The 251,432-nt window shown below is 46.4% G+C and overlaps 3 protein-coding genes and 1 long non-coding RNA gene across 11 annotated transcripts in view; 2 read left to right on the forward strand and 2 right to left on the reverse strand.

Moving 5' to 3' along the window:
• The window catches only part of LOC139600891 (potassium-transporting ATPase alpha chain 2-like), a gene marked incomplete at its 5' end in the record, with an annotated part of 21,767 nt that extends 18,091 nt beyond the window's left edge, over nt 1–3,676 (reverse strand). Inside the window, 4 exons of the mRNA XM_071449465.1 lie at nt 58–171; nt 747–950; nt 2,148–2,207; nt 3,524–3,676. Of these exons, the coding sequence (XP_071305566.1) occupies nt 58–171; nt 747–950; nt 2,148–2,207; nt 3,524–3,676 (531 nt within the window). The remainder of the gene's footprint in view (nt 1–57; nt 172–746; nt 951–2,147; nt 2,208–3,523) is intronic.
• Nucleotides 3,677–8,136: 4,460 nt separating this feature from the next.
• Nucleotides 8,137–29,187, forward strand: LOC139600910 (uncharacterized). The gene is made up of 3 exons (XR_011682708.1): nt 8,137–9,142; nt 18,360–18,407; nt 28,922–29,187. It is a non-coding gene; the product is annotated as an uncharacterized lncRNA (long non-coding RNA).
• Nucleotides 29,188–34,655: 5,468 nt separating this feature from the next.
• Nucleotides 34,656–44,758, forward strand: SCN3B (sodium voltage-gated channel beta subunit 3). Its single transcript, XM_071449491.1, has 6 exons — nt 34,656–35,499; nt 36,894–37,057; nt 38,824–39,049; nt 40,762–40,900; nt 41,955–42,051; nt 42,476–44,758. The coding sequence occupies exons 1-5, from the start codon at nt 35,445–35,447 to the stop codon at nt 42,016–42,018; spliced, it is 648 nt and encodes a 215-aa protein (XP_071305592.1). The 5' UTR covers nt 34,656–35,444; the 3' UTR covers nt 42,019–42,051; nt 42,476–44,758.
• Nucleotide 44,759: 1 nt separating this feature from the next.
• Nucleotides 44,760–215,244, reverse strand: GRAMD1B (GRAM domain containing 1B). Of its 8 annotated transcripts, XM_071449480.1 has the most exons (23): nt 215,017–215,244; nt 170,088–170,910; nt 150,496–150,573; nt 90,629–90,839; nt 82,153–82,173; nt 80,778–80,801; nt 71,509–71,593; nt 69,926–70,029; nt 68,962–69,057; nt 68,538–68,618; nt 65,564–65,679; nt 63,715–63,871; nt 62,957–63,146; nt 61,806–61,949; nt 60,422–60,540; nt 59,355–59,497; nt 58,202–58,305; nt 57,060–57,263; nt 56,562–56,652; nt 53,899–53,910; nt 53,506–53,613; nt 52,641–52,758; nt 44,760–51,481 (listed from the first exon to the last, which is right to left on the reverse strand). In XM_071449480.1, the coding sequence occupies exons 2-23, from the start codon at nt 170,447–170,449 to the stop codon at nt 51,392–51,394; spliced, it is 2,658 nt and encodes an 885-aa protein (XP_071305581.1). In that variant the 5' UTR covers nt 170,450–170,910; nt 215,017–215,244; the 3' UTR covers nt 44,760–51,391. The 8 variants fall into 8 exon arrangements, with proteins under 8 accessions (XP_071305581.1, XP_071305590.1, XP_071305582.1 ...); XM_071449489.1 differs by lacking the exons at nt 150,496–150,573; nt 170,088–170,910; nt 215,017–215,244 and adding exons at nt 133,911–133,954; nt 135,207–135,297; XM_071449481.1 differs by lacking the exons at nt 53,899–53,910; nt 215,017–215,244 and having other exon boundaries at nt 170,088–171,051.
• Between the last annotated feature and the right edge of the window lie 36,188 nt (nt 215,245–251,432).

The following is a 251,432-nucleotide window of genomic DNA, read 5'->3' on the forward strand; positions in this document are numbered from 1 at the left end:
CCTCATGCATTATTGGGATGAATTCTGGTCTCAGTTGAAAGGGACTGTGGTTCTCACCTGTGGGATCATCTTGCTGAAGCTGGCCATGATGTTTGTGCTTTTGGCTTCTTGATAATAAGCAAAGATGCCAGTGAGGATGACAACCAGGGCCAGGACTACTCCGAGGTAGAGCTGATCAATAAAAGATATAATTTGGTTAATTTAAAACAAATTTTCATAATTCCTCTGTTAGAATGTATCCGTTCTGTGTTGCTTTAAAATGAGGTTTTGGCCAGGTTAAAAGACAAGTTAAGAAAAGAACGTTCAGGTGTTGGCTTGCAAATGATCAATTAAAGCTTTTTTGTGTGTTTTAATAATCTAAAATCCCTCTCTAAACTGACACAATAATGAACAAATTAGTGTAAAAAATAAATTAAAAAAAAAATAGAAGAGTATAACTCAAAGGGGAATTCATCAGAGACTCTTCAGTCTCTGGCTGCAGTCAGAGTCTAAAGTCTCCAGATATTTTTACTGCTCTCAGAATTCTCAAGAATTGTGATTATACCCAGTGGCTATCAAACCTTTGCCCAGGCACTCTTTCAGCGAGTGATGTGGTGGTGTTTGAGCTTTTATCAGACGTGTTTGGCAGCAGGAGAGTCTGGTGAGAACAAGAGGCCTCCTTGTAGTTACTGAGTAACTGTGGAGTATTTAAATCACGCCAAGCGTGGCGGGGCCGGCGCTGGCGGGGTGGGCGCTCATCCACTCACGTTGTCAAAGGCCGAATCCACCCCCTGAGCCAGCTGGATGCCAAAGGAGATCCAGGAGAAGCCAGCCCCGATCCACAGGAGGATGGAGAAGCCCCCGATCATCTGCTTGAGGAACTTCACGATTTCGGGGGTGGCTTTGGGAGGAGTGAGCGCGTTGGGGCCGTCCCGAGCCAGAATCTCTGCTGCTCTTGCACTTGAGAGACCCTGCAGAAGGAGGTGACATGTGAAACCTCAGTGAAACCACAAAGAGAGTTTTGCCCCAGCTCAGAACAAAATGCTCGTGCTGCTGTTTTACATGTTTACATGTTTTTCATGTTTACAATGAAATTACAGACAGATTTTTACCCCAGCTCAGAACAAAATGCCCGTGGTGCTTTTTTTGTTTTTTTCCACACATTCACAATAAAATCACCAACAGATTTTTACCCTACCTCAGAGCAAAATCCTCGTGCTGCTGGTTTTTTTCACACGATCACAATAAAATCACAGAGATTTTTAGCCCAGCTCAGAACAAAATGCCTGTGCTGCTGTCGCACATTTACAAGGAAATCACAATGAGATTTTTACCCCAGCTCAGAACAAAATGCCTGTGCTGCTGGTTTTTTCGCACGTTTACAAGGAAATCACAAAGAGATTTTTACCCCAGCTCAGAACAAAATGCCCATGCTGCTGTTTCTTTCAAGGTTGTTTGTGTCACAAACCAGCTGCAACTCTGATTTCCAAACCTCCTGATTTCAGAGTGGCTGCTATTAATTATCTGTTGTGGAGAAACAGCTATTTCTTATTTCTTCTGGAGCACTGAATTTGGGGCCACAACCATCAGGAGTTTCCAGTCTGTTGGTTTTCAATCCAATATGCCTGGACTAAGTGTTTGGAAAGCCAGGGGAAAACTGACATTCTTCTGCTCCTGCTTCTGCATTTCCACAAGGTGTTTGCAGCTCTGGAGGTTCTTGAAATTCTTGTCTGGGCTCTGGCCACGTTCAGTGCTTTGATATTCAAATGTCAGGTGTCAAAGGGACTCAGGTGTAGTTTCTCAAATTTAGATTTTCCTTCAAAATCAGCTCAAGCCATGCAGTCTTTGGCTATAAACTGCTACAGTGCAAAGTGAATTGTGGTGAAATCAAAAGATCAGATAACAGCTTTAGAAAAAATGAGGTGCTGGTGCAAACCCCTGAGGTCCCATTTTTGATTTCAAAGCAGTAGCTCAGCTTTGCTCAGCCTCGAGAGAAGCTCCACCTTAAACCCAGGGCAGTGCTCGTTGGCTTGATGGTTTAGGCTTTACTGGGAGCATCAGTGCAGGCACCCACACACATCTAATAATGAAATTCCTGCTCCTGGGAGCTCTGGGGAAGCCAGAGGAACCTGACTGGGGCAGTTCTTTAGGAAACCTTAGACACTTACTTTGTCAATGCTGGTACCATACTTCATCTCCAGCTCCGAGGTGCTGAGCCTGTGGTCATCCTGCATCCCAGGAGAGACAGAAAATGACAGTGAGCAGAGCATCAGACTGCTGGAATTTTTATTTCCAAACTACCTGGATCTGGGGACATGGATGAAGTATGACACCCCACTTCCATGAATTAGACAAATCTGCATATTGATAAGCAAAGTATCTTCCACTGGAAGATGAGAATTTTTCCCTTTTGATTTGCAGAGTGCTTTTGTAAATAGCTCCCTCCTCCAGCAAATCTGTCACAAGAACAGGGTGGTGTGTTCATGTTTCTGCTTCTTTTGGATAAATCATTTCAGTCTGCACGCTGCAGGGCTCAGAGCGTGTGTGACAGCAACCTCTGCCCTTGATTGCCAGGGTAGGGAATGTGAATTATCCTCCTCAGTCTGGTGGAAAGAGACAACAGGTTCTAAGCACGGGTAAAAAGGGTGTGGGAGAGGGAAATCTCAAAGCTCTTGTCCTTGGCCTGCAGTGACACCTCTGTGGTATCATTGGCCTAATTATATCTTGTGCTGAACTGGGATTTAGAAGCCAAGAATTTGAGAGATCTCCCAATTGTTTTCTCAGAGTGATTCATGGGTACTTGGGTGAGTCAATTCTCCTGTCTGTGCTTTGGTTTCTCTTTAGAAACACGGGAGTGGAGTTACAGCCCCGGTGGCAAAGACAACGCAGACAGAAATATTTACCTGCTGCTGGGCAGATCTTGGAAACCTGCTGGGTGAATGGGTGAGAGAATCATGGATTCAATATCTTATTTTGGTGTTCTTTGAGCTTTTAAATGCCATCCAGCCTGTAAATGGCCTCTCCTCTGAGCTGCTCTCACAGCAATCCCAAAAAGAGGTCAGCACAATTACCCTCATGTTCCAGATTGGGAAACTGGAATGTGTGGAGAGGAAGCAACATTTCCAAGAGCAGCCAGCAGGTCAGTGTAGAGCCAGGAGGAAAACACGGATTTCTGGAAGGCCAGAGCAGTTGGTTTGGGTGTGTTTAAAGCTGAGACATGCTCTCAGCTCTGCAATCTCTGGAGCACAATGCCGCGGTCCTGCCTCTCCTCTGCCTCCTGGCTGGCTGTGCAAGCTGTCAGGAAATACTGAAGGCAGTAATTCCATCTGGGGAATGGCTCCTTTTTGGGCAGACAATGTTCTGTACCATTGGTGGCTTAATTGCACCAGAATCATCCTCTCATTTTAGGTATTAATCTTGCACAGGGTTTGTCTGGCACACTCCAGGAGGGTGAGGAAGCAAATCCTTCCCTGTGCCAGGATTTTCAGTGCAGGACACTCCCTGGATTTCATGGAATGTGTAATGGAGGCTCAGCAACACTCACCAGGTCCAGTTCTTTCTTAAGCTCTTCTGCCTTCTTTTTCTTCTTGTTGCCTTTTTGGTCTTTGTGCTTCTCCTCCTCATCTTCGATCTCTGTTTTATGCAGATCTTTTGTCCCATAAATCTCAACGGAGTAAACATCAGACCTTTTCTGTAAAAGACCACAAAAAAGTCAAAATTTTGCAGATCTACTCTTTTAGGCAACTTACAAAATTCTACTGTCACTTTCTCCTGGCTGCTTAAGCTGTTTTTTCCTGTCTTATCCAGAGGTCCATCCAGTTTGTGTCACTGTGATTGTGATCAGGACTTTATCAGGTGCAAATTACAGGGATTGCTTTAGGAATGTACAACACTTCCTGCAGCTTATGATCTAAAACAGGTGTAGGAAAATACTGCTCAGTACCTCAGCAGTGAAAATTATTCATTTATTTGTGAGCTCCAAGAAGAGATCAGTGGAAAAGCAAAATATTCATGAAAAGAAAGGGGAGGGGAAAATTATCCATTGAGAGCTTGCTTGTTCCTGGAGCTTTTCAGATCCATAACTTCAAGATTCAAATTTTAATTACAATTAACACTTAGAAATACATATTTGCACTGAATCAAAGTGAGGAATGGAGGCAAACACCGGACAGAATGCCAAGGAGGAGCTGCTCTGTTTCTGCCCTCACAGAGCTCAGACCTGGCAGGGATTCAGCCAAAAATTCGCTTCTTTTTGGCAGTGGAATATTGGGCACAGGCAGCTGTTGACCCAGGGAGGCTGCTGCACCCCAGGAATGTTTTGCTTTCAGTGATAACTCGGGAGTTGTGCTGTTTCCAAACCCTGGGTTAACTCTGCAGTGTGCAGGGCAACTTCCCTCCCGTGCCACTGATTAATGATAACGTTCCAGCTCCCAAATTATCCTGGAAATGACCTGCCAGGCCTCGGGAGAGCCATTGCTGACCCCATTCCAGAGGTTTCCTTATGGATTAAACCCCGGAAGTTCAGGAGAGCCCCCTGGATGTTCCCTGGTGGGACAAAAGGGGCTCTGCCAGTGCTTGGCTTGCTGAGAGCTTTCACAGCAATGAAGGGAGAGCTCTCCAGAGCATAAAGAAAGCTCAAATAATGGAAACAGCAAGAAAAAAACAATAATAATTGGGGTGTCTTGTTATTTAATACTATTCTGGACTCATCACTGGCATCTTATCCTCAGCTGTCCTGTAACCAAAGGAGTGTTTAAATCTTGATGTTGTCTCTTGGTGAAGGGGAAAGCAAAGAGCTGCTGAGCACTTTGAGCACTTTAAAGACTGAAATATTATTCCTAAACACTTGGTTTTGCTTGGTGATGTACAACATCCCAGAGACAGGGCATGCCTGTTATAAGTTCTGACTCTTTTTCTGCCATGCTGAAGATTCACAATCTGTTTTATCTATTGGGATTTTTTCTTTTCACCTTCCTCCTCCTCCTCCTCCTCCTCTCTTTAACTCTCCAGCCCAAAAAAATCTGTTCAGCTTTTCAAATCCCTATGGAGCACAGAAACCAGGAAAGGCAACAGCTCTCTGCTGGGAAAACTTAGCAGGTGGAAGAGAAAAATAAAGAAAATTGGTGAAGTTAGTAAAATCTATTGCTCACTTGCAAGAATGACCTGTCTTAACCTTTAACCTTCAGAGTTTCATAAAATCTCAGATTTTTTGCTCAGCCCGTCCAAGAATTCTTCCCAAGAATGCAAACTGTTACTGTCTGGTATTAATTAAAATTTTCACTTAGCCTGCACTTAGTATAGATTATATAGTATATATAATATACTATATATATTATATATACTATTTTATAGTATAGATTCACAAAATAAACCTTAAGAAGAAGCAGAAAGGGGCAGTTCCTTGGGCACTGTACCCACCTTGACCATCTTGGTGAGTTTATTCCTTTCCTGGTGGAGGGAAGCAGCCAAGCCAAAGCCTCTGGATCAAAAGCCAAAAACCTTTGGATGAAAAGCCCAAGCCCAGCTGGGGTCTGTGGTGGCTCAGAGCAGTCCTGGAGTGCAGAAGCTCCCCGAGGTGGTGGGTCCCTCTCCCGTTGCAGCAGGTGTTAGCTGGAATGCTGCTCCCACCTCGGCATCCTTCGGGCAGGACCAGCTCCCTGTCCCAAGGCTGTGGAGAAAGAGCTCTGCTCGCTGCTGCTTTATAAATCAGCATCTTGGGCTGCCACTCCACCCCTCCCCTTCCAGGTCCAGCCCATCTTCTGTTTCACCTGGAGTAGGTGGAAAAATACCGCAGTAATGGGCATGTGGGTTTCAGGTCAGATAGGTTCTAATTATTCCTCTGTAGTGTTTGCTCACAAGTAGGGAACAGGTGTATTATTCATCTTGCTGGAAGCAAGGAGTTTCCTCCAGAGACTTTCCAGCTCCAGGCTCCCCTGGGGATCCTGGGCTGGAGGAGGGCTCTGCACATTCTGTCTCACCTGCACAGGTGATGTTCTCTTTGCCCGAGGCCCCTCCAAGTTGAATTCCTGCCTTATTTGCAGGGATTTAATGGAGTGGTGCCCTTTGAAGCTTCAGAGCTTGGACTTCACTCTGAATCCTTGCCTTGTATTTCATGTGTTTTCCACCTTCACGCTGAGCTGGGAGAAGTGAATGAACTTCCTGGTGCTTGGCCAGCAGGGCACTTACCTGAACACTTCTTGGTTTGTCTTGCACCAATTACCAGCTTCCAGATAGGAGTGATAATGACATTTGTGACACTTGTGGGACCTGGCTGGTCTCATCACTTGGGAGTGAAGCTGCTTCTTCACTTCTGAGGCTGAACTGATGAAAAGCTGAGTGGAACACGGGGAATGGTCATCTGTAGTTTAACATTATTTGGGGAAAACTTTGCTGTCATCCATCTAAATGTGCTGATCGACAGAATTTGGTTTTTAGTATTATAACCTTTACTCTTTGCTGCTATAGTCTTGAATTCTATGCAATCCATAACCTTTAAATCCATTGGAGATACCATGCGGTGCCACCAGAGAATTGAACATCTAAAAGTGCTGATCAACAGCATTTGGTCTCTAATATGATAACCTTTTATCTTTGCTGTTATAGTCTTGAATTCTATGTAATCCATAAACTTTAAATCCACTGGAGATACCGTGTGGTGCCACCAGAGGATGACTCAAGCTGTGGTCAGGCATATGACGTGTGGCTGGAGATAATCAATCACCTTTATCAAACCACAGACAGAAGCTGTTAGCGGAGGGGAAAGTCCACAGGACATCATCGATCACCTCAACAAAGCAGGAAAAATTTATATTCAGATCAAGTTCACAGGAACTGGAGTACCAGACTTCCTCAAGCTGCTCCCACTCCACAGTTTGTGTGTGTTGCTCTTTTTCCACGGCGTTCTTTGACCCTGGGACGTTGCGCAAGGTGCAGGAGTGGGTCTGGAAAGGTTTCGTGTTCAGTTTCTGCTCCTTGATGTACTCAGAGCTGGGTTTTGGCCTGGAATATCAACCTTTCCCTACCTCTGAGAGTGCTGGAGGTTTCCCAATGTGAAAAATGCATGTATTTTATGATTGGCTTTTCGCAAATATTCAAATGAATATTATATGTGTTGTGTTAGAAAGTGATGCTGTATTAATGCTCTTAAGTAGTGTGTTCAATATAGTTTTAGGTTATAAAAAATGTTAAAATAGAAACGATGCCATGTAGGATACTTTTTTTAAAGAAAGGACTCACAGCGAGATAGCAGCCACAGGACACTTGAATTTTTCAGAGAAAGAGAATTTATTGCTCCATATCAGGAGAAACGAACTTCTTCCCACCTCAATGGCTCTGTCAGGAATCAGAGGAAGAAGCTGACACTGCCCAGCCAGAATCCTGTGTTTGAATGGAATTTATGCATCGTGGATGAGATGTATGAATATGCAACAGGCTGCTGCTTTTAAGGGTTAATCCTCTGTTAACCTGGGTCCTTTTTCAGGCTCATGCTGCCCAGAAAAGATACCCAGACTGTCCATAACTCTTTGTCTTTATTGTCTCATATTGTCCTAATTCTGTTTTGTCCAAATTATTATTACTCTAATTGTATTACTATTTTTATAACCATTTTATTACTATTAAACTTTTAGAATTTTAAAAACAAGTGATTGGCGTTTTTCACAGCACTGTGAGCAAAGCAGGGGTGAGCTGGCTGTATGCAGGGAACCTGTGTTGTGTGATACCCAGCACTGAGATCCTCCCCTCTGTTCTGGGACACAGCCAGAGCAGGGTGATGGAGAGGAAATGTGAGAATATTTGACATCCAGCTGGACAGCTCAGCCTGGAGTTTGGGGGATTTGAGATGGGAAGTGGCCTTGGAGATGGGGAAATGCCTTCCAGGGATGTGCTCACACGCCATCAGGGCTGTGGGTAAAAGCAGTGGGCTGCAAACTGTGAAACCCAGCACATTTCACCCTTTTGCAGGTTTGAAGTGGGCACTGAGATCTCTAACCCAGTGCTGGATGGAGAACAGGGATGTGCATCCCACAATTCACAGATCCATGAAAGCAACCACCGTGTGCTTGTTAGCAATGGTTTGTGATTCAGGACGTTTATCTGGGTCATTTGGGCACTTTTTGCATTTGCCTTCTATAAACCGTGGTGGCTTCTGCCCGGGGAGGAACGTTAGAAATGCAAATGAAAGAAGTGTTTGGCAACAAAGCACCAGGTAACCCTGCTGCTCACGGGGTATCTGTCCTGACACATCTGCCTGCTGAGGGATGTGCTCTGAGGCCAAGGAGCTGAGCTGGGAAAGTCTCTGTGGGCCCTTCTGTGGCTCGGGATCGACAGAGGATTTGCTGCTGGCAAACCACCTGTGTGGAGCTGCCAAGTGCAAAGGGCAAATTTGAAGTTAAAATTCTGTGGCCAAAATTCCATTAAGTCTGTCAACTGAAGGGCTTTTGTTTTTTTGGCCAGTTACAAAGCAAGGATGAGGAGCACCGTAAAAAAGACAAATCTCTTGTTTTTCATGAGCCAACAGGAGGTGGTTGGACAGCTGGAAGCCTCCTTGTTAGCTGGGGTCACTTGTCATGACAGAATTTGTGTTTTGTCACTTGGTTGTGCTGAAAAGGCCCTGGGAACAGAGCCCAGATGTGAACCCAGGCTGAATTTCCAGGCAAGAGCTGCTCCAAAACCAAATCCTGCTCTGTACCCTGCAAGACGTGGCATGTCCTGAGAGGAACATACCTGAGGGCTGGGGTTGTCACGTGTGCTCCTGGTGTGTCACAACAGTCACAGATGAGGGGGGAGAATGAGTGAGCATTGTGCTGGTTCCTAAAGATCAGCCTAGAAAAATAATGTGGCCCTTCTGGGTTATTATGTCTCATGTTTATTCACTGGAATTAAAACTTATTTGGATCCTATGTGAAGAAAGATAGCCAGGAGAATGTTTGGATCTTATTTAGCACAGGGGGGCCACATTCCTTAACTCTTAGGGCCTGATCCCAGTGCTCAGATTGTCAAATTCTTTCAGGTTTCGAAGTAAAAGTGTGAATGTTTGCAAAGCATTTTGGGGGAAGGAGAATGCACTGCCTCTGCCTGATGAGGTTTGCTGTGTTCTTTACATGTCTTGGATGAAACAGGACAAGCATGAGCGGTGGAAGGACCTGAAGCCGCAGAAAGGGAGGTAAATCGATGCCAGATTTTGCTAAAGTTTGCTTAAATTTGCAAAAATTGTTTAAATTTTCTTTAATTTGCTTTTCTCCGGGGTGGAGCGCGCTGGCTGCACTTCCCGGACCGGCCGGGAGAGGGCGCACGGCTCTCTGCGCTCAGCGGTTCCTTCGCTAATTCCTGAAAAATTCCCCAAATTCCCCCAAAATGAGCCCGAATCTGCCTCGGTGTCCCGGCACATCCCTGTCACCTTTCCCGCAGTGCCATCCCAGCACGGCAGGGACGTGGAGCTGTGGCAGCGAGGCCAGAGGAGGCTCCAAGCCGATGAGAAATTGAGGATTATTCAGCTTTTTTCTGCAGAAGAGACACGGGGTGACCTCATTGTGACCTTCCTGTGCATGAAGTAAACCAGCGAGAGAATTCCTGCAATGGTCTGGGGTGACAGGACAATGGGGAGTGGCTTCAAACTGAAAGAGAGAAGGTTTAGATGGGATATTGGGAAGAAATTCTTCCCTGGGAGGGTGACACAGAGCAGCTGTGGCTGGCCCTGGATCCCTGGAAGTGTCCCAGGCCAGGCTGGATGGGTTTTGGAGCACCCTGGGAAGGTGTCCCTGCCATGGCAGGGGTGGCACTGGATGGGATTTAAGGTTCCTTCCAACCCAAACCACGCTGGGGTCCTGTGATTCTACAAAAAAAGGATTTGTTTGGTTTATTTGGGCTTTGTTTGTTTGTTTTCCCTCCCTCGAAGCCAAGGGTAAAACCGACCCTGAACTCTCCAGAGTCAGACAAGTGGAAGGGGCTGAGAATTTATTCTGGGTCCATCCACTACCCAGGAGAAGAGTTCTGCCCTTTCCCTGGGTTTCCCCTTCCCTCTAAGTACCAAGTGCTAAATCCTCCCCGTTTTTCTCCTTAATTTAACCCAAAGATGTTCAACCATAATTCAGATGCCACAAGTAATGAGCCAAGCACCTGTAAAAACCTCCCAGGAGCCAAATTAAGCCAAAGCTTAAGTGGTATTTGGACAGTGGTAATTTGGGTATTGGCTGTAAACCACTCCTTGTCTGAGCATTCACCTCCTGACAGGGGGAATTTTACACGGTGTTCATGGAAACCTGAATTTCTCTGCTTTTTTCCCCTCCTAATTTCTCCATTCTTGTTAACCAAAGATGAGTAGGAAACGCTGAGGAGCAAAGGCTTTCATTGCCAGCTTTCAGGCTGGCATTGTAAATGCTGAACTCTGCTCTAACCTCGTTACAAATGCCACCATGACTCGGTGTCCCTGCAGACCTGGCACAGCCACCTCAGCCTGAGGCCATTCCAGGGCAAGGTTTGGGTTTTCCAGAAGGATTTGAGTTTTGCCTCTCGAAGCTGAGCTGGGTTCTGAACACCACAAAGAGACGGCGCAGGTGGAATTCATCATTTCATCTCCATGTATTTCCACGTTGCCTTCATTTCTTCCCATCCCCCGGTGGATCCTGGGGACACTGACTCATCTTTCACCTTGTTTGCTGAGGGTTTTTGGGTTTCTACAGCAACATTCCCACTTTTTTGATGTTGAATGCTGCTCATTTTAAACATTTTCGTGTGGGCCATCAAAAAGTCGTGGCTGTCTTTAATTTATAGATCAGCGTGTACTGAGCTGGCTGCTGCCTGCCCAAAGAGAGGTCAAAAATCAGAATAGAGAGTTCAAAAATCAGAATTTGCACATTTCTTCTTACGGGGAATCTCACTGAGAATCAATTTTCTGTCGATGTTTTCTATTTGTGAGGAAGAAAAACAAATCACAAGCGAGTCACAGCATCCAGGACTATTTTACTCTTCTTAATATTTTATCTTCCTGCTTCCTCATGCTCCTAAATACCAACCATTACTGGATTCATACTGCTTTAAAAAACAGTAAAGAAAATTGATTTTCCTCCTTGTAACTTCCTGGAGCTGTCAGGAGCAGCCAGGACTGGAAATTGGTGCAAAATTACAGAACTTCTTTCCTTAAACACGGTGATACTCCAAACATTTCATGATTTTTAGGAATTTGTAGATTCCAGTTTTTCAAACAGCTGCTGCCTTGATGCTTTGGTCATTCTCAGGTTAAAAAAAAAAAATTGTATATATATATATATATTTATATATTTATATATTTATATTTATATTTATATTTATATTTATATTTATATTTATATTTATATTTATATTTATTTTTATATATATAAAAAATATATTATATATATATTTATATTTTTATATATGTATGTATATGTATATATATAAATGATATATAATATATTTTATAAAAATTTTTTTATATATTTTATATATAATATATTTTATATAAAATACATATAATATATAATATGTATACTGTAATATATATAGTATACAATGCATAATATAATATATAATATATAACATATAATATACAATATATAATATATAATATATAATATATAATATATAATATATAATATATAATATATAATATATAATATATGATGTATTATGTATTATATATAATATATAATATATAATGTATAGTATATAATATATTTTATATATAGTAGATTATAAATATTTAATATAATATGTTTAATAATATATAATGTATATAATTATATATCATGTATTAATAAATATTTAACTTTTTTTTTCCTTCTAAAATATTATCTGATGTGCAGGGTGAGGAACCCACTGTGGTTTGCAGTCAGAATCTGCTGCTCCAGAGCACACCCTGCCTCATTCCTGACAGGCATCACAGCCTGGAAATTGGCACAGCCAGGAATTTTTTGGGATGCAATCAGGAAAATGGGATGGTAAAAACAAGGATGTGAGCTTGGCCTCCCGTGCAGCTGAAGCTGGAACACAGGAAGACAAAATGGGGTTTTTTTCAGGGGTGTGTTGACCCCAAAGCACCTCTGCAAAGGCAGGGGAGGAAGTGGCCGGGCTCGTAAAAGCCCTGGTATGGGTGATGTGTCCTGAGCCGTGCCAGCACCACGGAGCCCTGGAATCCTGGGGTCAAAGGGACCTCAAAGCTCGTCCCATCCCCTCCCTGCCATGTGCAGGGACACCTCCCCTGCCCCAGGCTGCTCCCAGCCCCTGGTGCTCCCTGAAAACCACGGATGGTGGTCAGCCAATTGTCCATATCCAGACTCGGGAAGAGCCACATCCATCTTTCACCAAAAAAAATCACTTTGAGTGGGCAAGAATTGCTTCCTGATTTCATGTGGGACCAAACTGAGCATTGTTTGGCAAAGATTTGCTTTAAAATCTCAGTTCTGTAGCTTTTTTGGGGTGTTCTTATATGAAAGGCAAATCAGTGCAGCAATGTGACTGCACAAACAATTTCCAAAACCAACTGAACCAAACCAAGCATTATTTGGCAAAGATTTGCTATAAAATCTCAGATCTGTGGCTTTTTTGGGGTGTTTTTAGTATGGAAAACAGGCCAGTGCAGCAATGTGGCTGCACAATTTCCAAAAACAATTTAACCAAACCAAGCATTACTTGGCAAAGATTTGCATAGGAAATCTCAGTTCTGTGGCTTTTTTGAGGTGTTTTTGTATGAAAAGCAAATCAGTGCAGCAACATAACTGCACAAACAATTTCCAAAACAATTGAGCCAAACCAAGCAAAGATTTGCTCTAAAATCTCAGTTCTGTAGCTTTTGGGGGTGCTTTTGGGATGGAAAGCAGGTCAGTGCACCAATGCCACTGCACAAACAATTTCCAAAACCAGTTGAACCAAACCAAGCAAAGATTTGCTATAGAATCTCAGTTCTGTGGCTTTTTGTGGGATTTGCTATAGAATCTCAGTTTTGTGGCTTTTTGGGGGCGTTTTTGGGATGGAAAGCAGGTCAGTGCTCCAATGCCAGTGCACAAACAATTTCCAAAATCAGTTGAACCAAACCAAGCAAAGATTTGCTCTAAAATCTCAGTTCTGTAGCTTTTGTGGGTGTTTTTGGGATGGAAAGCAGGTCAGTGCACCAATGCCACTGCACAAACAATTTCCAAAACCAATTGAACCAAACCAAGCAAAGATTTGCTATAAAATCTCCATTTTTGGCTTTTTGTGGGTGTTTTTGGGATGGAAAGCAGGTCAGTGCACCAATGCCACTGCACAAACAGTTTCCAAAACCAATTGAAGCAAAACAAGCATTATCTGGCAAATATTTGCTCTAAAATCTCAGTTTTGTGGCTTTTTGTGGCTTTTTGGGGGTGTTTTTGGGATGGAAAGCAGGTCAGTGCTCCAATGCCAGTGCACAAACAATTTCCAAAACCAATTGAACCAAACCAAGCAAAGATTTGCTCTAAAATCTCAGTTCTGTGGCTTTTTGTGGGATTTGCTATAGAATCTCAGTTTTGTGGCTTTTTGTGGGCGTTTTGGGGATGGAAAGCAGGTCAGTGCACCAATGCCACTGCACAAACAATTTCCAAAACCAATTGAACCAAACCAAGCAAAGATTTGCTATAAAATCTCCATTTTTGGCTTTTTGTGGGTGTTTTTGGGATGGAAAGCAGGTCAGTGCTCCAATGCCAGTGCACAAACAATTGCCAGCTGCTGGAGCAGGACAAGCCTGGCAGGATCATTCCCTCTGGAAGGTGGCTGAGGTGCCACAGCCAGATGTTTACCAGCTGCGTGACCTGGAAAGGGATTAAACCTGACTCAGTTGGATGTGGGTCACCCCAGCCCCGTCCCCTTCCACGTCCTGTCGTGTCACCCTGCCACACTTGTCACTTTGTCAGGCCACAGGCGCCGGGGTTTCAGCTGGGAATGCCAAAATCCTGGCTCACAGCTTGCAACAGCAGCTGGCAGAGCCAGGCAGGGCTTTAGTCAGGGCTGCAGGGGCTGCCAGGCTGGCACAGCCCTGGCACTGCCAGGACGGCAGGAGGAAGCAAAGGGAAAATGCCAGGAGTTGAGCAGGAAGTGAGGCAGCTTGAGGAGTGAGTGGTTTCAAGCTGCTTTTGTGGGCTTGCATTCCCAGGAAGGTTGTGTGGATTCTGTGGAGCTGCTCCCAGAGCAGGGAGCATAGAAGGCATCTGTGGAGGCATTTCAAGAAAAGGCTGCTTCCCCCTTTTCTTTCCTATTTTTCTATTTTTCTATTTTTCTATTTTCTATTTTATATTTTATATTTGAAATAGAAAATAGAATTTTCTATTTTCTATTTTCTATTTTCTATTTTCTATTTTATATTTTATATTTTATATTTTATATTTATTTGATCTTTTGTGTTTATTTTATATTTTATATTATATATTTTATATTATATATTTTATATTATATATTTTATATTTCTATATTTATATTATATATTTTATGGGGTTTATTTTATTTTTATTTTATATTTTATGTTTATTTTATTTTTATATTATATATTTTCTCTATTTCTATTTTCTATTTTCTCTATTTTGATTTCCTATTTCCTATTTCCTATTTCCTATCTTCTCTATTTCTATTTTCTCTTTTCTTTCCTATTTTCTTATTTTTTTATTTTATTTTTCTCATTCCCATGCATTATCATCACAGTGGAATTCTGTTGGCTGCTTCCAAGGAAAGGAAGGAAAACATTCTCTCATACCTTCTGAGAAGGTATTTCAGACAATCTGCATTTTATTTTTCATTTGTATTTCCTCCTGAAATTCCACCCTCTAGAAATCCTATCCCCTAGAAATTCCATTGCCACTGCAATGGTCACGTTTGTGCTCTTGAGCAAAATTCAGAGAAGGCTCCCGGGGTCAGAGAAAATGGCCTTGATAGAGTTCAAGGTGTTGCACAACTGGGCTGTGGTGTGAGCCTGCAAGCAGCATTTTCTCTGTGGAACTGGAGGATCACATGGGCTTGTTGCACAGCCCAGTGTGAAATCCTGCCTGCACTTGCCCTTGGCCTGCTGCAGAAAATACTTGGGGTCAAGAAAAACTTGTTTCATGTTTGTCAGAGCCGTGGAGGGGCTGCCAGGGCGCCCAGAGGTGCCACTCTGGGGTGGGAGATCGGCAGCTAAAGCTGAAACGAGGATGTGGAGAAAGGGCTGCTGCCATGAGAGGCAGAAATTCACAGGGAAAATCCTCCTCTGCCTCTGGAAGGCCGAATATTTTCACCATGGAACAGAAAGAGCTGCTCTCAGGGCAGGCAGACAAATCCTGTCCTGAGGAGCAAATGCATAGGGATGAGCCCAGATGACACAATTTAAATATTGAAATGAGCTTTGGTTTGGTTTTTGTGTTGAGACGTGTCTGAGTCAGCCTCAGACAGGAGCAGGAGTGCTCCTTGGCCTTCCTGGGAACACATTTATCTGGGAATTACCTTGTGCTGGTCACACTGCTTTTCTGCAGGAATACTTGCAGTTAATGCTGCCTTTTACTGGAAGAGGATCTGGCAAATCCCATCAAGTTTTGCTCCAAGAGTCAAATATTTTGAGTTTATCTGGGGTGAGATGATTTGTGGAAGAGCTAAGGATGAATGAAAGGCTCCCTGTGTGTCACCAAATCCGAAGTTTTGTGATGAGTAAGTGACTCTGCAGGGAGCTGGGAGCCAAAATAGAATCCCAGGCTGGTTTGGGATGAAAGGGACCTTAAAAATAATCTCATCCCACCCCCTTCCTCTATCCCAGGCTGCTCCAGCCTGGCCTTGGACGCTTCCAGGGATGGGGCAGCCACACCAGCCTCACAGGGAGGAATTTCTCCTGAATATCCAATCTAAATCTGCTCTCTTTTGACAAGAGGGAAAACAAACAGAGTCCTTTTGGTGCTGGGGCTGACCTGAGTGGTTCCCAGTGTGCAGGAGGCTGCTCCTCCCCTGGGACAAACTGCTCCATGGCTTTGGAGGTGGAAGAGAGGAGTCAAAAGAGAACCAAATTACAGGAGATGCTCGGAGCTTAATAAGGCCAAGGACTGTGAGGTGCAAAAGATGTTTATGTTCTTGATATTTATTTATGGCATTGGAGGTGGAAGAGAGGAGTCAAAAGAGAACCAAACTGCAGGAGATGCTCGGAGCTTAATAAGGCCAAGGACTGTGAGGTGCAAAAGATGTTTATGTTCTTGATAACCCTGGGAAAATATGGAAAAAGCAGGGGGTAACTGAGTTATCCTGTCAAATGAGCTTTGTGTTTCCTTGCTGCTTGGCAGCCTGTCCTGCTGAGCTCCACACAGCATCTGGGTGCAACCTGGATGAATTTTGGGTGCCAGTTTTGGATGATTATTGCGAGGCTGTGCCTGCAGACCCTTCCCAGGCAGTGTGAGGGTGCTGGGGGTCACAGGGCAGGGATGGAGCTGCAGCCATGCAGGGGTTGATCAGTCACAGGGCAGGGATGGAGCTGCAGCTCTTTGGGGATCTGGAAGCAGCAGGGTCCCAGCAGCCATGCAGGGTTAATCAGTCACAGGGCAGGGATGGAGCTGCAGCTCTTTGGGGATCTGGGAGCAGCAGGGTCCCATGCAGGGGTTAATCAGCCATAGGGCAGGGATGGAGCTGCAGCCATGCAGGGGTTAATCAATCACAGGGCAGGGATGGAGCTGCAGCCGTGCCAGGGTTAATCAATCACAGGGCAGGGATGGAGCTGCAGCCATGCAGGGGTTGATCAGCCACAGGTCAGGGATGGAGCTGCAGCTCTTTGGGGGTCTGGGAGCAGCAGGGTCCCGTGCAGGGGTTAATCAGCCATAGGGCAGGGATGGAGCTGCAGCCATGCAGGGGTTGATCAATCACAGGGCAGGGATGGAGCTGCAGCTGCTCGGGGATCTGGGAGCAGCAGGGTCGCAGCAGCCGTGCAGGGGTTAATCAGCCCCGCTGCCTCCCGGCATGAATTGCTGTTTGCAGAGCACTCTGCAAACCTGAAAGCAGTGCTGAAATGCAGACGATGAACAGGCTGGCTCCCAGCCCGCCTCTGGAGCCTGCCCTCTCTGCTGATGAGGCAGGCAGGCATTTGGGGTGAGTGGGAAATGTGGGGTTGGATCAAAGGTGTGACAGCAGGGTCTGTGTGGACGGGCTCATCCCCTCAAAGGCAGCTGAGCTCCCAAAACTCCGAGGGGAGGAATGTGCAGCACTCTGGGATCCTGATTCACAGCGTGCCCTCAAAGCCATGGAAACAGTGGTTAATTCATGTGGGATCTTGTGCCATGAGGGTGGCAGCGTTGGAGTTCTCACCCTTGGTGCCACCATCCATTTAATCTGGGGACGTGCACAGCTCAGTCACTGACCCAGGGATTTATTGGATATGAACCATGAGCTTCTCAGCAACAATCTTCAGCTCCTTGGGATTGTTTGAAATTGCCCAGAGAGTGCAGTGGGATGACTAAAAAAGATCCAAAATGTGGATTATTATTATTGTTATTCCTCTCTCCTATGAAAACTGTAATCACAGAAAATTCAAATTTGCTTAATTCCTGTGAGCTCTTGTGCCATGAGGGTTGCAGTGTTTGAGTTTTCACCCTTGGTGCCAAATTCCATTTAATTTTGGGGACATGCACAGCTCAGTCACTGACACAGGGATTTACTGGACATGAACCATGCACTCCTCAGGAATAATAAACCCCATCCTTAGCTCCTTGGGATTGTTTGAAATTGCAGAACAGCACAGAGAGTGCAGTGGGATGACTAAAACATATCCAAAATTTGTATTATTATCATTATTCCTTTCTCCTATGAAAACTGTAATCACAGCAAATTAAAATACATGAGGTAGTGTTCTCCTCCTTGGATGGGAAGTCGGATACTTTGATATTTCATGTGCACAGAATAATACTTTCAATTTAGCTGTTGCAGAACCCTGAAAATTTACCCTGCTTGGCACTGGCTCACCAACATGTAGGAATTTAGGCTGCTGCATCATTTGGAAGCAGATTACTCTTTAACATAATGTATTTTAAGATTAATAATTTCAGAAGCTTCTGGGCGTCCATTCAAGAGAACAGCTCCTTGGAACAATGTCTGGTTTTGTTAGGTTACTGCACAAAATCAGAATTGCATTCAGATATTGCTGTCTCGCAGTATCACCCTGAAGGATTTTATTCAGCTACTGAAGTGATACCACAAAATGAGAATAATTTTACCACCATGTGAAACCAGCCAGCAGAAAGGAGGAACTATGTGCAATGCTAGCAGGAAACTAAGGCTGGAACATGGTGGTAGAAGAGTTTTGCAAAGTTCAGAAAAGGAAAATTGCATCACAAAGAAAATCAGGTTTAATAAATTACCAGTCCTGTGGGAATTGTCTTGTACTCTGCGAAGTAATTCTGGGTATTTCTTCTCATCAGGATGATGAATGGGCTGGTTCTGCCTAAGGGAGCGTGTTTAAGCACAAGGTAAGCACTAAAAATGAAAACTCTGTGTTTCTGCAGCTGCCCTGTGTGAAATTGGCTTCTCTGAGGAAGAAGCAGAAATTAGGGTGGTTCCAAGGGAAGCTGGGCCAGTGAAATAGAGCAGCTTCATTTTGTTCCATCAGAGAGAGAGATTATCCCTGGAGAGGTCCCTGCCTTATGCCAAACCATCTCAGCTACCTCAGGCACTTGATTGTGGGTTCCAATTAGGACCAGGAGCTCCCCAGCTCCCCAGAACCTGCCAGCAGCAGCCTCTGGGTCCACCCAAACCCCCCAGCCATGGAGAAGGAGCTGAACACCAGTTCCTGGACACCCTTTTTAATTTTTTTAATATTTTTTTATTTTCTATTTTTGATTGCTGAGTCCCTTTCCTGCAGCACCAGGCGGCCCTTGGAGGTCTGTCAGTCCAGGGCTCTGGATCAGCAGGTGATTTACACCTGCCTGCCTTCCTCTGGGAGTGACTCAGAGGCTGCAGAGTTTCAGTCCAGTTTCTATTTTAAGTTGCTACACCTGGCTGGCTCCTCCTGAGAGGGGCTGGATCTCGTAGCTGATATCACTGACATCTCCAAGGATAATCTGTGGCTGTCAGCAAGGTGAAAATCCCAGGCTTGGGCTGCAGCAAATGGAAAAAGGCTGAGCAGGGCCCAGTTCTGGGGGGTCAATGACTCCATTTCCACAATTCCCATCTTTTTTTGGGGTGTTCTCATGCTTCACTCCTGACTTAATTTCTCTTTTTCAATTTTAAAGAGTTAAAATTTTTCAATTTTCACTAGACTGCTAAGACTTTTAGCTGGAAGAGGAATCACATGCAGGTGCTGTGACCCTACAAATACTGCTGTGGGTTCAGAGACAAATTTGCAGCCACAGCAAGCCTGGATATGGATTTAATTTTGTGCATTTTCCCTGGGTTTTTGCTCTGGCAAAAGCCTGGCTGTGGCACTGGGTGTGCTGTGCAGGAGAGGGAGCTTTCACTTGTGGATGTCACATCCCTGGTTGTGATGGATTCCTTTGGTTTTGTGAGCGTGTGGGGTTTGTTGCATTACAGAGCTTGTTTGGGGAGATAATCCACTTATCAGACCAAGAACACCTTCTCTCCCTAGCAGACAACAAATTATTTCTTCCCTTTCTGGGGGAGATAAAAAGGGATATCCCAACCCAGGGGAACAGGGCCATGGCACGAGGCTGGCAGGGTCAGAAACAAAAGGAGAGGAAGAAAAAAAGAAAAACAATATTTGTTGAAGAATGGCTGCAAAATCTGAGCGATTTACTGCAGCAAGTCATTCATCAGGGGAATTTGGCCTTGCCTCACTCTAATCTAAATTGAATCTAATTTAGATTCCAAGCAAGGGATGGGAATCCTTTCCTGAACCAAAACAAGCCTTGCCACCTCCTACCTACTCATTACTCATTCCTTAATTTGTTTGGGTTTGTTATGTAGGACACTCAGGAAGAATAGCTTAAAGCTGTGAGTGCTGCCTGGATCTGCTGCTATAATCTCTGCTTTGCTGCACATGGGGTTGGTTTTTGGTGCAGTTTTGATGCAGGGTTGGTTCCATGCCTCTATTTGGGGCCCCCAGGAAGCGGGGTGTGAAAATCTTCCCCTTTTTTCCTGAGTGCTGAATTGCCTGGGAGAGAGCACTGCAGCCCGGGGCTCAAACAATTTCTGGTTTTTCCTTGAAATCCAGCTCTGCTCATGCAGAACCATCCAGCAGAGCCATCAGGCAGAGCCTTCCTGGAAGGAGGCACTGGAGGATGCTTCTCTCCACCTTTGGGGTGTCCTGCCTTCTGACCTACTTTCAGTTCTTGCTTTATAAGTCAATAAACACAAAACTTGGCCTCCCAGTCCGTGCCTGTCTGGGAATGGCCTCATCCCTTCCCCAGGGCCCGCCAGGGCTACCAGCGCCTGCACTGGAGCCCAGGGCAGTGAACAATCCTCATTCAGGACTCCCTTGCTGCTTAAAATGTGTGCCACAGCTTGTTCTGAGCCTGTTTTCTGGGGAAAGATGAAATTTGGGCTTTTTTGGGTCTTGATTCCAGCAGCTTCTGCAACCTGGAGCAGGTCAGGGCATGGCACAGACCACTCTGCTGCCTCCTCATTTTTGAATTCCATGCCTGATTCTTTGCTTCCCCATCTGAAAGATGAAATTTGGGCTTTTTTGGGTCTTGATTCCAGCAGCTTCTGCAACGTGGAGCAGGTCAGGGCATGGCACAGACCACGCTGCCGCCTCCTCGTTTTTGAATTCCATGCCTGATTCTTTGCTTCTCTGTGCCTTGCCTCCCTCCTTCCTGGAAATTCATCTCAGTCCTGAGGTGTTTGGCCCCCTGGGAATGCTCTGCTGCCTGCAGGGATCTCCTGTGGCCCTGTGGGGATGTGCTCCATGGTCTGGTCACTGTCCCACTGCCATAAATCCTGTCACACCCACAGGCATCATTCCCATTAGACTCATTTGTCTCCCGCTGACTCCGAGCAGAACCTTGGGCTGTGCAGGTTGTTAAACCCCAAGGATAAAGGTGTGGATTGCAAATTCAAGACTTGGGAAAAACCCTGCCTGCAAGCACTGAGGGAGGAATGGGAGTGGGAAAAATGAGCAGCTCAACAGGGGTGTGAGAGTGGCTTGGATTTGGGGGTATCTGGAGAATTTGCTGGAAGAAAAAGCAAATTATCAATTTCTCTGCAGAAACTGAGAGAAAATGTTGAACACCCCCACTGAAAATGTTGAACATCCCCCCATTTGCTGGGGAAAAAAAGCAAATTATCGATTTCCCTGCAGAAACTGAGGGGAAATGTTGAACATCCCCGCTGGAGCAGGATCTGTGTGTGCAGCCCTGGCTGGCAGCGGGGTTTGTGCCCTCTCTGCCCTGCTGCTCCTCTCTGTGCCCTCTTCCAGAGCCGTTTTCCAGCTGCCTCCTCACAAACAGCATTGCCAGCAGCTGGTGATGGGTGGGAATGCTGCTTCCTCCCCACTTCCTACAGCTCCCAAACCAGAACCTCCAGGCAAGGGCTGGGGAGCTCTGCTGGCCTTGCAGGAGGAAATTCCAGTGGAAGCCAAGGCTGGCCTGACCTCATTAGAGGCAGCCAAACACCTCCTGTCCCAGGAAGCTTTTCTTGTTGCCCAGGTGATGTTGGGGTCTGCTGTTCCAGCCTCCAGGCCCTTCTCCTGAGCTGGAATTCTGTCTTCTCCCACAGCCTGCTTTAATCACATCTCTCCCTCCTGTTTTTCCCTTCTGAAATTTCCTCCCAGCTCTTGGATGCAGTTTGGCACATCCAATCTGGTGGCACTGTCGTTTGGAGCTGAAAGGAATTTGCATTTTGGTGTTCAGGGAGATTTTTCAGGCGTGTAGAGCCACCCCATGAAATATGAGTTGGAGGAATTGAAACTGAATTATGCTTTTCAAATTCTTAATAATTACATCGAAGGGATCAGCATAAATTATTTTTTTTTAGAAGAAAGTGGTTTTTAATTAGCTCTAAAACAGCTGGAGATAAGGAATTGTGAGCTAGCAATGTTATTCTGCATTTCCATCTCAGTCTGAGATCTGCTGGGCCAGGCAGGGCTGGGGTTTGGGTTGGACCCTTCCAAGTTTTAATTTCTGGGACAGAGTTTCCATGGGATCAGGAAATGCTGCCACTGCCAGAGTGAGCAGAGCCCTTTGGTGGCAATGTCAATACTTGGAGCAAAACCAGGACAGGACAAGGAAGCAGCTCCTGAGGCAGCATTTTGGCTTTGAGACTAAAATAACTCACAGGAGGATCTATATTCTGCTGGAAATGCTCCTGACTGCAGCAGGTCTTCCTGAAAAACCTCAGCCTGTGCTTGGGATCATGCCATGGATTCCCAGATTTACTGAAAAACCTCAACCTGTGTTTGGGATCATGCCATGATTCCCAGATTTACTGAAAAACCTCAACCTGTGTTTGGGATCATGCCATGATTCCCAGATTTACTGAAAAACCTCATCCTGTCATTGGAATCATGCCATGGATTCCCAGATTTACTGAAAAACCTCAGCCTGTGTTTGGGATCATGCCATGGATTCCCAGATTTACTGGAAAACCTCATCCTGTCATTGGAATCATGCCATGGATTCCCAGATTTACTGAAAAACCTGAGCCTGTGTTTGGGATCATGCCATGGATTTCCAGATCTGGAAAACCTCATCTTGTGCTTGGGATCATGCCATGGATTTCCAGATCTGGAAAACCTCAGCCTGTGCTTGGGATCATGCCATGGATTCCCAGATTTACTGAAAAACCTCAGCCTTGTTTGGGATCATGCCATGATTCCCAGATTTACTGAAAAACCTCAGCCTATCATTGGAATCATGCCATGGATTCCCAGATCTCCCTGAGAATCCTCATCCTGTGCTCAGAGTCCTGCCATGGATTCCCAGATTTGGGGTCAGCCTTGCTCCATTCCCAGATTTGGGGTCAGCCTTGCTCCATCCCGTGCTGAGTCTCAGTCGTGGGAGGTCTTTCAAGCTGCCTGATGAGCTGGAAAACACTAAATTAGCAGGTCATGGAGCCAGCTTATAGAGAACTGTGGCTATTTGCATATTTAATAACTTGCACATCATGAAATGCAGTTGATTTGAAGACTCGAGAAGGAAAAATGTGTGGGAAGAGGGCAAAAAACACAACGAAACATGCTGCCAAAGGAAAGCTGATTTTAGTGCTGGCACCCAGTGGGTCAAAGACTTTCTGAAGTTAAAAACACAAAAGTTTTCAGTACTCTAAAGCACTGAAATGCTCCTTGCTCTGTGCTGGCTCCTGTCTGCCCCGGGAGGCTGTCACCAGGTGGGGAAGAGCCCATAAAGCTCTGCCTAGAAAGGGAAATGAGGTGAGGAGGTTTTGCTGAGCAAGAGGAACGAGAGAAGCAGAAAGCCTGACGTTGCTAAAGCAGCCCTGGCGTGCTCATGGGGCAGCAATGAAGGAATGGGGGTCACTGTGGGGGTGGAGGGCCATAAACTGGTCATTACAGCAGGAAACGGGAAGTGCAGGGCCCTCACCCCTGCGTTTAATGTGTGGCCTTGAGCAAATCACCTCACCCGGATTTACCCTTCCTGGGAGGGAGGGTTTGGCACTCTGTGGGTTCAGGAGATCAAGGATTTTATTGTTTATGGATGGATGTGCAGCCATCCAGAAGGAGGTGCAGCATTGACCCTCCTTGTCTGCATGGTCTTTACAGCTCAAATTCAATATTTATAGAGCCCAGAGTAGCTGGGAAAGGAAAATCATCCTTAATACTCTTAATACTTAATACTCCTTATTCCAGCTGAGGAGCTCTCTGGCATTTTAGAGGAAGCACATTCCTCTGTAAATTGAGATGAGCTTCCAGCTTTTCTGGAGGATGTGTGAAGTATTTATTGCTGCTGCCTCAGAAATGGCTCCATCCTTGTGCCTTCAGAGCGTGCACTAATGTGCTTTATTGCCTGAGCTCTCACAGAAACAGAAATATTTACTTGTGAGCTGTTGCCCTGAGGTGCTGGGAAAGGGTGGCGATGCCTGTGGTGCGGAAGAAAAAGGCTTTTTTTAGAACACCTCGTTTCTTGGAAAGTGATGTGTCCATTCCTTGTCTGATTTGCATCAGGACGGGAGGGAGGAGGAAGAGGAAGGGCTTTTGTCCAGGGGCAGGGAGGTGCCCTGTGTGGTGGAGCAGCTGGACGAGGCTCCATGCAGGGGATGAGAACCTGATCCTTGCCAGGCAAACAGAGCTCGCTCGGTGCAGCTGGCTGAGCACTCCTCTTTGGGCGCTCCTTATGGTTCATTGCTGGGCTCTTTTTGGAATGAAACTCCTGGCATAAAGCTGATGTGTTTTATAGAAAAAGGCTTTGGTGTATTTCATAGAAAAAGGGGTTTTGTTTCCTCTCCATTCCAAAGGCTTTGCTCAAACAGATTCATGACAAAAAGTGACAAAAAAATCCCCCCATGGTTTTCTCACCAGCCCTGAGGGTTCTGAGCTCTGCCTCCCTCAGCCTCCCTGTGCTGAAAAGCCTGACAACATAAAATATTATATTTTATGGGGTTTTCCAATGAAAACTGTTCTTCCAGACACCTTTGTAATGGAGGATTGTTTGCACAGAGTGAAGAAAGGTGAATTGGGTGCTGTGGAGGGGCTGTGAGCGTCCTGAGTGCAGGAATGGCCAGAATTCAGTAACTCCTCCCCTGCTGTGTGCAAGAGGTTTCACAGGGACTTCTGTGAGCCAGAGAGGAGTTTGATAAGAGGATCCATGTTTACCACTGAAAGAATTTCCTACCAAGGTCGTTGACACAGAAACCAAGAAAGAAAGAAGGAGAAATAAGGGAAACCTGCAACTCTCTATTCCACAAGCACTTTGTTTGTCTCATGACCAATGAATAAAGTGCAAACTGAAGAATTTTGTAAGAATGTATAAAAAGCATCCATGCTGTAATAAAAACAGGTTTGAAGCCTTCTGAAAATGGAGTGTAGCTTTGTGTTGTCCCCATCTCACCCGTGACACTGCTGGGCTGTGTGTGTAGTGCCATTGGAATGGGAATGGCTGTGCTTAGTGGGTCACACCAGTGATCTTTCACCTCCTTCTCGTGATCTTTCACCTCCTTCTCCTGGGTTTTTGTGGCCCAGGATGCTCCCAAGTCACCCACTGTGATGTAAAAGCTTTTATCAGCGTGAATAGATTTCATTGTGCTCTGACACCATCAGTGTGGCTCCCTACAGAAAGAAGGAAATAGGGAAATAATTTGAATAAAACAAATAAGGAAGAAAAAGAGATTAGCGCCCAAATGGTTTCCATTTTGATAATTCACAGAATCAAAGAATTGCTAGGTTGGAAGAGACCTTTAAGATTCAAATGGATGCATTAGGATAAAGAAAATAGGAAAGGAGCAGATAAAATTCCATTGTTCTCTCAGGACAGCAAAAACAAAACCCTTTTTCCCCCCATTAGTAGGAATTTTTGCTCATAATAAAATCCTTCTGAGAGCATGGTGCTGATATTCTGCATTTCTCTGTGTGTGAGGGTGATCAGGACTGACCCTCACAGCAGCACCAGAAGGAAACTCTGTTTTTCCAAAGTCCCACCCAAAAAGGCACTTTTGGTGCTGTTAATTTTGGGGCAGGGCAGGCAATCACAGCACCATGAGGGCCAGGAATGCTCCTGGATCCCTTCATTCATCCCCCACACATCGCTGGCAGTTGGCACCAATCTTTAGTCCTGGCCTAAAGAGCAGCTGGAGCTGCTGCCCTGGTTCCAGCTGCCCTTGAAGCAGCAGCCTCGGTTGTAAGAGCAGAAATGAGAGATGCAGGACTCCAGGTGGCTCTCCAAAATGCAGTTTATTGTATCCAAAATGCAGTTTATTCCATCCAAAATGCAGTTTATTGCATCCAAAATGCAGTTTATTCCATCCAAAATGCAGTTTATTGTATCCAAAATGCAGTTTATTCCATCCAAGAGGTTACAGCAGTCCAGGGCTGTGGGTGACAGAGCTGTGCCCACAGCTGTCAGCTCCAGCTGCAGGCAGGCCTGGAGCCCTTTGGTTTTGGTTATAATGCATTATAGACTTTTCTTTTGGTTACAGTGCATTATATCCTTTTCTTTTGGTTACAATGCATTATATACTTTTCTTTGCTGAGCATCTTAATACAGTAGCACAAATCTATACCTTAACTTTTACCTCTAGCCTATCATAACTGCTGTAATTCCCATATTCATGTTACTGCTCTCCAATCACTCAAAGCCAGTGCATTACAGTTTAAGCTAGAAGTTGTTTTTCAGTTTTCTTGCAGTGGAAAATTCTGAGACCTTTTTTCTATTTGCAGCTTTGCTGCCTTGTTTGCCTGTGCTCTCTTTGTGCTTGGTACAAACATCTTCTTGTTTGGGGTGGGGTTATCCTTTGCTCTAAGCCATACAAACCCCTTCTAACTCACACACCCTTTGCCTCCTTGGTTATCCAGTGAGACTGGCTCAGCAATTCTTTTCTTCTCTATCAAAACTTGCTTCCATCTCCATTCCTTCATCAGACTCCACATTCAAAAACCTTTCTGCCCAGCACACAGATCTGTGAGACTTTCCTGTCAAACTTCCATCCTTCCTGTCAAACTTCCATCCTTCCCAACGCTCGGCGACCTGCAGAGAATTCCCTGGCTCCTGTGAGCTGCCTCTGCTCTGGGGATGCTCTGCTGGGGGATTTGAGTTATTCCCGAGAAAACCGTTCCTGCAGGAGGCAGAGGAGGAGCCAGGAGCAAGGCAAGCACGTGGAGAGGGGCAGGGCTGGTATTGGATGCCAGGGTTCAGCTGGAGAGGAATTTCTGCATCCCTCCTGCTCTTATTGTGCCGTGGAAATGCAATCCTGGAGGTTGCTCAGAGATGATGATGATGATGGTGATGATGATGCATCACTCAAGTCCTTTATAGCCAGATGCTTTTAGGATGTGTCAGAGCAGCTCTGTCGCAGACATTTCTTGGCTTTGCTAAACCAAGAAGCTCAAACCTCTGGCCTGAAAGGGGAAAATTTGCATTTGCTCGCCACATATTAATTACTGCAGCTGATTAGGTGCCGTGTGACACTGTAATGTAGATTTGCACCCTCAATTTGGTTTTTTTTTTTAAATGATGTATTTCTGTAGCACTTCACAGTAGCTGGGGAAAAGGTGTGATGCAGACGCCTCAGAGTTTTCCTAGAGAAGTGATTTCCAGCTGAGGATCTCACTCACTAAATCCTGGGATTTAAAAAGCCTGCGGGGCGCATTTAGCCGGAGGTTTATGGAGTTTCAGTGTGTGCTGGGGACTCTCTGAGGTGAGCGATGAGCACGGGGCCCGCGGGAGGAGGCAGGGACAGCCCGGGCTGTGTCCGGCCCCGGGGGCACAGCGCTATCTGCCGGGAATGCGGGAGCGCTGCTCTCCAGCACCACGCACCGCCGGATTGGGTCATTTTCTGACCCCGACGTGGGGCATTGAAGGATTTTTAAATAAAAATTTAAAAATTTTTATTCCATTTTCAGTGTCATGAGAAGGGTGAGACAATACAGATGATGTATGATGGTCTCCAGAATCACACACTGCCAGATTAGGTAATTTTCTGACCCCGATGTGGGGCACTGAGAGATTTCAAAATAAAAATTTAAAATTTTTTATTCCATTTTCAGTGTCATGAGGAGGGTGAGGCAATACAGATGTTATAATTCACTCCATCACCATCAGAAATCAACTACTTTCTAATTATAACATACAATAATGTATGATGCTCTCCAGCATCACACACTGCCGGATTAGGTCCTTTTCTGACCCCAACATGGGGCATTGAGAGATTTTTAAATAAAGATTTAAAAATTTTTATTCCATTTTCCGTCTCACGAGAAGGGTGAGGCAATACAGATGTTATAATTCACTCCATCACAATCAGAAAGCAACTGTTTCCAATATTTCCAAACCAACTAATTATAATATACAATATTGTATTTTAATTACTCTGTAAGTGTTTCTCAGCCTATCAGCTTTTGCTACACTATTCTGTAAATGCCTTAAAGCCAATCTTCTAAAATTACCCCTCGTGGGACTTACTACAGTACATCTTTTATTCTACAGTATCTCTTCCATCCTATTCTATTCTATTCTATTCCATTCCCTTCTATTCCATTCCCTTCCATTCCATTCCATCCTATTCTATTCCATCCTATTCCATTCCATTCCCTTCCATTCCATTCTATTCCATTCTATTCTATTCTATTCTATTCTATTCTATTCTATTCTATTCCATTCTATTCCATCCTATTCCATTCTATTCCCTTCCATTCCATTCCCTTCTCTTCCATTCCCTTCTCTTCCATTCTATTCCATTCTATTTCTATTCCATCCTATTCTATTCCATTTCATTCCCTTCTCTTCCATTCCCTTCTCTTCCATTCTATTCCATTCTATTTCTATTCTATTCTATTCCATTCTATTCTATTCTATTCCATTCTATTCCATTCCATTCCATTCCATTCCATTCCATTCCATTCCCTTCCCTTCCATTCCCTTCCCTTCCATTCCATTCCCTTCCATTCCCTTCCCTTCCATTCCATTCCATTCCATTCCACTACAGTTCATCTTCTACATGGTTCTATTTCTCTAAAGCACCCAGTCTTATTTGCAAGGTCACCCTTGGAAACTTTTTTCTATCTCCATTTCCCTCTCACCAGCATTGTGGAAAGCACTAAAATAAACAAGCTGTGGCAGAACAGCCAGCCAAGGGGGAGGTGCCTGCTTAGACACCAAAGTGTCAGCAAGGAATCCCTTTTGGAAAATTGGTGTTTTGGGGAAAGAAAGTGAGATTTGACAGATTCAAAGCTCTGGGTAGCTTCGGCTGTTTTATACAGCAGCTTTGAGTATGACCAGGGAGATGTTCTTCACTGACAGAAAACAAAAGACCTTTCAATTCTGTTGTATTTAAGCTGAAAAACTGTTTCCTCCTTCCTCCTCCTCCTCCTTCCTCCTTCTCTTCTGTGGCGTCTAATTTATTACAAATATGTTTGCTATTTTAGGTGAAAGAGGCTGACAGTGGGCTACAAGGAGGACAAAGCTGGGAACCCCAGATGGAGGGTGCAAAACACAGCCAAAATCCCCAAAAGTTTCTGTTTCACAGTGGGGAACTTGATTGTGCAAAGCAATAATGGACATCAGACCAAAAATCTCCATTGCAAAGTCTCCTGGTCTTTTGAGGGATGTGAGGATGATTTATGTCCATGTTTAGACAGCTGGGAGCAGATTCAGCTTTATTTCCTTTATTCATGTTCAAGGAAAAGCAGCAGCCAAGGTAAGACAGCAACATTTGCTGAACAAGCTTTCCTCCACAAAAACACAATCCTCACCCAGAGCTGAAATAATTGATGCACTTGTGTGTTTTACAAGCAGTGAGAACCCCCAAATTAAATGAGCAGATGTCAATGAATATGTGTGGCAACCTGACACACTAATGGGTTCCATCCAGGGCTGAGGTGAGCGAGCTGAGGAGAGGCCTAAAAGCAAATCTGAAAGTGCCACCTCATTAGGCTGGGATGGCTGAAGCAGCACACAAAGGCTTCCCTCTGTGCCTCATTTTCTTGGCATCCACTCCCAGAAATCAATGCCCAAAAGCACCTGGAGCCACACCAGGGCTTAGAATTTCCAGGATGTATACAGTCACACCCCTCTAAATATAGCCTGGGTTAAAGGTCTTGGGGGGTTAAAAAAATAAATAAATTGTTGGTTGAATTTCTGCCCACAACGTGCCAGCAAGGTGCAGGAATGTGCTCTGTGCAGGAATGTGCTCTGAGCAGGAATGTGCTCTGTGCTCGTGCACACAGAGAGGGGAAATTTCAGCCTCCAGAGCGTGGCTGCTGCTCCAAGGAATCCCTGACCCTGCCAGGCCCCTGTGCATGCACAGCTCTGCCTGGGTGAGGCTGCTCCTCATCTCAGAGAGCATTTCCCTGGCTCTGGAATGCTCTGGGAATGCCCTGGGAATGCCCTGGGAATGCCCTGAGAATGCTCTGGAATGCCCTGGAATGCTCTGGAAATGCTCTGGGAATGCCCTGGGAATGCTCTGGGAATGCTGTGGAATGCCCTGGAATGCTCTGGAAATGCTCTGGGAATGCTCTGGGAATGCCCTGGGAATGCTCTGGGAATGCTGTGGAATGCCCTGGGAATGCTCTGGGAATGCTCTGGGAATGCCCTGGGAATGCTCTGGAATGCCCTGGAATGCCCTGGGAATGCTCTGGGAATGCCCTGGAATGCCCTGGAATGCCCTGAGAATGCTCTGGAATGCCCTGGAATGCTCTGGAAATGCTCTGGAATGCCCTGGAATGCCCTGGGAATGCTCTGGGAATGCCCTGGAATGCCCTGGGAATGCTCTGGGAATGCTCTGGGAATGCCCTGGGAATGCCCTGGAATGCCCTGGGAATGCTCTGGGAATGCCCTGGGAATGCCCTGGGAATGCTCTGGGAATGCTCTGGGAATGCCCTGGGAATGCTCTGGGAATGCCCTGGAATGCCCTGGGAATGCTCTGGGAATGCTCTGGGAATGCTCTGGGAATGCTCTCAGGCAGGGCAGGCTGCTGGCAGGGGCAGCCACTTCTGTCTCACAGAGCTCACTGAAATCCTGCCCCTCTGGCTCGCAGTCCTGATGGAAAAGCAGCCCCAGAGCCAAGGATAAATAGAGGAGGCTGAGGAGAGGAGGATGGCAAAGGAGCTGTGACTTGTAGGCCCTGGGGGGAAGCAGGGAGAGCAGGGAATCAAGGACAAGCTCGATCTGTGTCTCACAGAGTGAGGTCCTGCAGGGTGTGTGTGATAGAAATCACGGATTTGCTCAGGATGGAGCAGAGTTTTTGGGAATTGTGGGGGTATTCACACTCTGTTACACCCCATGGGGAGGTAGATTGGCAAAAAAAAACCCAAAAAACCAGTACAATGCTGCTTTTATTCCTGCCTCTGTCAAGGCTGGGATTGAAGTGCTGGAGATGGTGTTTCATGTCCAGACTCAGATGTTTATTATTTTTTATCTATATCACAGTCTTACAAGCCCTGATTTCTACAGCATTCTCCCAACAGGCTACAAAATGGCTCACGATCTTTCTCTACAAGGCCTTTTAAGGCCAAACGATCCAATTAAGAAATGGCACCTAAATTATTTTCCCTTTTAACCAAAAGCTCTCAGTATCCACGGTTCCAACAGTGCACACACAAATGCAGGTGTGATTTCTGTGTGGAGAGAGCAGGTTGGGCAGCAGAGGCACTCTGGACCTGCAAATAAAGGCATTAATGAGGATCTACCCCTGGAATATTGGCTGGGAAGGGGCTGGGTGCACCTGGAAACTGCAGATCAATCCTCAGCATCAGCTGGGAATGAAGGTGCTGAGGTGTGGGAAGAGCAAAGCTGGAGTTGCCTCCAGTTTAGAACATTCAGAGGATCCAGGTGCTGGCAGCTACATGGGGAGCTCATTTTAAACCTTGAGTGTGAAAAGAGAAAACTGAATGAGCCTTTCTAACCCCCCAGGCACCCTGTGGAAGCAACAGAGAGGGAGAGCAGCCCTCCCTTGCCTGGGATTGGTGCAGCACGGATGTTGGAGTGCGTGGGAAGGTGCCTCCATCCATTACATCCAACATCCCTAACTTGGCATTCATTATCCCGCAGGGCTCCTCTGCACAGCGCTGCTCCTCCCATCCTGCCTGCAGCAGGCTGAGGGGCACAAAGGGGCCGCTTTTTCCCCATTTTGAGCCCCGGGGGTGGCAGGGCTGGCTGTGGGAGCCTGCAGGGCTCCGGGAGCAGCTGCTGCCGTGCTGGCCCTGCCGTGTCCCCGGCAGCCAGGAGGGGCCGGGCAGATGCGCTGGGGATGGCAGAGGAGCCCAGACAGGCGGGGCTCCGTTCCCGGTGCCCTGTCCCAGCCTCAGGGACCGTGGCAGGGAGGGATTAGTGGGGGCAGGGTGCTGAAATTATTTTTATCTCCTCGTCTTGTTGTGCCTGTGCACAAGTGCCAGCCTTTTCAGCCTTTTTTTTTTCTCTTTTTTTTTTTCCTCCTGTGAAGCATTAACTGGGTGGGTTGCCATAGCAACCCCTGCACGATAAGTTGGGCTGCTTCTTGCAGAGATTTCTCCCTCAACGCTCAAGATTTCTCTCTCTCTGAGCGTTGCATCCCCTTCTCCACGTCCCCTGGGGTGGCACTGACCTCTGTGGTGCCCCAAAGGCCACCCCTGACCCCCACAGGGCTGGGGCAGGGCAGGAAGGAGCAGCTTGTGCATCATCCTGGCGTGGGATGGGGTTGGGAGGATCTCTGCTCTCCATCCCTCGTGCAGGGCTCAAAATTAAAACAGGCTTTGAGTGTGACATCCTGATTATTTACGAGTTTTCCTGAAGAGGGCAGGGAGGTGTTTGCTGCTTCTCCTAAGCAGGCACAGGGTGACGCTGGAGTGGTTCCCAGCTGAGCCCAGATTGTAGGAAGAGCGAAATGATCTTATCCTTTCATTCAGAGAGAACCCAGAGAGGTTTGCTCTGAAAACAAAAACCAGCACAGTTTGTGGCAGGTTAAGAATCTGGGTGGATTTATTGCAAATTACCTTGGATCTTGTCGGTGGTAGGCTCGAGGTGAAGAATAAACTTCTCCAGAGCTGGGGAAGAGGGTGTGACCTCCCTGCCATGTGACTCTTCATCTCAAAATCCACCCAAATCCGAGGCCAGTTTCACCAGAGGTTTTCTTCACCTCAGGGCCCCATTTCCCTTCTTGAAATAGCAGCTACAACGCTGGTCTGGAATGGAGTCATTGAGGTTGGTACGTGAGTGATTCTGAGGGAAAACTCATTACTTTTTCAGGATGTTTGTTTGCCAATATAATCTGAATTGTTTGGCAGGCAGGCTCTGGGGTTAGAGGAGAGAAGGTTTCTGCTTCTACCTGAGGAGCAGCAGGGGCTGGGGGTCAGTCAGTGACTCTGACTGAGTCAGTGTGCTCGAGCTGCTGCTTCCTCTTAATCCTCTTGGCCCCTGAGTCTCATCCCTGGCAGGATTGGCTGTAATAGATGTAATTACAGCGGCAGCAGCACAAACAGTGCAGCCCTGCTGATCCCTGCTCTGTGTTCTGCCAGGGCACCTGCCTGCCTGGGAATAGCTCTCATTTCCATGGAGCTTTGTGGAACAGGTGGCTGGCAGAGGACAGAGCCAGGGATGTTTTCCAGCAGCTCCTGGGGCTATAAAAAGCCCACCCCCAGCACTCATCTGCTGTGCATGGGATGGATTGTTCCAGAAGGGGTAGGAGCAAATCCTTGTGGCTTAACCTGCCCTTCCCTTTGTGCTGTTGTGATGATAGCAAGGGGAAATGGGACAAAAGAAACGGCTCAATGTCCTTCATGCAGCTCTGGGTATCATGTTTGCTCTTCTGTCTTCCCATGGAGGAAATCAGATTTTAAGGTTTCTCTATCCATGATGGATGACTTCTGAGGAGGGGATGGAACGCTGGCATCAGCACCCTGCAAGCTGTTGGTCTCCCTGGCCACACCTGGCTCCTGCAGGTACATTAAACAGGTTTGTTTTCTTCTGGTGGGCTGCTGGAAGAGTGCACAGGAGCCCAGAGAAGCCTGGAAGCAGAGGGGACAGTGAGAACAGCCTGACAGCCAGCGTGGGGCTTTGGCCAGTCCCTGCTGGGACACTTCAGGCTGCAAAGATTTGGGGAATGCCAGCCAGCTGTGAGCTGGAATAGGGCACAGCAACCTGTGCAGTCAGCAGAGCGAGGCAGAAGGAGGCAGCAGGAGGGTGTCCCTAGCTGGGAATTGCTCAGAGCAGCCGCTGGAGCCTGTGCAGGGTGACGTGCAGGCAGCTGCTGCGTGTGGCCGCTGGCAGATGATGAATGCAGCCTGCTGACACAAACACAATTAGGTGATGTCTAGGAAAAGCCTTGGCTTTGTTCTGTGCCTGCTTCACTCCAGCAGTGCCTGATCAGGGACCTGATCTCACGTGTGTGCCCCTGTGTCCACCCCTGGGGAGGGCACAGAGCTGTGGCAGTGGCACTGCCAGTGGGGTGTGCCCAGCTGAGAGCCCCAGGACAGCTGGAGCTGATTTTTTCTGCTGCCTGCAAACATCTCTGGGTGGCTCTGGCCACCTGCACGCTGAGTTTTGGCACTGCCAGTCACTCCTGTGTCATCCTCTGGTGAGGCTGCTCAGGTTTAACTCAGTAGATTGGGCTGTGTGTGGAGCTGCAGGTGCTTTAAAAGGAGCACATGTAACAAAAGCTTCATTTTCCCCTCTCTGTCCACTGTGACCTTCAAAGCTGGAGGAGCCCTCCAGGGCATGGTGGCCCCCGTCCAAGGAGAGAAAGCCCAGCCTGCTGCTGGCAATAAATTCCCTGGAATCAGGCAGGAACATGAGGCAAGAGGATTTCCCAGTATTTCCAACTGTGACCTTCAGAGCCGTGCAAATGTTAGTATTAAACTTATTAGCAGCAGAGGCCTTTCTATGACCCTGCAGGGATAACTCCCCCCATTTCCCCCCCTCTCCTTGGCTTTTTTTGGAGGCAGGACAGTGATGCTGATCTGTAGAGATGGGAAAAGGAGCGAGGGGTACAAATGAAAAGAAGGGAAATTCAGATTTTGGGAAGAAATGCTTTGCTGTGAGGGCGGTGACAAGGGCATCCAGGGAGGTCGTGGCTGCCCTGGACGTGCTCGAAGGTTGGATGTGGCTTGGTGGGAGTTGTCCCCACACATGGCAGGGGGTGGGACTGAGCTTTGAGCTCCATTCCAACGCCTTAACACTCCGTGCTTATGTGACACCCTCTGCGCGATGTCTCCGGCCGAGCTGGGCGCTGCCCGCGGGACCACCGGAGCCCGGGGCCGCTTGCGCTGAGCCGGGAGGGGCCGGGGGAGGCGGCCGCGCATGTGCCGGCCGTGCCCCCCGCCCGGGCTGCTCCAGCATCCTCGGCATCCTCCCAGGCATCCTCCCAGGCATCCTCCCTGCCGGCCGCTGCGCTCCGCAGCCCGCGCAACAAAAGCGCCGCGGCCGCGCCCCGCGGAGCCGCTCCCGGAGCGGGGCACCTGCTGCTGCTGCTAATGATGATGATGATGATGATGATGATGATGATGATGATGATGATGATGATCCAGCGCAGTTGATCCAGCGCTGCTATCTAACGGTGCTCCCGCTCCGCTCCGCCCGCGCCCTGCGCAGCGCCGGCCGCGCCCGCGGAGCCGCGGAGCTGTCCGGGCTCGGGCTCCGTGCAGGCTCCGGGCTCGGGCTCCGGGCTCGGGCTCCGTGCAGGCTCCGGGCTCGGGCTCAGTGCAGGCTCCGGGCTCGGGCTCCGGGCTCGGGCTCCGTGCAGGCTCCGGGCTCGGGCTCGGGCTCTGTCCGTGGTGCTGCCGCCCCCGCCACCGAGCGCAGCCCCCGGACCGCGCCCGCCCGGCCGCTCCCCGCCCGGCATCCTGTTGCGCCGGGAGAGCGGCGAGCGGGGAAAGAGCATCCGAGAGCATCCGAGAGCATCTGAGAGCATCTGAGAGCATCCGAGAGCATCCGAGAGGATCCTGCCGAGGAGCCTGAGCGCCGGCCCGGCTCCGAACAATGGCTGCGCTGCCGCGGCTGCTCTGCGCGGCCGCGCTCGCTCTGCTGCTCTGGGGTAGGTGCTGCCATTCCCTCTCCCACCCAGCGCCGCTGGAAAGAAGGGAGGATGCTCCCTTCGCCTCTGCCCTCCGAGTGGGGCTTTTGTTGTCGGGAGAAGGGAATTCCGCTCGTGCGGAGATGGTGTGGGTGTAAGGGAGTGAAAACACCTCCGTGCCGAGCACAAAGCATGTGCTGGTCCCTTGCTGTTTGCTGTTGGTCTGGGGTTTGCAGCGTAATTTGACATCGAGTTGCCTCGGGGAGGGAGTGCAGCCCATTAAGAGGTGCTTTAGTGCCGGTTTGCCGTGCAGTCTGTGTAAACTGGAGTTAATCAATCGATTGCAGCTGCAGTTTGATTCCTGCCACGAGAAGAGGTTGGGTGGTTTTGCCACATTCGATGTGCGTGTGCCTTCAGCCCTGTGTGTGGGTGCCTGTCTGTGTGTTCAGATCTCGTTTCTCAGAGTAAAGCAGGATCCAGGAGCTTTTCCTAATTTCTCCCTGGAAGCTGCTGCTGTCCGTGGAGCTGGTAGTACGGGAGAATTGGAACCAGGCTGCTTCCAGGAATAGTCCCGGGATAATGTTGCTTGGGAGAGTGGGTTAATGGTGCCTCAGAGGCTGGGGAGGAGGGAGCAGCCAGCAAAGTCAGCATCTGGGCTCTGGAGACAGCCTTGGACAGACAGAGCCCGGGATTGTTTAGCCCGGGGGACAAATGTCAGCAGGGATTTGGTCAGAGATGTGGTGCTGAAACGATCCCTTCCTGCTCCAGCGTGTGGCTTCACATGCAACCATTTCTGTGCTCTTTGCAAGAGCAGTATTCGAGAGTTGCCAGCCTTAGCACAGCTCTGATTGGAAGCGTTTTGAGCAGGAATGCCTGGGAAATCAATAACTCCTCCTGCTGCCAAATTCACTCCTGTCCAAGCCCCTTGGTTCCCACTAGTGCCCATGAACAGGAAGGGTGCTGGACCCTCCCAGTTTTGCTGAATTAAAGCATCCAGAGCTTCCAACTCAGCACAAAGAGTGAGCTGTTCCTCCACTCCGGAATTCTGGGCTTCCCCTCATCCCAGACTATAATTGCTGCTCTAACAGGGGCATGCCCAGCACACACGGGAGGCAATGAACAATACCTTTAAAGTGGCTTTAATTACCAGGGAAAGATGAAAGTTGTGGCAAAGCAGATGCTGGAGAGGTGAATCTGTGTGAAGTGATCACCCTCTGTTAATTATTATGAATTATTAATATCTCAGGAGAAGGAAGCTTGGTAAAATTTAACATTTGAGACTTAATCCGTTATCAGACAGTGCTAGTAATAAATCAAGCCATTTTCCATTAGGGACATTAATGCCAAGATGTGAATAACTGATGCTTCTCTAATTCTGTCTAAACACTTCTTTCTCTGCTGCTCCTCTCCCCCAGCTGGATTTTGTTCCTCAGTGTGTGTGGAAGTCCCATCTGAGACAGAGGCTGTCCAAGGGACCGACATGAAGCTGCTCTGCATCTCCTGCATGAAGAGGGAAGAGGTGACAGCCAGCACGGTGGTGGAATGGTTCTACAGGCCCAACGGGGGGAAGGATGAGCCTGTATGTGTCACTGAGACCTCAGTCCTTTCTTTCCTTGCTTATCCCATTTCCACACCTGGGCACAACACGAATTCCTGGCAGGAAAAGCTGCAATCAGTTGTTGAGGTCAAATATTTGGGTTGTAGATTAATCAATATCAATTTCCAGTCCCATTCCCTCAATACCTCAAGCCCAGTATTTGAGGATGTCAAATACGACTGACCCTTGGCACCCTTGTCTGAATCAGTTCTGAATGCCAAAGCTGTTCTTTTGGAGGTGAAATTAATAAAAATAAATCTGCAGGGCAGGATTTACTTATTTTTGCCTCAGAGAAAACAGTTGTATCCCAACTGTGGGAGGATCTCTGGGAGCTGCTTTGGATCCCTGTCAGAAAAGGTAAAATTGATTTTCAGAGTGAATCAAAATGGAAATTGGACAGATGAGGAGCAGCTGGAATTCAAGAGAGAATGGTGAAATGGAGAACTAGATAAAGGCTGAGTGCACATTTCTTTCTAGCTATTTTATCTGAGTCTGAAGCATTAAATCAGTGGCTGTGATTGAGCAGAGCCAGGCAGGATTACAAATATTTTACTGTCTGAGAACTGAAGGGACCAGGCTAAGGAATGAGATGGGAATTCACTCAAATTCCAGTGCCGTGGGGGATCCATTTGCCAGTGGCAACCCAAAGAACACCAGCCACAGGTCATGGTGGGACTGTGGTCAGCCAGAATGTCACACTGCCACATTTGTCCTGCAGCCCTTCCATCTCAGCTGAACACCCCAGGGCTTCCCAAGAAGAGCTGTTGGTCTTCACTGTGGATGTTCCGTGGTTCTTTCCTCAGGTGATCTGACATGCACTGACTGTCAGGCACATTGCTGGGCATGAAGAATCCCAGGGTTCTGTCCCATTGCTGATTTTTTTGTCCACGTGCATCTGTGTTTTGCTGTGCCTTCGTTTTTCTCCCTCTCTGGTGGAGACATTGGATTCCTGATCACTCATTTTCCTGTCTTTTGTAAAGTCACCTGATACTTTGAGGCAAAGGATGATGGAATATGAATAGCTGCTGTTACCAAGGGAGCTCAGCACATCCCTGAGTGTCACTGGAGGGGGATGCTGCCCCTGGCTCGTGGCATGGTGCTGTCCAAGGGAGAGATTACCCAGCACATGCCTTTATTTCATTACAGATCTATCTATATTTATATATATATATATTCCTCACAGATCTATCTATCTATATATTTTTTTTTCATCACAGATCTATTTATTTTTTTTTCTTCACAGATCTATTTATGTATATATATATATATTCCTCACAGATCTATATATCTCTTTATATTTATTCCCTCACATATATATATATATTTTCTTCACACATTTATATATCTCTTTATATTTATTCCCTCACAGAAATATCTATATTTATACATATATATTCCTCAAAAATCTATATATCTCTTTATATTTATTTCCTCACGGATCTATCTATACTTATACATATATATTTTTTCCTCATAGATCTATTTATCTTTATATTTATTTCCTCACAGATCAATCTATATTTATATATATATATATATTCCTCACAGATCTATCTATATTTATATATATTCCTCAAACATCTGTATATCCATTTATATTTATTTCCTCACAGATCTATCTATCTATATATATATATATATATTCCTCACAGATCTATATATCCATTTATTTCCTATTTCCTCATAGATCTATCTATATTTATATATATATATTCCTCACAGATCCCTTTATATTTATTCCCTCACAGATCTATGAGTACAGGAAAACAAACCACGAGTTCCCGAGCCGCTTCAGCGGGCGGATCCAGTGGAACGGGAGCAAAGACATGCAGGATGTGTCCATCACCGTGGTCAACGTGACCCTCAACGACTCGGGCGTCTACACCTGCAACATCACCCGCGAGTTCGAGTTCGAGATCCACCGGCCCCTCTTCCAGAGCTCCAGGGTGATCCACCTCACCGTGGTGGAGGAGGGTAGGAGGCTGTTTTGTGCTGTCCCTGGTCAGGGTGATCCATCTCACCATGATGGAGGAGGGCAGGAGGGTGTTTTGTGCTGTCCCTGGCCAGGGTGATCCACCTCAACACGGTGGAAGAGGGCAGGAAGGTGTTTTGTGCTCTCACTGGCCAGGATGATGCACCCCACCATGATGGAGGAGGGTAGGAGGGTGTTTTATGTTTTGTTCTGCCCCTGGCCAAGATGATCTATTGGAATAATTACCAATATTGTGGACAGGACATGTCTGAGCTTGTCTGGCCCTGCTGTTGAACCAAACAGCAGCACTGTGGTGTTTCACCCCACAGACACTTTTGGCTGCCTGGGTGTGTGGTGTTTCACCCCACAGACACTTTTGGGGTGTGTGGTGTTTCACCCCACAGACACCTTTGCCAGGCTGGGTGTGTGGTGTTTCACCCCACAGACACTTTTGGGCCGGCTGGGTGTGTGGTGTTTCACCCCACAGTCACTTTTGGCTGCCTGGGTGCTGCAGCTGGGCATGTGGGGACAAGTCCAGGCCTGCAGGAGCTCTGGTGGTGCTGGGATGGAGCTTCCCCCCATAACAGGGGCTGCTCCTCAGGTTTCCCTCTGTGGAGAAGCTTTAAGGCGATGGTGAAGGAAAGGAGTCGGTTCTGATGGAGGGTTTGGATCCAGAGCTTTATTCTGGCCCTCAGGCCTCTGGATCCAGCACCATCTCCAACAGAACTCCCTGAGCCCGTGGCTTCTGTTCCTGGCCAGGGTGATCCAGCTCACCATGGCTGAGGAGGGTAGGGGGGTATTTTGTGCTCTCACTGGCCAGGATGATCCACCTCGTTGTGTTGGAGGATGGTAGGAGGGTGTTTTGTGCTGTCACTGGCCGTGGGTGTTGTCACCATGGCGGGTAGAGTTTGTCACTGCGCCACAGGAGAGGGCTCTGAGTTTGGCATTGACAAACACACCTCAGGAGGAAAAACCTGTGGCTTGTTTGATGGCTGGAGGCTGTTTGTGGGCACAGGCTGGTTGTGTGTGAGCGTGGGAAGGCTCGCTGGGCCTGGCACAGCTGGGCAGGCTCCAGCAGAGGTTTCCAGCTCCTCCGGTGGCGGCTCTGGATGTTACAGCGCTGCCTTTCCCAGCGAGCCGCAGCGATTCCTTGCTGCCGCCCCCTCCCTCCTGGAACAACGGCTGGTTCTCCATTTTGACAGCAGTCTCCTGCTTCTCCTCCTTCCCTCTGTGGTGCTCCTGAGTCTTTCTGCTCCTCTGGGTGTTGCTGGGTTCAGTGCTGCAATCGCAGCGTGTTACGGACAGTACAGGGGATTCTGCTGCTCTCCTCAGAGAGGGCCAGGAGCTTTCAGCCCTTTTGTGTGCCCTTTCCCCTCCCTCTCCCCCGCCAGCACCTCAGTGTTTTGATCCTTTACAAATCACTGGCGGCACAACAGAGCTGAGTAACCCCAGCGAGTGGGACACGGGGAGGAAACAGAGCGTGAGGGTGAGATAGGTGAGCAATCCCTGAGGGTGTGGGGGTGGCACAGGCAGGGCTGTCCGTGTTGGATCCCTCTTGGATCCCTGCCTGTTGCAGGTCCCTCTCTTTTGCCCCCTCACAGCCTAAAGGCACCTGGAGATTCTGGCAAGGTGGGTGAGGAAGGATGACACAAGGGTGGGAAGTGTCCATGGAGCTGCATGGAAACAAGCAGGGGTTATTTCATTCTATTCACAGCTGGAGAAGACTTCACCTCTGTCATCTCAGAAATTATGATGTATATTCTGCTGGTGTTCCTCACGCTGTGGCTGCTGATTGAGATGATCTATTGCTACAGGAAGGTGTCCAAGGCAGAGGAGGCTGCCCAGGAAAACGCGTAAGTGTGGAACCCCTGGAGGTCAGATCTGTTCTACAAGAGCTCTTCACACGTCCCAGAGCTCTCAAATGTGCATAGACCCGTGCTAGTACAGGACAATCAGGTCTAAAATTGGTGATTTTTTCTTCCTGATGATTGAATAAATTGTGTAATACTAATTCCTTCTGCCTCACCTCCTCTGCTGTAAAACCCCAAGGAACTGGTTCTGTACCAGCAGGAACCTGGGCCTGTAGGGTGTCCACAATATGGGACAGACCCTGTGCAGTTTGCCAGAAATCCTCAATAAGGTCTCAGTATGACACGAAATGAACGACACTCCCACTCTGAGATGTCCAAGGCAAAAAAGGGGCTGGTTTATTTCCAGTATTTATAGAATTCCAAAAGTGACCATGGATTGGAGGATGAAATTGCCACCTCTCCAACCACACTGGTCAAACCAACAGTCCATCAATTCTCTCCTCCTCCAGAAAGGAATGCAAACCAATCATTATTTACATGAAAAGCGTGTGAGAAACTCCATTACAAAAATGTAAACATCAGAAGGCTTAGAAGAACTTTAGAAGAACAGGGCAACAAAGGTCGACAAAGTGAGTAGTGATTCAAACATGCTGGAAGACTGCAGGAAGATTGAACCCTGCTGTGGCTGACATGGGCTGGTTGGTGTTTGCTCTGTCCAAAGTCCTTGCAGTGTTTAGGAGCACCAACTCCGTGCCCCCTTGCACCACACACAGCAGGCAGGGAGTGAGCACTATTCCAGGTTTGGACCATGTGGAGATGCTCTCATGGAAGGTCTGGTTTCACCCTGGCCCATTCCCATCTTTCCACACACTTGGCTGGGATTGGAGCACTCTTTGTACAAAGGAAGGCTGGCTGTGTAGGATTTTGCAGCAGGGAAGATTCGGTGTTTGCCCCTGCCTGTGCCAAGGAGTTTCCCTCTGTGGGCATCTACAGGTGACGTTTGTTACCTCAGAGATGCTTCCAGGCATTCAGCAAAGGTGAGTTTACCCAAGCTGGGCTTTACACTGTGTGCTTTCCTCCTTCCCTCCAACTACAGGACAGACTACCTTGCAATTCCATCGGAAAACAAGGAGAACTGTGCTGTGCCTGTGGAGGAGTAGCAGAGGGGAGGCAGCGCAGTGAGCGGCACCAAGGTGGGTCATGGAGAACTGGTCACTCCTTGTGTCTGTCCACCCTCAGCTTCCTCGTGGTGGGGCTGGAGACTCCTGGAGCGTGGCTGTGCTCCCCTGGAGCTTCCCCAGCAACCTTAGAGGACACACAGGAGTCTTTAGGTGTGGGGTGTGCTTGTATTTATTGAAACCCCAAATCAACACAGGCCATGATGTATTTATGCCTCCTTTACCTATTGCTGTGGCGTGGGGAATCTTCACTTTCCCCTGCACAAAGGCAACTGTAAGGGCTCTATCTCCAAAGGAAACACGTTCTAGGAAGGAGTTTGTGTGCTACAGATTAAAATCTGGATCTTTTACCCTCCTGTTCACCTCTGGTCAGTTCCTGTGCTAACTCTGTTGCCATCCTCACCCCTGTGAGCTCCAAGAGGAATTGTCTCCCTTGCAGGGGCTCTGAAGATAGAAGGACCATGCCACACCAGCCAGCTTTGAGGGGAGCTCTGCGCCGTCAGGAGGAGCAGGGGGAAGTGTAAATTCTCTTCCATTTGCCCTGGACTCTGTACAGCCTTGACTTTGGTCCTGTGACCCACCTGAGCTGCCAGCCCAGTGCTGAAGGACTCCTCTGTGGAAGCATGCTGAGTAAAAGGGTGTGGGCAGCACGGCTCCTCCCCGACCTTCAGTTCCACCATCACCTCAATGGCTTTGTAAATGTCACCTGTCACTTCTTAGCTGCTCTCACCACCACCTTTATTTGCTAAATGTGCTACTTCTCCACTGCAGAGGTTAAGGGTATGTATGGCACGCTGCTCTGAGCTGCAGGAGTGTGAACAAGGATCTCTTAGGGGGTTATTCCACCACATACTGAGGCCCAAGCGGTTTTCTTGGTGTTAAAACAGGAGGAATTTAATTAATTAATGAAGTCACTCTGGATTTTAGGCCGTCCATGCACAAGCAGAGTAGGGTGAGGACTGTAATGCACTAAAATTGGAGATGTATAGTAAGAAGGAGAGGTCTCTGTCATGTTCACACTTTCTTCTGGAGGGAATTGAGAATACAGACCATGAAGTATTCCTGCTTTGGGAAGCAGGATGATGTAAGTATAAGAAACCCCTGTGTCCCTCTCATTTATCAAGGGTCAAATCCCTCATCCCCTTCCACCTGCCTGGCACAGCAGGTTTGCTCCTGGACACACAGTGGGAGGAGGAACCTGCAACAGCTGGCAAGGCAGCAGGACCAGGCAGGGCATCCACCTTTTCCTGGGAAACCCCAAAAAGGAAGGCAGCCTCATGCTGGTAGGCAGGAGAAATAAACAGGATGCAAAGCCCTCACAGCTTAGGAAAATGGTTGTAGTTTTATAACTGTGATGGTTCTCTGGTGCTGTAGCAGCACCATCTAGAGGGATAGACAGAAAACACCCACTTTTCCCAGTTAATCCTGATTCTCTCTTGAGGTAATTAATCACCAGTATAAGTAGTCTGGATTAATCCTAAATGATCTTCTTGTGCCCAGGAATCACCCTGGAAATTCCATCTTTCCTATGCAAACTTACCTTTTCTGAGGCTTAAGCAGAATAAAAATGTTTTCTGCCCTTCAATGCAGATCAGTTGAGCTCAACAGCTGGGATTGGAAGGGAGGAAAAGGCTGAACCATTGGCCAGGGTGGAATTGTGCTGTAAAAGCAGGTGGGGAAGGTTTGGGTTTGTTTCATGGCAGAGCTGTGACATCCCTGCTGCAGTGGAGCCTGTGCTGCCTTGCCAGAGCTGACAAATTCTGCTCCATTTGTAAAGTAGCTCCAAGTGCTCGTGACTCCAGGCATGCTCCCCACCCACGGGATCCCCTCTGCTTTGTTCTGCTGCTTTTGATGTGCTGGCTAAAAATCACAGAAATTACCCCGTTTGTAAGGCAGGCTCAGGCCAGATTTCCAACTGGCACTTGTTCAAAACCCTTTTTTTAGAGTGGGTGTCAACTTTAGTCAACTACTCCAGTGCAGTCTTGGTAGCAGGAATGCTCCCAAACCCAGAGCCAAGCCTGGCAAGGGGAGCACATTTTCCAGATCAAACACACTCACAGTCTGGGCACCAGTTCCCAAAATTCCGATATCCAAAAGGGATATCCAAAAGGGATATCCAAAAGGGATATCCAAAATAATATCCAAGAATATTCAGCTGGATGCCATCTTTTTCCCTATCCCAGTTTGCCTGGCAGAATCCTGAACTCAACAGAGGAGAGACTGGGTTGTAACTGGAGTTTCCAGCACTGCCCACAGCACTGAGCCCATTTTAGGTGAATTTTAGGACACAACTCCAGCTCTGCTCCTGAGTCCCTGTGAGCCACAGGCAACCCTCTGGTGTCATACTGTTAAATCAAAACAGGAGTGAACCCAAGAACTTCTTGAGAGCTACCTCAGGTGGTAAAGAAAGGCCATCCCCTTGTCCTGCACCTCCCTGGGTCCCACAGGCATCTTCTGGATGCTCTTTTTTGGACAAATCTTTCACTTTTCCAGTTCCTGCAGACAGAGGTGACCATTGCCATGTGGTGGTGTTCCAAGCAGGAAGAAACAGGGTGCAAAGTTCTGCTCAAGAATCTTGCAGGGAAAAAAAGAATAATAATTAAAAGATTGGTGATTCTTCAAGAACCTGGAAGAGATGGTCCTGACAAAGACTCTGTGTGTGTTCAGAATGAGAGAGAAGATTCTGGAACAGGCAGGACAATAAAAAGAACCAAGAGCCACACTGGTTGTTGGATAGATTTTTTAATTGATACCGTACTTCCATGGTACTAACTACTTACACAGAGTTTGGCTGCAGAGCCTGTACAATTCCTACATTCCAGCACGTTCCAGTATCGCTTTGAACCGTGGGTTGGTTTTGTTTTTGTTTCTTTTTATGGTTTTTTGTTTGTTTTTGTTTTTTTTTTTTTTTGCGCACAGCGCAAAGTTTCTGACAGTCGGGACAACTCCTAAAACAAACCCACAATCCTTCCCCCACCCACCCCAGAGTCACCTCAGCCATCAGCCCCCTGCTGCCCGGGCTCTGGAGGGGATTCCAGCAGGGAACAGGCGCCTGTGGTGGTTGTAGGAGCCGCTCCTGTGCCGTGCTGAGGAGAGCAGAGCCTCGTTCATCATCACCTTGTGCACAGGAACTGCAGGACCAGGGTGGGGAGAACAAAACCCACGTGGGGAGAACAAAACCCAGGTGGGGAGAACACGCCCCAGGGTTTTAGCAGCTTTCTCCAGCCCTGGAGCAGGTGGTGGGAGATGAAATCCCACTGGATTGGTGATGCCCCTGCGAGGTTGTGATGCTGCCACTGCTCTGCTGCTCTTCCCTCCCTCCACATCCAGCCCAGAGCCAGGTCGGTGCTTCCATCCCTGCTCTCCAAGGGCCATTTCCCAGGAGGTGGGAATGTGGAGATGGGGATGACGTGCACGGCCCAGGCTCCACCTCCCCGCTGGATGGAGCTGTATCAGCTGCTCTCCCAAATCCCAATTCCACTGGGCAGCTCCAGAACCCGAGCTGCACACTGGGGTTCATTCCCTACCTACTCTCAGGGTTTGGGGTCAGGGAAGGTGGCCTTGAACGTTAGCAATGGAATTGGCCTAAATGAGTGAGGTAACAGAAACGGCCAGAGGAGGAACCTCCCCGAGCCATGTGCAAATATAACTCCTTCAGCAGAAGGAAGTCCTTTTCCCTACTGAAAAAAAAAAAAATTAAAATAAAATAAAATAAAACACATTCACTTGAAGAGCATACAGACTGCAGGAGGGGAAGGCAGGCAGGGACAGCACCAGGTCAGAGCATCTATGACACAGGTAATGATTGTCCAGCAGCAGAGGTGGGAGGGGACAGGGAAAAGCCAAAGCAAGCACTGCAAAACGTGTGGGAGAGGAGGAGGGGGGCATGGCATGCCATGGATCCATGCTGAGGGAAGCCCATGCTGGCTGCCAAGATCAGGGAATGGCCTTGATCACAGTCACCCAAGACACGAGAGTGTTTGGCCAGAGTGCACATCTGGGAAAAGAGAGGTTTTATGGCACAGAGAGACTCGTGCTGGAGAGACTGCAAAGCACAGATATCACAGCGTGTCTGGTGGGGAACAGAGTGAAAATCAGCACGGGAGCCACCCTGGCACAGGTGCCCTGTGAGCCACAGAGATCAGAGCATGTCCAGTGAAGAACAGACTGAAAATCAGCACAGGAGCCACCCTGGCACAGGTGCCCTGTGAGCCACAGAGATCAGAGAGCACAGGAGCCACTCTGGCACAGGTGCCCTGTGAGCCACAGAGATCAGAGCATGTCTAGGGGGGAACAGAGTGAAAATCAGCACAGGAACCACCCTGGCACAGGTGCCCTGTGAGCCACAGAGCTCAGAGCATGTCTAGGGGGGAACAGAGTGAAAATCAGCACAGGAACCACCCTGGCACAGGTGTTCTGTGAGCTCAGAGAGCACAGGAACCACCCTGGCACAAGTGCTCTGTGAGCCACAGAGATCAGAGCATGTCCAGTGAAGAACAGACTGAAAATCAGCACAGGAACCACTCTGGAACAGGTGCTCTGTGAGCCACAGAGATCAGAGAGCACCCTGGCACAGGAGCCATCCTGGCACAGGTGTTCTGTGAGCCACTTCCCTCAGCAGCTTTGGTCCCAGAGGCTCTGTTCTGAGCTGTGCTTTAAGCAAGCTCCTGCCAGGTATTTTAATGGTGCTGAGGCTGAAAAGACAAATCCAGAGCCCGGGGGGCTGTGCCAGTGGCAGCCTGGCAGAGATCTGTGGGCAGAGCCCCTTGGAGCTGAGCAGGCAGTGCAGGAAGCACTCATCTGTCAAGAGCTGGGGGTGGCAGCAGCTGCCTGGGCACACAGGACAGAGCTGCCCCCCCAGCCAGGCACTGCTGCTTTGAACTGTGATTTTAAGACTGATTTTCTGTGTAATGTGGAACCAGACGGTTCCAGCTGTAAATCAGGAGTTTGTTTCTGTGCTCCTGGGGAGAACAGCTGCTGCAGCACACCAGAACAAATCCAAAAGGTCCCCAGTACCCTGATCCAAAGTGTCTCCAGCCACTCTTTGGAACAGAAATTTCTACCTTGTTGCATAAAGGTAAGAATAGAGTCTTATGTCACTACCAGGAGAGTGCTGAGGAGCCAAGGAGGCTGAAAAGTCTGTCCTTACCTACACCCAGGTGAGCTGCTGAAGCTGGCTGATAAGGACAAGGATTAGCATTCCAGGATTAGCATTCCTAGAGGGATCTCCCAACACATGCCCTGTTACCTCAGAGGCAGCTTTGTGCCTTCAGGGCTCCAAATCCACCAAAGCCTCGTGCTTTGAGACCTTTCCTCTCCCAGCCCAGGGTCACAGAGACATTTCCTGTGCCTCAGGTTTCTGGTTTAGAATTATCCCAGCAGGGGCAGGTGGCACCCAGCAGCCAGAGGTGTAAATGCAGCCTCTGTGCCACACAGGCAGCTCAGGGGACAGCAAAGCCATGTGCCTCTCCTGTCCTGTCCTCTCCTCTCCCAAAGGACTGCAGGGAGGCAGGAAGGGCTCAGACACAAGTCAGGATCAGGCAGTTTGAGTTCACAGCACAGTTTGGTGACTGAGGAGTGCGTGGAGTGCAGAGCACCCCAGAGCTCATTTTCCTGTTAACCCACAGCAACTCCTTCCCCTGCAAGTGCCTCCCTCCCTCTCATTTTCCCACATTTACTCTCTGGAGGGTGCAGGCCCAGCAGCGCCCCTGCCTTGGGCAGCTCCATCTGGAATCCCCTGGTTTTTGGTCCCTCAGAGGCTTCACAGGCAGAAACCTCTGGTATTCACTCTGGGAATGCCTGGTTTGCACAGCACTGATCCAGAACTCAAATCCACTCATCCCAGCTGCCAGAGCTCTAAGATAAGCTAGATAAGGTGAGTATTTATCAGGGGTGAGGTTGTGCCAAGGTTTGTGTCACAAACTGGTAGAGCAGAGCCTCCTGCTCCCCCTTCTCCCAACAGGAAGCATCTTCCTTGGCAGGAATTGGGCTACAAGCTGTTGGCATTGCCTGTGCATGCTTGGCTGGGGAAATGCCTTTTAAAAAACAAAAATAATTTAAAAATCGCTGTTTTGGTGGTTGTTCAGATCCTGCAAATCAAACCAAAAGCATCTTCCTTGGCAGGAATTGGGCTACAAGCTGTTGGCATTGCTTGTGCATGCTTGGCTGGGGAAATGCCTTTTAAAAAGTAAAAATAATAAATAAAAAGTCCTTGTTTTGGTGGTTGTTCAGATCCTGCAAATCAAACCAAAAGCATCTCCCTTGGCAGGAATTAGGCTACAAGCTGTTGGCATTGCTCGTGCATGCTTGGCTGGGGAAACGCCATTTAAAAAATAAAAATAATAAATAAAAAAATCCTTGTTTTGGTGGTTGTTCAGCTCCTGCAAATCAAACCCCAGCAGCTGTGCAGGTGGAAGGGTCAGGCTGGGAGGGGAAATGCACCTGGAAAGAATCCAGGGGGGTTCCTGATGAGTGAGCAAGGGGAGAAGCCAAACCCTGCTGCCAAACCCTGAGCCAGGCCTGGCTGTGAGTGCTGGGGAAACTGCACCCTCTGCAACATCACTCACTCCTAGAAAGTGCTGCTGATCCCTCCAGGAAATGCAATCCAAAACTGGCTCCAGCAGGAATGAACCTGGCAGCTGGGACTGCTCAGGGGCAGCTGATTCCTGTCCCAGCTCCCCAGAGGAAGTGAGAACACTCCAAGGTTTTCTTTAAACCCTCACCCTGAGTGCCCTAAAACCTTGCTTTTGCCCTTTTTATTACTACTGTGAGAGATGAAGAGGCAAAACAAGACTGTGAATCCCACCCAACTCTAAGGCTGCCAAGTGGGAAAAAGAAATAACTGGAAAAAACCAAAATCCCTAAAGCCTCAAAGAGAAACCTCCCTCGGTGTGAAGGACGGGTTCTGCTTGGTCCCCTTGGGCTCTCACTGAAGGATTTCACATTGCTGAGTGTCAGGATAGGTGTCAAACAATTTAAAAAAACCACTTTAATGTGCAGGTAGGAGAAATATCAGTGTGAGATTGCTACAGCTGCCTGGCCTGATTAACAGAGCTTTAAACAGTGATTTTAAATGGTGATTTTAAACAGTTGTGTCTCTGGGGCCCAGCCTGAGGGAACATCCTGAGCCTGCAGCTGAAATCTGCACAGGAGGAAGGATTTAGGGTGAGAAAAAGGGTTCCTTGCCTCCCTGACAGAGATAATGTGAGCAGCAAACACTGATCAGCAGCATTTATCTGTGTCCTTCTGATTTTTCTGCCTCCAGGTGGAGGAGACCCCACATTCCAGGTTCCCCTTGCACAGTGTGCTCTCTCCTGGATCCCAGGGATCTCTGTGTCTCCTGCTTGGAGCTTAAAATTAAATTCTACAAGAGGGAAATCCCAGCAGCAGGGGAATTCTGTGTGCTTGGTAATTGTGGGAGTGAGTAAGAGGGGGAAGGGGGACTCTGGGACAGTCTGGCAAGTCACAGTGGGGAAAATGAGCCCCAGAAATCCCTTCCCAGGCCCTAGCACCTCAATTTCATGGTACAGCAGCCATTTCAGCAGCCTCCCTGGAAAAAAAAAAAAAGCCAGGGAGCAGTACAGTAGTCAGCAGCATTAAATTAAATAAATAGTCATAAATAGCCATTTCTGTCTGGTTTTCCCCAGCTGGAGCTTGCTTTCACAGTCTGAAATGTCCTTTTGATAGCCTGGCTCCATCCATGCTCCTGCACATGGGGTCTGGTGTGGGGCATGGGGAGGAAGCAGCAGGTTACTCCTGCATCCATTGGAAAGGGGGAGCTTGGAGGGTTTTGCTCAGGCTGCACTGAGGATATTCTGTGCCACAGAACAGTGTGAGACCAATTATTCATCCTGGAGGAGCCAGGCCTGCACCATCTCCAAACTGGGCTGTGCAGCTGCCTCCCTCCTGCCTCTCAGAAGGTGGAAAAATCCCAGTGCTGGCCCAAGTGGGACCCACATTCCCTCATCCACCAGGCTGGGGAGAGGCCAAGGCCTTCATTAAACCCTTCAAGGAGCAGCCTCATCCTCACTCCAGCCCCAGAGGAGTTTGTGCATTGCACAGCACAGCCAAGCTGCCCCTCTTCCCCACCTGGCTGCTCATGGGGTCTGGAATGATCCCCAAGAGAACACAAAGTGCACACTGGCTGGTTCTGAGTGCAGCTCCAGCTCCTGGCTGCCCTCCAGGGCTGCTGTGTGTGCCTCACAGCCAGCTCTGTCCTGCCACCCTCTGATGGGCCCTTTTTCCTTTCCTCCCTCGGTCCCTGTGACCCTTCCTGACCTCTCCTGGGTTTTTGGAAGCCTTGCTGCTCCACAGATGCAGTCACATAAATATCCACAGTGATGGCTGTTGCTGCATAGATACAATTATATAAATTTATCCCAGGCAAGGAAAGGAAGCTGCTGTTTTTCCCCCCTTTTTTTTTCCCCCACAGATTTGACAAGACAAGGGCTGGGTGAACAAACAGGAGAGAGATTTGCTGAGCTGGGTAGTGGGAGTGCTCGCAAACCAATCCTAATTTTGGTTTTGTGTTTAAATCTGGGTGGTGATTCCAGCACCAATGCAGACCTGCAGCACAGGGGTGGCTCAGTGGCACAGGGAAAGCAGAGAACAGGTAAAGGGGACACTGTCACCCTGTCACACTCACCTGGCAGGCAGGCACTGCCCTCGCCCAGGGCAGCAGCAGCACAGGGTGGGCTGTGGAAGGGATTGCAGCTCTGTGCTCTGCTCCCTGAGCCAGCCTGGCTGCCCTGACAGCAAACTCCTGCTCCCAGGAGGAGCCTGCCAGGGGGATCTGCCCTCCACGGGGCCACAGCAGCTCCCCCTCCTCTCCAAAGCACTTCTGCAAGGGATTGGCAGCGACTGCCACCCCTGTGTGGCCGCAGGTGAGGGGGTGACAGTGTCCCCTTGGGAGACACCAGAGCAAAGCAGAGAGCTCCATGCACAGGGAGGGCATGGGGACGGGCAGGGGGGGCACTCAAACTGATGCTTCCCTTCGAGACAACAAAAACAGAACAGACAGACAGACAGACAGGAATATTACAGAGGAGCAGTGCACAGGCTCAGGGAGCAGAGCTGGGCACAGCCCTAAGCACACCCCAGTGCTGGGAGAGCACAGCCCTCCCACACATACACACCCCACACTCCCAGAGCCCCTCCAGTTCAGCCAGTGTTGGAGGTCACTCCTTCCCCTCTTTAGGCTTTTTTTTTCTTTTTTTTTTTCCATTTTTTTTTCTCTTAAAATCTGTATATAATATATATATTTATATCTGTATATATATATATATTTATATATATATTTATATATCCTATTTACACATATTGCACACCGTCCTCTGGCCTCCTGCATTCCTGCCTGTCAATGGAAACGTTTCCTTTTCTCCTCTGGATCTGACCCGAAGTCCCTGGACCCGATGCCATTCTGGAGATTTATTAGAGAATCCTTCATCTGCAAGACAAGAGATTTCTCCACTGTGGTGCTACCCTGGAGGAGACAACTTGGGGATTTCCTTTTTTTTCCTTTTTTTCCTAGTATTGATACCATAATTGTGATTTTGGGAGTGGGAGTCAGGCCCATTTAAACTCCCAAAGCAGAACTGAGGGGAGGAGAATCAGGGCTGGGGACTGGGAATGTGGGGCACCATTTTCCAGAAGGGGTGAGCAGATTTAACAGTTTAAGAATAAACTCCTGAGTGACCAACAGGACAGTGCTGAGGAGCCAAAGAGGCTGAAGCCTGTCCTTATCTACACCCAGGTGAGCTGCTGGAGCTGTCTGATAAGGACAAGGATTAGCATTCCCTAAGTTCTCTCTCCTTAGGGGAAAGCAGCTCACATTTAGGGACTTGTGAGGGAGCAGCTCTCATTTCTGGACTGTGTTTTCAGCAGCCCTGTGTGCTTTTTAGGAAGCCCACCCTGAAATTCCTGGATTTATGTGGAAGCAGCCTTAATTTCTAGGCTGTGTTTTCAGCAGCTCTCTGTGCTTTTTAGGGAGCACACCCTGAAATTCCTGGATTTATAACAAAGCTGCTCTCAGCAACCCTGTGTGCTTTTTAGGGAGCACACCCTGAAATTCCTGGATTTATGAGGAAGCAGCTCTCATTTCTGCCTTGTGCTCTCAGCAGCCCTGTGTGCTTTTTAGAGAGCACACCCCAAAATTCCCAGACTTATGAGGAAGCAGCTCTCATTTCTGTCCTGTGCTCTCAGCACCACTGTGTGTTTTTTAGGGAGCACACCCTGAAATTCCTGGACTCATGCTATGAGATTTTGTCCCCTTCCTCCCTGAAAGCTGCATGTAAATCCAGGGTTCAGCTCAAACCAGTGTGCTGTCCAAACTGGGATGACAGATTAGACACCAAATGTGTCCACATGAGGTTTTTGGCCCTGTAGGGTTCTCTCCCTGATGTGCATGGACCCCTCTGATGGGAGAGAGCAGCCCTGGCCCCCTGACAGCCCCTGTGGTAGCCACCAGCAGCAAGAGATGGGTCTAAAGGAGCTGGCACACCTGAGGGGCTGTGGTGGAAGCAGGAGATGCTGAAGGATGGGGAGCAGCCCTGGGAGGACACAGGGACAGCCTGGTCACAGCCCTGCCTGCAGCTGTGCAGTCTCACCTGGTCCAGGAGCATCACGGAGGATTTGATGATCTCGCGCCATTTCTGCAGCTCTGAGTCGTGGTACTTCTGCTGGGACTCCAGCAGCTGGGCCCACTCTGTCTGAGACTGGGGTAACCTGCCACAAAAACACGGGCAAGGCTCAAAATCACACTTTGTACAGAGATTTCTCTTTCACAGAATCACCAGGTTGGAAGAGACCTTCAAGATCATCGAGTCCAGCCCAGCCCCAACCCCTCAACTGAACCCTGGCACCCAGTGCCACATCCAGGCTTGTTTTAAACTTTTGATTTTATCTTTCTCTGGTGCTCTCGGTGATTTTTAGACTACTACAATAGTATGTGAGTACAGAACTTACATCCAGGGATGGTGACTCCACCACCTCCCTGGGCAGAACATTCCAGAACTTGTGACATCCTTTGTGACCCTAACTCTGCTTTTCAGCTGCGGGGGAAATGCACACCAGGGAAATGCACACAAAGGAATAGCACACACAAGGGAAATGCACACACAAGGGAAATGCACACACAAGGGAAATGCACACACAAGGGGAAATGCACACACAAGGGGAAATGCACACACAAGGGGAAATGCACACACAAGGGGAAATGCACACACAAGGGGAAATGCACACACAAGGGGAAATGCACACACAAGGGGAAATGCACACACAAGGGGAAATGCACACACAAGGGAAATGCACACACAAGGGAAATGCACACACAAGGGAAATGCACACACAAGGGAAATGCACACTTCAGCTTCACCTGTTTTGCACAAAAGTGACAGCCCAGAGCTCTGGTGTGACAGGGAAGCCTCTGGCACCCAGAAAACCCAAGGGGAGCCCCAGCAGGGGTGGCTGTACCTCTCCTGCAGCCTCAGGCCCTGCCACGCCGTCAGCGTCTGCGTGGTGTACTCCAACATCCAGAGCTTGTAGAACAGCATCATGTTGAGAATGACCAGCAGCACCAGACTGCAAAAAAAGCAAGAAAAAAGCCACTTCAGGAGCATCTCACAGCCCACTGCCTGCCAGGAGCAGCTGGGACAACACCCAGCCCTGCAGGAAGGTGTCTGAGCTCAGTCCATGCTGTGAGTGGGGATTTAATCTGAGTGAGCAGCCCAAACTTCACCTCGTGGAAGAAATGTGTGAGCCAGGAGGACAGACAAACAGAACAGGCTGGGTGAGTGGATGTGCTGAATGCAGAGAAAGGGAGGGAAATGGGAGAGTAAAGAGGTAAAAAAAAGAGAGAGACAGTACCTGAAACAGATCCTAATGGGAGCAGGGAAGAGAAAAGACGGAGCAGCTGCAGGTTAGAAACAGAGTGACACAAACTGGGCTGGGAGGGGGAGGCTCAGACAGTGCAGGGGGAAAGGAGCAGAGGGGAGAGAGGCAGGAAGGACAGACAGGGATCCGTGAGCCTGCACTGCTGGTGAAGTTCCCTCAGCACAGCTGAGCTCCTGGGGACAGCAGGTGGCTGTGCAGGCACTGACACTCACACAGTGCTCAAATCCAGCCCTCCCAGTGAGGCACTGACACACACACACACACACACACAGTGCTCAAATCCAGCCCTCCCAGTGAGGCACTGACACACACACACACACACACACAGTGCTCACATCCAGCCCTCCCAGTGAGGCACTGACACACACACACACACACACACACAGTGCTCACATCCAGCCCTCCCAGTGAGGCACTGACACACACACACACAGTGCTCACATCCAGCCTTCCCCCTTCCCAGAGCAGGCACTGACACACACACACAGGGCTCACATCCAGCCTTCCCAGAGCAGGCACTGACACACACACACACAGTGCTCACATTCTCCCTTCCCCATCCCCAGAGCAGGCACTGACACACACACACTTCTGCCAGGATTTTTCTCCTGAGAAGCTGAGAAGCCTTAGAGGAAAAGGAAAACAATGATTATCTGCTGCTGCTGCAGGTGCATCTTTGATTGGCCCATGTTGGTTGTTTCTAATTAATGGCCAATCACAGTCCGGCTGTCTCAGACTCTCTGAGAGTCACGAGCTTTTCTTATCATTCTTTTTCCTTTCTATTCCTTTCAAGCCTTCTGATGAAATCCTTTCTTCTATTCTTTTAGTATAGTTTTAATATATCATTTTCTTTTAATATCATATATATCATAAAATAATCAATCAGCCTTCTGAAACATGGAGTCAAGATTCTCATCTCTTCCCTCGTCCTGGGACCCCAGCAAACACGACCACAACACACAGTGCTCACATCCAACCTTCCCCATTGCCAGTGAGGCACTGACACGCACACACTGCTCACATCCTCCCTTCCCCATTGCCAGTGAGGCACTGACACACACACACTGTTCACATCCTCCCTTCCCCATTGCCACTGAGGCACTGACACACACACACTGCTCACATCCTCCCTTCCCCATTGCCACTGAGGCACTGACACACACACACTGTTCACATCCTCCCTTCCCCACTCCCACCCCAGCACTGGAACACTCCCCAGCCAGCCCTGCCCAGCTCCTCTCTCCCCCACCACTCAGGGGGGGCATTCCTGCTCCTGCCCAGGAAGAGATTCCCAAATGCCAGCCCAGTGCCTGGCTCTGAATAGTGCAGTTATTTTGCTGGAAGAATGGCCCACTATGACCAGTCCAGTCAGGAGGATGGCAACTGGCCAGAGGAATATTCTGGAAACACCACAGAGGGCTCTGTGAGCCAAGTGAAGCTGTCAGGAGCTTGGCACAAAGCTTGGGCACCTCTGTGCTATGTTCTCATCGTGGCAGCACCTTACACCACCTCATTTATCACTGCCTGGGTGCTGCTGCAATCCTCTGCTGTCTGTGCCCCCTCTGGGACCAGGGAACACAGAAAGGAGCTCAGCTTGAGCTGCAATTTCAGCCCTGAAATCCCAGCTTCTCCCCACCTCTCTGACAGCCAGGTGGAGCTTAAGGAAAAGCTGAGCCCAAGTCAGAAAAGCCTGGGTCACTGCTTTAGGCTGCTCTGCTCCACAGCAGCTGCCCAGTGAGCACTGCAGCACTAAATGAAGCCTGCTGTCAGTCCAAGGGCAGAGGAACAATAAAAACTGAGTTTAGGAATTAAACTGAGCCACAGGGACGTGAGGGGCCCATTCCCAGCTCACTTGGAGAGCACATCCCAGTCCAAGACCATCAATCCTGAAAGATGAGGTAGGAAAGACCCAAACCAAACAGATCCTGCTGCTGAGCTGATGAAATCACTCCAGCCCCTTGTGCTTCAGCTCTTTCTTTACTTATTGTGCAGAAATCATCTCTCAAGGGTCCAGCTGCTTTCTGGCTGAGCCTCTCATCAAAATCACTGCCCAGCACCAGACATGAAAATGTTTTGCCTGACCAGATGTGACAGAATCCTCACAGACACTGAGCCCTGCTGGGGTAGCCCAGTGAGTCCCAGAGAGCTCTGCACAGTCATTGTCCCTCACAGCAGCTGGTGTGTCAGCAATTAAATCACTTGTTTTAAATTACCCACAGACACAGAGGTTTTTATGTGACATTAAAGTCATCCTTGATGTAAAAATAAATTTAAAAAAAGTAAAAATAAATAAAATGTAAAAGATGTGGCAGTAAATAAGATGTAAAAATAAATAAATAATAAGATATAAAATAAGATGTAAAAATAATAATAATAAGATGCAAAAATAAATAAATAAAATGCTTATACTTGTTGGATTTCTTCTCTTGTAGGTATTGACTTCTCTCCTTGCACAGCTGCCTCTGTCCCAGACAGGTCCCAGACCTGCCTTCAGGACTCTCAGATCAGAGTTTGGCTAAAACAAGGGCAAATCCCAGGGGAAAGGAGAGAAGGGAGCACAGAACTCCAGGAGCACAGATAAACCAAAGGTGTTTAATGCTGGCTGGGAAGGAGAGCAGAAAAAAATCATCACTTACACAAAGCTGATGACAAGGAGCAGCTTGGAGACACTCTGCAGGTGGAAGCCACTGGGGCTCTCCTCAGGGATGTGCCGTGTTTGAGTGGAACCTGAGGAGATGGGGATGCATTTGGGATGGGAAACAGGGGAAGGAGCCCCCAATCCTCTACCCACCCACACAATCTCAATGGGGAAAGGAGCCCCCAGTCCTCTACCCACCCACAACCCCAACAGGGAAAGGAGCCCCCAATCCTCTACCCACCCACACAACCCCAACAGGGAAAGGAGCCCCCAATCCTCTACCCACCCACACAACCCCAACAGGGGAAAGGAGCCCCCAGTCCTCTACCCACCCACACAAGCCCAATGGGGAAAGGAGCCCCCAATCCTCTACCCACTCACAACCCCACCAGGGAAAGGAGCCCCCAATCCTCTACCCACCCACACAACCCCAACACTCCCCTCTGTGACCAAACCCCTGCCTGTCCCCATCCCCGCGGGCTGTGCAGCTGCTCACCTGCCACGTGCTTGATTCGATGGGCAACCTCCTCATCCGTGGGGGTGGTCACGGGGCTGAGCACCTCCTCCAGGTGGGGCACCCTCAGGTGGGCGTGGGCGCGTTTCCGCCGCCGCACCGTGGATTGCTTGCTCACCTTCTCTTTGGGGGATTGTCTGTGCACCTCAGCCAGGTACGTGCTCTCTGTTTTGGTCAGCTCGCTCTCTGCAGCACCAAGGGGAGCATTTGGGAGAGAGAGAAAGGTTTAACCCCTCTGCTGTGATGCTTTAGGATTTTAGATTTCTATTTTTCACATATTTGTAACCTTGCAGTTCTTTAGTGTGTCACTCCACACACAGTGGGAGCTGCTGCTTCCCCATTTGGGGCAGACACAACAATTCCTCTGCAGGCCTGGCAATCAAGGATACTTGATCTGTTTTGGTCAGCTCGCTCTCTGCAGCACCAAGGGGGAGCATTTGATAGAGAGAGAAAGGTTTAACCTCTCTGCTGTGATGCCTTACAATTTGAGCATTTATATTTTCCATCTATTGTAGCCCTGCAGTTCTTTAGTGTAGAACTCTGAACTCCACACACAGTGGGAGCTGCTGCTTCCCCATTTGGGGCAGACACAACAATTCCTCTCCAGGCCTGGCAATCAAGGACACCTCACTGCCTCAGGGCCCAGAGATGGGAACAAAAGGGAGTTGGGGGCAGCAAACTTGGGGTCAATGACTTCATCAGCTGCAGCTGGAATTGGCAGATTCACCCCCAAAATGCAAATGGACCAAACTTATCAAAGTGTGAAACCCATGACCCATTGTCCATTTTTGGGTGTAGCTCCTGGGGGTCTTTGTCTGCCCTAAATGTATCTGAAGGCCCTTCAATAAATAGATCTGCTTTTTATTTTCTTTTGCCTGGCCTCTGTTTTTAAGTAGGCATCAGCTGGCCCAAAGAAGCTGGCAGGGCCTAAGAGATTTGTGCTCCACATTCCTCTCACCTTTTACCAAAATTTGACCCCAAACTGCCTGACAGGGAGCAGGACTTGCTGCCCTGATTAATTGCAGCAGTTAATTTATTCCAGCTGTGGTAGCCCCTTTTGTAAACCACCCCAAGGCTGCCCACTCCCAGGGAAACACGAGTGTCCCTGTCAGTGCCACACTCACCCAAGTGACGGAAATAATCCTCCAGGCCGCTCCAGAAATTCTTCTCAATGAAGGATTTCACCAGCCCCCAAGGCTGCTTCCTGTAGCGTAATTCTGTGGAAACCCTGTGAGGAGGAACAGGTCACTCATTCCCCTGGTGCTGCTGCCTGGGGGTGATGCCAATTCACAATCTTTGCCAGTGTAAATAATAAATAATCATGTACTCTGTTATTTCTGGAATGCTCTCAGCCCTTCACGTTTCCAGAGGAGAAGCACTGCTGGAAAAATCCTTCCAAAGGCAGGAAGAGCCTCCCTGAAGAGCACTCCAGGGCCATTTGACAGACATTTGGATTATCATTACTGAAGTCACAGGAATAGAGCTTTGCCCAGCACCCAGTTCCTCTGTTTAGCCCCAGGAAGTTCATCCTGTGCTTATCACAGATCCTGTGCTTATCACAGATCCTGTGCTATCACAGTCTGCAGTGCTCTGCAAACCTCTGCATCCAAGAGAGAGGCAAGAAAAATCTGTAAATCCCCTCCCTTATGCAGCTGTGACTGCTCTGCATTGATGTCAACCCAGCAGGTGAAAATCCTGCCCCTGCTCTTGGTGACAGCCATGTCCCAGCAACAGGACAAGGAAGAGGTGACAGAATCCTCACAGGCTCTGAGCCCAGTGACTCCCAGAGAGCTCTGCACATTGTCCCACACAGCAGCTGCTGTGTCAGCAATTAAATCACTTGCTTTGAATTACCCACACACACAGTTTCTGTGTGTCATTAAAAATCTGTAAACTGCATTTTCCCTGATGTAAAAAATAAATAAATAAAACGCTTGTTGGGTTTCTTCTCTTGTAGGTATTGACTCCTCTCTTCTTGCACAGCTGCCTCTGTCCTGATTGTCACTGTCCCAGACAGGGCCCAGACCTGCCTTTAGGACTTCCAGGACTCCAAAGCCCATGTTTGGCTAAAACAAGGGTAAAACACAGGGGAAAGCAGAGAACTCCAGGGGCACAGATAAACCACAGGTGTTTAATGCTGACTGGGAAGGACAGCACTAAAAAATAATCATAAAAAAAAGAAATAAACAAAGAAATTACCCCCTCAACCCCTCCTAACACCCAAAACTCCCTCCCCAAGGGTGCTTTTTGCTCATCATTCACTCCCAGGGGAGGTACCTGAGTCGGCTCTTGTTTCTGGCAACACGAGTCAAGGTGTAGCGGTTGATGGTGTAGAAATAATCGTGGTAGGGGACATCGTGGGTGAGCACCTCTGCATCGATGACATAGCACTCACTCTCCTGGCTGGCCTTGTACATTGTCTGCAGGAAAAACAGCAGGGAATTTGCTGGGTCCCAGGACGAAGGAGGAACTGAGAACCTGACTCCGTGTTCTCAGAAGGCTAATTTATTATTTTATGATACTATATTATATTAGAGAATTATTTTAAGATACCATAATATATTAAAGATGGTTAATTTATTATTTTAAGATACTATATTATATTAAAGAAGGATAATTTATTATTTAAGATACTATATTATATCAAAGAATTATTTTAAGATACTATATTATATTAAAGAAGGCTAATTTGTTATTTCAAGATACTATATTAAAGAATTACTATATTATATTAAAGAAGGCTACTTTATTATTTTAAGATACTATATTATATTAGACAATTATTTTAAGATACCATAATATATTAAAGATGGCTAATTTATTATTTTAAGATACTATACTATATTAAAGAAGGCTAATTTGTTATTTCAAGATACTATATTAAAGAATTCCTATATTATATTAAAGAAGGCTAATTTATTATTTTAAGATACTGTATTATATTAAGATACTATATTATGTTAAAGCATTAAATATACTAAAACTATACCAAAGAATAGAGAAAGGATACATCAGAAGCTTAACAAAAACTCCTGACTGCTGCCAGAGTCCTGACACAGCTGGATTGTGATAGGCCATTAAGTGAAAATAATTCACATGAAACCAATCAAACAATGACCAGCTGGTAAACAATCTTCAGACCACATTCCAAAGCAGCAAAACACAGGAGAAGCAATCAGATAATTATTGTTTTCATTCATTGTTGGTTTTGATCATTGTTTTCATTCATTATTGTTTCTCTCTGAGGCCTCTCAGCTTCCCAGGAGAAGCAGTCCTGGGCAAGGGGATTTCTCCAGAAAATGTGACAGTGCCATGCAAGGTAACTCTGCCCCAGTGTCACTCACCTGAGTCTCGGTGACTGTGGCAGTTTTGGGGGCCAGAGGGTTGGTGAGGGTGATGGTGTACAGGATCACTCTGGTCTGATTGCCATTTTCCTCCTTCTTCCAGGGGTGAAAGATAATATCTGAGAGGACAAAACAACATTCCAGCCAAGTGATTGGGGAGGGATCTCAGGCCAGTCCCCTGGGGAAAGGCACAGCCATATAACCCAGCTGGGGATGGGATTTCCTTCCCCTTGGGGAGCCTGGCTGCTCTAGAGCTCAGCTGAGTGTGAAACCAAGGACTTCTGTGCTAAATGTGAGTGTTTTCCCCTCTTTCAAGTACAGGGAAAGGGAGAGAAGCTGGGGATTTATCTCCTTTAGCAAACCTACAGTTACAGGGAAAGGACTATGACATGCCAAGGGATTCTCCCTGCAGCTCTGTCCATGTCAGGTGTGGAGCTTCTCCCTCACACTGTTAAGCCTTGAACAGAAAATCAGGCCTTAGGTGATGATAAAAAATAAGAAAATCAGGTTTTTTTCCATAAAAAAAGCTGTTCCAGCTGTTAGAAAATGAAACCAGATGGGCACTCAGCTCCTGCCTGCTCTTGGTTACCACCAGCACGGGACAGCGTGGCCAATTGGACAAAATGTGCTCAGAATTTCACCTCAGCACACAAAATTGCAGCTCCAAGGCAGAGGTGATGATAAAAAATAAAAAAAGCTGTTTTTTCCATAAAAAAAGCTGTTCCAGCTGTTAGAAAATATAACCAGATAGGCACTCAGGTCCTGCCTGCTCTTGGTTACCACCAGCATGGGACAGCATGGCCAATTGGACAAAATCTGCTCAGAATGTCACTCCAAGCAGACAAAATTGTAATTCCAAAGCAGAGCCCTTCCCCTGCAGCCCCTTGGCAGGTCCAGCAGCAGCAGCAGCAGCAGCAGCTCACCAGTGTTTTGTGGAAGCAAACTCCAGAACTTGGTGAAAGTTGTAAAGCATTGGACACATGTGGAGATTCCTCTCCTTAAAAGACACGTGTGCCTCTGAGAACTCCAGATCCTTTGTTATCCCCCTCTCAAATACCAGGCATACAATTTCACAACAGGTTCATACATATTCATTTTACAAATTTCCCGTGACATTTGCCACAAATTCCTTTTTATCAGAAAGAATTCCTAGGTCAGGTTGACCCGCTCTCCTGGCAGTTTCTCTGTCTCTCTGTCTCCCCTCCCTTATCCCTGTCCTTTGGCTGAAGCAGTTTCTCTGAGCAAAGGCTTTTTTTTTGCAAGAACAGGCAGACTAAACAGCTGTGTTTTCATATGTAGACTTAACTCAAAGATATACATTTCACCTAAATCAAAATGAAATCAAAATGGATTTCTACTGGGGAAGATTTCCCCTCTGCCTCACCAGAGAAGCGGCGCTGCTCCATGAAGTCCCTCTGGAACTGGGAGTCAGTGAAGAGCAGGTCATAGAGCTTGTCCACGCTGAAGTTGAACACCTCATTCACGTACTGGCGGCCGTTCAGGTCCTCATAAAAGGCTTGGACCTCCCCTGTGGGCAAAGAGAGCCTCAAGGTGCAGCCATGACCCTCCAGGGTGATGGAAATTGTGCTGCCCCAGCGCCAGGAGCTCAATATTGCAGAAGGAACCTAAAGGAGGGACCTCAACTGCTGCCTCAGGTTTTGGATTTTCTGTTTTTCACATTCTGTGCTGCTTTAGTGTGTGGGTCTGGGTTCACATCAGGGGATGCTGAGCTCTGGGCACAGAGCAGGGACACAAAACAATTCCTGCTCCAGCTGGGCACCAAGGACAAATGATCCAAATCTCAGCCCAAGAGCACAAACACCGTGGGCTGGAGAGAGAAAAACAAGGATGGGACTGCAGGGGCTAAAGCTGGAATGGGACAATGAACTGCAAGATGCAAATGGAGCAGAACTGATCCAAGGGAGAGACCTCGGGAGCGCTCGGGCATTTTGGGACCATTTGGGTTCATCTTGGGTTCATTTTGGGACCATTTTGGTTCATCTTGGGTTCATTTTGGGACCATTTTGGGTTCATCTTGGGTTCATTTTGGGACCATTTTGGGTTTGTTTTGGGACCATTTTGGTTCATCTTGGGTTCATTTTGTGACCATTTTGGTTCATCTTGGGTGCAGCCCTGGTTGGGCTCTTGTGCTGCCCAAGGGGCATCCATGGAGGCCTTTTAATAAATCCCTGCTTTATTCTTTAGCTCTGTCCAGCCTCTGCTCTAGGCCAACCTGCACAAGGCAACACAACCCTTTTCCTGCACTGATCCCAGGGCAAGCAGTTTGGACATCAGAAGGGATAATTAATTACACAGCTTATTTTTGGGACATCCTAAAATTGTTTTGGCTCATCCTGACATTTTTAGGCACATCCTACAATGTAAACACATTCACTTTCTGCAGCCCACAATGGGAATTCTTTGCATCTTCAGGGTCCAGGAAAGGATTTCAGTAGCAGTCACCACTGCATTCCCTCACAGGAGGGATGGGATAAGGCTGGAAGGAGCCCTGGTGGAGTGGCCTTTCCCCTTTACCTTCATCGTGGGTGTCTGAGGAGTCACTGAGCTCTGTGGGAATGTCCTCGTTGTCATTGAAGTCCAGGGAGGGGGAGTTCACAGGGCCAATGATGTCAATCTTCTCTCCCATGATGTTGGCAATGCCAAGGTCCTTCTCCACAGGACTCTCTGCCACTGCCTCCTCCTCTTCTGGGAGCACTCCATCAAACTGCAGCAAGGACAGGGCACAACAAGGGCAAGATCAGCGCCTAGAAATGGGCTTTAGTTCAAAAAACCTCACATCTGTGAGCCAATATCTGGATATTTGGCCTTGACGTATCTGGAAATTAAATAGACAGGAGGACAATTGCTATACAGTGTTTGTAAAACCTCCTCTCAAAAAGTCAGTGTTCAAGCTTTGAACACCACCAGGATTTTTGTTCAGACAAGAACAATATTGTCCAACACTGGTTTTGCTCCTGAACAATCTAAAAGAACCTAAAAGAGGTAATATCTAAACAAGGTCTGCTCTGCCATAATTCCAACACTGTTTGCCAGGGAATAACGGAAGGCAGGGAAGAAATTACAATCCTTTTATGTCCAAAACTTTTCATCCAGAAGTATAGAAAGGAAAATGCTCTTGCTGCTGAGATTCCCAGTGCCAAAATCACCGACCAAGGACTGAACTCAGCAGCAGTGGAAGAAGAGCTGGAGGATGAACAAACCTCATATGACCCACAGGGTGCTGAATTTCAGGGAAAACAAATTCCTGCTGCCAGGGGAAGGGGAAAACTCACTGAGGCTGGGGCTTCACTGCTGCCTGTGGAGGTCAGGGTGCTGGCAGTGACAGATTTCTTTGGCAGCTGAGGGCTGGCTTCTGGCTTGGCCTCCATGCTGCTCTTGGAGGAGCTGTCGTTGACTTCATTCTCCTCCACGGGGATTTCTTCGCAGTAGCTGGGACGCCACAGAGAACACAGGTTTTTATGGTTACCCCTCTCACAACAGCTACAGCTGCACACACAGAGCAAGTGAGAATGTTTCTATGAAGTCTCCAGGCTGTCCAGGAGCAGGAATGGCTCAGTGCAGGGGAGAGCAAGCCCCAGTTTTTTCAGGTGTTTATACAGGGATTGACAAGCATCAGCATTTTCTGGCCATGCAACACTGCCTGGCCTCGTGACCAGGGTGCTTTGGCATTTCTAGAATTGCTCAGCTGGCTCAGCAGGCATTGAGCTCCCTCCCAGTGGTGCCCTAAGTTTTAGCTTTTCTGTTTTTCAGATTCTGTGCTGCTTTAGTGGGTGGGTCTGAGTTGATATTAGGGGATGGTGAGCTCTGTGCACAGAGCAGGGAGACAAAACAATTACAATTCCTTCTCTAGGAATTGAGAAGGAATTGTTGACAATTGACCAATTGTCCTTGGGGAGTCAAGGACCAAGAACCATCAATAGAAGTTACAGGCCCAAGAACATAAACAACATGGACTGAAGAGAGAAAAACAGAAGGAGGGGACTTGACAACCTAAAGCTGGAATTGGACAATTAACTCCAAAATGCAAATGAAGCAGAACTTATAAAAGTGAGTGACCCTGTGAGTGGTCATGCATTTTGGGACCATTTTGGTTCATCTTGGGTTCATTTTGGGACCATTTTGGGTCCATCTTGGGTTCATTTTGAGACCATTTTGGGTTCATCTTGGGTTCATTTTGGGACCATTTTGGTTCATCTTGGGTTCATTTTGGGACCATTTTGGGTCCGTCATGGGTTCATTTTGAGACCATTTTGGTTCATCTTGGGTGCATTTTGGGACCATTTTGGGTCCATCATGGGTTCATTTTGAGACCATTTTGGTTCATCTTGGGTGCATTTTGGGACCATTTTGGTTCATCTTGGGTTCATTTTGGGACCATTTTGGGTTCATTTTGGGACCATTTTGGTTCATCTTGGGTTCATTTTGTGACCATTTTGGTTCATCTTGGGTTCATTTTGAGACCATTTTGGGTTCATCTTGTGACCATTTTGGTTCATCTTGGGTTCATTTTGGGACCATTTTGGTTCATGTTGGTGCAGCCCTGGCTGGGCCCTTGTGCTGCCCAAGGTGCATCCATTGAGGAGATCCTTTTAAGAAATCCCTGCTTTATTCTATAACTCCATTCTAGGCCAGCCTTCAGAAGGCATCACCAGCTTCCACGAGGAACCCTCCACCTCCAGCTTTTTCGGCATCACACATTCCAGAGCCGCAGCTTGGCCAGCTCCCAGGTGTGCCAGGACCGGCAGCATTTGGGGCATGCAGCACCTGTGCCAGCTCCCAGGTGTGCCAGGACTGGCAGCATTTGGGGCATGCAGCACCTGTGCCAGCTCCCAGGTGTGCCAGGACAGGCAGCATTTGGGACATGCAGCACCTGTGCCAGCTCCCAGGTGTGCCAGGACCGGCAGCATTTGGAGCATGCAGCACCTGTGCCAGCTCCCAGGTGTGCCAGGACCGGCAGCATTTGGAGCATGCAGCACCTGTGCCAGCTCCCAGGTGTGCCAGGACTGGCAGCATTTGGGGCATGCAGCACCTGTGCCAGGTCCCAGGTGTGCCAGGACAGGCAGCATTTGGGGCATGCAGCACCCCCTGCTCCCCCAGGAGAGCCCAGCCCTGCCCTCTCACCCCATGGTGTTGAAGTCATCGTCAGGAGGCACGTAGTCTTCGTCGTCGCTGGTCAGCCCCAGCTCGTTGCCGTAGCACTGGTGGACAAAGTGCCAGAGCTCCTTGGGGCACAGGGGCTGCAACAGGGGCACAGAGCGTCACCAACGGGCGGCCAAGAATGGCCAAGCACACTGAAAATATGGGGAATTGTCACTGGCAGGAGGATATTCCTTCCCTGAAAGGAGTGAGGGATTCTGGTCCTTGAGGTGAGAGCCCTTCTGTGGGCTCAGCTCTGTGAAATTCCATTTGATGGAGTTTCTTGTTATTTAATTTTTTATTACTTAATTTTTATATATACTTACATATTCATATGCAGAGTTGTTATATTTATATTTATAACTGCATTTTATCTATATTTATATTTTATTGCTATTATTATATATATTATATGTATAATAATAGCAATAATCTATTATAATTTTTTAAATCTAAAAATAGATGAATATGTAAAATATAAATATAATAACAATGCTATTTATATATTTATGGATATATACTTTTCATATATTATAGTAGTTATTTAAAATGTTATTAGTTGTTTATATTTAAATGTTACTTTTAAAATAATGTATTCTTAATATATGTTTATATATATATGTCAATATATATATTTATATATATTTATATATATATAATATAATATATATTTTTTTATATATAAATATATGTTTATATATTATATAAATATATGTTTATATATTATATAAATATATAATATATAAATATATGTTATATGTTATATAAATATATGTAATTATGATTTTGTTATAAATATAATATCCCATAATAAATATTGTAAATTATACAGTTATAGATAATGTTATATACAATTTTACATAGTATATGTAATGTACAAAATATATGTAGAATATATTTTATATAACTATATATAATATATAATCTTATATATATATATATCTCTTAATAATAAATATGTAATTATATATATGTATGTCTGTGTAATATATATCTAATATATGCAATATTCAATGTTTGATTATATTATTATTAAAATATGGATGAGATTTCCCACTAACAGGGCTGGAATGTCCTAAAGGAAGCTCTGAACCTGCATTTCCCTCCACAAATTTTTTCCCACCTCTTCTGCTGTGCCTCCATTCAATGGCTGCTGCTCCATCAAACCCCAAGACCTTATGAGGTTTGTTTTGTTTTTTCTCCCCCCTTCAACTTTTTGTTAAATTAAAGCTGCCTGAAAAAATCCCAGCTGCAGGGAAAATTATCTAAAACAATCTAGAAAAAAAAAAAATTAAAAATTCAAATCATCTAAAGCAATGAAGAAAAACATTTCCTGCTGCAGTTTGGAATCACAGGGAGTTTGTGTCACCAGACACCCCTGTGAAAAGTTAAAAAAAAAAAAGTAAAAAAGAGAAAATGAATTATCCTGACCACGGAAAAAAGCCCAGATTTTAGGGATGCAGGTCAGTGATCACCACATGACTGTGACATGAGGCTCTGAAAAATGGGGCTTGTGATTGAAACTTGTGATTTAAAGATGTGGTACAGGGATGAAAGGGGATTTTCACCCCTCAGAAACTTATGACCAACCACAAAGATTTCTTGGTAGTGAGGGGAAACAAACCCAGTGAACTTTTTCTGAGTTGCTGGCTTGGATTTTTCCCCATAGTAACTGCATGGGATAAGGAGGAATTTTTTAATCTAGCTCCTCACAGCAGCAACCAAAAGCATGGGGGGGAACAAAGCCTCTGATGAGGAACTTCCATCCAGAGAAATGCTCCTCCTCCTTCCCACACACATTAACTCACACCCATGTCTTGTCAGGAAAACTGCACTCAGCTTTTTCTCCCCTTTTCCTGCCAGCCACAGATCCCACACTGGGAAAAAAAAGAGCTCTGGAAGTGCTTCCTGTGTTTATCAGCCCCTTTTGCCTTGACCTCGAGACCAAGGACACCGAATTTCATTTGGAGCTCCAAAAAAGCTGCTCACAGGCAAGGTGATCCTTGCTGCTCCTAAATTCTACTCCAGTTTTTGGGACAGGGTATTCCTGGTGCCTCATTGCTCCAGCAGGGCCTGAATTCCAGCCAGGACACCCCAAAGTGCTGTGGAACAGATTCTCAAATAAAATCCAGGATTTACAGGGTCTCTGGCACAGCAGGAACAGATTTAGTTTAAAATCCAACCAAGAAAACAGGTGGTTTATCCTAGAAAACGGGTGATTCATCCCAGAAAACAGGTGGTTTATCCCAAAAAATGGGTGATTAATCCCAGAAAACAGGTGATTTATCCCAAAAACCAGGTGGTTTATCCCAAAAAATGGATAATTACCCCCAGAAAACAGGTGATTTATCCCAGAAAACAGGTGATTTTTCCCAGAAAATGGGTAATTAACACCAGAAAACAGGTGATTAAACCCCAGAAAATGGGGGATTAACCCAATAAAATAGGTGATTTGTCCCAGAAAACAGGTGGTTTACCCCAGAAAATAGGTGATTAACCTCAGAAAACAGGTGATTTTTCCCAGAAAATGGGTAATTAACACCAGAAAACCAGGTGGTTTATCCCAGAAAATGGGTAATTAACACCAGAAAACAGGCGATTTCCCCCAGAAAACGGGTAATTAACACCAGAAAACAAGTGATTTCCCCAGAAAATGGGTGATTAACCCAATAAAATAGGTGATTTATCCCAGAAAACAAGTGATTTCCCCAGAAAATGGATGATTTACCCCAGGAAAAAAAAATTCCCTGCAAAAAGAGGGACTTGCCTCTGCAGTCATGAGCCTGCTCTGCCTTAACATTTGTGTTTAATGTCCCTAATGCCCAAACCCACTTTTGTTTGCTGTCCCTTGTGCCCAAGCACTGGTGTTTGCTGTCCCTGGGTGTTTTTTTCAGCCAGAAGCGAGGCTCCTGCCCACATCCATCCCTCCCTTCCATCCCTCCCTTCCATCCCTGTGTACCTTGTCAAGCAGGGCGTTCTGCCAGAGTCTGAACATCATCATGTACGTCCTGTCCCGAGCCCCAAAGGAGGTAAAAAAGTGCTGGATGGGGAGAGAGGGAGAGAAAAATCAGCTCAAAAAAAGCCAAAAAAAAGGGAGAAGAGCACAACAAAGCTGTTTGGGGTCGCTTTCCAGCTGGAGTGAGCCATCCATGGAACATGGAGGGAAGCTCATGGAGAGGCTCTCAGCAGGGAATGAGCACTGGAACAGCTCTGTTGGAAATGTGCTGCTGTAAAACCTGGGTCTTTCACCTGGCCCCACACCTGAGCTCCAGCTCAGCACAATCCCTGCTCCCAACCCTCCTCCCAGGGTGGAAAAACCCCCCTCACACACGCTTTAAGTGCCCTGCCAGACACAGAGGTGGCCTTATCCATGTGGGATTTACCTTTTCAGTGTCAGTGCAAACTTGGATGGCATTGGGAATGAGCCGGGCTGTCTTCTCCTTGGTCATGGAGCAGATGTCCTTCAAGCGAACTGTCAGCTGCAGCAGGCAGGGAGAAACACCAGGAAAGGGAGGAAACCGTGAGAAAAGAGGCAGGAAAGCCCTTTCAAGGCCAGTGTGGGCACAGCCCCTGGGTTAACAGCAGTGGGAGAGCCTCACCAGGGAGGGAACAACACCAGGAAAGGGGGAAATTCAAGAGAAAGGAAGAAGAAAAACCTCACCAGTGTCTCCCAGGCAGGGAAAAACACCAGGAAGGGAGAAATTATTGAGAAAGGCAGCAGAAAAGCCCTTCCAAAGTCAATCTGAGCACAGCCCAGGGTTGCAGCAGTGGGACAATCTCACCAGTGTCTCCCAGGCAAGGAAGAACACCAGGAAAGGGAGAAATTCATGAGAAAGGCAGCAGAGGAACCCTTCCAAAGCCAATCTAAATACAGACCCAGGGTTGGCAGCAGTGGAAGAGCCTCACCAGGCAGGGAACAACACCAGGAAAGGGAAAAATTGATGAGCAAGGCAGCAGAAGAGCCTCACCAGTGTCTCCCAGGCAAGGAAGAACACCAGGAAAGGGAGAAAATCATGACAAAAGCAGAAGAAAAGCCCTTCCAAAGCCAATGTGAGCACAGCCCCGGGGTTGGCAGCAGTGGGAGAGCCTCACCAGGGAGGGAAAACCACCAGGAAAGGGAGAAGTTGATGACAAAGGCAGCAGAAGAGCCCTTCCAAAGCCAATGTGAGCACAGCCCTGGGTTGGGAGCACTGGGAGAGCCTCACCAATGTCTCCCAGGCAGGGAAGAGCACCAGAAAAGGGGGAATTGATGACAAAGGCAGCAGAAGAGCCTCACCAGTGTCTCCCAGGCAGGGAAGAGCACCAGAAAAGGGGGAATTGATGACAAAGGCAGCAGAAGAGCCTCACCAGTGTCTCCCAGCGGAAGATGTTGCTGTAGAAGCAGATCCAGTTCTCGGAGAGGTAGAGGCGGCCCTGCAGGAGAATGTCCCTCTGGAGAGCACATGAGTAATCTGGGGGAGGACAGACAGGAGCAGAACACCACAAAATGCCACTGATACCTTAAGATTTCTGCCTTTGTGTTTTTCAAATCCTGAGCTGCATCAGTGCATGACTCTAAACTCCATATAAACTCCTGAACTCTTCACGTTTTTAGTCAGCAAAGTAATTCCTCTGGGCATGAAACTCAAGGAGACCTGACAGCCTCAGGCCCCAAAAACTGTAAACAAGAGAGAACTGGGGAGGGGAGAAAACTGGGGTAACTTCATTACTTGAAGCTGTAATTGGACAATTAACCCCTGATATGCAAATAGACCAAACTTATAATTGTGTGAGAAACTCATGATCATTTTGGGGGTAGCCCCTTGGGGAGGCCTTGACTGCCCTCAATGTACCTGAGGGCCCTTCATTAAATATATCTACTTCATGGATATATTTAATATGTTTATGGATATAAACATGTATTAATAAATAGAAATAGAAATGTTATATATATAAACATGGATATATATATATATATTTATATATACATATATAAATATATATATATGTGTGTATATATATATATATGTGTATATATAATATAAAATATATATCCATGTTTTTATATATAACATTCATGTTTATGTATGATATATAAATATATATATGTATATATATATAATATAAAATATATATCCATTTTTATAGATAACATTCATGTTTATGTATGATATATAAATAAATATTTTATATTTATTTATTTATTTATTTATTTATTTAAACCATATAGACATGGATATATTTATATTATATGTATATAAACATGGATATATTTAATCTATTTATCATATGCTTTAAACCTTGTCTGGCCTCTGTTTCTAGGCAAGCCCATAAAAAAAGGCATCAGGAGAGCCCAAAGGTGAGGATGAGCAGCAGCATCAAGAGCAGCCACTGAGCCCAGCAAGGCAAAGGCAGGAGCTGAGCCCCAGCTGCTGCCTGTCCCCTGGGCTGGCTCCTCCAAGGACCTGTCACAGGCAATCCCTGTCCCTAATGATGATCCTGCCTTATCAGCTGCTCACTCTGCAGCAGCCCAGGTGTTATTTCCAGATTTCCCCTGTCTCTTCCTTTCTGCCTCCCTGGTGTCATTGTGAGTTTTCCCCCAGTTTCAGCGGGTGGGGCACAGGAGGGGATCACCAGCTCTGTAAGGCACAGGAGCAGCTGCATCTCAGCAGCTGTGAGGTGAGGTCTGGAAGGGCAGTGGTGTGTGAGCAGGGACGTTGGTGTCAGGAAAATTCACCCACAAACACCAGGGGTTGATGTCCAAAAAGGAGACAGAGCAGTCCTGGAACTTCATTCCAATCAAGGCAGAAGCCATGGGGCATCCCCTGGGGTCTCTGCAATTTTTGGAGCACGCAGCCTCCTTTTTATCCCAATTTATGTGTTAGTGGATGCATTTAAGGATGAAAACCTGGCTGGATTTGTGCTGCCCTCCTCCCCAGAGCTGTCCTTACCCACGATGAGGCGCTCGGTGTCCGGGAGCTGCTTGAAGAGTTTCCTGAAATCCTCATTGCGCTGCTTGTACGTGGGGCTCAGCACCTGCAGGGGACAAGGGGCTGTGAGGACAGGGGCAGCTGGGGACAACAGGGACACCTCAGGGGCAGCAGGAGAAGGGGGGCAGAGGCACTGAGGAGCTCCCATCACAGCCCAGAGATGGGAGGGTTTGGGCTTTACTATGCAGGGAGGGAGAGGAAGAGGAGAACGTGGCTTGGGAGAGCAATCCAGGCTGGGAAGGAAAAAATCCTGGAAAGGCTGCAGAATTCCCTGTGCCTGCAGAGGAGTTCCCTGTGCCTGCAGAGGAGTTCCCTGTGCCTGCAGAATTCCCTGTGTGCCTGCAGAATTCCCTGTGCCTGCAGAATTCCTTGTGCCTGCAGAATTCTCTGTGTGCCTGCAGAATTCTCTGTGCCTGCAGAATTCTCTGTGTGCCTGCAGAATTCTCTCTCTGTGCCTGCAGAATTCCCTGTGTGCCTGCAGAATTCTCTGTGTGCCTGAAGAATTCCCTGTGTGCCTGCAGAATTCTCTGTGTGCCTGCAGAATTCTCTGTGTGCCTGCAGAATTCCCTGTGTGCCTGCAGAATTCTCTGTGTGCCTGCAGAATTCTCTGTGTGCCTGAAGAATTCCCTGTGTGCCTGCAGAATTCCCTGTGTGCCTGCAGAATTCTCTGTGTGCCTGCAGAATTCTCTCTGTGCCTGCAGAATTCCTTGTGCCTGCAGAATTCTCTGTGTGCCTGCAGAATTCTCTGTGTGCCTGCAGAATTCTCTGTGTGCCTGCAGAATTCCCTGTGTGCCTGCAGAATTCTCTGTCCCTCCATGCTGCCCAAGGTGGGAGTTGTGCTCTATGCTTGCAGCACTGACCTGCCAATAGCCAGCAGTGGGGCAGCTACCCCAGGAAAATGGGGGATTCAGCACAAGAAAATGGGAGACTTTCCACCAAAAATGGGGAATTCAGCACAGAAAACAGGTGATTTGCCCCCTAAAATGGGGGTAAATTGATGCCAGAAACGGGGGATTCACCCCATAAAATGGGGGATTAAGCCCAGAAAATGGAGGATTTACTCCAGAAAATAGGGGATTCAGCACAGAAAATATATTTATCCCAGGAAACAGGTGATTCACCCCAGAAAATGGTGGATTTAGCACCAAAAACAGGGATTCAGTACAGAAAATAGGTGATTTACCCTAGAAAACAGGTTATTCACCCCAGAAAATGGGGGATTGAGCCCAGAAAATGGAGGATTTACTCCAGAAAATAGGGGATTCAGCACAGAAAATATATTTAACCCAGGAAATAGGTGATTCACGCCAGAAAACAGGGGATCCAGCAGAGAAAATGGGGAATTGAACCTAGAAAATGGGAGAGTTACCCCAGGAAATGGGGGATTCACCACAGAAAACAGGATTCAGCACAGAAAATAGATTTACCTCAGAAAATGGCTGATTTAGCACAGAAAAGGGGGGATTTACCCCAGAAAAGGGGTGATTCAACCCAGAAAATGGGGGATTCACCCTAAAACATGAGGGTTTGCCCCAGAAAATTATTATTTTATTAGGGTTATTAGCCCTGCCAGAGGAGCTTGAGCAGGCCCTGTCGCTGAGAGCTCAGGACTCCCCATGCCCACCCTCTCCCCACCAAACTGGGACAGTGGGAACACCTCACTCCAAAAGGGCTCTCCCCAGTGTCCCAGGGACTGAACCCTGTCCTGCCCTCGTTTTGTGTCCTGGCCCCAGGGAGCAGGGGCTGGAGGGACACCAGGGGTTTGTGGTGTGGCACCCACGCCTCCTCACCCTGTGCCAGCTGCTCCCCACAGCCACAACCCCTTCAGATCCCCATCTCCAGAGCATCTGCAGTGTTCCTCCTCACACAGGTGCAGAGAAGGAGCCACCTGGGGTACAACAATTTTCCTCTTTATCCAACAAGCCAGAGGCATGATGAGCAAGGCAGCAGAAGAGCCTCATGAGGGGGATTCACCCTAAAAAATGAGGGCAAACCCTCATTTTTTAGGGTGAATCCCCCATGATCTCCTAGGGCAGAAATGTGGGAGTGTTCCAGCAAAGGCCCCAAAATTCTGCGATCAGAGAAGGCATTTTCTGCTTAAGAATGGTGGTGGAGCCACAGGGGTGGGAGGAACACAGAGTTTATTTAGAATCAGCCTCACAGCTCTGCCAAAAGCTATCAGATCACAGCAGATTTGATGCTGGCTGTCAAATCACAGACAACCCCTCGCCCACAAAAGCGCTCCCTGCTCCTCACAGCAGCCCAGAGCTACAAACAGAACATTCCAACAGGAGCAGAGGGCCCAGAGGAAGGGATCTCACTGTGAGCAAAACCTGCCAACCAGCTGATGACAGAAACATCAATTGTACTTACCAAACTCCCAGCCTGAACATCTGGAAAAGGTCTTGGTCTGAGATGGGCTCCAGCAAGAGCCCAAGGCCAAGATTTCCAGGAACAAGCAGAGAGGATGGGGATGGAGTGGGGAAAAGGGACTGTAATCCCTGCAGGGCTCAGCAGGAGCTCCAACCTGTCCTAGCAGAGGCTCTGCCAGGGCACAGCCAGCTCAGTTTAGACACTCACAGCTGGGATTCCATCAGCTCCAGGGCTGGCATCTCCTCCAGAGAAGTCCCCAGGTCCCTCCGGGTCCCACCAGGGCAGCTCTTGGTCCAGGAAAAGATCCCAGAGGGAGCCACACTCCAGCAGGGAATCCATCTCCTTCCCTCAGCCCTGCTCAGCTCCCCAGCTGCACTGCAACTCTGCTCTTCCTGCTCCCTCTGCTCCTTGTTTATGTCCAAAGCCCAGAGGTGCAGCCTGGCAGGAGTCCAGGTGGGTTTAGGTGCCTTTCCCTGCTCTCCTGCCCACATCCAAAGCTCAGAGGTGCAGCCTGAGGAGTCCAGGTGGGTTTAGGTGCCTTCCCCTGTTTTCCTGCCCACATCCAGCTCATCCAAAGCCCAGAAGTGCAGCCTGAGGAGTCCAGGTGGGTTTAGGTGCCTTTCCCTGTTTTCTTGCTCACATCCAGCTCATCCAAAGCCCAGAGGTGCAGCCTGGCAGGAGTTCAGGTGGGTTTAGGTGCCTTCCCCTGCTCTCCTGCCCACATCCAAAGCTCAGAGGTGCAGCCTGAGGAGTCCAGGTGGGTTTAGGTGCCTTCCCCTGCTCTCCTGCCCACATCCAGCTCGTCCCAGGCGGCCCCCGAGGATCCCAGCGAGGATTTCCCCTCCAGAGCACTTTTCCCAAGGAGGCTCATGGGGGTGATTGCGCTGCTGGGCCCCCTCTGTGCCCTCCTGCTGCAGCCTCACCGCGGGCACCCCCTGCAGGAGCCCTGGCAGGTGTGAGCAGGGCAGCAAAGCCCCCAAATGTCCAGGAGTGCCGGACCCGGCCCCACAGAGCCCCGGCCCCGCTGCGACTCACGCGGCTCCAACAGCTCCAGCTCAGCTTTCCCCTCACTGGCCGCAGAAAAAGCAGCAATTCTGCCTCCTCAGCGCCTCAGGCTCTGCTCTCAAAGGCAGCCTCAGTCTCTGTGCTTCTCATGGAAGGGGCGGGCAGGGAAGATCCCAAAATGCCTCCCCATGGCTGCAGTGGCTGGAGCTGGGAACGCTGGCGGCCAATGCCCGGCAGTAACCCGGCCCTGCCTCCCAGCAGATGTTTCCTGTCATGGAAAGCTGCTGGACAGAGTGTGCTGGAGCCTGAGGGGAGCCTGGGACGTGGGCTCCTGTCCCAGTCCCTGCACATGGGCCCCTGTCCCTCTCCCTGCAACCCTCAGGGCTGACCGGGCCCTCCCAAACACAGGTGGGGCTCCTGTGATCTGCCCACACTGGCTGGGACAGCAAATACTGCTGATAGGCTCATCTTTAGAAAAAGAAATAAACTCTGTATTCCTGAAAAAGACAATTGGCTGGGAAGGGGTTTGGAACACAAACCCTGTGAGGAACCCCTGAGGGAGCTGGGGGTGCTCAGCCTGGAGAAAAGGAGGCTCAGAAAAGGAGACTCAGGAGACTCAGCCAGGCTGAGCCTGCAGACACCCCTGGGTGATGGGGGCTGTTCACAGGGCTGAGATGGATGGATGGGGGGCACCTGAGCTGCTCTGCACGTGTGAGGAGCAAAATTTGTGTTTCCTGGGCCCCACTGAGCTCAGTGGGAATAGACTGGGCACTGGAGAGGGCACACCCTGAGTGCTGTGCCCAGCTCTGGGCCCTCAGCTTGGGAAGGACCTTGGGACACTGAGCACATCCAGAGGGGACAGCGAGGCTGGAGAGGGGCTGGGAACACAAACCCTGAGAGGAACCCCTGAGGGAGCTGGGGGTGCTCAGCCTGCAGAAAAGGAGACTCAGGGGTGCCCCCATCACTGCACAGCTCCTGAAAGGTGCCTGTGCTCAGCTGGCCCTGGGCTCTGTCTCCAGGAACTGACACAACCAGAGCACACAGCCTCGAGCTGCACCAAGGGAAATACAGGCTGGATAGCAGGAAGAAGATTTTTCCAGCAAGGGTGATAAAGTTCTGGAATGTTCTGCCCAGGGAGGCGGTGGAGTCCCCATCCCTGGGTGTGTTTAACAAAGCCTGGATGTGGCACTGGGTGCCAGGGTTGAGTTGAGCTGTTGGGGCTTTGATGATCTTGAAGGTCCCTTCCAACCCTGTGATTCTGTGTCTGTTCACTGCTCAGGTCAGTTGAAGGAAGAAGAAAAACATTCAGGCGTGTGATGGATAAAAATAAAGGATGTGGCTGGGAGGAACCGGCCATGGGAGGCCCACGGAGGCAGAATCTGAGGGGCTGCACCACTCCTGAGCCCACTCTCCTCCCCAGAAAATGGGACTTTCTAGGATTCATTCATTAGAATTCAGTCAGGTCACCTTGGAAACGAAGGGCTGAGTGAAATCCCTGCAGGTGCAGGAGATGCCCTGGGGTGCTGGCTCTCCCTGTGCCCCCTGCCCTGGCTCCCAGCCTCTCCCTGCTCAGGTGCTGGCAGTGCCCAGGTGAATGCCCACAGCACCAGATCTGCTCAGCTGTGGGCAAACACTGAAATAAACCCCTGAAATAAAACCTGAAATAAACCCCTCATTCTTCCAGAACTGGGCACGCAGATCCCAAAAAGCACCAAGCAGCCAACCCAGCCCCTGCTCCAGGCCAGGGGGGGAAGCTTGCTCACTGACGAGCTGTGTCTGCTCAGCTGCACCCCAAAATCACTGGGGCACAGAGGTGTCTCCATCCAGCACTGTAGCAGTGCACCCATCTGCACCCCAAGATGAGTGAATTATAATAAAAAACAACAAAAAAAACCCCAAAAACCCAAAAAAAAACCAAAAAAAAACCCCCCAAAAAAACCATTCTGTAGGCCGTGAATGACAAAGAATTGGCATTACAGCCACCTGCACTGCTTTACTGAGTTTCCCTTGGCTGGAAACTCCAAATGGGATTGAATTAAAAAAAAAACAACCACCCCCAGCCCCCTGCCTGTGCAGAGATGGTGCCAGCAGCAATGGGAAGAGCTGACCTGGAGCTGGAGGCAGCAAACATTAACTGCACTGCAAACACAGAGATGGGACAGGATGGCACTGCCCAGGTGAGGGAACAGCTCCCTGGGGAAATGGGGACACAAGGGTCACTCCCTGTGGTGGCATCTCCCTGCGGTGACATCTCCTCATGTCACACAAACAAATCCTCCATGGGAAACTCCCAGCAAACACTGCTGGGGAAAGGGACAGGGGCAGAGAACACAAAACCTGAGGAATGTTGAGTCTTGGGCAGGACAGAAATCAGGGAGCAGAGAATGGCACAAGGAGCAGAAAACAGGGAGCAGAGGTGGCACAGGGCACAGAAAATGGAGCAGGGGTGGCACAAGGTACAGAAAATAGGTAGAGAGGTGGCACAAGGAACAGAAAACAGGGAGTGAGATGGCACAAGGTACAGAGGAGAGGGAGAGAGATGGCACAAGGTACAGAGGAGAGGGGGAAGGAAAAGCTCACCCAATTTTCATGACTGATGGACTTGTGTGGTTTAATGGCATTGCTTCTGGAAAACTGCTGGAATAACCAGAACACTCTCTGGGAGAGTTTAGACCCCACTGACAGCAGGGCTGGTGTGAAAAACCAGCAAAGAAAGTGGCCCCCAGTCCAACAGCATCTCCTCTGAACCCATTCTGGTTGCTCAGATTTTCCATCTTTTTCTCCTTTTAAAAGTGAATGAAAACCAGAGGAAGATGCTTCAAAGTAATCACTGGGACCTGGGCTGGAAAATGGATCTGAGTTCATCATCACAGGAGCTTGCACTGAAAGTTTACTGCCAATTTAGTGCCTCTACAACCCAGCAACTGGTAATCCACACACTGAAAGTCATGGAAAACCTGACAGAATGAAAAGCACCTGAAAGGCAGGGAGTTAACATTGGTCCAGAAATAATCAGATGAAATGGTCACTGGGAGTTAACCATTAAGAAATGGTTACTGGGAGTTAACCATTAAGAAATGGTCACTGGGAGTTCAAAGATGATTGTGCTGATTTACAGAGAAAAGGGCTCTTCAACACCCTGCTCCCACATCAGGCCTGGATTTCTGCATTAAACTCCATTCCCGTGATTGCTGCTGCTGAGGGAGGCTCACCTGCCACCCCTGGGAAGGTTTTCCTGATGTTCTCACAAAGGTGAGGCAGAATTCCCCTTTGCCTTTATAAGAAATGTTTTACTCTTTCCAACAGCCGAGTTTCCCCTCCACTGTGGCACCCACGAGGTCTCCAAGAGCAGACAGAGCCCTCTGAGCCCAGCCAGGGCTGATTCCTTATCACTCTTGTGATGTCTGGGTATCCTCCAGAAGCTCAAGAGCTGCTCAGAGTTCCCCCAAAGGCCCTTCAGAGCCTCACAATCCAGGACAGATCCTCCCAGCTCCTCCTGCACAGGCTTTCCCTGCATTCCCCCACAGGAAAACTCTGCCCTCTCCCTTCACCTGCCTCCCCAGGGGCATTTTGGGGTTGTTTTGGAGACTCTGAGCTCCTGCCAGGCTGAGGCTGCCCTGTGTGCACAAATCTGAGCTGCAGGAGCAGGGCTCCTCTCCCACTCCCTGCAATCCTCAGCGCAGACTTTGCTCTCCCAAACTCAGGTGGGAAGGGCTGGGCTCTCTTCATCTGCCCACGCTGGCTGGGACAGCAAATATTCCTGATATTCTGATATTTAGGAACAGCTAAAAGGAAGAAGAAAAATACTCAGGCAATCCTCAGGGCAGACTTTGCTGTCCCAAACACAGGTGGGAAAGTGTGGGCTCTGTTCACCTGTGGGCTCTATTCAGTGTGGGCTCTATTCAGTGTGGGCTCTCTTCATCTGCCCACACTGGCTGGGACAGCAAATATTCCTGATATTCTGATATTTAGGAACAGCTAAAAGAGACAATTGGTGCCTTTTAACCGCTCAGTTAAAGGAAGAAGAAAAACACTCAGGCATGTGAGAGATAAAAATAAAGGAATTCAGAGCAAGGCAGACCTTGGGATGTAAATGCCAAAGTGAAAACCTCATGGGTTTAAATCTCACTTCTTCCCTGCTGTCAGCTGAGTTTTCTATAACTTTTCAAGTTCATCTTATTCATTCTCTTTTCCAGAGCATCCTCTGGATTCTCCTGATGCCTGGTGCTGAATTTAGGAAGCAAACCTTGCTGTGGAGCAGCAGAAATGCTGCAGGATATTGAGACACAAACCCTAATTCAGGAACAGGGAGTGGAAGGGTTCACAGCCCACGTGAGGCAGAATGAGGCAGGAAAACCATGGCAGATCTGCCAGGCTCAGAGACACAGAAATGGGGCCCTTTGCCCAAAACTCAGAGAAAATGAGGAGAGGACAGAGATTTTATCCCTGGCAGCAAAACATCTCCAGTTTGTGTCTCATTTTAATGGCATCTGCTGGTGACAAGGGGCTTCTCCCAGGTGTGGAGTTACTGACACCCCCCCAGACAGAGCAGCTCCTCCCTGGTGTCCTCAGGGAAGAGAAACACAAATTCCACCTCTCAGAGCCCCTCAGGGCTACAGGGTAAGGCACATCTCTGCTTCAGCAAACAAAACTACAAAGGAAAATTAGCTTTAAGGCCCGAGGTCTGTTTTTATGAATTATTTTAAAAATAATAAATGAATTAACAATAATTCACCATGCAGACACACAACCCAAAGCAGACACTACAATGGTTAAAACCACAAGGAACCAACAGGTTTTTTCCCCCCTCTAACCACCACAGTATTTCCAAACCAAAGTCTCCACGTACACAATTACTCACTAAAGGCATGAGACAAACTTCAGGGACTTTTCCTTTCCCCTGACCTTCTCTGCTCTTCCACCACGAGGACAAGAACACAAAGCAAACCCCACAATTCTGAGTGCATTTATTCCCAAACTGGGCTTCTCTTCTCACTCTCACAGAGCACCTGCACCAGTTTGGATCTGTCCTCTGCAAAGCCAAGCAGAGAAAGCAGAACCAGAGAGAGGGGCAGCTCTGCCAGACCAGCCCATGAGCTCATTTCACCCCTTTCCTCCCACTTCTCCATGGGGCAGGGATGGAAATCCCAAAAAAGCACTGCTGGGATCCACAGAACACACAAGGCAGGAGAAGTTGGTGGCATTTAAGGAAAAAAAAAAAAAAAAAACAAAAATAAAAAATAGAAAAAAAGGAATCCAGGAGAGGGGAAAGGGAGGGTTCCAACTGGCAAGGAGGAATGCAGTGTTCCAGAGACAAAAAGACCAGTTAAAAGCAGCAAAAAAATGAAGAAAATTGGTGATGTCCTGCAGATCTTTAAGGCCCATGTGCTCTTCTGGGGATTATTTTTTGGGTTGGGTTTGCACAGTGCCTGGCACACAGAGCAGTGTGGAGGGGTTTGTGTAAAATGAGAGTGGGGGAAAGTGGGCAAAGGAAATGTGAGGTTCCATAAGAGGGAGATTGCACTGGTTCATTTCTAGAGCTGCCCTCAGCAGGGAGAGGAATGGAGGAACCAGAATGGTCCAAATGGCAGAAAAATCCTGCCTGGAAGGATTCCCTTACCAAAGAAGGGAAACTCTATCAAGGAGATGCACTAGCAAATTTTTAATGGAAATGACACTGCCAAGTAGGACTGACTGACTTCCTGCAGCCTGTGCCTCATCCATATTTTCACACTGCTGCTTTTATCTGGCCAGAATGTCTCTGCTAACTAGAAAATGGGTTTGTTTTGTTTACAAAGGAAAATAATGGGGTGGGGTGGGGAAAACCACAAAAAAATGCAGCCAGTGCTTACTCTCCGGATGTACTGTCTCTCATGCTGAAAATATATGGAGGAAAAACAAGAGAACAGAAAGATAAGATAGAGAGGACATGAAAACACAAGAGACCCACAGAAGCAGAGCACAGCAAAGCATCATGCAGCAGGGAATGGAGCTCAGCAGCTACAGGCAGAAGCAGTAAGAGCCAAAGTCACCTCTAGGCTGGTGACAGAGCCAGGGTTGGCAGCAGCCAGCTCAGACTGAGGCATCTGCTCACAGTCCTTATCTGCCACTTCTCCACCAGCTTGGCCCACCTTGCTTTGTATTTTATTCTTAAAATAAAATCTTATTCTTTCATTCGCTGCCTCAGTCCCTCTCTGCCTCTGGGGTCTCTTCCTGTGATGCTGTTCACACCCAGCAGGATCCCAACTCTGCCTCTCCACCTCACTGTTTCAGCCCAAATGCCACATTCTGCTGGCCCCCATCCTGCTGTGCAAGGCTGCAGGAGGGCAGGAATTGTGGCTGACCACGGGTGGCTGCTGCATTTGCCTATGGCTACTTCAGAGGCTGGGGGCCCCACCGTGCAAAGGTGACACCGACTTTGAGCCCAGAGCAGGGCCCCTCGTGCTGGCAGAAGGAAAAAACACCAAGGCAGAAGCAAAGGGTGGTTGGTGTTTCTTTGGGATTGGTAGAAAATAAATCCTCTGTGGCCCCCAGGCCACCCTGAGAGATGCACAGGGTTTGCAGGGTGGCAGCTTGTGGGGGTGTTCACAGGGGTCTGAGGATGAGGGAAGAGACGAGGATCTGACTCCATGTTTCAGAAGGCTTGATTTATTATTTTATGATATATATTCTATTAAAACTATACTAAAAGAAGAAAGGATTTCATCAGAAGGCTGGCTAAGAATAGAAAAAGAGGAATGATAACAAAACTTGTGGCTCAGACTCTCTGTCCGAGCCAGCTGGGCTGTGATTGGCCATTAATTAGAAACATCCACATGAGCCCAATCCCAGATGCACCTGTTGCATTCCACAGCAGCAGATAACCATTGGTTACATTTTGTTCCTGAGGCCTCTCAGCTTCTCAGGAGAAAAAAACCCTGAGGAAAATATTTTTCATAAAATGTGTCTGTGACAGCAGCTCTGTTTGTCACCACACACCCCACGCTGGGACAGCAGAGGGGCAGGATGTGGGGAGCATCACCAGAGTGGCCAAAAGGACAAAGCTTCTGCTCTCTGTCTCTGGCATCCCTTCCCTGAGGATGCCAGCCCTCCTTTGCCAGTGCTGAGCCATTTCCAGCTCCTCCTTCTGGAAATGGTTGGGGTGCCCCAGTGCCACTGCAAAGCCCCTTTGCACCTTCCCCCCTCCCACCCAGAGCACCCAGGGACAAGAGAAACGGGAGTACTTACATTATACCAACTCTGGCTTTTCTGTAAGGACAAAATAAAAGAGAAGCATTAGTTAGCACAGAGATCTTAGGATCAAAAAGAAAGAGGGACAGAGAAAGCAGGTCCAGTCTGGTTTGGATCATTAGTGAAGTGAAAGTGGGATTAAACAGAAGATTTCAATGGGTTTCACAGTGTGGTGTGACACAGTTATCCCCAGGTACAGGAGCAAGGGACAAGTCCAGCAGCAGGAGTCTGGAACAGGAAACAGTTCAGGCCAAGGTGTGCATGTCCACATGCACACACACACAGACATGCTGCCACCTTGTCTGCAACCAGCAGGGCCAGCCAGCAACGGAGGAGCTCATCATCATCATCATCATCATCATCATCATCATTATCATCATCATCATCATCATCATCATCATCATCATCATCACCATTATCATCATCACAGCATCATCACATCATCATTATCATCAGCACATCATCAGCATCATCAGCACATCATCAGCACCACATCATTATCACCACCATCATCATCATCATCACTGCCAGCCACCTCTTCAGGGCCTTCATTCTTCCACTGGCCGGGTGGTAAAACTCACACTGAGCCCTCCAAGCACTGCTAAGGGCAGGGACACACCTTTGCCCACAAAAGGCAAATGTTCCAAGGGTATTTTGAATTTTAAAAGGGAGACACACACACACACACAGAGCCAGGAAAAGTGCTGTACAAAACCGCTAGAGAAGCTGGGCAAGGAAAAAAAAAAAGCTGGGATTTTTTTTTTTTTTCAGCATTTCAGCGCACAGTGTTTTGCATCATCTGCACATGTGATTTTTTTTCCCCCCATCCTTATCATGGCATTTCAGATGGTTGGAGAGGACAGGCCACACGTCACACTGGAGCACACAAAAGAGCTGGCTCAGCTTGGAAAGCCACACTTGGCAATTTTCAGCTGGAGATGAGATTTATCTGCACAGGGAGAGGAAGGAATGAGCTTCCCACCGCAGCCAGGCTGGCTTTCCAAGGGCAGGACACCAAGCTCCTTCAGGACACAGGAATCACAGGAATCCCCCTTTTCTGGGGGCATTTCCCTCGTGCCAGTGAAGCCTGGGGGCACCAGAGCCTTCCCCATGAGGGTGGGCATCTCCAGCTGTGCTGTCCCCTCTCCCACACCCTTCAGTGGGTAACACACAAGGACAGAAGCAATATTTCACTGCCTTCCCTCCTCTGAAGCCATCTTGCTGCTGACCTTGGAGAATTTTCCAGGCTTTGCAGGCAGTTTGCAATAGGAAGGGAAACATTCTGTGCTGTGCCTGGCCACAGAGGCTGCAGGAACCTCCCTGGGAATTAATTCCCTGGAACATTCACAGGGACACAGGCACTGCCTGCCCACCAAGGACACACAGGGAAGGAGGAAAGCGTTGATGAGGGCAGAGTGGAACAGATTTCTGTGAAGGGACAGGAGCAGCTCTGTTCCCATCCTGGACCTTCCTGCTCCCTGTGTGCCACTCCAGCCACAAAACCTCACTGGATCCCAATTCTGAAGGATCCATGAAAAGCCCCACAGTAACACAGCACACAGGCTAAAATACAAAATTCTGACATTAAAAAGAGGAACGCTCCCTTTTCCCCAAAAATCCTGGGGAAAGGAGATGAGCTGAGGGACTGAACACAGAGCATGGCTCACATCCCATTCCAAGCAGAGGAATTTCCTCCTGCTTCCCACTCTTCTCCATACTTGGCCATACCTGATCCATTCATAAAGGACTGGGTTGAAGTCATCCCTCTCTGCAAGTAGGACGTGGAAAAAGAGCCTTATGCAACCCAGTCTAGACTAAAAAAAGCAGCAGGGTAATTAATCTGAGCCATGCACACAGCACCTTGTCCTCAGGAGCACAGGCCCTGAGATGGAGTTGATTTTCCTGCAGATTTGTTTTGCCATCTGTCTGCCTTAACGAGCAAAAGGCGTAACAGAGAAATTCCTGGGGAAAAAAAACCCTCATAATCAAACTATAATTGGCACACACACAGCAGAGGCACTGCTGTCACTCTGCCTGCTAAATCAGGGTGCCCATGCTGTGGTGTCAGCACAGCCCAACAGGATTTCAGTCCTCTCTGCTGCGTTCATTGCAGGAACTAATTTATTTTTTTTTTTCCCTTCCTCAAATTTGAGTTTCCCTGAATCAAGGGTCCTCTATAAAGGAGCTCTGCAGGTTCTTCTTTAAGCTCTTCCACACAAAAAAAAATTATATTGAGATCCATAATTATGGATTATGGATGATTGTTATACTGATGCTGATTATACTGATGCTCCATTATACTGATGTCCATAATTTTACCAACATCCTTAATTACACCAACACTCAAACCTCAGCTTTTGCCTCCACCAAGTCCAACAGACTTGTCCAAAATCCAAACAACCTCAGCCCTTAATCCTCTCTTCTAATTTATCTTTTTTTTTTTTTAAACTCTCTGAGAGGGAGATGCAAACTGTGAAAATCAACAGACAGTAAAATGGAGAGGGGAAGGAAAAAAAGAAAGAAAAAGGAAAAACATATTCTTACTTTGAGCAGGTTAAGTCTGTCATACTGGAAAAAGAAACCATAAGCATTAGAACTGAAAAGAGAAAATAAATAAGTAACAGAAGGAGGAGGTTGCACACAGTGAGGGAGAAGATGGGACAGGTTTGCAGAGATGATGCTACAGGAGCACAGAGCAGAGCTCGTGGTTACAAGGGGGCTGTAACCAGGAAGAGCTTGGGAGGAATGTGAAAAATGGAATATTTTCCCTAAGCCTTTAATTGTTGCCTCTAAAAAGTCACGATTCAGTGACCTGACACCTGCATGCAGTGCTGGGGAAGGTTACAGCTCTGCAGGGCACACACCCACCCTCAGCTGATAGCCCCAAACAGAGCTTCTGCCTCTCAGCACCACCGGCACTCCAGTGGGGCACTCCAGGGCTTAAAATCTCCTGCAGAGCACTGCCTCTGACAATCCCAGTGCTTAAAAACTCCTCTGACAATCCCAGTGCTTAAAATCTCCTGCAGAGCACTGCCTCTGACAATCCCAGTGCTTAAAAACTCCTCTGACAATCCCAGTGCTTAAAATCTCCTGCAGAGCACTGCCTCTGACAATCCCAGTGCTTAAAAACTCCTCTGACAATCCCAGTGCTTAAAATCTCCTGCAGAGCACTGCCTCTGACAATCCCAGTGCTTAAAAATTCCTGCTGGAGCACTGCCTCTGGCAATCCCAGTGCTTAAAACCTCCTCTGACAATCCCAGTGCTTAAAATCTCCTGCAGAGCACTGCCTCTGACAATCCCTGTGCTTAAAAATTCCTGCAGAGCACTGCCTCTGACAATCCCAGTGCTTAAAACCTCCTCTGACAATCCCTGTGCTTAAAAACTCCTCTGACAATCCCAGTGCTTAAAAACTCCTGCTGGAGCACTGCCTCTGCCAATTCCAGTGTTTAAAACTGGTGAAGAACTGCAGTGCTTAAAAACCCCTGGTGGAGCACTGCCTCTGCCAATTCCAGTGCTTAGAACTCCTCGTGGAGCACTCCAGTGTTTAAAACTCTTGGTGGAGCACTCCCTCTACCAGTTCCAGTGCTCAGAAACTCCTGGCAGAGCACTCCCTGTGACAATTCCAGTGTTTAAAACTCCTGGTGGAGCACTCCCTGTGACAATTCCAGTGTTTAAAACTCCTGATGGAGCACTCCAGTCTTTAAAAGCCCTGCTGGAGCACTCCCTCTGCCGGTTCCAGTGTTTAAAACTCCTGCTGGAGCACTCCCTGTGACAATTCCAGTGTTGAGAACTCCTGCTGGAGCACCTCCTCTGCCAATTCCAGTGCTCAAAACTCCTGGTGGAGCATTTCCTGTGACAATTCCAGTGTTTAAAACTCCTGGTAGAGCACTCCCTGTGACAATTGCAGTGCTCAAAAACTCCTGGTGGAGCACTGCCTATGACACTTCCAGCGTTTAAAACCCCTGAAGAAGCATCTCCTCTGACTATTCCAGTGCTTAAATCTCCTGCTGGAGCACTCCCTGCGACAATTCCAGTGCTCAAAACTCCTGGAAGAGCATTCCCTGTGACAATTCCAGTGTTTAAATCTCCTGCTGGAGCACTCCCTGTGACAATTCCAGTGTTTATAACTCCCTGTGACAATTCCAGAGCTCAAAACCCCTGCTGGAGCACTCCCTGTGACAATTCCAGTGTTTATAACTCCCTGTGACAATTCCAGTGTTTATAACTCCCTGTGACAATTCCAGTGCTCAAAACCCCTGCTGGAGCACTCCCTGTGACAATTCCAGTGTTTATAACTCCCTGTGACAATTCCAGTGCTCAAATCTCCTCCTGGAGCCCTCCCTGTGACAATTCCAGTGTTTATAACTCCCTGTGACAATTCCAGTGCTCAAATCTCCTGCTGGAGCACTCCCTCTGACGGCAGCGCTGCAGCACGACAGAACAGCACAGACAAAAGAGGGCAGGGAGCTCAAGCAGCAATTGTACCAGCACAGCAGCAAACTCATGGGCTCAAGCTGCTCCACCTCACTGGGCAGCAAGGTTGGGAAAGCAAACCATTCTTCCTGCAGGAGATGGGTGGGGAGAGGAGAAGAGGCTGAGAAAGGAGAGTTCAGGATCTTTGCCCTCCAGGTTTTTTTGTTCCTAACCTCTCCCTGTGTGAGCAGACAACAGAATTGTCTGGGTTAAAGAAAAGACCCATAAAGCAGGGGTTTAATGCCTGAACATTCCTCATTTGTGCCAGAGGAAGCACAGAACAGAGCTCCAGGCTGCACACTGGATGATGCTCGTGGTTCCAACTCAGAATATTCTGTGTGAGCAGGGCAGGAGGCTCTGGTGGGCTGCTGGCGGTCCTGCCTGGGATCCCCTTCCCCTCTGAGCTCATCTGGCCTCCACATCTCCCCAGTTTCCCCAGCTGCCTCACACTGCTTGGGCTTTTCCCTCTCAGAGAGGCAGGGGCTGGCTGCAGGCACCTCCCAGAAGCACTGCACACACGTTTTATAATCATCCCTCTGTTCCAGGCTTCTTCCCCACCACCCCCTGCCCTCAAACTCTCTGCCCCTGCAGCTCAGCACAGCCTGTCCTGCCCACACTCACCAGCAACCCTGCCAGGACTCTGCTGCTCCACACCTTTCACAGCTCACCTTGAGTCCCACAGTGCTCCCCTGCAGCTATCCCAGCCACAGACACCGAGCACAAAACAACCTGTCTAAAATAAAACACACCAAGGAGCTCCCAGCAGACACCAGCAAATCATGCAAGGTCAGGCTGGTGACAAGGACCATGACCAAGGGGTGACAGTGAGCCAGCACTGCTCTCTGAGAACTTGCCTAGAAGGAAACCTGAGGCATCCACTGGGAAAAGGCCAAGACAAGGACTCTGTGGATTTTGTGAAGCCATCCAAGCCATTTTGCTGCCATAAAGTGGAAATGCCAACAGCCTGGCACTTTCTCCAACAACACCCCACCTGTGTTTCTGATTTTTCCACTCTTCTGAGGGCAGCACAGAGGTGTGAGATCAAATCCCAAATGATCTTGTCTCCAATTCAAGCACCCACAGAGGGGATCTTCCACTTCTCACCTCTCAGAGCGAGCCCATGAATTCTCACAATTCATTTGGGACAGGTCTGCTCTACCAGGTTCAAGCTGGGTTCACTTGAAATCACTGATCTTTAATATTTACATCACACAGCAGAGCTTGCAAGGGCAGTAAGCTGAGATCACTGGCCACAAAAATGCAATTTATCATGAAAAGCAGGGAAGAAGTCATGGAGAACAACTCTTGTTTCTGAAACCATGGGGGAAGAAGGAAAGAGAAGGGATCGTGGCTCTGTTCAACTCCAGAGGATTTCTCCCTGGCAAAGACAGCAGCTCACTTCAAGGGAGAGGGGAAAGCAGAACTGAAAGGCTGAAATGGTTTGGGAGCAGCTGCAGGGGCTGATGCCCAGGCCAGTTCTCAGTCTGTGTGAGCAAACACAGAGATGCCAGTGATGCCAGTGAACCCAGCTTCCAGCTACAGGCACGGGGCTGAGCTTGGCTGGCATTCTCCCAGCCACAGCAGGAGAATGCCTGACTGGGGTCAGCACTCAGCACCACAGGGAGGGTTCCTGAGTGATGAGACAGCTCCACAGTGGGGGACAGGAGAGAAAAAAGAAGGCTTACTTTGGAGAGGCGCTTGTGTGACTTAATCGGAGAGAAAGCATGCAGGAATGAAAAGAGAGAAATTAGGGGAAGAAGAAAAAATTACCTTGCAGATCAAGAGAAGGAAAACCCACACACCCAACAGAGAGCACTGTACCCCCTCTTGCTCGTGGAAAGCACCAGGAATTAAAGCTCAGCTTTAGCAGTCACTGCGTTGGTAAAATTCTCACTCCCATGATTTTAATTTTGAGGGCCAGGGTGACACAACTCCTCTCTGTGGTTCCCTGTCACTTTGGTTTTTTAAGATTTTCTAAGCTTTTTGATGTTGACATTCTTGTAGTGAACTTTCTCACACACTTTCTGTAAATAACTCATTGTTTTGCATTCTTTTATAGAAGAAGAGAAAGTTGATGGGCTGTTGGTTTGTCCAGTGTCATTGGAGAGGTGGCACTGTCACCCTCCAATCCACTGTCACTCTTAGACAACTGTAAATGTTAGAGTTAGGAAATAAACTTATTTTTTCCTTCACCTTGAAAACAGCGGTGTGCACTTGTGGTTTTTCGTGTCCTACAGCAACAGTTCCCCTTCCCAAGGAGCCCCTTTCCCTGAGATCACCCCCAGTGTGGCTCTGAGCTCAGCCTGCCCTGCATCCTCCCACCCATGGCTTCCTTTGGGAACACAGCGCTGGCAACCCCGTGCTGAGGGTGTCACCAGCACTGGGCCGGGGTTTGTAGGTCACTGTGTGCACAGGAAGCCAGGCTGACCTCAAGGGCAACCTCAGAACGCCAATGATTCAGCTTGAAAACCCTTTTCCCCCCTCTTTTGAACTCACAGACTGCCCCCAGAGTGGTGAGAGATCAGAATGTGGGCCACTGAGTCCTGGTCCCTCTGCTGAGTGGCCACGAAGGGGAGGGGATGAGGATTTCTTGTCTGTGACACAGCCCAGCAATAAATCAGGCAAAGACCTAACAATTCATTTTGTACAAGCCATCAGAGCTCTGCCTGGGAAATTATTCAGGCTGAAACATCTCCCTTCAAAAATCTGGGCAAACACAGGTGCTCCTGACAGCTGACACATCACTGATCTCGGGGTTATAATCAAAGCTTTATTTGGCACCCCAGGCTCTTGTGTGTGTTTTACCAGGTCCCACTCCTCACAAAAAAACCCTAGAGCCAAACCTGAAATCCTTTACCCCTGCACAGCAAAGACAAGGCTGTTTCTAATCTTGTCCAAAGACACAAAACCTTCCTGGGGAAAATATCAGCGACCCTGGGCAAGCCAGCCATAACACTGCAGCCAAGGGAGGAATGGGCAGGGGGTGGGAAAAGTGATTCTGTGCAGTTTGAACTGATCTCAGAGGGCTTGGACAGGACTGGGGGAATGCACAGGCCCTTCACAGGGGAAACCTTATCAATTTCGTGATCCAGGTGATAAAAAGCAACTGCAACAGCTGAGTTACAAGGTGTGCTGAAAACCCCTGGTGGAGGAGGTTTCCCACAGAGCCTCCCAAGGAACAAGACCTCGAGAGAAAGGACCTAGAGAGAAAGGACCTAGAGAGAAAGGACCTAGAGAAAGGACCTTTCCTCAAGACAAAGGACCTAGAGAAAGGACCTAGAGAAAGGACCTAGAGGAAACAGGACCTAGAGGAAACAGGACCTAGAGGAAACAGGACCTAGAGGAAACAGGACCTAGAGAAAGGACCTTTCCTCAAGAAAAAGGACCTAGAGAAAGGACCTTTCCTTGAGAGAAAGGACCTAGAGGAAACAGAACCTAGAGAGAGGACCTAGAGGAAACAGGACCTAGAGAAAGGACCTAGAGGAAACAGGACCTAGAGAGAGGACCTAGAGGAAACAGGACCTAGAGAAAGGACCTAGAGGAAACAGGACCTAGAGAAAGGACCCTTCCTCAAGAAAAAGGACCTAGAGAAAACAGGACCCCAAGAGAAAGGACCTAGAGAAAGGACCTAGAGAAAACAGGACCTAGAGAAAGGACCTTTCCTCAAGAAAAAGGACCTAGAGAAAGGACCTTTCCTTGAGAGAAAGGACCTAGAGAAAGGACCTAGAGAAAGGACCTAGAGAAAACAGGACCTAGAGGAAACAGGACCTAGAGAAAGGACCTTTCCTCAAGAAAAAGGACCTAGAGAAAACAGGACTCAGAGAAAGCTGTAGCCTCAGAGCTGTGCTGAGCCTGACCCAGGTGAAGGACTCTGAGTTAGGAGAACCTCCAGAAACCCCACGTGGGAAGAGGGAAGGAACCAGCCAGAGAAGAAGGCGGCGGCAGAGGACAAAGGCAGCGTGGCACAGCCCGACACCCGCGGCCCCGCGCTCAGCCTCACCTTGGAGTTCTTGGCCCCGCTGCGGCCTGACTGGGAGGAGCAGCTCCTCTGGACGCCCTGCTCCGGCGTGGACGGCGACTTGTCCGAGGAGTGGTCGGAGCCCTTCTCCACCATGGCGTCCCCCTGGGCGTCCTGCGGCGTGGGCGAGCGCGAGCGTTTGCGCAGGATCGGGGAGCAGGCGGGCGTGCTGCGGTTGGAGTTACTGGCGGTACTGTGGGGCACAGGGAGGGCACAGGGCAGGGTTAGAGCATCTCCGAGCTGACACAGCCCGAGCTGGGCGGCAGCCACAGCACAGAGCTGCTTCCTGAGCAGTCTGAGAGCAGCACACCCCATGCCCCCCATGGGTTCAGGCACTTCTCCTCTAGCAGAGGAACTGCTGGCAGTGCCTTTCTCCAGCCACCCTCCCAGCCCTCAGACCACAGGGCAGTGCCCACCAGCAGGAACTCGCTGGCTCCTGGAGTTTCAAATGGTCTGAGCTCAGCAAAGTCAAGTGTGCACTGAGGAATGAGAGAGGTGTCAGCGTGTGCTCAATACAGCCTCGCTCTGCCCCTCCTTTGTTAGTGCAGCTCTTCTCAACAGGATGCACGAAAATGGGGTCACACCTTTCACAAAACACCCCATCAAAGAGCATCAGAAAGCCCTGGGCTCTGTGATGACATTCAATGCAGCATTTCCTGTACAGAGCCATCCTTTCCCACACCAGTTAGAGCTGGGCATGAAAACGGTTTGCTGTGACCCAAAAGCCTTTGTGATTAAAAAAAAAATTAAAAATTAAGTTCCTTTTTCACAATGGGAAAAGCAAGGCTTTTCAGAGTTTTACAGAAATTATGAGGGGAATGGAACTTCTCGTTCTTTTTCCTCAGCAAATGCCCCAGTACATAGATCAGCAAGCCAGTAATGCACAAACTAACACAGAACAGGAAAACTCAGATTTCCTCACTGCTCCTTCTCTTTTGATGCCTCTCCTTCCTGCCAGACTCTTCAAAATCCCACACACTACCCCCATTTTTCCCTCCATCACTCATTTCCTTCAGGAGTCAAATCTATTTCTGACCAGCCCAGACATCCTCGAGGCTTTCCCAGCTGTGCTGCCCCAGTCAGCAGGTCACAGAGGAGCCTGGTGCAAGGACTGGACCTGTGCTAACTTCTTCAGGAGCCTGTTTTCCCATGAGCAACACCAAACATCTGACAGCACAGGCAGCAGGGAAAGGATGGAGGAATTACAGCTGCAAGGGACTGAATTAAAGAAGTTGTTACAGTCAGACTCTTAAGGGCTATGATTAAAGCCAAATTGCACACAGCAATCACAATAACGCACAGCAATGTACTCCAAAAGGATCATTTCCTCCCTGAAAACCTAGAGGAGCTGAACACATGCCTGAGGTTTCATTAATTCCCAGATAAAAACCGTATCCATCTCTCCTTACCTCTGAAGATGCCAAAACCATTTTACAAGCATTAGTCAGATATGAGCAGCCAGTGTAACGCACTCCCCAGGTTTGGCTTGGCTTGGTTTTGGATGAACTGGTCTTGTAAATTCTCCTTTATTTGCTCACTGCTTGTGTCAATGCACAAGTGATGAAATTTTCCCCGAGCAGCCTGCAGGAAGCACACAGCCAAGCTGCTTATGCAAACAGGGCCAGAATCAGATTTCCTAGGAGCTGGCACGGGGCAGGAACAGCAGCGTGGAGCTTCCCAGGAGCCCCTGAGAAGATGTTTTCACCCCTTCAAAGTGTGGGATTTCATTTCAGGCTTGAAATGAAAATGGGTGTGCAAAATGTTCTGCAGGCAGGAAGGTGGATTTAAGTTAAACTCTGCTCTGTTACCTATTTCTAGTCAGTAGAATGAGAAATATAGAGCAATAAAAACCTGTTCAAATATCAGCCAAACCCCAAGGCAGCTCCAGCGCAGAGCAATCCCCCTTGGCTTGGGGCTCTTCACGAGGAGCAATGGAACATCCCCAAGGGAAATATTGTCACATCTTCTTGTCCTGTGCCCTCCCTTTCCCTGGACAAGGCACAGGAATATTGAATGCTACACCAGTACAGCAACAACTGTAGCAATATTCAAGATTTAATCCCCCAAATAATAACTGAAGCAAAAGATAAAAAATGATCTGAACCATTCTCCCAGCAGCTCTGCCTGCCACAGATCAGGTACAACATGAAGTAAAATTATCAGGGATTTCTTAGTTTATTGAAGTATTAAAAAGCATCAGGTTCCTTCACAGACTTTCAGTTGATCTAGTCAAAATGGGTGTTTCACCTGGCCTGTGCTCCTGTTAAACTCAATTTTAGCAGCCCAGCAGAGCTAGATTGGTGACTCCAAGTTCATCAGCAGTGATCCCAGAGATGGAATTGGTTCTGAACTGATGGAATTGGTTCTGAACTGCCATTTTTACAGACTGCAGAAAAAGCAGACTTCCAGTTAAAACCTCTGAATTCTGAGGCTGTGTTGGTCCTGCTCGTTATTGAGGCAACAGTGGTTGTGTGAGAGGTCCCCAAAAACACAAGGCAGGAATTTGAAGCCACTGTCCCTGACCAGCACATTGCTGGCTAAACCTGGGTGAACACATGGACTAATTGTTCCTCTACAGCTCTACAAAAGCTGAGTTTACCACACACAACCCCTGTCTCACTTTCACTTCGTGCGAGTTCAGTTTCACTTTGAGCTTGAGTTTAGAGCAGCTCTGTAAAGACCAAAAAAAGCCAAACTCAGCCCAGCCTCTGTTTGCTTTCAGTTTGCACTTGGGAGATTTTGCTGCTGCTCAATGAAAGCTCAGAATGAGCAGCTCAAACCCAGGGTGCAGCTGCCACAGCGCACAGGTGAAACTCAGGATGAAAAATGCTGGAAAGTTTGGTGCTATTTTAGTCTTTTTAAGGTCTTACAGAGCTCCTCAAGGTGGGTTTTTAGTCACAGCCCAGCACTGCAGCTGCACAGGAGCAGCACCAGCTCAGATGTTTTAGATCATTCAGATGCATTCAGATCATTGCTCAGAGCTGGCAATTTTATTTTTGCCCAGCTCACACACTGCCATAGCCACAATTTTTGGTGCCGGCTCTGCCAAGCACAACCTTGGGCAGATTTCGTCTTCCAATCTCATTTTTTAGTTGAAAAAAATTAAAACCATCCCCAAATATCGTGTTAGGTGTGTGTGTGGATTCTCACCTCTGCAGAAATAGGGGGGCAAAAAATAACACCAAGGGCTCCTTCTTTGGCTCTCCCTGCAGTCAGTGGCACAAATACCAAACCCAGGAGGGCTGAATTCCCCTCCTATTTTCTGATAACTGGGAAAACCTGAATATTTCTCACATTAAAGACTCGTTTCAAGCTTGTATTTAGTTTGAAAAATTAAATCCATTCACATCTCTCATGTTAGGGGCATGTGGATTCTCACCTCTGCAGAAATAGGCGGGGAAAAACAACATGAAGGGCTCCTTCTTTGGCTTTCCCTGCACAAATATCAAACCCAGAAGGGCTGAATTTCCTGATAATTCAGGATATTCTGATAAAAAGCTGACTATTTCTCACATGGGGGACTGCACAGACAGAGGAAATGAGGAGCCTGCTGGCCGATGCCAGCGAGGATGGGCACGGAGAGCACAGGGCTGCCCCTGCCCCGAGCCCCTCAGGGCTCTCCCTGCTCCTGCTCCTTCCCTGGAGCTTGAATCCAGCCCAAGCCCGGCCATGACGAACGCTTTCTGCAGTTGCCATGGCGACCGAGGCCTGCAATTGAACCAGGAATCCACGCCTGAAATGCCAAAACGGCCCTGACCCACTTTGAAATAAAAATAATTGTAATAAATAACGCTTTAGAGACCTAATTGCCCAGAGTGCATTCAGGGCCTCACGTCCCCCTGCAGAGTAGCCTTCAGTGGGTGAGACAGATTAAGTGAGGGACAGAACACAAACAAGCCCACCTAAGCAGCAGCCCCTTTGCTCTGAGGTGAAAACCTCTGCACACAGCATTTGAAAGCACAGAAGGCTGGGTTTGTCTCCTTGCTTTATGTCCTTGCTGTCCCCTAAAGCAAAAACCCCATCAAAATACCATCAGCAAGCGTGGTAGACTCTGCTCAGATGTGGAGGAAAAGCATCAATATCTGCAGCAATGTCGGAAAGAATCTGCAGCCCGCCAGTATCTTGGAGCTGGAGAGCAGAAATTGTAGTGATAGGACAAGGAATAACAGATTCAGACTGAAAGAGGGGAAATTTAGGTGGGATAAATGGAAGAAATTGTTCCCTGTGAGGGTGCAGAGGCCCTGGCAGAGGTGCCCAGAGAGGCTGGGGCTGTTCCATCCCTGGAATGCCAAGGCTGGGTTTGTCTCCTTGCTTTATGTCCTTGCTGTCCCTAGAGCAAAAACCTCATCAAAATACCATCAGCAAGCATGGGGTGGATGGGAAGAGGCCAAACTGCTCAGATGTGGAGGAAAAGCATCAATATCTGCAGCAGTGTAGGAAAGAATCTGCAGCCCACCAGTATCTTGGAGCTGGAGAGGGGTTTTTAGCAGAAATCGTAGTGATAGGACAAGGAGTAATAGATTCAGACTGAAAGAGGGGAAATTTAGGTTGGATAAATGGAAAAAATTGTTCCCTGTGAGGGTGAAGAGGCCCTGGCAGAGGTGCCCAGAGAAGCTGGGGCTGCTCCATCCCTGGAATTCCAAGGATGGGGCTTGGAACAGCCTGGGATAGTGGAAGGTGTCCCTGCCCATGGGACAGATGATGTTTAAGGGCCTTTCCAACCCAAACCATTCTGGGATTCTACAAGCTTTCCTTCAGCTGATGAAAAAGAACATTTGGCAATGCACGGAGCAGCCCCTGAGACACCACAGAAAGGCCAAATTTCTCCTCCAACAGAATATTCCCTGTAAGGGTCTGAACCAGGGGATGAACAGAACTTCACCAAGCTGTCACTTTGGGAAAGGCATTCCACAAGTTAAGCCTAGTGTTCTTAAAACCACAAAGGAACTCTTTATAATGTTTTCATGGAGAACTCCATGAGAAACCTGCCTTTGCTGCAGTCTGGTAAATGAATTCTGCATGAATGACACCCAAGCATCCTGGAGTGACACCAAAGCTCTGAAATCACAGCCATCCCTGGGACTGCCAGAAGCAATTCCTTCCCAAATGTGCCCCCAGAGCCAGCAGCCATCTCCACAGGGCATTGTCACAGCACCTGTGACACTGCTCAACACAGCAAATCCCTTTGGCTCTGCCCCTTGCAGGATGTGAGTTAGAATTCAGCCACAAGTAGGAAAAGGACCAAGGAATTTTGCAACTGGAGCAGCTCAGCTGAACAAGCAGCAGCCTCAGGTACCCAGCTGTGGCCACCAGCAGCTTCTCAGGGGCAGAAAAACACCACCCACACCATTCCCTGCAGGGCATTTCTCAACCCCTTGGATTCCCTCAAGCAAGTCCTGATCTGGAAAGCTTAAAGGCCTCCAAGTCTTTCCTCAGCTCTCAAAAGAATTTGCTTTCCAAGAGTCATCCTGCAATTACTCACTCCTCCCTGCAGCACCGGCCTGGTAATGAGCTCTCCCAGGCCCAGAATTGGGGTTTGTGCTGCAATTTGAGCTGAGCTCTGGAAGTGCTGAGCAATACGTCCCCAGCCCAGCAGAAATGCACAGATTGAAGCACATAATGAACTCTCTCTGTCTGAAATCCATGGGCTGTGCAAAGCCAAGCCTGTGCCTACACTTCCCTGAGGAGATCCTGGAGGGCGGCACAGAACTGTGCTGGTAGTCTGGAAAAGAGCAGAAAGGTCAAGAAGGCACCTTAGGCCTGGCTGTGGCACTGAAAAGAGTTAATTCTCCTCAGAAGCAGCTATTAGGGGGGTTAATTAGACGCCTACAAAGATACTTTTCTGCCATCCAGTCTGACATCAGTGGAAAACGAGGAGATTCAGCAGCTCATTATGCAGTCTCCCAAACAGCAAGCAGATGGTAACAACTTTTGATCACCAACCTACACTCCCTTCAAATTGATAATCCAAGAATGAAAACCTGCACAGATCCTGGAGCAATTCCCTGGGCCCGCCATTGCTCTACAAGCAATAACAAAATGTTATATTTCTATTACATCTCCCAGCAAGAGAGACAAAAGAGAAAGCAATAAGTCAAAAAAGCAATGACACCTGCAGGGCTGTGCAGAAACCAAGGAGTGTTTCATGACAAGTGCTTTGAAAAGAATATAAAAATAGTCTGCCTTCTGCATGTTTTTTTAGCAGGAAAGTCCAGCTTTGTTTAAGATTTATTCTGTCTATTTTGCCATTTCACAGAATGCTGTCCTCCCGTGACATCCAATCACATGTTTACATATTCATGAAATAAAATTAATGCAATTATTATGCCTCAGAGGATTAGCAAATCACTGCAAGCATTAGGAAGGAATTTGCCTTCTGCCCAGAGCCAGCAGTGTGAGGATGGGCAGATGCATTATTAACCATGGCATTGTCCCTGTGGATCACCCGATCCTGGTTACCACTGGAGACAGACAGACCCATGGACAAACGGCCTCATCTCTCACAGAAACCACCCCTCAGCCAGCTTGGAAGAAACCTCTCCCTTCCTGCTTGGGGTGGCTGCAAAAATCCCGAGGAGAAGTTGGAAAATGTTTCTGAAATGCAACAAGAGAGATCTGCATAATAAATCCAATAACGCACCAGTCACAGCTTGGAAAGGGTCATTAACGGGCAGGGTTATAAATCACACCCTAAACCCTCCCTCAGTCACAAATTATTGTAATTCCACTTGCTCCAAAGGAAGGCAAGCCACATAAAACAAAGCATGATGGATAACACAAAGAAATCTGGGAGGCAGTGAAGGGGAAACAGCACAAAGTAAGAATTTCACATCCCTCTGAAGGTGACAGACACAGCCCCAGCACTGTCACCTGCAGGTCACCCACTCACTTCCCAGGGAGGAACAGATCCAGGCTTTGTTTTCCTCCCCTCCCCACCACAAAGTCAGCAGCTCCTGTAATTAACAGCAAGAACTGCAATGTCTGAGGCTTCCATCAACATCTCCAAGGCTGGAACTTGGGACAGAACAGAGCTCCCAAGCCTTGTCTAAGAAATAAACAAAACAACAACAGACCCTGTTCAACCATCTTTGATGTGAGGGAAGTTTTGAAAACCTGACAGCTCAAAGGATAAAAATAAAAATTAAAACAAATCCAAGCTGGTTATTTTAATCCTTGTCGTTTCCAAGCTAACATCAGAATCTTTCAGTGCTTTGGGGATGCAATGCTGCTGTCATCTGCGTTTTATTCCAAGGGAGAGTGAGATAAAGCAACAGAGCTGGTGCTGAACACCCAGGCCCACTTTGGGGTGGGGATGTAGGTGTGATACAACTCCCAGATTCCCTCCAAAGAGCTCAGGCACCTTTTCCCCTGCTGTAACTCCAGCAAGGCTTCCTGGGCTTTATCCCCAGCCCAGCACTGTCCCCCTGAGCACACCCCAGCCTCGTCCAGGCTCACAGGCCCGGTGGGAGTGAGCCTGAGGAAGGCTCCAGGAAGGCTGGAGCAGCCCGCAGGCAGCGGGGGCGGGCAGGGACATTGTGCAGCAGGAGCAGCAGACAAAGCTGCAGCTCCGCATCGTCCCACTCACTCCCACAGCTCGTCAGCACAGCCCTCACAAGTTAATGGGAGATGCTGTGATCTTCAAAGCCGGGATCAAAGCCGTTTCCCTTTGTTCAGCCCTTGATGTTTCCTCCCGTTACCTTTCTGAAAATAACAAAACAACAACTTCTGATTGATCCCCCCTGTGCATTATTCCCCCTGCTCTGCTCCGGCCCTGCAGCAGCCCCGAGGCACAACCAGAGAGGGCCAGAGCCCCCCAGTGCAAGAGCCACAAAGTGCCCTTTGTCCTGAGAACCCGGCTCAACCTTGTCCCCTCCCTTTAACAGATTCTCTCCTGCTTCATCCAGGTGTTTATTATATTTATGTTTATTATATTTATTATTATATATGTTTATTTATAGCTGGGGGCTCCATCCAGCTCTTTATCACATGGGGGTTCCATGCAGCTCCTTATCACATGGGGGTTTCACCCACCTCTTAATCAGATGGGTGATTTCACCCAGAGAAGGGGTTTTCACCCAGCTCTTTATTAGATGGGGGTTCCATCCACCTGTTTATCACATGGGGGTTTCATCCACCTGTTTATCACATGGGGGTTTCACCCAGCTCTTTATCACATGGGGGCTTCTCCAAGAGAAAGTTGGGGGTTCTGAGTTATTGCACTGCTGTAAAGGTAAATACAACCCGAAGATTTGAAGTTTCCATCCTACTGAGTCAAAATCACAAGCTGCATCCTAAATCTACCAGCCTCTCCTGCAGATGCATGTGATTTAATGGAGCAAGGGAACAGGAATAGATTCTCTTTTCTGAAGCAGCATTTCCATGATGCACAGGACAATGCCAGCCACCAGCAGTCTAAGAAAAAGCTATTTTTTAGGGCTTTCAGCAGATTCTCCCTTTCTATGAACACACACAGTGCAATGAATCCTCACTTCCTACTGTTCTCCCTTGCCAAAAAAAATATTAAAAAAGCAAAAAGCCACCTGAAGGGACTCTGGAGCAGAGCCTGAAAAAGCGGCACAAACCAAATCCTGCCTCTCCCCATCAGTGCAAACACACAAACACCGGGAGAGGAAGGCAGAGCGGAACCACGAGCCCTTGCAGAGGCAGGAGAGCACATGGGCAAACAAATCCAACCATATTCCTGCAGCGGCTCCGTGACGCATCCAACCCCGACCCCCTCCTGCCTCCCTCTTTCCCCGGACCCAGATGTTACGGCAGGAATAAGTGTCCCTATGGGAATGGGGGATGGGGGACACAGCAGGGCGTGAAGGGGAAATGAGGAGGGGTGAGGGGAATGAAAGCTGGGGGAAAAAAAAAAAAAAAAAAAAGAAGAAAGAAAAAAAAACCGAACCCAAACAATCAGATTTGCCCATTGTTCGGAACAATCGAAAAGGCTGTTTTAGCAATTCCGCCCTGCAGGAGAGGCAGGGCACGTGCGTGGGGGGGGAAGAGAACAAGGAGAGGGAGAAAAAAATAAAATAAAATGAAAATTAAGAAGGGATCAGCCCGCGGAAAGGAAGAGAAACGAAGCATCTCTGCACCATGATGTCACGCCGCCTGCTCTCCCGTCCCCCGAACGCAGAGGAGCAGCAGCAGCAGCAGCAGCAACCAACATGGACTCCAGCTTTAATCTGCCCGGAGAGCGCCTGTGTGCGATGGAGGAGCCGCCAGAGCCGAGCCCTGCGTGTGACACACGTGTGACAGCGACAGCACTGACCTGGCAGCCATTGGGGAGCGTGGAGCGGCTCAGCAGCAGCGGCAGCGGCAGCAGCTAGGCGGAATTCAGTGGGGATCGCCCGGCATTCATGGGGCTCATTCATTCATTCATGCACTGTGCGGCCGGCCGGGAGGGTACTCACCTCCTGCAGCATGGCACGGCCCCTGCCGGGGCTCTCAGGGCCACCGCGGCGCTGCCCCGGCCCCGGCCGTGCCCATGCCCGTCCCCCCGCTGGTGCTGCCCGGTGCGGCCGCACACGCTCCGCGCACACGCCTGCGCAGCGCTTTACATAATGCGCCCACCCCTGCCCGCCCCGCTCGCATCGCCCCGGCAAAGAGACCCCCCAAAGGCTGGGAAAAAGGGCTGGAAAAAACGCTACGAGTTACAAATCCGACAGGTTGGAAACGTTATGTTTGTCCTCCTCGTTTTACATAATGCGCCCACCCCTGCCCGCCCCGATCGCATCGCCCCGGCAAAGAGACCCCCAAAGGCTGGGAAAAAGGGATGGAAAAAACGCTACGAGTTACAAATCCGACAGGTTGGAAACGTTGTGTTTGTCCTCCTCGTTTTACGGAATGTGCCCGCCCCGCTCGCATCTCCCCCGCCAAAGAGACCCCCAAAGGCTTTAAAAAGGCTGGAACAAACGCTACGAGTCCGACAGGTTGGAAATGTTGTGTCTGTCCTCGTTTTACAGAATGCGCACACCCTGCTCGCGTCTCCCCCGGCAAAGAGACCCCCAAAGGCTTTACAAGGGCTTGGACAAACGCTATGAGTTACAAATCCGACAGGTTGGGAATGTGTTTGTCCTCCTCGTCTTACCATAGTGTGCCCACCTCTGCCCGCCCAGCTCGCATCACCCCGGCAGAGACCCCCAAACCCTTTTTGAGGATTTAAACACTGCGAGTTAAAAATCTGACAGGTTGGAAACCGGTCCTGTGTTTGTCCTCCTCGTTTCACATAATGAGCCCACCCCTGCCCGGCCCGATCGCAAAGAGACCCCCAAAGGCTGGAAAAAGGCTGGAAAAAACGCTACGAGTTACAAATCCGACAGGTTGGAAACGTTGTGTTTGTCCTCCCTGCTTTACATAATGTGCACACCCCAGTCGCGTCTCCCCCGCCAAAGAGACCCCCAAACCCTTTTCAAGGATTTAAATGCTATGAGTTAAAAATCCGACAGGTTGGAAATGTTGTGTATCCTCCTCGTTTTACATAGTGCGCCCACCCCAGCCCGCCCCGCTCGCAACACCCCGGCAAAGAGACCCCCAAACACTACTATGAGTTAAAATCCCACAGGCTGGAAATGTTGTGTTTGTCCTCTTCGTTTTACAGAATGCGCCCACCCCTGCCTGCCCCGCTCGCATCGCCCCAGCAGAGACCCCCAAAGGCTTTAAAAAGGCTGGAAAAACGCTACGAGCTAAAGATCCGGCAGGTTGGAAACCTGTCTGGTGTTTATCCTCCCCGCTTTCCAGAATGTGCCCCGCCAAAGAGACCCCCAAATGCTTTTAGAGGGTTTAAACATTAGGAGTTAAAGATCCAACAGGTTGGAAACGTTGTGTTTGTCCTCCTCGTTTTACAGAATGGGTCCACCCCTGCCTGCCCCCCTTGCATCACCCCTTCAAAGAGACCCCCCAAAGGCTTTACAAGGGCTTGAACAAACTCTATGAGTTAAAGATCCGACAGGTTGAAATGTTGTGTTTGTCCTCCTCGTTTTACAGAATGTGCCTGCCCTGCTCGCATCACCCCCTCCAAAGAGATCCCCAAAAGCTTTTCAAGGATTTAAACAAGGAATTAAAGATCCGACAGGTTGGAAACGTTGTGTTTGTCCTCCCCTTTTTACATAATGTGCCCACCCCGTTTACCTCTCCCCCGCCAAAGAGACAAAGAGACCCCCAAAGGCTTTACAAGGGCTTGAACAAACACTACAAGTTAAAAATCCGACAGGTTGGAAACGTTGTGTTTGTCCTCCCCGCTTTACATAATGTGCTCACCCCACTCACATCACCCCTCCAAAGAGACTCCCAAAAGCTTTCCAAGGATTTAAACACTAGGAGTTAAAAATCCGACAGGTTGGAAACGTTGTGTTTGTCCTCCCTGCCCCGCTCGCATCTCCCTGGCAAAGAGACCCCTCCAAAGGCTTTTCGGGGATTTAAACAACACTACAATTAAAATCCAACAGGTTGGAAATGTGTTTGTCCTCCCCACCTCCCTCCCTGCCTGCCCTGCTGGCAGCTCCCCCGAGGAACCCCAAAAAAAACCGACCCTAAACGCTTGCCAAGGACACCAACAAAACGCCAGGAGTTAAAATCTGACAGGTTGGAAACATTGTGGTTTGTGGTTTGTGTTTTGTCCTCCCTGCCGCACACGCGCTGCTGGGAGAAAGTTTCAAAGCCTGTGAGCAAGAACAGGCAGGAAAATTAAACCCTAATTAAGCAGCCACGTGGATTATCTGAGCTGAATTAAACAACGCTCATTCAGAGTTAAGGTGACCTCAACTCAATTTAGCCGGCTCCGTCTAGGAAGCTAATTTGGTTTCTTTTTTTTTGTTTTGTTTCTTTTGCAGCGCTTATCCATGTGTAAACAGGCCTGGGATTTTTAAAGCAACATAATCCAGCAAAGTTTACAGCTTTTTCAGCATTAGGACACTGTATCCCTCCAAACCTGCTTGGGGACATCTTTATTACAAAATATGGAGATGGACTTCAGTCCCTCTCAATACAATAATAAGGGACAATAAGTCCCTCTTAGTACAATAAAAATTAAGATGAAGGATTATGAGAGCAAAGCAATCACCCAGCTTGCATTTGCCTCCCAGGCCTTGTGTGTGCAAGGAAATAGAGTAGAACTGAGCTGGAGCTGCACTGACACCCCTGATTGGAGCACAAGTGTCCTCGTGTGGAATTACACTGAATTATTGGCCTTGGGGTGCTGTGAATGACCCTCACTGACAGCACAAGGAGCTGTTCCTTGGATGCTGTAAATACTGATCACTCTGCCCTTTGCTGCTCTTGTTGTATTTTGCTCCTTCCACACCCAGGGCTGAGCATTTTCTCTTCTCCTGACAGTCAGTCCCAGCTTTGGGTGCTGATCCCCAGAAGGGCATCTCCCCAAAAGGCTGATTATCCATCATTCCACTGTAAAGAACACCCGTGGGAGCAGGAGGTGCTCCAGCAGGCTCAGATCAGTGCCATTCAAAGGCTGCTCAGGATTTTAAACTGAAAGCAGCACCACCATCCACGCCTCTGTCTGGATATCACAACACTGCCAGCACCTTCATATTCCTCAGAGATTACACCTAGGTGCACAAGAATCCACTGTTCCAATAACTTTGTGGCATCCATCAGCCTGAGGTCAGTTTTGTTGTTCCAAATGCTTCCCAAAGTTTGCCAGCTGGAGAATTAGTAATTTACTTCAAGGAAATGACGTTTTAAATTGAAATTTTCCCATGGATGGTGACTCCCACTGAAACACCACGTGTAGGATTGTAACCAGGGTCAGGGATGGATAATCTGGATAAACCCAGAGAAAAGCAACCAGCACTAAAGGCACTGAATCCTTCCAGCACAGCCTGGAGGCCAAGGAATGGCAAAATTTAAATGCTCACCTGGAATCCAGGTTTGATCCCACTGGGTATCAGCTGGAAATGCTGAAAATTGGAGCTGGATGAATCCTGACCAGACAAGAGAAACCTATTTTGGGAAGCAAACAAAACTAACCACTGTAACTAATTCAAGGCTCAATTACCCATCTGTGGCAAGCATTATTATGCAAGGGTTTGTGCTCTCCCAAACACTGTTCTGTACCTCCAACCAGAATCAATTCAAGCCTCACACTTTGCATTCAACAGCACTTGGAATGAGATATCTGAATGGTCCCATTTTGTTTTACAGCCTATGGATCTTTCAGCGTTTTTTTTCTTTTCCAGAAAGTGAGAAAATAGTTAAAACCACAATTCTTAGCCTCCACAAATGTTGATACATTTAGTCTGGATGAATTTTAAGGTTTGAACAGATGCTATTTTTCAATAGCCACATGAGTTACACCGACCCAAATGCCGTGATAAATTCAATATAATGGCTGCTTCGGATCTGGAACACACAAAGGCTCAAAGCAGGTCATGGAGTGGCAGGACAGACATGAGGTGAAGCCTAACCCACCCTTCAGACTGTCGGGAGAGAAATGAATCAAACAAAAGTCCTCCTTCCAAAAGCACTGTAAGAGAAGTGGTAAAAATGCAAGATTTACTTAGAGAAAAGCTTCCTAGGCTTATCTGGCATGGTGTGCAAGGGGCAAAGTTATGGGGAATTTGGAAAACCACCCAGCACCTCAAAAGCTTTACAAACTCGGTCACATCTGCAAAGTTTCACCCCAAACTCTTGGAAGGACAAAGAGTTTTTACATTTCTGCAGCACCATCCCTGGCCCTGAAGACAGCTCATTTTCATGGTGATAAAAGTTGGATGAAACTGCACTGAGAGAGGATCTTTAGGAGCCTTTAAAGAAGCTTTTCTGGACATAAAATTGCAAATTCCTGTCTTGTTCAAGAGCTGCAAGAATGCATTTTATGCCAGCTGGGCTCGCTTGCACGAGCCTGCTGTTCAAGACTCAGGACAAGGACTTCACTTCATGTGTGAAGGACAATGTGAGCATCTGCCTGCTGAGCATGACATGGTCACAGCCCTGAGCTTCCTCAAAGGCTCCTAAAGAGCCTCTCTCAGTGCAGTTTCATCCAACTTTTATCACCATGAAAATGAGCTGTCTTCAGGGCCAGGGATGGTGCTGCAGAAATGTAAAAGCTCTTTGTCCTTCCAAGAGTTTGGGGTGAAACTTTGCAGATGTGACTGAGTTTGTAAAGCTTTTGAGGTGCTGTGTGGTTTTCCAAATTCCCCATAACTCTGCCCCTTGCACCCCACAGCTCTACCAAGCACCAGAGCCACGTCTGGGCATCCCTCCCTCCAATTTCCTGGGCCAGGCTCTTCAGTGGCCAGGCAGGCAGAGCCTTCTCCTTGCCCAAACTGCCCCTGCAGAGCCTGCAGGGTTGTGGTGCTACTGTAACACAAGCACTCTCATGCATTTTGCATCTCCCAGCCCCGAGGAAACGAGGCACTGGCTGGGTAATTAAAGCCCAGGGCTGGTGACAGATCCACAGCAGGGCCTGGCTGTCCAGACCTGCAGAGCATCAGGTGGGGCTGGGATCAGCTCTCCAGAGCAATCCTACCCTCCCTGTAAGGCACACCAGCAGGGAAACACAAAAAGAGCCCTTTAAAATCTGTCTGCAGAACGTCAGGCAACAATGAGCACCTGGGTGGGTAAACACATTTCCCCCCCCCCGTAATTCTTTGCCCACCTTTAATCTGATCTGGTTTGAAAACTTAAAGCCACTGGGAGAGCTCTTCCCCAACAGCTCTGCTCGGCAGCTGAGTGCAGAACAGAACCAGCAGGACACACTTGTGTTTTATTTCCAGCCTTGCCTTTGAAAAAGACACGACAGAAATGTCAAGAAACATTGAAGGAAAACATGTCCTGAGGGAAAACCGAGTGCAACAACCTGGAGATGTGCAAGCAGGATTAGCACTGCTGGGAAACTGGGTGGTAATTAGCATTTTGCACATGTTTGATTTGCTGGTTTGCTATTGTCCCTCTTCAGGAATGAAGGGGAGGACTCCTGACTGCACAGCTTGGGACAGGGAGATTCCCTGGCTGGGGATTGCTCCTGTTTGACAACTCCTGCCCAGCCCACGGGTGCTGCTCCTCAAACCACACAGGATTCCCAGCCTGTGACCGTGTTCACAGGGGTCTGAGGATGAGGGAAGAGACGAGGATCTGACTCCATGGTTCAGAAGGCTGATTTATTATTTTATGATATATATTAGATTAAAACTATACTAAAAGAATAGAAGAAAGGATTTCATCAGAAGGCTGGCTAAGAATAGAAAAAGAAAGAATGATAACAAAGGCTTGGGGCTCGGACAGAGAGTCCGAGCCAGCTGGGCTGTGATTGGCCATTAATCAGAAACAACCACATGAGCCCAATCCCAGATGCACCTGTTGCATTCCACAGCAGCAGATAACCATTGGTTACATTTTGTTCCTGAGGCCTCTCAGCTTCTCAGGAGGAAAAATCCTAAAGAAGGGATTTTTCATAAAATGTGTCTGTGACACCACCCTGCCAAGCAACAAGAAGCACTCTCCCTTTCTCCTTGTGGAAAATGGGCTCCTAGACAGGTGCCAGACCAAGCAAAACTCTTTCTGAGCTGGCAGTGGCATTTTCACAGAGTCCATGGATTCCTAGAGCAGTGGGGGCCGGAGGAGGCAGGGAATCATGTGCTCACAGGCATGGGGAGGAAGAGGGGGAGGAGGAGAACAAGGGGAGAGAGAGAACAAAGTGTCAACATCTTAACTGGGACACACAAAGAGCCAGTTCTTGGTAAGAACTTAATCCAGGATTAACAAGAGGTCAGCTACCTCTGCAAGGAGACTGCACTAAGAGGAGCTAATTAGCTCTCCTTAATTGCACAAAAGGAACCACACAGAATTAAAGACATTCACCAGCAGCAGGTCCCACCTCAGCCAGGACACACAGCCCTGCCTGCTGTCCCCAGCACCAGGCTCAGACAAGCAGCACAATCAGCACCTGGGGAGCCAGGGGCAGGAGAGGTGCAGGCATGGATGGGAGGGAAAAGGCTGTGGGGAGGTTCAGCACCACCAAGGGCTGGAGTGAGAGCTGGAGCCTGCACCAGCCAGGACAAGCATTTGTAGCATGGCCAGAGTCTGTCTGGGCAGGTTCCTCACCAGCCAGGTGGGACGGTGCTCACAGGGGTCTGAGGATGAGGGAAGGGACGAGGATCTGACTCCATGGTTCAGAAGGCTGATTTATTATTTTATGATATATATTATATTAAAACTATACTAAAAGAATAGAAGAAAGGATTTCCTCAGAAGGCTGGCTAGAAATAGAAAAAAGAATGATAACAAAGGCTTGGGGCTCGGACAGAGAGTCCGAGCCAGCTGGGCTGTGATTGGCCATTAATTAGAAACATCCACATGAGCCCAATCCCAGATGCAGCTGTTGCATTCCACAGCAGCAGATAACCATTGTTTACATTTTGTTCCTGAGGCCTCTCAGCTTCTCAGGAGAAAAAATCTTAAGGATTTTTCATAAAATGTGTCTGTGACAGCCAAGGGCTGCCCCAAATCCCTGAGGAATCACAGCTATGAGCTCACAGTGATGCCCAGGAGGGTGCTCAATGCAGGTCTGGCCTTCTTTAAATCCGTGTGATCTCTGAAAATGAGGAGGAAGAGGAGCACAAGGCAAATCAGTTTTTCCCTGCTGGTTGATCCCAAGAGAATCCCATCCCAGCCTGGAGAGGCACTGCAGGACAGACGTGAGGAGAAATGGAGAGCACAGAGCACCAGGGACAGGCAGCAGATCCCACCTGGAAGCTGCCAGTTCGGAATGATGCAGTGGGAAAGGCTGGCTGAGCTTCTCACCCCCAAATCCCCTCTCTGGGGTTTCTACCCATGCACCACTCACACACCTGAAGCTCCTCTGCTTGGCACTAAACCATCTGTTGTTTCCTGGGGAGCCATTGCACGTTCTGTCCTCCTGCATCTTTTAGCCCAGCAGCCCTTGCTCTGCTCTGACAGATCATGGACCCAGCAGTGCGCTGGAAAATGAAGATTACCAGGCACATCAATAACCCAGCAGATGTCTCTGAGATGGAGCACTAATGAAAGGAACTCCTGCATTTATTTGGGTTACAGCAGCGTGCTGAGGGCTGGGGAGATCAGGCAGACAGGGCCTGAGTGCACCTCAGCAGGAGCAGCTCCCCTTTGCAGGGAGGATGAAGGGAAAAGCAAAACAGCTTTTGAGAGAAGCCTGCCCTACACACAAGGAAAAATAACAGAAACAGGAGCTCAGCCTAACTACAGGTCCCTGTGAAATCATCACAGTAGTGCCTCTGTTATTAATCTTCTTTTCTTCCCTCAGGACAGAGTTAAATGTTTTGCCACTGGACTTCCAGTGTCCCCACTGCTCCCACCGACTTCCTTAACTTCTCTTGGCCCTTTCTTACAGATTCCTGGAATCTGCTGGGCTCACCCCAAAACTGACCAAAAACCCTCACAGAGCTGCTCAGTGCAGCCCCTGCCCCCATGACCACAGATAAAACAAGGTGGAGAATAAGGCTGCCCTAAACTCAAGGAAAAAGGCCAGAAACAGGAGCTCAGCCTAATTACAGATCCCTGTGAAATCATCACAGTACTGCCTCCATTATTTATCCTTCTTTTGTTTCATTAGTAAAGAGTTACATGTTTTGCCACTGGACTTCCAGTGTCACTGCAGGGGCAGCCAGGAGGGACCAGCAGCACCAAAATTTCACTCAAACCCAACACAAATGAGTTCTTGGGATGCCACTGGGAATATTCTCCACCTTAAGTTCTTCCCCAGCTTTTCTCCCACATCCCTTCCCCCCAGACTGACATTCCCCCATCAGCTGCATTTCCATCCCAGCATCTCCATCCTAGCCCCGCATCCTTTTCCCTTTCCTGAGGAGCTCCCTGACCCCCCCAGCACACACACACACACAAAGGAAGGATTCCCCACCTGCCTGGGAGGTGAAAAATGAAAATCATCACAGTGCTGCCTCCATTATTTATCCTCCTTTTCTTCCCTCAGCACAGAGTCAAATCTTTTGCCACTGTACTCCCAAGTGTCACTGCAGGGGCGGCCAGAAGGGACCAGGAGCACCAAAATTTCACCCCAAACCCAACACAAACAAACGAGTTCTTGGGATGCCACTGGGAATCTGAGACAGCCACCCCCTCTCTGCTCCCAGGAACTGAGCAGCCGTGCTGCTCCCGTGCAGGCCCAGCACAAAGAGAGTTCCCTGACATCTGGCTAAAGCTTCAATAGCTGCCATTGGGGAGAGCAGAATGAGCATCCACAGAGCTGTGCCAGGGGCTGGCCTGCAGCAGCCTCCTGGTACAGACAGGCCCCATCCAGCACCCAGCACCCCTCTGCTCCCTCTTCCCTGCTGGGCTGAGCTGCAGGAGCTCACAGCTCGTTCATAAAGAGAAGGGAAATTGTCCTAATTGTCCTAAAATGGTCCATGGGCCAATCTCTTTCTCCAGCACCGGCTGGTGCAGTGGGTGCTTCTGCATTGTGTTGTTCTGTTATGGATATTCCAGCTTCTCCATTCCTCCCAGCTGTTCCAGTCTGGTTATCCAAAGAGATCCCAGCCTCCTGCAGCCTCCTACACAGCACTGCCCCAGTCTCTGCCTTCAGACCTGCCCTGTGCCAGCTCTGATTTCCAACCCCAGCCCAACTGGATTCACCCCTGCTCCCACCGACTTCCTTAATTTCTCTTGGCCCTTTCTTCCAGATTCCTGGAATCTGCTGGGCTCACCCCAAAACTGACCAAAAACCCTCACAGAGCTGCTCAGTGCAGCCCCTGCCCACATGAATAAACAAGGTGGAGAATAAGGCTGCCCTAAACACAAGGAAAAGGCCAGAAATAGGAGCTCAGCCTAATTACAGATCCCTGTGAAATCATCACAGTACTGCCTCCATTATTTATCCTCCTTTTCTTCCCTCAGCACAGAGTCAACTGTTTTGCCACTGTACTCCCAGTGTCACTGCAGGGGCAGCCAGGAGGGACCAGCAGCACCAAAATTTCACCTCAAACCCAACACAAACAAACGAGTTCTTGGGATGCCAGTGGGAATATTCTTCACCTTCCCCAGCTTTTCCCCCCACATCCCTTCCCCCCAGACTGACATTCCCCCATCAGCCACATCTCCATCCCAGCTGCATCTCCATCCCAACCCCACATCCTTTTCCTGAGGAGCTGCCTGACCCCCAGCACACACACACACACACACACAAACACAGGGAGGATTCCCCGCCCGCCTGGGAGGTGAGAAACGAGGATTCAAGGGTTCCAGGGGCACCTGTCAGCGCATGGCCCTTCCCGGGAGGTTCCTCCCCGCTGCCCTGCGACCCCGCCGGGGGGAACCGCACGGAGCCGCCCGGGACCCTCGCTGCTGCTGCCGCTCCGAGGCATCTCAGGGCCGCCCAAGGAGTGGACAAAAAGATTCCCCGCTCTGATAAGGGCTCGGCATGGCTGGAACAAAGCCGCCTTTGCAATGCGCTGCCCGGCTCTGGCATCCCAGCCGGCTGCGGAGAAAAGCTCCCGCTGTGCCTTTAAGGATGTCCCACATCACCCGCTTAACCCTGGCTGCTCCTCGCTGCCCTCGCCGAGGAGAAATTGCAGATTTTTGCTCCTCTCCTGCCCTTACCCATCGGTTCTGCCGCCCTGGTACCGCAGCCCTGGCACCCCGAGTGGAGCTGCATGAAAAATCCCAGCCCTGGCACCCCGAACAGAGCTTTATTAAATGCTCTATAATATATAGAGAGATTTAATATAGATATATATTATATATATATAGGTAGATTAATATATATATTAAATATTAAATATATTGATATTTTAATATATTAATATATATTTAATCTATTAAATATATAATTTAATATTATATATTAGATATATAAAATATTCTATATTCTATATTTTATATTATATATTATATTTAACTATACATTATATATAATTTAATTATATATATTAAATATATATAATTTAATTATATATATAAGATTATATATATATAAATTATAAATATAAATTATAAATATAAATTATAAATATAAATTATATATATATATATATATATATATATATATATATATATGATTATATATAATATTAAATATATAACGCTGTGCAAACCACCAGGGAGCACTTCTGTGACGACAAAGGAGCAGAGCAGTCAGCTGGACATAAACGTCCCAATTACCTCGAAATTCCACTTCCCCACTCCCACAAAGCTCTGGCTTTTCACCCTGAGGGGCTGCACACCCTCCCGAAGCTCATCAGGCAACACAAAGAATCGATTTCCCTGCTAGAACAGCAGGCAGCAACAGGAAATATTTGGAATAAATAGAAATATTTGCCTCCAACACTCGGGCATTTCCAAATACAAGCTCTGGGAAAGGCCATCTTCTGCACGGAGGTTCTACAATGCAGAAGGTAACAATGTGACTCATCTTGGAAGTGTGTATAAACACACTTAAAAAACCTGTCTGGGGAAAAATAAACAGAGGCTGTGTCTGATTCCCGTCTGGGAAAAGCAGGAACGCAGCCCTGCTGCTGTCCTTGGCTTTGTACCTACTCCAGGCAGGTGCAACAGAGGAAACAAAACCACAGCCAGCAATTTAAAGAATTTAAAAAGCAAGGAAGCAGCACAGATGGACAGGGGAAGAGCAGAAAGCAAATGAAAAATGTTCCTGCAACGTGATGGAGGAGCAGGGAGGACTGGGAGCTGATCAATCAGCCCTCGTGGAATGATGAAATATTTGGTCTGCATGATCAGTTAATCCCAAGCAGGAACACGTTTAGAAGGGTGGCAAAGAACCAGAGAGATTTTCTTACAGCGCAACGAGTTCAAAGGAAAGCAACAAAAACATCCCGGCACTCATGAGGCTCGTTGTGAAAACAAACTCGGAGGGTAAACAAAGTGGAGTGGTCAATAAATATTTGAAGAATGTAAATATTGAAGAGAAAGAGAAGCTGTATTAAAAGGTTTGGGGTTGTTTTTTTTGAACAATGAGCAACGGGCTGATATGAAATTGTGGGAAAGAAACAAGGCTGAAGTCAAATCCTCACAGCCAGGAGCAGGAGAGAAGTGGAACAAACTCCTTCTCTTGTCACATTCATAAACAGCAAAAGGTAACTGTTAATAAATACAAAACAGGCCCACAGAAACACAGAATATCCTGGAGCTGGAAGGAACCCACAAGGATTATTGAAGTCCAGCTCCTGGCCCTGCACAGGACGCCCCATTGGCAGGAGCACGGATCAATGCCTCAGTTATATCACGCTTCTTTCACTCTCTAGCTCTGCTTTCCATTATTTCCATTTCTTTAAAGAGGCAGCAGCCCAGTTTGCAGCAATGCAGGATTCTAAAGGTTTGCAATGATTGCAAACCTCATTGATTGCAAACCTGTAATTGCAAAATCAGGGCTGGTTGAGCGTTACAGTTTCAAGGATTGTTTTGTCTTGCCCCAAAACTTCCAAGACACACTAAAACATCCTTGGGATTTGGAGTTCCATGTGGGAAACCTTGAAAAGTGAAATCCAAATCATCCTGAATTCCTAATCTGGGCTGTGATCCTTGAAAGAACAGATTTCCTCAGGACAACTGTGATATCTCCAAATAGAAGCAATGCACAGGTTGGTTTGGGACAATGATAAGGATTCAGGTTGGTTTGGGAAAATTACAAGGATTCAGGTTGTTTTGGGACAATGACAAGGATTCAGGTTGTGGCTCTGGGCAAGTCCCCTGTGAGAGGTGCAGGGGACAGGGATGGATGTTTGCATTCCTCATCCTGCCCTTACTTCAGCAGAGTTTGCTCTCTTTAGAGAATTGTTTAAGCTATATTAATTTTTTGCTCTCCTAAGCCAAGCTTTCAGTAGGGAATTAATACACAGCTATTAATAAACAATTCAAAGGAAAAACACCTTTCATCTCTGTGTGCCTCATCTGCAAACCAGGACTAATTCCACTTCCTTTCTTCTACCCTTTGTCCATCTGGATTGTTTAGGATGGAATCTCTTCCTCCAAACTGGAGGTGGGGCGTGAAAATCTCCCAGCACAGCAAATCTCTGTTTTCAAGAGCCTCTTTTGCTGTAAAACAACACAATTTTAGAAACAGTTCTATTTCCCAGACCAGTTGTGCTATCAGCTGCCTTTAAAACAGAAAAGAATCCACGGGGAACTTGTTCTTCCTGCTGGAAAAATAATGCAGCAGGTATTTGAAGCAATGCTGCAGCTTTAGTGCCCTGGAGCAGGCACTGAATATTGCTCAGTTCTGTGAGCCCTGGCCTCCAGACACATCCTTCTTTCATGGCCTACAGCTAAGCTTGGCTTTGCCTCCCAAACCTCATTCCCAAAATGTGCACCAGGTTGTGCATCACATTTCTCTGCCAGCTGACAGCTCTGAACAAAAACCCAGTTCCAGCTCTGAGGGCTGCACAGCCTCACAAGCAAAGGGCACTCCTTCCACATCCCCACAGCTGCTTTATTTCTGGTGCTGTGGGGTCAGAAATACACCAAAATTACAGCTCTGCCTCCCTCTGCAACTCCTCTGGCTCCATGCAAACCCTTAACTCACAGCACCTGGTGTGTGCTGACTGCAGCAGGGCTGAGACCTTGCCAGTGATCCCTGCAGTGCCCAGGCCTGGCCACCTCCTTCCATCCTTCCAACACAGCCTGATTTGCTCAGCATCTCAGCAAGGGGATGACTCTAATTAGAGGGAGCTGTTCTTGAACCACACAAGTTGTGTGTTCCCCCTCCAGCTAATTTTTCTAATTTTATGTGCATAGCTGGACATTTCTTCTGTTACCAAATCGTTGCTGCTCCTCAAAATACACCTAATTTTCCCCCAAAGTCCTTTTCATTCCACTCATTTTCTCCTTCATTTTTCTCCTTCCAATTGCAAGGCCTGAAATTAACTGTGGTCCAAAACCACATTCTGCCAAACCTGGTATTCTGAGTGGTTTGAAAATTATTCAAAATATATATCCCAAATATAGGAATCTCCAAAAAAAAAAAAAATCCCCAAAATCCTCTTTCTCTGCTCTTCTGCCACATGCATGGAGTGGCTGTGACATTGTCAAAGGAGAGTGGCAGCATTTTGCATCTTTTTTTAGTAGGGAAAAAAGCAGAAGCATCTGCCCTCAGATCACTTGGCTGTGACCACAGAGATCATTCTGTCCTGGAAAAATGGTTACAGGGGAATAAACCGCTGGAAAATGTAAAATATAATCAACAGCACAGGCCTAAATCTGGCCAAAAGGAAAACTTTAGGAAAGGAGAAGCTCAGAGAACATTCCAGCATCTTGTGTTCAGCACGTGGCTCTGTGCAGCATTTTGGGTTTGGTGTCTCCATTTCCTGAGCTTGGATATTCCATCCTTGGATATATTATTGCAACTTCTACAGTTTATTTCAAACAGGCTCAAAATCCTGAAATTAGTAGTTAATTATTATTACAGTCGTAATAAGCATCAAATAAAATAATAATAATGGCATTAAGATGCACTTTCTAACCAGGGCCTGAACTCAGAGGAGTTCTGGGGAAGGTTCAAGCAAAAACACAGCAGCTGCTCAACCAACCAAAGTTTAAACTGTTTAAAATAGAGAGAAATCTGGAATTTCAGCTGGAAAAAGCAGAAGAGGCCTTGACCAGGATGCAGTAATTCTGTCAGGAAGCACCACAAGGGTTTTGATGGGAATTTCTGCCTCTTCCAGGCCCTGCCCCTGCCCACTTGCTGAGCAGAAATGCAGCAGAAATTCCAGCAATGCGAGAGCTTCTCATCAGTCCAACACAACTATCAACACACACGGGGTGAATCAGGCACTTAAAAACGTGGGACACTGCCCAGCAGCTCCTTCCAGCACTTGGCCCTGGAAAATCTCTGCTCCAGGCACAGGGAGAAGGAGAGGGAGACTGATTTCTGCCCAACAGCTCCTTCCCAACATGTGGGAATGAAAATCTCTGCTCCAGGCAAAGGGAGAAGGAAGAGGACACTGATTTCTGTCCAACATCTTCTTCCAGCACTTGTCCCTTGAAAATCTCAGCTTAGGCAAAGGGAAAAGGAAGAGGAGATGGATTTTTGTCCAACAGCTCCTTCCAGCACTTGTCCCATGAAAATCTCTGCTCCAGGAAGGGGAAGAAGGAAGGAGAGACTGATTTCTGCCCAACATCTTCTTCCCAAAATGTGGGAATGAAAATCTCTGCTCAGGCAAAGGGAAAAGGAAGGGGAGATTGATTTCTGTCCAACAGCTCCTTCCAGCACTTGTCCCATGAAAATCTCTGCTCCAGGAAGGGGGAGAAGGAAGGAGAGACTGATTTCTGTCCTACAGCTCCTTCCAGCACTTGTCCCTTGAAAATCTCTGCTCAGGCAAAGGGAGAAGGAAAGGGAGACTGACTTCTGTCCAACATCTTCTTCCCAAAACATGGAAATGAAAATCTCTGCTCCAAGCACAGGGAAAAGGAAGGGGAGACTGATTTTAGTCCAACAGCTCCTTCCAGAATTTATCCCATTAAAATCTCTGCTCCAGGAAGGGGAAGAAGGAAAGGGAGACTGATTTCTGCCCTACAGCTCCTTCCAGAACTTATTCCATTAAAACCTCTCCTCCAGGAAGGGGGAGAAGGAAAGGGAGACTGATTTCTGTCCAACAGCTCCTTCCCAACATGTGGGAATGAAAATCTCTGCTCCAAGAACAGAGGAGAAGGAAGAGGAGACTGATTTCTGTCCAACAGCTCCTTCCAGCTCTTATCCCTTGAAAATCTCTGCTCAGGCAAAGGGAGAGGGAAGAGGAGACTGATTTCTGTCCAACAGCTCCTTCCAGAAGTTATCCCTTGAAAATCTCTGTTCTAGGCACAGGGAGAAGGAAGGAGAGACTGGTTTGCCTCATTTTGCAGGCAGGGAAAGTGGGGCAGAGGCACCATGAGGATGAAAATGGTCAATGACAGATCCAGGCACAAACAGAGCCTCTTGTGACCCCCAGCCCCCACAGGCAGCCCCTTCCTTCCCTTCAGAAGGGACTGAGCTCTCAAACAGCACCCAGCAGCCTCAGCTCCATGCTTTATCTCTTCCTGACTGAATTTTCCACATTTTCAGGCTTTTTAGTGAGGAAAAGAACCCCTGGAACAGCCCCGCTGGTGCCTCACTTGCCTCAGCTGCAGGCCCTGAGTGAGCAAAGGCTGCAGGATTGCAGAGCCACTCCAGTCTGCCCTTCACTTGACATTTCTGAGGACTGGAGACAGAGAGCAAGGTGATCCTGCCATCTGATAAGAGGGGGAAGGCAATTTCCCAGCAAAACAAACGACTGGGATTCAATTAGCCAAAATAATCTGCAGCCCAAGGAGAGATCTGGGGGAGAGATTCTGGGTGCTGCAGCAAACTCTGCAAAGTGCAGCTGCTTCTTCATGGCCTCAGTGACAGAACTGCTCTGTCTGGCTGCCCTCAGAGAGGTCTCAGTCTGCACATACATATTAGAGGACAAAATTACAGAGGTTTATCTAAATTTAAATCAAAACCTGATGCCAAGAGCCAACCACATAAGAAACAAAAATATTAAAGGGATGCTTTTGCCAGTGTATCATCACACAGCAAACCCAGTCAGGGTTTGAAGATCAGGGGTTTGAAAATGCCTTAGTTTTATTTCAAATGGTTTTCTTCCACTGTAATTTCAGACTTTTGCTAAAATAAAAGTTGTGCTTCACAGCCTGTTGCCAGTGCAGGTATTAATCCAGTGTGGCACTGAGCAGCCAGGACAGAAACTGCTGCTGGGCTGATCCTGCTTCTACTTCTGCCCCTCTTGGTGCCCAAGCACAGCCTGGCCAAGGGAATTGTGTGCAAAGCTTTTCCATGGCTTTAGTGCACTCACATTAGGCTCCTCAGTGCTTCCCACCATGGAAAAGAGCAGAAAAAATAACACCAAGGCCTGAGAAATGAGCACAAAAGCTGCTAATTACCCCTCAGTGTGCCACAGAACCATCTAGAGAATAAACCTGCCAAGGCTGCTCCAAGCTGTCCTTCCTGACACCTGGCCCGGCATCTTCTTGCTGGAAAAGGATAAAAACCTTAATTTATGGCCAGCCAGAAGGTTCAGGGTGTGTGGCCAGGTCAGAATGTTCTGGATGCAGGGGAAGATGAGCGACCTGTTAATGAGGTTTGCTCTTCCTGCCGCAGCCAACGGGAACATCCTGATTCCTCAGATCCATTTGCAGAATTCATAAGGAGCTAAGGCCTCTCCTTTCCCCAGAAAACCATATTTATATGTATGTGGGTCAGCTCTGGTGGTTTTTAGCTGAGAATTATCAGCACCTATTTCTTCCCCCTGAATAAAAGGCACAAAGGGTGATGAAGGAGCGGGAGAATCAATGAAGACAGGAAAGAATGAAAATGCAACATTTGGACCTGTAATGTGAAGGTCAAACAGCACAATGGGCACAGCAGCACGATTATGTAACTTTCACAGAACTATTTTGTGAAGCTTCTCCAGAAATTGAGGAAGAATTGATTTGGAAATCCAATTTCATTTGGGATCATTTGCAGCGCCACGGGACGAAGTTCATTGCACGCAGCAGTTCTTTAAGGCTCTGCGGCTTCAGCACCAAATTGGAAGTGATTTAAGCAGCTTCATCATTTCCTGGCTAATCAAGGAGCCACGAATCCCAAACACCCACGTTTGTCACCCCTGCGTGTCACAGCGAAGCGAGGACAGAGCCTCCCCTCCCGGTAATTCCCATCTCAAAGGAGCGGCGAGGCCGGGGAGCGGAGCAGGGTGGGACGGGCTCAGGAACCCCTCCCGCCCCTTTTGCCCACCCTGGGACTGGGATTCCCAGATCTGCGGGGCTGGGAAGGGCAGGGGCAGCCAGGTGGAGGCACCAAGGGGCTCCTGCAGCCGCAGCCTCCAGAAGGCAGAACTGAAACTGCCTCGAGTCAATCTTCACTGCTCCCTGACATCAAACGACGCTAATTTTAGCTCTGCTGTTCTCTAACCCTACCTAGTTCCCATCCCACCCCCACGACTACATAATAGATCCTTCCCTCAGATAAGCAGGGTGTTGGAACATTGAGAGTTTTGTTGGTTTTTTTTTTTTTTTTCCCTCACCCACAGGCACTAGCAGAAAAATGAATTACAGATTTATTTTTAGTGGAGCCTTTGGCCCTTCTTTTCTCTGTAGGTTCCAGATTGCAGGTTCTGCAGCTCAGAACTATTCCAAGCAACACAGCAGCACAAGCAATGCAGAAGGAACCACAAAAGAAGGAAAATCAGACGAGCAGAGTTTTACTCAGTATCCCATTTATGGGACATCAATTCAGCTACCAGCTTGTTTTTGTCCCTGCAACGCTCTTCTGGCATTAGATTTCCATTTTTCATCAAAGATCTAAATTAGTTTCCATCTCTGCTGGATCATGAACTCCCCAAAACTCCTAAGAAGGAAGAGCAGGGCGAGCAGCAGAGCCTGAGATGGAAGGGGAGGGAAAGGCTGCTGTGGTTTTTTGGCTTTCTGAGATTTAAAGCTCCAGGCCTGGCTGATTACAGTCCCTGAGGAGCTGTGAGATAACAGTGATGTCAGCCTGGAGGCAAAAGCTCTCTCACAGTACCAGGTCACAACATCAAGACGGGAACAGCATTAAAACACAAAAATGACCAATTAAACCACGACAGCAGACTGTGATGAGGCAAATTGCTGCTGTCATCTGTCCTGCCAGCATCCTCAGGGGCTGCAGCATCACTGCTGCCACCAGCACACTGTGACAGCACAGCGGGTCCTTGCACGGTGCCACTGCCACTCCGTGATGTCACCCAGCCCCCCTGGCTGTCCCCAGCTGTGCTGCAGAGCCCCAGGGCCACCAGGTGGGGATGAGATCATTTTGGGCAGGGTGAGGTGGCTGCTGCAGGAAATGCAGGGTGTGCTGAGAGAGCAGCAGTGCAGGAAATGCAGGGTGTGCTGAGAGGGAGCAGCAGTGCAGGAAATGCAGGGTGTGCTGAGAGGGAGCAGCAGTGCAGGAAATGCAGGGTGTGCTGAGAGGGAGCAGCAGTGCAGGAAATGCAGGGTGTGCTGAGAGGGAGCAGCAGTGCAGGAAATGCAGGGTGTGCTGAGAGGGAGCAGCAGTGCAGGAAATGCAGGGTGTGCTGAGAGGGAGCAGCAGTGCAGGAAATGCAGGGTGTGCTGAGAGGGAGCAGCAGTGCAGGAAATGCAGGGTGTGCTGAGAGGGAGCAGCAGTGCAGGAAATGCAGGGCATGCAGAGAGGGAGCAGCAGTGCAGGAAATGCAGGGCATGGTGTGAGGATTGAGGGGCAGCAGTGCAGGAAATGCAGGGCATGCAGAGAGGGAGCAGCAGTGCAGGAAATGCAGGGCATGGTGTGAGGATTGAGGGGCAGCAGTGCAGGAAATGCAGGGCATGCAGAGAGGGAGCAGCAGTGCAGGAAATGCAGGGCATGGTGTGAGGATTGAGGGGCAGCAGTGCAGGAAATGCAGGGCATGCAGAGAGGGAGCAGCACGGGCACAGCCAGGGGATGCAGCGGGGCCTTGGCACTGCAGAGCTGCTCCAGCCCAGGCTCCCAGCAGCTCCAGCGCATGCTTTGCTCTCCTGCCACTCCACTGAGCCATTATGCAACTCCAGCACAGCCCCAGAGGTCCCCTGGTGTCCCACCCAGTGGGATCTGGTGTGATCCCACAGCACAGGATGGACGTGGGGCCTGAACTCTGGGAAAGGCAGGTGCTGCTCCCAAGGGTCAGGGCAGGCTGTGCTGCCGGCAGCTTTCTGTCCCTCCCTGGTACAGACAGACAGACAGACAGACAGACATCATGTGTCTCTCTGAGCATGGCTCTGGGAGGAAATGTGGGTTAACCCCAGCAGTGCTGCTCCTGCACCAAGCACCAGAGGATTTGTTTGCAGCCCATGCACTGGATCATTTTCCTTTATAGAAATCCCAACCCTATAAGCTCATTTTGTATCAAGGCTGTCCAGCCCTCATTAAACACCCCAAGCAGGTTCAGGGAGCCCTGCATTCATTCTGTGCTCCTCCAAACACACAGATTTGGGCAAAGCAGGGCCTGAAATAACATCCCTAACTCACCCCCCTGTGCTGGATATTGCAGCACAACCAAATAAACAAAATATCCCGGGGGGAACAGAGCGACAGCTGCAGAGATCCAGAATGCTGTATAATTAAATAAGGGAAGCAATCAGAATATTTAATTTTGGGACTGGATGATGAGGATGCAGGGCTTGGCTCGCACCTGTCAGGTGACTCCAGGAGAGCTGGGGGGAGCTGCTCGGGATCTTTATGGAGAACAAAGGGGCCCAGGAGTGCCGGGAGCCCGAGGAAGGGAGAGGGAAGAGCGTCACCTACTGCAGCCCGGCCAGCACTTCCCCCTGTAAGCTGCTTGTGTCCCCAGGAGGGCTCCGGAGCCTCCGCTCGGCCCCAGCCCGCACGGGCACCAGGGATGCTCCAGCCGGAGCTCCAGGAGCGCCGGGATGAGCTGGGACGAACTGGGACGAACTGGGAGCGTCACAGCGCTGTCCCTGCCGGTTTGTGGGGATGCAGCGGGGCCATGGCACTGCAGAGCCGCTCCATCCCAGCGTTCCCAGCAGCTCCAGCACATGCTTTGCTCTCCTGCCACTCCACCGAGCTATTATGCAACTCCTCAGCCCAAATGCACAGCACAGAAGGCAGCGGATCACTGCGAGAGAGGGACTTTTTTTTATAAAAAAAAAAAAACATGTAATATTATCAAATGCTAATATCTGTATCATTTGTACAGCCTGTGTGACACACAGCCATGTACACACAGGGAAAATTCAAAGGCTCTCAGTGTAATTAAATAAAAGACAGAATTAGAGAAATTAGAAAAAGAGATGACCTATTGAGTCATCCCTGGCTCGGCTCTGTCCCCTGGGGCCCAGTACAAGATGCTTCCTAGTGCTATACTGTGGTGCTTTTATTTTTTACACAGAAAAAAACCAAAAAGAGATAAAATTAAAATAGCAACAATAAGTAAAATAACATGCAAAATAACTTTGCTGTTTTCTCACACTTTACAGGCGAGGATCTCAAAGCACCACATTCATCCTGATGCAAACTAGAACACTTGAGAAGGAGGCTGTTATTTCTATGATTGCTTCCTTTTTCATTGCAGAAAAAAAAAAAAGGATTAAGGAAAAGAAACAGGCCTTCCCATTGCCGTTGTCATCCAATTCAAACCAAATTACGAAGTCACATTCCTCTGTTAACCGTGGAACTGTTCCCATCTGATAAAGTTCTGGTTAAATCAATTTCATCATCATAATTCAAAGCCTATTTATTCCAACTAAGTGGTTTTGACATATTGGAAATTCAAAATAGTTTTGATATACTCAGGATTCTACATAAGCCTTTGGTGGTCAGGTTTATATTATATTTTATATAGAGATATATAATTGTATCCTCTATTACATACATATATATATATATATGTATGTATATATGTAATAGAGGATACAATTATATTATATATATATAATTGTGTATATATATATATACAATTTTATATATATATGTAGGTAAATATATATATAATTGTGTATATATATACAATTATATATATATAATTGTATATATATACACAATTATATATTTATATATATATTTATCTACCCCTGAAAAATACAACTTGACCAACGAAATATCTCTGTGGGAATATTTCAGACACACACACACACAGAGCTTTGTCAATTGCCTTTCACCCACACAATGTTTTCTTTCACTGCCCACTTAGCCAAACCTGGCGAGTTTCTCCCCAAAACACCCAGGAATGATGAAAGAATTATGGAGCCCTGGGGTACCTTGCTGGCAGCTCCGGGCTCCCTGGAACTCTGCTATCGATGTCCTTACAGCACCACGCCAGCGAGGAGCATCCCCAAAATCCGCTGCTCAGAGGACAAGCCGAGCAGGAGCCATTCCACGCACGCAGCATCCAAACCACTTATTTATCCCCCCACCTTTCTCCGGCAGGATGTGCCCGCGGTTATTTTCCTGTGTGAGCCGGGTGAGGCGGCTCGGGGAGCGGAGCAGGGCTGGGGGATGCGGCCGGAGCGCTCCGGGCATCGCAGCGGCTGCGGAGCCGCCGGACAGCAGCGGCCCAGCGCCGCATCCATCACCGGGGCCTCTCCCGTGCCTCCCTCCCCGCAGCCAGATCCCTCCGGCATTGCCGCAGCGGAACTTGGCGGATCCCATCCCTTTTTCCCCCATTTCGAGCAGAGAAGGGGGGAAAAGGGATCATCCTCCCCCCAGCCCTTCTCCGCACCGCGCGCTTACCAGGCGAGCTTGAACCCTTTCATTAGTACAGCCACGATAATCCGCTGCCCGTGTCCTTGTCTGCCCACTGACAGCTCCAGAGGTGCCAGCACATATTGGAGCAGCCCCGGGCGGCGAGCGTCCCGCGGGGAGCGCCGAGCCCCATGCGCCGAGCCGGGGCACGGCCGCCCCCCGCGCCCCCGGAGCCGCGGCGAGGCGCGCAGGGCTCCCCGCAGCAGCAGCGACGGCAGCAGCGCCGGGGGCTGGGGCTGAGCCGCCCCGCTCGCTGCCGCTGCTGCTGCTGCTGCTGCTGCTGAGCATGTGCAGCAGCCGCGGGACCGCAGCGTGCCATGGCACCCGCGGCACGGCCCGGCCCCCGGAGCCGGCACACGGCCCGCAGCCCCGCCCGGCCGCGGGGGTCCGCTGGTGACAGCCCCCGGGCACGGCAGGGACAGCGAGGGTCCGCTGGTGACAGCCCCCGGGCACGGCAGGGACAGCGAGGGTCCATGGTGATAGACCTGGGCATGGCAGGGACAGCGAGGGTCCGCTGGTGATAGACCTGGGCATGGCAGGGACAGCGAGGGTCCATGGTGATAAACCCGGGCACGGCAGGGACAGCGAGGGTCCATGGTGATAAACCCGGGCACGGCAGGGACAGCGAGGGTCCCTGGTGACAGCCCCCGGGCACGGCAGGGACAGTGAGGGTCCATGGTGATAGACCTGGGCATGGCAGGGACAGTGAGGGTCCCTGGTGACAGCCCCCGGGCAATGCAGGGACAGCGCCTGGATTTGGACAGCCTCGCACGCTTGCAGGGATGGGGCACCTGCAGCTTCTCTGTTCCGGGGTCTCACGCCCCTCACAGTAAAGAATATTTCCTATTATCCACTCTAACCCCCCTACTCTGTGTCATTGAAGCCACCCCCCCTGCCCCAGCACTCCATGCCCCTCTCAGTAATAAATATTTCTGATTATCCAATCTAACCCTACTCTCTGTCAGCATGAGGCCATCCCCCTTCCACTCCATGCCCCTCACAGTAAATATTCCCTGTCTAACCCTCCTCTCTGTCACTGTGAAGCCACCCCCCCTGCACTCCATGCCCCTCACAGTAAAGAATATTTCTGATTATCCAATCTAACCCTCCTCTCCACCAGTGTGAAACCATTGCCCCTTGCCCTGTCATTCCATGCCCCTCACAGTAAATATTTCCTAACATCTAAACTTCCTCTCTGTCAGCATGAAGCCACCCCCCCTGCACTCCATGCCCCTCACAGTAAAGAATATTTCTGATTATCCAATCTAACCCTTCTCTCCGTCAGTGTGAAGCCATCCCATGCCCCTCACAGTAAAGAATATTTCTGATTATCCAATCTAACCCTTCTCTCTGTCAGTGTGAAGCCATCCCATGCCCCTCACAGTAAATATTTCCAAATATCTCCCCCTCCTCTCTGTCACTCTGAAGCCATCCCCCTGCCCCGTCACTCCATGCTCTCACGAAGCCCCTCTCCATCTCCCCTCAGCCCTGGCCATGCTTCCCCATTTGTGAAATCAGTTCCTGGGGCCAGCAAGCCCAGAAGGGGGTTTTGAAGGCCCCTCACACACGTGGGTTCTGCTCCCTTGGCCTTTTTCTGCAGCAAGAGCTTGATTTGCTTTTCCCTTCCAGCACAGGGGAGCTGCAGGAAGAGCCCCAGGGCTCTCCTCCCTCTCCCAGTGCTGCAATATTTGGTTGCTGATGCTTGGGGGGGATTTGCCAAAGCACCATTCCGGTTCCTGGCTATCCCAGAGCAGGGGTGAGCGATTGCTCGGGCCAAAAAAGAGAAATCCATCCCTGCTGGGACATGCAACCTGAATTTCAACTTGCACCCATTCCTCCTTGTCCTATCACCACAGCTCCTGACAAAGGTCCCCTCTGCAGCTTCCTGAAGGGAACAGAGTCAGACCCCCCTAGGATCACCTGGGGGCTGTGGAAACGAGTGGGAAACTGAATTTCATCATGGAAAACTGAATTTCCTAGCAGAAAACCAAAATTCCTAATGGAGAACTGAATTTCCTAATGGAAAACTGAATTTCCAAATGGAAAACTGAATTCCCTAGCAGAAAACCTAATGGTGAACTGAATTTCCTAATGGAAAACTGAATTTCCTAGCAGAAAACCAAAATTCCTAATGGAGAACTGAATTTCCAAATGGAAAACTGAATTCCCTAATGGAAAACTGAATTTCCAAATGGAAAACTGAATTTCTTAATGGAGGACTGAATTCCCTAATGGAAAACTGAATTTCCTAATAGAAAACCAAAATTCCTAATAGAAAACCAAAATTCCTTATGGAAAACCAAAATTCCTAATGGAGAACTGGATTTCCTAATGGAAAACTGAATTCCCTAATGGAAAACTGAATTTTCTAATAGAAAACCAAAATTCCTAATAGAAAACCAAAATTCCTAATGGAGAACTGGATTTCCTAATGGAAAACTGAATTTCCTAACGGAAAACAAAAATTCCTAATGGAAAACTGAACTTCTTAATGGAAAAGTAGATTTCATAATGGAAGACTGAATTTCTTAATGGAAGACTGAATTTCCTAATGCAAATCCAAACTTCCTAATGGAAAACTGAGTTTCCTAATGGAAACTTAAATTTCCTAATGGAAAACCAAAATTCCCAAAGGAAAACCCAATTTTCCTTCTAGAAAACCGAATTTCCTAATGGAAGACTGGATTTCCTGATGGAAAACTGAATCTCCTAAAGGAAAACCAGATTTCCCAAAGGAAAACTGTATTTCCCAAAGGAAAACGAGATTTCCTAATGGAAAATGAAACTTCTTAATGGAAAACTGAATTTCCTAAAGGAAAACTGTATTTCCTAATGGAAAACGGAATTTCCTCATGGAAAACGAAACTTCCTAATGGAAAACGAAACTTCTTAATGGAAAACTGAATTTCCTAAAGGAAAACCGGATTTCCTAAAGGAAAACCGAATTTCCTAATGGAAAACGAGATTTCCTAATGGAAAACGAAACTTCTTAATGGAAAACTGAATTTCCTAATGGAAAACGAAACTTCTTAATGGAAAACGAAACTTCCTAATGGAAAACTGAATTTCCTAATGGAAAACTGAATTTCCTAATGGAAAATGGAACTTCCTAATGGAAAACTGAATTTCCTAATGGAAAACTGAATTTCCTAATGGAAAACTGAATTTCCTAAAGGAAAACTGAATTTCCTGATGGAAAACTGAAAGGAAAACTGAATTTCCTGATGGAAAACTGAATTTCCTAAAGGAAAACTGAATTTCCTGATGGAAAACCAAGGCCTCTGGTGAGGCAGGGCCCAAGTGGCTGCTGTGGAGCTGAGCCAGGGGATTGCACCCGGCAGCTCTGGCACAGCAGAGCCGCTGCTGCAGCCTCTCCTATATCACGACAGAGCCCCTGCACCCACACCCACAGGGCAGGGCCTGAAGGGAAAAGTGCCAAATGTTGCATTCCCACCCACGTTTCCTGCAATGCACGTTGATTTTCCCGGGAATTCTGGTTTATCTCGTGGGATCCCAGCACGCTGCACGCAGCAGGAGGTGGGGAGCGGGGCAGGGTATCTCAAATAATTTATAATTTCATTATTTATCCGTAAAGTTCTTCAAAAAGTGAAGCCTGGGATGGACACCCACGCTTTCATTATTCCATGCAGCTCTGAAGGGGTTTGGGCCTGGGATAGGAACGGTCTGGATTGTAAATCCTGCAGGAATTTAGGGGTGGCAGAGGAAGGAGAACAGGCAGCTGTGTGTGAATAAAGATTCTGCTCTCTTGAAGGGCTTTAAATGGTATTTTGTCTATTTTTTTTTTTTGCACCCACACCCCCATCCCCGTGGCTGCAGATAATGATGAGTGGACTGATATGAAAACTTTGATGTGTGAAATCACCACCCTTGCTGTGTTCTCTGCTCAGGGGGCGCTTGGGGCAGTTCCAGAGCTCTGCCCCGGTTTGCAAATCTTTCTTTTGACATTTTCTGAGGGAGTTCTGGGATTCTGGTGCCCACATCCCCTTTGCAAAGTGACCAATGTGGTTCTTTGCTCTCCTACTGTGCCTGATAACCACAAAGAGATTTTTGTTTTTTTCCTGGTTCTCCCAAACCCTGAAGAGATGAAGAGCAGCAAAGCTCCAGTTCTGAATTCAGCAGAAAACCACTTTTTGAGGGCTTGGATCATTCCAGGGTGGCTGAAATGAAACAGCATCTTGGGCTGAAGTTTGAGAAATTGGGGGAGTAACCCTGAAATGGGGAGAGCCCCAGGGCAGGCGGGGACATCCCAAATCCCTGCTTTGGGAATTTGCTCCAACAACAACTTTGCAATGCATTTTTTTTGCTTATTTTTAGACAAAAAAGCCCTCATTTAACCATAAAGTCAGGCACGGGCCTTTCCCCGTGACAAACAGCATGGGAAAAACACCTTCAAACCTCACCCTGCATAATCCCAGACTCAGCCTGAATAATCCCAGACCCTTCTTAGGTCCCACCTGGGCCAGGCTTTGGGCTGGGCTTTTCTCCAGGAGCAGCTCTGCAGCTGGGGCCTGCAGGTTGGCAAGGAGGGAGGCAGATCACAAATGCTGTAAAATGGGTCAGGAGACCTGCAAGCTTGGCAAATCTAGGACAGCCTAATGCTGCAGAGTCACATGTTTGGAAATCAAAGCTCAGGCAAGAAAGGTATTAAGAGATAAGCAGTCATGCACTTTTCCTTTTTTTTTTTAAATTTTCTTTTCTTTTTTTTTTTAAATCCAAATAATGCGAGGGGTGGGGGAATGATCAAAGGAAGGAGATGGCTGGGAAGGTGTTTGTTTAAAATCCTCCCAGCAGGAGCCTTGGAGGGACAGTGGATCAGGTATTCCCAACCCCAATCCCAGGTTCTGCCTGATCCATCTGTGCCAGAATGAACAAACCCTTCACTTTCCCCCTAATCCTCTGCATTTCACTATTCCAGTGAGGGGAAAAAGGAAAAAAAAAAAGGTATTAAAATTGAAATAAGGCAAGCCAAAAGCAGCTGTAGGTATCAGGAGGGAGGGGCTGTGCACAGCCACCTCCTCAGAGCTAAGAATACCCATCAGTCACAGGCAAGATGAATTCCAGATTAATTATCTACCTACTCCAGCCCACTAAAGGGGAAAATGGAAAAAAAATACCTGTCAAAGCTGTGGCTGGAGGGTTCAAAGCCATTTCTAGCCCCTGTTTGGGAAAGGGAAGCTCAATAAATCCCTGATTCTCACCTCTACAAATCCCTGATTCTCACTGCTCTGTGCAACTGCAGGTTGTAATTCTGAAAATGATTGTGAAAAGCATCATTGGTATATTGTCCTCATCTGTGTAAATGTCAATTGAAGTGGCAAATATCTTTCATGATCCTGTTTTGCATTTAAAAGAGCTTTCTCAAGGCATTGGTATTTGGGTAAAAATTCTTTTTCCATAGGAAAAATTAAAAATAGGCATAAAAAAGGGTAAACACTGGGTTTCCTTAGAGTTTGTTTTGATGTTTTGTGAAAATAAACATAATAGCTGGGCTGAAGAGCAGCTCTGAAGGATGTGCAGGTGCCCTCTCAGAGCCAGAAACACAAATTTTCACCATTTTCACCCTTCCTACAGGATCTTAGACCAAAGGTTCATTTTCCCCTCCAGCCATAAAGGCTGCAAATCCAATGATTTTATCAGAATGCCATTTGGATTATTGAGGGTGGGAATCTCTTTTTTTTTTTTTTTAATTAGATGCATCATTTGCTCAGCACAAATAAATAATAATAACACAAGTTCATGTGGTTGTGTTGTCCTGCCTCACCCCTGTCCTTTCTCCCAGGAAAAAAATTCTCACAAACTTCAAAAAGAATTCAGATAATTTGGACCCTGGCCTGGTGCCAGTAACATTTTGAGTATTCCTGGTCCAGATGAAGAATTCCATTAACAAAACCTCCCCTGGGGCTCCTGGCTGCTTCCAGCCCCAGTCAGGAGGAGGAAGTCAAGCAGCAGCAGAACACACACACAAACACTAAAAACAGCAACAAAGCCAAAACCAGGCAGAACTTTCTCAAAACTGAAGGGAAAATTGGGAGATCAGGGGCAGAAGAAAAAATAAAAAGAGGGTTGGATAAACAGACAGGATGTTTTCCTGAGCTGTGAGCACAAACTATCGTGGATTTTAAAAGTTAGGTCACAAGGAATACACAAAACCAGAGTTATTTGGTTTTTTTCCTGGCCTCCTACTTGGATGAAAGCAACATTGATGGTGCTGTCAGGATAAACCAGGGCTGGACGTGGCCTCTGCAGAGGCAGGGACAGCTGCACCAAGGGACAGGCAGGCAGAAAAAAAAGGCAAAAAAAGGCAAAAAAAAGGGCAATTTTTGCACAGGATATTGCCACGGCCCCAGGCAGGGCCTGGGGGGAAGCTGGAAGCACAGGGGCAACCACAGAAAGTAAAAGTTGAATATTTAGCACTGTTTCATTCACACACAGCTGGTTTGTCCTTCTCCCCTCACAGAGACTTCTCTGAGCAGCCCCAGCCAAGGGCTGCCTGCTGAAAGCCAAGGAAATCAGCTCTAAAAACCTCTGAGATGCTGCAAAAAGGAAATCAGCTCTAAAATCCTGAGATGCTGCAAAAAGGAAATCAGCTCTAAAAACCTCTGAGATGCTGCAAAAAGGAAATCAGCTCTAAAAACCTAAAAACCTCTGAGATGCTGCAAAAAGGAAATCAGCTCTAAAAACCTCTGAGATGCTGCAAAAAGGAAATCAGCTCTAAAAACCTCTGAGATGCTGCAAAAAGGAAATTAGCCCTAAAAACCTGAGATGCTGCAAAAAGGAAATCAGCTCTAAAAACCTCTGAGATGCTGCAAAAAGGAAATCAGCTCTAAAATCCTCTGAGATGCTGCAAAAAGGAAATCAGCTCTAAAATGCTCTGAGATGCTGCAAAAAGGAAATCAGCTCTAAAAACCTGAGATGCTGCATAAAGGAAATCAGCTCTAAAATCCTCTGAGATGCTGCAAAAAGGAAATCAGCTCTAAAAACCTCTGAGATGCTGCAAAAAGGAAATCAGCTCTAAAATCCTCTGAGATGCTGCAAAAAGGAAATCAGCTCTAAAATGCTCTGAGATGCTGCAAAAGGGAAATCAGCTCTAAAAACCTGAGATGCTGCAAAAAGGAAATCAGCTCTAAAATCCTCTGAGATGCTGCAAAAAGGAAATCAGCTCTAAAAACCTGAGATGCTGCAAAAAGGAAATCAGCTCTAAAATGCTCTGAGATGCTGCAAAAAGGAAATCAGCTCTAAAAACCTCTGACTGAGATGCTGCAAAAAGAAAATCAGCTCTAAAAACCTGAGATGCTGCAAAAAGGAAATCAGCCCTAAAAACTTCTGAGATGCTGCAAAAAGGAAGTCAGCTCTAAAAACTTCTGAGATGCTGCAAAAAGGAAATCAGCTCTAAAATCCTCTGAGATGCTGCAAAAAGGAAATCAGCTCTAAAAACCTAAAACCCTCTCAGATGCTGCAAAAAGGAAATCAGCCCTAAAATCCTCTGACTGAGATGCTGCAAAAAGGAAATCAGCTCTAAAATCCTCTGAGATGCTGCAAAAAGGAAATCAGCTCTAAAAACCTCTGAGATGCTGCAAAAAGGAAATCAGCTCTAAAAACTTCTGAGATGCTGCAAAAAGGAAATCAGCTCTAAAAAGTTCTGAGATGCTGCAAAAAGGAAATCAGCTCTAAAATGCTCTGAGATGCTGCAAAAAGGAAATCAGCTCTAAAAACCTCTGAGATGCTGCAAAAAGGAAATCAGCTCTAAAAACCTAAAACCCTCTCAGATGCTGCAAAAAGGAAATCAGCTCTAAAATCCTCTGACTGAGATGCTGCAAAAAGGAAATCAGCCCTAAAATCCTCAGAGATGCTACAAAAAGGAAATCAGCTCTAAAATCCTTTGAGATGCTGCAAAAAGGAAATCAGCTCTAAAATCCTCTGAGATGCTGCAAAAAGGAAATCAGCTCTAAAATCCTCAGAGATGCTGCAAAAAGGCACCTTGGCTGCCTTCCCTCAGCACCCCCTTGCAGCTCAGGACAGGACACGTTTCCCCCAGGATGGAGCAAGCAAATCAGCTGAAATATCTCCACAACATCCTAAAATCCAGAGGATTTCTCTGTGTGTTTGCAGGGCAGAGAAGCAGAACCTTGCAGTGCCAGGGGTGAAATTTTCCAATCTCCATTTCACCTGGGAAGCGACCCCTGCTTGCCCAACAAGCTCCACATTCACCTGATTTTTTTTTTTCTCCCCCTTATCCAAGAGTTTAATTTGCTTTTCCTTGGCACTCAGCAAGGAGCAAGCAAATCAGCTGGAATATCTCTCACAACTCCCTAAAATCCAGAGGATTTCTGTGTCTGTGTAGGGCAGAGAAGCAGAACCTTGCAGTGCCAGGGGTGAAAGGAGCTCACTGATTTTCCAATCTCCATTTCACCTGGGCAGTGACCCCTGCTTGCTCGACAAGCTCCACATTCACCTGATTTTTTTTTTTTCTCCCCCTTCTCCAAGAGTTTAATTTGCTTTTCCCAGGCACTCAGCAAGGAGCAGGGATGGAGCAATGCAGGGGTTTCACTTTTGGCAGGCCAAGCACAGCTGGAGGTGACACAGCCCCGTGTCCCTGTCCCACAGCCGCTCTCCGAGCCCACCAACAGCTCCAAAAAGCCCCAAAATGAGGATGAATAATGGATAAAAATTGAATTTCTCCTTTTTTTTTTTTTTTTTTTTTTGGTGGGAACATACCATTCTCTGGCATGGCAGGAAATGCCAGTGCTTGAGCCAGCCTGTGTGGTATTTCCTTCCTGCCCCAGGATGAAGGAGGAATTGAGAATCTCAACTTTGTGTTCTTAGAAGGGTAATTATTATATTATATTATATTATATTATATTATATTATATTATATTATATTATATTATATTATATTATATCATATCATATCATATTACACTATATTATAGTAATGCTACACTAAAACTATACTAAAGAATAGAGAAAGGATACAGACAGAAAGTTACAAAGAATGATAATGGAAACTCCTGACTCCTTCCAGAGACCCAACACAGCCTGGCTGTGATTGGTCATTAAATCAAAACAATTCACATGAAACCAATCAAACAATCACCTGTTGGATAAACAATCTCTAAACCACATTCTAAAACAACAAAACATGGGAGAAGCCAATCAGATAATTCTTGTTTTCATTTTTCTCTGAGGCTTCTCAGCTTCCCAGGAGAAAAAATCCTGGGCAAAGGGATTTTATCAGAAAATGTGACAGTGACAAGGCTGGAGGGTGCCTCAGCAGAAAAGGAAGGACACAATGGAGAGGTGGGTGACACAACGGAAGGGTGACACAATGGAAGGGTGACACAGGGGAGAAGTGGGTGACACCAGTGGAAGGGTGACACCAATGGAAGGGTGACACCAATGGAAGGGTGACACAGGGGAGAGGTGGGTGACACAGTGGAAGGGTGGGTGACACCAATGGAAGGGTGACACCATGGAGAGGTGGGTGACACCAATGGAAGGGTGACACCAATGGAAGGGTGACACAGTGGGGAGGTGGGTGACACCAATGGAAGGGTGACACCAGTGGAAGGGTGACACCAATGGAGAGGTGGGTGACACCATGGAGAGGTGGGTGACACCAATGGAAAGGTGACACCAATGGAAGGGTGACACAGTGGAAGGGTGACACAGTGGAAGGGTGACACAATGGAGAGGTGGGTGACACCATGGAGAGGTGGGTGACACCAATGGAAAGGTGACACCAATGGAAGGGTGACACAGTGGAAGGGTGACACAGTGGAAGGGTGACACAATGGAGAGGTGGGTGACACCATGGAGAGGTGACAGCAATGGAAGGGTGACACAGTGGAGAGGTGGGTGACACCAATGGAAGGGTGACACAGTGGAGAGGTGGGTGACACCAATGGAAAGGTGACACCAATGGAAGGGTGACACAATGGAAGGGTGGGTGACACCAATGGAAGGGTGACACCAATGGAAGGGTGACACAGTGGAAGGGTGACACAGGGGACAGCAGCTGTGACAGGACATCCCAGCCCATGGGAGGAAACGAATCTCTTCAACCTCCTCAGGAATTCCTCCAGACTGAGCTCAGCAGAAATTGAGCAAGATTAACGACAACCCTTCAGTGCTCCAAACTCCTCACAGGGGTAACTGGCTCAAAGTCAGCAAAGGAAACAGAATTTGGGGGTTTTAAATAAAGAATTGGGGGCTAAATATCAGCACTCGCCAAGGTTAAGTTCAAATAAACCTGTGCAAATTCCAGGAATGTCCACATAACTAATTCCCAGTTGTATCTATTTTAGAAGGTTCAAACTCAACTCAGTTTTCCATTTCTCCAAAAAGATAGATTTTTTTTTTCCCAGTACATTCACCTAAGATGGTGCTGCAGGTGACATTTCCCTTTAATTAAAACCAAAACCTACAAAAAACAGGTACAGAGAAAAACAATTTCCAAGTGATTCTGTTGTTCCTGTCGTGGCAAACGTCTGTTTGTCAAGCCAGAGATAAAACTGAGTTCCCCAAAACGCCACCACAGCTCTAACTGAAATGCCACAGACCCTTCAGCACCCTCAATGATATTTTTTTCCAAGCCCTCCAGCTTGAAGAGGGTTTGCAGCAGTTGAGGTTTCAGCAAATATGAGAATGAGGACGAGTTCACCTTTATAAAGCAACATTTATCCAGAAGCACATCATACAATTTATTGAGAAACACTTAAAAAAAAAAAAAAATCAAAAGCTGCATCAAGGAGCGACCCAGTCCTGGGGCAGAACCTTCCCCAGCACCATCCAGGCTTCAGGGAAGGGGAATTGAAAAGGATGGAGAGTTACAGCTGGAATAAACGTGACAGGGAAAGCCCAGCTTGGATTCCACGAGCCCTGCAATGTGAGGGGTTTAACCCCTGAGATCAGTGAGGGGTTTAACCAGGGAATTCCACACCCAGGAGGGAGCTTCTCCCCGGAATACAGCCATGCTGCAGGATCCAGAGCAGCCTCAAAAGCAGATTTTTAACTACTAATGCCCTTCCCCACTCCCTGCAAGCCATGGCTCCCTCCAGCCACGCTGAACTTCATCCCTTGGTCAGATAAAGCCTCAAACACGTTCAGCAGACACATCCCCTGCACTTTAACCCTAAGGAGGGTCCTTCTGGTGCCCAGGAGAACCAACCTTGGCTCTAAAGGCACCCAGTGGTGCCAGCCTGGTGCTCCCCAGGCCCCCCAGCCCTTCCCACCTCTCAAACCCCTCTGGATCCACTCCCAGATTGCCACCCCACGCTGAATTTCACCCTTTGTCAGATAAAGCCTCAAACACGTTCTGCAGACACATTCCCTGCACTTTAACCCTGCTCTGATCCCCAGGAGGGTCCTTCTGGTGCCCAGGAGAACAAACCTTGGCTCTAAAGGCAGCCAGTGGTGCCAGCCTGGTGCTCCCAGCCATTCCCACCTCTCAAGCCCATCTGGATCCACCCAGTTCCACTCCCAGACTGCCAGCCCACAGGAAAGCAGAACCCACAGCCCTGCGAAAGGCACAGGCAACAGAGAAGCCTCACAGAAAAGGGTGGATGCATCCATAAGCTCGAGTTACTTTCTCGCTTTTGACACTCCCCCGACATCCTTTCCAAAAAAAAAAATTAAAAAAAAATTCAAGAGGCTGCCAGAAGGAATTTCTCCTCACACAACCGTCCCTGGGAGTGGAAAGCTGCCCCTAAAGCACCATCTAGTGTCACTCCCTCATCCAGCAGCATCCCTGCTCCCACCTCAGATGCCACGGAGGGACCGCAAGTCCCCAAATCCCCTCCCTCCCACCCCGACCTCTGCCTCCAGCACCAGCCCTGCAGCATTTCCTCCAACCTCGCGACTGTAAGGGCTCAAACCCCATTCCAGAGTGATTCCCTGGCTGTCCCAGCAGCAGGGAGGGTGGGCAGGGGGCAGGAGGGAGGTGGAGAGACAGAGTAAGAAGGTGCCAAGCGAAACCACTTACGCACAGTGAGGCCGGCAGCATTTCCATCCTACCTTTGCTGTCGCCATATCAGACGTCTCCATGCTTTCTGCTTGGCCTAGCAGTGAACAAGAGCATCAGGGGAGAAGGGAGGGAGGGAGGGGAGAGAAAGGGAAAGTCAAAAGAGGATGAAGAATAACAGGCAAACAACCTGGCAGGAGGATGAGAACAATGGAAGTCGCTTAGGGGTCAGTGCCAGGATTCTGCCCCCCCAGAGAAGGGCAGGAGAAGCATCTCAAGGGGATGGCCCCAGGTTAGGAACTTGTTTGGAGCCTGGCACAAGACCTGAGTCACTGCCATGCCCTCAACTCCTTCCCCCTGCCACCACCCGAGTGTCCAGCAGGAGGGACAGAGAGGACCCCGCTCCTCCTCCTGCTGCTCCCAGCTTCCCTTCCAGGCTGAGCTCCTGCAGGGAGCTGGGGAAAACCCAACTTCTGGTGAGCAGGGAACAACCCAGGCTGCAGGGAGCTGGGGAAGAACCCAGCCTGCAGGGAGCTGAGGAATAACCCAGCTCCCAGTGAGCAGGGAACAACCCAGATCCCAGTGAGAAAAGGAATAACCCAGCCTGTAATGAACAGGGAACAACCCAGCCTGCAGTGTGCAGGGGAAGAACCCAGCCTGCAGGGAGCTGAGGAATAACCCAGCTCCCAGTGAGCAACCCAGCCTGCAGAGAGAAGGGAGCAACCCAGCTTCCAGTGAGAAAGGGAATAACCCAACCTGTAGTGAACAGGGAACAACCCAGCCTGCACTGAGCAGGGGAACAACCCAGCCTGCAGGGAACTGAGGAAGAATGCAGCTTCCAGTGAGAAAGGGGACAAACCAGCCTGCACTGAGCAGGGAACAACCCAGCCTGCAGGGAGAAGGGAATAACCCAGCTTCCAGTGAGCTGGAGCCCAGCCTGCAGTGAGCCAGGGGAACAACCCAGCTTCCAGTGAGCAGGGGAAGAACCCAGCTTCTATCCAGCTGGGGAAGAACCCAGCCTGCAGTGAGGCAGGGGAACAGCCCAGCCTGCAGCCAGCTGCTCATCCTCCCTCTCTGCAAGAAGGGAGAGCCACCCACCCCACCCCAGCCACCCCGAGTGGGCATTCCCGGAGTCAGGAGGGCAGGAAGGAAAGCAGGTGGGTTCTGGGCAGTGCACAGGGGCAGGGGGAGCGCTCAGACACGAGGGGGTGGATGTGGGGAGGGAAGAGAAGAGTGAGGGGGGGCAGGCAGGCAGGTGAAGCAGCGATGGTGCAGAGCAGCCGTACCAGAGAGCGCGCAGTGCAGAAGGCGGGGTGCGGGCTGCTCAGTGCACCCCTGAGCACACTCACCTCACACAACCCTCTCACACCACTGGGCCTGACCTAGTAACCCTTTGGTGCACGCTGGGCTCGGGCTGGAGGCACCAAAGCCCCAGGAAAGGTGCGCTGGGTGCCAGCCTCGGGAGGCATCCGTAGCTGCGTGTGCCTGCCCCGATTGGCGGAGCGCGGTGACTTCACGCCACCCCATCCATCCCCCGGCTTCTCCCTGCCGGTCCCTCCCGGCCTACTTTGCTCCAGGAAATCAGCCTGGAGCCTGTGAGGCAGCCCAACAGCTCCCCAGAGCAGGGCAGCGGGCAGGCAGAGCAGAGGGAGGCAGGGAAACACTGCAGAGCTCAGACAAATCAAAGCCTCTGAGAGCATCACTGCCTCAAAGTGCTGCCTCAAAGTGCTTATTCATCCCGCGGCGCTCAGGCACGCAGCAGGAGCACGCAGGGACCCACAAACGGATTTATGGCAGGGTTTGGACACACTGAGGGGTTTGAACGCACCAAAGAGCAGCTCAGCCTCTGCAAAAGCAGCACCGAGCACTGCGGCTGCCCTGGGCACTGCCACACTCTGTCACTCCCCAGGGAGCAGACCCACGGGGTTTGGTATATTCAATATTTAACTACAGCCCTGGCAGACCCACGGGGTTTGGTATATTCAATATTCAACCTACAGCCCTGGCAGACCCATGGGGTTTGGTATATTCAATATTTAACCCATAGCCCTGGCAGACCCACGGGGGTTTAATATATTCAATATTCAACCCACAGCCCTGGCAGACCCACGGGGGTTTGGTATATTCAATATTTAACCCACAGCCCTGGCAGACCCATGGGGGTTTAGTATCTTCTATATTTCACAGCTCTGACAGACCCAGAAAGGTTTAGTATATTCAGTATTTTACAGTCATGGCAGACCCACGGGGCTTTGGTATATTCAATATTTAACCCACAGCCCTGGCAGACCCACGGGGAGTTTGTATATTCAGTATTTTACAGCTGTGGCAGATCCATGGGGGGTTGGTATATTCAATATTTGACAGCCCTGGCAGATCCGTGGGGGTTTAGTATCTTCTATATTTCACAGCCCTGACAGACCCAGAAAGGTTTAGTATATTCAATATTTTACAGCCATGGCAGACCCACAAGGGTTTATTATATTCAGCATTTTACAGCCATGGCAGACCCATGGGGATTTGGTATATTCAATATTTTACAGCCATAGTAGACTGAGGGGGATTTGGCATATTCAATATTTAACTCACAGCCATGGCAGATCCATGGGGATTTGGTATATTCAATATTTCACAGCCCTGGCAGACTCACAAGGGCTTGGTATACTCAATATCTGACAGCCCTGGTAGTCCCACGGGGGTTTAGTATATTCAATATTTCACAGCCCTGGCAGACTCACAAGGATTTATTATATTCAATATTTCACAGCCCTGGTAGACCCATGGGGTTTGGTATATTCAATATCTGACAGCCCTGGTAGACCCATGGGGGTTTAATATATTCAATATTTCACAGCCTTGGCAGACTCACAAGGGCTTGGTATATTCAATATTTAACTTACAACCCTGGCAGACCCACAAGGGTTTGTTATATTCAGTATTTGACAGCCCTGGCAGACCCACAGGGGTTTGTTATATTCAATATTTGACAGCCCTGCCATCAGCCTGTGCTGGAGGACAATGGCACGGGGGTGAATTTCTCCTTTTCTCAGGCTGGGGACAGGCAGGAGCCCTCAGCACCAAGGCAGCCCTAGGAAGGGCCATCAGCACAGAGAGGGCTCCTGCCCTGGCACACAGAAATGTGGATTTTGCCCTGTGTTTGTGCTGCCGTGCGTTCATGCATGCTTGCACAAACCCACGCTGGCACACTGCTCCTTTGTGCTCAGAATACACAAATGCTGTGGGAGAGAGGAGGTTTGGAGGGAATACTGGGAAGGAATCCATCTCTGGCAGTGCCCAAGGCTGGGCTGGGCAGAGCTTGGAGCAGCCTGGGATGGTGGAAGGCGTCCCTGCCGTGGGACTGGGTGGGTGTAAGGTCCCTTCATCCCAAACCATTCCATGGTTCCATGCAGCACAGCCTTGTCAGGGACACAGAGCCCCTGTTCCGAACGCTCATTTCAACCTCCTGAGGAATCCAGGGCAGACACAGAAATGCACAGACAGCAAATCCACACCCTCTGCTCCCCAGTCCCTCTTTCATGAAGCCACACATGTCCCTTCATGACATTTCTACTTCTGTGATTTTCTCCAAGTTCACAACAGCGTGGGAAGGGGGGGTGAGAAAAGCACAACAGCTTCATGGAGGCCTTTCAGCAAATCCTGAGCTACAGAGCCATAATTCTGCAGTTCAGAAAAAGCTGAATTTCCACGTTTCAGCCTCTCTGCAGCAGAGGCTTCCTGTGGCTGCAGCAGCTCCTGAACTTAAAAGCAAACAGGAAACATCTCCTGAGGAAGTGCAGCCTTAGGAAGGGAACAGCCCACTGTGAAATGCCTGAGCTCCGGGGAGGAATTCCAGCCTCTATAAATATCCACAGCCACGGTCCTGCTAGCCCGGGCTTCCAGCTCCTAATTGCCTCCGAAAGGATTCCTCAGCAATTAGAGAACGCTGCTTTTTGTCAGCATTACCCTTGCAACAGCCCCAGCTCACAGCCAGCAGGGCATCCTCTGTGCGGCTCCACGTTCCCCAGAGCAGCCTCACCTCCCAAAGGCTCCCAGGGAATAAAAAATTCCCTTTTTCTATTGATAGAATAAGAGCCTCACCTCTCAAAGACTCCCAGGGAATAAAAAAATTCCCTTTTCCAAGTGCCCAGCAGTGCAAACAAAGGGCTGAGCAGGCTCAGACAGATGAAAGGTGCAGGCAGAGAATTCAATGTGCTGCCTGTGAGGCACCACTTCAGCCACACTGTGATTCTCCCATATGGCACAAAAAAAAAAAAAAAAAAAAAAAAAAGAGAAAAGGCTGCAGGAGTTAAGGAAGCACCAAAAAAACCCTGTTTGGGTCTGTGAAAAGCATGCAACACAAAACCTGTTAGCGACAGAACCAGCGGGAGGGGAAATTAGAAACAAATCAGGAAATGTTACGGGGAGAGAGGAAGGGCTGCTGGAGAGAATGTCAGAATGCGAGGAGCAGAGAGTTGAACTGGTATATGCACCTCGGTTACAGGTGTACAGATCCCCAGGACAATGTGGCAGGTGGGCACAGTGCCGAGTCCTCCCCGAGGGCAGCAGCAGCAGCAGCAGCAGCAGCGGCGATGTGCAGCGCTGCAGATGCCATCACAGCATCGGCCAGCCAGGGCACACCTCCATCTCCCTGGGAAAAAAAACCCTGCAGGGACTCCCTCTGTGCTGCAGCAGCTGGGAAGTCACATGAGGCTTCATTTCCAGCAGGAAAAAAAATAAAAAATAAAAATGCATGTCTCTGCCTGCAGGCATGATGGGAGCTGTAGTTCCGTGGCCAGGGCAGAGAGCGCCCGAGAGCCATTTCTGAGCCTGTGCCCTGGAGCTGGGGCCCGGGAGGGACAGAAAGGTGGAACAGCAGCACAGCACCTTCTTGGTGATGCCTGCCTGGAATATAACTACCCTCTTCTGATTCCTGCTTGCAATATTCCTACCTGGAAAATTCCTACCCTCTTCTGATTCCTGCTTGGAATATTCCTACCCTCTTCTGATTCCTGCTTGCAATATTCCTACCTTTTTCTGATTTCTACTTGCAGTATTCCTACTTTTTTCTGATTCCTGCTTGGAATATTCCTACCTTCTTCTGATTCCCACCTTCTTCTGATTCCTACCTTTTCCTGATTCCTGCTTGGAATATTCCCACCTTTTTCTGATTCCTGCTTGGAATATTCCTACCCTCTTCTGATTCCTACTTGGAATATTCCTACCCTTTTCTGATTCCTACTTGCAGTATTCCTACCTTTTTCTGATTCCTACCTGGAATATTCCTACTTTTTTCTGATTCCTGCTTGGAATATTCCTACCTTTTTCTGATTCCTACCTGGAATATTCCTATCTTTTCCTGATTCCTACTTGGAATATTCCTACCTGGAATATTCCTACCTTTTTCTGATTCCTACTTGCAGTATTCCTACCTTTTTCTGATTCCTGCTTGGAATATTCCTACTTTTTCCTGATTCCTGCTTGGAATATTCCTACCTTTTTCTGATTCCCACCTTTTTCTGATTCCTGCTTGGAATCAGAGAGTGGAGAAAAACAGCCCTCCATCAAAAGGAGAAAAATAATTCCCCAGAGAGACTTGGGAATAGGAAGAATATTTGTGTTGGGAGAATGAGGGGCAGCACCCACCAGGAAGGCAGAGAGGCTGCCATGATTCAGGTTGTAACTGCTGCTTTCTTGAGCAATATTAGAAGTTTAAAATCCTGCTTTCACGCTGTGCTTTGGCTCTTTGCCTCCCCTCATTGTCCTGCCTGTTTGAACTCAACCTTCCTTTTGCCTGAGGTGGTGCAAGAACCTCTCCCAGGCCGGGAAAGGCTCAGTCACTCTGCAAATCAGAGAACTGTGACTCATGGCACACCTGAGAGAGAAATCCCCCTTCTCCTTTACTGGGCAATTCAAAGCAAAGCCATTTCCTAATTTTTGCCTTCACGGCCAAGAACGTGCAGCCACTGTGAGCAGGCAGCAAGAGGTCACTGCCTTGGGCAGAAATCTTGGTTGGTTTTGATCTTAGAGACAAGGAAATCCTGAATTATCTCAGGGCCTGAAACAATTCCCATCACACCACAGCCCAGCACCTGAACAGGGGAAGATTTCCACTCAGCATCACGCTGAACATGCAGACTCCCCAAACCAGAGTGCTTTAAAATGCCTAAATAAAGCCCTCAGACCTGCTGGAAGCCAAGCCTTTCCAGTCCATGAAGCTGAACCTTTATATGCAGGGCAACAGCCTGGAGTCCCTGGGCTGGCCCTGCCTGAGGCATCACCCATGGGGACACTGGAGGAACCAAACCTTCTGTTCCCATCTGGATCTGGGGGTAGCTCGTGCAGTATCCTATAAAAAAATAACCTCCAGTTTCAGATAAACTGGTCATGAACCACACTATGATATTTTTTTTGGCTTTAGGAATAAAAGCCCTTAGAGGGATGACTGCAGAGGGGGAGAAAGATCCCGAATCGTTCATTTCTGAAACCTGAGACAGAAGAAAGCAGCTAAAGAACACAACTGAGGCTGCAGAGAGGATTTCAGAGCATCACTGAGAGCCCCCCCAGCCCCTCCAGGGGCTCTCCCAGGCTCAGTGGCAGCAACAACAGGGCAGAACAAAGGCTGGCAACAGGAACAGAGGGTGCCCCTAACCCACAGAGCCACCCTCCCTGGGGAGCCCAGCATCAATCCTGGCTCCTCAGGGCACGGATGGGTGGCAGGTGCTGCACAAAGCCTGAACGCACATAAAGAAGCCTAAGCCTGGAGCAAAGAGTAAAGAAATCATGAACTCTTACAGAGCTGGAAGCTTTGCCAGACCCCCAAACAGGCCCATATTCCCATGGGAACGGCACTGAAACAGCAGGAAGGGGTTGAGCAGAGGCAGCAGCCAAAGGTTTGGGGCAGGGCTCATGGAGGGAAAGGAAAGCAGGGAGAGCTTCAGGAGAAGGATTCGGTTAAAGCTGGAGCAGAAGAGGGGAAAAAGCAGAGGGGCTGAAGGCATCCCAGTGCCTGACCTTGCTCCACACACCAAGAGCACAACAAACACTCTGCACAGGCCAGGGGGAGCGGAGGGGGAGGCAAAGAAGCAGAAGAAGAAAGGCAGAGGTCAGCGAGCACTCACACGGTTACAGTCATCGGCAGGAAGGGGGGATCTGTCCCAGGCCAGTCCCAGCAGCCTGAGGGAGCCTCCCTGCAGCAGCAGGGGAGGAAAACACCACTGGAGCCAAAGAGGATAAAATCCCAGCTGGGTTACACACGCACAGTGGGGCAGGGGGAAAAGCAGCACAGGGCCGTGACCTCGGAGTCCAGCGTGGAAGGATGCAGGGCAGGCAGGGCACAGCCCTGGCGAGGCTCTGGGGGTGCTGTGGGCACTGCAGCCTGGCCCAGAGGAAGCAGCAGTGACGAGGCTGATGAGAGGGCAGAGCTGAGCAGGGAGCTGCTGGAGCTGCTCTGCTCTCAGGTTTCTCCCATCACAGGCAATTCCATTTTAAAGGAGCAGCTGCCTTGGAGACCTTGGCCAGATGCGGTGCTGCTGTGGGGCAGGATGCAGAAAGCTGAGAGAATTCATTCTCTACTGAAACAAAGAGAGTTTGATGGTCATTCCAGAAACCATTACCTTCTCAAGGGCAGAACTGACCCAGCAGGCTGCCCACTACCACTCTCCCAGCTTTCCCCAAATCTCCTGTAACAGGGAAGAAAACACCTGAAAAAGGTGTGAAAAGTGTGCATGTTCAGCTCAGAAGGAAGCCAAGGGATGCCTTGCAGAGGTAAAATCTGTGAAGGGATGTTTCAAGCCCCTCTGGAATGGTTGGTACCTCTCCTTTTTGACTATGACTATCCTTTTTGATTGCTGACTATGAAATGTGAAGATGCACTCCTTTCCTTGTGCCAGTGCAGTGCTGCTGTGGGGTAAGATGCAGGAAGCTGAGGGAATGAATTCTCTGTTCATTTGAGAGTTTGATGATAATGGTTACTGGAATTAAATTCTCAAGGGCAGAATTCACCTGCCCACTACCACTATCCCAGATTTTCCCCAAATCTCCTGAAATGGCAGCAAACACCTGGTGAAGAGTGTGGATGTTCAGCTCAGGAGGAAGCCAGGGGATGCCTTATAGAGATAAAATCCATAAAAGGATGTTCCACACTCCTCTGGAATGGTTGGTACCTCTCCTTTTGGCTGCTGACTATGAAATGTGAAGATGCACTCATGTCCCAAGGTAACTACTGCAAATCTTTTCATATTCCAAAGATTTCCAGCACTGAAAGCACAGAACAGGCCATGATGAGGGGTGTGTGTGTGCTGGCTGCAAAGCCAGGAGAGAGCTGCTTTGTTCAGCAGGAGGACCCTTCACCAAACCAGTGCAAAAAACACCTCAAATTCCCAGCTCAGACCAGCGGAATTTTTCTATCCCTACAGAGAATGAAGAAGAAACGCCCTGCAGTGAGCAGCTGCATTCAGAAAGAGCTGATGGCTGTGAGATCCAAAGGGCTCTGTGAGGACAGCAGCATTGCAGCTGAAAGGAGCAATTCCCAGTGATCCTGTGAGGACAGCAGCATTGCAGCTGCAGGGAGCAATTCCCAGTGATCCTGTGAGTTACAGCAGCATTCCAGCTGAAGGGAGCAATTCCCTCTGATCCTGTGAGTTACAGCAGCATTCCAGCTGAAGGGAGCAATTCCCTCTGATCCTGTGAGTTACAGCAGCATTCCAGCTGCAGGGAGCAATTCCCAGTGATCCTGTGAGTTACAGCAGCATTCCAGCTGCAGGGAGCAATTCCCAGTGATCCTGTGAGTTACAGCAGCATCCCAGCTGAAGGGAGCAATTCCCAGTGATCCTGTGAGTTACAGCAGCATTCCAGCTGAAGGGAGCAATTCCCAGTGATCCTGTGAGTTACAGCAGCATTCCAGCTGAAGGGAGCAATTCCCAGTGATCCTGTGAGGACAGCAGCATTCCAGCTGCAGGGAGCAATTCCCAGCTCCCTTCCCAGCACTCACACCCTGCCCCAGCCCCAGGGAAACTGAGGCAGCCCCTCTGTGCCTCAGGAGCAGTTTCTCCTCCAGCTGCCAAGGCAGAAGGATCAGCATCCCCTGTGCCTCAGACCAGCCAAAATCCAGTTTATAGTGGGCCCAGATTGTCCAAAAATTCAAGAGGGAGAACAAAAGGAAATATGTTATAAAAAACAAACCTTTTCCTGCCCTCCAGTCCTGCCCTCCAATTTGTTGGCTCCACAAGTGGGTTTGTCTCCCTTATCCCTACATTATTTCTCCTCCCCTGTGCATTTATCCTTTCCCTGCCCACTGCACATCAAAGGAGTCACTACAAATTCAGAGTTTTTCCCCCATCTCATCCCCAAGATTAAGAGAAGCTTGAAATCTCTGAGATTTTATTAAAAACAGAAGCAGATTAAAGCTGTAGCAATCCAAGGGGCTCCTACCTTGACACACCCTTTCCACCCCACTGCTTTGAGCTAAAAATCTCTGTAAAAAGGGAAAAGATGACACTTCCACCTCAGAGACAGCAGCAGCTCCATCTGCTAACTCAACTCTTGATCACAAGAAGGGACACTCTGGGGTCCAGCTGGGATGTCTGACACCACATTTTAGAGTTTTCTTAAGTGGATACACATTTTAACCTCCCAGGAAGTTCTCTGAAATGGGAAATCCCCATTGTAAACTGGATTTTGGCTGCAAAGAAGCTAAGGGATGTGTTATCTGATGTGCATTCTCACATGTGATTTGTCCTCTCTGTTGGTTAGACGCACAGATGGAGTTCTCTGTTTGTGTAAGATCACTTTTCACTTCCCCTTAAGCAGCACTCCAGGTCCCAGAACATCCCCTAGGAAATTCTACACCCAAATAATACTAAACTAAATATTTCTGGCACAACAGCAAACCGGATTTGCAATGATTCACGAGAAAAAAACGTTAAAAAAAAAAAAAAAATAAAAAGGGTTCCTGGAGAGCTGCACCCCATGCCAGCCCATTTTAACCGAACACCACCTCTGTGGCACTGCAGCCACCCCACACAGGCTGGAAACAAGGGACAAATTCCCTTTTTCTGTGCAGCAGGAGCACCAGGAACACTCATGGCATGAGTCACATTTTATCCTGATGCCAGCCCAGCTGAAAGGAAGGTGGGTTTGTGTGACAGGCACACAAAGAGGGGTTGCCCACACTCTGCCTTCTCTCAGGGAACTCTGCGCTCGTTTCCAGCCTCCATTCATTGTTATCATCACTAGCACAGCCAAAATTCCCAGATCCTTGGGGTTTGGGCGCATGCAGTAAGATTGAGAGGACAGTTCTAAGCCCCTAAAGACATCCCACAGAGGGATTTTATCCTGGATTTTATCCTGGATTTTATCCAGCTTAACAAGGCATCCCTGTGAGACGAGGTGGGCAGCCCTGACCTCAACTTACAGCCAGATCTGCAATGCAAACCCCTCCCTGCAGGCTGTGCTGAGAGCAAAGCCTGGGCACACCTGGAGATCAGGGAGCACAGGGAAACGCCTCTGGGTCACTCACGGCCCCTCCTGGCTGCATCTTTGCAGGAAAAGGGGCTCAGAATGCTCTGCCAAAGGGAGAAATAATCAAAATAATCAAGCCCTAAGAACATCAAAAATATGGAATTTGTCCATTTTCAAACTCTGACCTCCTTTCTGCTCTCCCCACAACTTCCTGGGAAAATTCAAGCAGCCAACAGAATTTCTTCAACTTGTCTCTGTGGCAGACTTTCCCTTAATTCCCTTGAAAGCTGTCTGGTGAATTTTGATCCATCATTTGAGACATCTTTATGAGATTGCTCAGAGCAGCAGCGAGCCCTGCAGAAATAGGAGCTGCACAGATTAAGGAACTAAAATGAGATGCAGGATATATCAGAGACAGAGATCTTAAAGCTAACTGTGCTTCCCCATTTCCTCCTTTAGATATGACCTCTGTGTAAATCATTTGGATTTACAGCAGTGGAAATGTAAATAATTTTGATTTATTTGGTTTTTTTTGTGTAAATAGTTTTTTTATTAGCTCTTGTAAACTGCCACTTCTGTCTCCTCCATTTCCAGCCTTGCTCTCCATGCTCTCCTCTCTTCAGCAGTTTGTCTCCTCCTTAGGCTAAGGACTAATTTTCCCTCTGGTTCAGTAGGTTAATTTTTAATTAAAACACACTTTGCATCCTTAAACCTGATGGGTGCCTCGGACAAAGAACAAGTCCTTGGATCAAGCAGAGACAGGCTCATGAATTTGGGGTTAATTTGGTGGAAAACCAAAGTAATTCATGCATAACTTTGTCTCCTTTCAGTGATTCTGGGGTCTCTTATGTGCACACATCTCACCCAAATCTGTGGCTCAATCCCAGCCTTACCCACCCCTGGAATTATTTTAATTCAAGCACAATTATTCGGACCCTCTGCCTGAATTTGAACTTTTTTTTTTGAGAAGTTGTGTTTCAGCATCTGAGCAACTCAGACTTAATTCCCCACCTCTGCTTTCCTGGGGGGTGAAAGAGGAATTCTCCTCTTTTATTTCATAAATAGCGATAAATAATTTTCATAAATACTGACACAAGTGACTCACCCAGGCAATCAGCAAAGAACTGAGCTCTAAATTCACCCCAAACCTCTTTCCAGTGCATCCCACTAAATTCCTCCACCTAAAAACACCCATAAAGGACATTATTACCCCAATAAAGGACATTATTACCCCAAAATGAAGGACATTATTACCCCAAAATGAAGGACATTATTACCCCAAAATAGAGGACATTATTGCCCTAAAATAAAGGACATTATTGCCCCAAAATAAAGGACATTATTGCCCCAAAATAAAGGACATTATTGCCCCAAAATGAAGGACATTATTGCCCCAAAATAAAGGACATTATTACCCCAAAATAAAGGACATTATCACCCCAATAAAGGACATTATCACCCCAAAATGAAGGACATTATTACCCCAAAATAAAGGACATTATCACCCCAATAAAGGACATTATCACCCCAAAATGAAGGACATTATTACCCTAAAATGAAGGACATTATTACCCCAAAATGAAGGACATTATCACCCCAAAATGAAGGACATTATTACCCCAAAATAAAGGACATTATCACCCCAAAATGAAGAGTGGCTCCCTCTCTTCATTTTGGGATTATAAAGAAGGAGGCAGAGACAGAACTCATGTGGATTTGCAGAGGGAGAGTTTTTTCCTCAGGGAGGACACGCAGGGGTGGCACACCTGCCTGGCGGCCGTGCCACAGGACGCTGTGCCAGCACAGGGCGTGTGGACCATGGCAGCGCCTCCCAGCCCTCCAGGCAGCAGCAGCAGCAGCACCCACAGCTCAGAGCGAGGGTGGCAGAGAGCCCCAGGTGCATCAGAGCAGGGCAGGATGCTCAGAGTTCTCCCCAAACCTCCAGGAGCTGCCCTGGGAACCCCCGGCTGAGAAGGGAGCTGCACCTCGGGTGTGTGAGCCTTTGGTGGAGATCCTGCCTGGGAGGGTTCCAGCCATGCTCAGCTGCGTGTCCTTCCTTTCTGCACCTCACAGTCAGCTCAGCAGCTCTCTGCCTTGGCCTGGGGCAGCTCCTCTCAGCGCTTTCCCAGCTGTCCTGAGGCGGGTGCAGCTCGTTCCCTGCACGGAGCATCCCGGGCTCCTCCTGCTCCTGCTCTCCTCGGGATGCCAGGGCAGAGTGCCAAGGCAAGGGCACCCTGCAGGGCACAGCACCCAGCTCCCTGCCCTCCTCGGGATGCCAGGGCAGAGTGCCAAGGCAAGGGGCACCCTGCAGGGCACAGCACCCGGCTCCCTGCCCTCCTTTCTGCTCACATCCTCCAGCTCTGAGCGTGTGGGAACCCAGCACATCCCTCAGGCTGTCCTGAGCAGCCCAGACCCTGCCAGGGGGCTCAGAGACCCTGGCACAGAGCCCAGAGCACCTTGTGGGTCTGATTATGACCCATGGAGCAAATCACCAACCTTGGATGAAGATCATTGAGCCATGACAGTTCAGGTAGAAAAATAGTGAAGTTATCACAGGGTGGAAAAGGAGATTTTGGGGTTTTTAGAATGGGGGTTCAGAAGGCAAGATGGAGGGATCTGAGCATGTCCAGCTGTCACAGACATCTTTTATGAAAAATCCTTTCCTTAGGATTTTTCCTCCTGAGAAGCTGAGAGGCCTCAGGAACAAAATGCAAACAATGGTTATCTGCTGCTGTGGAATGCAACAGGTGCATCTGGGATTGGGCTCATGAGGTTGTTTCTGATTAATGGCCAATCACAGCCCAGCTGGCTCAGACTCTGTCCAACACACAAACCTTTGTTATCATTCTTTCTTTCTCTATTCTTAGCCAGCCTTCTGATGAAATCCTTTCTTCTATTCTTTTAGTATAGTTTTAATATAATACATATCATAAAATAATAAATCAGCCTTCTGAAACATGGAGTCAGATCCTCATCTCTTCCCTCACCCTCAGACCCCTGTGAGCACGGTCACGTCCAGCTTTTCTCCTGCCTCTCCTTGGCCTTCATCTCCTGCTGTGCTGGTGGCACTTTGGGATTGGTTTAGAGTAGAAGCTCAGTGTCTAACACAGGTGATGGGTATTGGGAAGTTATTGTAAAGATTGTACAGGCAGTTTTTAGTATAAACACATAACACCACCCTGGGGGCAGGCAGAGTGCCTGGAACTGTCCTGCTGGATGGACCTGGGCAGGACAGGAGAAAGAATTTTATAGATAAGGAACAATGAACAACCTTGAGACAGAGAAATGAAGAGCCCTGACTCCTTCTTCAAGCACCAGGCTGGGAAAAGAGAATTTCTAACCTTTCTCAGGGTCACTCTGACAAGCTAAAGATCCCAACATCTGGGTGGCTGTGGGGTTTTTAGGGGGTTTTTTAAGCACTGGTGTGCAGATAAGTGACCAGAACTGCCTTGCAGTTCTCCAAAACTTTGAAGCTCAGAGCTTCAAATCTGTGCTTGGAGGACTCTTTGTTACTGGTCAAAAAACAAAACATCACCCAAAAGCAGCAAAAATAAATCCTCTTAATTCAATTTCTGGGGGATCCAAAGGATTCAAATGCCTCAGCAACAACCTTCATCTGTGTTATTTATTAGAGCAGACAGCAAGCTCTCAAAGTCTCTGTCAGCTTTCACACAAATTCCTGTCCAGTTTACATCCAAAGGTGTGTTTGAGTTTGAAACTTCACTTTGGTGAGGTTTCATGAGCACAAACCACCAATATCCAAAGGAATACTGAACTGTCCTGCTGGAATGGACCTCAGCAGGGCAGGAGAAAGAATTTTACAGATGAGAGACAATAAACAACCTTGAGACCGAGAACTGAAGAGCTCTGACTCCTTGCAGTGCTAGGCTGGGAAAAGAGAATTTCTAACCTCTCTTGGAGTCACTCTAACCAGCTGAAGATCCCAACACCTGGCTGGCTGTGGGGTTTTTAGGGGTTTTTTTAAGTGCTGGTGTGCAATAGTCAATGGAGAAGTGACCAGAACTGCCTTGGTGTTCTTCAAAACACAAGCCCAGCGCTTCAGATCTGTGCTTGGAGGACTCTTTGTTTCTGGTCAAAAAACAAAATATCACCCAAAAGCAGCAAAAATAAATCCTCCTCATTCAGTTTCTGGGGGATCTAAAGGATTAAAATGCCTCAGCAACAACCTTCATCTGTGTTATTTATTAGAGCAGACAGCAAGCTCTCAAAGGCTTTGTCAGCCTTCTCATTAATTCCTGTCCATCTTACGTCCAAAGGTATTCTTGAGTTACTTTTTGGTGAAGTTTCATGAGCACAAACCACCAACATCCAAAGGAAGACTGTACCAGTGCAGGCTGAGGGAATTACATCAGCAAATGAGACAAAAAAACAGTAGAAAAGGTAATTTACTGTCCCTCACATGGATAATTTTAGGATCCATGCAAATAGAAGTTAATTGTAATTAAATTTAGGTTGCTGGTCCTAAATATAAGAGGTCAGCAGCCTCAGCATTGCTCTGGCTTTGCATAAATAGTTTTGAAATCAGCCCCTTCCAGTCAGGAAAATCCTGTTATCACCAACCTAAATGCTCCCTTTAAAATCCACCTGGAGCAGGCAGCAATTCCAAATGATTCCCTGCTGCCAAACCCAGAATTGGATCAACAAATCCTCCCCCTGTTTCACCTGTGGAATTCCAGCTGAAATGGAATTTCAGCCGCCCTCAGACCCCCTGCTTTGCTGTCCCACTCCATTTCCTGGCTGCAGGCAGTCACCTGTCAGTCAATTAGCGATGTTTTGTTAATTAGTCCGGGCTCCACAGCCATGGGGAGATGGATAATTGGAGGAGAAGGTTGAGCTACAACTCCCAAGCGCTGATTCTGAGCCAAAACCCCTCGTGGGATGTGCAATTTTAATATGGGATATTAATTGGCTCCTTAGGGCCAAGTGAGTCAATTCCTGCTGTTTCAGGGGCTGGATGCATTTTCCCACTTTCAAGCTGATGGAAAATGCAGCTTTTTAAACATTTCTAAAACCACCAAAAATCACATTTCTTCTTAGATAACTCTGAGAAGTGCAAGGAAAAATAAATCAGGGATAACTCAGGGCTCACAGCTTGTACCCAGCATAAGAAAACTCAGCAGATTCAGGCTCAAAACTTGACCTGGAGGATGCAGCAAAACTCCTCATCATGTGGCTCTGAGCACAGCAACACCCATAAATCATGCACCCAAATAAACACCAAAAATCAGCTTTCAACAGCTTTTGTGCCAGCGCTGCAATTTGAAACTGCCATTAATCAACCCAAATTCAAGTTTCTCCCAGAGCTCCACTGCAGTTCTCACCCAGGTGCTGCACACGAGTTAACCCAGCTTAAATCTGGAGTTCAGGATTGCCAGAATACATCAGAGGTGAACAAAACAGCCAAGCTCAGAGGTGTCTTTGAGGACAGGATCCACCCAGGAAACTCCATTTGTGGGTTTTTAGGGATCAGAGGTGCTGATTGCCAGCACACAGCATGTCTGATGAGGCTGCTGCAGCAGCTGGAATTTGGGGAAAAAGCCCCCAAAAGAAAATTCTGGCTATTTCAGGGGCTGGATGCATTGTGCCGTGTTAAAAGTGATGAAAAAATCAGCTTTTTAGACAGAAATTCTGGCTGGATTCATTGCCCCACGTTCAAGGTGGTGAAAAATCAGCTTTTTAGACAGAAATTCTGTCTGGATTCATTGCCCCATGTTCAAAGTGATGAAAAATCAGCTTTTTAGACAGAAATTCTGGCTGGACGCATTGCCCCACGTTCAAAGTGATGAAAAATCAGCTTTTTAGACAGAAATTCTGGGTGGATTCATTGCCCCACGTTCAAGGTGGTGAAAAATCAGCTTTTTAGACAGAAATTCTGGGTGGATTCATTGCCCCACGCTCAAAGTGATGAAAAATCAGCTTTTTAGACAGAAATTCTGGCTGGATTCATTGCCCCACGTTCAAGGTGGTGAAAAATCAGCTTTTTAGACAGAAATTCTGTCTGGATTCATTGCCCCACGTTCAAAGTGATGAAAAATGCACCTGTTTAGACATTGATAGACCAATTTAAAGCCCGTTTTTCGTTAACCAGCTGTGAGAAGGACAAGGAGGTGAGAGCAGCTCGGCAGGTGAGGGTTCAGGGTGCCCCTGGCACAGACTCACCTGTCCTCGGGCACGGAGGGGCTCAGGAACCGCGCGGAGTCATCGTCGTGGCTGCTCTGCTGGCTGCTCTGCTGGCTGCTGCAACACACAACACGCTCAGTCAGCGCTGGGCACCCCCTGGGCACAGCCAGCGTCCATCCCAGGGCCCCACAGAACAGATCGGGGAGCCCTGGGACACTCAGTTTGAATCCAGATGGAGGAAAACACAGAGCTGGGCAACCTCCTCTAAAACACTCAGTTTAAATACAGATTGAGGAAAACACAGATAGAGCTGGGTAACCTCGTGTAAAACACTCAGTTTAAATCCAGATGGAGGAAAACACAGATAGAGCTGGGTAACCTCGTGTAAAACACTCAGTTTAAATTCAGATTGAGGAAAACACAGATAGAACTGGGTAACCTCGTGTAAAACACTCAATTTGAATCCAGATTGAGGAGAACACAGATAGAACTGGGTAACCTCATGTAAAACACTCAGTTTGAATCCAGATTGAGGAAAACACAGACAGAGCTGGGTAACCTCATGTAAAACACTCAGTTTGAATCCAGATTGAGGAAAACACAGACAGAGCTGGGTAACCTCATGTAAAACACTCAGTTTGAATCCAGATTGAGGAAAACACAGATAGAACTGGGTAACCTCGTGTAAAGCACTCAGTTTAAATACAAATTGAGGAAACAGATCTGTCTGACCTCCTTTGGAACACTCAGTTTAAATCCAGATTGAGGAAAACACAGATAGAACTGGGTAACCTCGTGTAAAACACTCAGTTTGAATCCAGATCATAGAAAACACAGATAGAGCTGGGTAACCTCCTCTAAAACACTCAGTTTAAATCCAGATCATAGAAAACAGATCTGTCTGACCTCCTTTGGAACACTCAGTTTAAATCCAGATTGAGAAAAACACAGATAGAGCTGGGTAACCTCGTGTAAAACACTCAGTTTGAATCCAGATTGAGGAAAACACTGAGTGTTTTAGAGGATGTTTAGACAGAGCTGGGTAACCTCCTCTAAAACGCTCAGTTTAAATCCAGATCATAGAAAACAGATTTGTCTGACCTCCTCTGGGACAGTCAGTTTAAATCCAGATTGAGGAAAACACAGATAGAGCTGGGTAACCTCTTCTAAAAGACTCAGTTTAAATTCAGATTGCGGAAAACAGATCTGTCTGACCTCCTTTGGAACACTCAGTTTAAATCCAGATTACAGAAAACACAGATAGAACTGGGTAGCCTCTTCTAAAAGACTCAGTTTAAATACAAATTGAGGAAACAGATCTGTCTGACCTCCTTTGGAACACTCAGCTTCAATCCAGATCTCAAAAAGCAGCTTTGGGAGCTCTGGGACACTCAGTTTAAATCCAGATTGAGGAAAACACAGATAGAGCTGGGTAACCTCCTCTAAAACACTCAATTTAAATACAAATTGAGGAAACAGATCTGTCTGACCTCCTTTGGAGCACTCAGCTTCAATCCAGATCACAGAAAACATCTTTGTGACCTCTGGAACACTCAGCTGTAAATCCAGATCTCAAAAAAACAGCTTTGGGATCTTTGGAACACTCAGCTTAAATCCAGATCACAGGAAAACAGATCTGCCTGACCTCCTTTGGAACATTTAGTTTAAATCCAGATTGAGGAAAACACAGACAGAGCTGGGTAACCTCCTCTAAAACACTCAGTTTAAATCCAGATTGAGGAAAACAGATCTGTCTGACCTCCTTTGGAACACCCAGTTTAAATCCAGATTACAGAAAACACAGATAGAGCTGGGTAGCCTCTTCTAAAACACTCAGCTCAAATCCAGATTACAGAAAACACAGATAGAGCTGGGTAACCTCTTCTAAAAGACTCAGTTTCAATCCAGATTGAGGAAAACATCTTTTGACTGAAACAAAACATCTTTGTGACCTCTGGAGCACTCAGTTTAAATCTAGGTCAAGGAAAACACACATAGAGCTGAGTAACCTCCTCTGGAACACTCATTTTAAAGCCAGATTAAAACAGTTTAAAACAGCTTTGGGACCTCTGGAACACAGCTTAAATCCAGATCATAGAAAACAGATCTGCCTGTCCTCCTCTGGAACACTCAATTCCAAATCCAGAGTGAGGAAAACACAGAGCAGGGGAACCTTCTCTGGAACACTCAGCTGTAAATCCAGATTACAGAAAACACAGATAGAGCTGGGTAACCTCCTCTAAAACATTCAGCCTAAATCCAGATTGAGGCAAACAGATCTGTCTGACCTCCTCTGGAACACTCAGCCTAAATTCAGATTGAGGAAATCATCTTTGTGACCTCTGGAACACTCAGCTGTAAATCCAGATTATAACAAACATCTTTATTGCCTCTGGAACACTCAACTGTAAATCCAGATTATAACAAACATCTTTATTGCCTCTGGAACACTCAGCTGTAAATCCAGAACCCAGAAAACATCTGGGACCAGAAACATGTGACCTCTGGAACAGTCAATTTTAAATCCAGATCAAGGAAAACACAAACAGAGCTGGGAAACTCCTCTGGAACACCCAACTGTAAACCCAGACTACAGAAAACATCTTTGTGACCTCTGGAACACTCAGTTTAAATCCAGATTGAGGAAAGCAGATCTTTGTGACCTCTACACTCAATTTTAAACCCAGGTTGAGGAAAACACAAGCAGAGCTGGGTAACCTCCTCTAAAACACTCAGTTTAAATCCTGGTGGAGGAGAACAGATCTGTCTGACCTCCTCTGGGACACTCAGCTGTAAACTCAGAGGGAGGAAAACATCTCTGTGACCTCTGGAACACTCAGCTGCAAACCCAGATCACAGAAAACATCTTTGTGACCTCTGGAACACTGAGCTGTAAATTCAGATCCCAGAAAACATCTTTGTAAACCCTGGAACACTAAATTTTAAATCCACATCAAGGAAAACACAAACAGAGCTGGGTAACTCCTCTGGAACACTCAGCTGTAAATCCAGATTACAGAAAACATCTTTGTGACCTCTGGAACACTCAGCTGCAAACCCAGATCCCAGAAAACATCTTTATAACCTCTGGAACACTCAATTTTAAATCCACATAAAGAAAAGACAGACAGAGCTGGGTAACTCCTCTGGAACACTCAGCTGTAAATCCAGATTACAGAAAACATCTTTATAACCTCTGGAACACTCAACTGTAAATTCAGATCCCAGAAAACATCTTTGTGACCTCTGGAACACTCAATTTTAAATCCAGATCAAGGAAAACACAAACAGAGCTGGGTGACTCCTCTGGAACACTCAACTGTAAACCCAGATCACAGAAAACATTTTTGTGACCTCTGGAACACTCAATTTTAAATCCACATAAAGAAAAGACAGAGCTGGGTAACTCCTCTGGAACACTCAACTGTAAACCCAGATTACAGAAAACATCTTTATAACCTCTGGAACACTCAACTGTAAATTCAGATCCCAGTAAACATCTTTGTGACCTCTGGAACACTCAGTTTAAATCCAGATGGAGGAAAACAGATTTTTGTGACCTGTGGAACGCTCAGCTGTAAACCCAGATCCCAAAAACCACAAGGCTCATGCTCCACGTTTGGGGTTGAAAGGAGGAACCAACAGGAGGCCTTGAGTTTAAATCTGATCCACAACCAGCACGAGGGTTTGGAGTCTCCATCTCACCGTGTGACACTTTCCTGAGAGCTTCCTGAAACACAAAAATGACCTTGCACACCACCTGGCCAGCGTTTCCTACAGCCAAACTTCCCAACATCAAGCTGCTGGCTGCTCATACCTCCCCACTGCCAGGCAGGAATAGAAAAGATCAGTAAAAAACCCCAACTTTTGGCGTGGCCAGGCTGGATTTCGGGGCAGACTTGCAAGCTGAGCCCACAAGATGTCACTGTCCCCCCTGGAACGGGGTTTGGTGGGCGATAATTGAATTTCCTGCACATTTATGCTGTGGAGCTCTCCTGTGGCAGCCGGAGGGGCTGCTCAGGTTCCTGCAGCTGATTCTGCTCCAATCTGGGCCAGATTCCACAGCAAAGCAGCGGCACAAACTCATCTGGAAACTCAGGCCGGGGTCAGTTTCTCCCTTGGCAGGACATTAAACAGAAATGTTCAACCCAGCGAATTTAATTGTGCATCACTGCTGGCAGTCACAGCCCTGCTGCACATCACAGAACGTAAATATGGGATAAAACAAACCTCCAGCAAATGGCATCTTGTCATTCTAAAGAGCAATTTCTATGCAGGAACATCTGTTTTGGGGGGAAACAGTGCCAAAACTGCAAATGGCATATTTCCATGAGGTGTAATTATTAAACTTGATAATTGATGAATTAAATTTGTAAATTAAATTGACAAATTAAATTATATTGATAATTTAAACAAACAGCATATTTCCATGAAGTGTAATTATTAAACTTGATAATTGATGAATTAAATGTATAAATTAAATTGACAAATTAAATTATATTTATAATTTAAACAAATAGCATATTTCCATGAGGTGTAATCATTAAACTTGATAATTGATGAATTAAATTTGTAAATTAAATTGACAAATTAAATTATATTGATAATTTAAAGAAATAGCATATTTCCATTAAGTGTAATCATTAAACTTGATAATTGATGAATTAAATTTATAAATTAAATTGATACATTAAATTGACAAATTAAATTATATTGATAATTTAAACAAACAGCATATTTCCATGAAGTGTAATTATTAAACTTGATAATTGATGAATTAAATTTGTAAATTAAATTGACAAATTAAATTATATTGATAATTTAAACAAACAGCATATTTCCATGAGGTGTAATCATTAAACCTGATGATTGATGAATTAAATGTATAAATTAAATTGACAAATTAAATTATATTGATAATTTAAACAAACAGCACATTTCCATGAAGTGTAATCATTAAACTTGATAATTGATAAATTAAATTGATACATTAAATTGATACATTAAATTATATTGATAATTCAAATAAATAGCATATTTCCATAAAGTATAATAATTACACTTGATAATTGATGAACTAAATTTATAAATTAAATTGATACATTATTGGTATATATTGGTATATATATATATATACCAATATATATATATTGGTAATTTAAACAAATTATCACACACATTTCCATAAAGTTAATAATTAAACTTGATAATTGATAAATCAAATTGATAAATCGATACATTTAATTATATTGATAATTTAAACAAACAAAGGGATGGGGTTTTCTCTTCTCCCTTCTGTTTTTGCCAAAGAACTTGCAGTTTCTTTAAGGAATAAAAAGCCAATTAATCTAAATTTCATTCAATATTTTCCCCAGCCACCTTAACTTTGACCAGCTGCTTCTCTGGGGCTGTCGAGGGCTCCATCCTATAGAAAATGACTTTTTTGAGACCACAGCACCCGGCTTGGGGACACATCTGGGGACATCACCTGGCCCTGTGCACTCTGTGCCTCCCCAGAGCATGGGGCAGAGCATTGCTACAGCCACGGGAGAGGGGAGCAGGATGGAGCTTCCAGAAAAGTGAAATTAGTTATAAAATAGTTATAAATAGTTATAAAATAGTTATAAATAGTTATAGTTATAAAAATAGTTATAGTTATAAAAATAGTTATAAAAATCCTTGGAAAACCAATAGAGAAATCAGCCCGTGAGGCTGGGCTTAGGAAAGCACAAAACCCCTGCAAGAAAGGAAGGAGAATTCTGTGAATCAGCAGCTGGGTAAGAACAACACATTCCTAAGAGCAAATCAAGCTTTTCCTTGCACTTCTGAGCTGTAAATCAATAGCTGGGTAAGAGCAATGCCTTCCTAGATGAAAATAAATTTGTTTTTTTGCATTCCTGAGCTTCATTGTGGAGAGCAGAGAGGGAACCACATTCACCTTCCTCTGCCTGAGGAATTCCCCTTTTTGATCAGAGGAAGCATTGCAGGGATTGTTTCTCTAATTTCTCCTTTCTGCATAGGAAACCCTCCCAGCAAAATTCCTCATTTCAGTTCAGATGGAGCCAAACTCACCCAGGGAGAGCTCCCAGACTGTCCCAGGCCAGCAGTGCTGGGAGCAGCAAATAAAGCAAATAAAGCAAATAAAGCTTTTTCTTGCATTTCCGAGCTGTAAATCAACAGCTGGGTAAGAGCAATGCATTCCTAAAAGAAAATAATTTTTTTTTTTTTTTTTTGCATTTCTGAGCTTCATTGTGGCCCAGTGGGCTGGGGAAGAGCAGAGAGGGAACCACATTCACCTTCCTCTGTCAAAGAATTCCCTTTGTTGGTCAGAGCAAGCACTGCAGGGTTTATTTCTATTTTTTTTTAAATTTCTCCTTTCTGCATAGAAAACCCTCCCAGCAAAATTCCTCATTTCAGTTCAGATGGAGCCAAACTCACCCAGGGAGAGCTCCCAGACTGTCCCAGGCCAGCAGTGCTGGGAGCAGCAAATAAAGCACATAAAGCAAATAAAGCTTTTCCTTGCATTTCTGAGCTGTAAATCAACAGCAGCTGGGTAAGAGCAATGCATTCCTAAAAGAAAATAATTTTTTTTTTTTGCATTTCTGAGCTTCATTGTGGCCCGGTGGGCTGGGGAAGAGCAGAGAGGGGGAACCACATTCACCTTCCTCTGTCAAAGAATTCCCTTTGTTGGTCAGAGGAAGCATTGCAGGGATTATTTCTCTAATTTCTCCTTTCTGCATAGGAAACCCTCCCAGCAAAATTCCTCATTTCGGTTCAGATGGAGCCAAACTCACCCAGGGAGAGCTCCCAGACTGTCCCAGGCCAGCAGCACGTGCAAACTCCCTTTGGGACAGCCCAACTGAACCTTAGACCTCTCTTCCTCCTCATCCACCCCATAAAGTTCACATTCCGAAGGAAGGTTTAAAATTTAACAGAAGCCGGGTATTGCAGCTCATTGAAATTCAACACCTCAGCTGCAGATTCTGGGAGCAATTAAAAACTCACAGGGGAAAAAAAAAAAAAAAAAAAAAAAAAAAAATCACTTTTTACCCACCCGTCCCTTCAGCGTGAGCTGCGCTTTGCAGAAAGCTCTGGGAGCTTTTCACACAACGTGAAATTATTTCAACCTTCTGGTTATTAGGCAGCGAGGCTGTTAAATTCGCTAAAATGCTTCAGAGCCTGTTGTTTTGTGATGTTTTTCAGTCCATTTGAGGATAACCTGCTATTAAGTGTTCCTTTGGAACTGTGTAATGACAACTTAAAATATGGGATAATGACAGGAGAAGAGAAAGAGAGGTGGGATTTGTTCTGAGGAATAACAAGGAAAGGAATATTCAGACAGAATTTTGTGTCCACAGGGGAAGTCAAAAAGCTGCATAAAACTGTCAGGAAATCAGCAAAACTGACTCTGTCATTCCTAAGCTCAGCAGTGATAAACTTGGACTTGGAAAAGGTTTAAACTTGGATTTGGAAAAAGGTTTAAACTTGGATTTGGAAAAAGGTTTAAACTTGGACTTGGAAAAGGTTTAAACTTGGACTTGGAAAAGGTTTAAACCTGGATTTGGAAAAGGTTTAAACTTGGATTTGGAAAAGGTTTAAACTTGGATTTGGAAAAGGTTTAAACTTGGACTTGGAAAAGGTTTAAACCTGGATTTGGAAAAGGTTTAAACTTGGATTTGGAAAAGGTTTAAATCTTCATTCCTAAGCTTAGCAGCGATAAACTTGAATTTGGAAAAGGGGCACAAGCCCAGGGTGCCCCTTTTGTTCCTGTAATTTCTAAGACAATAAAAATATTTTCAGCTTTGTGCCCTGTGGTTTTTCCTTAATTCTCATGCAAACTCATTCATTATTAGTTTAGAAAATGAAGAAAAATCCTCAACACAGATTAACCAGGCCTTGTAACAGTTAAATCTTTGAAAATGCTGCTTCCAGCACTCCTCCACCAAGCAATTTACCCAGGCAACCCAAGTACAAAAAGTCCATTTTTCTACTGACTAAACCCAGGTGTTCTGATCCCACACGCTTTGTTTGAAGCAAATTTGAATTTGCTGCTGTTGCCTTAAATATTTCAATATTTCTCTTGCACTTGGGAAGTTCTGCGCTATAAACTAGATTTTGTACTATTAATATTCACTTTAAAAGGCAGAAAAACCTCATTTGATTCTGAGATTTCAGTCTCTGAAGGATGAGGCAGAGCCAGGATCTCTGATTTTATGCATGAACAGCCCTTTCAGGGCTCAGCAGAAGATATTTATCACCATTTCACAAAGTTCAGGCACTCAGGTCGATGTTTGCTCACCAAGAACCTTCTGGAACGAACTCCTGTGCCCTCCAGGTGTGGGTGAGAAACGCACTGTGCTTTTCTGCCTCCAGGGGTTTTTGGCAGAACTGTAATCCAAGGGATTTTATTTTATTTTTTTTTTTTTTCCACAGTGAAGGATGAGTGGGATAAGGGAAGAAATAGGACAGAAAGAGCTCAGTGCTGGAAAATGGGATCAGGGAAAGAGTTGGGAGCATTATCCAAAAAACAAAAAATCCCAGCTATGAGTGAGGATTCCAGGTCTGAACCCAGACGAATATTTTATATTCACTTCGTTTAATTAACCCATTTATTTGTAAGGCTTTGGGTATTCAGTAGATAAAAGGACTCTGTAATCACCTGTAAATTGAGGTGTGTATTGGGAGCTATCCCACAATAAACACACACTTTGTAACTTTAAACTTTTAGGTAGAGAGTTTTTGGATATCGGTACTAGATCAATATCAATATCGGGAATGGGATGTACCAAAGTTATGAACGTGTATTTGCATTTTGGTTATTCTATACTTGTACAGATAAAAGGACTCTGTAATCACCTGTAAATTGTGCTGTGTATTTGGGAGCTATCCCACAATAAACACAGACTTTGTAACTCCAAAATGTTAAAGAGTTTTTGGATATCAGTACTAGATCAATATCCATATTGGGAATGGGATGTACCAAAGTCATGAATATGTATTTTGAGTATTCAATATCTGCATAGATAAAAGGGCTCTGTGATCACCTGTAAATTGTGCTGTGTATTTGGGAGCTATCCCACAATAAACAAACACTTTGTAACTTTAAATTGTCAGAGTTTTTGGATATCAGTATTAGATCAATATCAATATTGGGAATGGGATGTACCAAAGTTATGAACATGTATTTGCATTTTGGGTATTCAATACCTGTATAGATAAAAGGACTCTGTGATCACCTGTAAATTGTGCTGTGTATTGGGAGCTATCCCACAGTAAACACACACTTTGTAACTTTAAACTATCAGAGTTTTTGGATATTGGCACTAGATCAATATCAATATTGGGAATGGGATGTACCCAAGTCATGAACACGCATTTGTATTTTGGGTATTCAATACTTGTATAGATAAAAGGGCTCTGTGATCACCTGTAAATTGTGCTGTGTATTGGGAGCTATTCCACAATAAACAAACACTTTGTAACTTTAAACTGTCAGAGAGTTTTTGAATATCAGTGCTAGATCAATATCCCTATTGGGAATGGGATGTACCAAAGTTATGAACACACATTTGTATTTTGGGTACTCAATACCTGTACAGATAACAGGGCTCTGCAATCCCCTGTAAATTGCAGTGTGTATTTGGGAGCTATCCCACAGTAAACCTTCACTTTCTAACTCTAAACTCAGAGAGTTTTTGTCCCTCACAGTTGGATATCAGTACTATCAAGATCCATATTTCGAATAAATCACTTGCAAAGGGTTAAAAGGGGCAGCGTGGCCGAGTCCTCTCCTCTCACCTCATTCATTTCACAAAGGGAAACATCAGCACCACCCTCCCAGACGAGCCCTTTCACCAACATCTCATTTACACACCCACAGCAGAATATTCTGATGCTGGAAACAGAACCCCTGGAAAGCCACGGAGATCAGGAAAATGGGAATTAATTGTTAAATTCCCTCGGCAGGCACAGGCAGGACGCGATCTCAGACGGCCCGATGGCAAATATTTGCTGACCAGATAAGATCAACAGCGTTTCAGTCCCGGGCTGTTTGTAAATCAGTCGTGTTTAATACTCTCGGGTGACTGGTCGCCCTAAAGCACACAAATACTGGAAGGCAAATATTTTAAAAGAAAACCACAAAGTGCTGCATATAAAGGCAGCGAGGTTCAGCCAAAAAAAAAAAAAAGAAAAAAAAAAAAAGAAAAAAAAACCACAAAAAAAACTCCAAAAAACCCCCCAAAAATTAAAATAAAATAATAAAACAGGGCACTTGGCACAGACTACCAGAAACAAATGGCAAAAAATCTGCAGTCCCAACAAAGAGCACATCAGCATCCTCAGGAGACAGGCAGGCAACAGATGAGGAAGAAGAAAAAAAAGAAAATCACTTTTTTGGGAGCACTTTAGGCCTCATTTGAACCTGCAGGTTCAAAAAGGAAAAAGTTCCATTAATGCTGAGTTTTTACCAAGCCATCATTCGTGTGTTTTCAAATTTTGGATTAGAAGAGACACCACATAGATATTCCTAAAGAGCCACATAAATATTCCATAGATATCCCTGGATCATTTTTCCATAATGGAAGAGGATCTAAAACCTTCATCTTGCAGTTTTTTTGTTTTTTTTACTTTTCACCATCAGCAGATTCTTACAGAAAAAAAAAAAAAATTCTCATCACTCAGGATTTTTCCTCTAGAAAATACCACAGTATTGTCCACAAGTGTTGAAGTCAGAAAAAGGGGGAATGACCATTAAAATGAATGGAATGACCAAAAAAAAAACCAAAACAACAAAACAAAAAAAATCACTTTTTTTTGGAACACTTTAGGCCTCAATTGAATCTGCAGGTTCAAAAAGGAAAAAGTTACATTAATGTTGAGTTTTTACCAAGCCATCATTCGTGTGTTTTCAAATTTTGGATTAGAAGAGACACCACATAGATATTCCTAAAGAACCACATAAATATTGCATAGATATCCCTGGATCATTTTTCCATAATGGAAGAGGATCTAAAACCTTCATCTTGCAGTTTTTTTTGTTTTTGTTTTTTTTTTTTTTTACTTTTCACCATCAGCAGATTCTTACAGAAAAAAAAAAATAAAATTCACATCACTCAGGATTTTTCCTCTAGAAAATACCACAATATTTTCCACACATGTTGAAGCCAGAAAAAGGGGGAATGACCATTAAAATGAATGGAATGACCAAAAAAAACCCAAAACAACAAAACAAAAAAATCACTTTTTTTTGGGAATACTTTAGGCCTCAATTGAATCTGCAGGTTCAAAAAGGAAAAAGTTACATTAATGCTGAGCTGTTGCCAAGCCATCATTTGTGTGTTTTGAAATTTCAGATATGGTAGAGGATCTGTAACCTGAATCTTGCAGTTTTTTTACTTTTCACCATCAGCAGATTCTTACAGAAAAAAAAAATAAATTCACATCACTCAGGATTTTTCCTCTAGAAAATACCACAATATTTTCCACACATGTTGAAGCCAGAAAAAGGGGGAATGACCATTAAAATGAATGGAATGACCAAAAAGTAAAAAATAAAAAAATCACACCCCTCAGGTTTGTGCTCATGGCTTTTCCAAAGCCACCAAAAGCAGGGAAGAGCAGCTGATTCCCCCAGAGACCATAAGACACTTGTCTTCCCAAAATCCTCAATCAACCAGCTCCAGCTCCAAGCAAAAATGGGGGGAAAAAATGCATTTTCCTCTTCCATGCTGAAATCCCAGCGCAGCCATCAGTTCTGCGCACAAATGAGATTTTTACAGGAATTTCAGCAGAAACGAGCCCAGAGCTCGCCCACTTCCCAATTCTCGCTGTGCAGCTCAGAGAGGAGCAGCCCCACTTCCTCCCCTCTCAGGCACAGCTGGAAAGTGGAAGTTCAGCAAAAACCGAGAAGTGCAAAATTTGGAGCTGCTCATTCTGCAGCTTCTGGGAACAAAATGACCAAAACCGCCCCAGGGCTGCCCAGGGCTCCCCAGCCCAGCTCCCTCCTCCATGGTATTCCCAAAGATCACTTTTCCATAATTGAAGAGGATCTATAACCCTTAATCTTGCATTTTTTGGTTGTTTTTTTTTTTTTTTTACTATTCCCCATCAACAGTTTCTTAGGGGAAAAAAAAAAAAAAACCAAACCACACCACTCAGGTTTTTATCTCTAGAAAATACCACAATGTTTTTCACACACACCGAAGTCAGGAAAAGGGGAATGACCATTAATTTATTCCCAGAAATGCTCAGAGTGAATTTTAATTTAATTAAGGAAGGGCTACTTAAAGGCTCCTTTACCTTCATAAGGCAATTCAAAATATCTGAGCCACTAATTTGTAAATAATTTCAGCCCAAGTTCCAACAAATGAAATCACTGTTAACTAATTGATAGCACTAGATCGGATCAGGATAAAGTTTTTTTAAGGAAAAAAAAGGAGATTTTTTACCTCAGAACGTGAAGGGAAGCATCCTCAGAGCCCAGTGCTGAGCAGTGCTGGAGCCTCCCCTCATTTGTTCCATGCTTTGAGATAAGTTATCAGGATTTCATCTAAAAAACCTCCACATTTGCATAGTTGGCAGCTCAAGAAACCTCCGGCTCCTCAGCACAGACACTTTTCTGAGCTGGGATGGAATTCTTCTCACAATACACTTCATTTTTAATGGGTTTTAGGACTCAGACAAGTCTTTCCTTTTGGATGAACCCACGGTGAGTGTCAGAGTTTCCAGCAGAAACCCAGCCTGAGGAAATTCACCTACACAAGCGTCAAGAGCTGCTGCACAAGCTGCTCCCACAAATTCCACGAGCTCTGCATCTTCTGCAGCACCAACATTTCATCCCTAACCTGCCCTGCTCTTAGGCCAAAGGGAGAGCTGTCCTTAAACTGGAGCCTGAATGATCTACCCAGCAATTCTTGCCCCAAAAATCACGTGCAGGTCCTGAAGTTACAAGCAAGGCTGGCTTGGAGAGGTAAATAATAAATTCAAGCTGATCAACGGCCTTGTGGCCACATCAATAATGCATGCAGGCTGCATGCACAGCAAAATGCCACCAGATGGCAGAGAGAAACATCAGCATGTCTTAATAAAAAATAAATTTTAAAAAACCTGTGTACCTGTGTGCAGAGTTCATGGTTTATAAAGGTAAATAACTTCATTACCTGGCCGGGAAACGATGGCTGAGGGGTAGAGGAGGAGCTGTCTGCATCCCTCATTAAAAAAACATCTTATTTATCATTTGTAAGGCAGCCTTGAGGTTTGGGCCATCGTTCTTTGAGCAAGGACACGTTGCAGGGACAGTCCTGAGCCCAGGAATTGCCCTCCTGCTCCCTCACCCTGAGCACAGAGGGGCAGGAAAGGCTCTGCCAGCCCTCCCTGGGCTCTCATGGAAGGAGAAGAACATTCTCCCTCCTGCTCTGGCAGCTTTTGGAGACCCAGCAGGTAAATTAAGCTAAATTAATTACCCAGGATGCTAAAAACCAGCACGTGGGAGTTTCTGGGTGGGAAAAGCAGACCTGGAGTGTCACTGACATATTTCCTGAAAAATCCCTTCGCCAGGATGTTTCTCCTGAGAAGCTTCAGAAAAGAAATGTAAGCAATAATTACCTGATTGCTTGGAATGTGCTTTGGAGTTGCTCACCAACAGGTGCATCTTTGACTGGTTCCATGTGAATTGTTTTTAATTAATGACCAACCCCAGTCCAGCTGTGTCAGACTCTGGTCAGTCGGGAGATTTTATTATCATTCTTTGCTATTGGGATGTCTCCTTTCTCTTTCTTTAGTAAAACAAAGCTCACAATTAATTACCCAGGCTGTTAAAAACTAAGCAGCACATGGGAGTTTCTGGGTGGGAAAAGCAGCCCTGGAGTGTCACTGTCATATTTTCTGAAAAATCCTTTTGCCATGATTTTTCTCCTGAAAAGCCTCAGAGAAGAAATGTAAGCAATAATAACCTGATTGCTTGGAATGTGCTTTGGAGTTGCTCACCAACAGGTGCATCTTTGACTGGTTCCATGTGAATTGTTTTTAATTAATGACCAATCACTGTCCAGCCGTGTCAGACTCAGGTCAATCACGAGATTTTATTATCATTCTTTGCTATTGGGATGTCTCTTTTCTCTTTCTTTAGTAGAACAAAGCTCACAGTTACCCAGGCTGTTAAAAACTAACCAGCACATGTCTCCTTTCTCTTTCTTTATTAAAACAAAGCTCACAGTTACCCAGGCTGTTAAAAACTAACCAGCGCGTGGGAGTTTCCGGGTGAGAAAAGCAGACCTGGAGAGCTGCAAGGGTTTGTTTATTCACTGTATGCTAATGGGCACAGAGCATTTACTTTATAATAGCATTTACTTTATAACAGAGCAAGGAGCAGCTCAGCTGCAGCACAGCCTGCTCCCTGCCAGCTGCCAGATTTCCTGGGAAAACCCTGCCACCAGCCAGGCATTATCCCCACGGGGTGGGGACAAAAGTTGCCAGGCTCCAAAAATGAAATTCCAGCAGCGCTGAATTTGCTGGGTCCCCAGGATGAAGGAGGAAATGAGTGAATCTGACTCCATGTTCTTAGAAGGCTATATTACATTATATTACATTATATTACATTATATTACATTATATTACATTATATTGTATTATATTATATTATATTATATGTTACTTTACATTATATTATATTATATATTCTATTATATTGTATTACATTATATTATGTTATATTATGCTGTATTATGCTGTATCATGCTATATTGTATTATATTATGCTATACTGTATTGTATTATATTGTATTATATTATATGATGCTATATTATACGATGCTGTATATGTTATGTTATATGTCATGTTATGTTATATGTTATGTTATGTTTGTTATGTTATGTTGAAAGGATACAGACAGAAGGCTTAACAAGAATGATAATAAAAACTTGTGACTGCTTCCAAAGCCCTGACACAGCCTGGCTGTGATTGGTCATTAAGTCAAAACAATTCACATGAAACCAATCAAACAAGCAGCCGTTGGACGAACAATCTCCAAACACATCCCAAAGCAGCCAAACACAGGAGAAGCAAGCAGATAATTATTGTTTTCCTTTTTCTCTGAGGCTTCCCAGCTTCCCAGCAAAGGGATTTTTCAGGAAATCTGACGGTGACACTGCAGCTCGATGGCAACTCAGCCAGAGGAATGGAGTGTTTGGATCAAACTGTGTTTATTTCTGTTTGTTTCTCCAGTGGGGGTCACAGCCTGCCGGCTGCTGCCTTCACCAGGTGAAATTTGGGGATTTGCTCACCCCATGGGTGCCTGCACTCCCAGCACAGGCTGGTGGCACACGCTGGGGACACCGGGCAGGCCAAGCACTGTCACTGAGCAGCAGGTGAATGATGAAATACAAGCTCGGGGAGTGATCTGCTGCACAAAACCCCTCAGCTGCTGCAGTAGGACATGAAATAAAACGATGCAGACACCGGAACTCTAAGGTAAGGAGAAGGGGCAGTTTATTTTTTGCCTCTAATATTTATAGACTTCCCAAAGTGACAGTGGATTGGAGGATTAAAATGCTACTTCTCCAATGACACTGCACAAACTAACAGTCTATTAATATTTTCTTCTTCCAGTAAAGAGTGTAAAACAATAATTATTTACATAAAAGTGTGTGAGAAACTTCCTTACAAGACTGTAAACACCAGAAGGCTTGGAAGAACTTAGAAGAACAGGGTGACACCCAGCACAGCTGTCCCTGCTGCCCTCAAGCATCACACAGCACAGAGGTGACACTGGGAGCATCTGTCACCAACAGCAGTGGCACAGCAGAGGACAGAGCAGGTGCTCTGTCTGACCCTGCTAAAGCAGCAAACAGGCAGTTTCTGGTTTATAGCAAAACAGCTTCTTGCCCTGAAAAAGTTACATTTCACTGGGGGCACAGCAAGGTTTGCCCCAGGTCTGTCAAATGAACGCCACAAACCCCTCAGGGTTTATCGCCCTCTCCGTGGCCAGCTCCTCACAGGTTCTGCTTGTGAAGAAAAATGGGTATTTTATGATTGGCTTTTTGCAAATATTCGAATGAATATTATATGTGTTGTGTTAGAAAGTTATGCTGCATTAAGTTTCTTAACTAGTGTGTTAAATATAGTTTAGGTTATAGCATAATGTTAAAATAGAAACTGTGCTATGTAAGAGTTTTTAAAAGAGAGGAATGAGGTACTTGCACTGAGATAGCAGCCACAGGAGCTAAATCTTTCAGAGAAAGAAAATTTATTGCTCCCTTATCAGAAGAAAATAACTTCTTCCCACCTCTCTCAGCCCTGAAGACACCTTCAGGACTCAGAGGAAGCAGCTGACACTGCCCAGCCAGAATCCTGTGTTTGAATGGAATTTCTGCATCATGGATGAGGTGTGTGAATATGCAACAGGCTGCTGCTTTTAAGGGTTAATCCTCTGTTAACGTGGGTCCTTTTTCGAGCTTATGGTGCCCAGAAAAGGTACCCAGACTGTCCATAACTCTTTGTTTTTGTTGTCTCGTATTGTCCTAAATCCTAATTGCCCAAATTTTTTATTACTATCTTTATAACCATTTTATTACTATCAAACTTTAGAAATTCTAAAAACAAGCGATTGGAATTTTCCCCATGCTCCTGTGGGCTGTTTGCTGTGCTCTGGTGGGAGAGCCCAGGGCTGATCCCAGCTCTCTGCCAGCCCAAGGCTCAGCACTGTGACCAAACCGGGCTTTTCCCCCTGGGCTAGAGAGGGAAAATTCCATTTGCAAACCCCCTGTTTGCCACGGCAGAAAGGGGCAGATCTGGAGCCTGCTGCAGGTGAAGAAAGGAGGTGCCAGGCTGGTTTTGTCGTGCTAATGCCACCTAAGCCATCCCCCACTCCACCTTCCTTCCAGTCACTGCTTGGGAAACATCACCAAAAACCCCTTGGGGATGAATAAGCAGGAAATTGTCAGCATGGAAACATTTGTAAACGACAAATGTACGAGGAAACTTGGCTCTTTCTTCCACCTTCACACCAAAATAAACACCTCTTGGCCTGCCTGAAACTCGTTCACCATGAAAAAATTCAGATTAAGTTCTTCAGCTGAAGGATTGGCTCCTTCATCCTCTGAACCTGTGACCACAACTTCAATATTCTGACACTTCAGCATGTGCCTCATGCATTGTCTTTCCCATTTTGTGTGCTGTGCCTGAATCCCTACCTGCACCACCACTGCTGTGTGGAAATCAGAAGTATTTCCTAAATCAGAAGTATTTCCTAAATCAGAAGTATTTCCTAAGTCAGAAGTATTTCCTAAATCAGAAGTATTTCCTAAATCAGAAGTATTTCCTAAGTCAGAAGTATTTCCTAAATCAGAAGTATTTCCTAAGTCAGAAGTATTTTCTAAATCAGAAATATTTCCTAAACCAAGAGATGTTTTTCAATGTTAACTTTCTGAGAAGGATTATCAGATCCTCAATGGCACGCATTCATTGCTGAAAGTTCTTTAAAAATTAATAAGCTGACAGACTGACCTTGCTAAAGGGACCTGATGAAAGAAAAAATTATCAGATAATCGGAGTGGATATTCAAAGCTCTGCCCTGTAAACACTCAAGCACCACAGCAGGCAGTGAGTCAGTGTGGTTTGGTGGGTGCAGAAATGGTTTCTCTTTTTCTGGAAGTGCAGCACATCCTTGAAACACAACCTCACAGATCAGCTGCACAGGAGCTGCAAACAGTGGAAGAAAACTTGGCCCGCACTAAGCCAGATTTGTAAACTTATATCAGTTTCTTGGAGAAATCTTTATAGTGTCTTGTGGATTTGGGGCCTTCAGGAAAGGCAGATTGTTAAAGGAGGAGTTAATTCCACTGCATGTAGTTAAAAGAAAAGTTAATTCCAGTGCAATTAGATTGTTAAAGAAGAGTTAATTCACTGTATGTAGATTGTTAAAGGAAGAGTTAATTCACTGCATGTAGATTGTTAAAGAAGAGTTAATTCACTGCATGTAGATTGTTAAAGAAGAGTAAATTCCAGTGCATGTAGATTGTTAAAGAAGAGTGAATTCCAGTGCATGTAGATTGTAAAGGAAGAGTTAATTCACTGCATGTAGATTGTTAAAGAAGAGTAAATTTCAGTGCATGTAGATTGGTAAAGAAGAGTTAATTCCAGTGCATGTAGATTGTAAAGGAAGAGTTAATTCACTGCATGTAGATTGTTAAAGAAGAGTAAATTTCAGTGCATGTAGATTGTTAAAGAAGAGTTAATTCACTGCATGTAGATTGTTAAAGAAGAGTTAATTCACTGCATGTAGATTGTTAAAGAAGAGTTAATTCCCCTGCATGTGGGGTGCCCTGCAGAGGGTTACATAAGGTGCAGCTTTATCTCCTGTGGCCACACAATTACAATGCCTGGGCATTCATTCCCTGTGCTGACAGGCTCCTGGAGGCCCTTGGGAATGATTTGTGCCCTTTCCAGCCAAAGGACCGGGTGACTTTCAGGTCTGGAAAGCTGCCAAGGGCTGAGCCCAGCCACCTTGACACACAGACCCACTGGGCTGCTTGGTGTCCCCTCCTTGTCCCCTCTTTGTCCTGTGAGCTAAGGATCTCAAGGGAAGTCTCAGTGGTGGGAAGGAGCATCACCCAAAAACACTGGCAGGGTTTGGCAGCGTCACTCCCACACCTGTGAAAATCAGAAATATTTCCTAAACCAAGAGATGGTTTTCAATGTGAACTTGCTGAGAGGGATTATCAACTCCTCAATGGTGCACATTCATTGATGAAAGTCCTTTAAAAATTAATAAACTACACCAGAGAGGTCACTCCTCTCTCTCAGGTCTCCTCAGGACACCTCAGTGAGGTTAAATCTTCTCACCCACTGGCTCTGTGTCCACAGAGCCTTGCCCTGCCATTCCCAAACAGCTCCCGGGCCTTTTCCTCTTTTCCTCCCACACCTGTGAAAATCAGAAATATTTCCTAAACCAAGAGATGGTTTTCAATGTGACCTTGCTGAGAGGGATTATCAACTCCTCAATAGCGCACATTCATTGATGAAAGTCCTTTAAAAATTAATAAACTACAGCAGAGAGGTCACTCTTCTCTCTCAGGTCTCCTTAGGACCTGAGGTTAAATCTTCTCACCCACTGGCTCAGTGTCACCTGGAGGACCACGAGCAAGGACAGAGCCTGGCCCTGCCATTCCCAAACAGCTCCCGGGCCTGTTCCTCTTTTCCTCCCACACCTGTGAAAATCAGAAAACCAAGAGATGGTTTTCAATGTTAACTTGCTGAGAGGGCTTATCAGCTCCTCAATGGCGTGCATCCATTGATGAAAGTCCTTTAAAAATTAATAAACTACAGCAGAGAGGTCAGTGCTCTCTCTCAGGTCTCCTCAGGACACCTCAGTGAGGTTGAATCTTCTCACCCACTGGCTCAGTGTCACCTGGAGGACCACGAGCAAGGACAGAGCCTGGCCCTGCCATTCCCAAACAGCTCCCAGGCCTGTTCCTCTGGCACCAGCACATCCAACCACCACCATTCCACACTCCCGCCAACAGGCGAGGACACAATCCGGGAAGAGCCACCTCCAGGGCAACAACAGACCCTTCCAGGCTATTTTGGGCAGCATCACCTCGGGATGAGGGAGGGGAGCGGGCAGAGGACCTACCTGCTCTCACTGCACTCCTTCTTCTCTCGGACGCGCAGCCACTTCCGAAGGAGGAAGCGCTTGCGGCGCGGGGAGGCACTGGGAGTGGAGCAGTTGGACCAGGGGGTGTCCTCGTCACTGGACGGGGTGATCTCAATGGAGGGGAGCTGCAGGTATTCCTTGCTGGAGGAAGGAGACTCCTGGTACCTGCCGGCCTCCAGGCTCTGCTCCTGCACGTTCTTCATCCTCCTCATCTTGAAGCGCTTCCTGCGCAGGGTCGGGGTGGACGAGCTGGACCAGGCGCAGCCGCCCTCCAGCACCTGCTGCTCGGGGACCCGCAGCGCCGGGAGCTGCAGCGTTTCTGTCATGTTGGCAGCTGGCATCAGACGCCCTTTCCTCCTTCTGCTCCCACCCCCAGGCACTCGGAGCTCTGATCTCGGCGTAAACCACGCCACAAAGCCACAACTCGCCTTCCTCCTCCTCCTCCTCCTGCTGCTGCTGCTGCCCTCCCTCTCAAGCAGGAAACCTCATGTTCTTCACGTGCTCTCAGGGAGCACCCAGCGCGCTGGGAGGGGATGGCCGGCACACACACATGTCACAAGTTTCGAGTTTCTTTTCTCCTTCTCCGCTCTACAAAAAGTCCCTCCCTTCCCCTGCCCGCTCTCTCTCCAAGCAGGTCCAGCCCTGCCCCAGGGGCTTGGCCGGGGTTCAGGGCCCTCCCCAGCGCCCCTTTGCCTTCTGCTGGCTCAGGGGAAGGAAAAAATCTCCCGGGGCTGCTCGGGGGAAACTCGGCTGCGGTTTCTTCTCGAGAGACGAGGCAAGCATGGAGAGGAGCGGCGTGGAGCTGTGGGGAGGGCAGAGAGAGAAACAGAGGGAGGGGAGGAACAAGGCTCGATAAAAATCCGGAAAAAAAAAAAAGAGCAGCAGGAGCAGCTTGTGCTGTTTGTGTAGCGGGTGAGACACACACGGGCAGCTGTCGCAGAGTGGAACCGCGCTCCTAATCCCGACACGCAGGGTTTGTGTTACCGAGGGCGCTGCTGCCACGGATCCGCCGGGGAGAAGGGAGGAGGAGAGGGAAGAGCCTCCCGGAGGAGCCAGCGGGGCTGGGCTGGCCCTTTTGTCCCTTTTTGTCCCTTTTTGTCCCCCCTTCCTGCTCAGGGAGCCCTCCCCGAGAGGGGGGCAGCCAGCGAGCTTGGACCTTCAGCCTTCTTTCACAATAATTTCTATTTTTTTTTCTTTTTTTTCCCCTTTTTTTGTTTGTTTCGGTTTTTTTTTTTTTATTTTGGGGTTTTGTTGGGGTTTTTTTTGTTTGTTTTTTGTTGGTTTTGGTTTTTGTTTTTTTTTTTTGTTTTGGTTTTTTTTTGTTTTTTGTTTTTTTTTGTTTGTGTTTTTGGTTTTTTTGGGGGGTTTGTTTTTTGTTTTTGGTTTGGATTCTTCTTTTTGAGTTTGTTTGTTTGGGGTTTTGATTTTTTTTTGTTTGTTTGTTCGGGTTTTTGATTATTTTTTTAATTATTATTTTTTTTGTCCCCGTTGACTGCTCGCAGAGAAGCCGAAGGAGGAGGGGGATTGAGGAACAGCCAAAAAAGCAGCAGCAGCACAGCACAGCAGCAGCAGCAGGTGGCAGCAGCACTGGTCGAGCTTTTAGCTCAGTTTCCCACGAGTGAAAACTGATTTAAAAGAGTTCTCTGGGGTGATGCTGCTTCCAAAATGCCCGTGGGGGATGCGGGGGGCGAGGTGCGGGACAGCGCACGAGGAGAGCCACGCGTGCAGGACAAAGGCGCTGCAGGGGGAATTCTCGGCATCCACGGCCCAAGGGAGCTGCAGGCAGGGTCAGACACGGCTCCCAAAATCCCGGTGACGAAATCAAATCAGGAAAAATGTTGTGACAGTGATTCTCCATCAGTATCCTCTGAATTTCGCTGATTGATCATGCGTGAGGCCTTGTTCTCACGTTGGAAAAAATAAGATATAAAATTAAGTCCTCTAAGGCAGTGACTAAAACTCAGCCGCGTGAATTTCAAGCGTGTTCTCTCTCTCTCAAAAAAAAAAAAATAATCAACACAAAAACATCTCTAAATCAACCTGACACAGCTTCAGTTTTCATTGTTCAACAGCCAGAACCTTTAAAAATATTAGCTTCAGGTTAGAAAATATTTGTCAACCCAAATCAAAATAGTTATTCTTGCACGGACTGCCTCGGTTTTGTTTGAAAATAAACTTCAGAGGAACTCTGAACATCAGAAACTGCCATCTAGGACAGAGCCAATGTGTCAGGAAAGGAAAATCTATAGCAGCAGGAACAAGGGGAAGGAAACATTTCAATCAAATGGCAGAGCAGTTTAAGTGCTCAAGTGCTATATTTAAATTCTGCACTGTCCTTTCTGCTCCGCTCATTCTGTAAGGTAATAGCTTGACAGCTCTTCAGATGGATTTCTGGAGAATCTGTCACCTTGGTATCCATGCACCAGGTGCACACACACAAACAGAATGCCTTCCACAAGCACCCACTCAAAAAGGGAAACTCGGATAAATGTGGTTTCTTGTTTGCCTTTTAAGTCCAAGAAACAGAAATCTGCAGTTCAGACAGAATGCCAGTATTACAAATATTGCCATTTTGTCTGAATGGACAGCTGTGCATCTTCTCTGATCCCTTTTCCCCCATATCTTGCCTTGATTTCTACCACACACAGTCTGAAGCATTCCTGGCCACCTCATAATGCCAAAAATTGCATTTCACCTCTGGCAACCAACCCCCCTCAGCATCACTGCCGAATTTTGACCAGGATAATCTGAACCTTCTCAGAGCCCCCTCCCTGCTCTGGGGGAGGGCAGGAAGAGCCCTCTGGGGGCTGTCATGAAGGTTTGTCCTGTGCATTAATGAGTTTGATCTCCCCATCAGCTGCACAAGAGCCTCCTTTAATCGCAGCAAGGAGAACAAACGAGGGTTAAAGCTCGAGCTCTGATGCTTCGGCACAGTGGCACTGCAAACCCTCAGAATGCCCCCAGCAATTGTCTAATTAATCCACAAGAGACTCATCCACGTGGCTCTGGCCCAGAGCAGCTTTGGCAATCACGTTGTTCCCCAAGGAAAAGCTGGTGCTGTCACCAGGCTGATTTTTCACCCCGTTCCCCGCCGAACTCCAGCTCGCTTGGAGAAAATTCCTTTCCCCACCTCCTTTGCACATTAAATAATCCTGTACCCTGGGAGTTCTTCTCCCCAGCACTGCCCCTTTAACTCCAAGCACCTCAGGGATTAATGCCCAGCCCTTATTTGCATTACTGGCACATTTTTATCCCGGAGGGGATGCGGGGCACCTGCCTGATCCCATGGGAAAAGAGAGAAGCTGTGCCACGGAGCCAGCTCCAACACCTGACCCAGAGTCAGAGATTCCAGCCTATTTCTGTCCCAGCACCCTCTCCCAAGCCTCACTCAGTGACTATTCCTGCAGTTTAATGATCCAGCTGGTGATGGGTTTATTCCAGAAGTAATGGAACATTTGGAATGAATGCTTGTCGATGCTCCAGGTTGATCAACAGATATTTCTCCTCCTCAGATATTCTGGGTGCTCCAGGGCCCTCAGAAAAGGGCTTGCAAATGAAGCAATTAGGAAAGAAAAGTCCTATAAAAATGTTAAAATCCCTTCCCTGAAGGAAGGAGATGAGCCCAGATTCTTTGCAGACCTTTCCATAAGGGCTTTCCCATGGGTTCAAGGGACGGCAGAATGGGAGATGAATACAGAGGAGGAGCTGGCACTGAGAGTACACGGTAAAAAACCAATTTTATTAATTGAAAGCAGCTCTTTTCAAGCACAGGAAATACATTACAGCCTCTCCAGAAGCTGAACTGAGTCACTCAGCCCACATCTGGCTGCAGAGGCTCTGCCAGGCCAGGCAGGGAGAGCGGAGCACTCCCGGCCTGGGAAGAACTCAAGCAGAATTCCCATTTTTCCCACAGTTCAACATCATTTTCGAATTATTTCCCTCCCTGTCACACAGCTGAGAGTGGCAGGTTCTGCATGAGGAACCTGCAGCTCAGGCATGACCCTGCTCAGTCAAAATTCTGATTTTCCAAAGTTCAGAAACATGGAGGGAGTTTTTTTGTTTGTTGGTTTGTTGGGTTTGGTCATTTATTTGGGCTTTGTTGTTTGTTGGTTTGGTTTTTTTGGGGGTTTTTCTTCTGGTTTCTGTTTGTTGGTTTAGGTTTTTGTGGGGTTTTTCTGGTTTTTTGTTTCTTTGTCTGGGTTTTTTTAGTTTTTGTTTGTTTGTTTGGGTTTTTGGTGGTGGTGGTGGTTGGGGGATGTTTTTTGTGAAAATTCCAATTGTGTGATTTTTCAATGAAAACCTGAGACATTTACCCACATTTACTTTCACATTCAAACCTCCTTCTGCAAGAACACGTGCTATATCTGGAGCTGGATCTCAGACAGCGACTTCAGCTCCATCTTGCTCTTTGCACATTAAATTAGATGAGTTCTGTTGCCATTTGAGGACCTATTCGCGTGGAATAAATTCTGATTTCAGCGCCCTGCAGCTCTGGTGCCTCCCCTGGCAGCAGCTGCTGTCCCCTGAGCAGGCACAGCCCTTTGCTTTGGGCCGGGTGACACCTGATCCCTGCACTGTTCCCAGGCAGGAAATACCAAAAACCGTCCGGGGCAAGGAGAGGTTCACACATTTCTCTTCCCCATTCCTCCATTCCAACTGAGGCTCGTTCTTGCCTCGTTTTTTTCCCTCCTCGGTGCAATATGTCAATTAAAACTCCAGTCAGTGGGAAAATCAGCTTTTGGATAAATTGTATGAATCCTTTCTGGTCTAGAACTTGAATTTATCTGGGTTTTGCCTCTGAATTAAAAGCAGGTGTGCACATTCTTGTAGTTCCAGTGCCCACAGGTGCCAAGTGTATCATAGGAGGGCACCCATCCCAAAAAAATTGGGAGCAGCAACTCTCAGCTCCTGCTGGGATCACAGCCTTGCCATCCCAAACCTTGTGGGTAACAGTTTGTGTCCAATCTCTGCTCTGAGAGCCACATCTTGAGGAATATTTATTCCACCACAGATTGGTCCCTGCCCATTTTAACAATACTTGAAAAGATGGAAAAAAGGCCTTTCTCAGGGGTTAATTTATCGAGATATTCTGTACTTATAAGGCATTAATTAGAGATTAATATCTCTTAGTGCCTTCCCCTTCAGAAGAAGCAATTCCCATGCCAGCCACAGCCACCAAAGACTCCCAGCCATGAATTGCTGCTAACAGGGCACCACCTCCAGCAGGTATTCAGCTCTGCCCTCACGCACAGCAGCAGCCCCCAGATGCTTCAGACACCCCCCAGAACTCCAGGAGCTGTCAGATGTGATTCCAGCAGCTCAGCACACGCAGCATTTCCCCAGCATTAGGGCAGAACTTTCACAATTCATTTCTCCAGGCGCTGTTCTCTCTCCGAATTCAAGGGGACAGTGGAGCCAAAGATAGCGAACAATCCAAATTAAATCAATGTCGTGGCTTGGCAGTGATGATCCATCAGCAGAAGCAGCAGGGCACAGGTTTCAGAACCTGTCTGGCAGTCTGAGGTCTCTTTGTGTTTTAGGAGTGAGGGGAATGATTTGGCACTGCCTGTTCACTCTGATCAAGGGATTCTGCTGCAGCATCAGCAAGGGAAGCTCATTCCTCCTCCTAAATCTAATGAGGGGATCAGGGATTAATTAAACTCAGTGCACCACAGGTTTAATTAAACTCAGTCCATCACAGGACAGGGGGTGATCCATCAGAGTGAATTTCCATTGGAGCCTGGGATTTGGTCTGTGTGAAGGAATTCCATGGAATTGAATTGCATGATGATCACAGCACACCATTGGGCACAGAAGGACAAGCCTGGGAGTGCCAAAGGGCTCTGAACATTGAATTTCCCCTCTGCAGGTGAAATCCCTGCTCCTCCAGCCCAGCCCAGCCCAGGCAGGAGCAGCCAGCTCGGGGTGTTTGCTTCCATTCAGCACCTGGACCAAACAAACACTTCCCAAATGAAAGAAGAAGGAAGGTTTTGTTACAGAACACTCTCAGGACAGGGATTGAGGCTCTCCCAAGATCAGTCATTTCTCATTCAGTGGAGATTCAGGGAATTATTTGTACAAAGAGCAGCCAGCCTGGAAAGGCTCGCCCTGATCAGCGCAGCTGAGAGTGGAATTTCAATCCCTGCATCCCTAAACGGGAGTGATGTGGGTCTGCTCCCCACCCCAGCCCTTGTTCCAGCTCTGAACAAACCCCACCAGGTGCTGCAGCACTGCTGGATTGTCCCTTTGGGATGGCCTGGCTCCAGTTCACACCCTTCTCTGGCCAGGGCTGGGACTTGTTCCTGGCTGTGCCTGCCCTGCTGCTGCCCTGGCTGGTCCAGGAAATGCAGATCCAGGAAACCCCAGATCCAGGAAACCCAGATCCAGGAAATGGAGATACTGGAAACCCCAGATCCAGGAAATTCAGATCCTGGAAACCTCAGATCCAGGAAATTCAGATCCTGGAAATGCAGATCCAGGAAATGCAGATCCTGGAAACCCCAGATCCAGGAAATGCAGATCCAGGAAATGCAGATCCAGGAAATTCAGATCCAAGAAATGGAGATCCAGGAAATGCAGATCCAGGAAACCCAGATCCAGGAAATTCAGATCCAGGAAATTCAGATCTAGGAAATGGAGATCTTGGAAACCCCAGATCCAGGAAATGCAGATCCAGGAAATTCAGATCTAGGAAATGCAGATCCAGAAAACCCAGATCCAGGAAATGCAGATCCTGGAAATTCAGATCCAGGAAATGCAGATCCAGAAAACCCAGATCCAGGAAATGCAGATCCTGGAAATTCAGATCCAGGAAATGCAGATCCTGGAAACCCCAGATCCAGGAAATTCAGGTCCAGGAAACCCAGGGCTCTACAGCTGAGCTGAAGAGAATAAATCACTGTTCCCTCTGGGTCATGATTTTCTACCCACAGCATGGTTGGAAGTGGAGTGTTCTGGAGTATTTCTGCTTTCTGTCTGATGTTTAAGACAAAAACAATCCTGAAATGAGTGGCATCATCTTCCTTAGTGGAATTTCAAGGGCAGAACACATCTTTGTTCAAAAATTTCTCTTGATCTTTGTCCTGCAGAAATACCAGGGAAGGGAATGTCTGCCAGGGAAAGATTTCAGTTTCATCCTGCATGAGGCCAAATGGAAAAATCAAAACGATCTCTGAACTCCTCAGACAGAGAGACAGAAAAGGTTCTTTGATGGGTAAACTCACTTTATACTAAATATATCTGAATTTATAAATACAATAAATACAATTCCTGTCCATCACCTCAACTGCAGCAAAGCCTATCCCTGCCTGAGGACAACTGGCAGTGCTCGTCTCCATCTCCCAAGATCCATTTGCAAAAATACTTTGTGGACAACTGAAAACCCCTCTCCTCCAGCTGCTTGTGCCATTCACACCCCTAATCCTGCACTTGTGGAGTGGAATGAACCCACCCAAGGGCAGGGGCCACCTCCAGCAGCCACTCAGGGCTCACATCTCACAGAACACAGACAGGTCTCTCTCTCAGTGGGTATGGCATGCCCCCAAAACGTGTTTGATGCATGAATATGAAAATATGAAATATGAAAAAATGTGAAATTATGAAAATGTGGAAAATATGAAAATATGAAAAATATAAAAATATGAAAAATATGAAAATACAAAAATATAAAAATATGACTATATGAGTATACGAAATTATGAAATTACAAAAATTGTAAAAATATGAGAATATTTTTATATTTGATTTATAAATATATAAATATATAAATATATTTATATTTTTATATTTATATGAAATCATGAAAATATGGAAAATGAAATATGAAATTACAAAATTGTGACCTTATGAAATTATGAAATTGTGAATATACGAAATTATGAGATTACTAAAATTGTGAAATTATGATAATATGAAATTATGAAAATATGGAAAATGAAATATGAAATTACGAAATTGTGACCTTATGAAATTATGAATATATGAATATACGAAATTATGAAAGTATGAAATATGGAAAAATGAAAAAATGAAGTATGATGAGAAAACTCATCCCCATGGTTCTGGTTTGTCTAAAAATAGATATATTTTTATAACCTTGTATGTTATAAAACATATAGAAGTCTATGTAAAGCATTCTCTCACGTGCAGCATCTATTTAGAGATAATAAATAATAATCCCCAGCCAGACTGAGGTTGCCCTAAATGAGTGTGGAAAAGCTCTGTCACAAAGTAAACCCCACGTTTATTGTGCGCAGTCAGAATTTACTGAACTGAATTCCTGGGGCAGGAATTTTAACCCGAGTGTGCAGCTGCAGGTGTGAAACACCAGATAAACACAGCGAATATTCTGAATATCCTAAAAACAATCACAGCTATTGCCCACACAATCCCCTCCCTCCTGGCTGCATTTTCCCAGCCGAGATTTTCCTTTGTTTTCCTCTGCCAAGGGTGCCCGGGGTGGGTTCCCCTGCTGGCACAGGGGATATAAATTGTAAATAATCTCAATAAACGCTCACAGCTTCAGTGCCAGAGCCTCTCTGACCCAGATCCCAGCAGCTGCTGAGGATGGTGTTTGATAGAATGGAATAGCTTGGAGCTCTCAGGTTGTGTCACCAGAAATCTGCTTTTTTTTTTTTTTTTCCCCCTAAAAATGATCATTTTTATGTGGGGAAAACAAGGTCAGACTGTGCAGGGAATCTCGATCGAGGCCGGAGTCAAGAGCTCTGGGGAGCTCACACTGAAGTGCCCATGAGGACTCCATCCCAAATATCCCCAGAGCTACAAACTCCACTCGTAACCATCACCTAAAAGAGTTTTCGTTTCCCCTTTTCTCCCCTTTCAACACACAAGTAGCAACAGAAACCAACAGGTGATGCTTCTCCAGCTGTCTGGGGTTTTAAACCGTTGCAATTCCTATTTTTATACCCCAAGATTTGTGCCCAGAAATGCTGTTTTGTTTGATTAGCACCAGAGGTTTTACCTGTCAGGGAACACCACACATCACCTGCCCTGCCCTGTAAATAACCTCAGCAAATCAGGTTTGTAACCGGTGCAGTTTCTGAGGAGAACTACCCCAAAATATCTTTATTTTTCCTTAAAGCCAGGCAGATGAGGCATGGTTATACTCTTGCTGAGAGCCTGGATATCAGAGTTCCTGCATTCTACTCCTTTGTCCTTCAGAGAAAGCCATTTCACACTTTATCTCAATTTCCTTCCAGATAACGTTGAGATTAAGCACTGCCTGATGTACTGGAACTGTGCAAGTTTAATTTAAGAAAGAGCATAAAGCACAGGGTGATCTCAGAGTCTCTCAGAATGTTCAGTGCAGGAGATTCCCAGAGTTTGGGAGCTGAACATTCCATGTCCTGTCACCAACTTCAGAGCAAAACCAGCATCCATTTCAAGGTGGAAAACAGAAAAATAAAGAATTCCTTATTGCTGCTCCTTCCTGGTCCGAGCTCAGGCAGACTCTGGGCTCCAGCTGCTTGTGAGCCAGAAAATCTCTTTTGCTGGAAATGAATAATTCATGTGTCTGACAATCTCCCTGCCCTTTTTTTTCTTTCTTTATTAAATTTGGGTGGGGGGTGCCACCGGTGTTTGCTGAGCTTTAATTCTCAGAATTCTGCAATTCTGTCGTACACACGATGGCAATTTCTCTCCTGCCCTGTCTGAGCCATAACTCAATTTGCAGACAACAGGAAAATATTCTGAAGCTCAACATCAATCTGGGTACTTCAATATTGCACCTCTGCTGCTTTTGTCTCTGGTTTTTGGTTTGTTTTTTTTTTTTTTTTTATTTATAGCTCCTACCAAATTTCATGGCACTGCTGTGGGTTTGCTGTGATTTCCAGGCACGGGAAAGTTCCCAAAAAGACACAAATGTTCCCAAAAGACACAAATTTCTGCTCAAATTCCATCTTAAACCAAGGGCCATGACAAATGCAAGGTGGTGCAATTTTATGTGACACTGTGTGGAGAGAAGAAAAGCTGATAATCCAAATTAGCCACATCTGAACTCGTCTTATTTAAGAGTTTATTGTGTTGGGGGTTTTTATTTTTTTAACTTCTATAGAAATAGAATTTATATTTATTTATATTTTTATTTATATAGAATTTATTTATATAGAATTTTATATAGAATTTTATAGAATTTTTATATATTTTATATAGAATTTTGATATATAGAATATATAGAATTTTATATAGAATTTTTTTATATTTTTATATTTTCAACTAATAATTTTTATATTATTTATATTTTTATATTATTTTTTATATGTTTTATAATTATTTATATTATTATATTTTTATTTTATAATTATATTTTTATATTTTTATATTTTTATATTATATTATATTATATATAAATAATTATATTTTTATTTTATATTATTTTTTTATTTTATAATTATTTTTATATTTTTTATAATTATTTATATTATTATATTTTATATTTCAACTAATAATTCACAAGCAGAAGATAATCCCAGGCTCAAATTCCAGCCCCAGCCAGGAGAGGTGTGGGAGAAAAAGCCAATTCCAAACGCTGCCACTCCACTTGGAACAGAATTGGAAGGCAGGCAGGGATGAAATCTTTGAAGCACAAATTCAGGGTTGTTTTTTTTGGAGTTCTGACTCCAAGTTAGGAAATTATTCAGCCCAGCCTGAGGATCTGAGTCAATAACCTGTGCAGGGCTGAACGCTGAGCTCCTTGCAGGATCTTTTCATTAGTTATAAATATATCTGCCATTCACTTTTTGCCTTGGTGCTCTTCCACTTCTTCCCAGCCAGCCACTGTGAGATCTGAGCAAACAATGACATTTACAGGATTATTTTCTAAAAAAATCACCTTCCTCTGCCTCTCGTGGCTTCGCCTCGGGCGAAGCTGCACAATGACACCTTGGCAAGGTTGTAATAAAAAAGCAGAAATGAAACAGAAAGAAAAGCCCCATAAGTGGAAGCTCAGTGAAGCATCAGATAAATGTCTTTTTTTTTTTTTTTTACACACTGGAATCTGGCAATTACCTGGCACATCAGTGTGAATAACATCCAGTAATTAAATCTGAGGCACAGAGCTGATCTAAGCGCCTGATTTGGGTCTAAAATAAGCGAAGGGATTTATAATTAGGCATGGTTACAGTGCTGCTGAGAGCAGGGTGACTTCCAACTGCTGCAAGGTAAAACTTTTGTCTTTAAATATTAATGTGTGTACCAGGAAAGCAGCAGATCTGTTCACTCTGGGGGAATCTGTTGATTTTCTTCCTCTTCCACTTCCAAGAGAATAATCCAAAATCTCATCCCTAAGAGCTTGGCCCTGTTGCATCTTTGATCTCCACAAAAAGATGTGAAATTGTCTCTGCAATCACCTCTGGGTGTGTTTAGGAGTTATCCCTGGGTTTAACCCTGCTGAGAACCTGAAACCCATACAAAGAATTACTGCCAGAATCCAGGCAGAGTCTGCAGATGGTAAAATTAAGCTTCCCCCTCCAGCACAGCACAGCTAATTAATAATTCATTAAATGGTAAAAGTCATTAATAATTTCACCGGTTTTTACCTAAACTGGGGCATGGAGAGGAAAGATTTGTGTGTGTGTTCACAGACTTGGTTCCTGCACAGTCATAGCTCAAATAGTCCTTGAATTTTAAATTTTCACCAAATTTCAGTGAAATTTCCACCTCCACGCCAAGTCTGTGGGATTGTCCTGGTGTTAGGACAGAACTCCCTGAATTTTACAGAACTTTCTCCAAATTTCAGTGAAATTTCCATTTCTACGCCAAGTCTGTGGGATTGTCCTGGTGTTAGGACAGAACTCCCTGAATTTTACAGAACTTTCTCCAAATTTCAGTGAAATTTCCACTTCCACACCAAGTTTTTGGGATTTTCCTGGTGTTAGGACAGAACTCCCTGAATTTTACAGAACTTTCACCAAATTTCAGTGAAATTTCCACCTCCACACCAAGTTTTTGGGATTGTCCTGGTGTTAGGACAGAACTCCCTGAATTTTACAGAACTTTCACCAAATTTCAGTGAAATTTCCACTTCCACACCAAGTTTTTGGGATTTCGGTGAAATTTCCACCTCCACACCAAGTCTGTGGGATTTTCCTGGTGTTAGGACAGAACTTTATCCTAGTTGGAACCAAACCAGGGATCAAACTAATTGCTAATTGCTCTTACAAGGTCCTTGTGCTCAGGGCAGTTGTTATAAGATTTTTTTTGTTATAAGATTTTTCCAAGCTCAGGAATGGGCAGATAAATTGAATATACAGAGAGCTGCATGCCCAAAACATGAAAATGCATCCCCAGGCAGCTCAGATCCCAACCATCTGCCCATTCATCCCAAATTGGGATGGGGTATTTATTGCAGGGATTGGATATTTATTGTAGGAATTGGGTATTTATTGCAGGGATTGGGTATTTATTGGAGGAATTGGATATTTATTGTGGATACTGGATATTTATTGTAGGAATTGGGTATTTATTGCAGGACTTGGATATTTATTGCAGGATTTCGATATTTATTGCAAGAACTGGGTATTTATTGCAGGGATTGGGTATTTATTGTAGATATTGGGTATTTATTGTGGGGATTGGATATTTATTGTGGATACTGGATATTTATTGTAGGGATTGGATATTTATTGTAGATATTGGATATTTATTGTAGGGATTGGATATTTATTCAGGGATTGGGTATTTATTGGAGGAATTGGGTATTTATTGTAGGGATTGGATATTTATTGTAGATCCTGGATATTTATTCAGGGATTGGGTATTTATTGGAGGAATTGGGTATTTATTGCAGGGATTGGGTATTTATTGGAGGAATTGGATATTTATTGTGGATATTGGATATTTATTGTAGGGATTGGGTATTTATTGCAGGGATTGGATATTTATTGCAAGAATTGGGTATTTATTGCAAGAATTGGGTATTTATTGTAGGAATTGGATATTTATTGTAGATATTAGATATTTATTGTAGGGATTGGGTATTTATTGCAGGGATTGGGTATTTATTAGAGGGATTGGATATTTATTGCAGGGATTGGGTATTTATTGCAGGGATTTGATATTTATTGTAGATATTGGATATTTGTTGTAGGGATTGGATATTTATTGTAGATATTGGATATTTATTGTAGATATTGGATATTTTTTTGCAGGGATTGGGTATTTATTGCAGGGATTGGATATTTATTACAGGATTGGGTATTTATTGCAGGAATGGGGTATTTATTAGAGGGATTGGGTATTTACTGCAGGGATTGGGTATTTATTGCAGGGATATTTATTGTAGGGCAGCCTGGCAGGAACACAATTTCTCAGCAGGTGCTTCCACAAATCATTTTCCCTAATGAAGCTACACCAAAAAATCAAGCCCAGAAGAATAGAAAACAATGAGTTACTTGTCTCAAAGGACCTTTTTTTTAAAAAAAAAAGATAACAAAACACTCTTAAATAAGGGCATCAGCAGAGGGGGGAAGCAAATGGAGAGGTGAGATTGGAGCACAGCCCTGCAGTGTTCCCCCTGAATGTGCACAAAGTGCCTGGGAGGGGCACAGCTTGGATATCTCAAATTCAGGTTTTATTTCAGCTGGGCACAGCTTGGATATCTCAAATTCAGGTTTTATTTCAGTGGGCCCAGTTTGGATATCTCAAATTCAGGTTTGTTTTTCAGGGGGACACCATTTGGATATCTCAAATCCAGGTTTTCTTTTAGGTGGGCACAGCTTGGATATCTCAAATTCAGGTTTTCTTTTAGGTGGGCACAGCTTGGATATCTCAAATTCAGGTTTTATTTCAGGTGGGCACAGCTTGGATATCTCAAATTCAGGTTTTCTTTCAGGCGGGCACAGCTTGGATATCTCAAATTCAGGTTTTATTTCAGATGGGCACAGCTTGGATATCTCAAATTCAGGTTTTCTTTTAGGTGGGCACAGTTTGGATATCTCAAATTCAGGTTTGTTTTTCAGGGGGGCACCATTTGGATATCTCAAATCCAGGTTTTCTTTTAGGTGGGCACAGCTTGGATATCTCAAATTCAGGTTTTATTTCAGGTGGGCACAGCTTGGATATCTCAAATTCAGGTTTTATTTCAGATGGGCACAGTTTGGATGTCTCAAATTCAGGTTTTATTTCAGGTGACACCTGCTCGTAGGGGCCAATAAGAACCCCCTACAGTGCAGGGTTTATGCACAGCTCTGTCTCTGAGACGCAAAAGCAGAAAATCACATTTATCTCCCAGGTCAATAATTGCAGAAATTCAGAATAAAACTAAACCTGAGCTAGATGTAATAGCAAGGGACAAAGATCCATTATTTCACTCTAACAGGTCACTAATGAGCTAAAAGATGTGAATATCAATTGAAGCAAGAGGCTTAGATGAACTCACATTCAAGAGATCCCTTCACATTTTTCTGAGCAATTCCATTTGTGACAAGAAGCACTCACTGCTGAGCTTATTTCTGAGGATAAAAAAGCCTCACCATCCTTATAATTCAGATAATTCTACTGGAGACTGATATTTACAACCTGCACAGCCACATCCATCATTGCCTCTGCACACCCTGTCCAGAAGCAGTGTTTTACAAAACTGACCTACATAGCACAGCAATTCTTTTCCTGTTTAGCACTGACACTCCAGTTCCAGCAGCAAACTCCTCCACCTCTATTGCACTTTCCTTCACAAACACTTTAAGGAAATTGCTGTTGTTTCATATTAAAAAAACCCCTCAAGTTACAATCAACAAGCACAGCTGCACATCCTCTACTCACACTTTTCTCCTTTCTGGTAGCTGGGCTTTCTGTTGTTGTTTCTGAACTAAAATTGCCAGATTTACACAATAAACACCCAGCAGGGCACACATCTCTAGCAGCCAGTGTGAAACGTGTGTGGTGGTGCAGCACTTGTGGGGTTAAACACTCAGCAGAGACCTTGGGCCCAGTCCATGGGGAAACCTCTGCCAAAAAGCACTGGGGTCATTTGTCCCCCAAAAAATGCTGGGGTCATTTATACCCCAAAAAGTGCTGGGGTCATTTCTCCCCCAAAAAATGCTGGGGTCATTTCTCCCCCCCCCCAAAAAGTGCTGGGGTAATTTCTCCCCCAAAAAGTGCTGGGGTCATTTATAGCCCAAAAAGTGCTGGGATCATTTATAGCCCAAAAAGTGCTGGGATCATTTATAGCCCAAAAAGAGCTGAGGTCATTTATAGCCCAAAAAGTGCTGGGATCATTTATAGCCCAAAAAGAGCTGAGGTCATTTATCCCCAAAAAGTGCTGGGGTCATTTATCCCCCAAAAAGAGCTGAGGTCATTTATCCCCTAAAAAGCCCTGGGGTCATTTATCGCCCCCCACAAAAAGCACTGGGGTCATTTGTCCCCTCAGAAAGCACTGGGGCCATTTATCCCCCAAATACCACTGGTGTTATTTATCCCCTAAAAAGCCCTGGGGTCATTTATCCCCTAAAAAGCTCTGGGGTCATTTACCCCCAAAAAGTGCTGGGGTCATTTGTCCCCTAAAAAGCACCCAGGTCATTTATCCCCCACAAATAGCACTGGTCTTATTTATCCTCTAAAAAGCTCTGGGATCATTTATCCCCCCAAAAATTCTGGGGTCATTTATCCTCAAAAAGCACTGGGGTCATTTATCCCCCAGACAACATTGGGGTAATTTTTCCCCCCCCCAAAAGCTCTGGGGTCATTTATCCCCCCAAAAAAAGTGCTGGGGATTTATCCCTCACAAAAAGCTCTGGGGTCATTTATCCCCTCAAAAAGCACTGGGGTCATTTATATCCCAAAAAGCACTGGGGTGATTTACCCCCTAAAAAGCACTGGGGATTTATCCTGGCCCCTCTGGGAGCTGTGGGGTGCAGGAGGGGAGGCACACCCAGGATGGACTGAAAAGAGGAAGGGGGAAATGGGAGACCATGGGAAATGCTGCTGGATAAAGCAGGAGAATCAGGCAGGAGATTCCAGGGAGAATCAGGCAGGAGATTCCAGGGTTCCTTTCCCAGCACCACCCCAGGAGTGCTGTCAGAGGCAGCAAACAAAAAATTTCACATTTTGTGACGAAAAAAATTCACATTTTTAACAACCCTGGCCTTTCTCTGCAGGAAATTCAGGGGGTTGCCCTGGAGTTTCAGCAAGCCCAGAAAGCAAAAAGCAACTGCAGCACCAACTGCAGCACCAGTTGCAGGAACAGCTGCAGCACCAACTGCAGGAGCACCAGGGCAGCCTGGCAGGAACACAATTCCTCAGCAGCTGCTTCCACAAATCATTTTCTCTAATGAAGCTACACCAAATATTAAGCCCAGAAGAACAGAACACCATGAATTGCTTGTCTCAAAAGACCTTTTTTTAAAAACAAATACCAAAACACTCTTAAGTAAGGGCATCAGCAGAGGGGGGAAGCAAATGGAGAGGTGAGATTGGAGCCCAGGTGTCTGGTCTGTCTGTCTGTCTGTCTCTGCCCCGACACGGGTAGGGTGGTTCTTGGGTGCCCCGCGTTTCAAAGGACGAGTCTGGACTCTTCAGCTTTTCCATCTTCAGATTGTTTATTGTTTCTTATCTACAAAATTTTCTGTCTGCCCAACAGAGGTCTGGTCTGCAAGGCAGCCAAGGGCACTCTGCCCACCCACGGGGCGGTCATGTCTTTTTATACTAAAATCTATGTAGATAATATTTACCTTTATTTCCCAATGCTTTTCACCCATGTTGGCAAGTGCACCTTCACCATAAACCAATCCCCAAGTGCCAACATCACCACAGGAGATGGAGGACAAGAAGAAGAAAGAAGAAGGACGAGACATGCCCTGATCCCTCCATCTTGTCTCCATAACCCCCCTGTACCAAAAACCTTAAAGTTTATATTTCACCCTCTAAATGTGTCCCTGTTACACCCTTCACTCTAAAGTGATTCTCATGTCCTCAAACTGCTGTCACTTCTGTGGATGGATCAAAATCAAGCCACCAAACACTCCTGGCAACATTCCAGGATTTCCGAGACCCCCAAGGGTTCTCCTGGCATCTCTGGACATCGGGAACGATGTGCTGAGATCCCACACCCAGCCCTGCAGTGTTCCCCCGAGTGTGGCACAGAGTGCCTGGGGAGGCACTGGGGCTGTTTGTGGGGTAACAGGGGCTCAGCCAACACATCCCAGCCCCCTCGCCACCAGCAGAGCTGCCAGGGGGATCTCAGACACGTCCTGGTGACACCCTGGATGTGTCCCCACATGGGGCTTCCCCTAAAGAGCTGCAGCTGGCTTTGGGACAGAGGGCAAAGAGACGTGGGAGGAGCTCCTGTGACACAGAGAACATTAAAGACAGGGGCAAACAGGAATTCCACACATCCTCTCTCACTGCAGGAGGGATCAGCCTGACCAGGTGGGTAAAACTTGAAGGGGTCTCTTCCCACCTCCCTGGAATTATCAGTGGGGCTGCAGCAGGAATTTGGCCTCCATGTGAAAGGAATGAGGGACTTGTCTTTACAAACTGTGGGTCTGCTGATAAATAAAAGTGGGCACTGAGAGATGAAAGAAACAATGGGAAGAATCATGCATTCCGTAGGAATTTCACAGCTTGACACAAGGAAAAGAAAAAGGAGGGTGCACATTAGAAGGAGTCTGTATGGGGTGATTTGGGGAGTCTGCACCTCTCAAGTACCTCAGAAATGGGGAGAGAGAGAAGGGAAATGTGGCTGGAAATTGGGATAAAAAGGAGGCTGAGTCCTCTAGAAATGTGAGAGACCCCAGGGGATGCCCCATGGCCTCTGCCTTGATTGGAATAAAGTTCCAGGACTGCTCTGTCTCCTTTTTGGACATCAACCCCTGGTGTTTGTGGGTGAATTTTCCTGACATTCACAAGTTTCTTCACTTGCTGGAAATGAAAAATCCCCACAAGGAGCGGATGAAGCTGAAACGGTGCAGCAGCTGCAACAGGGATGCTCTGGGGGCTGAATTGGTCCCTTCCAGGGCCCCTCTCCTCATCAGTCACCTCCAGCTCCAGCCACTGACAGGAGCACAGAAGAGCTGCAGTTTTCCAGCAGGAGACTCCAGGCTCACACTTTCCAAGGCTCAGATCATTTCTTTCATGCAGCAGTTGATGATCCACCTCCAGACACTCCAGTGAGCTCAGCACTTCAGCCAAACTCACCAAACTTGACAGAATTTCCCCTCTATTGGTGAATCATTAGCAGAGCATTTCCATTTTCCTCTCACTTAACTCCACTGGAATACAATCCCAAATCACTGAGGAGTGACACAGGCAGGACTGATTTCCTTGGCAGAGTTTCTGCCCCCTTTTCCTTCTCTAGAATTCTTCAAAGGAAGAAGAATTGCAAGATCACAGTCACAGGATGTGATTCAGAAATCCCTTCAGCACCCAGAGCCCCCTCCACTCAACCAGAACAAGTGGAAATCCCTGGAATCGTGGAGGATGTGGGAACATGAACGTGGCTGCTCTTGACTCTTTGGTGACACGAATCAGAGATCAGAAGGTTTTGTTAAATGCACAAATCCTTCCCCAGTCAGCACAAATTAAAGTTCCAGCAGCTGGGTGTTGTAAGGATGTGGCCAGCCTCTGTTACAGAGAGTTTAAACCTGCCCTCATGTTTCCTCCCAAAAATGTGTAACATCCTTTCATAATCAGCTCCAACACAGATTTTCCAGCAGATTTCCAGATTTTCCAGATCGACCCCACCACTCTGAGGTTGAAATCAGACTCTGCTCTTTCAGCTCCACTCATTTCCTGATCTCTGCTCTGCTCCAACACAAACCAGCTCCACTTCCTGCCTCTCCTGGAATTACACAATTCTGTTACTCCTGGCTTTTGCAGAATTTACTGTGAACATTTTACTTTCTTCCTCCTCCCAAAACACTGGAAGTTTTTCTTTTTAACTCTTTTTTCTCTAGATATTCAATCGGTTAAAATAGTTGAAACAATTTATGCTAAATATATTTCTTCCAAAGCTCCTTGAATATAAACAAATATTATAAATATTATTCCTTGAGATAAGCTTACAAATATATATATATAAAATATATAAATATTATATATATATATATATTATATAAATATATATATATAAATATAATATAGATATGTCCTCCTAGAATCTTCACTGCCACTAAATGAAGTTTATGCCACCATCTCAAACATCTTTATGGCAACACACATGGCACAGCTAAAATCTTGAATTTTATTATTTTTTTCCATTTTTTTGAACTGTGACTTTCAGAGTTTGAGCTTTATTAAGCCAGGCAGTCCCTCAGGATTTTTTTTTTTTTCCCACCACATTAGACAGGATCCAGAATTCCAGACTGAGGAATAGGGCAGGGACCAGTGCCATCATGTGTGCCAGCCACACTCGTGGGTACCAGGGATCACTCCAGCCTTGCTGAAAGCACCACAGCCCATCCCTCCCGAGATGTTGCCATAGAAACCTCAAATTATGTCTATAGGGGAACAGGGAAAAAAAAAAAAATAAAGGTTTTTTAAAGGTATGGATGAAGCAGCTCCATGGAAACCAGCCCTGGCTGTCAGAGGAGATGAGCGAGGGCGTTGCTGTGGGGAGATGAGCACCAGCCCAGCCTGCAAAGCGCCAGCCCTGCCAGCCAGGAGAGCTGGCACTGCCTGCCCGGGGCTGCCACGGCGGGGAGGTGGCAACAGCAGCTCCTGGCACACAGGGGACCAGGGTGGGCCAGTGACTGCAGTGCCCACGGGGCCAAAATACCCCACAAACCAAAATACTGTGAGCAAAATACCCCATAAACACCTGCCCACAGGGCCAAAATACCCCATAAACCAAAATACTGTGAGCAAAATACCCCACAAACCAAAATACTGTGAGCAAAATACCCCACAAACCAAAATACTGTGAGCAAAATACCCCATAAACACCTGCCCATGGGGCCAAAATACCCCACAAACCAAAATACCCCACAAACCAAAATACCGTGAGCAAAATACCCCATAAACACCTGCCCACATGGCCAAAATACCCCATAAACCAAAATACCCCACAAACCAAAATACCGTGAGCAAAATACCCCATAAACACCTGCCCACAGGGCCAAAATACCCCATAAACCAAAATACCGTGGGCACAATACCCCATAAACCAAAATACCATGGGCACAATACCCCATAAACACCTGCCCACATGGGCAAAATACCCCATAAACACCTGCCCACAGGACCAAAATACCCCACAAACCAAAATACCATGGGCAAAATACCCCATAAACACCTGCCCACATGGCCAAAATACCCCATAAGCACCCGCCCACAGGACCAAAATACCCCACAAACCAAAATACCCCATAAACCAAAATACCGTGGGCAAAATACCCCATAAACACCCGCCCACATGGCTAAAATACCCCACAAACCAAAATACCCCATAAACCAAAATATTATGGCCAGAAAACACGCCACAAACACCTGCCTACAGGGCCAAGATACCCCACAAATCAAAATACCATAGCCAAAATATTTTTTGTCGTTGATAATGATAATAATAATGATAATGATAATGATAATGATAATGATAATGATAATGATACTGATAATAATAATAATAATAATAATAATAATAATAATAATAATATTTTTACTGCATTATATCTTACATATAACATATATTATATATAATGTGTAATATATATTTGTATGTTATATAACATATTATATTATATTATATTATATTATATTATATATAAACACATAAAATGATATAGAATATATAATAATATATAATATATAGGTATATTAATATAATATAATATAATATAATATAATATAATATAATATTTATATATTATATAAATGTAATATTTATACGTTATTATTAATTATTATAGTATTATATTTCTATATACATTATATATATTAATATATACATCAATATATATTAATATATTATATTTCTATTAAGCATGATGATGATGATGATGATGATGATGATTATTATTATTATTGTATTAGATTTATAAACCATTTATTTACATCTATTATCTATTATTTATCATCCCTCCTTTAAAGGGACATTACAAATACAGGCTCTGGAGCAGGAACCTTCTGGAAATTCCCATTTGCCGCATAAAACAGAAGATTAAACCCCAGCCATGCATATTTTCATTGTTGGACTGTGCCAAGAGCCAGCCACCCTCAGCACCTCAGGCTGAGGCTGTTACCCCCAGCGCCCTCAGTGCACTCTGAGGTGAACATATGCTGCTCTCTCATGGTGAAATAAGCATTTAAACACATCAGGAGCCTCCAGCAAATGAGTCAAATCTCATCCTCAATCAGCACTTGCTAGATCGCTAACCCCAGACAAATTATTTAATGCTGTTTATTAAAATTATCAGAGCAGCTGGTGTCTGCAGCTCCCCTCCCAGCCAGGGCCTGCTGCATTCATTATTATTGTTATTATTAATAATAATATTTTATTATTCATGAAGCTTTGATGAGGGTCAGGGAAGCAAAGAAAACACCCAAACAGATATGGGAGTGCATGGAAATCCTTCCAGAGACAAAAATTAAATATATCTTACAGCATTTGGCTGCTTTATCACTAGGGAATATTTTGTGTGAACATAAAAGGTATTGAGTTAGACACATGCTATAATCCCAGTTTTTTTCCCCATTTTTTTTCCTTTTTCACTCTTTTCTCTCTTTTATATTTCCCTGAAAAGAGTTCTGTATCAGAAAACACCCAAACAGATATGGGAGTGCTTGGAAATCCTTCCAGAAACCAAAACAACAGAGATATTTTACAGCATTTGGCTGCTTTATCACTAAGAAATATTTTGTGTGGTTATAAAAGGTACCGAGTTAGACACACGTTATAATCCCAGTTTTCCTCCTCATTTTTTCCCCTTTTCCTCTCTTTTATATTTCCCTGGAAAGAGTTCTGTATCCAACACTGATTTGGATTCTTTTCCCCTTTTTCTCTCTTTTATATTTCCCTGGAAAGAGTTCTGTATCCAACACTGATTTGGATTCTTTTCCCCTTTTTCTCTCTTTTATATTTCCCTGGAAAGAGTTCTGTATCCAGCACTGATTTGGGGATTCACAGGAGTCCTGCAGCTCCCCTCCCAGCCAGGGCCTGCTGCATTCATGAGGATTTGATGAGGGTCAGGAAATCATAGAAAACACCCAAACAGATATGGGAGTGCTTGGAAATCCTTCCAGGGACAAGAAAAAAAAAAAAAAAAAGAGAGATATTTTACAGCATTTATCACTAAGGAACGTTTTCTATGGTTAATCATCACCAGGAATAAATTCATCAGTCAGACAAATCCATTCTGTTTGGAAAATTCACCCACAAACACCAGAGGTTGGTGTCCAAAAAGGAGACAGAGCAGTCCTGGGACTTCATTCCAATCAAGGCAGAGGCCATGGGGCATCCCCTGGGGTCTCTCCAATCTTTGGAGGATGCAGCCTCCTTTTTATCCCAATTTCCCAGCCACATTTCCCTTCTCTCTTTCCCCATTTCTGAGGTACTTGAGAGGTTCAGACTTCCCAGAACACCTGATCCCAAAGATTCCCCTCTAATGTACAACCCTCCCTTTTCATTTTTAATTCCTATGGAATTTAGGGGTTTTTCCTCCCCATTGTCTCTTTCATCTTTCAATATCCAATTTCATTGATCAGCAAACCTAAAGTTTATTTGTAAAAGCAAATCTCTTTGTCCATTCATCAATCAGTGGAATCCTCCCCATTGTTTCTTTTCTCTCCCAGTGCTGGTTTTATCCACCAGCAGCCCCACAGCTGGTTTGGAAACACAAATCCCTCATTCCTCTCAATTCCAAACAGCAGCTCCCAAACCCAGCAGCTGCAGGAGGTACCTGAGCTCCTCTCACATCTGCAATTCCACAAACAAACTTTGCTTTTCTTGGCCTGCCAGCCACAGAGCCACAGGGATTTTTGGCCAAACAGCCAGGAGGGATTCCAGAGGAAAGCTGGCAAACATTCCCAGCTCTTGGGCTGTTGTGCTTCTCTCCTTGACACCACCGCAGGAGTTAAAGAAACATTTTCCCTGCTGGGATGTTTCACATTCTCCAACCCTGCTGAACTTTGCTCACCCAACTCTTTTCCCGTTTTCCTTGTAAAACTCAAAGCCATGAAACTTTAAACAGAGAAGAATTTAAACAGATTTAAACAGAGGAGAATTTAGGACAATTAAAGCATTTCTTTCTCTGCCCCAATCCTCAGCAGGATATTCCTTTCCCAAGTATTTACACTCATCTACTCCTCACAATTTAAGACATTTTGTCAATATAAATGTAAATTTTTACAAAGGTGACATTCAGTGTGCTGCACAAACCCCAGGGCTGAGCACTGGAGGGGACCTCACACAAGGTGCTGTTGTCACAAAACACCTTCCAATATTTCTTTGGAAAGAAATACAGATACAAAATTCATTTTTTTCCTCCCACTCTCAAAAGCACAGGATTTGTATTCCACAGCTTCATCTCCCAGCCAGTGCTTTGACAGCTCAGACACCCAATTCTAACAGGAAATCCCCTATTTTATTCCAATTGTATCAGTTTGTTGCCTGTGTTCCTCGGGCTAGCACAGCAATTCCAAATATTTGATAATTTAATTGCACAATTACCATTAAATGCCATTTTCACCGAGGAGGTGGCAGCTCAGAGCCACAAGCAGGGGACATTGTCCACAGGTCTGCAGTGACAATCAGAATTCCAGAGCAGCCACCCCTCAGGGCTGCATTTCCAGCCCTGAATGACCCTGACAGACTGGGGAGTGTTTATTTGTTCTGCTCTAAATCCATCTTCCCCAGACTGCCACGTCCTGTTAGCTCCTCATTTCCCTCTTTCAATCACTTCATTATTTCCATTGCTCTCTGATGCTGATACATGAACTTACATCTCTTGTAAAACCTGAGCTTTCCCCTTTTAGTGATAACCTTTGCCTTTTTTTATTTTTCTACTCTACTTTTTTTTTTTTTTTGAGCTCATTCCTTAATCCTTCATTCCTTTTTTTACTTTTCTTGTATTGCCTCATTCCTTATTGCAAAACACTCAGGGAGGTGTAGGAGTTCCTGACTTCCTTTTCTCCTTAGATCAGAGGAAGCTGATCTACACTTTTCCAGTAAAGCACAACAATCAGCAGGATTAACCCCTCTAAGAATAAAAAAAAAAAAAAAAAAAAAAAGAAAAATCATCTCAGGCACTCAGCCTGGGGGCCAAGGGTGCTGAAGAAAGGAACAACACACAAATAATGATCAGCAAGCTCTGCAGAGCTCTCCCAGCAAACACACAGATGGCACACACACACTCAAATGCTGCACACACATTTCATGACATTTTGGAAGCAGCACATTTGGGTTTGAATACCCCAAGCTGTTACTCAGAGCAGCTTTTTTTTTCTTTTTTCCTCCCTTTTTGGTTTTTTTTTTTTTTTGCCACCAGCAAAACTCTGCCTCGTTTATTTTCATATTTCAACGCACCCACAGCACAGATCTTTGAGCGTGCTTGTAGTAAAACTATTAACATGGATTTGGATGTTGCTGTGATCACTTTGCTTCTGAAAAAGAGCCAGAAGCCAACGGAAAAAGAAAAAGCAATGCATAAACCCATCAGGAGGAGACCTAAAGGATCAGACCCCTTCAGAAACTCTTCCTGTTCCTGGAAGTGCTCCTTGAAGTGACTTTGAGGTGCCTCTACCAGGTTGGTAAAGCTCTGTAGGAACAGCCCCAGCAGCCCTGAGCTTTCTCTGCCCACCTGTCCTGGATTGCCAAGCACATTGTGTCCTGTTTGCCGTGTGCATGGCAGCTGGCTTCTGCTCAGTGGGCAGTTTGCCTTATCTCTTCCACACCCACTCCTCCCTCTGGGAGACACCTGCTGATAACAGCTATGGAATGTCCCTGCATGGCTGATAAGAACTACAGCATCCCATTGGGAGATGTGAGCCCAGGGGGAGGAGCCAAGCATTCCTACCTGGATATAATCTGGAGATTCTGGAACACCAGCCAACCATTCCTGCCTGGATATAATCTGGAGATTCTGGAACACCAGCCAAGCATTCCTGCCTGGATATAATCTGGAGATCCTGGAACACCAGCCAAGCATTCCTGCCTGGATATAATCTGGAGATTCTGGAACACCAGCCAAGCATTCCTGCCTGGATATAATCTGGAGATTCTGGAACACCAGCCAAGCATTCCTGCCTGGATATAATCTGGAGGTTCTGGAACACCAGCCAAGCATTCCTGCCTGGATATAATCTGGAGATTCTGGAACACCAGCACGGCTTCTGCACTGGATTCCCCAGAGGAACAGCAGCTGCCTCTTGCCCTGGATCTCCAGAGGCAGAGACTGCACCTTTCTCCAGGATCCCTGCTCCAGCAGAACCAGCCCTGGCACTGCAGGAGGGCTGAGCCACAATTCCAATGGTTCTGCAGCCAGCACCCTGACCCACAGGGTGTCAGGCTGGGTTCTGACTCTGGCAGTGTTTTAGTTACTGCATTGTTCATTTTATCCTTTTCTTTTCCTCCCTATTAAAGAACTGTTATTTCCTGCTCCGATATTTGTTGACTGAGAGCCCTTAAATTTAAAATTTATAGCACTTCAGAAGGGGGGATTCACATTTTCCATTTCAGGAGAGGCTCCTGCCTTCCTTAGCAGACACTTGGCTTTCCAAACCAAGACACCACCACAGAGAGGTTTTTTGCCATCCTCATTCTTCCCAGCCCATGCAAAAATGAAGATGCCCCAGTTCCCCTTCTAAAATCAGATTCAAACCGTCCCTGGCAGCTCTGCAGCCAGCACAATCCCACTCCGTGGCACTCATACATCAGATTTATGAGTGCTGATATATGCTAATTAAATAAAAGCCATTTCTCAGGTTTTATATTCAGTGGGGTTTTTACTGAGGAAGCAGAGCTGGCCATCCACCAGCTGCCGCAGCAGCCAGGGATAGGGCACAGAGATGTGAATTTCTAGTTTTTATCAAGCAATTTTATTCTAAAAGGAACCCAGCAGCACCTGCTCTGAGCCCAGAGTTGTGCAAAATCATCCATTCAGTCACCAGCATTCATTTTGGGAAGGGAATAACCCAGGAGGTGCTGGCTCCCAAAATGCTGCTGTAAACCCCAGCTGCACTGGGCTCACCTGAGCCTTCCTGCAGGGTCTGTGCCAGAAATCAGAGACTCGGTGCTGCCATACCCCAAACAGCCCCTTTAGCCACAAATCCCACAGTTTGGGTAAAGTTTTATCACCTCTCAAAAAAAAAAAAAAAAAAAGAAACCACTTCCTCACTCCCTCATGGGCAGGGTTTATGACAGGAATCAGAGACTCAGTTACTGCCATACCCCAAAGAGTCTCTTCAGCCACAAGTCACATTTATTTAAAGTTTTATCACATCTCAAAAAAGCAGAAGAAAACATTCCCTCGTGGGCAGGGTTTACAGGTTTTGGCCTCCAGCAAATCTCACCCTTCAGGAAGGGGGGATGTCTCCAGAGAGAGCAGAGCATTAGTAAGCAGATCATCTCAGCTCTAATTACACTTGGCATTCAAACAATATTTTAAACCCAGAATAATTTTGTTTAGGCCTTCACTGACTAATAGAGGAAATAAAAGACATCAGTGCTGTGTCCAGCTCTGGGCCCTCAGCTTGGGAAGGACCTTGAGAGCCTTGAATGTGTCCAGAGGGGGCAGCGAGGCTGGAGAGGGGCTGGGAACACAAACCCTGAGAGGAACCCCTGAGGGAGCTGGGGGTGCTCAGCCTGCAGCAAAGGAGACTCAGGGGTGCCCCCATCACTGCACAGCTCCTGAAAGGTGCCTGTGCTCAGCTGGGGCTGGGCTCTGTCTCCAGGAACTGACACAACCAGAGCACACAGCCTCGAGCTGCACAAGGGAAACACAGGGTGGATATTAAGAGGAAGAATTTTCCAGACAGGGTGATAAAGTTCTGGAATGTTCTGCCCAGGGAGGTGGTGGAGTCCCCATCCCTGGGTGTGTTTGACAAAGCCTGGATGTGGCACTGGGTGCCAGGGTTGAGTTGAGCTGTTCGGGCTGGGTTGGACTCAATGATCTTTAGGGTCTCTTCCAACCTGGTCATTCTGTGATTCTGTGATAAACATCACAGAGGGATGACAGGCTGGATTCAGAGCAGAGCTGAACTGAACGTCTTCCATCCCTGCACTCCAGGAATTCCTCATAAATGGGGCAAGGGAAGCTGCAAAAGCCCAGCCTGGGGAGCTTGGCTGCATCTGGAGCACAACCAGCCTCAACAGCCACGGCAGGGGCTCTCAGAAACAAATGTGAAAACCAAAGTGCATTCAGAAATGAACACAGCAGCTCTGGGTTAGGAATGGGTTTCAAGGGCCTGGGATTTGAGCCATGGTACTGAACAACACCAGCTTTAGCAAGAGCCTCTCCAATTTAGTTTTAACCATCCAGCAGGTTTCTTGTCTTGTCCTTACAGTGCCAGTCAAAATTCTTCTGTGTTTAAACTGAGTGCTCAGTGTTTAAACAGATCTTGAGCCATCTCCCCTTTCACATCCAAAGTGAAGATTTGAATGCTGTCAGTTGCTATTTCAACAAGTCTGAGATACAATCAACTTAGGACCAGCACTTTGGACTATTTATAAAATTATTTCTGCCTTCAGTTGCAATGCCTGCAGGAAGCAATAAGCCATATAAAGATATCCCTTATCTTCAATAGATCCAAATAGGCCAACGTATAGGATATAGGGTATAGGATATAGGGGATCCCTTATCTGGCTCTCACACCCATTTTCCTCTTCACACCCCATAAAGCACTGCCGGGAATCCACCTGGCTGCTGGGTTCACTTTCAATTTTGGGCACTGCCAGGAATTCACCTGGCTGCTGGGTTCACTCTGGATTTCAGGAATTGCCAGGAATTCACCTGACAGCTGGGTTCACTCTGGATTTCAGGAATTGCCAGGAATCCACCTGGCTGCTGGGTTCACTCTCAATCCTGGGCACTGCCAGGAATCCACCTGGCTGTTCAGCTCACTCTGGATTTCAGGAACTGCCAGCCGGAGGGGACGATGAATGGATGGAAGGATGCAGCCACATGAAAGCACAGCCTGGCAGTGGCAGAGGAACCCTGCCGGGAGCACATTAAAAACAAATCACTGCAGGAGCAGCTCCATTGATTCCTGCAGAGCTGCTCGGGAGCAGGGGGAGCTGGGCTTTGCAATCCAGATAAGCTGGGCTATGCTACAAGTGTGCTCCCCTGGAAAAACACAACAGCCTGCCATGTAAACTGCTAACGAGATTTAAGAGCTTGTTTTTATCTCAGATGCGCTGCTCCCTGGGAAATTCCTCCTGTCCATCCCCCCCATCACACAACCAGGGATGTCACCAGCACCAGGACAGAGCCATGTGTGTGACAAGGAGCTCCTGGCCAGGGCAGGGCCTGACACTTCAAATGTCGGCGGCTCCTGAGAGCCTGGGCCTTCCTCAAAGACACATTGGGAGATAAAAGGCTTATCTGCACAAATAGTAAAGATCAGCTGGCCTGAGCTGCTTTCCCCAGCCCCGGGCTTGGAGGGCTTGGACAGGGAGCACAAAGCGCTCTGAGATCTCTGAGGGTTTGGACAGGGAGCATAAAGTCACCCTGAGATCGCTGAGGGTTTGGAGAGGGAGCACAAAGTGCCCTGAGATGTCTGAGGGTTTGGAAAAGGAGCACAAAGTGCCCTGAACTCTCTGAGGGTTTGGAAAAGGAGCACAAAGACCCCTGAGATCTCTGAGGGTTTGGACAGGGAGCACAAAGAGCCCTGAGATCGCTGAGGGTTTGGACAGGGAGCATAAAGAGCCCTGAACTCTCTGAGAGTTTGGAAAAGAAGCACAAAGTCACCCTGAACTCTCTGAGGGTTTGGAAAAGGAGCACAAAGACCCTGAGATCTCTGAGAGTTTGGAAAAGGAGCACAAAGTCACCCTGAACTCTCTGAGGGTTTGGAAAAGGAAAACAAAGTCACCCTGAGATCGCTGAGGGTTTGGATAGGGAGCACAAAGCCCCTGAGATCTCTGAGGGTTTGGAAAAGGAGCACAAAGTGCCCTGAGATCTCTGAGAGTTTGGAAAAGGAAAACAAAGCCCCTGAGCTCTCTGAGGGTTTGGAAAAGGAAAACAAAGTCACCCTGAACTCTGTGAGAGTTTGGAAAAGGAGCACAAAGTGCCCTGAGCTCTCTGAGGGTTTGGAAAGGAGCACAAAGATCCCTGAGCCTTGTGAGGGTTTGGAAAAGGAAAACAAAGTCACCCTGAGCTCTCTGAGGGCTCCTTGGCTGAGGGGCTGCATTGGTGCAGAGCATTTCCAGATCTGAGGCGCCACAGACAGCCCAAAATCAGACAAAAACGATGATGGAAGGTGACCTAGCAGGGCAGGGGCTGGAAGAACATTCCCAGTCCAGAGCAGCCCTGCCTTTGGAGCTGAAAGCTTCAGGGACAAGGCCTTGTGCTGCTCTCCCCAGAGCTGATGAGGGGGAGATCAGCTCCAGGTCCCTGTGCACCCCAAGGTCTCATTAAAATAAAATTAACAGCTCCTGTCAGACTGCCCAGAGCCTCTGTCCACACCAGGCATTCCTTTAACCTTCCCTTGCCTGTGGCACAGGGGGGAATTCTCTCAACACTTAGGCTGCTCTAAAAGGAAATAATTAAGATTTCCCCCTTCTCTATCCAGCCCAGATCCCCAAAGCTTTCCCTGGCAAAGGCAAGGAAGAGCAGATGCTCAGGTCAGGTGAGATTAAAGGGAAATGTCCCATATTCCTGTAAAAGAAAAGGTAGAGACTAAAATGAAAGTCAAGGGAGAAGATCTCAGATTTGATAACTGGTTCTGCTGCTAAAAGTGACAAGAAATTGGCCAAAACGTGGCAGGACCAAAGAACTTGGCTTCAAAAATTTCCTTGGCCTGAGGAACTGGTTCCACTCTATTGAATTTATCTTGCCAGCCACTCATACGGCTCAGAAATGAAAATGTGAAATCCTAATTATTTCTTGGGCACCCCAGAGGCAGGAAAAATTAAATATTAGAAGGGAAAAGAATAATGGTAGAAGGAAAAGAAAAAGGAAAGGAAAGGAAAGGAAAGGAAAGGAAAGGAAAGGAAAGGAAAGGAAAGGAAAGGAAAGGAAAGGAAAGGAAAGGAAAGGAAAGGAAAGGAAAGGATCAGGAAGAGCCAAGGAGAAATTGATAAATTAGGTTAGAATAAGAAGTTTCTATGTGTGCATCTGGGCTGGGTGACTCATGAGATAAAACATCACCCAGCCAATGGAGCTGTTTGAAGAAGTCTCCAGGGAGGAAAGCAAGGAAAAAGGGAATAAAAATGAGCCAAGACAATGATGTGGATGTTTCTTTCAGTCACAACACAGCCCGAGTGGAGGGTGGGGAGGTGGGTGAGGTGTGTGGGTTGAGACACAAACAAGCAATAAAGGCATTTTGTTCAACCTGGATCCAGATAAAAGTTTGCAATTCCCAGCTTGGTGATCTGAAACAGATTATTCTGTGAGCATTTCCCAGCACAAAGGGTGGAACTGATTGTGGAAGGAGCAATTATTCCCTGATGTTCATTAGGGCTGCACCAGCCCCAGCACAGCCATGGAGAACAGCAAACACTCACATGGGTGGGATGAAGGAGCTGCTGATTTTCTCCATCCTGCTTTCCCAGCTTTTCCAGGAGTCCTGTTTCCTGCAGAGCTTTTTCTAGCCCAGGGTCCTGCAGTCCTAAGTGTGATCAAGGACCTGCCATGGCCATGAAACCAGGTCCTGAAAGCTTCTCCCCAGCAGGGCTGGTGGCAAACCTGCCTGGTTTGGCTCAGGGGTTTGGAGCACACTGCTGTCACCAAGCTTTTCATCTTTACCTCTGCTAATCCCACTAATCTCTTGCTCTTTAGTTAAATTAGGCCCTCAGTAGTTACCAGTATTTCTGCTCTGATGATTCAGAATGGGGTTACAGCAAATCCAATTTCTGTTCCCTCTTGAGTGAAATGTCAGAAGTCTCACTAAAGCAGGTAAGAAATACTAAATTAACTTTTTTGTGAGCTTCTGAAGCACCCCACAAGGGAAATCCCCAGAGAATCCACAAAAAGAAAGGCACATACCCAAAGAGAACAGACTCTGGACACCTTAACATGAAATTACACAAATTAAATGCTCTCTCCACTGATTTCCTCACCTGTGAAAGGAGGAGAGCATAAAAAAGCATCAGGACTGTAAGTTCTAGGACAAAGCAGCACCACTGAAAGGCAGTGCTGATCCAGGCCTAACAGAGCTGTCATTTCCCTCCCCAGAATTTCAGGTTTCAGGACTAAAAGTGGTAACAAGAAGTGGGTTTGCAGCTGGCAGGTAAATGCAGAACAAGCAGGTTCCAAGGCTAAGGAAAGGTGTGAGGAAAGGCTTCAGAGGAAGGACAGCGAGGGGACAGGGGCCAAAGCTGAGCAGAGGAAGGGAGCAGGCAGCAAAGCAGGGAATAAGAATAGCTTGGGTGAGTTTCTCATTTTGTTTGCCATTAACAGGTTACTGAAGAAAAAATCACCTTGGATGAATGTGTCTCTTGTTCTCTTAGAGCTGCATCCAACAAAAGGAGTTCCCAGAGCAGCCCACAGCTCCAGCCTGATTCTTCCTCTGCCTGGAGTATTTGCTGGGCATAAAGTTCCTATTTTGTATTTACTGGGCATAAAGTTCCTATTTTGTATTTGCTGGGCGTAGAGTTCCTATTTTTGGCTTCACAAGTGCCTTGAGCATCTCATTTCCAGCCCTGGGAGTCTGCCTGAGCTCTACCAAAACCACACTTTCAACTCTCCCAGTCACTGCTCCAAGGCCACAATCCCTGACACAAATTCTCACAAAGATTTTGTGTCACAAAATCAGACTCTGGGTGACAAAATCCACCTGGATACAACTTTAACAGATTCCAGGTGTACAGAGTGCTGTCCAAACTTGAGGTGCAAGGCTCTGGCTTTGACAGAAGCTATCCTTAATATCCTTCATGATATCATGGAGGTAAAAAAAGGAGGATTGTCCCCTTCAATATGGACATAACAACATTTAGTTTTTCCATAGATACCCACAGGAAGAGCACCCACTCGGGGTACATTGAAATCCAGATCCTCTTTTAGAAGCAGCCACTTTTGGACCCATTGTGGCATTCACATTCTCTGGAAAAATCCCTTTGCCCAGGATTCTTCTCCTGGGAAGATGAGAAACCTCAGAGAAAAAGGAAAACAATTCTGATCTCATTTGCTTCTCCTGTGTTGTGCTCCTTTGGAATGTGTTTGGAGATTGTTCACCCACAGGTGATTGTTCCATTGGGTTCTGCTGGGAGTTGTTTTCACTCTTTGGCCAATCAGGGCCAAGCTGTGTCAGGACTCTGGAGAGAATCACGAGTTTTCATTATTATCATTTTAATATTCTATAAGTATCCTGTCTGTATTCTTTAGTATAGTATAGTTTAGTATTCTTTAACATAAAATAGTACCATAAAGTAATAAATTAACTTTCTGAGAACATGGAGTCAGATTCATTATTCCTTCCTTTGTGTGGGGACAACACAAATACAACAGCAAATCTGTTAAAAAATGACTTTATCCATTACAGAATCCTGATTTTCAGCCTGGTTTAATGAGTTTGGGTGTCCATGTGCTTGAGAACCTGCTGGAGCTCCTGCAGGGCCTGGCCCCAGCCCCAGGCGCAGAGGAGGAGCTGCTGCACACTCATGCATGGCTGGGATGTGTTTGGGGATTGTTCACCCACAGGTGATTGTTCCACTGGTTTAATGTGAATTGTTTTGACTCATTGGCCAATCGGGGCCAAGCTGTGTCAGGACTCTGGAAAGAGCCACGAGTTTTCATTATTATCTTTTTAGCATTTAGTAAGTATCTTTTCTGTATTCTTTAGTATAGTATTCTTTAATATAATATAGTATCATAAAATAATAAATGAGCCTTCTGAGAACATGGACTCAGATTCATTATTCCTTCCTTTGTGTGGGGACAACACAAATACAACAGCAAATCTGTTAAAAAATGACTTTAGCCATTACAAAATCCTGATTTTCAGCCTGGTTTTAATGAGTTTGGGTGTCCATGTGCTTGAGAACCTGCTGGAGCTCCTGCAGGGCCTGGCCCCAGCCCCAGGTGCAGAGGAGGAGCTGCTGCACACTCATGCATGGCTGGGATGTGTTTGGAGATTGTTCACCCACAGGTGATTGTTCCATTGGTTTCATGTGAATTGTTTTGATTCATTGGCCAATTGGAGCCAAGCTGTGTCAGGACTCTGGAAAGATTCACAACTTTTCATCATTATCCTTTTAGCAATTAGTAAGTATCCTTTCTGTATTCTTCAGTTTAGTATTCTTTAATATAATATAGTATCATAAAATAATAAATGAGCCTTCTGAGAACATGGAGTCAGATGCATCATTCCTGCCTTCATCAGGGCATTCCCTGCAAATACAATAACCAGTCCCTTAACGAACTGGAGCCCTCCCTTGCAATAATTAATTGCGCCGGGGAAGCTTCTGGAAGGTGCAATCCAAGCCCCCAGCTGGTGCCTTGCATGTGGGGAATCGCAGGTGGGTGCAATAGGCATTCCTCAGGCAGCTCCCTCCCTCCCTAGCGCCTGCAAATGCTCTGCCAGCGAATCCTGGGAGCTGAGAGCCCATTAATCACTTGGGTACAAAAAGAATATTAACCCAGCTGTTCTCCCTCCTGGAACTGGGAATCCTGGGAGCTGAGAGCCCATGAATCACTTGGGTACAAAAAGAATATTAACCCAGCAGTGCTCCCTCCTGGAACTGGGAATCCTGGGAGCTGAGAGCCCATTAATCACTTGGGTACAAAAAGAATATTAACCCAGCTGTTCTCCCTCCTGGAACTGGGAATCCTGGGAGCTGAGAGCCCATTAATCACTTGGGTACAAAAAGAATATTAACCCAGCTGTTCTCCCTCCTGGAACTGGGAATCCTGGGAGCTGAGAGCCCATTAATCACTTGGGTACAAAAAGAATATTAACCCAGCTGTTCTCCCTCCTGGAACTGGGAATCCTGGGAGCTGAGAGCCCATGAATCACTTGGGTACAAAAAGAATATTAACCCAGCCGTGCGCCCTCCTGGGAGCGGCCTCAGGCAGGCGCTCGGTCATGAGCTGGGCTCTGCAGCTCCACCCCACTCACAGCAGGGCACAGAGCAGCTCCTTGATTCATCTTTTATTTCAACACAGATTATCTGGTCATGGTTGAGGCTATTTGTCCATTTTCCCTGCCAGGGAGTTCATTAAAAGTGTAACAAAGAGCAGCACACAGTTCCAGGAGTGAGTTTGTCCTGTGGTGTCATCACAGAACCTAAGGTGGGAGATAATGCCAAGTCCCTCCTTCCTGACCCCCAGATTCTCACAAGAGCTACTTCAAATTTTCTATTTTATTTTATTTTATTTCTCTCTCTTGTGAGAGTAGCTCTTTATCCAAATCCCTCCTTCCCGAACCCCAAATTCTCACATAAGCTACTTCAAATTTTCTATTTGAAGTTTTTATTTTATTTTATTTTATTTTGTTTCTCTCTCTTGTCAGAGTAGCTCTTTATCCAAGTCCCTCCTTCCTGACCCCCAGATTCTCACATAAGCTACTTCAAATTTTCTATTTTATTTTATTTTATTTTATTTTATTTTATTTTATTTTATTTTATTTTATTTCTCTCTCTTGTGAGAGTAGCTCTTTATCCAAGTCCCTCCTTCCCGAACCCCAAATTCTCACATAAGCTACTTCAAATTTTCTATTTTATTTTATTTTATTACTCTCTTGTGAGTAGCTCTTTATCCAAGTCCCTCCTTCCTGACCCCCAGATTCTCACAAGAGCTACTTCAAATTTTCTATTTTATTATTTTATTTTATTTTATTTTATTTTATTTCTCTTGTGAGAGTAGCTCTTTGTCCAAGTCCCTCCTTCCTGACCGCCCAGATTCTCACATGAGCTACTTCAATTTTTTTATTTTATTTTATTTCTCTCTCTTGTGAGAGTAGCTCTTTATCCATGTCCCTCCTTCCTGACCGCCCAGATTCTCACATGAGCTATTTCAAACTTTCTATTTGAAGTGTTTTATTTCACTTTATTACTCTCTCCTGTGAGAGCAGCTCTTTATTCCTGGACAGAGAATCGGGCTGGAGCAAAGCTGTGGCTGTGTGCAGTCAGAGCCCTGCCAGCCAGGCATGGGTGCTGCACATGACCTGGTTAGGAATGGAAATGTGGGTGAGAGCTGCAGAAATCTCCCCCTCGAGCAGAACCGAAGCCCACCCTGAGCCTTGGCTTCCCCCTCCCTGCCCTACCAGGAGCAGAGACCCCTCCCACCAAAGGCATTGTGAAAATGGGTATTTTATGATTGGCTTTTCTCAAATATTCAAATGAATATTATATGTCTCATGTTAGAAAGTGATGCTGTATTAATTTTCTTAAGTAGTGTGCTAAATATAGTTTTAGGTTATAACAAAATGTTAAAATAGAAACTCTGCTGTGTAAGATACATTTTTAAAGACAGGACTCGAAGTGAGATAGCAGCCACAGGACACCTGAATCATTCAGAGAAAGAGAATTTATTGCTCCATTATCAGGAGAAATGAACTTCTTCCTGCCTTGCTCAGGATTCAGAGGGAGAAGCTGACACTGCCCAACCAGAATCCTGTGTTTAGATGGAATTTATGCATCATGGATGAGGTGAATGAATATGCAACAGGCTGTTGTTTTTAAGGGTTAACCCTCTGTTAACGTGGGTCCTTTTTCAGGCTTATTTTGCTCAGAAAAGGTACCCAGACTGTCCCTAAATCTTTGTTTTTATTGTCTCATATTGTCCAAATAATTATTACTCTAATTATATTACTATTTTTATAACCATTTTTAAAATTTACAAACACTAAAAACAATCACTAAAAACAAGTGATTGGCATTTTTCACAGCACCAACACTTTCAGGTCCTGACTTTGGGTTCTGATTTGGGCTCTGCAGCTCAGCCCAGCAGAGCTCAGGGCAGGATCCACCCTCCTCTGTAGGAGCGTCAGGGGTAGGATGGTCAGGATGGATGGGGACGAGAGATCTCTGCAGCCAGGGCTGGAATTTGGGGTTTATTGCAAAGGGCCTGGGTGCAGGGCCCTGCTGGGAGCTGCCAGGCACAGCTGGAGCAGGCCTGAGAGAAGAGAGGGGAGAGAGGATGAGAGGGTGAGAGAGTGAGGTTCCTGTTACAACACCATAAATCATCTTCTGTGTTGAATATTCTAATTCTCACTAACCAATCCAGTACAAGATAAAAATCCTATAGCATTTACATACAGCCTATAAGAATCATTACATCACCATCCTGTGTTACATTTTAAACCCTAAAAACTCCTCTTTGGGCCCCTTCTGCCAAGCTGTAGGGTCTGCTCTGCCCCTTGGGCCTGTCTGCAAGCAGAGGGTGTTGTTCCATCAAAAGGGGATCACCTTCAGCAGCCACACCATTGTTTTCCAGTTGTTCAGTAACTGAGGGATCTCAAAGCTTGCTTTCATTTCAATCTCACTCATAGTTTCCATATTCTCCAAATCTTTTGCCAGGCAATCACATTGATGAGGCTCTCCTGTTTCATCTTCCCCAGCATTCCTCCCCTCGTTGCTGCCTTCCCCAATTAGCTGGGAGCCAAGGCTGTCACATCGGCTGAGCCCTTCCCGGCTGGATTTGCTCCCTCCTCGCTGCAGGGCCAGGAGGGCAGCGAGGCTCTGCAGCCCTAGGCTCCCTGCCCTTTCCACTGTGCCACTGTGTGTCACAGCCGTGAGTGTCACAGCCGTGAGTGTCACGGCCATGAGTGTCACGGCCGTGAGTGTCACAGCCGTGAGTGTCACAGCACAGCAGCCTGCTCTCCCTCATTAGCTTCTCCCGGCAGACACAAGGGCTGGAGGTGCTCCTCGTTAGCTCCAAACAGAAATCCCAGCCCCTCTCCCTCCTCTGGTAGGTGAGGAATGCCCTGGTTGACTCTCACAATTGAAAGGTAAATATTATGGATGTGTTAAGAGAGGTTTTATAGGTTTGTAGTGATGTTTCACCCCCCCTTTTGTTGTTTTCAGGGAGTAGTCAGGACATCAGAGACACTGGACAGCAAAGGAGTCAATTACAAGAATTTGAGAGAGGTTAAAGGGTTAAAAGGCAAAATATCCATTGTGTGGGTGAGCACAAGGAGGAAAAATCCTTTGCTCCTGGCACTGTAATATTTTCTCTATTCAGAACAGTCTTCTGTTGTATTTTTTGATAAGGTTTATTAAAAACCTTTTTAAATGATTTGAAAGTGAGCAGCATTTCTCACACTCCCAAAACAGCAGGCACAGGACACGAGCAGCAGCAGGAGGAGGAGGAGGAGGTGGAAAAACTCAGGGCAACAGCTCAGAACCGGGGGGTGGGTCCCAGAAAAGCCTAAAACACCAGAGCACAAACCTAAAACCCAGCATGGGCACCCCCATCTATCCCTCCTGCCTCTTGTGGGAGCAGATCTGAGACTTCAGCTCCTCCAGCCCCGAGTTTCCAGGACATTTCCAGTCCCTGACAATTGTCACTCCCTTTTCACATGGTTTAGACACCCAGGTGTCACCAGGCTGGCCCAAAGCAGGACATTCCCCTTCCCTTGCAATTGTCACTGTTTTTATCTGGTTTAGACACCCAGGTGTCACCAGCCTGGACCAAAGAAGGACATTTCCAGTCCCTTGCAATTGTCACTCTGGTTTTATCTGGTTTAGGCAGCCAAGCGTCACAAGCCTGGCTCAAAGCAGGACATTTCCCTTCCCCTACAATTGTCACTCCCTTTTCACCTGGTTTAGGCAGCCAGGTGTCACCAGGCTGGACCAAAGCAGGACATTTCCCATCCATTACAATTGTCATTCTGGTTTTATCTGGTTTAGGCAGCCAGGTGTCACCAGCCTGGACCAAAGAAGGACATTTCCAGTCCCTTACAATTGTCACTGTTTTTATCTGGTTTAGACACCCAGGTGTCACCAGGCTGGCCCAAAGCAGGACATTTCCAGTCCCTTACAATTGTCACTCCCTTTTCACCTGGTTTAGACAGCCAGGTGTCACCAGCCTTTCTAAAATCCCGATTCCTTTGTGTCCATCTTGCCAAGCAGCCAGGGGACTGGCAGGAAGATGAAGAGAGGCCCAGGAATGGAGAGGAGGCTGGGGAGAGGATGCAGAAGGGCCCAGGGGAGGAAGGGAAGCTGGGGGGAGGATGCAGAGAGGCGTGGGCAGGTGTGAGAAGTGCTGGGAGCAGCACAAAGCTGCTAACAGAAATAAAACTGTGCCTCCACAGGAGCTGGATGAGCTGAAAAACACAACACCTCTGCTGGGTTTGCAGACAGGAGACACCACGTGGGACACACCACCCCCGGTTCTGGGGCTGGGATTGCAGAGCTGGATCATCCAGCACCTCAGGAGAACCCTCAGACTCGTTTCAACCCACAGCATTATTTGTGTAATCGCAAATAAACACATCAGGGCAGACCCCACAGCAGGGAGATACCCACAAACCCAGGGCTGGGAAGAAGCTGGGACAGAATAATTCTGTGAAAAGGAGCATCAGCAGCCTCTGGCACGGGCTTTAGGACCACTGTGAGGTCTCCCATAGCAGTTTGAAGCCAAATCCCACAACCAGACATGGGGATGGGCCAGCAGGAGGTCTCAGATGACCCAAAGGTAAGGAAAAGGGTTTAGGGTTTAGCTCTCACAGGCTGTCATTGCTTTGGCTGCAAGTAAGAGAGGAAAATGGGCCCAAACCAGGCAAATTTAGGAAGTCTGGAGGAGAGCAAGAGAAAGGAAAAGCTGTAGTGCCAGTCTGGTTCCCACTACAACTGCAGAACATTTTCTGTGTTTGTCATCCCAGCATCCTCCAGGACGGTGCTGGCAGCCACAGGCACAGCTCTGCTCACTCAGCACTGAGAGAGCCCCAAAATCACAGCCACCAACGCCTGACCCTGAATGGAGCCCCAAAATCACAGCCACCAATGCCTGACCCTGAATGGAGCCCCAAAATCACAGCCACCAATGCCTGACCCTGAATGGAGCCCCAAAATCACAGCCACCAACACCTGACCCTGAATGGAGCCCCAAAATCACAGCCCTCAACGCCTGACCCTGAATGGAGCCCCAAAATCACAGCGACCAATGCCTGACCCTGAATGGAGCCCCAAAATCACAGCCACCAATGCCTGACCCTAAATGGAGCCCCAAAATCACAGCCCTCAACGCCTGACCCTGAATGGAGCCCCAAAATCACAGCGACCAATGCCTGACCCTAAACAGCCCCAAAATCACAGCCACCAATGCCTGACCCTGAATGGAGCCCCAAAATCACAGCCACCAATGCCTGACCCTGAATGGAGCCCCAAAATCACAGCCACCAATGCCTGACCCTGAATGGAGCCCCAAAATCACAGCCACCAATGCCTGACCCTTAATGGAGCCCCAAAATCAACACCAGCACAGCCAACAAGTGCCTGACCCTAAATGAAACCCCAAAATCATCACCCAGTACAATCATCAATGCCTGACCCTAAATGGAGCCCCAAAATCACAGCCATCAATGCCTGACCATAAATGAAGCCCCAAAATCAACTCCAGCACAATCAACAAGTGCCTGACCCTAAATGAAAACCCAAAATCATCACCAGCACAATAATCAGGTTCTGACCCTAAATGAAAACCCAAAATCAGCACAATCAACAATTGCCTGACCCTAAATAAAGCCCCAAAATCAGCACCAGCACAATCATCAATACCTGATCCTAAATGAAGCCCCAAAATTAACTCCAGCACAGCCATCAATGCCTGACCCTAAATGGAGCCTCAAAATCATCGCCAGCACAATAATCAGGTTCTGACCCTAAATGAAAACCCAAAATCAGCACAATCAACAATTGCCTGACCCTAAATGAAGCCCCAAAATCAGCACCAGCACAATCATCAATACCCGATCCTAAATGAAGCCCCAAAATCAGCACCAGCAGAGCCATCAATGCCTGGCCCTAAATGAGCCTGGTGGAGCAGGGGCAGAGCTCTGTAATAATTCACTTTATCTTTAAATTAAAGTTTAAAACACAGATCCCAGCCTCTGGCAGGGTGGATCCCTCTGTTCATGGAGGGACAAACCCCAGGCCTTTGGGATCCAGGCCAGAATTTCAAACAAATTTCAAACCAACTGCTCAAATAATTCCAAATAAACATTTGTTAATCTGAAGGTGTGAAAGAGAGAATTCCCCGGTGAGCACAGTGAGTGCACACCTGACCCACTCGAATTCTGTAAGAAAATCATTTATTTCAAAAACCCCAGCGCTAAACCCAAATGTTTTTGACTCCACTCTGCACCTGCATGCCCGATGAAGATTTATCAGAGCATGGAAGCTCAGGAGAGTTCCTGATTTGCATCTCATTAGCATGAATGTTTATTGCACTCTGCAGCTCTGATTCCAGGGCACAACTGGGATAAAGTCGTGCCCCGCAACCCTTTGGGACAGGCAAAGTGCACAGGGCAGCTGAGCTCCAAATGAAGATAAAAATGGAAAATTGGGGAAAAAAATTTGAATAAAAAATTGGGAAATATGGTGTTATAATCAGCAATTTTACTTTTTGGCTCAAAAAATAAAACATGCCATAAAACCACTGAAAATGTGACAATTCCTTATGGGATTGCTGTGCTTTCTCCCTCTTTCTTTTCCTACTTTGTTTTTTACTTTCTGCTGCTTCACATTTCTGTTCAGCCCCAAACCAGCTGAAGATTTTTTTTACCTGACCAAGAGCCCACAACTCCAGCAACCTCAGCCCTTATCAAATTTGTTGCAAGAGAAATCTTGCATAAATCAAATTTGGTGCAGGAGAAAAGCTTGAAAATCTGGAAGTAATGGATAAAAAAAATTGGAATAAAAAATCATGAAGAAGACACCCAAAAAGGCCCACGAGTGTGAATAGTTCTAGTAATGTTAATTTAAGATATATTTATAAGTTCCTCGTGTTATTAAAGAGCAACAGATGCTTTGAGTTCTCTGTAAAATAGATCAAACTTAAATTCCCCTTTGACATGGGCACGTCACTGCCTAAAATCCACATTATTCACAGGCAATTCCAAGTTATTTGTCTGCTGTAAATGGAAGTTTTGCAGAAAGTTTAGCAGAACCACAACAGGACCATTCCCTCTCAGGTGCTGCCCTGTGTTTCCTTCTCCTCCTCAGGGTCTCTCTCAAGACTCAGAATTTTTTGGAGACACCAGGGAATCACCCCTGTGTTTGCTGCTTTCCAAAACACCTCATATTATTCTATTATTAAAAATTTAATTAAATATTAAACTAAATTTAGGATTAAATATTATTCAATTATTCACTTGTTAGTTATCCTGGTCTTGGGGTCCAAAATTTAGGATTAAATATTATTTAGCTATTCACTTGTTAGTTATCCTGGTCTTGGGGTCCAAAATTTAGAATTTAATATTATTCTATTATTCACTTGTTAGTTATCCTGGTCTTGGGGTCCAAAATTTAGAATTAAATATTATTTAATGATTCACTTGTTATTTATCCTGGTCTTGGGGTCCAAAATTTAGAATTTAATATTATTCTATTATTCACTTGTTAGTTATCCTGGTCTTGGGGTCCAAAATTTAGAATTAAATATTATTCAATTATTCACTTGTTAGTTATCCTGGTCTTGGGGTCCAAAATTTAGAATTAAATATTATTCAATTATTCACTTGTGAGTTGAGACAACGTTCTTTTCAGGATAGGCCAAAAATGGAATTATTTCCACTCTGCTGATTCCACCTTTAGGGAGGAGAAAAGGCAATAGGAGCTTCCAGGCTCAAACTTTTGGTTTTCCAGGACCAAACTGCCGCCTTGTTGGTTATATTCACAAAATAGGGGTTGTAAAAGGAAAAATGATGACTATTCAGAGCTCATCTAGTCCAGATAAAGCAAGATGCAGATCAGGGTCATTCATGAATAAATGAAATTCTGTAAAAAAAGAATTTACATAAATGAAATAAATGTATTTAAATAGATATTTAAATGTATTTAAATGTAATTTAAAATGTATTTTAATAGATAATTTTACTAAATAAAAGTATTTTAATAAATAAAATAAAGGTTTTTTTTTTTTTTTTTTTGTATTTTAAATGATAAATGTTATTTATTTAACATTTACCCAATAGTTTCAGGCTTCTTGTGTGGAAAAGGTCAAAAGCAGATGATGGTAACAGCACCTGATATCTCCATATTGACCTTAAATTTCTTTTTCCCTCTTTGCCTCAGCGTGTTCTCATGGAAAATGCACAGAAGTAAAACGGATCAGATATGAAATTAGACAGAATTTTGGTTTAAAATAAATAAAAGACAAGCCCTGGTCACCAATCAATGCTCTTGCATGGAAATTCCATTCACATCCTTGCAAGTGCTCTGAGCAACAGGACATGAAGCTGTGGAGAAGATGAAAAAGAACAAAAAGGGAATTTTTCCTAGATCTCAAGTGATGCTTTTTGCTTTCAGTGCGACGTTTCTGTCCAGCTCCCAGCAGTGGGGGAAGGCTGCAATTCCTGCATCCCCTCCACACATCGGCAGCACCCTGCTCCTATTTCAGACAGGTTTTCTGTCAAGCATCCCGAGGATCCCAGCTGGCTAAAACACCAGGATTGACGGTGTCATCCTTTATTCAGGGCCTAATGCTGCTCCTGAGGAGGATCACTGTTAATGAGATGAGCTGGGTGTGCGTCTGGAGCTGTGTGTGCTCACGGAATAATCAGAATAAACCCGGCCCAAATCCTGGGCCAGGCTCAGCCCAAACTCCAGCCAAGGATTTTTTGGCAGCTGTTTATTGCTCTCAGTAATGCCTCCTCTCAATATTTGTGTGAATTATAGAATATATTTGGGCTCATCCTGAAAGTACACAAACAACTGGCTGGGAAAAGTGTTGTCCAGCTGATACTAATTTGTGGCAAAAGCTGTTCTGAGAACTCAAATGAGAGGTGTGGACCAACCTAAGCCTGATAACTCCCCTCAGCTGCTATTTCCAGGGCAATCACCTCCAGAAGGAAGCTAGGAATTCTTGTTGACAGGCAGAAAAGCTGCTCAAGACAAGAAAATCAGAAGAAAACCGCCACAGAATGAAGATACGAGAGCAGAGAGAAAGGTTTGGTTTTAAAACTGAGTAGGTGCACAAGCGGTTTGGAATATCCAGGAGGTCCAAAAAATATTAAAAAATATCAAAAAAATAGCCAAAAAATAGCCAAGAATACTCTGTTATCACAGCTGTCTGAACACCCCTTCCTTCCTGCACCAGCCCTTGGTTTGGAGGCTTTTAATGCTCTGAGACACTGAAATCTTGTGGGATGAGCAAAGCCAAAATTCCCCGAATTTCCAATCCCCTCCCAAGCCTATCACAGCCTGTTCCTCAGTCCATGTTAGAGCTCAAATCCCACCACAGCCTGTTCCTCAGTCCATGGTAACATCTCCAATCCCTCCCAATCCCCATCACAGCCTGTTCCTCAGTCCATGTTAGAGCCCCAATCCCACCACAGCCTGTTCCTCAGTCCATGTTCACAGCTCCAATCCCATCACAGCCTGTTCCTCAGTCCATGTTCACAGCCCCAATCCCATCACAGCCTGTTCCTCAGTCCATGTTCACAGCCCCAATCCCATCACAGCCTGTTCCTCAGTCCATGTTAATAGCTTTACCAGCAGCAGGGCTGGGCTCTCACTGCACCCTCCAGAGGGGCCATTCCCCCAAGATTTGTACTTTTTATTCCCTCATTTGCCCCCCTGGCTCTGCACCATTGCTGGTCCCGCTGCTGTGGCAGTGCCTCAGGTGAGGCTGGAGCAGGAACTCAGTTCTTACCTGGTTCCTGCTGCTCTGGCAGTGCCTCAGGTGAGGATGGCAGCAAGAACACGGCTCTTACCTGGTTCCTGGTGCTGTGGCAGTGCCTCAGGTGAGGATGGAGCAGGAACTCAATTCTTACCTGGTTCCTGGTGCTGTGGCAGTGCTCCCAGTGAGGATGGAGCAGCAGCTCAGCCCTTTTCCGGTGCCTCAGGTGAGATGGAGCAGGAACACGACTCTCACCTTGTTCCCAATGCTGTGGCAGTGCCTCAGGTGAGGATGGAGCAGGAACTCGGTTCTTACCTGGTTCCTGGTGCTGTGGCAGTGCCTCAGGTGAGGATGGGAGCAGAAACTGGATTCTTACCTGGCTCCCGGTATTGTGGCAGTGTCCCCCGTGAGGATGAAGCAGGAACTCCATTCTTACCTGGCTCCCGGTGCTGTGGCAGCGCCCGTGAGGACGGGAGGAGGAACGCGGCTCTCACCGCGTTCCCGGTGCTGTCTCAGTACCTCAGGTGAGGATGGAGCAGGAACTCGGTTCTTACCCTGCTCCGGGTGCTGTGGCAGTGCCTCGGGTGAGGATGGAGCGGGAACACGGCTCTCACCTGGCTCCCAGCGCTGTGGCAGAGCCTCCCGTGCCGGTGGGAGCAGGAACTCGGGTCTTTCCTGGCTCCTGGTGCTTTGGCATCCCGTGAGGATGGAGCAGCAGCTCGGCTCTCTCCCGGTGCTGTGGCAGTGCCCCCAGTGAGGATGGGAGCAAGCAGCTCGGTTCTTACCCTGCTCCGGTGCTGTGGCAGTGCCTCAGGTGAGGATGGAGCAGGAACTCGGTTCTTACCCCGCTCCCGGTGCTGTGGCAGTGCCCTCCGTGCCGGCGGCAGCACGAACACGACTCTCACCTCGTTCTCGATGCTGTGGCAGTGTCCCCAGTGAGGATGGAGCAGGAACACGACTCTCACCTCGTTCCCGGTGCTGTGGCAGTGCCCCCAGTGAGGATGGAGCAGGAACACGACTCTCACCTCGTTCTCGATGCTGTGGCAGTGTCCCCAGTGAGGATGGAGCAGGAACACGACTCTCACCTCGTTCCCGGTGCTGTGGCAGTGTCCCCAGTGAGGATGGAGCAGCAGCTGGGCTCTCCCCTGGCTCTCATTCATTCAGCAGCCGCGGCCAGCGGGGCATCCCGTGGCGGGGAGGAGGATGAGGAGGATGCGCTCCGGGGGGATGAGAGGCGGCGCAGGCAGCACAGCCCCCGTGCCGGGGCTCATCGCAGCGCCGAGGACACGCAGAGCGCCCGCACGGCGGCTCGGAGCCTGGGAAAGCCTGTTAACCCTTCCCTGGCTGCGGCGCTGCGAGCGGCGCTCCCGCATCTCCGGGGATGCGCCCTCCGTGCCCGCCAATCCCGGCGCTCGCAGCCGCGCCTCGCCCACAGCAGGTGGGATTTGGCAGGCTGGAGGCTGAAAAGGGGTCAAACCAGCGATTCCCGCTTTAAAAACCCTAAAAAAACCTGATGGGAAAGGTACAAAAACCTGGTTATCAGCAGAACGACAGAGTGGGTGACCGTGTTCACAGGGGTCTGAGGATGAGGGAAGGGACGAGGATCTGACTCCATGGTTCAGAAGGCTGATTTATTATTTTATGATATATATTGTATTAAAACTATACTAAAAGAATAGAAGAAAGGATTTCATCAGAAGGCTGGCTAAGAATAGAAAAAGAAAGAATGACAACAAAGGTTTGTGGCTCAGACTCTCTGTCCGAGCCAGCTGGGCTGTGATTGGCCATTAATCAGAAACAACCACATGAGCCCAATCCCAGATGCACCTGTTGCATTCCACAGCAGCAGATAACCATTGGTTGCATTTTGTTCCTGAGGCCTCTCAGCTTCTCAGGAGGAGCAATCCTAAGGAAAGGATTTTCCATAAAAGATGTCTGTGACAGGGGTGCCTGGACCGACTGAATCCCAAACCCACAGGACTGGAGGTGGAAAGGTGGCTTGGATCTTACAGAGGAGGGGTCTGAATATTTCTATTTCCTCCTTTCACAGCAGTATTAGACAGGTTTGGAGCATCTGTGCGCACCATCTGCAGCAGGAATACACTTCCTAGGGAGTTTAAAGATTTCTTTGTTCCCAGAATCAGAGGGGTGAGGGCAACACCTGAGAAACACCTGGCAGAAATGTCACAGAGGAGACACAGAAACAGATGAGGTTAATGGGAAATCAGGTCCATTCCAGCATGAAGGCCCTTGCACTGGAGCACCAGCCCTGCTGCCAGCACAGGCTCAAAGCTCTGATTGATCCTCTCTCTCTCACTGTGATCACTTTCCCTTTGCACATTGCCTTAATTCCATGACAAGACCGATTCAATTTCTCTCTCAACAATGCTTATCCTATTCTATAACATTTCTAAACCAACACTTCTTATCTCAAAGTTAAGAAATTTGAGAAGAAATTTGTTGAGAAATTTGTATACAAATACAGACCACATAAACCTTCTGTCAAGCTTTAAAAATTCTCTACAGATCCGTTTCCCACAAAAGCCAAATATTCCTTCCCTAAAAACACACCCTGGGGACTTGGATGCCAAGCTGTCATTAACTGTAATGAATCAAAATCCACTGTGGGGGCTGAGGTTCAGCTGCCTGGTCCTGCTTTAACCAGCCCTGACAGAAGCAGCAGCTCCCATCCTGGGCTTGCCAAGTCTCAGGGGACAGCCTGGCTTGGACAATGTCAGAGAAATCAGACTGGTTTGGAGCAGGCTGGCACAGAGCAAGAAAAAATTAAAATTACAAAGCACATTTCCTCAAAGGCTCCTGCCCAGGACCAAACTCACACCAGCAATGCAGCAGGATCAGGGAAATAAAGCCCATGGGGAAGGCAGCAGATGGGAAAAAACCTGCACAAAGCAAACCCCAACCATCACATCCCTCCCCTCCAGGACGGGCTAATGCAGGGCTGCCTCCTCCTGTTTGCTCTCAAAGCAAGCCCCAGCCTCCCTGTCTGAGTTTTGAGGCAGACACTGGCAAACTCCAGCGTTTGTGTGGGGACACATGACTGGGTGCAGCCAGGTTTGGGAGGATTTGAACTGACTGGAGCCAGGGGTGTCCTAGAAAAGCAGCTCTGGCCAGCAGAGAGGGGCAGACAAAGCTCAGGCAGGGCTGGAGGTGCTGTCTGCTCTGCTGTCTCAGGCAGGGAACGCATCCAAGCAGGGCCAGAGCAGGAGGATCCTTCACCCTGCCCAGCCTGACCCCTGGGAGCTGCTGGGACCCTCCTGGGCACAGCAAGGAGAAGGAAAATCTGACATTGCACAACTCCTCCAGGTGGAGAAGTGTCTCCCCTAATTCCCAGGATGGAAGTGCCACTTCACAGAGGGTGGAATTTTCACATTGCTCTGATTTAATGCTGCAAACCTGCCAAGAGTCACCAATGCTGTGGTTACCTCTGGACTGGAGAACACAGACAGGAAACCTGCCACTGTCACATTTTCTGAAAAATCCATTTGCCCAGGATTTCTTCTCCTGGGAAGCTGAGAAGCCTCAGAGAAAAATGAAAACAAGAATTATCTGATTGGCTTCTCCTGTGTTTGGCTGCTTTGGAATGTGGTCTGGAGATTGTTTGTACAACATGTGAATTGTTTTGAGTTAATGACCAATCACAGTCAGGCTGTGTCAGACTCTGAGGAGAGAGTCAGGAGTTTTTAATTAGGATCTTGTTAAGCCTTCTGTCTCCTTTCTCTCTTCTTTAGTGTGGTTTAGTATAGCATGATATAATAATGTAATGTAATGTAATGTAATATAATGTAATATAATGTAATGTAATATAATGTAATATAATGTAATGTAATGTAATATAATATAATGTAATGTAATATAATATAATGTAACGTAATATAATGTAATGTAACGTAATATAATGTAATGTAACATAATGTAATGTAATATAATATAATGTAATGTAATATAATATAATATAATGTAATGTAATATAATATAATATAATATAATATAATATAATATAATGTAATGTAATATAGTATAATATAATATAATGTAATATAATGTAATATAATATAATATAATATAATGTAATGCAATATAATATAATATAATATAACATAACATAACATAACATAACATCATAATATATCATAAAATAATAAATTAGACTTCTAAGAACATGGAGTCAGATTCATCATTCCTTCCTGCCACAGGGAACCCTGAAAATACCACAGTAACCAGCAGCACACCCATCCCAAAAACCTCACTAAGGTTGTTCTCTCTGATGTTGATCCGGAAAATTTGCTTAATTAACTTTTTCCTGTGAATTTGTCCTCTCAGGAGCACAGCCAGCATGAAGCCCAGCATCAAGTACAAATAATAAACACAGCCCAGCTCCATCCCTTGGTGTCTCACTGAGGAAACTCCTGGCCTGGATGCCTTAAAAAAGCCCAGGACAGCCTGGGAGTGTAAAGCATTTCTCACTCTGTTCTGCAGGCAGAACAATCTGTCTGCAAGAAACCACCCAGCCACCCTGAAAATCCACATTTTAATCAGAGTCTGGGGTTAGTCTACCCAGACTTGAATAAAAAATGGTGCTGAGGAGCCAGAATTTACCAGGGAAACGCAGCCATTATTCAAGCGCAGCCCTCACTCCTTTGCTCTGCTCTCTCCATCCCTCTTGCTCTGAGTGCTCCTCTATAAAAAGCAAAGCTGACCCTCTGCAGGAGCCAACTCCTTCATGCATCACCTGCCAGCTCAGAAAAACATCCTTGAAGGGAGCTGTCAGTGCAGAGCTTAAAATATTCTGAGGATGGCAGAGTTGCACGGGGATTTCCACGGGAGCAGACACGGTGACTTTTGGAGGGAACAAATGCAGCAACAGCACCAAAAATCACATTTCTTGTGCTCCCAGCCAGCAGGAGATTGGACATCGGGTTTCCACCTGCCTGTTTTCAGATCTAGGGCTCTTCCCTTGGAAAAAGGAGACAAAATCTGTGCCCTGTTTTGCCTCCCCTAGGCTCTAATCTCTGTTCTGCAAAGCAGGGAGTCAACACAAAGCCAGCCCAGGGCTTCTGAGAAAGGAATTTGACCTCAAAGACTCATGTGGATGTTGATAAGCTGCAAAAGAAAAACAGTTTCACCAAAAGGATAAAAAAAAAACAAACCCCAAACCTCAAACATTTAACTCATTTAACTGAGCCCACCTAGACATGGGATTAAGTCTGTCTGCACAACAGGTTTGTATTTATTCCCCTCAAATACTGAGCTCTCTGCTGAGACTCAGCTCAAGAGTAACAGAAAACACTAAGTATGTGTGGGTTTTAATGAGGGAAAAAACAATAATTTAAAAAAATAAATCAGTCAGAAGCTGCCTTATCACTACACAAGCAGAGTATTCCTAATTCTCTGAGCAGAATTAGCCCCTAAATTGTCTCCAAATGCTGCTCTATCAGCCCTTCAAGGCAGAAGTGCAGCATCCTGTGGGAACTCAGCACATCGCTCCCGATGTCCAGAGATGCCAGGAGAACCCTTGGGGGTCTCGGAAATCCTGGAATGTTGCCAAGAGTGTTTGGTGGCTTGATTTTGATCCATCCACAGAAGTAACAAGAGTCTGAGGACAAGAGAATCACTGTAGAGTAAAAGGTGTAAAAGAGACACATTTAGAGGGTGAGATATAGACTTTAAGGTTTTTGGTACAGGGGGGTTATGGAGACAAGATGGAGGGATCAGGGCGTGTCTCGTCCTTCTTCTTTCTTCTTCTTGTCCTCCATCTCCTGTGGTGATGTTGGCACTTGGGGATTGGTTTATGGTGAAGGTGCACTTGCCAACATGGGTGAAAAGCATTGGGAAATAAAGGTAAATATTGTGTACGTAGATTTTAGTATAAAAAGACACGACCGCCCCGTGGGTGGGCAGAGTGCCCTTGGCTGCCTTGCAGACCAGACCTCTGTTGGGCAGACAGAAAATTTTGTAGATAAGAAACAATAAACAATCTGAAGATCAAAAAGCTGAAGAGTCCAGACTCGTCCTTTGAAACGCGGGGCACCCAAGAACCACCCTGCCCGTGTCGGGGCAGAGACAGACAGACAGACAGCCGGACCCGACAGCATCCCACAAAGGCAGGAACCAAACTGGCAGGGCTGGGGTCACAATTTAGGAGCAGCCCCTGCCCAGGCTGGAGAATTCCCAGTTTTCCCATTGCTTTCCTCTCCACACATCATTTTTAGGGCCGCGCGTTCATTTCTGTCCTGGAGCAAGCAGGGAACGCAGCTGGGAGCTCAGCCCTGCAAGAGCAACTCCTAAATTATAAATTATCCCCAATTCCAGCCAGCCAGGAGCTGCTGGGATTCACTTCTGCTTTTCCAGCTGCCAATTAGAGGGAAAAGGCAAAAAAAAAAGAAAAATAAAAAAGTCTCATTCTTCACTTGCAAGTTCTTCAGGGAGACCTGAGGGAAAGTGAAATTTGGCCCCTTCATTCCAGCTGCAAAGAGAGCTCTGGGGATTTTGGAAGGAGTTTTGAGTGAGTTAGAGGTGGGATTTCTGAGTTTTTATGTGATGTGGTTTATTTTTTGTATTTTCTGTAGAGGTAAGAAGGGTGAGTTTGGTTTACATCTTCACTGTGTGGTTTAGAAGGTCACAAGGCTTCTCTAGTTATAAGATTTTTTAATTAATTAAATATTGTTAACAAGGATATTTGTGGTTTTGACTTAATTTTTAAATATCTCATTTTATGGACTTCTTGTCTAAGTTTTTTAGCTAATCATGTTATGACACACTAATTTATAGTATCACACTTTAAACTTCTTGTTTATTTTTGTAACTACTTCTATTTTTCTATATCTTAAACTCTAAAACTCTAAATTTTCTTCTACTTAACACGTTTCTGCTTTAAATTATAAATTTACATTCTCACCTTAAACACTTAAGTTCAGAAATCTTTTCTAAAGTCTCAAATCAAACGCTGTGTTTAAACTTTAGCTTTTACACCCAAAATTCCGAGAATTCCCTTAATTTCAGATTCCTACAGAGAGCAGAGGGATTTATCTCCCCTCCCACCATCCACAAATTGGAATGTGAGGACTGGGGCAGGAAGAAAGAAAATCCAAGAAGAAACTGAGCAGCTCCTGGTGGTTGGGACGGGGACCCAAGGGATTTTATGGGATTTCAGAGATCTTTGAGCATCACCTCAATCCCCTTGGGCAGAATTGTCCCTGCTGGGGATGGGTGGAAAATGCAAATCCAGCATTGTCCAGGAGAGTCTGGCTGTGCCCTCTCACCCCAAAAATGGATTTCCCTGCTCTCCTGGGAATCCCAGTGCACTCACACCCTGCTCCTGGAAAACGCTACCCCAAAATCCTTTTCTGTTTGCCAGCCCATACTGTACAAGTTAGGCTGCTCAAACAGCTGCACAGAAAAACAAAAAGCTGGTTCAGCTGCTCACAAGGGTGAGTTCACAATCTGTCAGCTCATAATTGCTGCACAAACATAAAAGGAGCTCCTCAGAAATGGGGTTTTTTCCTGAGACCCAGTGCTTCTGTTAAAAATGCACGTCCCAGGCTTTGTTCCCATTTCCTTCTGTATTTTTTTTTTAATTGCCATGTGACCAAATTTAGTTTCAAATAAATCAGAAGACAAAATTTGTCTCAGTACCTGCGAGTGCTGAAGCAGAGAAATTAAAGCACGATTAAGCTGTGGAGAACTTGAACACAGGAACATTAATTTTCCCTCTGAACCATTTCCATGCAGCATTCTTGGTTTAGATGGTTTAGATTATTGGTTTAACGTTTTCCACAGAAGAAATGAATATTCCTCAGGTTGTGGAGGTCAGGACAGATTTGAAGGAAACTTTTAACAGATTTTTATTTTCTCCAGTTCAATCCTCTTTGTTGAAACACTCAGAATTTCTCCAGTGAACCATTCCACTCTGCCCTGACTCATTTTTACTGCAGGCTGCCCACTTAAAACAAGGAAAAATATAAAAAAAAACCCAGATGGGTAATTGGAAGCAAAAAAACCCCAAAAAAAGCCCTCATGCCCTGACAACAGAGCTGGGCAAAACAGACTTGGCAGCAAAAGGCTGTGGAAGCTTTGAGGTTTCTTTCCTCAGGAAATAAACCCATTATCTAAACCCTGCATGCTGCAAATGCCTCTATCTTCACTTGGCAGACTCGGGGCTGAATTCAGTGAAACTTTGGGTATCAGCTGCCCTTGCAATCCTCAACACTTCCACAGGGAGAAGAATCAAAGATGTTAAGGCAACCCAGGCTGTCTGGCACGGCCCTTTCTGATGGGATAAGATCATTTATTCACCTATTTTCAACCTCTGACACCGCTCCTGAGAGGTGAAAATCCCGAACTCACATTTTCAAATTCCAGTCTGATGTGGTGGGCCCATAAATTCAGGTCCCATAAATTCGGGTCCCATAAATTCAGGTCCCATAAATTCAGGTGTAGCCTCAGCTCCTTGGGGTGACCAAATCAAATATTTTTCATCAATATGCCTCTGAGAAGGATTTTTCTCTTCCTATTCATAGTGCCACTCAGATTTTTAAGTGAGTTACCTCCTGCACTGTTGAGGAACCTTTTCACTCTGCCATTTTCTGAGAAACTGGGTTCAGTACTGAAGATTAGGCCTGATTTATAACCCAGCCAGGGCCTTCCAGCAATAAAAATATTTGCAAAAAACACACCTGAGGAAAAAGGGCCCCATCTCCCTTTTGAGCTGTCTGGATTTACCCAAGAGGATGACAACAGTCTGCTCTCCACCTTTCAATCTCATCTCAGCATTTGGCAGCTTTAGGGCTGCACTTCCAACCCTTCATCCTCAGATTTTACCTTTTTCCCTTCATCCTCAAATTTTACCTTTTTCCCTTCATCTCAAATTTTAACTTTTTTGTCAGAAAAGGCTGAGCTTTGTGCCAAGTTCTGCACCAATAAAAGCCCGGTGAGGCTCCAGATTTAAACTCAGAGCACAAAAAGCTGATTCTGCTTCGTTGTGCATTGGGGAGGGGAAATAAATCCCAGCTCAGGGCAGAATCAGGAGCTGCCCTCTTGAGCCGGAATTCAAGTTATTTTTCAATGTAATGGCCTGAGGAAAAAGGGCCCCATCTCCCTTTTGAGCTGTCTGGATTTATCCAAGAGGATGACAACAGTCTGCTCTCCACCTTTCAGTCACATCTCAGCATTTGGCAGCTCTAGGGCTGCACTTCCAACCCTTCATCCTCAGATTTTATCTTTTTCCCTTCATCCTCAGATTTTACCTTTTTCCCTTCATCTCAAATTTTAACTTTTTTGTCAGAAAAGGCTGAGCTTTGTGCCAAGTTCTGCACCAATAAAAGCCTGGTGAGGCTCTAGATTTAAACTCAGAGCACAAAAAGTTGATTCAGCTTAGTTGTGCATTGGGGAGGGGAAATAAATCCCAGCTCAGGGCAGAATCAGGAGCTGCCCTCTTGAGCCGGAATTCAAGTTATTTTTCAGAGTAATGGCCACAATTGAGGGCTTTTGTTTTAAAGTCAGGCAGAGAAAAGAATCCCAACATCTCCACTGTGGCCCTGTGGTCATTGCCACTGAGGCCAGGAAAAGCAAAAATCTCAAATTCTTCAATTGCATCAGACACAGGCAGGCAGCAGCGAACAATAAATACCAGAGACAGAAAAGTTCACCAGGCCTCAAGGCTTCCTCTTGCAAGGGCTGGGGTGTTAAATAATAAATGGGAGATTAATACAGCTCTCCATCAGCAGGGCAGGCCCTGGGGGAGAGCTCGGGCATGGAGGCTGATTTTATTAGAGCCATTTGGAATATTCCCGGTGTCTGCTCCATCCCAAACCCACCCCACCCGGATAAACACAGCGTCCAAATTTAGCTCTCTCATCTCCCTCCCCTTCCCAGCACTCCCACAAACAAAACCTCGGTTAAAATAAAAAAAAAAATAAAATAAAATAAAAATAAATTTGCAGCAGCAAAGAGAACAAAGAGAGTGAGAAAGCAGCAGGATATCAAGGGTGTTGCTCCTGCTAAGCAGCAGAAGTGCTCCCCTTCAAAATGAGATGAGAAAATTCCAGTGTGAGAGGAGGAATTGCCTGGAGCACATGAGGAGAGCAGCTCTTGTTTTGGGGCTTTTTTCAACTTTTTCTGCCACATTTCTGCCTAAACTCCCCTTGAGCACCACCAGCCCACCCAAGGCTGCTTTACCCCATCTCCCCTCCAAGCACATTCCCAAACCCCTCTGAGCCCCTGCAGGATTATCCAACACAGAAATTCCCATTATCCAACACAGAAATTCCCATTATCAAACACAGAAACTCCCATTATCCAACACAGAAATTCCCATTATTAAACACAGGAATTCCCATTATCAAACACAGAAATTCCCATTATCCAACACAGAAATTCCCATTATTAAACACAGATATTCTCATTATCCAACACAGAAATTCCCATTATCCAACACAGAAATTCCCATTATAAAACACAGATATTCCCATTATCAAACACAGAAATTCCCATTATCCAACACAGAAATTCCCATTATCCAACACAGATATTCCCATTATAAAACACAGATATTCCCATTATCCAACACAGAAATTCCCATTATCCAACACAGAAATTCCCATTATCCAACACAGATATTCCCATTATCAAACACAGATATTCCCATTATCAAGCACAGAAATTCCCATTATCAAACACAGAAATTCCCTTTCAAATGCTTCCTATTCCATCCAGATCTGCTGCTGCCCTGGAGAGGCTTCAAAGGAGGAATCTTTTTTGGGTTTAAACGAGGTGATTTTGTGTGTGTGTCACCTGGGGAGCCCTGTCAGAGGCAGAAGTGGAGCTCAGCTCAATTCCTGCTGCATCCTTTAACTGCCTGATGGTGAAATTTTAGTTTCTCGCAATTCATTGTCCAGCCAGGGACTGAAATAGAGCTAATAGGCCGCTGTTCCTTTTTTATTATTCCTTTGGAAAGGAAAATCTCTGCCTAAAACCCCAAAAATCCAAGCTCCTTTGCTGTGGCTTCCTCCCATTGCTGCAGGGAGAATGAAGGATTGATAAAATGGTAGAAAGCTGAACAAATAAATGTGATTTCAGTCCTGGAAGTCAAACCCTCCCCAGTTCCCAAGGGGTTCAAGGTGCAGGCCCTAAATGGTGTGGCTGGAGTGCAGATGGACTCAGCTGGAAGCACAGAAATTCCTTTTTATCCAAGGGGGAAACCTCCCTGTCCTCTCCCTTCCATCTCCCCACGGGGTTATTGCACATTCTGGTTATTGCAGAGCACTCCAGCCTCCCTGCTTCCACCAGGAAAGGGAAATCCCTTGTTCCACAGGAGCTGGGCAATTCCTTGTTCCAGTAAATTCGGGATGCAGCAGCCCCCAGCCCCGCTGGGAGCTGCAGTGAGGGGTGAAGGAGCTGAAATCCAGGATGAGAATTTCCTCCCTGACCCTCATTTCCTCATGGATTGGCTTTTCCTTGCACACACGGAGGCAGAAAGTGTTGTCCCTGTTGCAAACATCCAGAATTATTCTTTAAACTTTTAAACCTAATAACTGATAAAAAATAAATATAAAATGAGAGAGTTATGGCAAGCTAAAGAAATCCAGTCCTTAACACAATATACCTGGGAGAAATAATCCAGTGCAGCAGCAAATTTGCTTCTTCTGGAGATAAAGATTGGATTACTTCAGTAGGAGGCAGAGAAAACTGGATATGAAATCTGAGGATTGTCCTAATGCAATGCAAGAGACAAGCCCTTACATGGGAGGATTGGGAGACAAAAAGCACTCGCCTGTCTCAAGAAAAAACGCTGCAGAAGCCTGGCAGGAAAAATTCCCTTCAGTTCCTCCAGGATGAAGTGCAGGATTTGAATTTTAAGCTTTCCAGTACAAGACATTTCCATGCAAATTCTTTATTCTGTTGTCTGGATCCAGACTAGCTGAGGCTGAGATTATTTATTCATTTTTCACCCAATGGAAAGGGTTAATATTGCACAGTTTCCTGGGGTGACAGCATTTCAGTCTGTTGAACAGCAAAGTAAAATATTCACAGCAATCAGTCTGGGAGATCTATCAGGAAAATAAAATATTCACAGCAATCAATCATGAGGATCTATCAGGAAAATTAAATATTCACAGCAATCAATCTGTGAGGATCTATCACGAAAATTAAATATTCACAGCAATCAATCATGAGGATCTATCAGGAAAATAAAATATTCACAGCAATCAATCATGAGGATCTATCAGGAAAATAAAATATTCACAGCAATCAATCATGAGGATCTATCAGGAAAATAAAATATTCACAGCAATCACTCTGTGAGGATCAATCAACAAAACAAGACCCAGAGAAACCAACAGTTCCCCAGCCTGACTCATTCTCCCAGTTTAGGTTTTGGGGTTTTTAGTGTGCTGTGGATGGAGGCACAGGGGCACAGGGGCTGTCCTGGGTTTCTCCTTCATGCTTCTTCTTCCTTTTTCTTGGGTTTGGGTGGCATTTTGTAATTGGGCAGGAAAGTCCACATTGTGGGCTCTGTGGGATCAGTTATTGGGTTAAAAGGGAAAATAATCCAGGTGTCAGCTCTTAATTGGATGGTTTAGTCTTAAAAGACCTTGGAACAGGAGATTGTGGCCATTTTGTGCCTTGCTGCAGAGCTCATGGTTGTGAGGCTGTTTTAGTGATAAGAAATAATAAATAAACACCTGAGTCTGAACATGAACCAGTGCCTCAAGTGCCTTCAATCCAGACCCAGAGAAACAGATGCACCTCCCTACTAAACCCCAAAACTCCAAGTTGTTCACCCTGTGCCAAACTCCACCACTGTCTATTTTCACACACTCATAGATTCCAATTCATCCCAAAGCCTTGGCAGCTTTCCCCGTGGATGAGGGTTAAAAGCAGTGTTCTCCTGGGGCTCAGGACACCTCAGCACAGGCAGAGGAATATTCCCTGAGCCCCGGGTTCCAACGAGGCAGGGTCACTCTGAGATTTCTGCCGTAATTCGCTTTTTCTCCATCCTTCCCTCGGGATTTGGGAGACCCAGAGCAGCCTCTTGGCTGACGGGAGTTTGGGTGGCAAGAAGCATAAAGCTGTGTCTGCTGGAATCAAAAAGGGCTCAGCCAGCCTCCAGAGAGCAGAAGGAAAATTAGGAGGAGGTTGGGAGCCCTGGGGGGCAGAACTTGTAGCAGGCAGGGCCAGCAGCTCAGCCCTTGCTTTGACTGCTAAAGGTTGTGGCAGCTGCAGGTCTGCCAGCCTGCAACAATCCCAATTATTTCCAGTGCTGTGGCAAATTATGGACCTTCCAAGGAGGAGTCTGTGCCAAACCATCTTTTCATAGCTACAGGGGATGCAGCAAATGTGGAGGGATGAATTCTTTCTGCTGGTATTACCCGGGCTTGTGTTCCTGCTGCAGATGGGCCCTGCTAGGCTTTGTTACATAAGCCCAGCCACTGCTTTCCCAGAGGCTGAATTTCTCTTTTTATAGGAAAAAAAAGGTTGAATTTCCCTTTTTATAGAAAAAAAAACCCAGGCAGATGCACTCCCCAGGCTGAGCAGGGGGGAAGTGAAGCTCTATCACATCAGTGTAGTGAGAATCTGCATTACCTTGACAATTTTCTGTCACAGGCTCCAGCCCTTCCAGCCTCCTTCAGCAGATCTGAGTTTATTTATCTGAACTGGAAAAGGGAATGAGCTTTGCTACATTTTGCTCTGCAAAAAAACGGGGGCAGGAGAGAAGTTTTGAATAAAAAATCCACAGGGCTCAACCCAGCCTCTGAAAAATAAGGAGGGATTTTGAAGCAGGTGATGTTAAATTTGAATTTATACAGATCTTGTCCCCCAAATGAAACCCCAAAACACTTTGTAGAAGCATCTTGATTTTTAATCAGCTTCTGAAGGCAGGGTAGTGTTGGTGCCTTGTGCAGGCTGGCCTAGAGCAGAGGTTGGACAGAGCTAAAGAATAAAGCAGGGATTTATTCAAAGGCCTCAATGGATCCACCTTGGGCAGCACAAGAGCCCAACCAGGGCTGCACCCAAGATGAACCCAAATGGTCCCAAAATGATCCCAAGATGAACCCAAAATGGTCCCAAAATGCACCCAAGATGAACCAAAATGGTCCCAAAATGAACCCAAGATGAACCAAAATGGCCCCAAAATGCACCCAAAATGAACCCAAAATGGTCCCAAAATGCACCCAAGACGAACCAAAATGGTCCCAAAATGCCCGAGCGCTCCCGGGGTCTCTCCCTTGGATCAGTTCTGCTCCATTTGCATCTTGCAGTTCATTGTCCCATTCCAGCTTTAGCCCCTGCAGTCCCATCCTTGTTTTTCTCTCTCCAGCCCACGGTGTTTGTGCTCCTGGGCTGAGATTTGGATCATTTGTCCTTGGTGCCCAGCTGGAGCAGGAATTGTTTTGTGTCCCTGCTCTGTGCCCAGAGCTCAGCATGCCCTGATGTGAACCCAGACCCACACACTAAAGCAGCACAGAATGTGAAAAATAGAAAATCCAAAACCTGAGGCAGCTCAGGGTGGGGAATTCTGTGTCCCCCTGGGAAAGAACACAACCTCCCTGCTGGGGCAGGTCTGTCCTGGTGGGAATCTCTGGCTCAGGCACAGCTTTAGTGTTAACATCTTGGGGTGCAGAGATCAGCTCTTCCCTCATTTTTTACTCACACCCACAGCAGCTCTTCATCCCCACCTTCCAGCTCAAATTTGCTTTTCTCTCATGCTCACACCCTTCCCAGCCAGTCTGACACAAAGCACTTTGGCCCAAAAAGCAAAGGATTGCCTGGATCTTGTTCACTGCACAACTCCTGGCTCATTTTGCCTGCAGGGGTTTTTTGTTGCATCCAGCACAGACAAGAGCCCAGGTTTGTGTCAGGTGTTTGCAGGGGGCTGGAGGACACTGCTGTGACAGCTGGGAGCAGCTGAGGCTTCCCTGCCATCTGTTCCCTGTGTCCCTGAGCAGGGAATGGCCACTCCAGGAGCTTCTTCATCCTTGTGCAGGGAATGGCCACTCCAGGAGCATCTGTTCCCTGTGTCCCTGAGCAGGGAACAGACACTCCAGGAATTTCTTCATCCTGGCTTTGCAGGGAATGGCCATTCCAGGAGCTTCTTCATCCTTGTGCAGGGAATGGCCACTCCAGGAGCATTTTCATCCTGGCTTTGCAGGGAATGGCCATTCCAGGAGCTTCTTCATCCCTGAGCAGGGAATGGCCATTCCAGGAGCTTCCTCATCCTTGTGCAGGGAATGGCCATTTCAGGAGCATTTTCACCCTGTGTCCCTGAGCAGGGAATGGCCATTCCAGGAATTTCTTCATCCTTCTGCTGGGAATGGCCATTCCAGGAGCATTTTCATCCTGGCTTCGCAGGGCCCCAGGAATTTTCTTCGGAGATCAAACTCTGGCATTTGGCACCAGGACTGGAGCTCGTTTTGCACCCACAGCACCCCCAAGGGGTTTGTTAAGCAGCACCAGGGCAGGTCACAAGCACTGTAGGACAAAGAGCAACCAATGTTTCCTTTGGGTGAAATAACCCAGCTGACAAGACAAAATCTTTGAAATAAAGCAAAAAATAACCTCATTCAGAAGTGCCATCAACACCAATCACCAGGCTCTCACTCCTCCATGCCATAAATGCATCTCATGCTCACCCAAAGCCATGAAGAAGAAATCCAACATAAATAATCTACCCTCAGAATTTCTGGGGTCCGTTTAAAAGTCTTTATTCACTCGTTAACCCAGGCAGGCCTTGCTTAACTTCTACTTCCAGATAAAAATCATGACCCAGAAAAAAATTTTTGCTGTGGGAAGCAGCAATGTTCGTAATTGAAGTGCAGGAGAAGGAAAGATAAAAGCACTGGGGAAAGGCATTAAGTTCCTTTGGAGGCCTGGGGAGAAACATATTTAAGCTTTAATGTGGAATGACATGTGCAGACTTAATAAAGAGTTGTTAGATCATGATCCAGCTTCCTGCATCCTCTGCCCTGAATTCCAAGCATGAAGCACCAGGCTCTGGTCAGAAACACTTCTGCTTTCTCTTTAGGGGCATTGGGTTTCTTTGCCAGGACATTTTGGTTTTTTTTTTAATCTCTGCTCATCCTGTGCAGCAATTCCTTTATCTCCTGGGTAAGCTCCTGCAAAGAAATGAGCTGTAATTCCTGCCCTTTCCTCCTTGGCCCTTGTGAAAAATGTGTATTTTATGATTGGCTTTTCACAAATATTCAAATGAATATTATATGTGTTGTGTTAGAAAGTGATGCTGTATTAATTTTCTTAAGTAGTGTGTTAAATACAGTTTTAGGTTATAACATAATGTGAAAATAGAAACTGTGCTATGTAGGGTACTTTTTTTCCTAAAGAAAGGACTCACACTGAGATAGCAGCCACAGGACACCTGAATCTTTCAGAGAAAGAGAATTTATTGCCCCATTATCAGAAGAAATGAACTTCTTCCTGCCTTGCTCAGCGCTGAAGACACCCTTAGGATTCAGAGGAAGCAGCTGACACTGCCCAGCCAGAATCCTGTGTTGGAATGGAATTTCTGCATCATGGATGAGGTGTATGAATATGCAACAGGCTGTTGCTTGTAAGGGTTAATCCTCTGTTAACGTGGGGCCTTTTTCGGGCTTGTTTTGCCCAGAAAGAGGCACCCAGACTGTCCATAACTCTTTGTTTCTATTGTCTCATATTGGCCTAAGTCTAACTGTCCAAAATTTTTATTACTCTAATTATATTACTATTTTTATAACCATTTTATTACTATTAAACTTTTAAAATTTTAAAAACAAGTGATTGGAGTTTTTCACAGCCCACGAACCTTTCCCAGACTTTTTCCTTCAAATCCTTCCCAGACTTTTTGCTTCCCAGGGTGTGTCGGGCAGCACTGGAAATGTTACTGGCTACATTTCACAGTTCATTATCAGAGCACTTGGACCTCTCCAGGAAAACTTCACATTTCCTTGGTGTCTTTCCTTCCATTTCCTTGGTGTCTTTTCCTTTCATTTCCTTCGTGTCTTTTCCTTCCATTTCCTTGGTAACTTTCATTTCCTTGGTGTCTTTCCTTTCATTTCCTTGGTGTCTTTCCTTCCATTTCTTGGTGTCTTTCCTTCCATTTCCTTCGTGTCTTTTCCTTTCATTTCCTTCGTGTCTTTTCCTTTCATTTCCTTCCTGTCTTTCCTTTCATTTCCTTCGTGTCATTCCTTCATTTCCTTGGTTTCCTTCCTTTCATTTCCTTGGTGTCCTTCCTTTCATTTCCTTGGTAACTTCCATTTCCTTGGTGTCTTTCATTTCCTTGGTGTCTTTCCTTTCATTCCTTCGTGTCTTTCCTTCCATTTCCTTGGTGTCTTTTCCTTCCATTTCCTTGGTGTCTTTCCTTTCATTTCCTTGGTTTCCTTCCTTCCATTTCCTTGGTAACTTTCATTTCCTTGGTGTCTTTCCTTTCATTTCCTTGGTGTCTTTCCTTCCATTTCCTTGGTGTCTTTCCTTTCATTTCCTTGGTGTCTTTCCTTCCATTTCCTTGGTGTCTTTCCTTTCATTTCCTTGGTGCCTTTCCTTCCATTTCCTTGGTGTCTTTTCCTTCCATTTCCTTGGTTTCCTTCCCTTCATTTCCCTGGTGTCTTTCCCTTTCATTTCCTTGGTGTCTTTTCTTGCTTTTCTCCGGCCCTTTCAGACACAGCCAGATGGAAACAGCATTAAAGCCAAGTGGCTGCTGTGTGTAAGAAACAAAAAAAGTTTAGAATTCCTTGTAACTTCCACGGGATGTGAAATTAAAATAAAAAATACTTGCATTGATGCCGAATGTTTTTTATTATTTTGGGGTTAGGGTTGGCTGTAAATTCCTCTTTGCAGGAGGTTCCAGCTCGGCAGGGGCTCCACCTGCTGGGACACGGGACAGCCTCGGGCTGCCGGACGAGAATGAAAAATACACAACGAGAAATGATCGTATTTTTGAGAGGAATGAGGGATTTGTCCTTCCAAACCAGCTGTGGAGAGAAAACCAGCACTGGGAGAGAAAAGAAACAATGGGAAGGATTCCACTGAGTGATGAACGGGAAAAGAGATTTGCCTTTACAAATAAACTTCAGGTTTGCTGATAAATGAAATTGGATATTGAAAGGTGAAAGAAACAGTGGGGAAAACCCCTAAATTCCATAAGAATTAGGAATTAAAAGGCAGGGTTATACATGAGAGGGGAATCTCTGGGATCAGGTGTATCAGGAAGTCTGAACCTCTCAAGTGCCTCAGAAATGGGGAAAGAGAGAAGGGAAATGTGGCTGGAAATTGGGATAAAAAGGAGGCTGAGTCCTCCAAAAATCTCAGAGATCCCAGGGGATGCCCCATGGCCTCTGCCTTGATTGGAATAAAGTCCCAGGACTGCTCTGTCTCCTGTTTGGACATCAGCCTCTGGTGTTTGTGGAATGATTTCCCTAACAATTTTCACAAGGATGAAGAAATATGCATTCATTCTTGTCACTTTTTTTTTTTTTTTGAAGAACAGCACAGAAAAATCGAATTATTTCGTTTTTTCAAAGGCATCTCATCAATGCTGGGGAATGGAGCTGTTTCAGGACAGACCCAGGTGTTGGAATATCAAGGAGCTCCTTCTCCATGCCTTGTTTTCTGTCCATTTTTGAACTGTGTTGATTAAAGTTGTTAAAAAGCGCTTTGAAATCCTCAGCAAATACCCAGTGCCCAGTGTCTGAGTGATTAAAATTTCCAACTAACGAGCTGCGGTTGGCACTGCATTCCTTTGATATGGATTTGATAGAATTGCCCAGAAAATCCTTTGAAAAAATGCGAATTAAAATCTACCAAATAACTCCTGTGTCTCGCTACAGCAGAAAGAAGAGTAAAAAAAAAAATATTTCTTAACGAGAAAATTGTTGCAAGGCGAGGCTGTAAAAATGGGAATTAAAGAGTTGGGAGCATCCCCTGCTCCCCGGATTTCAGCCCTTCCTCCCAGCCGAGCCCACGAGGTGGCACCGTTTCTAAAAGAATAAAAACTCAGGAATGAATTATTTCATAATCCGTTAACCAGCGGTCAAACACTGAGTTTGGAGAAGTTGGGAGTTGGATTTTCACCCAACAAAACAGCTTTTAAATTCCAATTTTTCCTTTAAACCGAGAAAGAAAAGAAATAAAAAGCTGAGAAAGAAATAAAAAGTTGGATTAGAAAGAAATAAAAAAGTCGGAAAAAAAAAATTAAGTATTTTTATAAAATAAAAAGAAAGAAAAATAAAGAAATAAAAATAGTATAAAAAAATAAAATTATAGATGAGAAAAAATTTAAAATTATAAAATAAAAAAAAAATATTTTCATGACATAAAAATAAAAATAAAGAATGAAATAAAAATAAAAATAAAGAATGAAATAAAAATATTACAAAAAATAAAAATAAATATTTTCATGAAATAAAAATAAAAACAAAGAATGAAATAAAAATATTACAAAAAATAAAAATAAATATTTTCATGAAATAAAAATAAAAACAAAGAATGAAATAAAAACATTACAAAACATAAAAATAAATATTTTCATGAAATAAAAATAAAAATAAAGAACGAAATAAAAATATTGTAAAGAAATAAAAATGATAAATTATTTAAAAATAAAAATTATAGAATTATAAAGAAATTAAAAGTCTGTTCTGCATTTCCACAGCAGAGCAGAGAGCTCAGAGAGGTTCTTCAATGCCCTGAAAAATCAGATTTCACCCAGGCACCCCTCGGAGGGCCAGGATGAGCCTCTCTTCGGTCTCTATAATAGAAATATTTTGTTTGAGCAGCAGCTGCTGCCTGGCTCCAGCTTTAATTAACCGGGGGTGCCCAGAGCTCTCCTGTTGTGCATCTCCTCCCCAGCCCCAATTTCCATTACAATCCCATCAACAGAGGCGCCCTCATCACTTCCATTGCTTTTGACGCCTGCCTCAATATTTAATGATGGAACAGCCCCTGCCTTCCAGCTTCCCATCCCTCGCTCACAGTTTTGCCCATTTCCATCTCCAAATGATCAAAATTCTCCCTTTTTTTTTCTGCTCAAGCACTGAGGAATGTTGAATTTCCATGCAGCAAAATAATCCCGATTTCCCCCCTCTCCCAGGGGCAGTTTAGCAACGCCAGCACCCACAGAGCATTTCCTGCAGGTTCTAATGAAAATAAAACTTGTCCCCACCGCAAATGAACAGAGAAGGAGGGAATTGAAAATCCTGCATTAAGGACAGTGAATTAACGTGTCCGAAATCCTGAAAATCCAACCACGGTGATGCCGCCCTTGGACCAAGCTCAACCTTCAGCTGAGACAAAGCTGAGACCAAAGCTAAAATCAGTCCCTGCCTTCAGCTCGTTCTTCTGAGCACAAGGGACAAGTGACAGCCATTTGGGTGATTCATCCATCAATATTGCAGTGATGGGAAAAGAGAATTTATCCTTGATTAACAAAACGAATAATAACAAGAAATAATAAATAATAATAAATTAAAAATAAATAAAAATAATTATAAATAAAATTAATCCTAAATTAAATTAATCCTAAATTAAATAAATAATAATAAATTAAATTGATAATAGTAATTTAAAATAACCATATAAATAAATAAAATAATTTAACAATAATAATAATAATTTAACAATAACAAATAATAATAAATTAAAATAACCATATAAATAAATAAAAATAAATTAGATTAATAATAATAAACGAAATTAACAATAAATTAAAATAAAATAAAATTATAATGAAAATTTAAAAAATAATAATAATTAATAAAATTGATAATAAATAGTGATAAATTAAATTAATAATAAATTAAATTAATACTAAATTAAATTAATACTAAATTAAAATAATCATAGATTAAAACAATAATAAAATAATACAATAATGACAATAAATACAAATAATAAAGTTGATAATGAATAATAATAAATTAAATTAACACTAAATTAAATTAGTAATAAAATAAAATAATAATAGAATAATAATTAATAAGATAAAATTATTTATCAATTAAATAATAAAAATTGTTTATCAATTAAATAATAAGTGCTCTTGTTTTATTTCAACTCCACTGGATATTCCCAGCCAAGCTGAAGAATCCCAGGGGTTTCCTGCAGAGCATGAAAGCTGCAGGAATCCTGAGCTTGTGCTGCTGCAGATCACCCTGCCCTTCTCCAGGCCGGCTGTAATCGATGTGACAGAGGAGAAGCTGGAACAAGGTGACATTTTCTCCCTCACTGTGCAAAACAGCGGCCGGGAGCGGGTTTGCATTCCCAGAGCACCACGAGCACCTTTCCAGCCCCGGGGAAACATCCCCAGAGCTCCCCCGGCTGCCAGGGCACACGCGGGGCTGGCAGAGCCCTGCAGAGGGGCAGGCTGAGGTTTCCTCCAGAGCAACCACAAAACTGGGCCCAAAACCTGCTCAGATTTTCCCCATCTATGCCAAATTCCCGTTTTCAAACACTAAAATCTTCCCTCGCCTCAGCCCTCCCCCTGACTGCAAGGCAGGCTGTGGGCATCTCCTCATTTCTCCTCCCCACCATTTTCCAGTCGCTTTTCCCTGAGCTCCTGTAGAAATCCAGAGTCCCCAGACAGGCCAAAAAGCTGTTCCAAGAAAGGGCCATCCCTTCTCCCAAAATTCCCTGTCCTTTCCAAAGGCCATCCCTTCTCCCAAAATTCCCTGTCCTTTCCAAAGGCCATCCCTTCTCCCGAAATTCCCTGTCCTTTCCAAGAGAGGGCCATCCCTTCTCCCAAAATTCCCTGTCCTTTCCAAAGGCCATCCCTTCTCCCAAAATTCCCTGTCCTTTCCAAAGGCCATCCCATCTCCCCAAATTCCCTGTCCTTTCTCCTCAGGCAGAATGAGTTAATGCCAAGACCCAGCTGGATAAAGCAGCTTGGAGCTCTGTTCTCCAAACCAGACTGAGGGCAGTGAAATAGAACAGGAGAAGATTTTCCCTTCTGGTCAGAATTGGAGGATTAGCTTGTAAAAACTGGGAGGTCCAATTAACACAAGGAGCAGAACCTAGCAATGCTCACAGGATCACAGGATCAGAGAATCACAGGATCAGAGAATTACAGGATCATAGGATCAGAGAATCACAGGATCAATCACAGAATCACAGGATCAGAGAATCACAGAATCAGAGAATCACAGGATCAATCACAGAATTACAGGATCATAGAGAATCACAGAATCAGAGAATTACAGGATCATAGGATCAGAGAATAACAGGAACACCAAATCAGAGAATCACAGAATCAAAGAATCACTGAATTACAAGATCACAGAATCACAGGATCAATCACAGAATCAATCACAGAATCACAGAATCACAGAATCAGAGAATAACAGGCCACAGAATCAGAGAATCACAGAATCAAAGGATCACAGAATCACAGAATCACAGAATTACAGAATTACAGAATCACAGGATCACAGAATCACAGAATCAAAGGATCACAGAATCACAGGATCAATCACAGAATCACAGGATCAATCACAGGATCAATCACAGAATCACAGGATCAATCACAGGATCACAGGACCACAGAATCACAGGATCAATCACAAAATCTCAAAATCACAGGATCAGAGGACCACAAGATCACAGGATGAACTAGGTCAGAAGAGACCTTTGAGACCATCAAGCCAAAGCCATTCTCAGCTGTTCCAGCACTGAGCTGATGCTGCTTTAATGGGTGGTGTCCATGCAATTCCCAAATCCATGATCTGTTCATCAGAAGTTCTGCTGGAAGATAAAGGAATTTCCTCTCTTTTATCTTTCACCCACCAGATGAACTCAACTCCTTCAGAGCTGTTTGATTCTTGACTGTTCTTGCACTCCTCCTCCATCTGACCCTGAAGCTTATAAAAATTAACATCCAGAAACCAAGATTGCAACAGAGGAAACAGCAATGCTGACACTCAGTTAGGGGCACAGATCCCAACGGAGCACAAGCTGTGAATTATTCACCAAGCAACATTTTCCTCTCCTTTTTGTGGCCAGACTCTGAAAAAGTCACAGGATGTGGCAGATGATCTGTAACAATCTCCATATCTGGCTGGAACACTTTTTCCTTCTTAACAGGCTTTTAGTAATGTTCAGTAGAGTGAGGAGCTTTATTCAGACACCAAGGGACAGCTCCCAGAAAGTCCAAAAGTCCCATTAAACATGGAGAAACCCGAATTTTGAGATGCAGATTCAGCTTTAAATTCATGCTCAGCAGAGGGAGGAGCTTTATTCAGACACCAAGCGACAGCTCCCAGAAAAAGCAGCTTTGAGTTCTGTTCTCATGCCAGACTGACTGAGGGCAATGAAATAAAATGGGAGAAGACTCTTCCAAGTCCAGAAGTCCCACCAAACATGGAGAAACCCGAATTTTGAGATGCACATTCAGCTTTAAATTCATGTTCAGTAGAGTGAGGAGCTTCATTCAGACGCCAAGGGACAGCTCCTTGAAAAAGCAGTTTTGAGTTCTGTTCTCATGCCCATTTCATGAGGGCAATGAAATAAAATGGGAGAAGACTGTTCCAAAATGAAGTCCAGAAGTCGCACCAAACATGGAGAAATCCGAATTTTGAGATGCACATTTGGCTTTAAATTAATGTTCATCAGAGGGAGGAGCTTTATTCAGACACCAAGGGACAGCACCCAGAAAAAGCAGCTTTGAGTTGTGTTCTCATGCCCATTTCATGAGAGCAATGAAATAAAATAAGAGAAAACTGTTCCAAGTCCAGAAGTCGCACCAAACATGGAGAAACCCAATCTTTGAGGTGCACATTTTCAAATCCACATTGGCACCACAGTTTTGATCAGCCCAGGGGACACTGGAGTCATTCCCCTCCTGCCTCCTCCATTGTGCAACTCCAGCCCCTCAGGCACCCCCAGGCTCCTCTGCAGCCAGGCCCTGTCAGATCTGCTGCCAAATTATTGCCAGGAATGGCTGAACCTGTCAATGCAGAGCTTGGAGCGAGCAGCTGCTCTCAGAGAATCAATGAACAAACCACGAATCACCTGACCCTGAGCAGGGCTGGTCTCTGTTTCAGAGCTCTCCTGGATTCCCAGGGATATTTGGGATATTTGCTGCTCCATCCCTCCATCCTCAACCCTTCAACAGCAGCAGAGCTTTCACTTGGAAGCGACTGAACAAAATAGAGGAGAGGGGAAGGAAGAGTGAGCAGAACAAAGGAGATTTTATCGCATTTATGATCACCTGGACAGGTGGAAGTTGTCTCAGCAGAAGGCCCCACCACAGGCTACGTTTCCTAGTAGAAAGCACAGCTGCTTTTTGCAACCTTCCTCTAGGTGGAATTCAAAATAAACTCTGGCTCTCCTTCCCTTCTGGAGTTCAGAGGATTCAGAACTCCAGTTATTCAGTGAGGGAACCAAAATTAGCTGCCAAATATGGGTGGTGGTGCAGGAAAAGCTCACAGAGGTTGGAAAAGACCCCAAGGATCGTTAAATTCATTCTCTGGCCGAGCATCCCCTGGTGAACCAGAGCAGAGCCCCGAGTGCCACATCCATCCTGGGGAGCCAGAACAGCCAAGGAGATGTGGTAGAAAAGCTGGAGTTAATTTCCTTCTGTTCTGAGAGGCTAAAAACAACTTAAACCCCAGGCTAAAATCAAGCAAAGGCCAGAGCAGGGCCTGTCCCCTGTGTCAGCAAAACCCCTCCAGGTGTCCACAGCAACATCAGTGATCCTGTGTCCCCCTGTCCCAGAAAATGAAGTTCTGCTGAGTTTTCTATCCCAGAAAATGAAGTTCTGCTGAGTTTTCTGTCCCAGAAAATGAAGTTCTGCTGAGTTTTCTCCCTGTTTCCCTCTCCCTGTGAGGAGTGGGAGGCAGCAGCAGGGAAAGGCTCCATCTGCACACTTTGCAGTGCCAGAGCCCCTCCCAGCCTCCCCCTGCTCACACACAGCAGGGCACAACTTCCTACAATTTATCTCCCCAGGAGCTTTTTTGCTTCATCATCTCCCAGACATGTTGTTTTGTCTTCAGCTCCAAAGGGACACACAATGTTCTGGGGAAAGATATTTGCATTTTGAAAGCATTTCCATTAACTGGCTTATCCTCCTTTTTTTTTTTTTAATTTTTTTTTTCCCTTTACTTTTTGAAGGTCACATAAATAATTCAGGGCTACATGCTGGAAGAACATGCAAAGCTCAACTTTGGACACGGACTGGAGCTAAAGGAGAGATTTCCATGAGCACAGGATCACAGCTCATCTGAGAGCTGCTCTACTCAGCATGGAAAGCTGTTGTGAAAAACAAAAAATCACTTGGTTTTAAAATTTTAAAAGTTTAATAGTAATAAAATGGTTATAAAATAGTAATACAATTAGAGGGAAAATAATTTGGACAATTTGAATTAGGACAATATGAGATAATAAAAACAAAGAGTTACAGACAGTCCAGGTACCTTTTCTGGGCAAAATAAACCTGAAAAAGGACCCAGGTTAACAGAGGATTAACCCTTAAAAGCAGCAGCCTGTTGCATATTCATACACCTCATCCATGATGCAGAAATTCCATTCAAGCACAGGATTCTGGCTGGGCAGTGTCAGCTTCTTCCTCTGAATCCTGAGTGAGCAGGAAGAAGTTCGTTTCTCCTGCTAATGGAGCAATAAATTCTCTTTTTCTGAAAGATTCAGGTGTCCTGTGGCTGCTAGCTCAGTGTGAGTCCTCTCTTTTAAAAAAAGGATCTTACACAGCACAGTTCCTACTTTAACATTTTGTTATAACCTAAAACTATATTTAACACACCACTTAAGAGAATTAATCCAACATCACTTTCTAACACAACACATCTAATATTTATTTGGATATTTGAGAAAGGCCAATCATGAAATAGGCATTTTCCACAGTGTTCAGGCACAGCAATAGAGCAGCACTGAGCACACCTGAGGTACTCCAGGGGATTCAGTTGTGTACAGGAACCCCTGGTGCTGTCACTTGTCTGAGTGCACCTCGTCTGAGTGCAGAGCTCAGTGACTCAGATCAGAGCTCAGGGCTGTTCGTGCTCTGTGAAATTCCTCAGGAGTGCTGGCCTGGGGTGGGAGATAAAAAATGGAGCCATGAACAGAGCAGATCAAAATATTTGGGTTTATATTTCATTTCCCCCAGTCTATGGAGTGAAAATTGTTTGGTTTTTTCTCCAATCTCTTAAAGCAGTGCACAGAAATTAGCTGTAAACTCTGCTGGTTATTAAACAGAGCAGCTTCTTCCAAAAAATCAATACACAGGAGTTCTCCAGAGATATCAATACACAGGAGTTCTCCAGAGATATCAATACACAGGAGTTCTCCAAAGATATCCATACACAGGAGTCCTCCAGAGATATCAATACACAGGAGTTCTCCAGAGATATCAATACACAGGAGTCCTCCAAAGATATCCATACACAGGAGTTCTCCAGAGATATCCATACACAGGAGTCCTCCAGAGATATCAATACACAGGAGTCCTCCAAAGATATCAATGCACAGGAGTCCTCCAGAGATATCCATACACAGGAGTCCTCCAGAGATATCAATACACAGGAGTTCTCCAGAGATATCCATACACAGGAGTCCTCCAGAGATATCAATACACAGGAGTTCTCCAGAGATATCCATACACAGGAGTCCTCCAGAGATATCAATACACAGGAGTTCTCCAGAGATATCCATACACAGGAGTCCTCCAGAGATATCAATACACAGGAGTTCTCCAAAGATATCCATACACAGGAGTCCTCCAGAGATATCAATACACAGGGGCTCTCCAGAGATATCCATACACAGGAGTTCTCCAGAGATATCCATACACAGGAGTTCTCCTTCATCTGGAGCCAGAAAAATTCCAGATTACACCTCACCGATACAACTGTTAAACCAAAGTTTCAACGTTTGATTTTATTCCTCTAAGGCAGCACTGGAGAGAAAGGAGCACTCCCTCCGGGGTGGGAATTTACACACTCCTAGCAGGAATTTACACACTCCTTACAAGAATTTACACACTCCTTGCAGGAATTTACACACTCCTAGCAGGGATGTACACACTCCTAGCAGGAATTTACACACTCCTTGCAGGAACTGACACACTCCTTGCAGGAACTGACACACTCCTTACAAGAATTTACACACTCCTTGCATGAATTTACACACTCCTAGCAGGAATTTACACACTCCTTGCAGGAATTTACACACTCCTAGCAGGAATTTACACACTCCTAGCAGGAACTGACACACTCCTAGCAGGAATTGACACACTCCTTGCAGGAATTTACACACTCCTAGCAGGAATTGACACACTCCTTGCAAGAATTGACACACTCCTAGCAGGAATTTACACACTCCTTACAAGAATTTACACACTCCTTGCAGGAATTTGCACACTCCTAGCAGGAATTTACACACTCCTTGCAGGAATTGACACACTCCTTGCATGAATGTACACACTCCTTGCATGAATTTACACACTCCTAGCAGGAATTTACACACTCCTAGCAGGAACTGACACACTCCTTGCAAGAATTTACACACTCCTAGCAGGAATTTACACAATCCTAGCAGGAATTGACACACTCCTTGCATGAATGTACACACTCCTTGCAGGAATTTGCACACTCCTTGCAGGAATGTACACACTCCTAGCAGGAATTGACACATTCCTTGCATGAATTTACTCACTCCTAGCAGGAATTGACACACTCCTTGCATGAATGTACACACTCCTCACAGGAATTTACACATTCCTTGCAGGGATGTACACACTCCTAGCAGGGATGTACACACTCCTCGCAGGAATTTACACACTCCTTGCATGAATTTACACACTCCTCGCAGGAATTTACACACTCCTTGCAAGTGGCTGCCTGGAGCTGCCTGAACAGCAGCTGATGGGGAGATTCCCCAGGGACTGGAGCTCCCATTTTTGGGGTTTGCAGGCAACCCCAACAAGGGAGGAGATGAGAATCTTGACTCCGTGTTTCAGAAGGCTGATTTGTTATTTTATTGTATATATTATATTAAAAAGGCTATACTGAAAGAATAGAAGAAAGGATTTCATCAGAAGGCTGGCAAGGAAAGGAATCAATAGTAAAATCTTGTGACTGCTCACAGGCTCGACACAGCTGGGCTGTGATTGGCCATTCATTAAAAACAACCACACAAGACCAACCAAAGATGCACCTGCTGCATTCCACAGCAGCAGATAACCATTGTTTGCATTTATTTTCTGAAGCCAGTCAGCTTGTCAAGAGAAAAATCCCAGGAAAAGGATTTTCATCAAATGAGCCTGTGACACCCACTCACAGCCCAACCTCTGCAGTCACAGCACAGTCAGTGTGGCCTGACCGTTCAGCACAGCCCCAGGCCCTCAAAGACTCCCTCTCACCCAGGCCGTGGTTCTCAGGGCTGATTAATTCCCTGAAATTCATTGCCATGACAAAAGACGCGAGTGCTGCCCAAGCCAGACCTGTCAGGTTTCTGTTGGGAGCAGGGAATGAGTCACCTAAACCTGGGATCCACTTTCCTGCAGCATCTGTTCCTTATCTGGGGGCAGAGCAGTGACACCGAGCATCATCTCACACTCGGGAGGCACCGCCAGGTGCAGCTGGTACCCGGAGGGGTGAGCCAAGGGCTGCTCTGAGCAGCCTGCTCCAGGGCCAGGAGAAGGAAAATCCTGCTCCTGGAGAAGGAAAATCCTGCTCCAGGGCCAGGGAAGGAAAATCCTGCTCCTGGAGAAGGAAAATCCTGCTCCAGGGCCAGGGAAGGAAAATCCTGCTCCAGGGCCAGGAGAAGGAAAATCCTGCTCCAGGGCCAGGAGAAGGAAAACCCTGCTGCAGTGCCAGAAGGAAAATCCTGCTGCAGGGCCAGGAGAAGCAAAATCCTGCTCCAGGGCCAGGAGAAGGAAAATCCTGCTCCTGGAGAAGGAAAATCCTGCTGCAGTGCCAGGAGAAGGAAAATCCTGCTCCAGTGCCGGGAGAAGGAAAATCCTGCTCCAGAGCCGGGAGAAGGAAAATCCTGCTGCAGTGCCAGAAGGAAAATCCTGCTCCAGGGCCAGGAGAAGCAAAATCCTGCTCCAGGGCCAGAAGGAAAATCCTGCTCCAGGGCCAGGAGAAGGAAAATCCTGCTCCAGTTCCAGGAGAAGGAAAATCCTGCTCCAGGGCCAGGAGAAGGAAAATCCTGCTCCTGGAGAAGGAAATTCCCTCTGTTCCTGCCAAAGGCGCCGTGTTCTGAGTGAGAGGAATGGAATGAGGATGAAGAAAAGGAGATTTTTTCATGCACAACCTCCCTTTCCACCCTCCTCCCCCTGCACACCCCAGCCCTGTGGGATGTGAATTTATTTTTCTAGAGGAAACGCCCTTAGAGGGGGTTCCCCTTTGAGGGGAATGAGGGATTTGTGTTTCCAAACCAGCTGTGGGGCTGCTGGGAGATAAAACCAGCACTGAGAGATAAAAGAAACAATGGGGAGGATTGCACTGATTGATGATTGGAAAAAGAGATTTGCTTTTACAAATAAACTTTAGGTTTGCTGACAAATGAAATTAGACATTGAAAGATGAAAGAAACAATGGGGGAAAACCCTAAATTCCATAAGAATTAAAAATTAAAAGATAGGGTTATACATGAGAGGGGAATCTCTGGGATCAGGTGTTCTGGGAAGTCTGAACCTCTCAAGTACCTCAGAAATGGGAAAGAGAGAAGGGAAATGTGGCTGGGAAATTGGGATAAAAAGGAGGCTGAGTCCTCCAAAAATTGCAGAGACCCCAGGGGATGCCCCATGGCCTCTGCCTTGATTGGAATAAAGTCCCAGGACTGCTCTGTCTCCTTTTGGACATCATCAACCTCTGGTGTTTGTGGGTGAATTTTCCTGACCCTGGCCAAGGCTCTGTGTTCTGAGTGACTGTGCTGCAGTGTACAAACCACATCTCTCCCCCACACTGAACCATTTCCATGCCTGACCTCTCTGTCCTTTCCCCTCCCCTCCACCTCTTAAAAATATTTTGCATTTTAAGTCGCTCGTGAAAAAAATGTTTGAGTTTGGAGCTTTTCCAGGTTGGAGCCTTCACGTCCCTGTCAGCAGAAGCCTCTGAGTTAAGAGAAAGAAATTTGCAAAAATCTGACACCTGCCACTTTCCATTGAGCTTTGGGTGGAAAATGTCCCTGGCCTCTTCCATTTTTAATGTCAGAGCCAGCCTGGCGGAAAAGATTACCTCAGGTAAAGTCATTGGGAACAGGAGCTGCTGCCAAAGTCCTCCCTGCTCACTGCTCCTCCTTCCCCAGGGATAATCCTCCTCCACAGGGAGCTGCACACAGCCCCCACTGCCAGGATTTCTGCTCTCAGGGGGGATTGGGAGCCCGGGAACGAATCCTGGTGGGATTCTCCTCACCAGAAAAGGGGCAGTGTCCTCTTGGAAATTCCTTCACAAGAAAAAAACATCTCATTTCTGGAGCTGGAAGAGAACAGAAGAGGATTTGTGCTCTCCTGGTGTATTTGGGATCCAGGACCCAACCCTGACAGGATTCTCCTGCGCCCTCTCTAATTCCTTCACAAGAACAACCAGCTCATGTCAGGATCTAAAAGAGAACAGAAGAGGATTTGTGCTCTCAGGGGTATTTGGGAGCCAGGAATGAATCCAGGTGGGATTCTCCTCACCAGGAATGGGGCAGTGCCCTCTTTGAAATCCTTCACAAGAAAAACCAGCCCATTTCAGGAGCTGGAAGAGAACAGAACGGGGATTTCTCCTCTCAGTGGATATTTGTGAGGCCAGAACCCAACCCTGATGGGATTCTCCTCACCAGAAAGGGGTAGTGTCCTCTTTGAAATCCTTCACAAGAAAAACCAGCTCATTTCAGGATCTGGATGTGAATAGAATAGGATTTCTGCTCTCCTGGTGTATTTGGGAGCCCAGAACCCAACCCTGATGGGATTCTCCTCACCAGAAAAGGGGCAGTGTCCTCTTGGAAATTCCTTCACAAGAAAAAAAAATCTCATTTCTGGAGCTGGAAGAGAACAGAAGAGGATTTGTGCTCCCCTGGTGCATTTGGGATCCAGGATCCAATCCTGATGGGATTCTCCTGTGCCCTCTGCAATTCCTTCACAAGAACAACCAGCTCATGTCAGGATCTAAAAGAGAGCAGAAGAGGATTTCTGCTCTCAGGGGTATTTGGGAGCCCAGGAATGAATCCTGGTGGTGCTCTCCTCACCAAGAATGGGGCAGTGTCCTCTTTGAAATCCTTCACAAGAAAAACCAGCCCATTTCAGGAGCTGGAAGAGAACAGAAGAGGATTTCTGCTCTTGGGGGTATTTGTGAGGCCAGAACCCAATTTTGATGGGATTCTCCTCACAAGGAATGGGGCAATGCCCTCTTTGAAATCCTTCACAAGAAAAACCAGCTCATTTCAGGAGCTGGAAGAGAACAGAACGGGATTTCTCCTCTCAGTGGGTATTTGTGAGGCCAGAACCCAACCCTGATGGGATTCTCCTGGCCAGGAATGGGGCAGTGTCCTCTTTGAAATCCTTCACAAGAAAAACCAGCCCATTTCAGGATCTGGAAGAGAGCAGAAGGGGATTCCTGCTCTCCTGGTGTATTTGGGAGCCCAGAACCCAACCCTGATGGGATTCTCCTCACCAGGAACTGGACAGTGTCCTCTTTGAAATTCCTTCACAAGAAAAACCAGCCCATTTCAGGATCTGGAAGAGCACAGAAAGGGATTTCTGCTCTCAGTGGGTATTTGTGAGGCCAGAACCCAACCCTGATGGGATTCTCCTGGCCAGGAATGGGGCAGTGTCCTCTTTGAAATTCTTTCACAAGAAAAAACAGCTCATTTCAGGATCTGGATGTGAATAGAATAGGATTTCTGCTCTCCTGGTGTATTTGGGAGCCCAGAACCCAACCCTGATGGCATTCTCCTCTCCAGGAATGGGGCAGAGTGTCCTCTTTGAAATTCCTTCAGAAGAAGAACCAGCCAATTTCAGGATCTGCTCTCAGTTGGTGTTTGTGAGTCCAGAACCCAACCCTGATGGGATTCTCCTCACCAGGAACAGGGCAGAGTGTCTTTGAAATTCCTTCACAAGAAAAAAAACCAGCCAATTTCAGGATCTGGAAGAGAACAGAACGGGATTTCTGCTCTCAGGGGGTATTTGGGGGCCCAGGACCCAACCCTGATGGGATTCTCCTATGCCCTCTGCAATTCCTTCAGAAGAAAAACCAGCTCATTTCAGGACCTGAAAGAGAACAGAACAGGATTTCTGCTCTCCAGGTGTATTTGGGAGCCCAGCATCCAATCCTGGTGGGATTCTCCTGGGCAGGAATGGGGCAGGGTGTCCTCTCTGGAATTCCTTCAGAAGGAAACTCAGCTCATTTCAGGAGTTAGAAGAGAACAGAAGAGGATTTCTGCTCTCAGGGGGCATTTGTGAGGCCAGAACCCAATCCTGGTGGGATTCTCCTCTCCAGGAACAGGGCAGGCTCTGTGCCCTCACTGAAATTCCTTCTGGCTCCTTTCAGGAACCTCCACTTCACAGGGATTTCACAGCTCTCAAATGCCCCTTTTAGTCTTCAAGGGCAGAATTTCCTTAGGAAAAAGTCTGGTTTGATCCCAAATCTGTAGGATTGTGTATTTTAGCCCTCCCCAGCCCGGGGTCCAGTAATAATTAATGAACGGCCTCCTCCTCTTCTACATATCAGCACTTCCAGAGCTTTTTTTGTGCTGCAAACTGGGGAGAAAAAAGAGCATCTGAGGATCTATCAGAGCTTCCTAGAGCCAGAAAATGATGGGGTATATTCCACATTTGTATAGAGGCTGCTCAGCTTCATGTTTAAATAGATTTGGATTAGAAGTGAATCTCATGGAAACACTTGGATTCCCTCCTCAGCTCCCTGGAGAGACCAAGATCTCCATCCCAGCAGGGGCTGGAGACCTGACAGGGCAGAATTCCTGCTCAGGAAGGAGCTCCAGGATCATCAGGGCTGTGCCACCAGGCTACAAGAAAAGCAGACAAATCCAAATTAAACTAATGCTGCCTTGGAGGGGATGCATTCCTGATTAGGGCTCAGTCCAAAGCCTGAAGGATGCCTAAATCTTACTAGACAACAACCAGGTCACTCAGACATGGAAACCTGGAAGGAACAAGGAATTCCTGAAGGAAACTCAGTAACAGAAGAGTTGAAAAATGCTTCCCTTGTTATCTGTACAAGACAGAACAGTTGTGGCATGACTGGAGCAAGATGTTACCAGGTAGCACAGTAAATAGGGCTCATCTAATTAGTACTGGACTAATTATTTTCAAAAAAACCTTGGTCCTTCTGAAAAAAAAATAGGATTTAAGTTCTGCCAGAGCTCCCATCCCTGCCAGCACATGGAGAACCCAGCTCTGCTGTCACAGACATCTTTTATGGAAAATCCTTCCCTTAGGATTTTTCCTCCTGAGAAGCTGAGAGGCCTCAGGAACAAAATGCAAACAATGGTTATCTGCTGCTGTGGAATGCAACAGGTGCATCTGGGATTGGGCTCATGTGGTTGTTTCTGATTAATGGCCAATCACAGCCCAGCTGGCTCGGACAGAGAGCCGAGCCCCAAGCCTTTGTTATCATTCTTTGCTATTCTGTTCTTAGCCAGCCTTCTGATGAAATCCTTTCTTCTATTCTTTTAGTATAGTTTTAATATAATATATATCATAAAATAATAAATCAAGCCTTCTGAGCCATGGAGTCAGATCCTCGTCTCTGCCCTCACCCTCAGCCCCCTGTGAGCACCACCATCCTCTGCTTCCTTCCCTGCATGGGCTCTTTGGGTCTTCCTGCAGTCCCTGCTCCCCCCAGGACTCTCCAGGCTGGCCTGAGCCCCTGGCAGGGCTGGGCACCCTGACTCAGGCAGGAGGAGCCCATGGAGAGGGGTCAGGGCAGGCTCACACAGCCCCTCTCAGCCTAATGGGCTCCTTTAGCACAACACAAATTCCCTTTTATAATCCAGTCCTCAGAACCGTGCTCCAAGTGCCACTTGGAGCTGAATGTTATAACTTGAATGTTCCAAAATAGAAGGAAATAAAAGCAAAAGAGATGTCATTCTTTCCTCTCTGATGCTATGAGATACTGGTGCTATTTATTTATTGATGGAGCGCTCTCACTCCAGTCTAGCAATCTCAACATCTTCATGAATATTTCTGTGCACAGGGGAAGGAGATCCTTCTGCTTCTTGCCTTCCTGCTGGGACCATGAAAAAAAATTGGTTTCCTTTGAGATGCTGGGCTGTTGTCATTTGGCTGCCAAGGAACAGGAGCAAACTCACCTTGGCTCTCTGCTCTGCCTGAACTCCTTGAAATCCACAGAAATCCAGGTTCAACGAGCCAGCAAGGTCTTGGAAAAATATTAATTTAATAATGATTCATTCCCAGCATGGCAGGGGCTGTTCCAAACCCTTGAATGGTGACAGGAGGAGAGGAACAGAACAGGGACTCCTGAGGGTGATTTATCAGCCCCATGTGAAGGAAAAAAAGGGGAATGGGATTCCCTCATGAATGGTGCTGGATGGGTCAGTCCAACACTGATCTGAAATGGGAATTCCAGCAGGAACCCGGGTCCAGAGTCTCAGAGAGGAGAGAAACAGCTCTGCTGTCAGAAGAGATGAAACCAGAGCAGACAGGGGCAGCTCCTGCTCAGCTCCTGCCCCTCCTGGGAGGAAAGGGCAGCTCCCTGCTGCCTGGCTGAGCAGTTATCCCAATATTCCCATTATTCCCTGTGCTATTTTCTGGGTCCCCCATGGCAGGAAGGAAAGAGGAATCTGACTCCATGTTCTTAGAAGGCTAATTTATTATTTTATTATATTACATTATATTAAAGAATACTATACTAAAGAACAGAGAAAGGATATGGATAGAAGGCTAAAAGATAATAATGAAAAATTTGTGACTCTCTTCTCAGAGTCCGACGCAGCATGACAGTGATTGTTCATTAAGTTAAAATAATTCACATGAAACCAATCAAACAATGACCAGTTGTTAAACAATGTCCAAACACCTTCCAAAGCAGCAAAACACAGGAGAAGCAAGGAGATAATTATTGTTTTCATTTTTCTCTGAGGCTTCTCAGCTTCCCAGGAGAAGAAATCCCGGCAAAGGGATTTTCCAGAAAATATGACAGTGACAATTCCCATTATTCCCATTAACCCCACTCTTCCAGGCTGCCCCAATGCCCAAACAATTTGCTCAGAGCCCAGAGAAGAGCAGGGGAGCATGAGGGAAGGAAGAGATGAGACCTTTCCTGCTGTGTCCCTGCCTTTTTATTCCACTGCTCCAGCTCTTGTGAGGGCTGAATTCCATCCACGCCTCCAACACTGGCAGGGAAACCTCTAAGAGCAGCTCCCTTGTGCTCATTCAAGATTTCCTCTCTCCTCTGCAGTGTCCTCTGGGTTTAAATGGCTTTGATTGGTGCACCTGGGACTGTCAGGAGAGGTTCAGGGAACAAAATGCTGATTTGTATAATTATTAGTGAGCAGGAAGCTTCCCAGGTGTCCTTCAGTGAGTGTCACCAGCCCAGTGGCCACACTGGAGCCCTGATGGGAGCTGAAGGAGCAGCTCTGGGAGCCCTCACTCCTGGCACTTCACATTAAATTAGTAATACCCGTTAAATGGGGATCTTAGCTGGCATTATTTAAACATAACCTCGCAGGACATCGGCCTGGAGCAGCTGCAGCACTTAGTGAGGGGTGATGCAGCTCAGCCATGCATGAGTGTGCAGCAGCTCCTCTGGGCCTGGGGCTGGGGCCAGGCCCTGCAGGAGCTCCAGCAGGTTCTCAAGCATATGGACACCCAAACTCATTAAAATCAGGCTGAAAATCAGGATTTGGTAATGGATTCAATCATTTTTTAACAGGTTTGATATTGCATTTACATTGCCCCCAGGTGAAGGAAGGAATGGTGAATCTGACTCCATGTTTTCAGAAGGTTGATTTATTATTTTATGATACTCTATTATATTAAAGAATACTAAACTATACTAAAGAATACAGGAAGGATACTTACAGACTATATTATATTAAAGATGTACTAAACTACACTGAAGAATACAGAAAGGATACTTATAGAATGTTAAAAAGATAATAATGAAAACTTGTGACTCTTTCCATAGTCCCAACACAGCTTGGCACTGATTGGCCAATGAGTCAAAATAATTCACACTAGAAACCAATAAAATAATCACATTTTGGACAAACAATCTTCAAACACACTCCACGTAAGCAAAACACAGGAGAAGCAAATGAGATCAAATTGTTTTCCTTTTTCTCGGAGGCTTCTCAGCTTCCCAGGAGAAAAATCCTGGGCAAAGGGATTTTTCCAGAAAATATGAATGTGGCGATTTGAGGCCTTCCATTTGTAGGTACCTTTCTTAAATATCAAGAATCTGAGTTTAGGCACCCAAAAATCTCAGGGATTTCAGGGAATCTTAAAAGAAATAGAAGGAATATGGAAGGAAAAGGGAAGGAAATAGAAGGAAAATGGAAGTAAATAGGAGGAGACGGGAAGGAAATAGAAGGAATGGAGAAGAAAATAGAAGGAATATGGAAAAAATATGGAAGGAAGTGGAAGGAATGGAGAAAGAAACAGAATGAATAGGGAAAGAAATAGTGAGTGCTGAGCCTCATTGAAGGGATATTTTCCTGCTGATACCAAATGACTAATTGTGCTTTTATAATCAATTATTGAAGCCTGGATGAGAGAGGAGAGCTCCTTCAGCAACCACTGCTTTACAAAGCAGGCTCTGGCTCCCACAAAGTACAAATCAGCCTTTCCTCCAGTGGCTGATTGTGAAAAGAAATCTGTGTCAAGGGTTCTATTTTCCCCCAACATTTTTTGTTGTCTGTTTTGAGGTTTGTTTGTGTCGTTTGGGGTTTTTACCCCCTTGTGTTCTTGGTGTTTTATTTCAGTTGCCACCCCAAAAATGGAACAAAAATGGGTTTTTGCTCAAGAGAATTCAAGTGATGAATGAATTTTTTTTCTTTTTTATCAAGAAGCTGCTCAGATCATTTAAATCGAGTGAGAGAAGTTTACACAGGGAATCTTGGAGAAGGGACAAAAAGGAATCAGCACCAGAGGGGAGTCAACAGCAACAGTGGGAGTTTTGGGCAGAAAATGCAGCTTTTGGATAAGTTTTGGGTGGTGGGGACATTAAAACACCACTGAGAAGAGAATGAGCAGCTCTGCAGCACTGGGGAACAGCTCGGGCTCAAGGATGTGATTCCTTGGAGGAGGAAGGGCAAAGTGAAAGGAATAAATTGATAGAGGGGCAAACAAAACTTCATTTTAAAATAAAGCTTTGAAACTTTAAACCTTCTTTCCAAATGAAGTTTTGTTTGGGGGAGGTGGGCAGGCAGCGCAGGGTGCCAGCACTCCTCTGCCTCTCCCTGGGGAGGAATTGATCCCATTAAATGCATCAGGGAATTCACAGCAGAGCCAGGGACATCTTCTGTCACACCCCTAATGCACAGAGACAGGCTCAGTGCTGCCTGGCCTGCAGAAAAATGAATT

The sequence above is a fragment of the Agelaius tricolor genome, unplaced genomic scaffold (genome assembly GCF_023055355.1).
Source record: "Agelaius tricolor isolate 1412-34295 unplaced genomic scaffold, bAgeTri1.0.p SCAF_29, whole genome shotgun sequence".
Taxonomy (NCBI): domain Eukaryota; kingdom Metazoa; phylum Chordata; class Aves; order Passeriformes; family Icteridae; genus Agelaius; species Agelaius tricolor.

Coding starts and splice junctions, on each gene's coding strand:
- SCN3B (XM_071449491.1), top strand. CDS start 35,445: ATGGCTGCGCTGCCGCGGCTGCTCTGCGCGGCCGCGCTCGCTCTGCTG. Junction 37,058..38,823: donor ACGGGGGGAAGGATGAGCCT/GTATGTGTCACT, acceptor ATTCCCTCACAG/ATCTATGAGTACAGGAAAAC. Junction 39,050..40,761: donor CCTCACCGTGGTGGAGGAGG/GTAGGAGGCTGT, acceptor TTCTATTCACAG/CTGGAGAAGACTTCACCTCT.
- GRAMD1B (XM_071449480.1), bottom strand. CDS start 170,449: ATGCCAGCTGCCAACATGACAGAAACGCTGCAGCTCCCGGCGCTGCGG. Junction 71,594..80,777: donor AGAGACAGTACATCCGGAGA/GTAAGCACTGGC, acceptor TGTCCCCTGCAG/GTGCTGAGCCCCACGTACAA. Junction 63,872..65,563: donor GATGACTTCAACACCATGGG/GTGAGAGGGCAG, acceptor GTGGCGTCCCAG/CTACTGCGAAGAAATCCCCG.